Source organism: Dendropsophus ebraccatus, chromosome 1 (assembly GCF_027789765.1).
Source record: "Dendropsophus ebraccatus isolate aDenEbr1 chromosome 1, aDenEbr1.pat, whole genome shotgun sequence".
Classification (NCBI taxonomy): Eukaryota; Metazoa; Chordata; class Amphibia; order Anura; family Hylidae; genus Dendropsophus; species Dendropsophus ebraccatus.
Window position 1 is genome coordinate 98,881,561 of NC_091454.1, and position 288,358 is coordinate 99,169,918.

The window sequence follows — 288,358 nt, forward strand, 5'->3', positions numbered from 1 at the left end:
CAAAAAGTCTGTAAAATGTCTTAAAAGGAAATGGTAAGTTAACATACCCATAGTTACAACTGCTAACAATTTGCAGATAATATTCCAAGAACGTAGTAACAAAATTAATAAACAGAAGTTTGATAATTGAAATCCATGGGCAGGGCATGTAGATTGCACTCACACACACATATATATATATATATATATATATATATATATATATATATATATGAGAGAGAGAGAGAGAGACCGAGAGAGAGCCTCTGCTGACACTCTACGTATAATAATATTTAAGGGAATTTGTTTCAGATTTTTTTTTTTGTTTTTTTTTAATCTGTGGCTTTGTTTGCTCCTTCTTTCTTTACCATCTCCAAAAAATATTGGGTTTAGTGGGGGGAATGATTACCAACATTGATAAGTGTGGTTGAATATTTTAAATACACTATATTCAGCCATCGGCTGATTATGTAGTAATGTGCGGTTGATGGACGATTATTTTTAAGCTTGCTAAAAGAACAATAAGCCAATGATTGGCTGTTCGGCTGATCTTTTTCTTTATTACATGGAGTGAATTCGGACGAATAACTTTCTATGTAATGGGGCCTTTAGTGCAGAGGTGTGGCGTAAATCATGGCAGAAATCTACACCTGCTCAGGAACAGGTGTAGATTTCTCCACCCGCTGTTTGTGGGGCAATTGGGGTGTGGGGTCTAATTTAAGACGATACAAGTAGGCCAGTATTCATAAATGTTCCTCTATGGCTGCAGCCACTGATTGGCTGGAAGGCCATTCACTGTAAAGCCAGGTTCAGAAGTCCCGGAGGCAAATGCAATAAGCGAAGAGTCACAGAAACTGGGCAGGACACCGGGAAAACGGGGTCTAATTTAAGACCATACGAGTATGCCAGTCCCCCTATGTGTCAAATTAAAAAAAAAAAATTATAGAACATAAAGACTGCTTTTATGTATAAAAAATAAACTACCTAATGATAAGTACCTAAAACTTATACAACATCCTAAGCTCATTGTCATGGCTATGAATGGCCTTTTTTTAAGAAGGTCTCTTATTTCCAGCAGTGGAAGACTCTGAGCAGTTCCAAAGATGTTTAAGCTGCTCTGTAGCTACTAGATCTAGACAGCAGTAGTGGTATCTGAGTAGATTTCACCAAATGTACATGATCTTTTATTTCCACAGGATTTACCCTGTAAACTCCCTCCCCATCAGCATGAAACTGTACGTCCTGATGCGGGTGGGGGCGTTCAGAGAGGGGTCGCGTGGGGACACCACTCTGGACCGCCACGACCTGGGTGCTATGTGTAACCCGGGACTGCGGCTTTCAGCAGCTAATTATACATTTAACTGCAGCTGCATTTAAATGTATTATATCCCCCCTTTCCCTGGTGTCTACTGGGGGAATCCCCCCCACTATGCCCCACGGCCGGGGCTCAGTAGAAGTGCTACGCTGATCCTGGCTCTGCAATCCATCTACCTGGCCTGAAGCAGACCAGAGTAATACATCAATGATCTGATTGAGTAAAAAAAAAGTGTTTTTATTAATAACAAATCACCCCCCCCCCCACATAAAAGTTTGAATCACCCCCCTTTTTCCATTTTATAAATAAAAATAAATAAACAAACATATTTGGTATTGCCGTGTGCGTAATTGCCCGAACTATTAAGTTATCACAATCCTGATCTCACATAGTATAAGGCCTAAACGCAAAAAAAAGACAAAGTGCAAAATTGTGCATTTTTTGTCACATCAAATCAGGAAAAATTGTATTAAAAAGTGATCAAAAAGTTGCACATAAGCAAGCAAGGTACCAATAAAGAACCGATCATAGCACAAAAAATGACACCTCACACATAGACCATAGGATAAAAGCGCTATAAGGCTGGGAATCAGGGCCGGCCTTAGGGGTGTGCGAGCAGTGCGGCCGCACAGGGCGCTGTGCACTCCCGGCAGGAGGGGGGCGCCACCTGCATCCCCCTGAGGCCATATATCCGTCCCCTGCCTCAGCACAGCAGCCGAGGAAGCTCTTCTCCCCAGACATGTGACTGCAGCCTGGCCCCCATCCCCCGCCCCCCACAGCGTCTCCCAGCTCACAGAGGCCCATAACCCCGCCCCCTCCCCCGACGGAGACATCAGCAGTGTGATCCTCGGCTCTACCTGCTTCTCCTCATGGGCAGAGACATCCTCCACTACTACTGCAGTGTGACTGTGAGTCTATCTATCTATCTCTGTCTGTGTGTGTTAGTGGAGTTTGTGTGTGCTCTGTGTGTGTTAGTGCTCTGTGTGGTAGGACAACAACTCCCAGCATACTCCTGCGTGGCTCTGTGTGGTAGGACAACAACTCCCAGCATACTCTTATGTGGCTCTGTGTGGTAGGACAACAACTCCCAGCATACTCCTGTGTGGCTCTGTGTGGTAGGACAACAACTCCCAGCATACTCTTATGTGGCTCTGTGTGGTGGGACAACAACTCCCAGCATACTCCTATGTGGCTCTGTGTGGTGGGACAACAACTCCCAGCATACTCCTCTGTGGCTCTGTGTGGTGGGACAACAACTCCCAGCATACTCCTATGTGGCTCTCTGTGGTGGGACAACAACTCCCAGCATACTCCTGTGTGGCTCTGTGTGGTAGGAGAACAACAACTCCCAGTGGTGGGTATGTGTGGTGTGTATGTGTATATGTGACTGTATGTGTGCCTGTGTTTGCAGGATATATATACTGTGCGTCTGTGTAAGCAGTATATACACTGTGGGAGAGGTTCATCAAACATGGTGTAAAGTGAAACTGGCTCAGTTGTCCCTAGCAACCAAAGAGTCTGTGAGGAATGAAAGGTGGAATCTGATTGGTTGCTAGGGGCAACTGAGCCAGTTTCACTTTACACCATGTTTGATGAACCTCCACCGTACGTCTGTATGTGTATATGTGACTGTATCTGTCCGTGTAAGCAGTATATACAGTGTGTGTCTCCAAGAGATAGGCTTGGGATGGGCTACAATCAGCCGGGGGGGGGGGGGGGGGGGGGGGGGCCAAAAGAGTATTCTGCACAGGGCGCCATCTACCCTAAGGCCGGCCCTGCTGGGAATAGAGCAGTTTTAAACACATTTAGTTTTTTTTTTTTAAAAGGTTTTAATTTTTTAAAAGCAGTCAGATAAAATAAAAGTAATTTAAATTACATATCGTTGTCATCGTACTGATGTGAGGAACAAATATAACATGCCAGTTTTACCATAGGGCGAATGGCGTGAACACGAAACCCCCCAAAATGAAAAAAAAAATCCTTTTTTTTTCAATTTCACCGTGCATGTAATTTGTTTTCTTGTTTCACAGCATACTTTATGGAAAAATAAAGTCTGTCATTGTAAAGTACAATTAGTGGTGCAAAAAATAAGGGCTCATGTTGGTCCGTAGGTGAAAAAAAGCAAGTGTTATGACCTTTTAAACACAAGGAGAAAAAAGCGAAAATGAAAAAAATGAAAATTAGCCCGAACCTGAAGGGGTTAAAATAAAGCCACCACTAATAGGAGCTTCATGAATGCGTATCACTCCTAGTGCAAGTTAGAATTCAATATGGTGTCCTAAAAACTTTTGTTCATATGGTGTATATATATCCAATATATACATATAGCGGGAAACTAGAAAAATAGGAATAAGGCGGCACTCCAGAAGTCAGTGAATAAAAGTGGTTTAGTTTATTCACCCAACATGCAACGTTTCAGTCTTCTCAATGAGATCTTTGTCAAGCATTGCCGGGACCTGGGTCTGGGACCATGAGGCTGAGCACCCTAAATTGAGCCATTGAGCCGCACAGTGCCGTTTAGCAACCTTGGATTGTGTTACATATAGGGGGAGATTTATCAAACCTGGTGTAAAGTGAAACTGGCTCAGTTGCCCCTAGCAACCCATCAGATTCCACCTTTCATTTTCCAATGAGTCGGTGTGGAATTTAATTTGTTGCTAGGGGCAACTGAGCCAGTTTCACTTCACACCATGTCAAATTCAGGCCTTCCAGCTGTTGCAGAACTACAACTCCCATCATGCCTGGATAGCCAAGCTAATGTCGAAGTTGTAGTTTTGCAACAGCTGGAGGGCCTGAGTTTGACACCCCTGCTTTACACCATGTTTAATAAATCCCCCTATACTGTATATCTTAAATATCCAGTAGCCCATACCTGCAAAATGGACTTTATTCTGTACTTTATTTTAAGCACCTAGTTTTACACCCGCATTGACTTCTTTTCTTTTTTTTTTTTTGCAAATTACTGTACATTACAGCTTCAAGTGAATACAACAGTGAATTTCATTTTGAAGCTGACATCAAAATAAAAGCAGTTTCTCCAACAAATGGTATTACCTCTCAGACATTGACCTCACTAATGCAAATAACCATATGTTCTTTGATGGCCCTTCCTATGTCTGCTGGTGATTTTACCTTTCTGTCTGACATTTACCAGCGGATGTAACTCTTTACATCTCCACATTAGCCCCCACAGAGACTTTCTAATGCTTATAAGGTTAGAGATTTGATTTATGTAGATCTCTAGTACTACTGGTATAATTCTGCACTTTACAATGGAAAGGTTAACGCTCATAACTGTAATAAGTGCTATCCTGTATGACTGCCCAAATGGTAAAATCTTCTATTTGGTAGATGAATATTTATTTATATTCAGGTTACTTGTGTTCCTGTATTATCTACCTCTGCATATGTTAGCAATCAGAAGTATATTTGGCAAAGATGTGTTCCCAGGACAAAGTAAAGTGAACCTATAATTACTTCACTGTACTGTTTCTTCTGTCTACTGATATACGTAATGCACAGAGAGATTACAAAGACTTCCACACATCTGAGTTCACTTGGGTGTAGTAATAAAACTAAATGAAATTGAAATGCCCAGCATGAACACAAAGATGATTTCTCGTTTTCTATATAATGTACATTGATAGCAAAATGATTAGCACTTTTTATGGTGCGTTTACACGAAACGATAATTGGCCCGATCGTACGATTAACGATGTCGGAGTAACGATTTTTTTTTCATAACGATCAGCATTTAGACAGTCCGATATATCGTACGGAAAATCGTTTTGCGAGCGCTTAAGCCTATCTCACACATTGGTTAAATTGGCGAACGACTGTTCACACGGAACAATCTGCGATTTTTTTGCGAACGACGATTTGATAACGATGTTGAAAGATCAAAATGAACGATTTCTTGTTCGTCGTTTGATCGCTGCGTTTACACGTACAATTATCGTTCGAATTCGTTATTGCGCAAATTCGCACGATAATCGTTACGTGTAAACGCACCATTACTTATACAAGTTCGAAAATAAAAAATATATTTTATATAGTACCAATATTTAATCAATATATTTCCGGGAGGTAGATACTTTTTATATTGTTAAAATGCAAGCATCACTTTATACTCATAGGCAGTTCATGTACTTTCACATTAAAGCATACCTTTAATTTTTCTTTCAAATCAACTGCTGCCATGAAGTGCCAGAGATTTGTAATTTACTTCTATTAAAAAAATCTCAAGCCTTCCAGTACTTATCAGCTGCTGTATGCCCAGCAGGAAGTTGTATTATTTCCAGTCTGGAGAGCAGGAGAGGTTTTCTATGGGGATTTGCTACTGCTCTGGACAGTTCCTGACATGGACAAAGGTGGCAGCAGAGAGCACTGTGTCAGACAGGAAAGAACACACAACTTCCTGCTGGACACACAGCAGCTGATTGGTACTGGAAGACTTAAGATTTTTTAATAGAAGTGAATTACAAATCTCTGGCACTTTATGGCACCAGTTGATTTGAAAGAATTTTTTTTTGGGTGGACTACCCCTTTAAGGGTTCAAACACACACACCGTATACACAGTGTATTTTCTGCTGCGATACGCAGCAGATTAGATCTAAATAACTGAACACAGCATCAAATCTACACCATTAAATCTGCTGCAGATCTGCTGCGTATACGGTGTGTGTGTTTGTACCCTCACCCATTGCCTCCGCAGCCTGTTTTGGTCTTAATGCCCAGTTGCCTATTTTTCAAATCTGACCTGTCTCTATGTAGTGATAACTCTGTGGTGCTTTTAACTATCGCGGTTATTCTGAGATTTGTGACATATTCCTCTTTAGGTTTGTGGTATACTTTTGTTGATACACACAGTAGTTTTTTGTAAAAAAAAAAAAACACATTTGTGCAAAAATTTAAAAATGTATGTTTATATTCAAAACTCTCTTTTTCTGAGAAAAATAGTCGTGCTACTTTATGGTGACATCATTTGGTGAACGTCCTTTTACTTTTTAGGATGTAAGAGGGCTTCGAAATTTTGCAGCAGTTTTTCAAATTTTCAGGAAAATTTTAATTTCTGATTTTTTTAGGGATCAGTTCAGTTCTGAAGCGGATTTGTGGGGCCTGTATGTTAGTTACCCCCATAAATCCCTCCATTGTAAAAACTACACCCCTCAAAGTATTCAAAGTAGCATTTCATAAGTTTATTAACCCTTTAGCTGTTTCGTAAAATTTAAGCAAGTTGGAGGGGAAATTTAAAATTTTCATTTTTTTTGGCAGATATTCCATTTTAAGGGTATAAACCCACACACCGTATAAGCAGCGTATTTACTGCTGCGATACGCAGCAAATACGCAGCAAATACGCAGCAGATTAGATCTAAATAACTGAACACAGCATCAAATCTGCACCAACAAATCTGCTGCGTATTTGCTGCGTATTTGCTGCGTATTTGCTGCGTATCTGCTGTGTATACGGTGTGTGGGTTTGTACCCTAAACCATTTTTTCCCCTCTAACACAGCGAATACTAACTGAGAAATACCTCTCACTATTGATTCCCCTTATTCCAGTGTTTCTAGAAATCCCCCATGTGTGGCCGCAGTGCGTCACCTGACTCAGGGTTTCTACCTGTACCATTCTGGGGGACATGTGACACCCTCATCATTTATTATTACATTTTATATGAGGTGGTACGAATAAAAAACACAATTTAGCAGCTGTTTTACTATACGTCACATATGACATGTTATCCTTATTCCTCAGGTCAGTACGATTACAGTGATATCCATTTTATATAGCTTTTGTTATAATTTATGGCATTTATACTATAAAAACTGCTAGCATACTGTAAGAGTGGTAATATTTTAATTTGTTTGCCAATGGAGGTATGTGATGGCTTTTTTTTTTTTTGCGCCATAAGCTGACGCTTTTAGTGGTACACCTTTGGGGTACATGTGACGTTTTGATGGTTTTTACTATATTTTTTAAGGGGGTGGGATTAACAAAATATTGTCATTTTTGTTATTTTTTTTAAATTGCATTAATTGGGTGGACTCCAGCAGCGATGGAGTGCCTGGGGGGTGCTCAGCAGCGTAACAGCATGTGCCGCTGCCTCCCCCCAGCACCCGATCAGCCAGAGAAAGCAGATCTCCCATAAACACTGTGGTCGCACCGACCGTGGCGTCTATGGGGTTAACTGCCCGGGGGGGAGCACGGCTCCTCTCTGGGCAGTGGCAGTGGGAGGAGACAGCCTCCTCCCGCTGCCCGATCGCTGCTACGGACAGAGGGGGAGGCAGGGAAAGCACGGGGACGTCATGATGCAGTCTGGAACTGCTTTTCATGACGTCCCTGGACGTCATATTGGGGGAAGGGGTTAAGTAAATATTATGCACCCATGCCACCTACACCTATATATGTACATGCACAAAACATAACATTCACCAAAATCTGGTTTTAAACTTGCAAATTTGCAAAATCTAGCTTAGTAAGACTACGGCCCTCTGCACTGATATCGGTAGTTCCACCCCTAGTGCACAGAAACGTCTAATTTCTATACTGATTACGGTATAGAAATTTTATTCATCCTCAGCGTTCCGTACACTATGGGAACATAATAGCAGGTTAGAGACTTCTAACCTGCTGTTAATTGTCCTTTAAAAAAAAAACTACAAAAAAACAAACAAAAAAAAAAAAAAAAACAGAAAATTTAAAGGAGAGAATTTACAAGGTGAAAAAAAAAGGAACAGAGACATTGAACAGGTGAGTGTACTTTCAAAACTATTTATTTCCTTGCTATCAAGTTGGTTACAGTGACTATTATCTTCATTCTACTTGGTATTGCATTGTAATTTCATTGTCTTGGGAAAATAGCATATCATTCAGGTGAAAGGGGTATTCCCATCTCTACTATTTGTGTGAACTTGTAAGACTTGTCATGTTTTTGTATATTTTTGCAATTACATTTGTTTAGCAAACTTGCCTCCTTCTCCTGCTATTACAGCTCAGCTTTCATTTTACCAGAGCTGAAAGAGGAGCTGTAGTCGGCTGTTGTTGGCAGTTTACATCAGTTTCTGTTTTACACAAGTCAATTAATCTGGGCCATACTGTATATATACTGTATAATATATGTACACTATAGATTTATAAACCAGCCAGACCACTGCTTTTAGAGCAGAGTGGTGGTCAGTAACCTAGACATCAAGCTGTCAACAATGGGAGGAAAAGAGCAGCATATCAGGAGGAGGAGGCAAATTGGCTAAAGGAATGTATTTGTAAAAATACTTAACCCCTAGACAACCCTGGGCGTACCTGTATGTGTTCAGAGCGGGGCCGCGCGGCAGTCCCGGGTGCCGCATGTAGCCCGGGACCACGGCTATAAGCGGGCACAGTCCGATCGCCGTTCCCGCTAATTAAGTAATCGGATGCAGCTGTCAAAGTTGACAGCTGCATCTGATTACCTTATGCAGCCCTTCCCTGGTGTCTAGTGGGGTGGATCGCTCCTCCGGGAGATCGATCCACACATCCTGCTTGGGCCGTAATGGCGCTGATCCCGGCTCGGCACTCAATTGCTTCCGGCTGCAGCAGCTGGAAGCAATCAAGTGCCTATCTCATTGATCTATGTTGTATAACTATACAGCATAGATCTTAATGAGAGATCAGTGTGCTTATACTAGAAGTCCCCCACATTAATTAATCACATTCCTGATCTCGCACGGTAAACGGCGCAAGCGCAAAAAAAGGATCCCCAGCTCCTGTGACGTCACAACTTGGCTAATGTATTGTCTTCTCAGCCAAAGACTGGGGTGAGACACCACTATAGTCACTGATTGGCTGATGGGACTGGACCCAATAACGCTGATGGCACATGCACCGTAGGCCAGAGGAGCAGCGCACGCACATTGGGAGCCCCAACTGGGGGCCTTTGCTTTAGGCCCTCAGCGCACATGTGCCACTTCTCCGGTCTATGGTGCATGCACAATCGGGATCAGCCTAAAGAGATTAGCAGCACAGGCACAAACTGGCAAGTCAGTGCATGCGGCACTTGCCAGCAACAGCACGAGTGCACCAAGATGACACCAGCGTGGAGAAGAAGGCCAGCCAAAGGTAAATATGCAGTAAAAAGAGGAGGAGGAAGTAATGGAGAGGCGTAATGAAGTGCGGCACAAACACCAAGCCGCTATTCCTCTTTGACAATGGATTACAGTGGGTTTGGCAAGACTGTACAAAATCTGGCACAACACATTTAAAACAGGCACCATTCACACAAGGGGGCAGACACCTACACTACACTGTTAGCACCTCAGGTCCGGTCCGAGTGCTGACAGATTCCCTTTAAAGGGGTTGTTCTGGCAAAATTTAAAAAACATGCTGTGCAGCAGGGGGTTCTGTAAGTACAATAAACAGGTGGCTCTCACCTGTACCAATCCAGTGCAGCTATTACTGTGCCCCACTGGTGTCATCTATCTATCTATCTATCTATATCTATCAAGAATTCAATGTGGCTGCAGTGGTATCACTTGTGTATTGTCTTTCATCCCTTCCTTCACCCCCTCCTTTTATTTTGCATAGACAGCCCCTTTGATGGGCTTTTAAAGTGAAGAGTTGTTCACTCTTAGCAGCAGCATACGTCTCCTTCCTCTTTGATAGATTTACTGGGCTCGGCTTCCAGCATTAAAGGGGTTATCCAGCGCTAAAAAAACATGGCCACTTTTCCCCCTACTGTTGTCTCCAGTTCAGGTGCGGTTTGCAATTAAGCTCCATTTACTTCAATGGAACTGAGTTTCAAAACCCCACCCAAACTGGAGACAACAGTAGGCGGAAAGTGGCCATGTTTTTGTAGCGCTGGATAACCCCTTTAAGCCATGATTATCAATCGGTCAAAGCAGGGAGGGATAGGGGAGGGAGAGAGCATGTATGCTACAGCTCAGTACAGTCACTTTGACACATAAGCTCTGAGCATAATCTAGAGTTGACAGAGTCCCTTTAAATCTGCAAAATGTATCCAGTTAATGTTGCTCTTATTGAGATGCTAAGCCTGCTAAACCCTCAGGGCACTTTTTTGTTTTCATAAAGGTTTTTCCTGATAATAAGACCTCCTTAAAGGAGAAGTCCGGCGAAAATTATTTTTTTATATGTTATTACTTATGGAAAGTTATACAATTTTCTAATGTACATTAATTATGGGAAATGCTCATATACTGCTATTTCCCTTAATTTAGTGTATCAGGAAGTGTTAGAATTATCTCTGAAGCAGTGACGTCACGACCAACGGTGTAATTCCTATGGAGTGTCCAGCAGGGGGCGCTCTCTATATAGAAGTCAATGAGTACCATTGACTTCTATATCTAGTGCGCCCCTGCTGGACACTCCATAGGAATTACAGTGTATGTAATGTAATGTAATGTAATGCACTGTACTGTTGTGACTTTATGAATACATTTATGGAATACTTTGGGGAGTAAGTGTCCTTGCTCCCCAAAGTATCCCATAAATGTATTCAATGAATACATTTGCAGGGCACCGAGCAGGGAGGGAGAGAGGTGCCATCTACCTCCCCCCTCCTTGCTCGGTGCTGGGAACATATACAAAGCACTACTCCCCCATTATCTGCAGATAATGGGGGAGTAGTACCTTTTGCTATCCCTATCACCGCCCGCGCCGCCGCCGCTCACACAGGGGCTGCTATTCATGCCCCCCGCCGCTCCCCCTCCTCCTCCTCCTCCCGGCATCAAACTTACGATCGCGCCGCTGATTCCCCGCCGCCCGCGCCGCTCCTAACTACCCGCCCGCTCGCTCGCCCGCCCCGTTCCTGGCCGCCGCTCTCTGCTCATGCCGGCCGCCTCAGCCCGCCCCCACCCCGGCCGGGGACACCAGGAAGCGCCGTGCTCCCGGCCGGGGTAGGGGTGGGCTGACGCGGCCGGCATGAGCAGAGAGCGGCGGCCAGGAACGGGGCGGGCGAGCGAGCGAGCGGGCGGGTAGTTAGGAGCGGCACGGGCGGCGGGGAATCAGCGGCGCGATGAATAGCAGCCCCTGTGTGAGCGGCGGCGGCGCGGGCGGTGATAGGGATAGCACAGGTACTACTCCCCCATTATCTGCAGATAATGGGGGAGTAGTACTTTGTATATGTTCCCAGCACCGAGCAGGGAGGGGGGAGGTAGATGGCACCTCTCTCCCTCCCTGCTCGGTGCCCTGCAAATGTATTCATTGAATACATTTATGGGATACTTTGGGGAGCAAGGACACTTGCTCCCCAAAGTATTCCATAAATGTATTCATAAAGTCACAACAGTACAGTGCATTACATTACATTACATACACTGTAATTCCTATGGAGTGTCCAGCAGGGGCGCACTATATATAGAAGTCAATGGTACTCATTGACTTCTATATAGAGAGCGCCCCCTGCTGGACACTCCATAGGAATTACACCGTTGGTCGTGACGTCACTGCTTCAGAGATAATTCTAACACTTCCTGATACACTAAATTAAGGGAAATAGCAGTATATGAGCATTTCCCATAATTAATGTACATTAGAAAATTGTATAACTTTCCATAAGTAATAACATATATAAAAAAATAATTTTCGCCGGACTTCTCCTTTAAGCTTCCCAGTATTGTAAAAAATGACTTTTCATTGAACAGAACTAAACAACTTTTACAACTTGGCAAGAATATATTTGTGAGCGATGAATGAGAACACAATGGATTGAGCCAACTTTCTCTGGCCATAAATAATTCATCTGCTTATATTAAACATGTAGAGTGTCTGTAGTGTAGTTTATCACGCTGAATTGCAGATGTCTTTCTCAAACTTCAGTCCTGAAGTTCATCTCTATAATAAATCTGATCACTGTCCTTAGATTGTCACATTCCAGTCCCCCACAAACATGCAGTTTTCCGTTCTTATGCAGGTCGTGCATAAATCAGTTATGGTGATATTATTGCTCACAGTATGCTACGATCACCATAGTGTGTATGGTGAGCACGCAAATATCTGCCCCCTCCTCCCCACACATGGATGCCTGCATGACTTATATGCCTAAAACTGAAAACACCCAGTCCTTTTGAAGGGAAATATATGTTTCTTCTTTATGATTGTCAGCGTTGGTGAATTTCGTGTGTTAAAGCAAAAATGGTGCTAATGGAGGAGACATGCTAACCTGTGGCCTGCTGCAGACTTAAATGCAGTTTGCAGCAGAAAGGCATTATTACAGTACAAAATGTATGTTCTGCAGTATTTTAACTAGAAAATTTATATTACAAACGAAGCAAAAATCTTTGTTTGCTCAGCAGTCAACTTATACGCCGGCTGCCTTTAACCCCCCTCTGCTCTGGCAGCCTGGAAAAGCTGGATCCATTCCTGGGGAACTTCTCCCAGTTTCCCAGGACTATATGCAGCTTTTCCAGGCAACAGGGCGGAGTGCCACGGTGATGAAAGACAGGTGGCATATAAGCTGACTGCTGAGTAAAACGCTTTGCTTCGTTTGCAATGTAAATTCGCTCATCTTAGACACAGGTTAAAGCTACATTTTCTAGCAATTGCTCATGTCACCGTATAGTTCTATCCCTACACAGAGCTTCCCAGCAGACTTAAAGGGCATGTATCGCCTAGATTTTCATTTACTGGTTATACTCTTGCTTGAGCTATTTTCAAAAGCATTTAATATGCTTTACAGGTCATTCCACAAGATGCTGCTATTGTCTTATACTGATGCTATCTATGTACATAGTGTCACATGTTGCTGTAATTCTGTACAGATCACTTTACAGCACTTTTACAGCTATACAGCTTTTATTTGTATAGCGCCAACTGATTCTGCAGCACTTAACATAGTTTGCCGGTTTTGCTCCCTGTTCACATTAGGGCTCACTATCTAAATTCACCTATCTGTATGTTTTGGGTGTAAGAGAAAACTGGAGCACCAGGAGGAATCCCACACAAACATGGAGAACATACAAACTCTGCAGATGTTGCCCTTGGTGGACCCCAGCTACAGTGCCAACAACTGAGACACCGTGCTGCCCACAACTGCTGCCCACAACTGCTGCCCACAATGAAGTCTCAACTTAGGTTTAGACCCACTGAAACCTGCTAAACTGGAAAAAAAATCATTAAAAATTCCTAAAAACATCTTTACAATAAAATCCTGATTTAAACAATAGGTCATTTTCTGATGACTGTTTCCCTTTATACTTTTTCCTGGGGACTCATTCCTGTGTCTAGTGTCATGAGAGTCTTTCTTTGCCTGACAAAATAATGTGCATTCACCTTGCTAGCTCCCATGCTACTACTGGTATTAGGCTCCTTGTTGTGTGTCCACTTTGGGGTTTGGAGACATTATGTTATAGGCATGCCCAGCCAATCAGTGGCTGTAGCAGTATGCTTGACAAAGACTTGGATGGTCGAAATGTTGCTGTTTGTACTCGGTGATGCAATAAAAGATTATAATTTACTCTATACTTGGGATACTGTTAGACTCTTTTCAACTGTTGGCTGAGGGAGTCTGTGATGTCCAACCTGAAGCTCCATAACACTGGTGGGGGTGCAGGAGCCATGAAGGTGAATGCATGTTGTTGGTTTTTTTTATTGAACCCCCCCCCCCCCAGGCATTAACCTAAAAAGTGTCCTGCCCAGACAACCCCTTTAACATTTTAGTGGAAATTCTTTAACATAGAAAACTCTTGTAGGTTTCAATTTGCCAGTTTTTTTAACCTTGCTGTTGTGATACTATGGTTTGTAGAAATTTTGTTTGCTTCAAACAAGAGGCTGATGCAACAATTTAGAAATTCTAACACCACTAGTTATGAATACGAATGATTGAATACACAGTGGCTATTTTGTGAACATGGAAAGATTTACTAGCAGAGATTGTCTGCCAACCACTGTAAGTCATAAATTCCATAAAACAAAGAACTTGTGTCAATGCTCTTTAAAGTCACAGTCTCATTGTATGTGCAAGAATGGTTATTTATTACTGCACAACCTTAGCTCATCTAATTACTCACAAAAGTGACTATGACAAATTAGATTTATTTTGAAGTTTAGCATCAGTACCAGCATTGCTTATGGAGAAAAATCACTGAATTATGTCACTGTGGCCATTGTGCAACAGAACACTTGAGAACAAAAGGTGATATGATTACAAGATGATTAAGAAATGTTTTGCTCAATAGCTTTAAACTAAAATAAAAAGGGAAAATATGTAAAAATTCCTTAACCACAAAATGGAAGGCAGTTTTTTTGGCTATGGTGTGTTCATTTTCATTCCTGCCCTCCAAGAAACATAAATGTTTACTTTTCTGTAAATATAATAATGATTAAGTGGTGTGGAATGGTATAAAGGACATGTTACTGTTATTCCACGTTTAACTACAATATCAAATTTGTATAATTTTGTTATGTTTTACTGTTCTTGATAAGTTCTTGTTTCTGTTTCTCATACAGTCTTTGCTCTTGCTTTTCCTAAGCTGATCTTGGTACTCAGCCTGACGAAGTGCACAAGCGCACAAAACAGCCATTGCTGGCGCGATGATGCACTTGTCCTCCCTCACCTCATACCTGTATCCCTGGACTCTGAATAAAGGCAGATTCATATTGAGCAGATGGGTGAGTGCCGCATTCCTTTCATTCTCTGCTGCCAACCTTGCATTTGCTTCTTAGTGCAGTACTGATAAGCCTTGGTTTTTGTCCCTGGGTCATAGAATTTTCCTGTTGTTTATGTTAGGGTTAGTTTTGCAGATTTTGGTTTTTAATAGTATTTTCATGAACAGATAGTCCATGAGTCAGCATTCAGGCATAGAGGGTTCTCCTTCCCTCTCTGATGCTCCTCCTTTAAATTGAAGTCTGTTCATGGCCTGGCTGTGAAAGATCACACAGCATCCTTTATTCTGTAGGTAGATTGGGGTATGGGCCTGCACAGTAGGACTTATACCCTGCTCTGACAATGTTGATGCGGCTGTGCAGGATTTTTATAGAGCCAGACTGGGAACAGACTTGAATATAAGGGAGGACCTTCAGCAAGAGGAGGAGGAGAAATTGGTGTGCTGGGGGGGCTGGGCACACCTCTGGTGCACCAGACTATCCAATTTGCATATTTATAAAAAGATCTTTCAGGAACCAGGCAGCAGAATAAAGGGCACAGTTGGAATCAGCATGGCGGCATCAATCAGGTTGTACTTAAATTTTTATCAAACCTTCTGGTACATTCACTTGAACTCGCTCCATACCCCTCCCTGCTCTCTTAATGAACAGGTATGTCCAAGGGGTTATCCCCTTATTTACTGCCTTTTTGTGTCAGAATAATTTGTCCTTCATTCTGATAGTTAAGGGTTCCAGGAAATATCCACCAAGAGTATTATAGGAAGTTTGTAAAGTTTGAAGTTTCAGTTCATAAAGTTTGAAGTTTCAGCTCCTTAAAAAAAAAAAATAAAAAAAAAAAAAATAATAATAATAATAATAATAATAATAATAATAAAAATCATCATCAGTCAAATATGCAGTATCATTTCTGCATATATGACATCTTGTGAAATAGAAGTGGGGTATAAGCTCAATAGATAAGGCTCCATAGCTGTAATTTCAACAAATGTATACATTTTATGAATGCTAATAATACTTTTGGGTGCATACGAATGACTAAACAATACATACTGACATATGTGGATAAAAGTCGATAAGAACAGCTGCAATAAGGAACAAACAGAAAAACAGTAAAAAAAAACTTTAAACATCTGGAGCACTCTGTGGGTCATCTTTTGATCATACAGATTTGACAGGTGGCAACAATTTTTATTGATTCACATTTAGATCAATAGGGTTGATGTCATATTTTTCATTACAACATATAAAGCTACCCATTTATTGTTCCATTAGGCAGTGTATTTAAGATAATCATTTAAACCAGCTATTTTAAAACATTAAAACCTGACTCTCCAGAAGTTCATATTAAGGCCAAGTTCACACACTGTGTTTAGTAGTAAAACAACGGCCATTCTTACAGGTTGCTTACAGTGCTCAGTTCCATTGAAATAAATAGGACAATGACCCTCGTGTATACAACCTGTATACACTACGGCCTCTGTTCACTGCAGCCACAGAAAATAATTGACAGGTCTATTTTCTATGGCTGCAGTTCGGTGAACAGTGAACATAGAAAATAGGCTGTGCTCACAGTGTAGAGTACGGCTTTCAGCCATAGTTTACACTGTGGTCAATAGTGAACTGGAGTGCAGGCACACCCAAATATGATATGCCCACATTGCAATTAAAATAAAGTGTTGTTCATCCGACTGATACTGCAGTATCAGCCGGGTGAACATGTAAGACAGCAGCTTTTGTTTCATAGCAGCCTAGTGCTATCAGGGTGGAAAGGGCCATTTATTTGTTGAGGCTCTGGGCCTGGCTTTTTCCAGTACCCTTGGTAGTGGTGGTGGGTGCTGTGGTGATGAGTGGGGGGAGAGGGACTCGCTAGCGAAAGCCAAAAATAATTAAGAATCAAAACACACATACAACACAAAAAACTATATTAAAATACCCCCCTACCATCATCTTGGATAATTAAAAAGGTTATTATATGTAAGCCAAAAAAAAAAAAAACAACAACAACAACTCATACTTGCCTCTCCTCTCCCCTCCTCAGTCCAGTGTCTCTGCTTACTGCTATTCATTACCGCATAGCATTGCACAAACATGACATCTTTCACTCTTCATCTGTATCTAGAATAAAATTTCAATAGAAATTTCTAACCGCAGGTTCCCTCTGGACTAAAATGCTTAGGCCTCTCTCTGAGCCTCAGGATACCCAGCCTCTCACTGGCTGCTGGCCTGTAGACAGCCTGTCCTCATTCTTTGCTGCCTTTCTATACCTGTGACAGGGTCTCCTCAGTCCACTCTACCAACAATAGCTTCTGTTTCTCAGACTCCTATCCTTGGTGACAGAACTCTAGCCTTGCTTTGCAGCCCCTCTCCGATGGTTGTTTGGTTCACTGTATCTAGCTCCCACAGCAGTCTGCTGTGCAGGGTAGCTTGTCTCTACCCTTTGTCAGATAGGAGGATTTAAGCCTACTCTACTTACAGGCCTAACGAAAGCTTCCCTGAGTGCATGTCATTATACTGCAAAAACTCCTTTTTAACCCCTACACATCTCTGATCTGTATATTTATGCCAGTGACATAAAGGGGGAAGTATGGAACCTACATCAGTGATCACAGTCTTAACTATTTAAAAGCCGCTGTCAAAACTGATTGAGCTGGGTTCCACTGCCAGAGGGTATCGGGCGGACAGGTAAGTATGGCTGCTGTATTTTTTTTTTTTTTTAATATACAAGCAGCACAATTACTAAGGTTTTACAAGGCTATGGACTCCATTCTCGCAGTGGCATGAAAATCCACTGAGAATGGAGTGGCATAGATTTTAGGCAGTAAGGGTGGGTTCACACTACGGAATCTGCACAGATAAGTTTCGGCGGATTCCGTCGCTCATACCCGCTCACATCTCCGCCGGTGTCATAGACACCATTCTATGGACGGGCCAATTTCACAGTCTGTCGAAAGAATTGACATGACAGTTTTTTTGGTAGAAGGCGGAATCGGCCCGGCCATAGAATAGTGGCTATGGCATGGGCGGAGATGCGCGTCGCAGCGAGCAGGTACGAGCAACGGAGTCCGCAGAAACTAATGCGCGTGGATTCTGTTGTGTGAACCCACCCTATCGCAGTGGATTTTACTGTGAGAATCTCACAGCACAAAATCCACTGCAATACAGTATGTGTGAATGAACCCATAAAGTTCTTCGGATAACGATTGTAATTCAATCACTTTCCGGCTACAAATCACTTATATTTCATATTCAGCAGGAAGATATCTACCCAGACCCGATTTAGTTGCACAAACCAGAACTTATTTTTCATTTTTTATTACTTCTCTTGCAGAGAGGCACAGGGGCTTGGTGGTCATAAGCCAAAAGTCTGTTCAACAGCCTTTACATATGATATATTTTTTTTAGTTTCAATAAATCAATAACAAAAGGAACTGAAGATGGAGTAATGGGCATAGACTCTACTCTAGAACAGTCTGCCTTTCAGCAATGCAGCCTCTTGGCCCTTGGTCACGTGCACGTTATGATTCTTACCTGCAATCATTGGTGCGCCCTGCAGTAATGCCCACCCTATGATTTCTTCAGGGAGGGGGAACCTACTCATACCTTATTCTCTTATATAGCTATAATGGAGCAATGCTGTCCATGTGACAAATACAGGGCTCCTAGACAATCAGCTTTCCAGGAACAGCATTCCCACCACCATTGTAAGTAAGAGACAGTGGTACTGCCAACAAGGTGGCCAAAATTCCCTGCAAGACACTGGCTTGAAGTGTCAGCAAGACACAACGGAAAAGAATAAAACTATTTTAAAACACCTTACACTGCATGTCGCATAACAATAACTGTAAAGCACTAAAACAACTAAAGTACTGATCTTTAGAGAGGTGGGGGTCATTCACACATTTGCAGTACCTTACACAAAGTCCTGTGCAACTTTGCAGGCCTGGTGGTAAGCACGATAGTTCTCTTTCAGGGTATATTCACACGGGCGGGCTCGCAGCGAGCCCGGCAGGTCCTGTCAGTTCCCATAAACTACATACTTGCTACGGTCTAAACGACCGCAGCGAGTATGTAATTATACCGCCCTTAACCCCTTCTGCTCCCGCCGGCTCCCCCGCTGTAAGCAGCATACATTACCTGTCCTTGCTGCACGGGTCCGGCGTCCTGCTCTCCCGTCCGGCCAATTAGTGTATTGCCCAGCCCCAGCCACTGATTGGCCGGGTGGGAGAGCAGGACGCCGGACCCGTGCAGCAAGGACAGGTAATGTATGCTGCTTACAGCGGGGGAGCCGGCGGGAGTAGAAGGGGTTAAGCGCGGTATAATTACATACTCGCTGCGGTCGTTGAGACCGCAGCAAGTATGTAGTGTATGGGAACTGACAGGACCTGCCGGGCTCGCAGCGAGAATCTCGCTGCGAGCCCGCCCGTGTAAATATACCCTTAGGGTATAAACCCACACACCGTATACGCAGCTTATTTACTGCTGCTATACGCAGCAAATACGCAACAAACACGCAACAAATACGCAGCAGATTAGATCTAAATAACTGGACACAGCATCAAATCTGCACCACCAAATCTGCTTCAAATCTGCTGCGTTTTTGCTGCGTATCTGCTGTGAATACGGTGTGTGGGTTTGTACCCTCAAAATACATTGTAGAAACACTTAATAACAAACAGATGTCAACTCTAGGTTGTCTAGAAAAAGAGAGAACAACAATAAAAGTCATCATTTTGTGTGTGTGTGTGTGTGGGGGGGGGGGGTTATATCTACTAATTTTGAAAGCAAGGGATTGCATGCAGCCGGTATTTTGCATAATTAGATTTATTTTAGCACTGCATCCAATGTGATGGTACACATTGCAAAATTGCATGTAGAATGTTCATTGGATTAGTCTGTTGTATGAAACTATTACCACATTAGTTCTGTGAATTGCCTGACACAGATGATAACTGGTACAAGAGAAAGCTAAAGAAAAGAAATACATTTAAGTAGGGTGAGTAACCCCTTTGGGGTTTGGAAGACTTTACCACTGGTACGGTAATTAAATGCAGAGCATTTGGATGAACCTGAGTGTGCTCAAGGTTCGCTCATCTCTACTTCTCACAGATCCTCATCCACTACTCATAATAAGAAAAGCTCCTCATAGTGACACATATACAGTGCCCCCCTCACTGCGCCTACTTAATATGACACTGCTACATTGTGCCCACTTAAAGTAGAAGTGCTTTGAAAATTTTTTATTAAAGTATTGTATTGCCCCCCAAAAGTTATACAAATCACCAATATACACTTATTACATGAAATGCTTATAAAGTGTTTTTCCCCTGGACTTACTACTGCATCAGGGCTTCACTTCCTGGATAAAATGGTGATGTCACGACCCGACTCCCAGAGCTGTGCGGGCTGTGGCTGCTGGAGAGGATGATGGCAGAGGGATGCTCAGTGTCCCTCCAGTGCTCTGTGTCCCACAGTGTCCCCCTGCCATTATCCTCTCCAGCAGCCACAGCCCTCACAGCTCTGGGAGTTGGGTCGTGACATCACCATTTTATCCAGGAAGTGAGGCCTTGATGCAGCAGTAAGCGCAGGGAAAAAAGCACTTTATAAGCATTTTCCGTAAGAAGTGTATATTTGTGATTTGTATAACTTTTGGGGGGCAATACAATACTTTGATAAAATTTTTCGCCAGACTTCTCCTTTAAAACAACACCCCTGCTCTTGCTTTTGCACCACTGCTGCTCTGAAGTCTCTGGTGGGGATTACATGCTGATGTCACCATACACTGTACACAGGCCTCTGCATACATTACTAGCCTCTGGTGTCAAGTGCAAAGACAAGTGCATATGACTACAGTGATTGGTTGCCCCATGCACAGCAGGCCCTCACATATTGTCACTCCTAGGCCTCCTGACTGATTCTCCTGTTCAAGTTTTAGGTCTAAATTATATCCCCCACACAGCAGCATCAACAGACACGAGCAGAGGGCCTGCAGAGGGCTGTGGCTGCCAGTCAGTAACATTTTGTCGCTGTAAGCGGCACTGTATTGGCTGCCTGTCCTGTAAAATGTTGTAGACATCCCTTCTTCACTGCTGCCTGCAAAGCTCTTCCACTAACACATTAAATAGTTAATAATATTACACTGTGACACAGCAATAGCATTATTAAAGGGGTAGTCCACCCAAAAAAAATTTCTTTCAAATCAACTGCTGCCATGAAGTGACAGAGATTTGTAATTTACTTCTATTAAAAAATCTCAAGCCTTCCAGTACTTATCAGCTGCTGTATGCCCAACAGGAAGTTGTATTATTTCCAGTCTGGAGAGCAGGAGGGGTTTTCTATGGGGATTTGCTCCTGCTTTGGACAGTTCCTGACATGGACAGAGGAGGCAACAGAGAGCACTGGGTCAGACAGGAAAGAAAACACCACTTCCTGCTGGACATACAGCAGCTAATAAGTACTGGAAGACTTAAGATTTTTTAATAGAAGTGAATTACAAATCTCTGGCACTTTATGGCACCAGTTGATTTGAAAGAAATTTTTTTTGGGTGGACTACCCCTTTAAGTATATACTGTGTGAGCAGTAAGGATGAAGATCTGAGGTTTTGCTTGGTGTGAGGGCCGGCACTGCAGCACATCGTACTCAGAGACACTGACAGAATCCAGGTGCTAAAGCAGTCAGATCCTCCACTCCAAACCCTGGATATTGTCGGGCGCAGGTCCGCCCGCAGGTCCGGCCCGCTCCCAGTGGGAGAGAATTCCCTTCCCTCTATGACGCTGCTCCATTAGAATCAATAGAGCTGTGTCATACAGGGGCGATTCCACCCACTGGGGGCGGGCTGGCCCGCCTCCTGCGCTTTAGGCCTGGTACCCCTGGATAGAACGGCGCCGAACATAGGAACCGGGCCACGGGCCCGTGATGGTGCCTTTCTATCCGTGGGTCAGATTAAAGAGGATGTACATGATGGTACATCCTCTTTAATGTACATACTCCCCCCGGCATACAAACAATAAAAACCTGCTCTCTAGATAATAAAAAAATAAGGATCTTAGCAAACTATTTGATCAAACAGAGTGTCACGTTAAGGTGTCCTCAGAGACATGGTCCTACCCTAGCATTCTTACCCTAGCATTCTCACCCTAGCAATGGCCTCTCCTGGGCTAAATAAGCCTACAACTGGGCAGATAGAATCCAAATTTCTATTTATAGCATTCACAAGACATGGGTGGAGAATCTCACTGCCAAATTCCTCGCTTGAGTGTGTGTGTAAGGGGGCCTGACACCCCATAATGCAAGTCTAATATAAAGAGCACAAAGATGTAGATCTAGATGCGGTTTATATATGAAAAAGTACAGTCTTACATCACCACAGTGCAAGATGCTTGTAAATGAGGAAAACAAAATCATAGTCCGATGATATTAATGTAGAATCTTTAACAAAGTCAGATTCAACTGATCCAAGAGCCCAACCAATGATTTCTTACTGCCCTGCCAAATAAATAAGATGACATCAATGAATTTCATCCAAACGATGACTCCTCCGTCACCCGGATGAGATCCATCCTGCAGAGCCTTATGCGCTGCGTAAGGGTATGTGCACACTGAGGAAAACATACAGAGGACTTGCGGCAGATTCCGCCGCTCGACACGCGCCCTGCCGCTTGACTCTCTGCCTTTGCCATAGACTCCATTCTATGGTCAGGCAGATTCCGCCATCCGCCCGAAGAATGAACGGGTTTCCAAGTTTCCCCTATAGCAACTATGTGTACCTGGACATAGATGTGGTCCTTAAATATGAAGTACTGTAGTTGTGGATTAAAATGTATTCCATGAAACCTGTATTCCATTGAACCTTTATAAGTGATGTCCTTAGTGATGCAACTTTTAGGTTCGAAAACACCATTAATCATTAATCAATCATTAATCCCCTCTACCCACTGCAGTCCAGCATTGTAATCCACGACCCTGTTGTGATGTCACCAGGGCCAATCCTAGTGAAGCAATCGCCAGGCAGAGGTGACTGAGCAGCTGAGAAGCTGAGAAGCCTCACCTCAGTGACACTGTCTACCAATTATTAAGTGTTTTTTTTTTTAACCTTAAAGCTGCACAGAACATCTGTCAGCTAGGGCTAACATGGAAAAACAAAGAATGGGACAGGAAGGACATGGACAGTGAGCCTCAGACTGGTCCCACCCAGCTGTCCCTACCTGCTTCCCTCAAGACGGCCCTTGGACACTGCGGGCAACTGGGCGACGTTCCCTAACCTGAGTCTGAGGTGTAAAACACAAAACGCTCTGAGAGGCTGAGCGGAATCTGTTGGCGCTTTACAAATAAACATTATTATTATTATTATTATTATTATTAATAATAATAATAATAATAATAATAATAATAATAATAATAATAATAAAAGCTAGCAAAGATTATTGGACAAACAAATACTATATAGGAGGCCAGGGCCCTGGTCCAGAATGTGATTGGACCAGGCACACAGAACACAGACTGACAAAGCAATAGATGAGTGGAATCACAAGCAAAACAAAGGTTAACTGTTTATTGACCAGAGAGAACTCGGCAGGGAAGAGATGGAAGTGGTGGAGAATCAATTTACCAGAGCAGAAGGAATAAACCGTGTTCAGACTGGTGCAAATAAAACAGAATTTAAATACTAAATCATGGCTAAGAGCTCTGCCCTATACCACAAACCGAGAACCGCATTGAGGTCCAAACAGGTATGGGCATAAAAAAATCATTTATAAAGGTAATTCTGCAAAGTCAAGCAGCTGCGAACATCACCACCATCAACAGGTCTGACAATATTACTTTAAGACTAGTCCCTGCAATTCACAGGTGAAGATAAATCCATAGGCAGTGGAGAGAAGTAAAAAATTACCTGGCTAGGTATCCTGGCGCTGCCAAAAATTCCTTCACAACGATTGGAGTATAAAAGATAAAATGGCTGATTTATTGGATAAAATCAGTAAAAATGTACATAAAATAAGCAATTACGCATTTGCAATTTCTTCTTTCCACTGCCTGAAACCACGGGCCCCGCGCACTGGGACAGTGCCGTTTCCTGGATCCTTTGGCCAGCAGCCATCATCCGATGCTACAAGCTACAAGCAGGGTAATACGCATAAAACCCAAGGGGCTCAAAGCTGAGAGTCCACCTATACTTTTATTTCACACATTTGCACGTAATAGAATTTCACGAGGTGCCATCCTCTCGGCCCCTGTTTCCCTTTGTCTTAAATCCATAGGCAGGCACTTTAACAACATAATCATAAATAGTCAGGGCAGTTAGCACAGGTTCATAGTTAGCAGGTCAGGCCAATGGATGCGTGCACATGTATCCTACAGGTAAGGGAAGTAGTTGTGCCAGGAGAAGATGCAATGCAATGTAGAGGTGCAGGGACTAAAGGGTATCTGGCGGCTGCATGCCAGCATAACATGGTGCCATGTAGACTAACTATCGAGTATGCAGTCAATGTAACTTGAGCCTGTGATGGTATGACAGCACCCAGTAGAGCAGTGCTCATGTGAAGGGTGAAGGCCATTTTATCTTTATTGCTGGCCTTCATCCAGGATAGCTAGTCACAATTAAATTCTATGTAACAATATACTTTGTAAAGTTATTAAAAGATTTGATTTTTTTAAATTAAAAGCTAGATTTACCTTTTACACGTGTAGAGAAGTCAGAATGCAAAAAGGGGGTGACAGTGTCACTTTAACCTTCGATGTTTTAATAAAAAGTGTGGGTATTCCAGAAAGCTAAGGTTCCAGAAACATGTCACAGATGATTAATGCTTTATGAAACTGGAAAATAGTTGTGCAAGAACACACAGATGTTAAAAGGCAAAGGAAGGATACAGTTATAATGTAAAGCCAGTGTTGTTGTACAATAACAAACCATCAAAAGCTGTAATATAGTGGGGCCCCACTGCGTTGCCTACTTTGTAGCATTTGTTCCACAATTTTCTAAAGCTTTTGCACAATAGTATATATTGGGGCAATTCCATTCAGCAAGCTTCAATGTGCACCCCCTCAATGAAGGTCTTTGTTGTCAATTGATGGTGTCTTAAGCAAAAGGAGGACTCATCGTTTTAACTACAGTGGTGCCTTGGATTACGCGCATATTTCATTCTGGGACCGTGCTTGTAATCCAAAACCACTCTTAAACCAAAGAAAATTTCCCATAGAAATGCAGACTAATGCTTCCACACCCCAAAAATAATGATTCTTTATTCTGAATAACATGCAAAACAAACATTTAGAAAGCTAATTATATGTCATATTATAAGTTACTGTAGAGTATAGCAATCAGCATGTGGTGTATAATGTATAGTAAGTGCATAAACCAGAAAAAACAGCAGCAGTTTGTAGATACAGGATGGAACTGCAGATCCCCATAATGCAGTAGCATAGTACAACAGGCTAGAATAGAGAAGCAGGGCCGCTAGAGGTCTGTGTGATAGGGGGTGTTCAGCATAGAGCAATCAGGAAGTGAGAATCGCAGCTGTGCAGGAGGACAGTGACAGAAACTTTTTATAGCAGCAGTGTGTATAGCTGAGTGTAATTGCAGGCACATTATAGCAGCAGTGTGTATAGCTGAGTGTGAATGCAGGCACATTATAGCAGGAATGGAGAGGATGTGAAACACAAGGGCTGACAGAGACTGCAGGGAGCATGAAGAAATGAGCAGGACATATGTGGGCACATACATGCAGCACTTTTTGTCCGGGGAGAGAGGGGTTACAAATATGGAGATATTACCTCCACAGTCCTTTTCTCTGCAAGCCCCAGCCTGAAGTGGATCTGCTATGATTCGGAAGGTGAGGGAGACTTCCTGGGTCAGAGTACAGTGCTGTAGACCACATTATGCAGACCAGGCTCCTCCCCTACTCCCCCTCCCACCCAGTACAGGGAGCTCTTAAACCAAAGCAATGCTCTTAAACCAAGTCACAATTTTGAAAAACTGTGAAAAACTTCTTGCAAAACGCTCTCAATCCAAGTTACTCTTAAATCAAGGTACCACTGTATTTGGTAATTTTCTTAGGGAGTAAGGGTATGTGCACGCTACGGAATCCCGACAGAACACTGTAGCTCGCACCTGTTTATTAACTTGTGTGGTCCACTTCTCTTTACAATATTAAAGGGAAACTGTCAAGTACAAAGCTGCAAACACAGGCAGATAAGCGATAGCATAACTCCTACATGTCCCTCTTTTGGAGAGACAGCCCCTACTTCTGAGCCAAGTCCCTCTGTCCCTCTTTGCCCCTTACATGTCCCTCTTTTTGACCCAGGAATTAGATTTGCATTATATATATATATATATATATATATATATATATATATATTTATTTATTTTTTGGCAGAAATCAATAGTCCAGGCTATTTTAAGAAACTTTGTAATTGGGTTTATTAGCCAAATCTGCCATTATCTGCATTTAAAAAGCCTTTTCCCAGGTCCCCCCTCCCTCCTCTTTTCCATCCACTGCAAAAAATCAGGAAATTGTGACTTGTTGCATCAGACGTACCCAGTCTGGTCTATAGAGAGGGGAGGGGGAGGAGAAAGAAAGCAGATAACAGAGGATTACAGGCACTGAGCTGGGTGACAGCTGTAATCAGAGCTCAGGGAGGTCAGTGCTGACTGTCAGAGAAGATAGAGGGTGAGGTATTTGTAGATTAACTCTTCGTTGTCCTGTTTTGGTCTTTTATTTAGCTCTCTCCGTAGGAGAAAAATGAAGACAGGGAGGAGAGCTTCAAACTGCTTTTTCATGAAAAAATGCTTTTTTCGGCTAATAAACCCAATTACAAAGTTTCCTAAAATCGCCTGGACTATTGATTTCTGCAAAATAAAATTCACTACAGTGACACTCCACCATGTTTGATAATTCTCCCCCATTGTGTTGCTCTAGAAAATGTCTAGTTTCCTACAGTATAACAGATCCAAAATATCATCTCATGTGGTGCAAGTTGTTATATTCCGATGAATCATGTGACATTAAGGCCCCTTTCAGACATGCAGCTCATACACACATCTGTACGTGTTACATCAATTTGGGGGCCATGTTCCATGACACAAAAAAAAATGATTAAGCCATTGTGCCTCCATGTCATCTTCTTGACAGTTACTGAAACACATTGGTAATCCTGTCCGCCATTGCGGGTCTGTAATTACAGACAGGGTTACTGATGTGGAGAAGGTTCAGCCTCCAGCCCTGTACATCAATCAGCCAAGGCAGCATCACTTGTGTGGCACTTTAGCTTCCAAGTAAAAATGCAATTTTATAACTCTGCAAATGTCCATCAGCAAAGACATAGGCATCATGTGTTGTATGTCACCTGTCTGCAGCTCTGTACTTGGTACTGACCTGATAGATTCCCTTTTAAGGGGTGGCCGAGGTAGTTTTTTTTTAAAGGGGCCTGTCACCCCGGCTGCCGAGGTGAAGCCCGCCCAACCCCCCAGGTGGAGCCCATTATACTTATCCCCCTCTCGAAGTCCCAGACCCCGTCCCGCCGACGAGAGATCCCCGTCTGAAGCTGTGCGCACGCTCACCAGAGATGAGTCCAACGCTCGTAGACAATGACTGGAGCAGTCATTCTCTATGGGCGTCGGACTTATCTCTGGTGAGCACGCGCATGGCTTTCGACAGGGATTTCACAACGGCGGGACGGGGTCCGTGACCGGGTCCTCAAAGAAGGTATAAGTGGCTCCACTGGGGGGTTGGGCAGGCTTCACCCCGGCAGCCGGGGTGACAGGTCCCCTTTAAATATGTGGACTGGACTGCGGTGAAAATAAATAAGAGAGGTACTTACCCAAACCCTAAGAAACAGTTCACATTATATCAGTTTTTCTGTAGTGATCAGACTCATCTGCAGAGAATGAATGTTTATAAGAAGCAAGGAGTACTGATCTTGATCTATGTTCGTTACTAGCCTTGTTTGCTGTCAGTAAATAGATGACCGTGCTACGGGGCATTAGGTTGGTTGTCAAAGCAGCCACTGGCAGTTACTTGCCTAGTTTGCTGTCAGTGAATAGATGAGAATGCTACGGGGCATTAGGTCGGTTGTCAACATAGCCTCTGTCAGTTACTAGCCATGTTTTCTGGCAATGAATAGATGACAGCCCTACGGGGCATTAGGTCAGTTGTCAATGCAGCTTCTGTTCATTACTAGCCTTGTTGGCTGTCAGTAAATAGATGACAGTGCTATGGGGCATTATGACGGCCACATTAACTACAGTGAAGCCTGAATTGCCAACTATAGATCTATATAGCTAGCTAATGGTCTGTTTACACAAAGCGATAATTCGCCCAATCGATCGTTTAATAATTTTGAAGCAACAATTTGGTTTTTATAACGATCAGCGTTTAGACGAATAAATCGTTAGAAAAACTGTTATTGCGATCGTTTTTAAGATCGCTTAAGCCCATCTCACACATAGGGTGAATCGGTGAAAGACTGTTTAAACGAAGCGACCTGCGAATTTTTAGCGAACGACCAACGACGATTTGAGAACATGTTGAAAGATCAAAATGTACGATTTCTCACTCGTCGCTTGATTGTTCGCTGTTTTTACATGAGCTGATTATTGCTGAAATGCGATCATTATCGCGAAAATTCGAAAGATAATCGTTCCGTGTAAATGCACCATAAGGTTTGTTTGTTTGTTTGTCAGCTACATATCACATAGAGAGGTCACACAATATGATTGTAACTACTACTAATGCTTAGTAAGGTGAAGAGATACTAGTGAGTAGCTATTCGATTGATTGCACTACTTGAAAGATTCATTTTTTACTTTGTATACCCCACTTGAGTACCATTTGCTGATTCACATGGAGCGTTTTTTTTTAAAGAAGATAATCAGTGGCGCCACCTTCTGGAGGGACCACTACTGCAAGCCTGGTCCGGGTTGACAACACCTTTCTCTGCATCTAGGTAATGTGTGATCAGTCAGTGCAGTCAGGTGCGCTTTAAATGTTTGTTCCTCCTCTATGTAGGTTATGTGTTATAGCTCTGCTCCTGTAAGTGCAGCCAGGTGTGTTTTATACATTTATTTCATCTCCATCCAGGTAATGTTTGATGCCTCTGCTCCTGTCAGTGCAGCCACCTATCACTCCTCCATCCAGGTGATGTGTCATGCCCCTGCTCCTGTCAGTGCAGCCACCTATCAGTCCTCCATCCAGGTGATGTGTGATGCCTCTGCTCCTTTCAGTGCAGCCACCTATTCCTCCTCCATCCAGGTGATGTTTGATGCCTCTGCTCCTGTCAGTGCAGCCACCTATCAGTCCTCCATCCAGGTGATGTGTGATGCCTCTGCTCCTGTCAGTGCAGCCACCTATTCCTCCTCCATCCAGGTGATGTTTGATGCCTCTTCTCCTGTCAGTGCAGCCACCTATCCCTCCTCCATCCAGGTGGTGTGCCATGCCTCTGCTCCTGTCAGTGCAGCCACCTATCCCTCCTCCATCCAGGTGATGTGTAATGCCCCTGCTCCTGTCAGTGCAGCCACCTATTCCTCCTCCATCCAGGTGATGTTTGATGCCTCTGCTCCTGTCAGTGCAGCCACCTATCCCTCCTCCATCCAGGTGGTGTGCCATGCCTCTGCTCCTGTCAGTGCAGCCACCTATCCCTCCTCCATCCAGGTAGTGTGCCATGCCTCTGCTCCTGTCAGTGCAGCCACCTATTCCTCCTCCATCCAGGTGGTGTGCCATGCCTCTGCTCCTGTCAGTGCAGCCACCTATCCCTCCTCCATCCAGGTGGTGTGCCATGCCTCTGCTCCTGTCAGTGCAGCCACCTATTCCTCCTCCATCCAGGTGATGTTTGATGCCTCTGCTCCTGTCAGTGCAGCCACCTATCCCTCCTCCATCCAGGTGGTGTGCCATGCCTCTGCTTCTGTCAGTGCAGCCACCTATCCCTCCTCCATCCAGGTGGTGTGCCATGCCTCTGCTCCTGTCAGTGCAGCCACCTATCCCTCCTCCATCCAGGTGGTGTGCCATGCCTCTGCTCCTGTCAGTGCAGCCACCTATTCATCCTTCATCCAGGTGGTGTGCCATGCCTCTGCTTCTGTCAGTGCAGCCACCTATCCCTCCTCCATCCAGGTGGTGTGCCATGCCTCTGCTCCTGTCAGTGCAGCCACCTATCCCTCCTCCATCCAGGTGGTGTGCCATGCCTCTGCTCCTGTCAGTGCAGCCACCTATTCCTCCTCCATCCAGGTGATGTTTGATGCCTCTGCTCCTGTCAGTGCAGCCACCTATCCCTCCTCCATCCAGGTGGTGTGCCATGCCTCTGCTCCTGTCAGTGCAGCCACCTATCCCTCCTCCATCCAGGTGGTGTGCCATGCCTCTGCTCCTGTCAGTGCAGCCACCTATCCCTCCTCCATCCAGGTGGTGTGCCATGCCTCTGCTCCTGTCAGTGCAGCCACCTATCCCTCCTCCATCCAGGTGATGTGTGATGCCCCTGCTCCTGTCAGTGCAGCCACCTATCCCTCCTCCATCCAGGTGATGTGCCATGCCCCTGCTCCTGTCAGTGCAGCCACCTATCCCTCCTCCATCCAGGTGATGTATGATGCCTCTGCTCCTGTCAGTGCAGCCACCTATCCCTCCTCCATCCAGGTGATGTGTGATGCCCCTGCTCCTGTCAGTGCAGCCACCTATCCCTCCTCCATCCAGGTGATGTGTGATGCCCCTGCTCCTGTTGTCAGTGCAGCCTGCTATCCCTCCTCCATCCAGGTGATGTATGATGCCTCTGCTCCTGTCAGTGCAGCCACCTATTCCTCCTCCATCCAGGTGATGTGTGATGCCCCTGCTCCTGTCAGTGCAGCCTGCTATCCCTCCTCCATCCAGGTGATGTATGATTCCCCAGCTCCTGTTAGTGCAGACACCTATCCCTCCTCCATCCAGGTGATGTGTGATGCCCCTGCTCCTGTCAGTGCAGCCACCTATCCGTCCTCCATATCGGTGATGTGTGATGCCCCTGCTCCTGTCAGTGCAGCCACCTATCCCTCCTCCATCCAGGTCATGGTTAATGCCCCTGCTCCTGTCAGTGCAGCCACCTATCCCTCCTCTATCCAGGTGGTGTGCCATGCCTCTGCTCCTGTCAGTGCAGCCACCTATCCCTCCTCCATCCAGGTGGTGTGCCATGCCTCTGCTCCTGTCAGTGCAGCCACCTATCCCTCCTCCATCCAGGTGGTGTGCCATGCCTCTGCTCCTGTCAGTGCAGCCACCTATCCCTCCTCCATCCAGGTGGTGTGCCATGCCTCTGCTCCTGTCAGTGCAGCCACCTATTCATCCTTCATCCAGGTGGTGTGCCATGCCTCTGCTCCTGTCAGCGCAGCCACCTATCCCTCCTCCATCCAGGTGGTGTGCCATGCCTCTGCTCCTGTCAGTGCAGCCACCTATCCCTCCTCCATCCAGGTGGTGTGCCATGCCTCTGCTCCTGTCAGTGCAGCCACCTATCCCTCCTCCATCCAGGTGGTGTGCCATGCCTCTGCTTCTGTCAGTGCAGCCACCTATTCATCCTTCATCCAGGTGATGTTTGATGCCCCTGCTCCTGTCAGTGCAGCCACGTATCCCTCCTCCATCCAGGTGATGTGTGATGCTCCTGTCAGTGCAGCCACCTATCCCTCCTCCATCCAGGTGATGTGTAATGCCCCTGCTCCTGTCAGTGCAGCCTGCTATCCCTCCTCCATCCAGGTGATGTGTGATGCCCCTGCTCCTGTCAGTGCAGCCACCTATCCCTCCTCCATCCAGGTGATGCCTCTGCTCCTGTCAGTGCAGCCACCTATCCCTCCTCCATCCAGGTGATGTGTGATGCCCCTGCTCCTGTTGTCAGTGCAGCCTGCTATCCCTCCTCCATCCAGGTGATGTGGGATGCCCCTGCTCCTGTCAGTGCAGCCACCTATTCCTCCTCCATCCAGGTGATGTGTGATGCCCCTGCTCCTGTCAGTGCAGCCTGCTATCCCTCCTCCATCCAGGTGATGTGTGATGCTCCTTTCAGTGCAGCCTGCTATCCCTCCTCCATCCAGGTGATGTGTGATGCCCCTGCTCCTGTCAGTGCAGCCACCTATCCCTCCTCCATCCAGGTGATGTGTGATGCCCCTGCTCCTGTCAGTGCAGCCACCTAGCCCTCCTCCATCCAGGTGATGTGGGATGCCCCTGCTCCTGTCAGTGTAGACACCTATCACTCCTCCATCCAGGTGATGTGTGATGCCCCTGCTCCTGTCAGTGCAGCCACCTATCCCTCCTCCATCCAGGTGATGTGTGATGCCCCTGCTCCTGTCAGTGCAGCCTGCTATCCCTCCTCCATCCAGGTGATGTGGGATGCCTCTGCTCCTGTCAGTGCAGACACCTATCCCTCATCCATCCAGGTGATGTGTGATGCCCCAGCTCCTGTCAGTGCAGCCTGCTATCCCTCCTCCATCCAGGTGATGTGTGATGCCCCAGCTCCTGTCAGTGCAGCCTGCTATCCCTCCTCCATCCAGGTGATGTGTGATGCCCCAGCTCCTGTCAGTGCAGCCTGCTATCCCTCCTCCATCCAGGTGATGTGTGATGCCCCAGCTCCTGTCAGTGCAGCCTGCTATCCCTCCTCCATCCAGGTGATGTATGATGCCTCTGCTCCTGTCAGTGACTGCACAGATTGTGCTGAGCAGAGGAGCTGTGTCTCAGCAGACCAGGCAGCAGCAGCAGCAGGCAGCCTTGATGAAGTAGTTGCAGCTGCGACCTCCTATAGTTACAGTGCGCTCCGGTTAGGCTTCCTTCCAGCCTGAGGGCTATGATGTCGGCTGGTGTCAGGGGCTGGCCAGAAGGCGGGCTCTGCTCTTTGATGTCGGGTCCTGGGACGGTCAGAGGAGACAGAGAAGCACAGTTGCTGGCACAGAGCCGTGGATTCACACTCATGTTCTCCCAGCAACTAGTCCCAGCTGTGGGAGCTGAAGACACTACAAGGAAGGGACAAGGACGGAGCGATGCGAGGGTGGCGGCACTGGAGAGACTATAGAGAGGGGCAGAAGAGACAGGGAGAGTCCGAGCACTTGTGAGGGAAGCCGGGGGCGCAGGCTGGGGGAGAGCGAGCGAGTGAGGGAGGGGAGTGAGGGGAGAGAGGAGCTGAGCCCTGCTCGTCTCTCACACACACGGGAACATGCTGGGGGCACACTGGCTGGCCGGGCTCGTCTGTCACCTCTGCGTCCTGCACGTACAGTCCTGGGAACACCGGCTGCACCCCAAGCAAGGTAATGACAGCATGGACTAACCTCTGGGGGAGGGATGAATGGGCACTGCCAGCAGCCACCCGGGGTCTACAGACACATGTATGGAAGGGGGCACAGGACATCACTAATCCCTGACATGGTGCTCAGGCAGCCTGTCACCAGAGTAGATGGCACCTATCCTATAGGAAGACTAGCCTGCTACTGGAGCTATAGCAATACTGTCACTGTGTGTTAGGCTGTGTTCACATGTTGCAGAGCTGCTGCAGATTCTCTGAGTGGATTTGTGCAGGGCAGCAAAAGAGTCGTGGATGTTTTACCAAAACCCATTCAAACACTGGGAAACTATTTTATATGGGAATAGACTAGCAGTATAGATCAGTAAATCAAGTCAGTTTCCCATTTACTGCTGACTCCATTCATTGAATTCAGATCCTGGTGTTATGGATCACTTGCGGATCAGTGGATAATTCTAGACTTTCTTTTGCACATCTCACCTCTTAGGACCTGTGGCTGTATACACATTTGATAGGATATCTGTAACATGTCAACTTTATAAGTATCCCATATGTAATTGGACTGTGTGCCATACTTTCCAGTACATGGTGGAGCTATACATATAAAGCCAGGCTCACATGATTCCCCTAACACTGCCCAGTCTTCTGATGGATTCAGTGTCACAGCTCTGGTTGGATGACCCAGAAGGTGGCATAATTCATTCATAAATGTGGTGTAAGTTACCAGTGCCACATGCCCTTGAATCCAGACTGTAAGACTTTGTTACTAAGGCTAGGTTCACACTGCGTTTTCAGCATCCGTTTAACGCATCCGTTTTTTGCAAAAAACGCATGAAAAACGGATTGCAAAAAACGGATTCATTTGTGTGCATCCGTTTTTCCATTGACTTCCATTATAAAAAAAAACGGATCCGTTTTTTTTGGCGGACCAAAACGGACCAAAAAACGTTGCTGACCCTATTTTTCTGGACGTTAAAAAAAACGGATCCGTTAAACGGATGCTGAAAACGCAGTGTGAACCTAGCCTAAGTAAAATAATTCACCTTAGCTTTCCACGCCTGAACTTGTATGTGAGATCATACAACTCTGTGTGGAATAGGTCACATTTACATCATGCTACAATAAACCTTCCAGCAATTCCCAATGCCCCTGATCGCAGTTGGAAGGAAGATATGCAGTAAGATGACAGTTCTTGGCCGTGTGCAAATGTCCGTTTCATCCATTGATCTGTGTTGTTATGTTGTCGTGTGGTCATTGTGTTCTTTCCACCTTGCATAACATGGATGTTAGATAACATGGTCTTCAATCCAGGTCTACAGTGTTAGTGTCCCCGTAGGGTCTCAGTCCTAAGACACTCTGATAATGAATTATATCTGGGTGAAGTGCATGACCACATGCTTCACTACCTAACCAGCTGCCTCATTAAAGGGGTCCAGCTCCATTGTAAGTCTATGGAGTCAGACTCCTGTAACCAGTTGGATAAGGCAGACAGCTAGGAAGTGAAGCTTAAGGCCACGTGACCAACCCACCTATATCTAACGAGTGAGACCCTCGCGATAACATGTCAAACGTTTTTACAAATGACACACTTTAAGATGGGTTTTCCAGTATTCAGCCAGTATTAATTTTAGAATATGTTGAATATTTGTTGCTGTGAAAAATCTATTTCTTGCATTATGGGGGTCTGCTTCTGCAGCACGTGCATTTATTTCTGCAAAGCCCATTCAGATGAATGGAAGAGTTCTGCAACAAATTTGCCACGTGTGTGAAGATCCCCTTGAAGTCAGTATGGGTGCATAAGTTCTAATTCACTCCTAGGGAGTTCCTTATGTAGTGCTGTATGTCTGTGTTAAATAAGGATACAACAGTCAGGATCTCTTCATGCATTTGCAGAAGACATTGGAGATATAGTTGAAAGGATTTGCCAGTGTTTCCTCCTACAATGTCAGTGGTGTAGCTACAGGGATCTCAGAGGCCTGGCTGCCTGATCTGCTGAGTCTCAGTTCCTATGCTCAGCAGTATCAGTGCAGCAGCTGCAGCATGCGGAGGAGGTACTGTATGTAGTCACTGACAGGAGCAGAGGTATCACACATGCCGGGCAGCATGGGAGTATGGAGGAGTAAACTTATAAAGCACAAGTGGCTGACTGGAGCAGAGAAGATAAGAACTACGTCTTAACCCATTCCTCCCCGGTATACTGTATGTGGCTTCCACATATGGTTTCTTATCTGCTGTTATGTTGTTCACCAGCAGGAGTTATAAGAAACATAAAATTCAATTGTTTATTCTATAGATTGGTTTTACTGCTCATAGCAATTGCCAGGGCCAAATGAATTTAGCATTTTAAAGAAGTTGTCTGAGCAGGACGGTATTCTTTATATGTGGCCCAAGCTGCAATAAAAATAACAAAGAGATATACGTAAAGGGAACAAATTACCTAAAAATTGCCTATTAACCTATGAAAATGTGCTGTTACATCACCTAGCACACTTGTTTTTCTACCCTCCGTCCATTAAACTTAAGAGCCGAAAACTCACTTTTTTAAATTGGCGCGCTGTATTTAAATCAGAGCTGTGGAGTCGGTAAGCCGCAGCTCCGACTCCAACTCCGACTCCTGCTCCTTCATAAATGGCCAGTCATATACCAGGGGAGTTATTTATCACACTGGCTCAGCAGCTTCTCTAATGTCCTACATGATCCTGGGACGACTTCTGAGGGAATAAAGGAATACTGTATATAAAGCAGATTCTGCTCTGTGTGTGCAGTGGATGCAGCCAGTCTCCAGCCTCCATGTCCTGAACTACTCACAACTAGATTAGATGGAGCAGGTGGTCTTTTCCTGGTGAAAATCTTCTATGTTTCTAACTAAATATTCACCATACACACAGAAACACTGCTAACAATGCCCAATACCTGTAATATAGAGGTCAGCCATAGTGATATAGAGAGGGGTCACATATAGTGATATAGAGAGGGGTCACACATAGTGATATAGAGGTCACACACTGATATAGAAGGTCACTGTGGGGGCACGCAATAGCACACACACACACACACACACACACAGCCTGCTGCAGCCATAGCATACACACACACACACAGCCTGCTGTGGCCGTAGCACACACACACAGCCACATAGCTTGCTGCAGTCAAAGCGCGCACACACACACACACACAGCCTGCTGCAGCCATAGCATACACACTCAGCCTGCTGCAGCCAGCTGCAGACACTTGAGAAAGAAGTCAGTACGACTTCGAAACGCGTTGTGTTTTTAATAAATCTAACCCTTTTATATAATCTATGCTCATCTTGGACCTGCGCCCGAAGTTACCCAAGGTTTGGAGTGGAGGTATTTTCTGCTATAGTAACCAGCAGTGTCGGACTGGAGTGCCTTGGGCCCACCAGGGGAAATCATTCTTGGGGCCCACCCTTCAGCCACCGCACTTATCTATGGTAACATTAATAAGGGTACATTAACACGGTGTGATATGGGGCAGTGTAGTGTTGCAAATGATTGCTAATCAGCAGGGCAGGAAATATCCCCACACATATTACCGCCATACTATTACTGACCAGATCCTGTATACTGAGACTGATTTTACCAATAATACCAGTATATAGGAGGGAAATATTATCATCATACATATTACCGCCACAATTACCGCCATACTGTTACTGACCAAATCCTGTATACTGAGAGTGATATTACCAATAATACCAGTATACAAGGGGGAAATATTATCACATACATATTACCGCCATACTGTTACTGACCAAATCCTGTATACCAATATTACCAATAATACCAGTATACAAGGGGGAAATATTACCGCCACACCACAACCAATACCATCACTATATTGTTACTGACCAAATCCAGTATACTAAGACCAATAAAACACAGTACCGGAATACAAGCAACAAATATTACCACCACATACTGACTAACACCACCACATACTGACTAACACACTAACACTGCTACTGAATAAGATTCACTGTACACAGATCACCATCATCTCATCCAGTCATATAGAGGTGGATGCAGCTGTACACAGGTTCTGTACTCCATATACATTACAGTGCAAATATATCAGGTAACTCACAGGGGACGTCTTCTCTGATCAGAGTTCTTCCATTTTCATCTTCTTCTCCATCTGCCCTGGGCCATTATGAGAACTTCTCCGAGCCACGAAGCCACAGAATCTGCCAGACAGACATATTAGGCTCCTCACTCTGGCACCATCCTCATCTCTATACACACTGCACATCTGTATTGGCCCCTTTACACCCTCTTTAGTAGGCAGCCCTGACACTATGTATGTATTAGAGATGAGTGAACCGGGTTCGGGTTCGAGTCCATCCGAACCCAAACTCTCGGCATTTGATTAGCTGGGGCTGCTGAACTTGGATAAAGCTGTAAGGTTGTCTGGAAAACATGGATACAGCAAATGACTATATCCATGTTTTCCACATAGCCTTAGGGCTTTATCCAAGTTCAGCAGCCACCGCTAATCAAATGCTGAACGTTCGGGTTCGGATGGACTCCAGCATGCTCAAAGGTTCACTCATCTCTAGTATGTATGTAAATATACATATATATATATATATATATATATATATACCTTACAGTATATGGTCCCCTCTGTGTTGTCCCCATTATAGATGGCCTCCCCTGTGTTGTCCCCCTTATAAATGGCACCCCATATTTTCCATCCCCCATATATATAGCCCCCTCATGTTGTCCTTCAATATAGATATCCCCCTTATGTTGTCCATCTCCCCCCATAGCCCCCCTCATGTTGTCCATCTCCCCCATAGCCAGCCCCCCCATGTTGTCAATCTCCCCCATAGCCAGCCCCCCCATGTTGTCCATCACCCCCATAGCCAGCCCCCCCATGTTGTCCATCTCCCCCATAGCCAGCCCCCCCCATGTTGTCCATCTCCCCCCATAGCCAGCCCCCCCATGTTGTCCATCTCCCCCCATAGCCAGCCCCCCCCCATGTTGTCCATCTCCCCCATAGCCAGCCCCCCCATGTTGTCCATCTCCCCCATAGCCAGCCCCCCCCATGTTGTCCATCTCCCCCATAGCCAGCCCCCCCATGTTGTCCATCTCCCCCCTATGATAAAAAAACAAAACAAAACCCAACTCACCTGTCACCACGCTCCCCCGCCGGTCGCGCGTCTCTTCTCCTCTCTTCCCAGACAGATGAGCAGCTCCTGGTCCCGGGCAGCACCATCAACACTGAGCTCGCACGCGCCGCAGCGGCTGGAACTTCCGGTATGCGCTACGTGAACCGGAAGTCCCAGCTGCCGGACCGCGCACAGAGCTCAGTGGGGAAGACGCTGCCGGGAAAAGCAGCTGCTCATCTGTCCGGGTGGCGGCGGCACCGTCACGCTTGTGATCGCAAGCAAGACGCTGCTTGCGGTCACAAGCGTGATTGACAGGGCGGAAAGCCTATGGCTTCTCGCCCTGTCAATGGGAACACTGCTTGATTTAACGAAGCGATCGTTGCGATCGCTTGCAGTTAAAAGGGAAGGTGCGGGCCGGCAATCGGAGGCTGAGTGGGCCCCCCAGGAGCACGGGGGGCCTGGGGGCCCCCTCTGCGTTTTCCCTGACTGGGGGGGGGGTGGGGCCTACTCCTGCTCGGGGCCCACCAGGGGTTTCCCCGGTCCCCCGGTGGCCCAGTCCGACCCTGGTAACCAGTTTGGTTCTTGGGAGTGGCTGCGGTCCATCTATCTACATGCTTCTGCTGAGTGTTGTGCCTTGCATTTGCACAACCTCCACAGGTGAGAGTCTCCTTTTTCTCCTCTCTTACCAATTGGTTTTGTGGGAATCACACTATGGAGCGCTGTTCACATTTGTATCTGCTGCAGCCATAGCACACACACAGCCTGCTGCAGCCATAGCATACACACACACCCACATAGACTGCTGCAGCCATAGCACACATACACACAGCCTGCTGCAGCCATAGTGCACACACACACACACAGCTTGCTGCAGCCATAGCACACATACACACAGCCTGCTGCAGCCATAGCACACACACACACACAAACACACATCCTGCTGTGGCCATAGCACACACACACAGCCTGCTGAAGTCATAGCACACACACACAGCCTACTGCAGCCATAGCACACACACACACAGCTGCAGCCATAGAACACTGAAGAAAAACACCACATTGAGGACAGAAGTTACTGCTACACTACTTATGTCTTCTCCTCCTCCTCTATATTACACTGGATATCTTCATATTACACTGCTGCTCATATACAGTCATCCAGCATCCAGGAAGAGAACAGCACAGATCTCCCGCCACACAATGGACTCTTTCAGCTCAGAAACAAACTACCACATAGTGACCGACAACTTTCCCCCGACCACCCTTATCTAATAGGGCCAGAGTCCTATTAGAATGTTGCTCATAATATATATTCATGAGCAAAACTTGTAAAATTCATATCACAATTCAATGTTACATTTTCTAAAGATTTTTTTAAAGCTGGAGTCGGAGTCGGTACAACTCCGACTCCAGCCAAAACTAGCTCCGACTCCAACTCTGACTCCAGCCAAAACTAGCTCCAACTACGACTCCACAACTTTGACTCCGACTCCACAGCCCTGATTTAAATCAGCTCCAGGTAGTCATCTGGGCTTGAGCCGCTATCCAGTAGTCACGGTCCCTTGGGTGGTCCTCTGCGTCCCCTGGGCGTTCCTCGGCTGTAATCATGCCACCCTGAGCATGATTCACGAAGGCGCGCCCCGTTCCACACGTCGGCGCGACTACTTTCTCACCGCACATTTGCAGAACAGCGGGTCCGATCTGTGCTGTACGCTATCTGCGGCAGGTCCTGGCTGTCAGCGATAGGCGGGCACCCACCGCATCTGCCTCGACCCATGCCGAACGCAAATTGCAACTGTTAACCCTATACTGTGTTTCCCCATAAATAATACAGTGTCATATTAATTTTTGCTCCCAAAGATGCGCTTTGTCTTATTTTCAGGGGATGTCTTATTTTTCCATAAAGAATTCACAAAAAGAAACAAAAAAATATTAACATTTATTATACTGTATACTGTACAGTAGTTGTCATCACAAACCAGCATAACCAGACATAACCCCGGTGGCGGCGGGGGTCTTACGTTGAGGGGATGCCTTATTTTCAGGTGGGTGCCTTATTTTAGGCTATCGTGTGAATCCTCTATTATGCCTTATTTTCAGAGTATGTCTTATTTTCGGGGAAATAGGGTAGGTGCTGTGATCAGCCTGATCACAGCACCTATAGAGCAAAAAAAAGGGGAGAATCTTCCCTCTTTTCCCCTCGGGGCTTTTCGGAAGCGATCTACAGATCTACATTGCAATGTAATGTGTCTGTAATCGGGCAAATAAATAGTGATGTCCCCTTAGTGGGACAGTAAAATAAAGTACAATAGTAAATATAAAACACACAAATAAAAAAATAAATACAAAACACTGAAAATCCCCATAACCCCCAATACAGTAATAAATGTGGAAAAAAAAAGTACACATATTTAGGATGTGTGCCAGATTGTGGCACTTAAAGAGGACCTGTCATCCCCGGTGACGGGGTGACAGGCTCCTGACCCCCCGTTAGAGCCCCCTATACTCACGTGATCCCGCCGGGTCCCGCTTCTGGAGATGGTCGGGTCACGGAGATATCGGCGCCTGAAGCCCGGCGCGCGCGCTCCTCAGATGAGTCCAACACTCATAGAGAATGACAGGAGAGTCCAGCGCTCCGTCAGTCTCTATGAGCGTTGGACTCATCTGAGGAGCGCACGCGCCGGGCTGCAGCGGCTGAGATCTCCGTGACCCGACCATCTCCAGAAGCGGGACCCGGTGGGATCAGGTGAGTATAGGGGGCTCTAACGGGGGGTCGGGAGCCTGTCACCCCGGCACGGGGGGTGACAGGTTCCCTTTAAGCCGCTTGGCTCTGCCACCTTTACATGAGGCTGAGAAATAAAGAAATGTTGGAAATAAGTCTCCAGGGAATGTACAGGAAATGTCCTCTGTATAGTTTTTTTGTAGTTGCTGCATACAATCAGTTTTCATGGCAAGACAGAGTTCAGTGGCGTAGGGTATGAGAGGAAAGCAGAGCTTAGAGCTACCATCAGTGCAGTAGAGTTGTGTGTTACTAGAGATATTGTGTGATATCTATAGAGTCTCACTGTATCTCGAGCCATTAGCCCTTGGCTGTAGTGCCTTCTCACTGTTTTATTGCTCTGCCATGTCAGTCACTTCACTGTACTACAACTCCTCTGCCAGTCACCATTGTACTACTACTCCTTTCAATCACCTTACTGCACAATTACTCCTGTTTCGGTCACCAGTGTACTACTACCCCTGTTGTGTCTCAGTACCTGTTTTCCAGCTGCTATTCATCAACAAGTTTTTATAAGACTATAGACCATCCTTGGTAGCCCTATGGGATACTGTAAGTCTACCTGTAAAATTTTCCTTTTATATTTTATTGCATTCAACGCACACAGGAAACAGTAGGGTAAGGGTTAAAGGGGATACTCTGGTGATAATAATTTTCTTTCAAATCAACTGTTGTATGTCCTGCAGGAAAAGGTGTATTCTTTCCAATCTGACACAGTGCTCTTTGCTGCCACCTCTGTCCGTATCAGGAACTGTCCAAAGCAGGAGAAGTTTTCTATGGAGATTTGCTACTGCTTTATATAGTTCCTGTCAGGGATAGAGGTGTCAGCAGAGAGTACTGTCTCAGACTGGACAGACAGCCCTTTCTGCAGGACATACAGCAGCTGAAAAGTACTGAAATACTCCAGTTTTTAAATAAAAGTAAATTTCAAATCAGTATAACTTTCTCATACTAGTTCATTAGAAAGAAAACAGGTTTTGCTGGAGTACCCCTTTAATGTTTGCATATTCTGTGCAACAGGTTAATGATGCCTTGGTAACAAGACTTGCCTACATTGTTTCTCATAGAAACGTGTTAGGTACTGTGGAAGGAGTCCCTAATCTAACCCCCATTAGCCCAAAAGGGGTGGACCTAAACTAGACATTGTTAGGCCTGATTCCCACAATCCGTTTATTTACAGGCAGTGTTCAATAGAATTGATAATCGGAACTCTCAGCATCACACAGCCACTTGTCTGTTTCAATACAGTACCCTAAAGATTTAGGCTATGTTCACACTACGTAAAAGTACGGCCTTTGTTGCCGATGGCAGCAATGGCCGTACTTTTGGCTCGGTGGAACAATGCCTTACTTTCAATGGGATCCTGGCCGGAGCGTACACACATCGTATGCGCTCCGGCCGGGATCCTGTACGGGGCCGCAAATAACTGACATGTCAGTTTTCTTCGGCCACAATTCAATGAATTGCGGCCGTAGGAAACCCTGTCAGTTCACACTATGAAGCGAGCGGCTCGGGCCACTCGCTCCATAGTGTGCAGGGGGAAGCTTTGATGCGGGCACGCACTGATGCGCCCGCATCAGCTCTGCGGCCGGACAGATCATCCAGCCGGTACTTAAGTACCGGCCACGATGATCCGGGCAGAGGCCGGGTCACGGAACGTCCGGATGTTCACGTTGTGTGAACATAGCCTTAAACTGTTTTGGCATCATAATGGTACATGGTGCTGGGAGTCCCAATAATCCATTCCCATTGTAAACTGTCTTTATATATGGACTGTGCACAGAATGTGCCCAAGTCAGCAACATGTGTGCATCTCCCAGCTCTGCTCCTGCTGGCTATATTACCAAACTGTCTAGGTCTGGCTTCAGCCAGAGTAACATCTCCTACATCTGTTCTTGCGAGGCACACCTATACCTAACCCTACAAATTACTATTCCTAAGTAAAATCTTAACCTGAACCTGCTCAAGTTTCAAACTGCTACAAGAGCGTTACTGTTTTATTTCAGTCCACACTGTGAGGAGAAGAGTTTTCAGGGATTTTGTCCCACTCCTTCATACAGATCTTCTTCAGATGATGTTTCAGGTTTTGGGGCTGTTGCTGGGCAACATTGAGTTTCAGCCTCTCCCTCCAAAGGTTTTCTATTGGGTTCGGGTCTGGAGACTGTTTAAGCCACTACAGGACCTTGAAATGCTTCTTATAGAGCCACTCCTTAGTTGCCCTGGCTGTGTGTTCCAGTTCATTCTCATTCTGGAAGACCAATTGAATTCTCTTATGGTCCTTTTACAGGGAACGATTTATTGTTCAAATTTGCACGATAACGATCAAATTCGAACGATAATCGTACGTGTAAACGCAGCGAACGATCAAACGACAAGCGATTAATCGTTCATTTTGATCTTTCAACATGTTCACAAATCATCGTTGATCGTTCGCAAAAAATTCGCAGATCGTTCAGTGTAAACAGTCTTTCAACGATTTCACCTATGTGTGAGATAGGCTTAAACGATCGGAAAACGACTAAACGCTGATCATTATAAAAAAAAATCGTTCATTCAAAATCGTTAATCGTGCGATCGGGCGAATTATGATCCGTGTAAAAGTACCATTACTGAGGGAAGGTCATCCTGCTGTGAGTATATAAGTGGCATCCCCCTTAACCCCCCGCGGCCTGGTGCACACATTACTGGGTTTGCGTTCCTGCTTGGCTCCCGGCATCTGGACATCCTGCTCAGCCAAACGGTGTGCTGCCCCACCGCAGCCACTGATTGCTTGAGCGGGACGTCCAGACACCTTGTGCCCCTGAAGCAAGCCGGAGCTTAAACCCTGTAATGTGTGCACCGGGCTGTGGGGGGTTAAGCGGGATGCCACTTACATACTCACAGCGTGAAATCAGCTGCAATTCCATTACGTGTGAACCCACCATAAATATGTAATTGTGGAGTGACTTTTAAATCATTTAAAAAAAAAAAAAAAGAAGTCGCATTTGTTAAATTAGACAAGGCACTGAAAATGTACATACCAATAGAACTATTCTGAGGACAGACTTGAGAGGTTTAAACTTTAGAAAAGTTCTATGTCAAAAGATAAATGTAAATTGATAAAAATTTTCCCGTATAATTTTTTGCTGTCAAGCCACCAAACTTTTCATCTGCCATGGATTGTTCTTGAGTAGCTTCTTCTAAATTCATGGTTTCCCTAATGGTGTGTTTACACTGAGAGGATTGCTAACTCTCTTTTCAGCCTTTAAAATATATGATTTTCTTTGCACGCCCCACTGGATCTCGAATTTCTTGCAGTGCAGGAGACCTCACCTCAGCCCTACAAGTATAAGTTGATTATTTGAGATGGTGATACCCCTTTAACAATTTTATAGGAGACTTCCTACGACAGCCGCAGTTATAGCTATATAATGTAAAGCTAATTGTATTGGTGGCCGCGGCTGTACTTTACATTGTAGTCAATGGTTAATTGATTTGCGGGCCCACCCAACAGTGCCTGCAATTCAGTTGTAAAAAAATAATGTTCCTGCAGCCAATACAGCAATATCGGTTGCAGAAACGCGCTATGCAACGGACGGTGTTATACGTTGTGTGGGCATAGCCTAAAACTGTCTTTGCTGTCCCTAATCAATCACAGCAAAGCCTTTATTTGTAAAGCCGCTTTGGCAGATTTGCTTTGATTGGATACAAGGGGTAACAAAACTGGTTTATTATTAGACCAATTCGATAAATCTGCCCAACATGTAAGGAATGATTTGGAATATCTCATAGTAGTATTGAAAAATGTTATTTGTTACGTACCCATCATAACTTTCCTAAATGCTTGCATTTCTTTGCTTGTGAAAAATACATATAGCAGTTTTAATTCTGTAGAATAGTAGAATAGGACTTTTTCGATAATGAATAAAAAAAAAACATATTTGGTATTACCGCATGTGTGACTGTCCAAACTTTTGAATGTTTCATTCCTGAATGAACATGTCTATGCTCCTGTAGGACTGCATTATAGTCACCCTACATACAATCATAGAATAATTTGAATTGTCCCATTTTTCCTTGCAGTGCCAGACAGGATATATACATGCAGTACTATATATATATATATATATATATATATATATATATATATATATATATACACAAACACACACACACACACGTGCAGTGCCAGACAGGATATATACATGCAGTACCAGGCGGGATATAGATATATATATACACGTGCAGTACCAGTATACATGTGAAGTGCCAGACAGGATATATACTGTACATGCAGTACCGGGCTGGATCTATCTATCTACATATACACACATGTGCAGTGCCAGACAGGATATATAGTGCAGTACCAGGCTGTTATCCATTCACAGTATGGCGCTATTGTTCAGGTCTGGTATGGTGGTATTATCTAGTCACAGTATGGCTGTATTGTTTAGGTCTGGTATGGTGTTATTATCCAGTCACAGTATGGTGGTATTGGTCAGGTCTGGTGTGGCGGTGTTATCCAGTCACAGTATGGTGGTATTATCCAGTCACAGTGTGGTGGTATCAGGTCTGGTATGGCGGTGTTATCCAGTCACAGTATGGTGGTATTGGTCAGGTCTGGTATGGATGTGTTATACAGTCACAGTATGGTGGTATTGGTGAGGTCTGGTATGGCAGTGTTATCCAGTCACCGTATGGTGGTATTGGTCAGGTCTGGTATGGTGGTGTTATCCAGTCACTGTATGGTGGTATTGGTCAGGTCTGTTGTGGCGGTGTTATCCAGTCACAGTATGGCGGTACTGGTCAGGTCTGGTATGGATGTGTTATACAGTCACAGTATGGCGGTATTGTTCAGGTCTGATATGGCGGTGTTATCCAGTCACTGTATGGTGGTATTGGTCAGGTCTGGTATGGCAGTGTTATCCAGTCACAGTATGGTGGTATTGGTCAGGTCTGGTATGGTGGTGTTATCCAGTCACTGTATGATGGTATTGGTCAGGTCTGGTGTGGCAGTGTTATCCAGTCACATTATGGTGGTATTGGTCAGGTCTGGTATGGATGTGTTCTACAGTCACAGTATGGCGGTATTGTTCAGGTCTGGTATGGTGGTATTATACAGTCACAGTATGGCGGAATTGTTCATTAGGTCTGGTATGGCTGTATATGTTAAATGTGCATTGTCTGAAGCTTTTACCTACCAATCCTATGGCGAGAATCGCTACAGACAATATGCAGATCATTTAATGTGCAAACTTGTTTATGTATTTTAAGCATTTAAAAACCATGCAGAAAAAGAAAGATTCAGCTAATGTATGTGGCCGAAACCACACGCCCATTTCTTCCCTAGTAGCCGGGAAGTGTGTGTGTGTGTGTGTGTGGGGGGGGGGGGCCTTGGAAAGTTCACTATGGGGCCCAGCCATTTCTAGTTACGCCCCTGGATGGTAGAACAGCATGTCTGGTAAAACCTGCATGGGGACTTGGACCACTGGAGTCTAATAGGGTGGACAAAATATCTAATACAGTTGCTTGCAACATTTAAGCCTTAATTCTGACACATTTACATCAGTAAATCTGCCCAATGTCCTTATTTTTTAATTATAATAATAATATTTATAATAATAATATTTATTTGTATAGCACCAACAAATTCCGCAGTGCTTTTTTTATACACAGTAAAGAGGTTACAATTACATATGATAAAATTAAATTAGAATAAATAAAAATATATCATAAATAGGAGACCTGCTCGCAAGAGCGCACAGACTACGAACTGAGGGTGACAGAGACACAAGTGCTTTATTTGCCCCTGGTCCAGCCATTGTACATAGAAGGAGCTCGATAAGCCAGTTTCACGCCAATGTCTTGTTAAAGGTAAAACATATAAAGTTCATGGAACTGTCGAAGATATAGTAGAAAGTGAGGAGACAACAAAAGGGGGAACAAGATTAGGGAATGTCATAAGTGCGCCTGAAGAGATGAGTCTTCAGAGCATGCTTGAAACTGTGGGTGCTAGAAATAAGTCTGAGGTCTTTTGCTAGGGCATTCCAGAGAACTGGTGCAGCACAAGAGAATTCTTGGAGGTGGGAGTGGGAGGTTGTCATTATGGAAGATGTAAGTGTGAGATCATTAGAAGAGCGTAGAGAAGGATGATAGGTGGAGATGAGGGAGGAGATGTATGGAGATGCAGAGTTATGGAGAGCTTTATGTGTGAGGGTAAGGAGTTTTACCTGAATTCTAGACTTAAAGGAGAAGTCAGGCGAAAATTTTTATTAAAGTATTGTATTGCCCCCCTCCCCTCCAAATTTATACAGATTACCAATATACACTTATTATGGGAAATGCACCTAAAGTGCTTTTTTTCCCTGCACTTTCTTCTTCATCTAGGCTTCACTTCCTGGATAAAATGGTAATGTCATGACCCGACTCCCAGAGCTGTGCGGGCTGTGGCTGCTGGAGAGGATGACGGCAGAGGGACACTGGGGACACAGGGCACTGGAGGGACACTGAGCATCCCTCTGCCATCATCTTCTCCAGCAGCCACAGCCCGCACAGCTCTGGGAGTCGGGTCGTGACATTACCATTTTATCCAGGAAGTGAAGCCTTGATGTATTAGTAAGTGCAGGGAAAAAGGCACTTTATAAGAATTTCCCGTAATAAGTGTATATTGGGAATTTGTATTGTATTGGGAAATTTTGGGGGGCAATGCAATACTTTAGTAAAATTTTTTCCCAGACTTCTCCTTTAATAGGTAACCTGTGCAGTGACTGACTCAGGGGGGAGACTTCAGTGTAATGGCTGCAGAGGAAGATGAGCCTGGCTGGAGAGACTGGAGAGCTTAGAGAAAGGAAGACCAATTAGTAGGGAGTTACAGTAGTCAAGATTAGGGCGACAGTAAGGGTACTATTACACGGAACGATAATCGCCTGATCGTTGATATAGGTTTGAATCTATAATTGTTGGGCGCCGACCGCGTGTCGCTACGTGTAATAGCGGTGCGCGGCCTGTGGCTGACGATATACATTACCTATCCAGGCAGCAGGGCTCCTCTTGCGGTCTTCTCCCTGGGTCACGCGCGCTCCAACTTTAGAGTGGCCTGTCTGAGCTGACAGGCCGCTCAGCCAATCACTGGCTGGGACCGCCGCAGCCGGTGATGGGCTGAGTGGCCTGTCAGCTGAGACAGGCCGCTCTGAAGCTGGAGTGCGCGAGACTCGGGGAGAAGACCGCAAGAGGAGCCCTGCAGCCTGGACAGTTAATGTATAAAGTTAAACAAGGGCTGCAAGGGCATCGGTAATGATGTCCCTGCAGCCCTTGTTAAACGATAATCGGGCCGTATAATAGGCCCAGTTTACAGTTATTATCGGGCCTTCATCGGCCCGTGTAATAACACCCTAAAAGTCTGAGCTGTGTCAGTGGTGAGAAATGGTCGGATTCTGGAGATGTTTAAAGTGTTGGTGACAGGAGCGTGCAAGAGCTTGGATATAGGGAGTAAAAGATAGATCTGAGTCTAGCATAACCCCCAAACATCGAGCTTGATGCTTAGGAGTAGAGATGAGCGAACCTTGAGCATGCTCGAGTCCATCCGAACCCGAACTTTCGGCATTTTATTAGCGGTGGCTGCTGAACTTGGATAAAGCCCTAAGGCTATGTGGAAAACATGTATATAGTCATTGGCTGTATTCATGTTTTCCAGACAACCTTAGAGCTTTATCCAACTTAAGCAGCTCCCGCTAATCAAATGCCGAACGATCGGGTTCAGATGGACTCGATCCCTAACCCGGTTCGCTCATCTCTACTCAGGAGTTATGCTAGTACTACAGACTGATAGTGTGATGTCGAGTTTGGGTTGGTTAGAGGGAGGGAATACAAGAAGTTCAGTTTTAGAAAGGTTGAGTTTGAGAACTAGAGAGATCATAGTGTTAGAGAGAGTGGATAGACAGTCTCTAGTATTTAGCAGGAAGGCAGGGGTGATGTCACAATAGGGGCTGTATAGAGGGAGAAGAGGAGGGGACCCAGGACTGATCCCTGGGGAACTCCAACAGTAAGAGATAAGGGAGAAGAAGTAGAGCCAGAGAAGGTTACGATGAAGGAGTGGTCAGAGAGGTAGGAAGAGAACCAAGAGAGAATGGAGTCCTTGAGGCTAAGGGAGCAGAGCATGTGGAGGAGGAGCTGGTAGTCAACAGTGTCAAACGCTGCTGAAAGATCCAGTGGGATCAGGAGACCAGTTTGATCCTTGGTGAGAGCAGTTTCAGTTGAGTGAGGGGATCGAAAACCATACTGTAGTGGGTCAAAAAGAGAGTTATCGGCGAGATAGCGAGTTAGGCGAAAATAGACGTTCTAGGAGTTTAGAGATGAAGGAGAGATTGGAGACAGGTCGATAGTTGGCTGGACAGGATGGGTCTAGAGAAGGATTTTACAGTAACAGGGTTATTACAGAATGTTTGAAGGAGGAAGGAAAGATCCCAGAGGAGAGGGAGAAATTGAATATTTTAGTGAGATGAGTTGGGACAGCGGGATAGAGGAGCTGGAGGAGGTGTAAGGGAATAGGGTCAAATAGGGTCATTATTAAATAACTCTTTTGCAAATACTGTAATGAACTCTTCACATAACTTCCTGGACATATTAGGAATAAGAGAACCTTTTTTATTTGTCAGATCACTTTTCAGAACACCGTATTATGACCTCTGCTGAACTTCCTCTGGAAGGTGCTCAGTGCTTGGTGTCTGTTGCTGACACCTTTGCTAATACCACATCTGAACAGTGGAAAATACTGACATGACCTCAGCATTTATTTCATACATATAGTGGTGAAGGTTTTAAATACTAATGTGATAGAATATATGAGAACTATATGAGAAAAGATTTATAATAAAATAGTGCATGGTTGGTTTAACAGTACTGCAATTGTAAATAAAAGAAATGCAATGGCACTAGGAATCATGTGCAGCATACTTTGGAGTTGTAGGTGGCCTATGATGTGTCTGTACAGCACCGTATTAGATCTGAGTGAGCACAGTTTAAGTCCATATCTGATGTATGGGGTTGTAAAGTCCTGAAATTACTTTCAAGAAGGAAGACTGTGTATCAATTCCATCATAACAAGAATATTTGGAGCAAGTGAAGTATCATTAATCATAATGTCAACCATATTATGCCAACTAGGTTGGAGAAATGGAGAATGTCCAACCTAATGTCACAGTTGATTTATCCACAGCTTCAGGTTTATATTACATTGTGATGACAACTGTGTCAATAAAGGTGTATCAGTTTGTGGGTACTACCTCCACCTACAGTATATACAACAATGTATGCTGATGTGCATGGATAACAGCAAATAACATATAAAATCAAAAGCACCATGCGTTAAATAATGCACATTATCATAGTGTATCAAATAAAGTAATACCCTTTATGACAAACAATTAGAAATATTTCTCCCTGAAGAAAGGCAAGTTTTTACCATTTATATGAAACCAACAGGCACAAAAACAGAAAACATACAGCCCTAGGGAGTTGTGGAAAACCTGCATACAGCCATATGCTATATCCTTGTATTCCTGGTAGCCCTAGGGCTGCATCCAATTTTTCCAGGCAGTGGGATTCAAATGCTGGTTTGGCCAAGCCCGAAGGTTTAAAAAGTTTGCGTAACACTAATGTTGCAGTTAAACAGTGTAACACAGCTGCGTTTTCTGAATGTTTGTACACATCACTGTATGAGGTCATTTCAAATTCACTCTGTTGTTTTGCAGCAAGTTTTGTGAAAACTCTTTCATCATATGAGATTGTCGTACCATCTCGAGTAGACAGTTTTGGACAAGTGCTCCCTCCCAATCAACACTTCAGAAGAAAGAAAAGGAGCCTAGAGCCTCAAATATTACACCCTGTTGTAAACAGGACCTATTATTATCACATTGCTGCCTATGGCCAGCTCTTCCATTTTAACCTTACCAATGATGCAAGCTTTATTGCGGATTCTTACAATGTTATCCATATTGGAAACCAAAGCCATACTCAACTCGACTTCTCAGACCTCAAACATTGTTTCTACAGTGGGCATGTCAATGGTCTGGAGACACATGCAGCTATCTTAAGTCTTTGTGGCGGCATGGTAAGTTTATGAAAATATATCTGCTTGTCTTTATTTTACTTTGCTGGAAAAGATTATTGTCTCTGATTAAACCGTGTAAATATGAAGTGTTCACAGCAACCAATAACAGCTCCGCTTTCATTTTACCAGAGCTGAAAACTGAGCTGTGATTGGTTATTGGATTGCTATGAGCAGGTTACACAAGTTTCTATTTTACATACTTCTCGGCCTTTCTCTTTTTGTTCAGTCATGAGGCTTTTTTGTGCATTCTAAACCTGTGGAACATAGCCATGGATATGTCTACATTCCTCTTATAAATGACTAGCTGAAATTACATTCTGACTGTCTAAATATACCTAACCCCTTTGACTCTTTTTTTTGTCAGAAATAGGACAGGATGTTGACATAAGAGTGAGGAGAAAGATTCCTATGGCAAAATTAGGGAATACACGTATTTTACGGCGTATAAGACGACTTTTTAACACCGAAAAATCTTCTTAGAATTCTTATATACCGAGTATGGTCACTGCATACGGTGGGGGATCTAAAAAATGTCCGCATCCCCACCGTATGGGGCAACCACTATAAAAAACAAACAATTCTACTCACCTGTGACCTGTTCCCGACAGCCACGCGTCTCTAGTCCCGAATGGCAGAGGCTTCTCCCAAAGCTCTTCCGGCAGCCGAGCGTCTCCGAGCTTCTCCCGGGGACCTCCGGCGCAGGCAGTGTGCGTCACACTGCCTGCATTGGGAACAGGACAGGAGATGCGCGGCTGCTGGGAACGGGTCACAAGTTGATTGTTGTTTTTTCCTTTATCTAAATTTGTCAATGTCTGTGGGGTAACACTTGTAGACTCTGCATTGATCCCATTCATGCTTGTTCAGTAGTAGTGTAAGGTCTTGCAAACCATTTCACAGAATCGAAATTAAGCCATTATGTATTTTAAACGTGAAAATAGCTGGACTTTTTAAAAGACGTGTGTGAGGAGTGTGGAATATTGTTCCTTAAGATATATAGGGATTTATTAGCTGTACCAGTTCAGGCCTTCTCATTATGATGCATGCTCCGAAGGGGGCCAGCTCTCTATAGCCTTTCAGGTGTTAAATCTCTTACCCCTATAGTTCAACAGGCATCAGGATTTAGGGCTTTATTACACCAACAGATCATCTGACAGATTTTTTTTTTTAGCCAAAGCCAGGAACAAACTATAAACAGGAAACAGGTAATAAAGGAATAACCTGAGATTTCTCCTCTTTTCAAATCCATATACTATATACCGCTGATCGCCTGTTCCCAGTGCAAAAAAGCACTTTTTATCCCCTGTCACCATAAATCATTGGTGACAGGGGATAAAAAGTGATACAGTGTCGCCCGCCACCCCCCCTGTCACCCCCGTCCCCCAGTCACCCCCCCCCCTTCCCCATATACGTTACCTGATCCTGGAGCTCTGTCTTCCTCGGCGTCCAGGCTGATTCTGAAGTGCGCATGCGCTCCAGAATCAGTTATCTCGGAAAATTTAAAGTGACAGAGACCAATTTGGTCTCTGTCACTGAACTATGATTACTGTGATAGAAAATATCACAGTAATCATAGTAATATAGTGAAAATGAATGTATAAAGTACAAAAAGTGAAAAACATACAAAAAAATAAAACACACACTTTTTATTATAGTAATAATTGCAGTTTACTCCCAAATTACCCCTAACCCCCCCAGGTTGCCCGTAACCACCGCAAGTTGCCCATATCCGCCCCAGGTTACCCGTAATCACGCCAGATCGCACGTAATCACCGCACGTTGCCCATAACCACTGCACGTTGCCTATAACCACCGCACGCTGCCCATAACCACCGCACATTGCCCATAACCACCGCACATTGCCCATAACCACTGCAAGTTGCCCATAACCACCGCAAGTTGCCCATAACCACCGCACTTTGCCCATAACCACCGCACTTTGCCCATAACCACCGCACGTTGCCCATAACCACCGCACGTTGCCCATAACCACCGCACGTTGCCTATAACCACCGCACGTTGCCCATAACCATCGCACGTTGCCCATAACTACCGCACGTTGCCCATAACCACCGCACGTTGCCCATAACCACCGCACGTTGCCCATAACCACCGCACGTTGCCCATAACCACCGCACGTTGCCCATAACCACCGCACGTTGCCCATGACCACCGCACGTTGCCTATAACCACCGCACATTGCCCGTAACCACCGCACGTTGCCTGTAACCACCACATGTTGACCGTAACCACCCCGAATTGCCAGTGACCCCCCCCTCCAGATGGTCTGTAATCAGCCCCGATTGCCCGTAACCCCCCAGATTGCATGTGACCACCACACGTTGCCTCTAACCACCGCACGTTGCCTCTAACCACCGCACGTTGCCTCTAACCACCGCATGTTGCCTCTAACTCACACACGTTGCCAGTGACCCCCTCCAGATTGCCCATAACCACACCAGATTGCCGTTACCACCCAAAATTACATGTACCCACCCCTGATTACCTATAAGCACTTCAGTTTATCCGTAACCACCCCAGATTGTCTGTAACCACCCCATGTTGCCCGTAACCACACCAGATTGTCTGTAACCACCCCATGTTGCCCGTAACCACACCAGATTGTCTGTAACCACCCCATGTTGCCCGTAACCACCGCAGATTGTCTGTAACCCCCCCAGGTTGCCCCTAATCACACGTAATTCCCCCCAGATTGCCTCTGACCACCGCACGTTGCCCCCGACCACCACAGGTTGCCCCCAACCACCGCACGTTGCCTCCGACCACCCCAAATTGCCAGTGACCCTCTTCAGATTGCCCGTAACCATGCCAGATTGCCTGTAACCACCCCAAATTACAGGTACCCATCCCAGATTACCTATAAGCACTTCAGTTTATCCGTAACCACCCCACGTGGCCCGTTACCACCCCACGTTGCCCGTAACCACCCCAGATGGTCGTAACCACCCCAGGGTGCCCGTAACCACCTCAGGTTGCCTGTAACCACCCCAGGTTGCCCGTGACCACCCCAGGTTGCCCGTGACCACCCCACATTACCTGTAATCTCATTTTTTTTATTGTATTTTAGTAACTGCGCTATTCTAATAACTATTACTAGCTGCGGTTTTGCTCCAGCAAATTGGCGCTCCCTTCCTTCTGAGCCCTGCTGTGTGCCCATACAGTGGTTTATGCCCACGTATTGGGTACCGTTTTACTCAGAAGAAGCTGCGTTACAGATTTTGGGGTACGTTTTTTCTCCCATTCCTCGTGAAATTGAGAAATTTTAAACTAAACGAACATATTATTGGAAAAATTCAAGTTTTTCATTTTTACTGTCTTATTTTGAATACTTTCCTCTAATACCTGTGGGGTCAAACCGCTCACTGCACCCCAAGATGAGTTCTTTGAGGGGTGTACTTTCCTAAATGGGGTGACTTTTGTGGGGGTTCTATTCTGCTGACACTACAGGGGCGCTGCAAACGCACCTGGCGCTCAGAAACTTCTTCGGAAAAATCTGCACTGAAAATGCTAATTGGCGCTCCTTCCCTTTTGAGCCCCGCTGTGTGCCCATACAGTGGTTTATGCCCACATATGGGGTACCAATCTACTCAGGAGAACCTGCGTTACAGATTTTGGTATGCAGCTTCTCCCCTGTTCCTAGTGAAATTGAGAAATTTCAAACTAAACGAACATATTATTGGAAAAATTAGAGTTTTTCAATTTTACTGTCTTATTTTGAATACTTTCCTCTAATACCTGTGGGGTCAAAATGGTCACCACACTCCAAGATGAATTCTTTGAGGGGTGTACTTTCCAAAATGGGCTGACTTTAGGGGGGGTTCTATTCTGCGGACACTACAGGGGCTCTGCAAATGCACCTGGCGCTCAGAAACTACTTCAGCAAAATCTGAACTGACAATGCTAATTAGCGCTCCCTTCCTTCTGAGCCCGGCTGTGTGCCCATACAGTGGTTTATGCCCACATATGGGGTACCATTGTACTCAGGAGAACCTGCATTACAAATTTTGGGGTGCGGATTCTCTCATGTTCCTTGTGAAATTGAGAAATTTCAAACTAAACGAACATATTATTGGAAAAATTTGAGTTTTTCATTTTTACTGTCTAATTTTAAATACTTTCCTCTAATACCTGTGGGGTCAAAATGGTCACCACACCCCAAGATGAATTCTTTGAGGGGAGCACTTTCCAAAATGGGGTGACTTTTGGGGGGGTTCTCTTCTGCGGACACTACAGGGGCGCTGCAAACGCACCTGGCGCTCAGAAACTTCTTCAGCAAAATCTGCATTAAAAAAGCTAATTGGCGCTCCTTTTCTTCTGAGCCCCGCTGTGTGCCCATACAGTGGTTTATGCCCACATATGGGGTACCGTTGTATTCAGGAGAACCTGCGTTACAAATTTTGCAGTACTTTTTTTCTCTTGTTCCTCGTGAAATTGAGAAATTTCAAACTAAACGAACATATTATTGGAAAAATTTGTGTTTTTCATTTTTACTGTCTAATTTTGAATACTTACTCTAATACCTGTGGGGTCAAAATGCTCATCCTACCCAAAGATGAATTCTTTGAGGGGTGTACTTTCGAAAATGGGGTAAATTTTGGAAGGATTCTGTTCTGCGGACACTACAGGGGCTCTGCAAACGCACCTGGCGCTCAGAAATTTCTTCAGCAAAATCAGCATTAAAAAAGCTAATTGGCGCTCCTTCCCTTCTGAGTCCGGCTCTGTGCCCATACAGTGGTTTACGCCCACATATGGGGTACCATTGTATTCAGGAGAACCTGCGTTACAGATTTTGGCATGCTTTTTTCTCATGTTCCTTTTGAAAATGAGAAACTTTAATCTAAACGTATATATTATTTGAAAATTTTCATTTTCGATTTTTTTTTACGGCCTAATTGTGAATACTTTCCTCCAGCCCCTGTAGGGTTAAAATGCTCATTATAACCCTAGATTAATTCTTTAAGGTGAATGTAGAAAGGCAAATCAGCTCACCATGTGTGCAATAGTCAGTGGTGCTGGTCCTCAATTACGTCTGGAGCAGGTGGAAGGAAACAGAGATCCGGGCCATTTTCCGGTGGCAATAGGTAAAAAGTGGAAGTCCACAGCTCCAAGTAAAATGTAAAGTCTTTATTTAGAAATCCTCTTAAAATCCAAACATAACAATAAAAAACACGCCCCCCAAAAGGGAGGAGAAAAACATCACATGATGCTAACAGGTGTGTGCTAATAGTTGAATTAAACACATTTATACAACTTATATACAATATAAATATATACAAGAGTAAATTACAAATGCAAAAAAAAAAATTTACAAATGCAAAAAAAAAAAAGTGGTCTAATAAATGAAGGAGAGATCATTTCTGTAATTAAGACCCTGGGGAATGCGTGTACATAACCGCAAAATCCAAAACACCTCTCGCTTTCTCAGTGTGTGAACAAGGTCCCCACCTCTCAAGGGTGGACGGACTTGCTCGATAGCACACATGGACAGACTACTGCACACGCCCCCATGCACTTCAGGAAAATGCTTGGACAAACCAGACATAGACTTGCTGGATGTGCGAGTACGTACAGAAACCGCATCAGAAAGATGTTCAGCAAATCTGGTTTTTAGCTTACGTTTTGTGGAACCCACATATTGCAATCGACGTTGTCTACATTTCGCCAGATAGATCACAAAGGTAGAATTGCAATTGAGAAAGGATTTAATAGGGTAAAGACTCTAAATAAAGACTTTACATTTTACTTGGAGCTGTGGACTTCCACTTTTTACCAATTCTTTAAGGTGTCTATTTTCCTAAAAGGGGTCACTTATGGGGGTTTTCAGGATACCAGACTTCTAAATCCATTTAAAAAAAGAACTGGTCCCTAAAAAAATCAGTTCTGGAAACTTTCACAAAATGTGATAATTTGCTAATAAATTCCTAAGCCCCATAACACCCTAAAAAAATAAAATATGTTTCCCAAATTATGCCAGAATAAAGAGGACATATTGGTAATGTGATTTAGTAACTAATTTATGTGCTATGACTTCCTTTTTTAGAAGCAGAGAATTTCAGAAGTTCATAAAATGCAAAATTTCCAAATTTTTCATGATATTTTAATGTTTTTCACAAAAAACACACAAAGTAGTGACCAAATTTTGCCACTAATATAAAGTGCCATATGTGATGAAAACACAATCTCAGAATCGCTAGCATACATTAAAGCATCACTGAGCTATAAGCGCATAAATGAGACAGGTCAGATTTTGAAAAATGAGCCTGGTCATTAAGGACAAAACAGGCTGCGGAGGCAAGGGGTTAATTGTCTTATGCTGTGTTATGTTCTCTCCTTCCAGATGTATAAACTAGATGTGCCCTTTTAAGTTTCATTATAATCCTGTTTTTAACCCTTTGAGGACCAAGCCCCAGTAGACCGTGCAAATTTTCATTTTTGTGTTTTGTTTTTTCCTCCTCCCCTTCTAAGAGGTCTAGCACTTTAATTTTTCTATCTACAGGGCTATGTGGGGGCTTGTTTTCTACAGGAGTAGTTGTACTTTGTAATGGCATCTTTCATTCTACCATAACATGTATGGAACCCCAAAAATATAATTTATGAAGATATAAATCGGTGAAATCGTAAAAAAGAATGCAATATGGTAACTTTTGGGGGGTTTCTGTGTCTATGTAATGGACTATATGGTAACTTTTGGGGGGTACCTGTGTCTACATAATGCACTATAAGGTAAAAGTGATGTGATTTCATTATTCTACAGGTCAGCCCGAACACAACCATAGGCAGGTTTACACAGATTTTCTAATGTTATATAAATTTTTTTATTAAATCTTTTTTTTGCAATTAATTATTAATAAAGGGGCCCTATTGTGACGCTTATAACGGTGTTAGTTTTTCACCTATAGGGATGTATGGGGCATTATTTTTTGCGCCATGATCTCTAGTTTTTATTAATACAATATTTGTGTATCTCGGACATCTTGATCACTTTTTAATACTTTTTTTTAAAATATAATGTAACTAAAAATCGGTAATCCTGGCGCTTTTTTCCCTCTTTTCGTTCACGCCTGTGGCAGACTCAATGAGCAGAAAGCCGATTGGACCGCACGGAGGAAGGTAAGAGACCTCCGGTGGTCCGATACAGCAATCGGGACACCCGCAGTCACACAGTTGGCGTTTAGGGGGTTAATGACACGTAGCGCGATCGCTGCAGCCTGCTATTAACGTGAGGGCCGGGCTGCTCACTGCAGCCGGCCCCCACCTCCTATGAAGTGCACTCTGCTTCGGAGCACGCATCATAGCAAAGGACATACTGGTACGCCCAGGGTCGTCTGGGGATGAATCTTATTTCAGCTTGACCATGAACATAGGCATTTTTATCATCAGTCGTTTAGACTGCCTAGCTTTGTAAGCCAAAAATTGTCTCTTACCTGCCTGTGATAATATTAAGATTAAAGATGAGCGAACCGGACTATGTTCGGGTTCGTATGAACCTGAACTCTTGGCTTCTGATTCCCGCTGTCTGCCCGCTCCATGTAGAGGGTGGATACACCCTGAGGACCGCCTGGAAAAATGGGATACAGCCATAGCCATAGGCTGTATCCCAGTTTTCCAGGCGGTCCTCAGGCTGTTTCCACCCTCTCCACGGAACGGGCAGACAGCGAGAATCAGAAGCCGAGTGTTCAGGTTCATACGAACCCGAACCTCGGCCGGTTCGCTCATCCCTAATTAAGATGACCACAGAAAATGTCAGTTTTTTATGAGGCACAGTGGTAATAGTGAAAAACTGCAGGATTTCAAATTTTTTTGTTTCTGTTTTGTTGTTGTATTGTTGTTTCGAGCGCAGCTGATGTTAGGTGCACCATCCTGCTGATAGACTATGTTTGACACATCCTCCGCTATCTGTGTCATAAGACATTCCTTTAAAGTGAAACTATCAGCAGGTTAGATTTTTCTATGCCCCTATTGCGCATGAAATACTGAGGATGAAGGTAAGTTTCTTTTAACCCCTATGCTAATTATGCATATTGGTGCACTGGTGGTGAAGCCACAGCCCCCAGTGCACCGTTCCACCGATCCAGCCAGCCAGCCCACTCTGAGTGCGACTCATTCACTTCTAGGCCGCAGGCTTAAAACTGTCTGCGACCTAGAAGATTCTAACATGGGTGGCCCAAGTGGCAGTTAGGGCCACCCATATTCTAATCCACTGAAACTTCCTGCTGGACAGTTCAAGGAAAACTATTGATTACCTTGGCGAGCCAAAAATCTTTGCACCTTTGCATCCTTGGTCCGCAGGCCAGAGTTTGACATGCCTGTTCCAGAACTAGGGAAAAAAAGCAATGGATGCAGCATTCAATAAAACTTGAGAACTTTACTCCGAAGGTTTGAGGCGCCCTGAAATGTGCAGAGGTGTAGCTAGTGGAGTCTGAATGGTGTCTAACTGAATCTTAAACTTTTGTTGATTGCATATGGATGAATGTGGGTCTGGGCACACATAGGAGGCAGAGGTGAGCTGGCTGCTTTGTGCATACCTGTTCCAGGACTACATTCATACATGGTTGGAATCCTGTTCACTATGCCTTTTGAAGTTTTCAGGCAGCCGGGACTTTTTGCAAGGCATGCTGTTCAGTTTCTATGCAAAGCACATTTATCAAATTTATTCTAAAAGTTTCACAGTCCTGTCACAACAGCAAATTGCAACTCCTAAAAGGATTTTTCTTGTTTGGCTGTCGACATTCTATGTCACACCATCTAAGCACATTTCAAATCTTGAACCAGACTGCTACTGTTACTTCGATCCCTTTACAGTTTCACATCTCCTATATCATTTATCATGTTCTATACTTTTTGGACCATTTTTTTATTTTAAAAACCATAAAAAATCCAACATTGTTTTTAAACTGGCCATCACTTGTTTATCCATAGCTTTGCATGCTGCTATCACCTTGACATTACTAATGCTGACTATTAACAGCTTGAAAGGGATCATGCATGACTTTTCAGGGCAATCAGGGCACTTTCAATCCGGACCAGATGTATTCAGACAGAATCCATCAAATATTTGGCAATTTGCTCAACTTTGTTCATCATTCAAACTTTTGTCGCATAAGAAATATTTGGTGTTTAAGCATAACTGAAATTGTATTGTCAGTTTGATTCTAATAAAAGAAACTTCTTTTTTTTGCATAGATTGGCACTTTTAAAGCACATGATGGGGAATATTTTTTAGAACCACTGATCAAATATGATGATGAAGAACAAGGTGATGAGCACAGCAAGCCACATCTTCTCTACAAAAAACATCAAAAAACGGGGGATTCATCTGGAAAAGCAAATCCAAATTGTGATATATCAGGTACAGTCTCATTGGAGAATTACTATACAGTGGGTGATGATACAGCTGTTTTAAATACAGTGGTACTTCGGGTTTCGAACTTAATTGGTTCCGGAGGGCAGTTTGGGAGCCAAGCAGTGTCTTCCATAGGAAATAATGTAAATGTGTTTAAATGGTTCCAGCACCCACCAATAATTACCTAAAGTACCCATATAATTGAAAAGTGCCCAGTTTAATCACTACAGTACAGACCAGAACAGCACTATACTGTACAGGAAATTATACACAAGAAACATTCAACAAAACCAGCAATTATAGTCCAGTAGTCACTAACTCCTTATTTATGCTTTACTGTATAGAGCACCCTCACCCCCACCACAGCACTGTAACGGATGGGAGATGGTGGTGCACTGACTGTACTACTACGGTACTGTACTGTATATGCACTCCAGCAGTCTTATACAGTGCAGGATGGGAGATGGTGGTGCACTGACTGTACTACTACTGTACTGTATTTGCACTCCAGCAGTATTATGCAGTACTGTACAGGATGGGAGATGGTGGTGTACTGACTGTACTACTATTGTACTGTATACAGTATGCAATCCAGCAGTCTTATACAGTACAGGATGGGAAATAGTCGTGCACTTACTGTACCAGGGCTGTTTGTAGGGCATTTTGACAACAGGGCGAACCTTGATAAAAGCGCCCCCCCCCCAAGGATTTCAGGGGGGGGAGCCGGGGTTTGCTAGTAAGAAGCAGTGTGTGTAGAGTAGTGTTACCAAGCCTTTTTAACCCATAGAAGATACAAAAAAAAGACATTCAGTGACCCACAGGTGACGTCTTCTTTGATCTGAGGGGCACTTTCCTTTTCCTCTCCATATGGCCCAGGCCACCATGATGATTTCTTGCAGCTACAATTCATCTCTTCAGAACCTGCCAGACAAACATCTTAGGCTCTGCACTTATCCAGCATCTTCCTTACCTTATTCTCTCCCATAGGCTTGCAAACAGTAGTAATTATGCTTTTTAGGATCATGCACTGCAAAGTGAGTAGGTATGTGGGTTGCCCCCAGTGTGTAGGATCTCCTGCTGTGCCCCCCATATAGTTATAATGTCTCCTGCTGTGCCCCCATATAGTAATAATGCCTTCTGCTATGCCTTCTTTATAGGAATATTGCCCCCTGCTGTTCCCTCCATATAGTAATAATTTCCCTGCTGTGCCCTCTACATAGCATTAATACCCTTCTGCTGTGCCCCCATATAATAATACTGCTCCCTGCTATGCCCCAAATAGTAATAATGTCTCCTGCTGTCTCCCCATATAGAAATAATGTCTCCTGCTGTGCCCCCATATAGTAATAATGTCTCCTGTTAGCCCACCATATAGTAATAATGTCTCCTGCTGCCCCCCATATAGTAATAATGTCTCCTGCTGTGCCACCATATAGTAATAATGTCCCCTGCTGTGTCTCCTTATAGTTATAATGTCCCCTGTGCCCCATATAGTAATAATGTTCCCTGCTCTGCTGTGCCCCCAAATATAGTGAAATGCTCCCTGCTCTGCTGTGCACCCATAGTAATTATGCCTCCTTCACTGCAGTGCCTTTACAGTTATTGCCCCCTGCCCTGCCTCCATCCTGCTGTACCCCCATAGTAACCGCCCACTGTCCAGTTGTGCCCCCATAGTAACTGCCCCTGCCCTGCTGTTCACCCATAGTAACTGCCCCCTGTCCTTCTGTTCACCCATAGTGACTGCCCCCTGTCCTGCTGTACCCCCATAGTAAATGTTCCCTGCTTTGTTGTTCACCCACAGTAACTGCCCACTGTCATGCTGTGCCTCCATAGTAACTGCTTCCTGCCCTGCTGATCCCCTATAGTAACTGCCCCATCCTGCTGAGCCCCCATAGTAGCTGCCCCCTGTCCTCCTGTGCCCCCATAGTAACTGCCCCCTTCCCTGCTGTTCACCCATAGTAACTGTCCCCTGTCTTGCTGTTTCCCCATAGTAACTGCCCACTGTCATGTTTTGCCCCTAAAGTAACTACACCCTGTCCTGCTGAGCCCTAGTAAAGACTGCCCCCTGCCCTGCTTAGCCCCTAAAGTAACTGCCCCCTGTCCTGGTGTGCCCCTGTAGTTATAATGTACCCCTGTATTGCTCCAAAAAACAAAACAAAAAAATAATTATACTCACCTAATCCTGGCAGCATGGAGCAGGTCCCTCAAACTTCTTCCTACAGCCTGTCTGCCGCGGGAACAGACCTTCCAGCAGGCACGATGACGTCATGTCAGTGCGCCTACTGGAGGGAGAGGCCACGGGGGACTTGTACTCAGCTAGGTGCGAGGGCAGCGGTGTCGGCGCAGCGCAGAGCTGCGGGGGGTGGAGGAGAAAGAAGGGACAGTGCCGTGTAGTGCTGGGGTCAAATGTCGTTGTGGGGTGTGCTGTGCCATGCTGTGCGCGGGGGTGTCCTGTTCAGTGTGCAGGGGCGCTGCGTTTTCAAGCAGAGGGGTCAGCAATGCCCCCCTAGCTGTAGGTACCCAGGGCAGTTGCCCGACCCGCCTGCCAGCCACTAGAAATGGCCCTGTACTGGACTGTACATGCACTCCACCAGTCTTATACAGTACTGTACTGTATGTGAAGCCTCACCAGTGCTAAACTCACCAGGTACAACCCACCATCCACGCTCACAAAAACCTTCAGATACTAAGTACTTCAAGACTGGGTGCCCGAAAAGTGTTTGAGAACCAAAGCAAACTTTCCTTGAAAATACAGTTTGAGTTCCAAGCAGTTTGAGAACCGAGGTGCATATGGTACAATTATTTATTAATATTTTACATCACCATTGTTTACCAGTGCAATAATTTTATTTGTAAATGCAGTTTGGGACTGACTAATGTGTCCCTAAAGTGGACACAAAAGTATCATGTTTTTCAACATCATAGGTTTAAATGAAAGAAACCATATTATAAGACTTTTTTTTTTTTTTTGTAAAAGGGCACTGAAATAATAAGTTATACAAGAATGTAATGTATTTGTGTATTAGCTTATTGTGGAGCATTCCCTGATTTAAGTAATGACCACAATGCCCACAGAAGTTGAGTCATGCACAGATTTACTAAGATTGTCAGGTTTTCAAAATTAAACCTTTTGAGGTTTTAGTTTCTCATCCTGCTAGAGATATTACTGTATATGTCAGCAGACTGCTCTTAATGTATTTGGCTGTTTTTTCATGTTTGACTTTTTACATTTTGCCATTTTACACCAAACTACACCAATCACTGTGTGAAAAACCAATTTTGGTCAGCAAAGTACATAGTTGATTCCCCTAAAAACTGTAATAAACCGAGGCATCTGGTAAACAGAGGCATGATTGCACATAGCTGTTTAACATCTTTGTGTTGTGCATAAATGTATAGGGTCTTACTGTACTTCTGTATGCCTTCGACTTATCTATGTTAACCCAAAGACACATTACCAGATCATACTGCTCGGAAGCAGGGGACTCCATGTGGCACTGTGCAGCTGAATGCATGTTTTTTTCCCTATACTTTTACTAATAAACTAATAAACTTACTACATTAGATGAAGATAGTGATGGTCATGGTCTGAAAGGTACACATAATAGGAACATAGAAATACAAAAGATTGTTGGCAGAAAAAGGCCACTCAGTTCATCTAGTCTGCCCTTTCTTATTATCATAGGATATATATACTGTATACTTTATCCCAGGCATGTTTAAATTGTGTTATTGTACATTTACCTACCACATTTGCTGAAAGTTTGTTCCAAGCATCTACTACTCTTTCAGTAAAGTAATATTTTCTCATGTTGCTTCTGATTTTTCCCACAGCTAACCTATCACTGTGTCCTCTTGTTATAGAGTTTTATGTTACTATGAACAATGGCCATGGTTTCCATTGACTTTAACTCCTTCAGGACTGGGCTAATTTTAGTTTTTTCCTCCATGTGTTTAAAAAGCCATAGCAGTTTTTAACCTACAGACCCACATGAGCCCTTATTTTTTGCTCCTTTAATTGTACTTTATAATGAAAGACTTAATTTTTCCATAACGTATGCTGTGAAACCAGAAAAAAATATATGCACTGTAAAATTTTTTGGGGGGTTTCCTGTTTTTGCCATTCGCCCTATGTTAAAACTGACATGTTATGTATGTTCCTCAAGTCGGTACAATTACAACGATATGTAATTTATATGACTTTTATTTTATCTGACTGCTTTTAAAAAATTAAAACCTTTAAAAAAAAAACTAAATGTGTTTAAAATTGCTCTACTCCCAGCCTTATAACTCTTTTATGTTATGGTCTCTGGGGCTGTGTGAGGTGTCTTTTTTTGTGCCATGATCGGTTCTTTCTAACAGTACCTTGCTTGTGTATATGCGACTTTTTGATCACTTTTTATTACAATTTTTCTGGATTCGGTATTACAAAAAAATGTGCAATTTGCATTTTTTGCGTGCTTACGACGTTTACCGTGCAAGATTAGTATTGGGATAATTTACTAGTTGGGGCGATTGTTTAGATCATTGCTGTATTAGATCAGATCATTGCTGTATTAGTCTGGTCTGCAGCAGACCAGATCTACAGATTGCCGAGCTGGGATCAGCGTCCTGGCTGGCTCAGTAGACATCAGGGAAAGGGGGGAGATAATACATTTAAATGTGGCGGTTCAGATAGGGGCGGCCGTGCGGCCTCCCTCAGAACTGGCCCTCCCGCATCAGGACGTATAGTTACGTTCAGATGTGGGAAGGGGTTAATGCAACACATTTCACTATGAAAAGAATGGCTGTTATTTTCAATTGTGTCCTTTTTATAAAATATAAAGTCATGTGAACATAGCCTAAGTCAGTGAAAAATTGTTCTGAACTTAGACTAGACAGTAGTTGCAGGTGGAAAAAAATAAACTATTGTGTTCTCAAAGAAAATGAACAGAAAGATTAAGTATAGATTAAAGCACCCCTAGGTTCAGGGATGTGATGTCACTGGCGTTCAGCCAATCAGTGGCTGCAGCGGTGTCCTCAAACCCCTGATTGACGACATTAAGAAAGTGCATAACCGTATCGTGCATAAAAGAGTCCATCCTTCTACGCTGATGTGGCGCAGTTCATTCATCCCTGTCTACTTACATTTTGCATCTGTTCTAACTTTGACAGTATTGTTATATAATTCTGTCAATCCAAACTCAAAATGTGCACCAACTTATGTCGGGGTGTGGTGTGTCAGACTTTCAGGGAACGCCTCAAATCCCCTATACCATGAAACTTCCAGAAAAAATGTACTGACACAACTGTTGCAATTCTCTTCTTTTTCTTTTTATATTCAATATTTTTGCAGTTACAATAGTAAGATCATTCAATGCATAATCACACCCAAGTGCATCGGATACTCAAATGGACGCCGTCGTTGCTTCTGGTTGCTGTTGGAGTCCTTGTATCCTTTAGTAGGCAGAGACCTCCATGATGGTAAGGAGGCCAGATGGTGGCGTAGTAACACACGCGACGTTTCGGGGAGACCTTCCCCTTTCTCAAGCGTATATAATATAATTCTGAACAGCTTATGGGAACATATTTTTAGTTGCATTGCTATGCACAACACAGCTAGTTCACTTTTTTGTCTGTTGTTATGTCTGAGAAAGAACAGGCTGACCTAGTTCTTTTTTCCTTTTATACCCTCAAAGAAAGAAACATGATAAGATGTGGGAGAAATGTTAAGCTTAAAATCAAACATGTAAGACTTTTTATCAAGGTCACTTCTCTGCTGGAATCTGGTTATCTCCTTGTACATGTAGTTAATTCTAATCATCTGTTTTTCACAAAATTATATGGTTAAATACCTTGTGTAAGTGTAATGAATTGGTGCAAAAAAAATATTGTATTGCCATTACTGTGTGTGTGTGTGTGTGTGTGTGTCGGTCTGTCTAGGTACAAAACAGCTAGGAGATACATTTTTCTAGCCCTTTAAATGTCCTTATATAAGGTAATAATATGGCAAACTGCATGTCATTATTAATGAAAATGAAGTGGAAATGCCATATGTGAGAAACAAAGTAAACCCCATGAATCATTAACCACATTTAGCTGCAATAACATGAAGGCTTCATCAGTCTCTCACATGTGTAGTGCCTACTACTCTTTGCAATGCTGCTTTTCATTGAGGTTTGTGGTCATTTTTTTCAGCACAGCTTTTTTTTTAAAGGTCAAATTAAACACATTTACATTACTACTTAAGAAAAACTGCTCAGTTCTCAAACAGCTTGCCAGAATAAATTGTAGTTGAAAAGAGAGGTACGTAAACCTGCTGTCTCCACTGGAAATTTCACTAAAATTTAACCTCCCCCTTCCATCAACCAATTGCACTCTTTCTGTTCTACTAGACTACGGAACCTGACAGTGGAGTCACATTAGACGGCATTATAGGTGAGACGTCGCGCAAAGCAACGGTTTCTGATCTTTATTATGCCTTTCGCATTATGTTCCTTAAAATAGACCCTAAGGCCCTCTTCCCCACATGGGTGTGGTGGACTGGTGATGCCCAGATACAAGAGGTCATTCTAAAGGCATGGAAAATAGTCAGGAGTTGCATGATCAATGAAAGGGGGAGGTAGACCTACAGTGGGGAAAAAAAGTATTTAGTCAGTCACCAATAGTGCAAGTTCTCCCACTTAAAAAGATGAGAGGCGTCTGTAATTTACATCATAGGTAGACCTCAACTATGAGAGACAAAATGAGAAAACAAATCTCGAAAATCACATTGTCTGATTTTGTAAGAATTTATTTGCAAATTATGGTGGAAAAAAAGTATTTGGTCACCTACAAACAATCAAGATTTCTGGCTCTCACAGACCTGTAACTTCTTCTTTAAGAGTCTCCTCTTTCCTCCACTCATTACCTGTAGTAATGGCACCTGTTTAAACTTGTTATCAGTATAAAAAGACACCTGTGCACACCCTCAAACAGTCAGACTCCAAACTCCACTATGGTGAAGACCAAAGAGCTGTCAAAGGACACCACAAACAAAATTGCAGCCCTGCACCAGGCTAGGAAGACTGAATCTGCAAAAGGCAACCAGCTTGGAGTGAAGAAATCAACTGTGGGAGCAATAGTTAGAAAATGGAAGACATACAAGACCACTGATAATCTCCCTCGATCTGGGTCTCAAAATCTCACCCTGTGGGGTCAAAATGATCACAAGAACGGTGAGAAAAAATCCCAGAACCACGCGGGGGGACCTAGTCAATGAACTGCAGAGAGCTGGGGCCAATGTAACAAAGCCTACCATCAGTAACACACTACGCCGCCAGGGACTCAGATCCTGCAGTGCCAGACGTGTCCCACTGCTTAAGCCAGTACATGTCCGGGCCCGTCTGAAGTTTGCTAGAGAGCATTTGGATGATCCAGAAGAGTATTGGGAGAATGTCCTATGGTCTGATGAAACCAAAGTGGAACTGTTTGGTAGAAACACAACTTGTCGTGTTTGGAGAAAAAAGAATACCGAGTTGCATCCATCAAACACCATACCTACTGTAAAGCATGGGGGTGGAAACATCATGCTTTGGGGCTGTTTCTCTGCAAAGGGGCCAGGACGACTGATCCGGGTACATGAAAGAATGAATGGGGCCATGTATCGTGAAATTTTGAGTGCAAACTTCCTTCCATCAGCAAGGGCATTGAAGATGAAATGTGGCTGGGTCTTTCAACATGACAATGATCCAAAGCACACCGCCAGGGCAACGAAGGAGTGGCTTCGTAAGAAGCATTTCAAGGTCCTGGAGTGGCCTAGCCAGTCTCCAGATCTCAACCCTATAGAAAACTTTTGGAGGGAGTTGAAAGTCCGTGTTGCCAAGCGACAGCCCCAAAACATCACTGCTGTAGAGGAGATCTGCATGGAAGAATGGGCCAACATACCAACAACAGTGTGTGCCAACCTTGTGAAAACTTACAGAAAACTTTTGACCTCTGTCATTGCCAACAAAGGATATATAACAAAGTATTGAGATGAAATTTTGTTACTGACCAAATACTTATTTTCCACCATCATTTGCAAATAAATTCTTACAAAATCAGAAAATTTTCTGGATTTGTTTTCTCATTTTGTCTCCCATAGTTGAGGTCTACATATGGTGTCAATCACAGGCCTCTCTCATCTTTTTAAGTGGTGGAACTTGCACTATTGGTGCCTGACTAAATACTTTTTTTTCCTCACTGTATTTTAAATTGGCCCCCACTGTGTTGTATAGGTTTAACATCCCTCTCCCGTACTTTAACTTTTAGTCCCCCTGGGGGACTTTAATTATTACTGCACTGATCTCTCATAGATTGTTTAGATCAGTGCTGGATTACTTTGGCCTACTACAGCCCAAAGCAATCCTTCACTGAGCTGGGAGCAGCGTCATTGCGATGCAGAGGCCCCATGGGGTAAAATAAAGGGATCACCCCGCCGCGATCACATCGCACATGCGCGGAGGGTCGTTCCCCCTCACTAGACACCAGGGATGGCTATTTACAGCCATTTAAATGCAGTTGTCAGCTTTGACAGCTGCATCTAAATGGTTAATTAGCTGCATCGGCTAACTGCCGCGGTCCCTGACTGCGTGACCCCTCTCTGAACCTCCCACCCACAGCAGGAAGAGGTTAAAGGGGCTTCAATGTTATTCCCTCCAAAGGGCTTTTTCAGTTTCCTTCTACGCTACATATTTAATAGGTTCCATTTTAAAACTTACACTATATATTAAATTTAAATAAACTTTGTCAAAAAAATTGAAATTTTACTTAAATTTGCGAAACTTAACTTAAATAAACTTAAATAAAAATTGCATTTCAAAACAAAATTAAATTATCTTCTATCAAATTTAAAGTAAAAAGTCACGCCAAGCTCTCGCCCACTTTGGATCCTTCACAAATGTCAATCATACATGGCATGGCATGGATTTTGTCTTTGAATTGCAGGTCTTTACAGGCACACTGTACTTGGCATACTTACCTTCTCATAGATACTTAATAATTCAATTTCAGGCAGGAACAACCTTTAGACCGTTGCTTTCTTCAATGGGCAGTCTGGACAATCTAAGGATTGTCTGGGCAGCTCCTCCCAAGAGCCATGTGAGCGCTTGTTTTATGTGGGACCAAGTACACTTTATAATGACACCTTTTACCATAAAATGTACAGAAAAACTGGAAAAAATTGTATTCTGTACAATTACAACAATACCCAATATTGTTTTATTTTACGCCTTTAAAAAATATTAAAACTTTTTCCTGAAATAATAATATGCTTACTTTTAGGGGAACTAAAAGTGTGCTTAGACAAATGTAACATGCTGTATAGCTCCCTATTGCGGATGGGGCACGAAGGATGAAGGTTTGTCAGTTTGTGCAGTTTAAATGTAGTCCTGTGTCCAGTAAGGCTGTTTGAAGCACTGCCCCACCCCCCAGAGCACCCAAACGGCCTTACCGAACACAATAACTACATTAACCCACAGACGCACTAGGACGTTATAGTACGTCCTGGCAGGAGGTTACTTTCCGCACCAGGACGTACTATAACTTCCCGGCTCCCGGTGCTCACTGTTTACACAAACAGTGACCGAAAGCCGAAACTAAACTGTCAGCTGATAGCTGACAGTTTAGTGTAGCTGCCCCTGGACCCTTTGAAGGTGTCCAGCACAGCCAATCACCGGCATCAGTGGATCGGTAACGATCCACTGATACCGGTAAAGCGAGCAGTAAACCCCCGGGTCCCGGTCTCTGCCGAGTTCCGGGATCCGGGGGAAGCTGCTGCCGATCCATGGAGCAGTGAATCAGCATTTTAATTATTCCGAACTTGTCTCTACTCCTTAACTTCTCCCAGTCTCAAACCCCCCTCCCCCCCCCCACTCTGCTGGCAGGCAAAAAAACCCCACCTTTGCACATTTATCTTAATTAAGATTAACACTTCAATACTTATCCCAATGGGCAACACGTTCAATTAATTTCTTATCCTTCCTCTTCTTAATATAGGTATTATGCCAGAGTTCATTCTTTAGTATTGTAGAACTTAAAGGGGTTATCCAGCGCTACAAAACCATGGCCACTTTTCCCCCTACTGTTGTCTCTAGTTCAGGTGCGGTTTGCAATTAAGCTCCATTTACTTCAATGGAACTGAGTTTCAAAACCCCGTCCAAGCTGGAGACAACAGTAAGGGGAAAGTGGCCATGTTTTTGTAGCGCTGGATAACCCCTTTAATTCTCTCCATTCCTTAATCGTAGGTGCTTTGGGCGACATCCAATTTCGCAATATAATCACCCGTGCAGCTAAAAATAACTGATATATCACTTTTTTAGTATTTCCCACCAAATGTTCTCCTTCAAAGACTCCCAATATTGCACATACTGTATATATTCATCTTTTAATATCAACTCAAATAGTCGTGTCATAACTAAAAAATGTCTATCCAAAACGTATTCACACCTTCACATGTCCACCAGTGGTGTTCTAATGTAACATCTTCAACCCCACATTTACAACATACAACCGAATCCCCCCTTCTCCATTTATTAATATCTTTTACTGAATAGTACAATCTGTGATTACAGAAAAACTGAATCATTGTGTGCTTTTTATCCGTGATTTATTTCCGTGCATTTGTGTACACTTTGTACCAAAACACTTGTTCCTTATCTCCTATTGTGTTTCCCCATTTCTATTCTGAAGTAAATTTATCATTATTATTATATTTTTCACCCAGGACTTTATACATCTTAGTGACTTTACCTTTAGTTTTTATTGGTGTCCCCATTATTTGTGTTATGCTTTCTGCTTCTTTTATACTCCAGTTCACCCTTACACCCTTACAAGTTTGGAATAATTAAAATGCTGATTCCCTGCAGTATAATGTAATTATCAAAAGTTTGGTCGATAAGAAGATGCAACCTGTGAGGTACTTGTGGGACGCCTGTAGAGATATAATTATATGGTATGAATGTTGTTTGTTTGGGGTGGCGGCGCGGTCGGGTCCTGGCCGTACGGAGGGGGGGGGGGGGGGGGGGTTGGCAGTTTGTTAACCTACACCCTATGTATAGCCATTAGATAAGTATACAGCTAAAAGGTGGACAACAGAGAATGTGTCTAAGTTGATAAATTTTCATCATGGTGATAAAGGATGTATGTTAAGGATGTTACCGGTCTGGCTAGAGTACCCGGCTGTCCATGATATATGGGCAGCGGAGGTCTTCGGTCAAGGCTGGGTTGGTGAGCAGGGGTGTTGAGAGGTAACATCCTGGTCATTGATATGAGTAGAATGAACTTTCTTCCTGTCAGGGGGGCACTTAGTTGGGTGTGTCTGCTATGGAGGGGAAGTTGGTTGAGAGTTGTTGTCATCTGCCCTCGTGTAGACTAACTTGTTATTGTATTGTATTTTCTGGGAAGAATATATAGCTTTGGGGTGTGGGTTTGCTCCTGGTCCTGCTTCGTTCCCCCGCGTCTTGGGCGGGGCTGTGCCGCCATCCGGTTGTTGAGGGACTTATTTAAGGATAGTGGAATTAAGAAAGACGTTTTGGGTTTGGACTTAAAGATGTGTGGTTTATATATTGGATGACTAGGTAGGGCGCCCTGCAAGTTTTACCACACAGGGAGGAGTTATCGAGATGTAAAGAACTATATATTGTATAGGAAAGACTGCAGGGATGAATTCTAGTTTATTTTGTGTGGGTGGTTGAGGATATCATCTCTCTTTGAGTATAATGGTATTTTAGATGCTTAATTGCTTAGTTTAATATTTTTTTTCAAAATGTTGGTGTATGAATTGAAAAGGAAAAAAAATATGGTGGAGCAGTGTACTGTTGTTATTAAAAAATCTGCCTATAGCCCCTTCAACATGTTTTGCAGCACCCGCAGCATCCTCAGGAAGAATTACTATTAAAGGGGTACTCCGGCCTGGGGGCTTTCTTTTTTATATGGCCTGGGAGGAGGTGGCTGAGGGCAATGACGTCCATTCACCTCTCTGGTTCCAGCGGCGGGTCCCGTATCGCGGTGCTCCGGTCCCCGCTGCCTGGCCGGTTCCTGGTGTCTGACACGGGCTTGAGACATGACCTTTCAAGTCCACTCAGCCAGTCAGTGACGGAGGTGGGATCCTCCAGCGCTGTGTATTGATGTTAGCCACAACGTACAGGTGTGATGTGTTTGGATATAATTTGCTAGTGTAGAGCCTCCCACATGTTTGGAATGGGTGGCTATTTGTGGAATCATCTGTCTATACTAAGAATTAGAGCCACTTTTATTGCTAAGTGCTATTTCTTTGACATCCTATTGGACAGGTGACCATTTGTTTTTGGTGGGACTGAGGACCTCCTGATTAGATCAGGCCATATATAAGGAGGAGGCGACCATAGGGGGCTTGATAGCAATTCTTCCTGAGGACACTGCGGATGCTGCAAAACATGTTGAAGGGGCTATAGGCAGATTTTTAATAGCAACAGCACACTGCTCAAACATAATCAGTGAAATAGACCTGATTTGGTTGTACTGCATATGGCTGATTTGGTAGCAGTTCGACTGTTGTGTTTTTAACATTTTCTTTACCAGTTAATACACAGTTTTTATTCGTATGTAAGATTAAAAGTTAGATTTTAGTTTTGTCAAATTAAAGGGGGAGTTTGTCCACATGCGTTTAGCCTCAGGGATTGGGAGTATATTGTATTTGTAACCCCCGTCCGCAACTGGAGGGGCGAATATATTTAGTTGATTTTAAAGAAAAAGATTTTCGCTGGACAACCCCTTTAACTTATTGCTTTCCTTTAATTAAAAGCCTTGAAACAAAACTTGTTTTTTTTTTTTTTACATATAACTTTAGACTTATCTGGAAATAAAACCATGGGTATTCTCAAGAGTGCCATGCAGTATATTCATTCAGTAGACCTTGCATACTATTACACTACATCTTCCTTCCTCTGGGCTTGAATGATGATAACTATTCATGCGCTTTGAAACTGAACTTGGTTTTGACATTTGCTGACCAGATAGTTTTCATCCAAGTTCAGTCCTATCATTTTTACAATTTGAACAGGTGTTGCTGTCATAGTATCAGCTATAAAGAGATTGGGCAGGGCTCGTCACTGGCACATATTAGTATAGATTTGAAAAGAAGGTTTATTCTGATTTTCTTACTGTGTTAACATAAAATTCTTTGTATGTACTGCTACTTTACTTGTCACACTGCTACACAGTGTATAACAGCATAGACTAAAGAATATGGTCAGTTCATGTCTGTATAGTTGTTGAAGCTACATTTTTTGGCAATCAGAGCTCCAAATCCCCTATCTTCTTTAACCCCTTAAGGTCAAAGCCAATTTTCGTTTTTGCACTTTAGCTTTTTTCACTTTATGTTTAAAAGGCCATAACGCTTGCATTTTTTCACCTAGAGACCCACATGAGCCCTTATTTTTTGTGACACCAATTATACTTTGCAATGACAGGCATTATTTTATCATAAAATATGCTGCGAAACGGGAAAAAAAATCATTTGCGCTGTCAAATTGAAAAAAAAAGGAATTTGTTTTTATTTCAGGGAGTTTCATGTTTACGCCGTTCACCCTGGGGTAAAACTGACTTGTTATGCATGTTCCTCAAGTCGTTATGATTACAATTATATTAAAATTGCTCTATTCCCAGGCTTATAACGCTTTTATCCTTTGGTCTATGGGGCTGTGTGAGGCGTCATTTTTTGCGCTATGACATGTACTTTCCATCGGTACCTTGATTGGGCATATACAACTTTTTGATCGATTTTTATGACATTTTTTTCTGGATTTGATGCAACCAAAAATGCACAATTTTGCACTTTGGATTTTTTTGGCGCTTACGCCGTTTACCGTGCGAGATTAGGAATGTGATAATTTAATATTAAATATGTTTATTAATTTGTTTATATTTATAAAATGGGAAAAGGGGGGTGATTTGGACTTTTATTAGGAGAGGGCATTTTTTTTATTAATAAAAAAACATTTTTACTTTTATTTTTACATTAACTAGAAGTCCCCCTGGGAGACTTGTATATACACAATGCTGTGTATATACACAGCAAAGATCCATCAGATCGGTGATACATTGCACTGGCCTACTGCAGCTATTGCCGAGCCGGGATCAGCGTCATTGCGACGCTGAGTCCCGGCCTGGCCAGAAGCACGGATCTCCCCCCCGCGATCGCATTGCATGGGGGGAAGATCTGCCCCACTAGACACCAGGGACGTGCAAGCAAAGTCTCTAAATGCAGCTGTCAGGTTTGACAGCTGCATTTAGAGGCTTAATTAGCCGGCGCAGCAATGGGACCCATGCTGGCTAATAGAACACGGGGAAGGGGGCCATTCACATACATAGCACACATTACAAAGTTGTATAACTTTCTAATGTGTGTTATTTTGTGAATAAATGTTTAGCGCCACACAACCCCTTTAAAAAGCCATTAAATTAATAAATCTCTGGTCCTCCTGCAGCTACCACAAGGGAAAGCTCACTGTCTACATATTTATATAGTTCCCACAGAAAGTCAATGGGAGCAATATAAAACATATGGCTACTCTGCGGGGAGCCTCCCATGTTTAAATCCAATATACAGTAGATGACAAGCATGCTCTATATGCAAAGAGTGACTACAGTATTCTGAATTCCTGTCATCATCTGTTACCGTGGTAATAGGGTAAGCTGTCTAGCAGCTGCTACTACGATTTATGCACAACTGAAAGGATTCTGCTTGTGACATGCAGGACACCAAGGCTCTCAGTTGTCCCTTGCTCAGTCATAGTGTGAACTATTCCTAAATCCTCAGACAGCATGCCTTGCCTGCACGTGTCCTGTTATGGTATGCTTTGCAACTGGCAAGAAGCCGAAAACTCTGGTCTTCATGCCAGCATGTGAACGACACATTTGTCTTTTTCAATCTGTAACTTAACAGCTACTGTATATGTGTAACCAAGAGACAAGGCTATAAGGGTTATAAAACTTTTTAATCCTGATTAAAAGCTCTTGTTGATTGCTACAGTGAAGTTAACATTGCATTTAAAAGTTTATGCAGCAAAATGTCTATGTTGTAATTGCAAAATGGAGTGTTCCTTTTAACAATCTTGATTGAAAAAAATAGCAATTAAAAAAAAAAAATTACTGTGGATTCTAAACTGTAATGTATTATAGCACATACCATAAGTAATTTTTATCTGAAAGGAATGCTTTTCCACTGTTTCTCTCCAATTGATGAAAATGTATGGCTTTGTTTATAACTGACAGCTGGTTCTATGCCAGACATTTATGGCTTAACTGTATTCTATACAACACATATGATCTAATGCTCTAAAAACAACGCCGTGGCAAAGGCTACAGCTGTGTGTGCACTCCAGGGATTCATATATGCCAGTTAAAACAGAAGTATTCCAGATTATTTGAAATGTGCCAGCTCTACTTACTAAGATAAGCCTGTTTTACCGAGCTCCCTAGAAAGCGTTCAGTGAAATTGCATCACTAATAGCATAGGCGAATACTTTGAGTCTCTCTTTTCTAGCCTCATTATTAGGCCATGTTCACACAATGTATTAATTTTGTTAACGACGGCCGTTCTTTTCACTAATAAAAATGGCCATTGGTAATTAAATCAATCAAGAAAATAGCTGTGTACACAATGTAAAGTACAACTTTACATTGTGTGCAATGCTTAATTGGATTGCGAGCACACCCAACATTGGCTACGGGTTTTATCACCAAGTTTTATGGTGCGTTTACACAGACAGATTTATCTGACAGATCTTTAAAGCCAAAGCCAGGAACAGACTATATACAGGGAACAGGTCATAAAGGAAAGACTGAGATTTCTCCTCTTCTCAAATCCATTCCTTGCTTTGGCTTAAAAAATCTGTCAGATAAATCTGTCTGTGTAAACTAACCATCAGGCTATGTTCACTCAGCGTAAGTTCTGTATTAATCGCGGCCATTGTTGTACAAGATCTTACATTGTGCTGCAGGCTGAGGGAATCCCAGCATGAGTGTATACACATAATATACACTCCGGCCAGGATCGCTAGCGGCCCCGCAAAAAACTGGCATGGGTCAATGATATCACTATTTAGGAAATGGGGGTATACAAAGAAATTTAACTTGACAAAGGTTTGTGACAAATGATATGTTCATTTTAATGGATCAAGGTGGATTGATGTACAAATAAAATTGCAAGAAGGGGTAATCGCACCAGATTACCGGATCATGAAGAGTCCCCACAAGGCAGGATCAGCGCAGAAGTACTGAGGTTTACACAGAAATAAATTTTATTTCCACACCAAACCACCATGTAATGGCACTGTAATGTAATGGTAATGGTAACATGGCACAGTTTTTTTTTCCATACGATCCCTAATATTTTTATTAGTGTAAAAAAAATTGAGATTTGTGTCTGTGCTGCTCCTTCATGAACAAACCTTTGCAGTTATCATAGAACCACTTTTACTTGTTCCAAGGTGCATACAAGTAGAATGCATTTTGTACTTGGACAGAGACTTTCCTCCATGTAGGATAATCAACATCTATATTCCTACATGTGAAGAATTGCAAAAGAGACTGGGCAACTCTTTAGCCTTTTTGTGTGTGTGTGTGGTTTGTATATATGAATGTAGGTGGTGGTTGGCCTACATGGTGTTTTTGTATTTAAAGGAGCCTGTCCAACTCCAAAATGGATTATACTTTTGTGCATCTTGGAAAGAATAAATGTGGTTATATTTTAGAGGGTTTTCTGGGGAAAAACATTGATGGCCTTTCCACAGGATAGGCCATCAATACCGGATTAGCGGAGTGCTGACACACATATGTGGTCTTAAACGTCTTTTGTAATGTGTTGGCACTTACTCTAAAATATAAGGAAGTAATTTTTTTTAACATTGCTAACAATTTTTTTGCTTTTATTTTTGTACAGAATCTAAAATGAAGGAAAAGTTAACATTTTTACATGCTTCAAGCAGCTTTGAGGAAGATGTTATTATGTTTACAAACTCTGCACTATCTGAAAATTTGCCATACGAGACAAAAGATGAAGGAAACACGTCACATGTCAGACGAAAGCGCTTCATTTCATATCCAAGATATGTAGAACTCATGGTTACAGCAGATGCAAAAATGGTGCGCCATCATGGCAGAAATCTACAGCACTATGTTTTAACTCTAATGTCGATTGTAAGTAATGATAAACCTGCCGTCACTGTCTTTCATAAACATGGTGTATTACTATGTTCAATGCTTTGTTCAACAGTAATTTTACTAGGAATTTCCCCAGTTCTGAGTTTGCTGCTTTCTGCTAAAGACACAGAAAACTGTGTGTGAGCTGCTCTCTCCATCTCCCCCTCCTCCCTCCCTTACAAGATGGCTCATGTAAACAGTGACCCTGGCCAGCTGTTTCTGCAGTCTATGAGGCCGAGAGGGTTAAAAACAGTAACGTCACAAATAACTTGACCTTAGATTAACTTGAATAAATGAACAATGAAATGAAATTTATTCATATCCACTTTACAGTGCACACACCACGATACTAACCCGAGAAAAATGCGTTAAGGTTTCATCCTGACCAGTGGGTCAGTTTATTAAACCTTATTGTAGGCCTAGTTGTTTCTCCATGTGGAAGTGCACTGCATTTAAAAAAGAATGCCACAGTTTATTTCTGATACTAGTGGGAGTAAATGGTTTCTATATATGGATGCTATGTTGTGTGCCCAGAGGAATGTTGTATGATATTTGATATCATCACTTGTGTTAACAGCCTGCGCCCTTGATTGAGAGAGACTAAAAAAATCTAATGTAAATCTGTTCTCTCTTTACAAATAAAGATTCTATCTTCCAATAATCACTCATAAACAAGCCTCTTTACCCTGCCATTTTTATTTATTTGTAAATCTCCTTTGCTTAGTGCATTATTTAAATGTTTCAATTGTAATTTAAATAGATATGATTTATTTTTGCTTCTAAAGCTAAAGAATGACGTTTGCACACACTGGTCTTAAGGACAAGCCTGCTGGTATCAGCTTAGTCTGAGGGGCCCCTTAATAAATCTGGCAAATACGTCTGACCTTATGTGCACTTTGACATCTACACAGCTCTAAGCCACGGAAAAAGCGCAGATTTTATTCTTTTCTGATGGGGAAGTGGGGGGGTTCGGTTGGTGATGGAAGTTACCACCCCTAGTGACAAAAGATTAAAGAGTTATATTTTGAGATTTCAAGCCCTGCCTGAGTCTGGCAGACACCACATTGGAGAGCTGGTTGGTTCCTCTTAATTATATGTCTAAACAGGTAATATAGGTGTGGGAATTTGAAGCTCTGTTATAGAAAAGAAGAGGTTTATCCACCCTTAGTAGGTCATATGGCTTACTTTCAGTGTTGATTTTACAGAACTACATGTGCTTCATCATTAACACATATGTATAGAGGATACAACATAGTAACATAGTTAATAAGGTTAAAAAGACTAAAGTCCTTCAAGTTTAGCCTACAGAAACCCTACTATGTTGATCCAGAGGAAGGCAAAAATCCTTATGAGGCAGATGCCAATTGCCCCATCACAGGGAGAAAATTCCTTCCCGACTCCACTATGGCAATCAGAATAAATCCCTGGATCACTGTACTATCACATGTAATCTAGCACCCATAACTAGTAATATTATATTTTTCAAGAAAAGCATTCAGGCCTCCCTTAAAGGGGTTGTCCGGCGCTAAAAAATTATTCACAGAATAACACACATTACAAAGTTATACAACTTTGTAATGTGTGTTATGTCTGTGAATGGCCCCCTTCCCCGTGTCCCACCACCCCCACCCGTGTACCCGGAAGTGTGGTGCGCTATACTCACATGTCACGTGCCGACCACGGTCTCCGATCCTCAGCAGTGACGTCTTCTTCGGGCGGCCGGCGGATCTTCCCGAGTGCCGGCCGCCCTCTGCAGCGTCATCCGAAGCTCAGCCGCGATTGGCTGAGCATAACTGTGCTCAGCCAATCGCAGCTGAGCAGCTGATGACGTGGCCGCGTCATCAGCCGCTCAGCCGCGATTGGCTGAGCACAGTTATGCTCAGCCAATCGCGGCTGAGCTTCGGATGACTCTGCAGAGGGCGGCCGGCACTCGGGAAGATCCGCCGTCCGCCCGAAGAAGACGTCACTGCTGAGGATCGGAGACCGTGGTCGGCACGTGACAGGTATGTATAGCGCACCACACTTCCGGGTACACGGGTGGGGGTGGTGGGACACGGGGAAGGGGGCCATTCACAGACATAACATACATTACAAAGTTGTATAACTTTGTAATGTGTGTTATTCTGTGAATAATTTTTTAGCGCCGGACAACCCCTTTAAATTTATTTAATGAATCAGCCATAATAGAATCATGTGGCATGTACATCGCCCTAAAGCGTTTTTTTTTTCCTAAACTTAAAAGCCCTAGGCTTGATAACCTGTCTTGGTACTCTAACCCATCCATTCTCTCAATGACCTTGGTTGCCCTCCTCTGAACCTCTCCAGTTCAGCCATGTCCTTCTTATAAACTGGTGCCCAAAACTGTACACAGTATTCCATGTGTCGTCTGACCAGTGATTTATAAAGGAGCCAAAACTATGTTCTAATCTTTAGCATCTATGCCTCTTTTAATTCATTCCATGATGTCATTAGCCTTGACAGCCTCTGCCTGGCACTGATCACTAAAGTTGAAATTACTGTCCACCAAAACCCCCAGGTCCTTTTCGGAAGCAGTGTTACCCTGTGTTTTATTTTTTAGCACATAACTTATATTATTTCTATGGCCCAAGGGCATAACCTTACAATTATCCACATTAAACTTCATTTGCCATGTCTCTACCCAGGCCTCCAGCTTCTCCAAATGTGTCTGTAATATTTCATTAGCCTTCTCTTTGGTGATTACTTTACCCAATTTATTGTCATCTGCAAAAATGGAGATTCTATATATTAAAAAGAAGTTGACCCAACACGGACCCCTGTGTTACCCCCACTAGTAACTGTGACCCAATCAGAGTATGCCCCATTGATGGCCACACTCTGTTTCCAGTTACTGAGCCGGTTACTTACCTAGAAACTGTTTTTCCCTAGTCACAACATCCTCATTTTGTAGACCAACCTTTTATGCCGCACAGTATCAAATGTCTTTGAAAAGTCCAGATACACAACATCCACAGCCTTCCCCAGGTCCAGTCTATAACTGACCTCTTCATAAAAGCTGATCAGATTAGACTGGCAGGATCGATCCCTCATAAACCCATGCTGATGCTGTGTTATAATATTATATATTATATCCAATATAGCATCTCTTACAAACCCTCAAATACTTTACTCACTTTAGATGTTAGGCTATGTTCACACTACGTAAAACTACGGCCATAGTTCTTGCTACAGAACTACGGCCATAGTTTTGAGGAGTTGAACAATGCCTTATTTGCAATGGGATCCCGGCCGGAGCGTACACACATCCTATACGCTCCGGACGGGATCCCATGCGGCCCGAATTCAGTGAATTCCGGCCGCAGAAAGACCTGTCAGTTCATGGGCTATGGGCTATGGGCTATGGGCTATGGGAAGCTCTGATGCGGGAGCGCTTTTGCGTCCGCATCAGAGCTCCGCGGCCGGAAAGATCACCTGGCCAGTACTTAAGTACTGGCCGGGATGATCCGGGCTGAGACTGGCCGTTCTGTGACCCGGCTGGGGTCACGGAACGGCCGGATGTTCACAGTGTGTGAGCATAGCCTTAGACTGTAACACTTAGGGCCACATGTATCATCCTGCGAACGGATGATTTTCGGCGGAAAGTGCCGATTTGCGTATTTTTTTATACGCAAATGGCCGATCTGCGAATAAAATATTCGCAAATCGTCACTTTCCGCCGAGTACGCCGGGGGGCGGAAAGGGGTCGTGTAGTGGGCGGAACGGAGGGTGCGGACTCAGAGTCCGCGCGATTTACCATCCATTCCGCCCAAATATACGCCGAAAACCTACTCCAGTCCTCAGCTGGCGTAGGTTTTCGGCGGTGCGCACCGGCGCGCACGGGATTTATGTAGAGGCAGTCCGCCTCTACATAAATCTCTGTAGCGCCGGAGCTGCGGGGGCATTTTTAAGTCCGGCGTAAAAAAACGCCGGACTTAATAAATGCCCCCCTTAGTTTCCAGGATTATTTTTTGACCCCTTCTTGAATATTGGTACCACATTAGTTATGCACCAGTCTTGAGGAACAATCCCTGTTATTATAGAATCTATATTAGGAATAAGGTTCTGTCTAACACAGTACTTAATTCTTGCAAAACTCTCCTCACTTCTTATAATTAGGTAGGTGAGATTTAAAGAGTCACTGTCGTATTTTTTTTTTTTTTTTTTTTGCAGAAATCAATAGTCCAGGCGATTTTAAGAAACTTTGTAATTGGGTTTATTAGCCAAATCTGCCATTATCTGCATGTAAAAAGCCTTTTCCCAGGTCCCCCCTCCTTCCTCTTTTCCATCCACTGCAAAAAATCTGAAAATTGTGACTTGTTGCATGAGATGTACCTTGTCTGCTCTAGGGAGAGGGGAGGGGGGAGGAGGAAGGAGGGAGTTAGCCAGCAGCAGAAAGCAGATAACAGAGGATTACAGGCACAGAGCTGGGTGACAGCTGTAATCTGAGCTCAGACAGGTCAGTGGTGACTGTCCCAGGAGATAACGGGTGAGGGATTTGTAGATTAACTCTTTGTTGACCTGTTTTGGTCTTTTCTTTAGCTCTCTCCATAAGAGAACAATGAAGACAGGGGGGAGAGCTTCAAACTGCTTTTTCATGATAAAAATGCATTTTTTTGGCTAATAAACCTAATTACAAAGTTTCTTAAAATCGCCTGGACTATTGATTTCTGCAAAAAAAAAAATTCATGACAGTGACACTTTAACCTCTTAAGGACATAGGACGTACCGGTACGTCCTATGTCCTCATTAGCACTTCAAAGCGGGGCCGCGCGGCGGCCCCGCTTTGAAGTGCCGCGATCCCGGGTGCCGCGTGTAGCCCGGGACCGCCGCTATTAGCGGGCACGGTCCGATCGCCGTGCCCGCTAATTAGCTAATCGGAGGCAGCTGTCAAAGTTGACAGCTGCCTCCGATTACCGGAGGCAACGTTTCCCTGGTGTCTAGTGGGGGAGATCGCTCCTCCGGGACCTTGTCCCGGAGGAGCGATCTCCGTTACTGATGCCGGCCGGGGACGCGTCCAAGATGGCGCCGTCCTCGGCTCGGCACTCGTTTACTTCCGGCTGCAGCAGCCGAAAGCAAACGAGTGCCTATCTCATTGATCTCTGCAGCATATCTATGCTGCAGAGATCTCAATGAGAGATCCAAGTGTATATACTAGAAGTCCCCCAGGGGGGCTTCTAGTATATGTGTAAAAAAAAAAAAAAAAAGTGTTGTTAATAGTAAAAATCCCCCTCCCCTAATAAAAGTCTGAATCACCCCCCTTTTCCCAGGTTTTAAATAAAAGTAAACAAATAAATAAATAAATAAACATGTTTGGTATCGCCGCGTGCGTAATCGCCCGAACTATTAATTAATCACATTCCTGATCTCGTACGGTAAACGGCGTCAGCGCAAAAAAATCCCAAAGTGCAAAATTGCGCATTTTTGGTCGCATCAAATCCAGAAAAAATGTAATAAAAAGCGATCAAAAAGTCGTATATGCGCAATCAAGGTACCGATAGAAAGATCACATCATGGCGCAAAAAATGACACCTCGCACAGCCCCATAGACCAAAGGATAAAAGCGCTATAAGCCTGGGAATGGAGCGATTTTAAGGAATGTATATTGGTTAACAACGGTTTGAATTTTTTACAGGCCATCAGATACAATATAAGTTATACATGTTATATATCGTTTTAATCGTAACGACTTGAGGAACATGCATAACAAGTCAGTTTTACCCCAGGGCGAATGGCGTAAAAACACATTTCCCCCAAATAAAAGAAATGCGTTTTTTTTTTCAATTTCACCACACTTTGAATTTTTTTCTGGTTTCGCAGTGTACTTTATGCAAAAATTCAGCCTGTAATTGCAAAGTACAATTAGTGACGCAAGAAATAAGGGGTCATGTGGGTTTCTAGGTGAAAAAATGCAAGTGCTATGACCTTTTAAACACAAGGAGGAAAAACCGAAAACGTAAAAACGAAAATGGGCCATGTCCTTAAAGGGTTAAGGGTGCGTTCACACCTACAGGATCTGCAGCAGATCTGCAGCAGATTTGATGCTGTGTTCAGTTATTTAAATGAAATCTGCTGCAGAAAATCAGCTGCAGATCCTGTAGGTGTGAACGCACCATAAGGGAGAATTTACATGATCCTTAGCCATGTCATTTGTCATAGGATTCTCCTCTGTGAATACAATAGAGAAAAATGTGTTTAGTAGGTTGGCCTTTTGTTTATTCCCCTTCACTGTTACACCCGGATTATTTTTGAGGGTACCAACATTTTCATTTTTATTATTATATAGGTGAAGAACATTTTTTTTCTCACTATTTATTTTTCTTCCTGCAATTGCACAGTGCTTCCCCACTCCCTTCTTTTTTAGTAGTCTGAACACCTGTTTTTTTAATCATTTATTGCATCCATAACAGCTGTAGTTAACTACATTGGTTTTCTCCTATTTCTACTATGTTTCTTCCCAAAGGGTATGTGCTGTTCACGAGATCTACCTAGGATGTTCTTAAAAATGACAGATTCCTCTTGTGTACTTTTACTTCTCAGGGTGTAATCCTAGTTTATGTCCCCAAGGTCCTCTTTTAGCTTTTGGAAATTAGCCTTCCCGAAGTTTAATGTTTCTGTAGTCTCCCCCCACCACCACCACGCACACACACACACTAGGCATTTTATTAAAGTATAAATGAAAACTTACTATGTTATGGTCACTATTATCTAGGTGATCCCCCATCTCTTCTTTTGATATTCTATCTGGCCTTTTGGTTAAAATCAGGTCCAGAAATGCCCCCATTCTTCCCCTTGTTGGTTCCTGTACTAGTTGGGAAAGGTAATTGTTTCTTTTTATTTCCAGAAATCTGTCTTCTGTCTTCTCTCTGACTTGCTGCATCATATATTTGTCTTATTGGGAAATTTTCTTCTTCTTCCACTATACTTGGATTTTTATAACAAACAATCCTATAAGAATTTTATTATTCTTCGTCCCTCCCCTTATTTCCACCCAAAAAGATTCCTTATTATCATTGTATACACAGTATCTTCCTACAGAATTGGCTTAAGGTATCCTCACGCAGAATTGGCTTAGGTGCAGTCTCATAGAAACTGAATGTAGTGTGATTACTGCTCTATTTCAACAGGAGCTTTGGGATCCCTGTTATTGAGTGATCACCCCCCCCCCCCCTCCATGTTCATACACTTATCCACACTGCCTGCTTTAATTTATTATTTATTTTAAACAGGCAGTTAAGTTCTGGCAAATAGAAATGCCATTACAAGCATAGTAAGTCAAATGTTAGGCAGCCAGGTCTTGTATCTGAGCCGACCAGGTCATTCCAAAGGATATCCCACAAGATACTCTCTTAACCTTTTAGCAAGTGTCAGTCCTTTCCATCTCAGGTAAAAATATGTATCTTCAATATAAGACTATGTTCAAATGTAAGAGTACAGAAGGGAAGTATGTGATCCCTACAGGTAAATCGTGTCCGATGATGGTGTCCCCACTTATGTATGTCAGAGAGAGAAAAATACTTACAGAAAAAACAAAAAGTGGTGAACAAAACACTAGATTATGCAGTGTAATGCAGAATTTTATTTGGTGTCTCGTATACATGTGTCTCATATATACAGTGAATATACACAGTGAATATTGTCACTCCATGGAGCAACCAAGAACATTCATGTTGGTGGCAAAAAATGCAAGAGCATATAATTGATGTATAGATGTGTGTCCACAGTCGTGACGGCTATTAAACCCTGCCTTTCTCTAGGGTCCCGCTGGGGCTGAGCCAACTCAGTGCCTTGCCGGGTGTTGTCCCTAGTGCTGGATAGGCAGTCTGTCTCGAAGTGATAAGGTTGTCACCTCAAGTGGTTTGATAACAGTCTACTGTCTGTATATTATTTGTTCATACAAGGCTGTGCAATCAATGTTCAAGACAAGCATGGGTTATGGTAGAGATCGGAGATTCTAACGGCAATAATATCCACGAGTCATCCGACGCGTTTCCCCCTTGCAGCTGATAACAGTAGCTGGGTTCATCAGGGATGTTCTAGTATGTGGATTATTCAGCCATATAGTTAGTCTAGTAAAAGTAAGTGCAGACAGTATATCAATGCCATGATGTATTGTAAATAAGAAAATTGAATGTTCAATCAATGATGTGTACATGATAATACCTCTCAACCCCGTCAAGATGATGTAGTTGTCATAGCACAGAAATTCAAGAGTATAATGACAGATGCTGTTATTAGTGGTTTGTTAGAGATGATGCCGTAGGTCACCATTAGTAGATATCGTTGTTAGCGTAGCAAGATAAAGCCAAACATGCAGAGAATGGTCATCCCTATAAACAATATATATATAAGGTCAAGATCAGCATTCTTATATGTGTGCTATAATAGGCATCGGGGTACATGAAGGCGCCTACCTGAGATGCAGGTGGACTATGCGCTATTCCATGATGAGGATACGGCGTGTGGCCCCGGCGGAAGAATAAGTAGAAAATGAATGATAAGAGAGGAGAGGGGAGAGCCTCTCCCCTCTCCTCTCTTATCATTCATTTTCTACTAACACCTGTCAGTGTAGCATAGACAAACAGCAACTTTTGTATAGCCGACTAACACTGGCTTATCTACTCTATTCTATAATATTAGAAGATTAGGCAATACACTGTGCCTCCCAGTGAGATTTTACAATTGCACATTAAGGGAATCCCTAGTGTGGGCAATAAGTTCCAACCTTAATACCGCGCATGCGCGTACCTATGCGGCGACGCACTGACGTCATCACGTCTCTGCGCTGCCGTCTCAACCACGCGGTTTAAAGGACGCGCCGCCAGCAGTCCTTGCAGATGCACACCAGCCGCCTGTACCACCACGTGAACCATCCTCCACATCTAAACGTAAGTGCTAGTCTGCTAGACTATCATCCGGGCCACTCATGTCAGGACATACCCTCTATGTGTTCACATCTGGTTTGACTATACCCATATTGCTATAATTCTAGGGGGGACTTATTCTTCCGCCGGGTCCACACACTGCATCCTCATCATGGAATAGCGCATAGTCCACCTGCATCTCAGGTAGGCGCCTTCATGTACCCCGATGCCTATTATAGCACACATATAACAATGCTGATCTTGACCTTATATATATATTGTTTATAGGGATGACCATTCTCTGCATGTTTGGCTTTATCTTGCTACCCTAACAACGATATCTACTAATGGTGACCTACGGCATCATCTCTAACAAACCACTAATAACAGCATCTGTCATTATACTCTTGAATTTCTGTGCTATGACAACTACATCATCTTGACGGGGTTGAGAGGTATTATCATGTACACATCATTGATTGAACATTCAATTTTCTTATTTACAATACATCATGGCATTGATATACTGTCTGCACTTACTTTTACTAGACTAACTATATGGCTGAATAATCCACATACTAGAACATCCCTGATGAACCCAGCTACTGTTATCAGCTACAAGGGGGAAACGCATCGGATGACTCGTGGATATTATTGCCGTTAGAATCTTCGATCTCTACCATAACCCATGCTTGTCTTGAACATTGATTGCACAGCCTTGTATGAACAAATAATATACAGACAGTAGACCGTTATCAAACCACTTGAGGTGACAACCTTATCACTTCGAGACAGACTGCCTATCCAGCACTAGGGACAACACCCGCCAAGGCACTGAGTTGGCTCAGCCCCAGCGGGACCCTAGAGAAAAGCAGGGTTTAATAGCCGTCACGACTGTGGACACACATCTATACATCAATTATATGCTCTTGCATTTTTTGCCACCAACATGAATGTTCTTGGTTGCTCCATGGAGTGACAATATTCACTGTATATATTCACTGTATATATGAGACACATGTATATACCAAATAAAATTCTGCATTACACTGCATAATCTAGTGTTTTGTCCACCACTTTTTGTTTTTTCTGTAAGTATGTGCAAATGTAGTATAAACAGCCACTGTCATACAGAGTGGGACATAGCCTAAAGGCCCTATTACACGGAACGATTATCGGCCATATTCGGCTGATATCAGGCGTTACAGCCGATAATCGTCCAGTGTAATAGAAGGCAATGATCAGCCGACATGAACGATATTGGCTGATTGTTGCCTGTTCTCCGATTGATGCCTGCTCTCCTCTATGGTCTGCCCGGACGATCTAGCAATCACTCAGGCAGCCCCGCCGCACCTCCCCGCGGCCTCCACTGTACTCACCCGCTTGCTGCCGCCACGTGTGATCGTAAGCAAGCGAGGAGCAAACAAGCTCTGACCGAGCTGGTTTGCTCCTCTACGTCGCCCCATGTAATAGGGGCTTAATGTGCTACAGTACATTTAAGTCAATGAGAAATCTGCCAGCAGTGCACACACCATATAGAATAATGGCCATAATTGATTACAATCCATGTAGTGAACGTGCTTATCATTTTTTGTTGCCTCATTTGCAATATATAAAACATTGTTTTATTTTTACTTGATATAACTCTCACATTTAATTTACTGTGTGTGAACCTTTTTTTTTTTTTAGATTACAGTTAAAGTTTTTAAGCTTACTCTAAGGGTAGCTTCACACACACCATATCGCAGTGGATTTTGTTCTGCGGATCCGCAGCAGATCCACAACTGATTTGGTCTAAATAACTGAACACAGCATCAAATCTGCACCATCAGATCTGCTGCAGATCCGGTGTGTGTGAAAGCACCCTAATGGTATTTTCTACCTGTTCCTTATATGTTCAATAATGTCAGTGGTCTTTGAATTATGACCACTGTGCATAAATCAAAGCAACAGTTACGACTAATGGAATGCTTTTTGGAATGTGACCAGTATAGTCAGATAACTGTTAATTTATCTAATCCATGTTACTTTTTTAAATATTAGGTTGCTGCTATCTATAAAGATCCAAGCATTGGGAATCTCATAAATATCTTGATTGTAAAGCTAATTGTTATTCAAAATGAACAGGTAAAGTACTCTTCACTTTATTGCACTTATTTTGGACTGTATACTTTAGACCAGGGAAGCATAGTGGGGATATTTAGAATTTATTATTTTTTTCAAAGATGTACAAAGCATAGGCCCGCATCGAGAAAATAAAAAACTTTTCTCGCTGGTTTGGTTTATGTAAACAAACCAATTCATCTGGGCCAGTGAGGCCCACAGCTGCTTGTCATCCCACCCTTTGTAGGGCAGAATAATGGTACAAACCTGTAAATGTTGTCATTTCACATGTTACTGTTGCTGTGATTTTGCAGAGAATGTGTACTGTGCAGGTTTGAGTTTACCATGTTACCCCTCGATTATCAGGTTTACAAATCAGATGCTGCATTATAAATAGAGAGGAGTGAAGCAGCTGGAAATTCTTTCTTTTAATGTTTGCGAATACAATCTTAACAAATTTCAGTAGAACAGCCAAACTATCGTAGCTACAGTACTGGGACATTTACAGAATAATTTGTTAATGCATGTTCTTGTAAAAGTGTCAAAAATTGAAAAATCACAATAAAAAAAAATGTCGATCAGCCATTCAGTCATCCAATCTAATGAAACCCACCTTGTATAACACAGTAGGAGTGGCATGCAAGCACTGATTATGTAAAGTGCACACTTAGTTTAGTAATGAAAACAAATTTTTGGAACACAGTAGAAGTGGCGTGCGACCACTGATTATGTAAGGCACATGCTCATTTCACTTATCCCAGTAAATTGTTATTACTCAATAGGAGTTTACAGGAGTAAACAGTGCCCAGTGAGTGAATAATATGGACTGTGTCTTCACTGATCCCAGTAACTTTGTATAACTTAATAAGAGTTTACAGTGTACCGTGAGTGAATAATATGGACTGTGTCTTCACTGGTCCCAGTGAATTCCTATAGGCACCCACTTAATTGGTAAACTGGACACTTGGTTGGCAGCTACAACAAAAAATCACCCACAATCAGCCCTCCTTTCCTCTCCTCTCTGTCCCTATATCGTTCTGTTAGTCTCTCCCTGCTCTGCGCTAACTGAATGCTGCCCTCTCCTTCACACACACCTCCACACCTTCTTAAATGAACCACCTTTTATAGAGGGTGAGGTGCTGACATTACAGAGGGGCCTGCAGCTGATTGGACGGGCACTAGAAATTATGGTTAATCCCTTTTTCCTACCCAGTGACCCAGACTGTATGAGCAGCCGCCATTTTGTTTCTTTGCTAATTTCCTTAACGAATTAGCAGGAATTTGCTTCACAGAATGAAGCAAATTGATGGCCCAATTCGCAGCAAATTTTGATTCGCCTGATTCGTTTTGCTCATCTCTAAATGTAAATCAAAACCTTTCACTCCTGCCTTGTCAGAAGTGGTTGCAGGTTTGGCTGCAAAGTGTATCAGAAAAAACAATAATGCATCTGTGTTAGGCTGGGTTCACACTGCATTTTCTGTTTCACAGATTCTGTAAATTAAAAAAAAGATCCATTTTTGCATTTGTTTTTTTTCCCTTGAAATATACGCATTAAGCAAAACATTAAGCAGAAACACAGTGTGAACCTAGCCGTACACGTAAAAGGCTTTAAAATTTTGATTTACTATTTTGTTAGGTGTTTTTCTTTTTGTCCAGTGTAATATATAGTTTTTTTAAATCTAAGGTACTGTATGTAGTCATTTATTTTTAATTTTTTATTTTTATACAGGATGGACCAGTAATCAGCTTTAATGCAGCTACAACACTTCACAATTTTTGTGTTTGGCAAAGAACACAAAATATTCCTGATGACTCTCATCCTTCCCACTATGATACAGCAGTTCTCCTTACCAGGTATTTATTTTTCACAAATTGTATACGTGGGTATATGGTCTTACAATTTTACATTGTTCTAACTAAAGATGTTATAGAAGTTTAACTTTAAAGGGGTATTTCATTAAAACTTTTAATATGTTACTGCCCTTGGGGAGAACATAATAAACAGGCTATTCTTACCTTCCATGCTCCCCCAGTGTCCCCCAAAGTCATTTTTGAAATTCCGGCTCAACAGTCCCTTCTCCACTTCTGAGACAGAATTGTTTCCGCAGGGACAGCCTGCACAGCCAATCACTGACTAAGACGGAACAACACTGTGGCCAGTAATTGGCTGAGCAGACTGTCACTGCTGAGACAATCTCTTCTTGGGACTGGTTCACACTACGTATATTTCAGTCAGTATTGTGGTCCTTATATTGCAACCAAAACCAGGAGTGGATTAAAAACACAGAAAGGATCTGTTCACACAATGTTGAAATTGAGTGGATGGCCACCATTTAATGGCAAATATTTGCTATTATTTTAGAACAACGGCTGTTGTATTGAAATAATGGCAGTTATTTACTGTTATATGGCGGCCATCCACTCAATTTTAACATTGTGTGAACAGAGCCTTTCTGTGTTTTCAATCCACTCCTGGTTTTGGTTGCAATATGAGGACCACAATACTGACTGAAATATATGTAGTGTGAACCCAGCCTGGAAGTGGACGCGGTATTGTTCAGCTGTGACCCGAAGATGACATTAGAGGACACCGAGGGAGCATAGAAGGTAAGAATAGCCTATTGATTATGTTCTCCCCAAGGACGCCAACATATTAAAAGTTTACTTTGACTGAAATACCCCTTTAACTTCATTTTTTTCTGCCATCAATTTGCTGTGGTAAACAAATTTTAACAAATATATTCATCCTGCAGACTTTCTTTACTAAACAAATCCAGTTATGCATAGTAAGAGTAGCCAGGCATCAGCAAATAATTTTACATTTAATCGCTTAAGGACTGGGCCAATTTTCATTTTTGCGCTTTCATTTTTCCCTCCTTGTGTTTAAAAGGCCATAGCAGTTGTATTTTTTTTACCTAGAAACCCACATGAGCCCTTATTTTTTGCATCACTAATTGTACTTTGCAATGACAGACTTAATTTTGACATAAAATATGCTGAAAATCCAGAAAAAAATATATATCCGTGGTGAAATTGAAAATAAGCAATTTTTTAAAATTTAGGGGGTGGGTGGTTGGGGGTGTTAATACCGTTCGCCCTCTGGTAAAACTGACATGTTATATATGTTCCTCAAGTCGGTATGATTACAATCGTAATCAGAAGATTGACAGCTGCATTTAAATAGTTAATTAGTCTGGAGCGCCGATCGGCCAGGTCGCCTAATACATCCAGTCCCCGGCTGCACATAGCAACCGGGGATCGTGCGCTGCAGAGAGGATTTGCGCCAGGAGCCCTCTCTGTTTACCCTTAACTACCCGAGTATACTCGTCCTGCATCGTTAATAGGTTAAATGATTGGTGTGTGTGTGTTTGGGGGTTTGAAAATATGTGTTTTGACAGTGTTGCGTAATGCCTTCCATAGTAATGGTGCAGCTCGAGTAAATTTATGGAGACGGGAGTGAGAGAAGGGGATTGAGGAGGATGTTAGGCGTAGGTCATTATTGGAGTGTAAGGCATGGGTAGGACTGTAGATAGAAATGAGAAAGGAGATGTAGGGTGGTAACCCACTGTGGAGGGCTTTGTAGGTGAGCAGGAAGCGTTTGTATTGTATCCTGTGTTAAACAGGGAGCCAATGTAGTGACTGGCACGGGGGGTGACTGAAGCGGAATTGGAGTGCTGTGTCAGAAGTTAATTTCATTGCAGAGTACCAGTACAGAGAGGGACAAAGCAGAGGCGCTCCTGATAACAGCCAATTTGTGCCAGGAATGTGTCTTATTTGTGCTCTCCCTTTCTGTACTAATATTCACAATAAAATATACTACATACACAATGATCCAGTAAGTGCCACTCCTGTTTCTTGCTTATGGATATTATTGCATTTTTCTATGATAGTGTTTCATCTCCTTGCTAACAGATACCCAGTGGTTTTATACTCCACCAAGTAGCTCACCTGTTCAGGTTTGGCAGGACCAAGTGTGGTGCTGCGAGTTGTGATGTCTTGTTGACAGCAATATCTATACCTTGTCTGTCTTCCATGCTCTAGCCTCCCCGAGACATTTATAGCTCTGCTGGGCTACAAAGACTAGATATTTGCTAGTTTATCCAGAGGTGGTTATATTTGCTACATGAAGTAATAATTTACATAAAAAAACTATCTCTGAAAAACAAGGATGAAGTTACATGATGTTGACTGTACATTTCATCATGCATATTATACATACTTTTGACTTTTTTTATATTAAATCTTTTTTTTTTTTTTATTACTCCTTCTGTAGAGAAGATATATGCAGAGCCAATAATAAATGTGATACTTTAGGTAAGTTGTTATTTTTGTAAGCTATTATTTAGTGTGTGGAATTTTACCAACGTACTCTGCATTGTATGTTGATGACTTTTCTATTGAGTTTAATGAGCTGTGAAAGCACCTGAAAAAGAAGGATGGTAAATTTGCTAAAGTACACTATACATTAGGCTACTGTTCGTGCAATCATGGAAACTGAAAGCACGAATAGGCATTTATATTCATGCTGTCAGTTTCCAGATCACACATACAGTGCATCGAAACCTAGTGCCCTGCTACCTAGTGGCATCCTCTTCTCTGACTCTCCCGCCCAGCCGCTGTGTCTTTAGGTTCAGGCCCACCCCTTCTGGCTGTCAATCATTCTGGAGGAGATGGGGCTTGAAGGCTGTTCAGAAGAGCCAGAGAAGAGGATGCTGGATCACAGGTAAGTATGCACTGATGTGTGATCTGGAAACTGACAGCATGGATATGAATGCCTATCTGTGCTGTCAGCCTGCCTTTATCATTATCGGCCTCAAGATGTGCAGCCGATAAAACAATAACGAAAATTTTTGAAGCATGTTCTAAAGACCTGATAAGCCGAGGATCTGGGTCTTTGCCCAGTCCTCAGCTGATCACTGTCACTTTTACATGGGCCGATTATTGGCTATAGGAGCGTTTCTTGCAAAACTTCTGGCCAATAATCAGCCCGTGTAAAAGGCCCTCAAGAAGAAATTTCCAAAACAAATAGCTAGAGGTATGTTTACATGGCAAGAGGTATAACCAGTAGGGACAATGACATTGTGATCCCACTGTATAGAGGTCTAGTAAAGCCACATCTGGAATAATGTGTCCAGTAGGGATGGTCCGAACCTGCCGAGGTTCGGGTTCGTACGAACCCGGACTCTTGGCAATGATTCCCGCTGTCTGCCCGCTCCGTGGAGAGGGTGGATAAAGCGGGAAGACCGCCTGGAAAACTGGGATACAGCCTATGGCTGTGGCTGTATCGCGGTTTTCCAGGCGGTCCTCCCGCTGTATCCACCCTCTGCACGAAGGTTTAAGACAGCGGAAATCATTGCCGAGATACCGGGTTCATACAAACCCGAACCTCGGCAGGTTGAGCTGGGAGCCTCAGATGCAGCCGGAGTGTGGACAAGGTAAAGTATGCTTCGGGCAGCAGCTGGTTAAGGAGGCGGGAATTTACATAATTACAGCGGGATTATAATCCCGCTGAGAGAATGTTATCTCATTGAATATGACAGTTTGGGATCCGTCCTGTGTAAATCTAGCCTTAAAATATTACATACTTCTGCCACCTTCTTTGTATACACTTTTCTTTACTTTTGGAAGATATATAAGCATGAGATAAAATGAAGTGGGTTTGTTAGTATTGTAATTTATATAAGTTTGCGTTTTAATTTACAGGCTTAGCAGAACTAGGTACAATGTGTGAGCCTCAACGGAGTTGCTCTATCAGTGAGGAAAATGGTTTAGGTGCTGCATTCACCATAGCACATGAACTGGGGCATGTGTAAGTATTTCCTCGTTTTCTGTATGTTACCTGCAAATATACCTCTTCTAATTTACTATTATGTTGTGTCTTATGCATGGATATCGCTACTACCATAAATCCCAGCAGCTAACAGTCACAATCGATATAGAGAGATCTCTGATGCCAGCTATTTAAAGGGAACCAGGGGTAGAACTAGAGGGGAACTAGAGGTAGAAGCGGTACAGACTGGAGTGCAATGACATGCATGTATAAAAACTACTGTCTTTTCATAGCAGACGCTCAATGTAGTTTTTAAGCACCACATACAGCTTTGTCAAAAGTCTGGTACCATTGCCTGCATCCTCTTTATTGGTGATCATATTCCATAATATGTATGCCTGTTAACTTGCTTTCCAGATTTAACATGCCTCATGATGACAGTTCAAAGTGCAAAGACATAGGAATTAAAAATGAATTTCATGTGATGTCAGCAGTTTTAGGTTATGATACAAGCCCGTGGACCTGGTCTAAATGCAGTCTGAAATACATCTCAGAGTTCCTAGAGTAAGTATTTGCCTTTGCCACATTTTAGCTATGTTTGAAAATTACTGTTGCTTTTTGTTAGCAGAGCCTGATGCACCAAACCTATGGGCATGAACCCTTAGACTGGGTTCAAACACAGTATACTTCAGTCAGTATTTTGGTCCTCATATTGCAACCAAAACCAGGAGTGGATTAAAAACACAGAAAGGCTATGTTCACACAATGTTGAAATTCAGTGGATGGCCATAATTTATTGGGAAATATTTGCTGTTATTTTAAAACAACGGCTGTTGTATTTAAATAATGGCTGTTATTTACCATTATATGGCGGCCATCCACTCAATTTCAACATTGTGTGAACAGAGCTGTTCTGTGTTTTCAATCCACTCCTGGTTGAGGTTGCAATACTGACTGGCTGACAATACTGACTGAAATATACTGTGTGTGAGCCCAGCCTTAGGCTATGTTCACACTACGTAAAAGTGAACACTGCCTACATCTCTATGGGATCCCGGCCAGAGCCTATACACATTGTATTCGCTTCAGCTGGGATCCCATGCGGACCCGCAAATAACTGACATGTCAGTGACATTCAGTGAATTGCGGCCGCAGAAACCCATGTCAGTTCACACAATTAAGCGAGCGGCTCCGGCTGCTTACTTCATTGTGTGCTGTGAGGGGTTTTGATGCGCCCGCATCAGAACCCTGCGGCCGGAAAGATCATTCAGCCGGTACTGCAGTACCGGCGGGATAATCTTGGCAGAGTCCGGCCGTTCCGTGACCTGGCCATGTAGTGTGAACATAGCTAATACTGAATTCACACATTTCTGAATTTTGATTTTACATTTTTATAGTACTGGCTATGGGGAATGTCTTCTGGATAAGCCTAGTGGAACTGTGTATGATTTTTCAAATCAGTTACCTGGTGTGGTATATGATGCTAACAAACAGTGTGAGCTGATGTTCGGAAAAGGGTCACAAGTTTGTCCATACATGGTAAGTTTTTCTTTTTTTACTTGCAGTTAGAGAATTGCAGTAGATCTGTCTTTATAATATGCTACCCTAGTATAGGACAAGGGATTACTGGGACAAACACTGGATTCTGCAGCTCTAATACATGTTGTAAAACAGAATATGTGGATAAGTAATGCAATGTTATTATAAAGTCTGTAAACATTTTATATAAATGTTGGCTACTCACAATTTGTCCATTTTTTAAGGTTTATTTTTGGTTTTATACATAACAAAATAACACTTGCATAAAAAATACCAGGCAAAGTTTATGAGTTGGGGGGGGGGGGGCAGTTCTTATGAGTTACAGGGTTTTGTAGAGAGGGATATACTGTAACTGTTGACTCTTCCATTTCTAGAGTGAAAGAGTATCTGTTGATTTCTAGGCCTTAATTACGATTTTACTAGCACAGAAAAGCAGAATATGGAGAAAGAGTCTTTTATAGGATCCAAATACCAGCGTGTCCATGATCCCCAAGGGGCATACCTATGTAGATAATACTCTTTAAAGATTGAAGTACTGGTTAAGAAAAAGCTTGATTCAAGGCATCGGCAGCTGGAGCTGTAATTTGGGTACAGTAATGTAAAATATAAGCCAAAGGGAGGCTACTATGGCTGTGTATGAATGGGGGAGGAAGCCAAGAGACAGTAAAATGCCAAGTCAAGACCCTGTAGTTAAGTAGTCAGTTTAAACAGACAGATGGTAATAAATTGGTTAATACCAGAAGTGGAGAAGTGCTGACAGTGGAACCTTGCTGGCGCTTTCACAGTGGAACCACTGTGCAGGGTGGCATAGTGTCGTAGCACTGCCTTATAGCGGCGGGTGATGCCTGGGCTCCCCTGGGCTTTAGAGTAAGGAGAGCCCCGTCACCAAGTGGAAGGTCTGGATGAGCAACTGCAGGAAGAGATACAGAGGAGCTCAGCTGAAGTAGAGAGGTAATGTGTTCCAGCGTCCATTGTGATCTGTCAGCACAGCTGCTGTAGGCGATAGGAATCAAGTGGAGACCAGCCAGAGACCATGCTGCTTGCAGGGAACTCTGGCCGTAACAGGTGAAGTCTCCACACACTGTAGTCAGAGGCCATCTGGGAGTAAGGAGGCTGGGGGCTCCATACCCCTACTTAGCAAGGAGAAAGTCCATGTTTCACCACCAAAATCAAAAAAGATGCCAAAAGGCACCCAGATTTTAAAGGAGACAGTCTCAGGCAAGTAGGTTGCTTTAGGTGGTTCGCTGTAAAAACAGGATGGCAGTTCATGGCCCTTAATGCATATCTACATTGTGGTGTGGAATAAACCAGAGTACAGAGACACTATGCATATGAATAGCTTCCATGCAATCTAACTTCTTCATAGATGGATCTATTTGGATGTATTATAATTTTGTCTACACTTAGGTAACATCATTAGGTGTAGTCCATGCCAACCTTTATAAAAGTAACCTTATCTTACTTTAAAAGGTGTCTTTTAAACCTGGCATAACATTAATATAAGCTCAAAATGGGTCGGATATGTTGCTGAATCAACATGTGGCAATGTGCTTTTCAGATGATGTCATTTAAAGTATATCATTTAAAGAATTTTGAAATGCTTCAGAATTCAGGAAAAATTCCATAAGAATCAAAAATTTGGATGTAATGTAACTGTACAGCAAACAGTGGCTACCCTAACTAGTACAGAAATATAAGGTAATATAATACATATTATTTATTTTGTTTCTAAACAGAAACAGTGTAAGCGCTTATGGTGCACAAGTACAGAAGGAATGCATAAAGGATGTTTAACTCAGCATATGCCTTTAGCTGATGGAAGTGACTGTGGCCCAGGAAAGGTATGCACCATACACTTTTATTTAACAGAAAACAGAGTTCAAGTCAAATGGAGAAATGTCATAAAGGATTAGTCCAAAAATAGCTACTTTTTTTGTACTTGTGACTGTTATATACCACAACTCCTCCCTGGTCAGGGCATGGAACCCTCATCCTCAGTAATAGGAGGAGCCCCTTAAAGCAACTCTGTGCTCACTGTGCAAAACTTCCCCCCCCCCCCAACTACTTATACCTTTTTGTAGATTATGAGAAGTCCTTACCGCTGGTGTCATTTTGAATGCTGGTTGGGCTTTCCTGAGGCCGAAAAACAAACTTTAGTTGAGGAGTAGCCGCGTCAAAGAGGCGTGGTCTAGAGCGTTCATGCCCTATGCAAGCGGCTCCTATGTGATGGTGGTGGTCTCTGTCTCCCCCTGCTTCCCTTTCCGCTCCCTGTTCGCCCTTACAGTGTAAGATGTCAGGCAGCTTGTTTCTGACACTGTGCGGGCGGGCAGGGGGCGGAACGGGAGGCAGGGAGAGACAGAGACCACCACCACACAGGCAGCGCTTGCCTAGGGCACGAACACTCTAGGCCATGCCTCTTTGACACGGCTACACCTCATCTAAAGTCCAAGCCCCAAGCCCAACCAGTATTTATAATGATACCAGCAGAAAGGACTTCTCATAAGCTAAGGGGGGGGGGGGGGGTTACACAGTGGCTACAGAGTCGCTTTAAATAAAGAATGTCTTAGAAGGGGACTAATTTATGAAAGTGTGTTGGGGTCTTCTTCTTGGACTGTCTCCTCTAAGTTTAAACCATTGATTAGTTAGCTAAACTAAAGTACCAGAACCTTCTTCTAGAATTCTGCCATTTTTTTGGTGCAAATTCTGCCAGAATATGCCAGTCTTTATTTTCTTACTGTTTTTTGTAGATCTCAATGTACTGTCAGTAAATGCTAACACACTTTTGCACATCTTAAACAAGTACAGATCTTTATAGGAGTCACAACAAGAGTCATTCTATTTTTGGAAGAAAGCATCCATTAACCCCTTTAATTGTAGGCTCTGTTCACATCATTTTAAGAGCCTAAAATGAGGGTATACTGTATGTCAGGAGGTTTTCCTATACTTCTGACAGAAGGCTGCTGCATGTCCCAATGTATAAGCTTATATTGCTTATGCATTGTTAAATGGAAATTCTACCAAGAGAAAAAACAAATACAGTTACCAATTAAACGTATTTTAAAAGCTTTTAAAGTGGGTCTGATTGACAGATACAGTACCATTGTACAGTAATGGCTTAGTAAACAGCCTTTGGCAGTTTACATTGTTTTGCATTTTCTCCTTTTTTTATTAAAATAAATGTATTTTATTTTTTTCTGTTGAATAGCATTGCCATCGCGGCCTATGCGTAGACAAAGTATCAAATACCCGTCCTGTGGATGGTAAATGGGGTCCTTGGGAGCCTTACAGTTTATGTTCAAGAAGCTGTGGTGGTGGAATCAAAACATCTGCTAGATATTGTAATCAACCTGAGTAAGCTGTTGAACTGATATATTCTCTATATATTCATGTAAACTGTATTGCTTCTGTTTATAAATTAAAGGGGTAGTTTAGCAAAAAAAAAAAAAAAAAAAATCTTTCAAATCAATTGGTTCCAGAAAGTGCCAGAGATTTGTAATTTACTTTTATTAAAAAAAAAATCTCAAGTTTTCCAGTACTTATCAGCTACTATATGTCCCACAGGAAGTCATGTATTCTTTCCACTCCGACACAGTGCTGTCTGCTGACATCTCTGTTCGTGACAGGAGCTTCCAGAGAAGTAGCAAATCCCCCCAAAAAACCTCTCCTGCTCTCTTTAGACTGGAAAGGATGCCACTTCCTGAAGGACATACAGTAGCTGATAAGTAATGGAAGACTTGAGATTTTTTTTTAAAATAAAAGTAAATTACAAATTTCTGGCACCTGGCAACTGATTTGAAAGAGTTTTTTTTTTTTTTTTTTTGCTAATCTACCACTTTAATGCAAATGAGTTAATAAGAGCTATTAAAAGCTTTGCTCCAAAGACAGCAGAAAGGAAAAATAGGAATGTGTTTTTTTGTCATATTTATCATTTAACTGAATGTTATTGTTATGCCTCAATAAAGTATTGCTGTCATTTGTAATAACTTATGACTAGAGATAAGTGAATCTCAAGCCCCCAAGGGTTCTTCCAAACCCAAATGTTCCGCATTTGATTATCAGTGGTTGAAGAAATTGGATACAGCCCTAATGCTGCCTGCAAAACAGCCATAGACTGTATATCCATGTTTTCTGCATACAACTTTTCCATCCACTAGTAATCAAATGAAGACTGTTCAGGTTCCAATAAACCCAAGCGTTCCACAGTGTAACTGTGGGGACCCAATAGTTTTTCCTGTGTGTCGGAGGTCTAATACTTACCTCTGTGCAGTAAGTTTGGTGATTTTCTCATAGAGTCTGTCTCAGTCAAACTCTATGAGAAGATTGCACACAACACTAATCAAAGCTATGCAGCGCTGCAGAATCTGTTGGTGCTATACAAATAAATATTGTTATTATTAGCATCGACCAGTGTAAGAAATCTAATAATTGCATGAAATAGTCCCCTAGAAGGACATAAAATGTGTAAAATAAATAAATAAAATAAAATAATTTTTTTTTAAATGGCAGCCCCTACCCCAATAAAAGTTAAAATTAACCCCCTTTACCTATTTCCAAATAAAACATGTAAAGATAAAGATATTATATATTGTAGCGTGGGCAATATAATAATACTATTCCCTTACAGTGAATGGCGCAAACAAAAAGAGGAAAAAAGCGCTAGGATTGCATTTTTTTTGTTACATTATCTATCAGAAAAAAAATAAAATTAAATATTTTTAAAAATTAAACTACAGATTGTGACGCAAAAATGACACCACAACCAGCCCTGTAGGTAGAAAAATAAAAATGACCACTCCTTGAGAAAGGTCTACGAAACGCGTTGGAGGGTGAGGTGCAGAGGCCGCATCATAAGGGGATTGGGATTCCATGTGTTTGGCAGTGGTCTGAGGTTTAACCAATTCATTGGTGGCAATTTCAGCCATGTGATGTATAGATATACTTTTTTCCATACTCAGTACTAGGTCGGATGTATATGGGTTGCACATTGCACTTTAAATATTAGATTCTAGCCATTTGGAATCCCCATTATTTGTTAAACCATTATATTTTCTTTCCCCTTTTTTTTGTTGTTGTATTGTAATATGTTTGATATCTGTATGGTCCCCTGCACCATGTTTTTAAGTGTCTAATGTGTATATGGAAATTTTATGGGATAGGTTTGGGATTTATAAAATAATAAAGTATTGACATTTTGGAAAATAGCTTTGGCATATGATTTGCATGTGATTTAGGGTTTTTTCTTTGGTTTTGGTTACATGGAGTTAACCCTATTTGGTAATTATTGGTCAGAGACCCTAATATAGGTTTTGAGAAAAATAAAAATGGCCTGGTCCTTAAGGCCAAAATAGGCTGCCGAGGCAAGGGGTTAAGAATTCAATGCGCGGTCTTACCTTGATCGACAGCAATTTCCCTATGCAAAGTCATGCAGTAAAGGCCATCAGTTTTTACTTACTGTGTTTCTTTCTCCACAAAACTATGTTATTTTGTTCAGCACGGCCTGTTTTGTAGCATACTGTTTGTATACTGTTTGTAACAGGTTCATTTTAAAGTGTCACTGTCGTTAAAATTTTTATTGCAGAAATCAATAGTCCAGGCAATTTTAAGAAACTTTGTAATTGGGTTTATTAGCCGAAAAATGCTTTTTTATCATGAAAAAGCAGTTTGAAGCTCTCCCCCCTGTCTTCATGGTTTTCCTATGGAGAGAGAAAGTAAAGGCAGCAAAAACAGGAAAACAAAGAGTTAATTTACATTCACATCTCAGGCTCATTCTTCTGACAGGCACCATGGAGCTATCTGACCTCTAATTAGGTCTCTGAATAGCTCCCCTGAGCAATCCTTTGTTCTTGGCTCTCAACTGCCTGCTAATCTCGCTCCTTTCCCCTCCCCCCTCCCCTCTTCATAGACCAGACAGGATCCGACTGATGAAAGAGATGAAAAAACAGTCGAGATTTGCTGAATCTGTGGAGTGGATGGCAGAAAGGAGAGGAGGGGGGGACCTGGGAAAAGGCTTTTTACATGCAGATAATGGCAGATTTGGCTAATAAACCCAATTACAAAGTTTCTTAAAATCGCCTGGACTATTGATTTCTGCAAAAAAAAAAATTTTTAACGACAGTGACACTTTAACCCCTTAGTGACCGCCGATACGGCTTTCTACGGCGGTCACTAATGGGCCTTATTCTGCTGCCATCAGCTTTTTTACGGCGATGGCAGAGAATAAGGCTGCGGGGCCGGGACGGCCCCCACCCCATCCCCCCGGCTACCGGAGGTAGCTGAGGGGTTGGGGCAGTGTGTGAGGTCCGTCCCGGCCCCCCCCCCTTACCGACGATCGCCGCTATTAACGTTATAGCGGCGACCGTCGGTAAATGAGAGTACCGGTGCCGCCGCCACCTTTCATCTCCCCCCGCCGTGAATCTACGGCGGGGGGAGATGAAATAAGTATCCCCCAGACCTCAGATCAGCCCCCCCTAGTGCCCCGATAACTAACCCCCCTCCCCCGGCGGCCATCATTTCCAAGATGGCCGCCGCTATCGCTGTGAACCGACTAACGTCGGTTCACAGCGATTAAAAGGTTAAAATGAATGAAAGCCCCATGCTCTCCGCCACCGGAGGTAGCGGAGAGCATGGGGCAGTCATCGGGGACCCCCCTGTGGGGTCCCGGTACAAGCGATCAGCGGTATATACTATATACCGCTGATCGCTTGTGCCATGTGCTCCCGGCACTTTTTATCCCCTGTCACCATGAATGATTGGTGACAGGGGATAAAAAGTGATGTCCCCCCACCCCCCAAGTCGCCCCCCCACCCCCCCTGTCACCCCCGTCCCCCAGTCACCCCCCCCTTCCCCATATACTCACCGGATCGACGGAGCTCCTTCCTCCTCGACGTCCTGGCTGGTTATGAAGTGCGCATGCGCTTCACAACCAGCCAACTCTGAAAATTTAAAGTGACAGAGACCAATTTGGTCTCTGTCACTGAACTATGATTACTGTGATAGAAAATATCACAGTAATCATAGTAATACAGTGAAAATGAATATGTAAAGTACAAAAAGTGACAAACATACAAAAAAATAAAACACACACTTTTTATTATAGTAATAATTGCAGTTTACTCCCAAATTACCCCTAACCCCTCCCCAGATTACCCGTAACCACCGCACGTTGCCCGTAACCACCGCACGTTGCCCGTAACCACCGCACGTTGTCCGTAACCACCGCACGTTGTCCGTAACCACCGCACGTTGCCCGTAACCACCGCACGTTGTCCGTAACCACCGCACGTTGCCCGTAACCACCGCACGTTGCCCGTAACCACCGCACGTTGCCCGTAACCACCGCAAATTGCCAGTGACCCCCTCCAGATTGCCCGTAACCACCCCAAATTACATGTACCCACCCCAGATTACCTATAAGCACTTCAGTTTATCAGTAACAATCCCAGATTGTCTGTAACCCTTCCAGGTTGCACATAACCCCCCCAGGTTCCCCGTAATCATGCCAGATTACATGTAACCCCCCCAGATTGCACGTAACCACCGCGCGTTGCCTCTGCCCACGCCACGATGCCTCTGACCACGCCACGATGCCTCTGACCACGCCACAATGCCTCTGACCACCGCACGTCGCCTCTGACCACCGCACGTCGCCTCTGACCACCGCACCTTGCCTCTGACCACCCCAAATTGCCAATGACCCCCTCCAGATTGCGGAGCCCATGTCAGATTACAGGTACCCACCCCAGATTGCCTATAAGAACTTCAGTTTATCCGTAACCACCCCACATTGCCTGTAACCACCCCACGTTGCCCGTAACCACCCCAGATTGTCAGTAAGCACTGCAGGTTGCGCGTAACCACCCCACGTTGCCCGTATCCACCTCAGATTGTCTGTAAGCACTGCAGGTTGCCCGTAACCAGCCAACGTTGCCTGTAACCACCCCAGATTGTCTGTAAGCATTGCAGGTTGCCCGTAACCACCCCACGTTGCCCGTATCCACCCCAGATTGTCTGTAAGCACTGCAGGTTGCCCGTAACCACCCCACGTTTCCCGTAACCATCCCAGATTGTCTGTAAGCACAGCAGGTTGCCCGTAACCAGCCCACGTTGCCCGTTACCAGCCCACGTTGCCTGTAACCAGCCCACGTTGCCTGTAACCAGCCCACGTTGCCTGTAACCACCCCACGTTGCCTGTAACCACCCCACGTTGCCGTAACCACAGCAGGTTGCCGTAATCACAGCAGGTTGCCTGTAACCACCCCACGTTGCCCGTGACCACCACACGTTGCCCATAACCACCACACATTGCCCGTAACCACCCCGCGTTGCCTGTAACCACCCCACGTTGCCTGTAACCACCCCAGGTTGCCGTAACCACAGCAGGTTGCCCGTGACCACCCCATGTTGTCCGTAACCACCCCAGATTACCTGTAACCACCTCAGGTTGCCCATAACCACCCCTGGTTGCCCGTAACCACCCCACATTACCTGTAATCTAATTTTTTTTATCTTATTTTAGTAACTGCGCTATTCTAATAACCATTACTAGCTGCGGTTTTGCTCCTGTAAATCGGCGCTCCTTCCCTTCTGAGCCCTGTTGTGTGCCCATACAGTGGTTTATGCCCACATATGGGGTACCGTTGTACTCAGGAGAACCTGCGTTACAGATTTTGGGGTACGTTTTCTCTCCTGTTCCTCGTCAAATTGAGAAATTTCAAACTAAACCAACATATTATTGGAAAAATTCGAGTTTTTCATTTTTACTGGCCAATTTTGAATACTTTCCTCTAATACCTGTGGGGTAAAAATGGTCACCACACCCCAAGATGAATTCTTTGAGGGGTGCTCTTTCCAAGATGTGGTGACTTTTGGGGGGAATCTATTCTGCTGACACTACAGGGGCTCAGCAAACGCACCTGGCGCTCAGAAACTTCTTCAGAAAAATCTGCACTGAAAATGCTAATTGGCGCTCCTTCCCTTCTGAGCCCGGCTGTGTGCCCATGCAGTGGTTTATGCCCACATATGGGGTACCGTTCTACTCAGGAGAACCTGTGTTACATATATTGGGGTGACATTTCTCTCCTGTTCCTCGTGAAATTGAGAAATTTCAAACTAAAGGAACATATTATTGGAAAAATTCGAGTTTTTCATTTTTACTGTCTACTTTTGAATACTTTCCTCAAATACCTGTGGGGTCAAAATGCTCACCACACCCCAAAATAAATTCTATGAGGGGTGCACTTTCCAAAATGGAGTGACTTATGGCGAGATTTTACTCCGCTAGCACTACAGGGGCGCTGCAAACGCACCTGGCGCTCAGAAACTTCTTCAGCAAAATCTGCATTGAAAAAGCTAATTGGCGCTCCTTCCATTTTGAGCCCTCCTGTGTGCCCATGCAGTGGTTTACGCCCACATATGGGGTACCATTGTACTCAGGAGAACCTGCGTTACAAATTTTGTGGTACTTTTTTCCTCTTGTTCCTCGTGAAATTGAGAAATTTCAAACTAAAAGAACATAATATTGGAAAAATTTGAGTTTTTCATTTTTACTGTCTACTTTTGAATACTTTCCTCTAATACCTGTGGGGTCAAAATGGTCACCACACACCAAGATGAATACTTTGAGGGGTGCACTTTCCAAAATGGAGTGACTTTTAGGGGGGTTCTATTCTGCAGACATTACAGGGGCTCTGCAAACGCACCTGGCGCTCGGAAACTTCTGCAGCAAAATCTGCATTGAAAAAGCTAATTGGCGCTCCTTCCCTTCTGAGCCCTCCTGTGTGCCCATGCAGTGGTTTATGCCCACATATGGGGTACCATTGTACTCAGGAGAACCTGCGTTACAAATTTTGGGGTACTTTTTTCCTCTTGTTCCTCGTGAAATTGAGAAATTTCAAACTAAACGAACATATTATTGGAAGAATTCAAGTTTTTCATTTTTACTGTCTTCTTTTGAATACTTTCCTGTAATACCTGTGGGGTCAAAATGGTCACCACACACCAAGATGAATTCTTTGAGGGGTGTACTTTCCAAAATGGGGTGACTTATGGGGGGTTTTCTCTCTGCTGACACTACAGGGGCTCTGCAAACGCACCTGGCGCTCAGAAACTTCTTCAGCAAAATCTGCATTGGAAAAGCTAATTGGCGCTCCCTTCCTTCTGAGCCCTGCTGTGTGCCCATACAGTGGTTTACGCCCACATATGGGGTACCGTTGTACTCAAGAGAACCTGCATTACAAATTTTGGGGTGCTTTTTGTCTCATATTCCTTTTGAAAATGAGAAACTTTAATCTAAACGTATATATTATTGGAAAATTTAAATTTTCAATTTTTTTACTGCCTAATTGTGAATACTTTCCTCCAGCCCCTGTAGGGTTAAAATGCTCATTATACCCCTAGATTAATTCTTTAAGGTGTGTAGTTTCCAAAATGGGGTCACTTATGGGGGTTTTCAGGATACCAGACTTCTAAATCCATTTAAAAAAAGAACTGGTCCCTAAAAAAATCAGTTTCACGAAAATGTGATAATTTGCTGATAAATTTCTAAGCCCCATAACACCCTAAAAAAGTAAAATATGTTTACCAAATTATGCCAGAATAAAGAAGACATATTGGTAATGTGACTTAGTAACTAATTTATGTGCTACGACTTTCTTTTTTTAGAAGCAGAGAATTTCAAAGTTCATAAAATGCAAATTTTTTAAATTTTTCATGATATTTTGATGTTTTTCATAAAAAACACACAAAGTAGTGACCAAATTTTGCCACTAACATAAAGTGCCATATGTCACGAAAAAACAATCTCAGAATCGCTAGCATACGTTAAAGCATCACTGAGCTATGAGAGCATAAAGTGAGACAGGTCAGATTTTGAAAAATTAGCCTGGTCATTAAGGCCCAAACTAGCTGCAGCACAAAGGGGTTAAGTATGCGGTAACCATGATATTCATTTTAATACTAAAAATATTTTGCAGGCCAAAAAATGGAGGAAAATATTGTGTCGGAAGAAGGATGAAATTCCGATCTTGTAATACTGATTCTTGTCCCAAAGGAAAGAAAGATTTTAGAGATGTGCAGTGTTCTCAGTTTGATGGCAAACATTTTAATATCAATGGTCTTACCACCAGTGTAAGGTGGATCCCAAAATACAGTGGCAGTAAGTATAAATTGTGTTCCTTCTTTTTCATATGAAGGTAACTAAAGCAGAAACTTCACAGTAACAGAGAATAAATTATTATTTGTACAGTCCTGATGAAAGATCGGTGCAAGCTGTTTTGTCGTGTTTCTGGGACGTCATCCTATTACCAGCTAAAGGACAGAGTTGTAGATGGCACGCCATGTGGTCCTGAAACCGATGACATTTGTGTTCAAGGATTATGCAGGGTATGAAATTCAAATTAAACAATTTAATAGATTTTCACAAAATAAAATACAGATATCTACTCTTTATTTTGTCTTTAGGCTATGTTCACACAACGTATAAATAATGGCCGTTGTTTTAAATGCAAATTGCATTTAACATTTAGGAATGCCCCTGGGCAGCATTTCTCCTATTCATCACCTGTGTGAACACTGCACATGAGCTGGATTGTTAAATTACCTGTGCAGTTTTCAGGCAAGTGATGAATAGGAGAAATGCTGCCCAGGGGCATTCCTAATGGTGAAGAGGGTGGGGAGAAGGGATGAAGAGGCCGTGCAAGCCTAGGGCACAGACACTCTAGGCGACGCCAATTTGACACAGGGCTGCAAGTTTAAAAGTTGTGTTCTAGAACAATAACTGCATCACCTGCTGAACGGACCCCAGGACAGATCTTAGATTAAAAGCGTCGGAAGGTACAAGCGTTTTGGGGGGGGGGGGTGGAGATTGTGGGAACAGAGTTGCTTTAAAGGGGTGCTCCAGCGTAGGGGCACTTTTTGGGGGGACCGGGGAGGAGGTGGCTGAAATAAAAGACGTCCACTTACCTCCCGGTTCCAGCGGCGGGTCCCGCATCACGGCGCTCCGGTTCCCGGCCTCTTCCGGGTGCCTGACGCCGCCCGAGACGCTACATCTCAGGGCCGCTCAGCCACTCAGTGAAGGAGGCGGGATCCGAGCGGCCTTCAGACGGATCCCGCCTCCTTCACTGAGTGGCTGAGCGGACCTCAGACGTCACGTCTCGGGCCTGCGTCAGACACCCAGAAGCAGCCGGGAACCGGGCACTGGAGCGCAGTGATGCGGGACTCGCCGCTGGAACCGGGGTGGTAAGTGGACGTCTTTTATTTCAGCCACCTCCTCCCGGTCCCCCCAAAAAAGTGCCCCCACGCTGGAGCACCCCTTTAAGATGAGTTAATTACAGACACATCTGCACATCCTATCATTTAGAAGAAAAGTTAGCCTTGTCTAAGAAATGTGATAAATTTTACAGCCTAACTAAATATTAGTTTAAAATAAATGAGTGAAAGCTGTATTTTCTTTCCCATTGTGCTTTACAGCTATATTAAGTATTATAATGATGTGATTTAAAGTTGCACCATATATCTGAGGTATATTTATGTGATTATCTGCATCAAATAAGATTTATTTTTTCTTTCAGCAAGCTGGCTGTGACCATGTTTTAAATTCCAAAGCAAGAAAAGATAAATGTGGTGTATGCGGGGGTGATAATTCTTCCTGCAAAACTGTTGCAGGAACCTTTACTAAAGCTCAGTATGGTAATGTAGATCCTTAAAATTGATAATTTTCTGTAATACATATACTGTAGTTCTTTTTGTTAACATATTCTATTTTTTTTAAATACTACGACAATCTCTACTACATTGTTTTTTGTTTTTTTTTACTTCTACCACTTTTTATGAAAAGATATGTTTTATACTTTTATAACATTTCAAGAGTACTGAAATACATTTTACCATCTACTAACAATTGTGGGTTTTTTTTTGTTTATTTTTAATTGGAGAATAGTTTTGACAATTGCTGTAATTCTGTAATCAAAAGATTTTGCTCCAGTATACGTACAATTCCTAGATTGTATGTATAAAGTGTCCTGATACCTGTTTCCCAGCTGCTTTACATGAAAGATTGTGATTTGGCTGAAGAATACTTTGCTTTGCACTCTAAATTGTGTTTGGTTATTGTGTATTATTTGTATACTGCTACTTTCCTTAACACTGCTACACACTGCTTATACTGAAATATATTGTCAGTGCAAGGGTTAACATTGGTTCTGTGCCTTTACCACACCCAGTTACATGTATAAAAGGGGTCACATGATATCTCTCAACCAGTAAGCACATTCTCTAGTCTAGCTTCTTGTTAAGCAGGAAAAGATTAGGCCTACTTTTGGCCAAATCACAGCCCGGCTCCTGTTTGTCAGACCAATCAGGCAGCTATTTAGCATGCCTGATTTTATCCAAAACACCTGGTTCAGACAACTTTTTTTTCTAATGTGTGTGTGGGCCTGTAGATTTGGAGGAATGCTTTGGTTTTATGTTAGTATACTTTATTCACTATCTAATATAAACAATCTAATATAAACTATAGCTGCATGATGTTGCTGATAATCCCTGCAACATTGCTCGGTTATTGGGATACAGTGGGGGACATAGTTTACATAGCATTCAGAATGCATTCCAAACACAGCCTAACAAAGTTATGTGTAAGTATAGTGCAACCTTAACAGGTGAGCTTAATATCATGAAGCCTACCCTATTTTTACCACTGCGCAGTAATGTGCTGTGCTCCTTTCTATTTTAGTTGTATTGTTTCAGTGTTATTGCTATGATATAATCCACACTTCCATTTTCTAGGATATAATATTATTGTGAAGATTCCTGCTGGAGCAACAAACGTTGATGTTCATCAGCACAGCTATTCTGGCCGTTCTGATGATGACAACTACCTGGGTAAGTGTATGAAAACATTTGTAATCATTCATATAGCTGGCACTGTTTTTTTTAACTCCTTCCCTCTTGGGCTAATATTTGTTTTTGTGTTTTTTCCTCCTCGTGTTTAAAAGGCCTTAGCGCTTGCATTTTTTCACCTACAGACCCACACTAACCTTTATTTTGTCCACCACTAATTGTACTTTGCAATGACAGACTAAACTATACTGCGAAACTAGAAGAAAATTACATGCGTGGTGAAATTTTAAATAAAACACAATATTTTTAATTTGGGGGATTTTTGTGTTTAGGCCGTTCACCCTATGGCAAAACTGACTTGTTAGCTATATTCGTTGGTACAATTAAAATGATATACAATTTGCATAACATTTATTTTATTTGACAGCTTTTAAAAAATTAAAGCCTTTAAAAAAAACTAAGTGTTCCTTAAAATTGTTGTATTATCATCATCATTATAACGCTTTTATTTTTGGTCTATGGGGCTGTGTGAAGTGTCATTTTTTGCGCCATGATCTGTACTTTCTATCTGCACATTTTTTTCTGGATTTGATGCGACCAACAATGTGCAATTTTGCAAATTGGTTTTTATTTGCCCTTACACCGTTTACATTGCGAGATCTGAAATGTGATAATTTAATAGTTCAGGCGATTATGCAGGCGATACCGAATATCTTTATTTAATTTTTATTTATAAAATGGGAAAAGGAGGTTGTTTCAAACTTGTATTAGAGGAGGGAATGTTTTACTAAAAAAAAAACACTTTTTTTTAAGCTTATACATTAATTAGAAGTCCCCCTGGGTGACTTCCAATATAACTTCACTAATCCCTCATAGTATACATTATATAGCACTGATCGACGAGATCAGTGTTGTATTACTCTAGTCTGCTGCAGACCAGATCAATAGATTATCAAGCTAGGATCAGCGTCATTCCAATACTGAGTCCCGGGCCGATAAGAGGAAGGGATCCCCCCTCCATGATCGCATCGTCCACGGGGGATCCAGCCACTAGACCCCCACGGAGGGGCTGTAAATGACATTTAAATGCAGCTGTCATGTTTGACAGCTGCATTTACTTGTCCTTATTAGCTTGTGCGGTGACCGGCCGCACCCACTATTGGCCACGGTCCCGGGCTGCAGAGGTCCCCTCTCTGAACCTACTCACCCGCAGCAGGACATGTCGATTGTTTGCAGTAAAAGGTCATCTGGTCCATCTAGTCTGCCCTTATATTATCTGCTTTATTTTCATCTTAGGCTAGATATATATTATCTAGATTTATGTTCACTTATTGTAGATTTACCAACCACATCTACTGGAAGTTTGTTTCAGGGACCTGCTACTCTTTTATTAAAATATTTAACTTACACCATTTATCAGAATGTACCTCTATAGCAAAAGTTGCAGTTCTTTTAAAAGTTGATAAAATTTCTTCTAAAATGTCCTGTGTTCAACATGATGCTAATATATGGTTAGTAAACATGGTTTCCACAGAAATGTTGCAATATTTAATGTATTATTTTTTGTTTCAGCTCTGTCAGATGGTCAAGGGAATTTTGTCCTCAATGGAAATTTTGTAGTAAGCAGGTTTAAAAGGGAAATAACTACACGAGGTGCTGTTTTGGAATATAGTGGTTCAGACAATGTAATAGAAAGAATAAATTGTACGGATCGCCTAGAAGAAGATTTAATTCTGCAGGTAAATTGGTTTGTAAATGGAACTATTTGGAACCAAAGTCACACCCCTCTAAACCAATTTAAGGCTTTAACAAATCTTTACCACCATGTCCCCTCAAATTTTTCTCTTTTACAGCATGTCCCTATATATTTGGAGAGAAAAGGTCACCATATACATTTGTTAAAAGTCTGTCAAACCCCCAACTTCAGCAGGACAAGCCAACTGTCTAAAGTTGCCTCCTGACATTCCCTTAAAATATATTAGTTACCCCTCTCTCCACAAAGAACACATGTGTTGCTGTTGAATGTTTATGGCAATTTTTAATGGCAGAGCTGCAGTCCAGAGGTCGTGTTTCCACAATCATAAGTTATGGGTACCAGATTACTTATACTAGGACATTCATCCAGGGATTTATTCCAATTACCCTTTTAGAGTCATAAAATTATTTTTCTCCCTGCTATGGGGCAATTGGCTTCTGCCTCATGATGGTTTTTGCCTTTTTTTTGGATCAAAACACTATGGTTAGGCTATGGAGAAAGAACGGTGACAAAAGAAAAACTGTGTGAACAACTAATAAAAAGCATCCGCTGTCTGCAAAAGACGTCTGAAAATAATTGTCATGATCATTATTTTAATGTCCGCGGCAATAACGTCTATTATTCAATACATTGTGTGCATTGGACAGTCGTCTTCCCATTGACTGCAGTGCATTGCATTGCAGTCAGTTAAATTGCAGCAATAACGGACATTTTTTTAAATTGCAAAAATTGCAATTGCGTGCGCCTTTTGTCTATTTTTGACATTGTGTGAACATAGCCTTATACTGTAGATTGAACTTGATGGACTTTTTTCTTTTTTCAACCTTAACTATGTAACTATAAAAAAAATTTGGTAGTGGGAACACCCATCATTTGCAAATTTTGCAAATTGTAGAGTATAATTATGCAGAATTTGAAATGTTACTTTTTGTAAATTTAATAATTGTGGGCCATTGAGTATACCCATTTAGTATGTGATTAAGCAGTTGCATTAGCAGTTCTCTAGAAAACTACAGTGGTATTTGTCAAACAGATATTTTCTGCCTGTTGAAACATAGCATGATATTAAAATCTATGAAAACATTTTGGTTAAAAATTGCCATTCAGGAAATTAAGGGTTCTGCTGGAGACATTTAGCACCTGGAGGGATTTGGAAAGGGTCATCCTTTCCTTTCTTTTGTATATTTCTACCTCCTATGGAACTGGTCCAATCTTCATCTTCCCTCTTTCTGGATTACAGGTGATGGAGACTGGTGCTATAATGAAGAGGGAAAAGGGAGAAAAGGACTCTTTCCAAATCCAATAGAGCCCTTAAGCTTGTGAGTGCTTTCATACTAAGAAAAAGTGTTCAGTGTGTTATGCTATGCGTCACATGTTTTGACTAGATTTGTCAAGGCAGACATATCTTAATGTCAGTATTTCTAATACACTAAAATTCGCTGACAATTTCAGTATTACATACCGTAGTTGTTTTATTATCTACATTGATGTAATATTTAGATGAATAGGTGGTATAGTTTTATTTTTTATAAGTAAATAATAACATCCAATGTTTTCTTTTGTAATTTTTATCAATCTGGTTTCAGATCTTATGTGTTGGAAATTTATACAATCCTGATGTTCGATATACATTCAGTATTCCTATTGAGGATAAATTTAACCAATTTACCTGGGGCAAGTATGGGCCATGGCAGGCGTGCAATAAGATATGCCAAGGTAAATGTTTATGTATATTTTAATGGGGAAACTTAAAGTGACTGTGTCATTTAGAAAATCACCTATGAACTACCAGCATAGTCATGTAGAATGCAAAAAAGGGATACATATAATATGCTTGAATAATGTGTCTGATTCTTTATTTCATTGGGAAAAAGCACTATTATGTAACATTTAAGGGAAAGGGGCATGACCCAGGGTCTGTTGTGCCCTAGGACTGCAACACATCTCTGCTTTAAATTCCTGTTCTTTTCCTTACATCGTCATTGCACAGGTTCCATCAAAATATAGGGAAAAGAGGCCTGTTCCTGTAAGACAGCACAAGTGCCACACCGTAATGCAGATCAACAGTTCATGTGCATTCTGCTATGCGGGTGGTTCATAAATGATTTTCCAGGTCACAATGCTTTTTTTAAACATTGATCTATTTTAATTATTGTGTGAAAATGCAAACTCTGTTAGGCTGGCTTCACATCTGTAGAGTGTCACCGGTTTTGAATGGATCCTAATAAAACGGATAATACAAGGATGCAAATAAAACAGCTTCTTTTTACATCTATCACCATAAACATAAATGGAAAATTGTGAATGGAAGTTTAAATTTTTTTGTTAAAATAATGGAAAGAAAATGTGAGCAGACGTGAACTGAGCTGAACTGAGACAAAATCTGAGTCTCTGAAATCAATTGGAATTATAAAACAAAGATTTGAAATGTATTTGTTTGGGGTGTTACAGGTGTTCGGAAAAGAAAAGTTACCTGCCAACGTAAAAGTGACCAGGCTGTTGTCTCTGATCAAAGATGTGAATATTTGTCTCGGCCAGAGTCCATTACTGAGTCATGTAACACAGATTGCCAGTTAAGGTAAATGTAACTTTAAAGGGTTATCCAGCGCTACAGAAACATGGCCACTTTCTTCCAGAGACAGCACCACTCTTGTCTCTAGTTTAGGTGGGGTTCTATTGAATTGAATGGAACTTAATTGCAACCAGAGAACATTCTTCTATGTTCTAGAAGCACAGATAGCTATATGAAAGGTATCATGTGTCTTCTTAACCCTTTCCCGCATGTGGGAAAGCAGCCGAAAGCAAACGAGTGCTTACAGCATAAGTATATACAGCATAGATCAATGAGTGATCAGTGCACTTATACTAGAAGTCCCCCAGGGGGGCTTCTAGTATAAGTGTAAAAGTTGAAAAAAAAGTGATGTTATTAATAAAAAGCCCCCTCCCCTAATAAAAGTCAGAATCACCCCCCTTTTCCCATGTTATAAATAATAAATAAATAAATAAACATGTTTGCTATCGCTGCGTGCGTAATCGCCCAAACTATTAATTAATCACATTGCTGATCTCACACGGTAAACGTCGTAAGCGCAGAAAATCCCAAAATGCAAAATTGCGCATCAAATCCAGAAAAATTGTAATAAAAAGAGATCGAAAATTCGTATATGCGCAATCAAGGTACCGATAGAAAGAACACATCATGGCGCAGAAAACACCTCAAACAGCCCCATCGACCAAAGGATAAAAGTGCTATAAGCATGGGAATGGAGCGATTTTAAGGAACATATATTCAGTAACAATGGTTTGAATTTTTTTACAAGCCATTACATAATATAAAAGTTATACATGTTACATATTGTTGTAATGGTAACGACTTGAGGAACATATATAACATTTCAGTTTTTCCATAGAACACATGGTGTAAAAACGAAGCCCCCCAAAGAAAAAGAATTGTGTTTTTTTTCAATTTCACTGCGCATATAATTTTTTTCTGGTTTCGCAGCATATTTTATGCAAAAGTTCAGCCTGTCATTGCAAAGTACAATTAGTGACGCAAAAAATAAGGGCTCATGTGGGTCTGTAGGTGTAAAAATGCAAGTGCCATGGCCTTTTAAGCACAAGGAGGAAAAAATGAAAATTAGCCTGGTCCTGAAGGGGTTAACCTAACAAATATCTAACAGTAGTTTGAAACATGAATTGCAGCTGACAAATTCATTTTAAAAAAAAAGTACAATTCAACAAGGGCTTACAAGCTTCTGTACAAAGGAAGGTAGATTTTGAGGGTAAATGATGTTTATATGGGATTGTTAGCAGGGTTAGGCTATGTTCACACAACGTATTTTCAGCTCTGTTTAAAATGACGTCTTTTATTTTGAGTCTAAAATAACGGACGTTTCTAGAAGTCTGGCCTCCCCTTAGTGCAATGACGGTGTTTGCACATTATTTTAGTTTGGGATTACTAATTGCCCTTTGGTTGTGGCTTAATTGAAAAATCCATTGAATTTAATAGTAAAAACGGAGAAAGAACGGTGACAAAAGAAGAACTGTGTGTGAACAACTAATACAAAACGTCCGCCATTTGCAAAAAACATCCGAAAATAATGTTCATGTTCATTATTTTGACTCCCGCGGCAAAAACGTCCGTTTTTCAATGCATTGTGTGCATTGGACGTCCATCTTCCCATTGACTACAATGCAATGGCATTGCAGTCAGTTAAATTGCGGCAAAAACTGACGTTTTTTTAAATAACGAAATTAGGCGTTTTTTCTCCATTTTTGACGTTGTGTGAACATAGCCTTATTGTAGTTTATGGGCTTTTCTAAAAAGATGAGTTTTCAGGGTTTTTTTTGGAGGCAGGTGGAGGTCTGATTAGTTGTGATAATGAGTTCCAGAATATGGGGGATACATGACTCAAATCTTGGAGATAACTGCAAGAGAAGCACAGGAGGAAAGCTATAGGTGGAGGTCTTGTGAGGAACACAGATTATGTGAAAGGAGGTATTGTGAGATTAGCACAGATATTTATAAAGGGGACAGGTTGTAGACTACTTAGTATGTCATTGTTTATAATGTTAAATGATTTCGCTGGGCAATAGGTTGTGAGTAAAAAAGACTGGCAGTGTTGAGAGGCAGAGAAAGAGGGTATGATGACGATCATCATTATGAAATAATAGCCATTGTTTGGCCTCAATTAAAAATAAAGTAAAATAACGTGTCTGTTCTGCCTAATGTTTTCCTGCCTAAAGGTGGTATATTACTGGTAAAGGTGAATGTTCATCACAGTGTGGACCTGGACACCGGTTGCTGGATGTACGCTGTATAAAGTATTCATCTCTAAGAGGTCTGACCACACCTGTGGAAGATAAATTTTGTATCAACCAACCTAAGCCTCCAGTCCGTGAATCTTGCCATGGAAACTGTCTTTCAGCCAGCTGGCGATATTCAGAATGGTCCCAGGTAAGGATTTATTTGTTGATGTAAATTATAATTTAGGTCGTATGCAAAAAAGTAGAATATAATGAATTATAGCACTCTTACTATGTAAGTGCATGGAGCCCTTCTCCTACAGAGAGTCAGAGAACACAGCGAGCCTGAAAGTTCAGCAGTCAGTTGAAGTGCTTCTCCCAAGTCTACGATTAGTGGTTGTGTGAACACCAAAATCCATACTGATGAAAATTTTGACATGTCTCTAGCACACTTCAAAAGTATATTTTAAATGACAGGGACAATTTAAGGACACAGACAAATTTGTTAAGGACCACTGGAATTTTCATATTTTTATTTCTTACCAGACCAAACTTCTCTATTTATCTACATATCTGTGCAAGGATTTTTTTTTCTTTTTGCATGACTTGTCAGTTTTTAGCGTAGACTGCATGCACAGTAAGTTCTTGTTTATTTTAAGTAAATGTAATATATTGGCAGAATGGATAAACAGTTTACCATGTTAGACAAATAACTTGATTGTATTACTACTAGCTAGAGGCTTGACCATGATAGTAGTTTCCGCCAATCCCAGCCATCAATGTTAGAGGGTGACTGTCAATTGTAGTCATCTTACGGTGGGTGGTTGTGCATGTTTGTTTAGATGCTGGAGGGGTAGTTTATTGTCCTGATTATGTTGTTGCAGTATTTTGTTATAAATATATATTTATACTTTTTTTATTCTAAATGGCAGTGCACTCAGAGCTGTGGAAGGGGAGTGCAGACAAGAGAGACTTATTGTATGAATAATTTCGGTCATCGTTTGGCTGATAGAGAATGTAGTGAAGAACAGAAAGTGGTGACCCAGAGCTGTAATGAACACTCCTGCCCTGTTTGGACTACCAGTGAGTGGAGTGAGGTAATGAGTAGCTGTACAATTAACTATTTCAAGACCTCAATGTTCCTCAATGTTTCCAGGGAAAATATGTTTTCTTGAATAACCCCACTCGCCTATGGGCATGAACAGGGGCTTGGCCAAAGTTAAGAATGGCATACAGGTCTCAATAAATGTCCCCATTTGTCTACATAATGACATGCTTATGAGACAATGTTCATACACAATAAAATAAAAGCAAAATTTGGCAGTAAAATAGCTATAAAACATAGCCAGATTTTTTTTAATCTTATATTGTGCTACATTAAAGGGAATCTGACAGATGTAATTCAGGTTCCACACTGCTGACACTGAGATTACTGTTACGTCAAAGAGACACCTGGTACCTGATATCCATCTGTGCTTCCAGAATATAGAAAATGCTTCAGTTATCCAGTAAAAAATGTCAGTAAGGCTTTCCCAAGCTCCTGATCTACTGCAAGATGGAATTCCCCCTATTTGTCCCATTCTAGATAGATAGATAGATAGATAGATAGATAGATAATGTGTTGCTGCTTATATATGTTATTCACCTGAGGAAGGGTCCGGTCTGGCCTTGAAACACAATGTGCCATTGTCTGTTTTTATATACATTGGTGATTTAATAAAATGTTTCTCTAGTCATTGCACCTTGCACTTTGTGGATGATCTGCGTCTGAAAAAGCTGTGATTGATCTTTGTGGATTGAAGGACTGTATTGCTTGCTTACCCTGGTGTGGGTTCACAGGAAGGCTGTGGTCCTAGTCCTTTAATGAGGGTGGAGAGTTGTGCCTTACGCTTGCACAACACCACCAAGTGAGGGAGTCAGCACATAACACCACTTCACTTCTTCACTTCTCTCTCCCGTACCTGAACCTGCTTAATTGACAGTCATCTGCAAGCTAAGTATAAGCAGGATGGGAGGGGTGGAGGCATTATAGCCTTCAGGAGATCAGGAATTTAGGAAAGTCTCTCTGACTCTTCTTACTAAATTGAAAATGCAACCATGTTTAATACCTATTTTATGGCCGTATTTTGCTTTTATTTTACTGTGTTTGAACCTACCCCAAAATTTAAAAGCAATTGATAGGATTATGTATTAATTGATTCGATTGGCATTATTGTATGACTGGGACCTCATCCAAGTAGAAGCCTATGATCGACACAGCAGTAGCCGAGAAGCCCTGGGAAAAGTAAAGCAATCCGAACAAGAAATCCTGGCACTCACGTTTTGCTATGAAGAAAGCTGTGTTTTATTCACACATGTGGATCGCTGCACACGTTCCAACCGTGAGGTCTTTATCAACAGAATGCATGAAGCAGCAATTTAACCTCTTAACGACGCATGACGGGTATACCCGTTATGCGGCCGTTAAGAGTAAACAGAGAGGGCTCCTGGCATGAGCCCTCTCTGCAGCGCGCGGTCCCCGGTTGCTAAGTGCAGGCAGGGACCGCGTATATTAGCCGGCGCGGCCTGCTAATTAACTATTCAAATGCCGCTGTCAAAGCTGACAGCTGCATTTGAATAGCAGCTGTGCCCCCTCTCCCTGGTGTCCAGTGGGGGATCTCCCCCCCGCGATGCGATCGCGGAAGGGAGATCCATTCTAATGAGCCGGCCGGGGCTCAGCGTCGGAATGAAATTACAAAAATGACACCTGACACAGCCCCATAGACCAAAGGATAAAAGCGCTATAAGCCTGGGAATGGAGCGATTTTAAGGAACGTATATTGGTTAACAACGGTTTGAATTTTTTACAGGCCATCAGATACAATAAAAGTTATACATGTTATATATCATAGTAATCGTAACGACTTGAGGAACATGCATAACAAGTCAGTTTTACCATGGGACGAACGGCGTAAATGCAAAACTCCCCGAAATCAAAACAAATTAGTTTTTTTTTCAATTTGACAGCGCAAATGATTTTTTTCCGGTTTCGCAGCATATGTTATGGAAAAATAATGCCTGTCATTACAAAGTACAATTGGTTTCGCAAAAAATAAGCGCTCATATACGTCTCTAGGTGAAAAAATGCAAGCGCTGTTGACTTTTAAACTTAAAATGGAATAAGCAAAAGCGCAAAAACGAAAATTGGCTTTGACCTTAAGGGGTTAAGCACATGGAGGAAAAAACGAAAACGCAAAAACGAAAGTTAGCACGGTCCTTAAAGGGTTAAAGTAACACGGCAAACAGAGATGACATCAGAGGTATCATGGGAAGTGATAGCCAAACAGCTGAACATTAACCCTTGGTGCACTCTGTCACAAGAAAACAAAGAGACAATAAAGCAAAAAAATAAATCCACTCTCAATAGAATCACTATTGCCTGTATGGGAGTGATAAAAATTTATCACCACGAATAATTTTACTGCAGGACTGGCAGTTCAAACGGAAATATACCATTTCTTTGATTCATCTCATTGTCTTAAAGTCATTTTGTCACTACCTAGATCAGCTCTAACAAGTTTATTATGTAAACTAGGTTCCTTTTTGGTACATAACAGTGAGAAGGATCTGAATTCAGGTATATGTGGATTAGAATCACTCAGGATATGCCAGCATTTCCTAATAGTGGCGTCAATCTTGAAATTAAGTGGGTGAAATTTCCGCACAAACTGAATGCGAGGTGTCTTCTCCCTAATCTGGCGGGGTAAGAAACACCACTTTCTTCATTGGGACCTTATCCAAACAGCAGAACAAAAGTATGTTGCCCCAATTGGAAATCTTTGTTCTTTTCATTTGTGATAGTCCCAGAGGATGGACCACCATGATGAGAGGCAACCAGTTGAAAATCTTGGAAAATACACTTTTTTATACATTTGGGCAATATTGGGAAACCATGCAGTTCTGTGGCAGTCTACTTTCTCCTGTATGATTCTGTATAGGCATAAAGGGGGGGAATTATCATTTTGTAATTTTTTTCACACCTTTTTCAAGCATGCCTTTATGCTTAAAATTGTCACGTGATGCATGATGAGGTTGTGCATTTTGTTTAATTTTGTAAAGCTTTTTAAAACATAAAAAATAAATATGTTTAACATCTCACTGCAATTAAACCACACCCCTTTTTACCCCTTTTCCAGGCAAGGTGTGTAAGTGTCTAAATCAAATAAAAGTGACATATTTTTGAGCAAAATGAGGCTTGTGCAAAAATGTGTGCTTTTAACGCTATCAATGCAGAGCTCGGCTTAATTTCTTATTCTTCTTTGGTAAAATAAAGGCTACCTTGTAAATGGTTTCTATGGACAACAGTGACAGATTTTCTTTAAGACAGTTTTAATCAATCTTTCTGGCATGCTGATTGTCGTTTGTAGTCCACTTTGCTGATACTTAAAGTGCCTCACTGTCTCTCTACCCTTAAATGTAGCAACTGATAAACTTTTTTCATTGTCCTTTTTTTATTAGTGTCTTGTGACATGTGGAAAAGGCTTAAGGCGCCGTCATGTAGCATGCGTATTAAATGACGAACATATGAAAGATGATTATTGTAACTCGGACATCAGACCAGAGCATGTTATGCCTTGTGAGCTTCAGGAATGTGCTTATTGGCACGTTGGATCTTGGGGACAAGTAAGTAAAAATAAGAGAAATGTGTAGTTTTAAAAATGGAAATAGCATATTTTATGCAAACCAGTACAGTATTGTAAGGGGTGTTCCCATCTCAACTAACATAGTAAAAGGGAATCTATCAGGTCCATACCAGGTACAGAGTTGCAGACACAAGGATATAGGTGATAGGATGATAAAACACATGATGCTTATTCTTTGCTTATGGACATTTGCAGAGTTAAAAATTGTATTTTTCCTTGGAAGCTGAAGTGCCACAGAAGTGATGCTGAGTATGATCGAACAGTGCTGATGTTCAGGTTCGTACGAACTCGAACCATGGGTATTTGACTCCCGCAGTCTTCCTATTCTGTGGGGAAGGTGTAGACAGCCCGAGTCCCGCCTGGAAAACAGGAATGCAACCTATGGCCCAGGCTGTATTCCTGTTTTCCAGGCAGGACTCGGGCTGTCTCCACTTTCCCCACGGAATGGGAAGACTGCGTGAGTCAAATACCGATGGTTCGAGTTCGTACGAACCTGAACATCAGCGCTGTTCAATCATCTCTAATGCTGAGGCACAGTATGGGCACCTACTCCCTCACCTCTCCCTGTCTTGACTAACTGAAATACAGGACTGAGCCTACGGCCCTTTATATCAATTAGCCAAGGCTGGGAGAGGTGAGGGAAGAGGTATGCATGCTGCGGATCAGCATCACTTCTGTAGCACTTTGCAAATTTGCAAATACATTAATTTAGCAAGCTTGCCTCTTTCCCCTGATATGCCGCTCTTTTCCTCCCATTAATGACTGTTCATTGTCTTTTACCGACCAATGCAGTGCTCTAAAAGCAGTGGTCTGGTTGTGTATATATAGCTATAATGTAAATGTGTAGAAATAATACTGTTAATTGAGACTATTAACAGTATTAAAAATTCCCCTGCATAGGCTCACAGAATTTATATTAAGGCACATGCTGTGCATAAATCCCAAGTGCACTGAAGCCTTCCTGTGGACATGCAGTGAAATTTATGCCAGCTCACAGCCACATTTGCCACCATTTCTGCCAAAAATTGTGAGTGAAATCTGGTGTAGATTTAATTCACGGTCTTTGGTGGAAATTGTGGTAAATGCAGCCCATGCAGAGAAAATGTGCAATTATTTTTAGTTTCCAAATCAAAAATCTTTCTACAGCAATGCAGAAAATAGGACAGGGAGGGAGACAAATCATAGAATCTATAGCTTTAAGTATCACTTCTAGGCTATGTTCCCACAATGTAATAAAGATCACAAACAATGCTCATGGTTGTTAATTCCGGCTGTTGATTTACAACAATGGATGCTGTTAGCGCTTGTCTGTACGTAGTGGGAACATAGCGGGAACTTCTTCTCTCCTTGCTTTGTAAAACTCAGCATAGGGCTGGGCGAGCATTAATGTTATTTATATGATGACTTTGCTAATTATGAAAATGTCCTTTTCCAGTGTTCGGTTACTTGTGGAAATGGCTATCAACTCCGCACAGTAAAATGTAGTACAGAAACCTATGGGACTTCTTTGGATGAACGTGAATGCAATGCAGCTTCTCGACCTACAGACAGTCAGGCAAATACATGTTTTGTATTATGTAGTGTTATTGTTAGTTTAAACATTATGTAAAAATTTGTTTAGCTTTTTAAAAATTCTTATTTATACTTCGTAGAGCCATATACTTCTGTGGCCCCATGGTATTTTTTGGTGCCGATACTCTTGTGCACTTTTTTGCCTTATTTATATTTTTTTAAAAATCTAAATAATTTTTATTCTTATACAAAAAATTACAAAATGGAGGAAAAACCACTGCAGCTGTGAAAAACTCTGGCAACACAATGCAGTTTTGTGCACAATACAGTCTGCATTCTAAAAATCTTGTTGCACACGCAATAGCAACTACCAAATGTTATGTTTGTATTTTTAGTAATTACATATAAATGCTTCCAGCAGGTGTAGATTTAGATCATGAGTTACACCTGTGAGCAAGCGTAAATTATTATAAATGAGGTGCGGGAGGAGGCCACGCCTCCTCACCACCTTGTCATGCCCCTAAGCTCCCCCAGCCCACCTATCGGGCGAACAGGGCATACGGCAGGCGTAAGCCAGGGAGAAGGGGCAAATCTGTACCTTCTCCCTGGCATATGCCTCGGGCGGACGTTTCATAAATTCATAAATGTCCCCCTAAATGTTTAATATTTTTGATTTTGTTTATTTAAAACATTAACCCCTTGCCGCAAAAAGACGTTCAAGGGACGTCATGTTGTCCCTGCCTCCCCTCACTGTCCCTGGCGGTGATCAGGTAGCAGGAGGAGGCTATCTTACCTCCAGCTGCCCCTGCCCGGAGGGAGATCCGCTTCCTCCGACCCCCCTTCATTTGGAGCCGTGCAATCGCTTGTGCGGCTTTGGGGGGGTTACTATAGCAACCCAGACGCTGCCCAATGCAAGACGCATACAGTTTTTACAGTATAAATGCCATTCACTATAACAACAGCAATATAAAATGGATATCACTGTAATCGTACTGACCTGACGAATAATGGTAACATGTCATATGTAGCGTATAGTAAATGGCGTACAAAAAAAATGGTGAAAAATATTCTTATCACCTCATAAAAAATTAAATAAAAAATTATCAGGGTGTCACCATGTCCCTCAGAATGGTACAGATGGAAACACAAATATTTTGGCACCGCAAGGCCTCTGTGACATGGTATAATGGCAAAAAAAAAACTGCAAAAAAAAAAGGCCCCAAAATTCACCAGTTCTCTGTCATGTCTAAGGCCTGTGGTTTAGTCAAGTACGCACTGCAGCCACATACGTTTTTTTTTTTTTTTTAATAAGTGGAATAAATATTGAGTTCCATTTCTCAGTTGGTATTTGCTGTGTTCAATCTGTCAAAAAAATAAAAAAAATAAAGGGTTATTAAACTTATGAAACGCTACTTTGAATACTTTGAGGGATGCAGTTTTTACAGTGGAGAGATGTATGGGGGTAACTAGAATACAGGCCCAACAAATCAACTTCAGAACTGAACTGGTCCCTAATAAAATCAGAATTTGAAATTTTCCTGAAAATTTGAAAAATCACAGCAAAATTTCGAAGCCCGCTAACATCCTAAAAAGTAAAAGGAGTAATAATAAGTTCATGTGACATGAGTATGTTTCTTTGAATATAAAGAAACATAAATTTTTCAAATTTTTGCGCAAATGTCTTGTTTACAAAAAACTACTGAATGTATCAACCAAACTATACCACAAAGCACCACAGAGTTATTACTACATAAAGAGAGACAGGTCAGATTTGAAAAATAGGCCCTGGGCATTAATGCGACTCTGTACCCACAATCTGTTCTCCCCAAACCACTTGTACCTTCAGATAGCTGCTTTTAATCCAAGATCTGTCCTGGGGTCCGTTCGGCAGGTGATGCAGTTATTGTCCTAAAAAACAACTTTTAAACTTGCAGTCCTGTGTCAAATTGGCGTGGCCTAGATTGTGTGCCCTAACTTTGCACCACCCCTCCATCCCTCCCTCCCCCTCCCCCCCTTCACCATTTTTCCTATTCCTCTGCAGCGAAAACTGCACAGGTGACTTAACAATCCAGCCCTCAGATGAGGAATAGGAGACAATCTGCCTGCAGCATTCCCAATGATGAGGAGGGTGGGGAAGAGGGACAGAGCGGTTGTGCCAGCCTAATGCATACACAATCTAGGCCACGGCCGTTTGGCATGGCATGCAAGTTTAAAAGTTGTTTTTAGGACAATAACTGCATCACCTGCCGAACAGACCCCAGGACAGATCTTGGATTGAAAGCAGCTATCTGAAAGTACAAGTGGTTTGGGGGGGGGGGGGGGTCAGATTGTGGGTACAGTGTCACTTTAAGGCCAAAACAGGCTGTGGAGGCAAGGGGTTAATATTAAATGCTGCTCTGTTCACCCTGAGGTTGTAGATCTTTGTTATACAGGACTGTAATCTATGCAAAGTTCTCTTTTAACTATATTATGATTATGGTTATTTATGTTAGTTTTTTACCTATAGGACTGTGAAAGGCTTCCTTGTCCAACACACTCCCGTGTATATGCCACTATCTCACCCATAGATCAAATACAGAAGAATGTACAATGGCGATACGGTTCATGGACACCAGTAAGTGCCATGCTGTCTGTATTTAGTCTACAATAAACATTTCACAGACATGTTTGTTTACCTTTAAAATTATACTGGTCTGGTCATACTGATAACATGTACATAAAATGAATAATAAAGGCCATATTACACAAACAGATTTATCTGACAGATTTTTAATGTCAAAGCCAGGAATTTGATGTGAAAAGAGGAGAAATCTTCCTATATGTCCTGTTCTCTGTTTATAGTCTGTTCCTGGCTTTGACCTATTGTTTAAATAAAGTTTTTATGCTAAACTTTTTTTAAAAGAATTTGTGGTGTCTTTTCTAATTTTCCATTTTACTATTTATATTATAAAATAAACCTCTGCAGTTTTTATTCTAGATCTAAGCGTCCTAGTAAATGGGCCAATTATCTGCCCAATCAGGCAGAGTCGCCGCTTGTAATAAAGACAAAGATCAGCCAAGGAGGCGATCATAGGCTGATCATTGTCTTTAGCATGTTGAAAAATTATCAGCCACTGACCGTGCATTGCTCCGTTTAATAGGAGGTATGAGATTATTGGCTGATAAAAAATATATAGAAATTAATAAAGCTGTATACTTACCCGTCAACACTCCCTGGTGCCTCCTGCCTGTTCCTAACTGACTGGGGCTGCCACGGACACTTCTTCACTCATCTCTGAAGTGCCACTCAGCTAATCACTGGCTGCAGGGCTGTCCCGTCTCGAGAGTGAAGCTTTTAAGCCCATCTCAGAAGTGACAGGCCGCTCGGCCAATCAGAGGCGGCTTTAACCAGATTTATCAGCAGGGTTTATTCTTGTTGTATGTCACAACAATATGCCATGAAGGATCTTGACTTTTAATTATTTATTCATTTACTCATTACAAAATGTCTTGTTTTATAACAGAAGTACCGTATTTTTCGCTTTATAAGACGCACCTTTTGATAAGACGCAGCCCTGATTTTAGAAATAGAAAAAAATATATTTTTTTGAACATGTATATATCAGCGTGTATATCTTGTATAGCTGCAGTTGTACCTGTCAGCATGAACGTGAGTCTATAGATAAGTGTATAGTATGTGTCGTTCCATTAGCCCGTGTACACACGACAGCGGTTTCTATGAGTGAGTGTGGCCCCAACCTGTGTGCAGCATACACTGGAGCAGCGGAGGAGGCGGCCAAAGTGAGGAGAAGCCATTACTCACACACGGTACAGGGAGGCCTGCTGACTGCTGACAGCCGCACACAGCGGATCCTCAGGCTGCCCGCACCTCCATGTCACTCACACTACAACATACAGAGCAGCGATGGGAAGCTGGTGGATGCAGGACCTTTGATGATGTCAGGGTCATGTGACTGGTCACGTGCTCGGGAGAAATCATGATCACGTGACTAGGGGGCGGACTGGGCGGGACAGCTTTCCTGCAGCCAGCCAGCATTGTCTTCGCTTTATAAGACACACTTAGTTTTAGTTTTTCCTCCCATTTTGGGAGGAAAAAAAGTGCATCTTATAAAGCGAAAAATACGGTAAATGTATAGTTCATCTACATAGTGGTCATCTTCCTAATGATTATAAAACGTGTTTTTGAAAATTTCAGTGTTCCGCTTCATGTGGAAGAGGTAATCGTGCTCGCTATGTGAGCTGTAGAGATGTGCTTGGTGGTGTGGCTGATGAGAACCTTTGCACCTATTTACCCCGTCCACCTGAAGTCTTAAGCTGTTTCACATCCTGTGGAGAATGGAAGTCTGGAGATTGGTCTCCTGTAAGCAAAATTCATTGAATAACTTCTTAATGTTCCTTTACCTTTTCCAGTGACTTGTATATTTCTGTGCATAATTGCTTTTAGTGTCCAGTGACTTGTGGGAGAGGAACAGTTATAAGACAGGTTGTGTGTACCAGTTACCATGGAAGAATTGATGATGAAAACTGTGATCCAGATACCAAACCTATAAGAGAGCAAGAGTGCAATTTGGCACCATGCCAAACATTCAGCCACTTTCCTGGTAATCATGACCATCCAATGAGATTTCAGAATCCTGAAAGTCCACATAGATTTAGAGAACATGATACCAGTAGCAAAGACAATCAGCAAAACACACCTGCTAGCCATGGATACCAATGGAGGACTGGACCTTGGGGCGGAGTAAGATTATATTTTATTTTGAAAAACAAAAATTACTGTACTTGCCTTGTTATATAACATCCTACATTTGTTTATATCTGAGTTTGTTTTACTTTTAAATGTACTAATACAATTACCAGGATGTATTAGCAGTTTCTTGTATTTTGTACAATATCTCCTTTTCTTCTCTCCACTTTCCATGACATTGGAAGAAGTATTTGATGGGTGATGTGTAACCGGGGGGTTGGGAGTAACCAGAAGTACACTTTAAAAAGTATGAAACATGTGGTGTAATTTATAGTAAATGGTAGTTCTCATATGGATGTCATATCAGCAGTCAAGACTAAATAATAAAAAAAAAATTACACTACTTTTCTTTTGCTCATCGAGCCACCTGCAATCATGAATCTTGAGGCCAAATAGAGTTTAGGAGCCTGTAGCAAAAATCCAAACCATATGATAATATGTCTGGACATTTTTTTTATGATGACACGTCTGGTAATGTGCATTGGCCCCTAAAATACAATGGGTTGTGTACTGTCAAATCACAGCTAAAAAACCGGTAGGACTGTAAAAAAATAACGTTTACTAGTCAGTGTTAAAATCAGTAATCGATATTACTCAATACATACAGAAGATATCAAATATCATCTTTGATTTTTTTTTTAGATGTATGGAGTAATATTGATTTTAGCTTGGAGGGCTTTAATTAGAGATGGGCGAACCGGGTTCGGGTTAGAGTCGATCCGAACGATCGGCATTTGATTAGCGGGGGCTGCTGAACTTGGATAAAGCTCTGAGGTTGTCTGGAAAACATGGATACAGCCAATGACTTATATCCATGTTTTCCACATAGCCCTAGGGCTTTATCCAAGTTCAGCAGCCACCGCTAATCAAATGCCGAAAGTTCGGGTTCGGATCGACTCGAGCATGCTCCAGGTTCGCTCATCTCTTGCTTTAATTGATTTTAACAAATGATAGTAAAAATTGTCTTTTACAGTCCTACCGTTTTTTCTGCTGTGATTTGTTGGCTTCATGTGGTGGACTACAGTTACCTTTCTGCTTGTGCAGTGATTTGGGGTCTGTACTCCACAATTAATATGGCCCCTTTCCTTTTTTTTATAAAAAAAATGCATAACCATTCTTTCTAGTTATCTGCATTATCAATAGATTATTGGATGAGGGAATTGACCAATGGGTCATGGAAAGCATAGGGTAATAAAATCAGATCTTTATGTCCTGGGGAGCAAAATTAGAAAACATAATACTGGATCTGTTTCTCCCTGTGCTATGGGGCTTTCTCTTTCCTATGTATGCCACTAGTTACAGGACATGGGCATACAACCTTAGATGTTTGGTTACCAATATAGAAAGTCATTAAAGCAGTGTAAATGGGTCTTTCGTTTTGTCTGACAATTACTCCTCCTTTGTGTTTACTTACCTGTGTGTGATGTTTTAACTAGTGTTCAAGCACATGTGCAGGCGGTTTTGAACGTCGCGTTGTGGTTTGTCAAGACAGAGAAGGAAGGATTAGTCATTTTTGTGATGAGGCAACAAAACCTGCTGATTCAAGACACTGTGATTCTGGGCCTTGTCCTCGTTGGAATTATGGAAGCTGGGGTGAGGTAAGAAAGGGAAATGTGCGTCGCTATTGCCATACTGTAGACATAATAATGAAACCTCAAATATGCATTACAGATTTCGATCTGCCTTATGTCATATGTTGGGAGGGAATATCCATGTTAGACATACTAGTTGGAACTTGCAAAATTCTGTTAGAACACATTAAAAACTTTTAACAGTGGCAAATCTTAATCTTAGTTTATTTAACTTTAAAAGGCTTTTCTTTGCAAAGATTTGATCAGATTGGATTGGTCATTTTATTATATAACTTACATATACTGTGTTTTCTATTCAGCTCTTGTTTTAAACATTTTGATATGCCTGGTGTTTTATTTTTTTTTTTTTAAGTTATATTCCTTTTTAAAATATTACTTTCTTCCTTTAAATTTCAGTGTACCCTAACATGTGGAGGAGGAGTGAGAACACGATTGGTAATATGCCAGCTGACAAGTGGTCAAGTTCTTGATGATCAAAATTGTGAAATCCTTGATAAGCCATCAAATGTAGCCCAGTGTAACACACACATATGCCCTGCCGATGCTTCATGGCATCCAGGACCATGGAATTCGGTACGATAGCATATTTATGTTACTTTTATCAAACACTTAATGCACAGCTTTCAATGAGATAACTGTTGTATCCCATTATTTAAGCAAGTTTATTTAATTTTGAATAATATATTGGGGGCATTCCTTTGTGTAAAAATATATGTATATACTGCCACACAGAATTGTTTTACAAACTTTTAGCACTTGTAAATTTTATTGGTTATTAGCGTAATTTAAGAGATATGCAAATATTTAATACTGTAGAGAAAACTTTTATACAGTCTGATCTATGTTCAAAAACACTTAGTTGAAATAGAGTTTTGACAATTGTGCATTACTCCACATAGGTTAGGCCAGATTCACACATCTGTGATATACAGTCTGTAAGCTCATTGTATATCACAGACTGGACTCTACTTTACTCCATGCATCATAACCTATTATGATACAGCGAGGGCTATAGCAGTACACTGCTGAACTTACATGGCTGTGTCAGTTCTATAGCATAATGTTGAACTGTTCTGAAGCTCACTGTATCATAAGAAAGTATGTACGGGTGCAGTCCCATCTGGGATATGCAGCCAGCTTACAGACTTTATATCAAAGACATGTGAATCTAGCCTTAGGGCCCATTCACATTGAGCTAAACAGGTAAAAATTCTAAGCGGAACCCACGATGCGGACTCTGCTCGGAATTCCGCCTGTCTCGTGCCCCCGCGTGAGACACCACATTAAGGCAGAGAGGCAGGAAGGATTCCAAGCGGAGTCTGCGGTGCGGATTCCGATCAGAATTTCTGCTTGTTTTGCTTGTGAACGTACCCTTAATGTGTGAAAAGTCTGTATAGCGGTCCAGCTGAGATAATTAATGGCACACTTCCAAGCTATTTTTTTTACTTAGCTGTGTGGATAAGTTGAGGTATGTCTGATAGTCTGGTTGTTAGAGATACAGTGTGTTCAGACCCAGCCTAGTCAGTAGTATGAGCTGAGAGAGCAGTGCACTGCTGTATTCTCTTTTGCCCACTCTATGTCTATGAGACCTGAACAGCTCCATAGATTTACATTTTAAGTTTATCAAGGTCACTTGACACAGAACCTGTCGAGAATGCGCTAAAAAAGTACTGTACTTCTATTGGTTCATTCTCCTTGTTGGTCAGTGTCTGAACACTCAGATCCCGATCAATAAAAACTTCTGATATGTTGCTGTCTTATCAAACATTTTTCTAATGACAGGTATACTTGAGCCTACGTTCGCACGTTGCTTTTTTTGTAGGTGTAAATACGGCTGTATTTTGATAATCACAGCCATAAATAATGATTATGCCCTTATTTATCAAAATACGTTTTATCAAAATACGGCAGCATTTTTACAACAAAAAACATTGTGTGAACATAGCCTAAAAGTGAATGGTCTTAAAAAAAAAAAGGACACATTACTTTTCTAGTTTATTCATCTCTGCTGTAACATTTTTGTTTTTCTATATAGACAGCTTGTTTTTGTTTTGTGCCATAATGTGGTACATAACACATTTTGATCACTTTTTCTTTATGTGTAGTTTTTTTTTTTTTTTACTGTTTTTACCTTTACTGTGAAAATAAACAAACAAACAAAAAAAAAAAAGAAACACAGAAGCAGCCAAGTGGATGCACCCATAAGGTTATAGAAGCACCTTCCCTCAAACAACTAAAATGCCATAGTCAGCCTTTGGTGTGGCATCTAAAGGCTTGAATGGCCAGGATCATAGTTATCTCTGATCCACGCCATTAGAGTGTTTAGTCAGCTGTACAATACAGCTTCCACCTGCAAGTACTAGCATGGGCACAGCTTCTGTGCCCATGCCATTACTGTTCAAAAACCGTGCACACCTCACCAAACCGGACCCAGGTTTTTTTTTAATCCAAAGAATAATACTTGGAGACAGCACTGCAAAGATTAAGTGAAGTTTATTAGGTGAAATTTAAGTGTTGCTTGAAAAAGTCTTTACATACCTGAAACATTGACAAATAATCTTGACAGGTTCAGGAAACAACCCACTTACCATGATAGTATATTACATGGCTGAAAGGGATTAAAGAAGTAGCTTTAGTATTGGTTAGACAACAGTTTTTTTGTTCATTTCTGGGATGCTAATTTGAAAGTGACATTTAATATGTCTGTTTCCTGTCACTTCTAAATGATAGATCTACTCTGCAGCTCCCCAGGGCTGCCAGCCGTTACTGTGGCAATAAAGACCCGTTAGTGGCCTCACTGCCTGTGAATCATCCCCACAAGAGCGTGCTGACAGGCAAAGAGCCATGACTAGTCACAGGCATTTTCCTGTCTAGATGAGTACTTGCTTCCACTCTCCCAGCCTCATGCGTCAGATTAAACCTACTTTTTCCCCCCATGTATAGCTACCGCCACAGACGCGTCTGGTATGCTCGGGGAGCTGCACAGTAAATCTATACTGTGCAGCTGGGAACCATATCAGCACAATCGGGCTGATTGATTTCCTTTAAGCTGTGGTTATGACAGTTCAGAACAATAAAAAAGTATACCCTTCAAATATATTACAATTGCGATTGGTTTTAGTTATGTAAAGTTTCTAAGAACTGGAGTTGCCAAAATAAAAAGTATAATTTTAGAGAAAACAACTAATGCAGCAGAGCAAAATAAAATGGAACATATATTGTATACCGTTTATGGTTTTTATGATGATTTTGAAAGAACAATTGAATATGTCAATGTACTTCTACTTACCATTTTTAGATTTTACCTTAAACTATTCATCTTCATATACAGTAATATAAAGCTAATAATGCTGTCTAGGTACGTGTGTTTAATGAAGCTAAGTACATTATGGTGCTATAAACACAGTTTTTTCCAATGATTATTTTAAACTGGATTAAGAGTATGTTCACACACCGTTTTTTGAGGCGAAAATATGTCCCTGTTAAATGCTGCACAATCGCGTTCAGACGAACTTGAGTGCTTACAGTTCACTTATCTCTAACAAACAGAAATACCCTTAACATTAAATGGTATGACAGATGCCAACTACATAAAGCTTTATTAAAACTTATGCAAATATTAATGTAGAAAATGTTATAAATGCAGTTTGTTTATATTAATCTTAATAGGTTTACATATTGTTTGTACACTGAACTCCATAATTAAACAGAATAGTATAAGCTCCCTAGCTCCCTGTAGTGGATACATCAGGAAGCCAGGTTTTTATGTTTTACATCTAGAGTAGGTAGATTTAGAGAGCTGTATCTGATAAATAAAGCTCTAATGACTTTCAAGTTATTTTTTGTGAATATTAGGAAATAAATTAGCATAATATGGACATTTACTTTAAAGGTTCTATTACACTAAACGACTATTGGCCACTCTGTCAAATAGAAGCAGCGGCAGCAGACCACCAATGACTCCAATGGGCAGCTCCAACAATCTAAGAATCAGATGGCTCCTCCTGCCGCTCCTTGCTCGTCGCTGTCTGTGTGTCTAGTAACGCAGTGAGCAGAGGGGGAAGCGAGCACTGAGCTGACAGGTCGGCGTTCGCTTACCCCTGATTATCGGCTTATGTAATACGGCCTTTAGGCTATGTTCAAACACAGTAAAATTAAAAATATGGCCATAATTGTGAGTAAGAAATATCGCCATATTTTCAATTCAATTCAATAATGTGCTATATTGAATTGACCATTGGTGCACACCACAGTAAAGAGCATGCTCATCTGACCTGTTTTTGCAAAATACTGCAGTAGGCGAAAATATGGCCCTGTTAATGGCCCTGCATGATCGGGTTCAGACAAACTCGAGTGTGCTTGAGGTTCACTTATCTCTAACAAACATAAATACCCTTGATGTTAAATTATATGACAGATGCCAACTAAATTAAAGCTTTATTAAAACATATGCAAATATTAACGTAAAAAAGCTCAAAAGGTAAAAAAAAAAAAAAAAAGTTCTGACCACGAGGCCTAAAACTAAGTTGGCACTTCAGTAGAGATCACCTTCCAGAATGGTAAATTTTATAATAACAGTCAGGATTACACCATTCTCAATAGCAGTTGCTTAGAGCTCCCCTCCCTGTATCTGCTGTAAAGCATATCTATAAATGCTGTAAAACATGTTTCAGTACTTGGCTTTAATAAAAAAAAATCTAGATGATATATTAACTTAAAATTTTCCCTTTTGCAAATCATATTGGCTAGCAGCTTATTTAAGGCCTTAAAGTATTCCAATTTATTTTTAGACCATGCTGCTGGCTCTTTTTTGTGTAACATAAAAATGAATAAAAAAAGTATGTATGTATATGTGTGTGTGTGCTTGTATATGTGTATGTATATAGGTGTATTAGTAGTGCTCTCAGTGCACTGCTTTCCTAGGCCTCTGATGATGCCGCCTCATGCATATGAGCTAGGACCTTCTCCAATGCAGGAAGCACTTTAGTGTATATATATATATATATATATATATATATATATATATATATATATATATGTTATATCAACTTATGCCAATCAGATAAATCACCAAAAGGTCAGTTCAGAATGACCATAACATGGTCGCCATTGTTAGAGCTGTTCCTGAGCTGTAAGCTGTAACTAAGCTAAACTCAGATGGTCCTAAGACTTAAGAGTTTTATATTGAATTTTCAATATCAGTACTGCAGCTAAATCCGTATAATTTTAATTTACTACATGTTGTCTCAAGGCAAAACAGTTCATTACTTTGTACAGGATATACTGTATCCTGTTTTGGCTGCTGCATTGCTTTGAAATTATGCTATTTATGTAATTCATTGTTACCTTTCATTGCAATTGAAATTGGCCTGGATTTTGGGATCTTCGGATTGTGCATTCTTTCTGTGTAAATTATCTATGATTTATGATTATAGTTTTATGGCAACATGCGTCCTTCAGATAGGAAAGGCACACTGGAGTTTGATTAGAGCCATCACAAAGTTAAAAAGTCAGAACTGGAAATGCCATAAGACTCTTCCACCAGAGCAAACTCATACTTTGGGGCTATAACTCCAGGTGAATTATGGAAGATGTATTCTAATTTTTCTTGTCTTAACTGCTTGGTGACTCAGGACGCAGCGACTCCCGTTCTAGTTCTAGTTAGATGAAATTTGCACAGTGCTAATGGAAACTGTACTCTTCATTCTTACGTAGTTGGGAGCTGTAGGGGAAATCCTAAGTCAAGAAAGCAAGTGGCACCATACATAGTTGTGCTTGGAGAGATGGCACAAATCCAGAAGTATATAGGGAGTCCTAATAACCAAGAGTTAAAGTAAATATTAGTTGACAGCCATTTCAAGTAGATTTCTTAATAATAATAATAATAATAATAATAATAATATAGTCTATTCATAAAGCTTGTTAAGAAAAACAGTATTGTGTTTACCGGTAGACTATGCAAATACTGCCAAAGGAAAAACACCAATGACTGCTATCCAGCTTACTGTTACTATTACAAGGTGCTGTAGGGAAACTTTTTATACAGTCTATATTGGATTTTAGGCAATCCTCATATTTATTAAACTATTAGTATATAAAATGTATTTTTGTTTTGTATATGATATTTAAACATTCATGTCACGTAATAGTAGTGTCTGTTCCAGTAAATACCGCCTTTTAAGTTCTCACAAAGTTATTGTGTTGCATGTTTAAAACATAGTTAACATTCAAGATGCGTTTTAAAATGTCATTGTTTTGTACATTTTATTGTGTGTTCATTTGTTGTGCGTATTCTAACATTTGCCTTTATTGTTAAAATAACCTGATAATGTGAATAAATAACAAACTGACAATACTGTTTTTGACTGTGTATTGTGGCTGTTAAAGGAAATATATAATAAAATAAAACATGCTGCTTCTGTTATTACTTCTGGATCAGATATGTTTTTCTAATGAGCCATGTGTAAGAATAATATATACTAACTACATTGCTTGTGTTTATTGTGTGTTTACACAGATCTCTAGTACATAAAGATCTATGGCAAGAACTAAAGACAATTAGTTTTCAGATCTTTAATATCTTGAATTTTGTGTATAATTCAACATCAGGCAACTGGATCTACTTCTGTAGCTGTCTGCAATTGCATAGAACCATTCATAGGTGAATGAGGATCAGTACCGCTACATGGATCATGGCCCCAACACTGACCCGTAACACCTATGGGTGTGTAAATGGGACCATAGAAATAACCCTAGTCTGTTCACAATTGCGGAAAATATTGGCGTGTGAACGTACTTAGGGTATAGCCAAACGAAAGCTGCAGATTTTACACATTGGATAATCCACAGTTTATCCAGTTATCAGCATCAAAAAACCTATACAAAATTATGTGGAATTGCCACTGCAGATAGTAGTGCAGAAGAGAGCTAAAAAATAAAGTAATTTTCACTTTGAATCATATGGTTGCCTCGACAACTTTACAGCCCAGTGTGGACTGTGCACCCGATGTGAAGATTGGGCCGGAACCCATTCTAATCTATTCATAGGCTATGTTCACACTTGGTTTATCAGCGTCCATTGCTATGCACGGACCACCGGGCTGCATTTAGGATTTTTACAGACCTCTATATCCGCTACAGGTATGTTCTTTTTTTACTACTGATTTGTGGGCACTGTTGGGTGTGTCTGCAAATTAATTACAGATGTGTAATCAACCGATTACAGGACCAAGAGTCGAATCCACACCAGGTATAATAAGCGCAGGAGTATTCAGATTTGCACACAACGGTGCAACCAGGGATCATCCAGAGGTAGATGGCATAGTAAACATATACTCTTTATTGCAACACGTTTCGGTCCTATATTGTCTAACATGGGCCTTTATCCTGCTTGATAAAGGCCCATGTTAGACAATATAGGGCTGAAACGCGTTGCAATAAAGAGTATATGTTTACTATGCCATCTACCTCTGGATGATCCCTGGTTGCACCGTTGTGTGCAAATCTGAATACTCCTGTGCTTATTATACCTGGTGTGGATTCAACTCTTGGTCCTGTAATCAGTTGATTACACATCTGCATTTGCTTCTCCCACCGTCGGTGGTGACGTCCCCCAGTACAGCTGCGGAGTACACCCCTTTATGCTGCATATAGAGTTGTGCCTAAATTTTGCACAACCTATCCAGGTGAGTGGATTCCTGTAAGACCCTGCTACCATTTACCTGGTCATCCTTTATTACACGAGGAAGCGCCCCCTGTCTCTCTCTTTCTCATTGCAAATCAATTAGCCATTCACTTCAATTTAATGTGCTGCACTTAACATTATGTGAACAGCTATTATTTTTGGACAATGCTCAATGAACAGCGTCCGGAAATAATTGGCAGGTACATTATTTTAACACCTGCTCTAAAGAACGGGTGTTTACATAACAATATGTGAACACAGCGCGTGTCATTGTATTGATTTCAATGCAATGCCGCCTCTGCAGTAAAGAACGGACACTTGATACCATTGCAATCAGCGTCCTTTCTTTACTGCAAAGTTACGTTGTGTGAACATACATTGTTTTATTTTCTGTGAAAATAATGGTCGAATTTAGCTTTAATTTTATCATGGACGAACCTAGCCTCAGGCTAAGTTCACACACAGTAAAATCAAAAGCAAAATACAACAGGAAAATAGGTATAAAACACAACCATATTTTGAATCTAATTATATTTTGTCTGTGCACACATATGAAAAATTATATTTATACAATTTGTGCACAGACTGACATTTTTCCATCAATTTTAATTTAGCACATTATTCAAAATGTGACTGCGTTTTATGTCTATTTCACTTTTATATATATATATATATATATATATATTTTTTTTTTTTTTTTTACTGTGTGTGAACGTAGCCTTTAGAGGCAGAGGCAGATTTGTGCAACATACACATGCAATTACAATTGTGTGCATTTTTCTTTTCCTGTGGCTAGCTACAATCTTACTACCACTCATATCTGCATGAAAGATTTTATTAGGGGCTGCTATTGCAGATTCACAGAAAAGATGGCACAGCATGCTACATTATTTTGTTTAATAAAACACAGACACCTTTATGGAAGCCTAAAAGACTATAATAAATCAACATGGTCCATTGAATTTCATTGGTATATGGCATGTGGTGTTGAAATTAGTTTTTTAGCAGCTTCAGCAGTGTCCTGCCTCAGCTGCTGATTGGAAGAGAAGTGATATTGAAGATAGCGGCCGGAGCGGTATGTATAATTTTCCCTCTTTCAGGTTAACCAGCTACTCTCCGCTCTGCCAAGCAGGGGGCACCTAGTTCAAAACTTGAATCTCCCATTGTTTTCAATTGGGCTCATTACTCGAGTCAAGCATTGAAACATACATTTTTGTGTTTAATCAACTTTATTAGAAATATATTGAATTAAAAAGGAAAATGTAAATATTGCATTGACATAAATATTCTAACCATTTACCAGTGCCTTAATTAGAAATTCCAGCCTGCAGTCTTCTTTGGTATGATGGCATGATTGCATACCTGCCATTCTCTGCAGATCCTCTCAAGCTTTGTCAGGTTGGTTGAGACCATTGGTAGACAGCCATTTTCAGGTCTCTACAGACATTTTTGATTGGGAGTAGGTCAGGGCTCAGGCTAAAGGCCCTACCACACAGAGCAGTTACATTCGGGCAGATTTGCCCCATGTAATAAAGACAATGAGTCAATTAACAGTTTTGTCTTCCAACATGTTGAAAAATCATTGTCCACTGACTGAACATCGCTCTGTGTAGTAGGAGGTGTGCGGTCAGTGAGATAAAAGTATATAATAATAATTTATAACATTTATACCTGCCCACACTCCCCGATGTCCTCCTTCCATTTCCCAACTCACCAGAACCACTGTGAAGCTCCTACACCTATCTCTGAAGTGACAGGACCCACAGCCAATCACTGGCCGCAGCACTGTCCTGTCTCAGTCATTGATTAGCTGCACAATAGTGAAGCCATGTAATAGGCTCTGGAAGTGAGTGTTGACCTAGCAGATAGACACTCACTTACTCGAGAAATAAGGCTGTTTAATACAGCCTTAGGTTACTCAGTCATTTACAGCGTTCCTAAATCACTCCTATGTTGTCTTGGCTGTGTGTTTATTAGGGTTATTTCCCGTTTTAATAAGTTTATAAAAACATCTAAAATTGTGTTTTTACTTTTTTATTTCGGAGCATTGAGGATAGACTGATGAGTGACTATTTATTTTGGATATGCAAAGAAGGGGTCCGTGGAGCCTCAGTTACGAGTCTCAAAACACGGGAATAGCCAGATATCCCTCTCTCCAGAGAAGGAAGCCCATTGCCAAGGGGTGCCTCCTAGTGGGGAGAGCACCAAACCACCCTGATACGTAGTCCCTCAGGTCCTCACTCTGTTGCGAGCTTTGGGACCTAAATAGGGAAACACCAGGTTGGCCCCTGTAAGTCCACGGACCCCTTTGCATATTCAAATTTTGTAGGGGACAACCAGTGGAGACTTGTAAATGAGTACTCTATTGGATTTTTTCGCTCTTCTCCCTGAGTTCAGTGATTGTTGTGTTTTGTTGGACTTTTTATTTTGGCACAAGGTCTTGACTTAACAAAATGTAAAAAAAAATATGTCAAATTATAATGGCCTGCCGAATGCATTATATCCGAATACATTATGTATATGTATATATATATTCCGAATGCATTATTTCCAAATACATTATGTCCTCAATCACAGCCCTTAGCAGGCTGTTATCCAGCTTTCCCTGCGTACAAAAGGCCAGACCTCCTTAGGGCCCTATTCCACGGGACAATTATCATTCGGATAATCGTTAACAGTAAACGATCTCAAACGACCGCTATTGCGAACGGCCTGAAATCGTTCACCTAATAACAATGATCATTACTAAAGATCGTTCTTGCAGTCATCTTGTCGTCCCTGCTGCGAACGACCGAAGGACGTCTTATTCCATGTGAACGATTTGCGAACGAGCAGCGATAAAAATAGGTCCAGGTCTCATTAAGCGATCAACGATTTCTCATTCGTCGTTTAATCGTTAACTGCTATTCAACTGAACAATTATTGCTTCATTCAGAAACCTCAACACTCAAACAGTCTCTGACTCCCTTCTGCCTCTCTCCACCATACACTCTCTGAACAACACTGACACAGCCGCAACCTTCTACAATTCCACAATAACCTCAGCCCTCGACTCTGTTGCCCCTCTCACGAAAAAGAAAACACGAAGCACGAACAGACAGCCCTGGCACACCGACCTAACCAAACAACTAAGGCGAGTGTCCAGAGCTGCTGAACGGCGCTGGAAGAAGACTGACTCTAAGGAACACTTCCAAACATACAGGAGAGCACTCCTTGAGTTCAAATCTGCCCTCACCTCTGCTAAACAGGACTACTTTTCTTTCCTCATATCTTCCTTATCTCATAACCCTAGGCAACTGTTTAACACCTTCAACTCTCTTCTCCGCCCCCCACTGCCACCCCCCACATCTCTCATCTCTGCTGAGGACTTTGCCACATTCTTCAAGCAGAAAATCGATGACATCAGAGGAAGCTTCAACTCACAGTCCCCTTAGCCCCCCCTCATGCCTGTCTACTGCCCGTCCCCACTAACTCACCTCTCCACCATCACAGAAGAACATCTCTCCAAACTACTCTCCACATCGCACCTCACCACCAGCGCACTTGACCCTATTCCATCCCACCTTATCCCCAACCTCTCCTCAGCACTTGTCCCAGCACTAACCCATCTCTTCAATCTATCACTAACTTCTGGCATCTTCCCATCTCCATACAAACATGCAACCATCACACCCATCCTCAAAAAGCCATCCCTTGACCCTACCTCCTTATCCAGCTACCGCCCCATCTCGCTTCTCCCCTTTGCCTCAAAACTCCTGGAACATGTCTACCATGAACTTTCCTCACATTTTTCATCCAACTCGCTTTTTGACTCCCTGAAATCCGTTTTCCGCTCCCACCACTGCAATATCACAATAACACTGCAATACCAGACCTGACCAATACCACCATACTGTGACTGGATAACACCGCCACACCAGACCTGACCAATACCCACCATACTGTGACTTGATAACACCGCCACACCAGACCTGGCCAATACCACCCTACTGTGACTGGATAACACCGCCACACCAGACTTGACCAATACCACCATACAGTGACTGGATAACACTGCCATACCAGACCTGACCACCAAGTTTATAAAGTAAGCTGCAGCACATTCCCATAGCAAAACAGGCATTTTTTAAGTAATTGGTTCCCTTTAACCCCTTAAGGACCGGGCTAATTTTCGTTTTTGCATTTTCGTTTTTTACCTCCCTGTGTATATAAGGCCATAGCAGTTGCATTTTTAAACCTACGTACCCACATGAACCCATATTTTTTGTGTCACTAATTGTACTTTGCAATTCCAGGCTGAATTTTTGCATAAAATATGCAGCGAAACCAGAAAAAAATTATATACGCGGTGAAATTGAAAAAAAAAATTCTTTTTCTTTGGGAGGGCTTTGTGTCCTATGGAAAAACTGACATGTTATATATGTTTCTCAAGTCAGTACGATTAAAACGATATGCAACTTGTATAATTTTTATATTAATTGATGGCTTGTAAAAAATTAAAACCTTTTACAGAAAATAAACGTTCCTTAAAATCGCTCTATTCCCAGGCTTATAGCGCTTTTATCCTTTGGTCTATGGGGCTATGTGATGTGATCTGTACTTTCTATCGGTACCTTGATTGCGCATATGCGACTTACGCCATTTACCGTGAGGGATCATGAATTAAATAAATTAATATTTCGGGCGATTACGCACGCAGCAATACCAAACATGTTTGTTTATTTATTTATTTATTTTTATTTATTAAATGGGAAAAGGGGGTGATTTGGACTTTTATTAGGGAAGGGGCTTATTTATTAATAAAAACACTTTATTCTTTTTTTTACATACAGTAATATGAAGCCCCCTGGGGGACTTTTATATACACAGCACTGATCTCCCATTGTCAGATCGGTGCTCTATTATAATGGTCTGCTGCAGACCATCTAAATAGATTGCCGAGCCGGGATCAGCGTCATTCCGACGCTGAGCGCCGGCCGTCTCATTTAAACGTATCTCCCCTCCGCGATCGCATCGCGGGGGGGAGATCCCCCACTAGACACCAGGGACAGGGGCCACATACAGTATTCAAATGCAGCTGTCAGCTTTGACAGCTGCATTTGAACAGTTAAGTAGCCGGCCGCGGCAGCGGCTAATACCCGCAGTCCATGGCTGCACGTAGCAACCGGGGACCACGGGCTGCAGAGAGGGCTCACACCGGGAGCTCCCTCTGCTTCCCCTTAACGACCGCATGACGGGTATACCCGTCATGCGTCGTTAAGGGGTTAAGTTTGAATGATATGATTTTTTGCACAATACTCTTTCCAAGTAATAAGGCCCTAAGTGCTCGCTCAGCTGCTTCTAAGCCACACACGACTAGAAATAAAAAGTAGGGATAAGCAAATTTACAGTGCTAGTAAAGCGATTAGCTAGGCTCGGTGGTTGGCTTGTCAGCCACCTGCATTTGAACTCTGTACCACTCCATCGCACTCCACTTCCGGTGTCTATAAAAGCTGGATCCAGTCCTGGGAAACTTGGGTATGCTTCCCAGGACTGGATCCAGCTTTCCCAGGCACCCAGAGTGGAGCTGCAGGGAGTGGCATGAAGTTCAAAGGTAGCTGGCTGACAAGTCAACCGTCGAGCCTAGCCAATCACTTTGCTGAGCTGGTACTGTAAATTCTCCCCAATAAAAAAAAGAATGTCAGCAATAATACAAGTTATACAAGTATACAAGTTAGTCAAGTAGTATATAAATTATTAAACAAGGATTAAGTATAGATTAACTTTGAATCTGCCCCTCCCCCTAAATATGTAGGTTCTGGTGTTCCAAAGGATCATAATAAAGTCTTTGACAGTAGCGTAAAACCTCATGGGGACTTCGGGACAATTTTTCTGTTATTTCAGCTAATAAATATTTTATTTAGTTTGATAAAGATGTAGAGAACATGGATATTTTGCTGCTATTAACCCCTCAATGACAGAGCCAATTTCCATCTTTGCGCTTTCGTTTTTTCCTCCTTGTGCTTAAAAGGCCATATCACTTCATTTTTTAACCTAGAGATCCACATTATTTTTGCGCAACTAATTTTGCACCGCTAATTTTATTTTGCAATAACAGGCTTAATTTTTGCATAAAGTATGCAGTGAAACCAGTAAAGAAAGTATATGTGTGGTGAAATGGAAAAAAAAAAAAAGCATTTTTTTCTATTTGGGGAGGTTTCGTGTTTATGCTGTACACCCTAGGGTAAAAATGACTTATATATGTTCCTCAAGTTAGTACGATTACAACGATGTGTAACTTTTATTTAATTTGATGGCTTTTAAAACTTAAAAAAAAAAATGGTTATTAAAAGTGCTCTATTACCATGCTTATAAGGCTTTTTATCCTTTTGGTCTATGGGGCTTTGTGAGGTGTCATTTTTTGTGCCATAATCTGTACTTTCTATCGCTAACTTGTTTGCCTATATTATCACTTTTTACTAAAATATTTTCCAAAAATACAAAACTTTTCTTTTTGGAATTTTTTAGCGATTACTCCTTTTACCGTGCAAAATCAGGAATGAAATAAATTAATAGTTCTGGAGATTACGCATGTGGCTATACCAAAAATGTTTATTTATTTATTTATTTTTATTTATAAAATGGGGAGGGGGGGTGATTCAGACTTTTATTAGGGAGGGGATTTTTTATTAATAAAAAACATTTTTTCATTTTTTTTTTTTTTACACACTAACTAGTCCCCCCTAGGGGACTTTTAGTATTACTACTCTGATCTCTTATTAAGATCTATGCAGTATAGATATACTGCATCCCCCCACGAAACCACCAAGTATGGGTGAAAATAAGCTTTTAACCCCTTAACGACGGATGACATACATCCGTCGTGATACGATTGTGGAGGGGAGATCACTTCATCTTACTGCCCTGGGATTCAGCGTTGGAATGACGCTGATCCCGGCTCGGTATTCTAATGATCTGGTCTGCAGCAGACCAGACCAATAGAGCACCGATCTAATTGATTGGTGCTGTATAAAGCATACTACACTGATCCCTATGGGGGGATCAGTGTAGCTTTATTAGAAGTTCCCCTGGGGGACCTCTAATTAATGACCAAGTTAAAAAAAAGGTTTTTCTATTAATAAAAAAAACCCTCCCCTAATAAAAGTCTGAATCACCCCCCTTTTCCCATTTTATAAATAAAAGTAAATAAAATAAATATACATATTTGGTATCGCTGCGTGCGTAATCGCCTGAACTATTAAATTTTCCCATTTTAGATCTCGCATGGTAAATGGTGTAAGCGCAAAAACCTTCCAAAGTGCAAAATTGTGCATTTTTGGTTGCATTAAATCCAGAAAAATTGCAATAAAATGCGATCAAAAAGTCGCATATACGCAACCAAGGTACCGATAGAAAGAACAGATGGTACAAAAAATGACACCTCACATAGCCCCATAGGATGAAGGGCGTAAAAACAAAGACAAACACATCTAATTTTATTCTGGTTTTGCAGTGTTTTTTGTGCAAAAATTTTGTGTGCCACTGCAAAGTAAAATTAGTGGTGTAAAAAATGAGTGGGCTAATTAGTGGGCACAGCGATCAGACCATGCCTGCTAATTGCCATGGTCCCGGGCTGCAGTATATTTAGGCCCTTGGTCGTTAAGGGGTTAAAATAAAAGTCACTTAAAGATATTTGCATGTAAATCAATGTAAAAATGTTTTTTGAATTTGGCACTTGGAAAAGGTTTCAAAGTGCTACTTCTCCCCGCCGCATATAACTATACCTTATGAGTTGGAGCTTACTGCCGCGTTGCCATATTTATTGTCTAGAAAGTGAAATCCAATAGGTAATATCAGTCTGCGCTGGGCCTCACACTGTAGACAGGAGGTATGGGGATGCAGTTGGCAGGCTTTTCTTATAAGTTATAGTTTCATGGTACTTAGAACCCTATTCTTACCAAATTTAAGATAGGTTTACATTAGAGAAATTACTATTGTGCACAGTGCTGCACTGTCATTTTTCACAAAAGTGGAAGTACATTTTAGAATAGTTGGATGGCCTAAATACATTTTGCAGCTAGTTTTAAAATGCTCAAGGAGAAAACAAACAGGAAACTAGTTAGTTTCTTTTTCTATAGCCAAATGACATAAATGAGAATAGAATACATTTATTGGCCATAAAATGTTTCCATAGAAACAGTATAGCTTTGAACAGTATTGTTTCCAGCTTGGTCTCATGACTTTGTAGTATGATAACGTTTGATGTTTCCATATGGTTTACATTACATAGGCTTGTCTGCAAAGTCCTCAGCTGCCCCCAGTACTTAATTGCACATATTACACAAAAGTCCATTCCTGATGGATTATTTATTCTTTTTCTTACTGTGTAGTATACTCTACTATGACAGTCAGCGTTCTTTTTTAATTTTATCAGATATGGATTAACCTGTGTAAACCAAATGAAATCGGCCTGTACCCTTTTGCTTTGATTAGTAGTGGTGGTGGGGGTCTTCTGGAGCAATGCACAGGCTCCAGACACCACCATTCACTAGGTAGTTTTATTATGCTGCCTCCATCTCCATCTAGGTACACAGCAGGGGTTACATGGGGGGCACAGAAATTTTTTAAATGGGGCACAGGAAATTATTTAATGTACTGTATGGAAGCACAGAAAATAATTCATATTTTGAGCACAGTGTATATACAGTATATATACATACATACAGATGTAGCCATTGTATTATGATACCTAAATGACACAGTAATCCGGTCAGGGAGATCAATTAATGGGGCACAGAAAATGTATTCTTATTTGGGGCACAGTGTATAACACACACACACACACACACAGATGTAGCCATTGTTAACATGATCCATCAAGATCAATAGATAAATCATATATGGGGGAACAGTATATATAGGTCATTATATGGGCACAGTATATGTAGATATTTCATATACAGGGGCACAGTATATTTATTAAAGGGGTTATCCCATTAATGCTGTAGTCACTTATATGTTCTGCTGTGATGACGGGTGTAACAACAGCTCCCAGCATATCCTTACCACTTATGTCATACAGGGAGCTGTAGTTTCACATGGTCAAAACTTTTTTAGCACTTACCCGTATTTGGCAATTGATATATTTGATGTGGTATTATTATTATTATTTTTATTATTACTAATATTAATACCATCATCATCATCATCAATGTGGAAACAATTTTCTGCAACATGCTACATTGTGGGCACCCATCACACCAAGTAGGGAACTTATTGATAAATAACATTTATTACACACAGTGGTTCCTGGTTGTGTGACCAAGAATCGCCATGTAATCCCGGCTTTAAACTGGGTTCACACTGTGTTAACCCTTTGTATCTTAGGTACAGTATATACCATCCTTCTTTCAAAGAGGTATAATGACATATACCATGACCTACTGGGATTGTAATGGTGTGAATGTAGTTTACCATTGATAGTCATCCTGTGTAATAGGGCCCTAAGCCAGGAATGTTTGTCATCTGCTGATGTTACCTCTGGGTCGGGGTTGGACCCACTCAGACTCACCCACAACCCTCCTACCCCCAGGCTGAGCCCATAGCTATGCCTCTGCTGTGAAGATAATCATTAAAGTGACATTGTCACCCCCTTTGTGCATTCTGACATCTCTACACAGGTGTAAAGGGTAAATTTAGCGTTTTTCATACCTTATTTCATATCATACGTCATGGTGCTTGTTCAAGTAAAAAGTCATCTTTTATCAACTGCAGATTGTGTTAAGTGGGCGTGGCCTCGCGGCATTAGCGTCCCTTAACCCTGCCCACAACTGCACCGTTGGTCCCGCCCCCTTGACACCCATTTATTGGCCGACGTAAAGGGGGTGGGGTCTAGACCTTTCGGCTAGCCTGTTCCAATGGCCGGCGAGGGGGTGGGCCAACTGTGGTGTTGTGGGCGGGGCTAAGTAGCACTAATGCCGCGAGGCCACTTAACTCAATCTGCAGTTGATAAGAGATGACTTTTTACTTGAACAAGCACCATGACATATGATATAAAATAAGGTATGAAAACCGCTAAATTTACCCTTTACACCAGTATAGAGATGTCAGAATGCACAAAGGAGGTGACAGTGTCACTTTAAGGGTTCTTAAAAAACATTACAATGTTTGAGGTAAAAAAAAACTGAAAGGAAAAAAAAACGGGTTTTATTAGTATAAATAAGTCTTATAAACATTACAAATGACATGGAAAGTGGTTCTAAAAGACTTTGCAGAAATAAAACAGTGTTAACAGGCCTTATGGCATTTCTGCTACAGATTATTAAATCTAAGCTATGTGTTATTGTCAAGCAAGAGGTATATTAGTGAAGTAAAGCCTCACAGATATGTAGTCCATTTACCACTATGATTTATCTATGCTTATGCGTAATAGTTTACATTTGGTATGCCTAGGGAATGTTTCTTCTCAGGCAGTATCACAGACATGTCCTGCTGAATCTTCACATAGCTTTAGATATTATGTGCCAAGAATTTACTCCTTGGAACCCATCCAATTCCAATCTCCCACAATGTTCAAAAACTCTTTTAGACTTCTAGACACTTTAGGCATAGTCATATACCAGCTCACTTACATTAGTGTTATTTACTAGTGTACTACTACTAATGATAATATTTTTTCACATTTTTATATTTGAAAATAAAAGAAAAAATACTAATTTGCTCTTGAACAACCTCTGTAGGTTGTCCCTGTCTATATTTAACACCATCAATTTGAGCAAGAATTGAGATTTTTGGGAAACTAAGTTGAATAAAAATCATATTTGTTGAAGGGGGGGGGGGGGTCATTTGCTGTGGCTGTCAATCATTCTGGAGGAGGAGCCGGAGCCTGAAGACACAACATTTGGACAGGAGAGCTGGAAAGACAGGATGCCAGATTACAGTAGCAGCACACTAGGTAAGTATGTACTGCTGTGTGATCTGGAAACTGACAGCAGAGATATTTGTACATCCGTACTGTCAGTTTCCCTTTATTGTTATTGGCCGCACATAACCCTGTTTACACAGGGAGATGTGCAGCCGAAAAAGAAAAATTTTGAAGCATGTTCTAAAACACAATCAGCTGAGGGTTGGGCGTTTTCCGGGCCCTCAGCTGATCACTGTCACTTTTAAGGGCCTTTTACATGGGCCAATAAGTGTGCAAAAAACATTAAATCATTCAAATATAAGCAATAATCTTCAGGTGTAAATGGTGAAAATTCGTTGATATGTCATTGATCACATCTTTTGAGCTGACCTCAAGTCTTTTAGTGTGAACACTCATTATTCACAGCATATAAATCTGAACGCAAATCCGATCATTCACAGTGTATTAACAAATGCAATTACGTTCACATTAATGACTTTTCGCAGCAATTTATCTTCTCATCTAAACGTCTGTCATTTAAAATAAAATCATTGCTTGTCACTCGCTAAGTGAGCACTTAAGTGATTTATCTGTACGTGTAAAAGCACCCTTACACAGGCCGATTGTCGGCCATAGGAGCGTTTCTTGCAATACTGATAATCAGCCTGTGTAAAAGGTCCTTTAGTGTGGTACCCACTAAGGGTATGTGCACACTACGGAATTCCAATGGAAAATCCATTGCGGATTCCACAGCTCGCAGCCACGCACGTCTCCGCTTGTGCCATTCTGTTCGATGCATCGGCGGATTCCCGCTGTCTGTCCAAAGAATGAACAGGTTAATTAATGTTTAATGGCCTGACTCGCAATTCCATTCTAGTTCACCCCAAAGGTGTTTGATGAGTTTGAGTTCAGGTCAGTCAGGTTCTTCCACACCAAACTCCTAACCAAACCATGCCTTTATGGGCCTTGCTTTGTTCACTGGAACACAGACATGCTGGAACAGAAAAGGACTGAACCCAACTATTTCCACAAAAATGGAAGAATAAAATTGTGCTAAAATATTGAATTGTACCTCCAGCAGCACTGTGCATTATAGTCATTTTTCTAAACTACTTCTATTTTGAATTACCGAGCTTACCAAGCTTCTTCCCATTTGCCACAATATATTACTGTGTATTAAGAGACAGAGTTCCCGCTCAGTCTCAGGGTCTTATTTTCAGCATGAGACCCTATGTAAAGCAATTCATTTTTCATCAACTTTCTTTTATTGAATATGTTAGAACAAAGAGCAAACAGTGAACAAGACATTGACATGGGTAAATGAGAGTGGCTGTGAGACGTAGAACATGTACTTTGCAATCAGTCATCCAAAACTCATTGTAAGATTTTAATATTTTTAGCAAATAGAAAAATAAAAAAAACATCAGTAGGCTGAGAATATGTTGTTGAGAATATCTCTTCTAAGGCTATGTGCACACAATGTTCTTTTGCAGCTGTCTTTTTGGACGGCTGTCTTTTGTTATTTACAAAATTAATCATAACAATTGATCATTATTTGCAGCCGTAATTATAAAAGACAGTCATCTTTTGGTGTCAAAATGACAGACGTTCAAAAAAACTGCTGCACAACAACATTGTGTTAACATAGCCCTAGAAGACATATTCTCAACAATATGAATAGTTGTTTATCAGACATGTATAGAGTTCAAATATAATGCGCCTCAATGTAAATACGCAATGTAGATAAAAAAGGAGATGTAAAGGAGGGAGAAAGAAAGTATATAGTAAAGAGAGGAAAAGGCGGAGTGGGATTAAGAAGTGAGGGGAGCATCATGTAATTCTACGGCACTGGGTCTCATGCTAGACACAGGTGCTATGCAGATGGACTGAGAACTCCATCTCCTAAAGCACAATGATATGGGGCTGGGAGAATGGGCACTCAGGCACAAAATTTAAAATAGATGTCATTTTGAAATATTACTATTGTGCACAGTTGTTCATAAAACTATGAAGGTATGCTTGAAGATCTCTCTAAGAAGCCCTAGGCCAGGGATGGGGAACCTTCGGCTGTTGCAAAACTACAATTCCCATCATGCCTGGACAGCCGTAGCTTTAGCTTTGTCCAGGCATGATGGGAATTGTAGTTTTGCAACAGCTGGAGGGCCGAAGTTTCCCCATCCCTGCCCTAGGCCAAAGTCTGAAAAACAACCCCATAGCATTATCCACCAAACTGTACAATTGGCACAAAGCAGCAAAACTGGTAACATTCACCGGACATTTGCCAAACCCAGATGCTTTCATCAGACTACAAGAAAGAGAAACATGATTCATCCCTCACAGAACACATTTCTAGTGCTCCAGAGTCACAGTTTCCACAACTCCGTCCAGCGCTGGTCACTGTGCTAGGTGATGTAAGGCTAGCATGCAGCTGTTCGCCCATACTAAAAAGCTCACAGCTCACAGTTTTTGTTTCTAATTTTAATGCCAGATGAGGCAATATTAAGTCAGCAGAACGTTGGCAACTTTTATGCACTATGCTTCTCAGCACTTGGTAAACCTGTTCTTTACCTTTACACAGTCTTCCACTTTGTGGCTGAGTTGTTGTGGTCCCTAAAAACTTTGATGACGACATTTATGAACACTTCCATATTTGTACGCCGGTGTTAAATTAGGTAATGCCCCCAACTGATTTACTAAGAGGCGCACGCCTCTTAGGGAATCCAGCCTAACCTGTGCCTGCCATATGGCAGCCGCACAAATCTACACCTGTTCAGGAGCAGTAATTCATGGTAAATAAGGCATGGGAGGAGCCATGCTTCATCCTTACCTTGCTGCGCTCCCCCCCCCCCCCCCCGCCCGTCCATCAGGCAAGCAGGGGATACAGCAGGCATACGCCAGTGTTCAATAATACCACTCACAATTGATCAGTGAATATATTGGAGGGAAGAAATTTTGAAAACAAAGGGGGCATTTTCATGTTCGTTGCAGACGGGGGAGGCATGTAATGGATTCGTTCCCCACCTGGCGTTATGTGTCAATATCATGCTGGCAGTGAGGAACTCTTTGAACCGCCGCGGCACTGTAGTGACAAAGTCACAAATTTGCAGATGTGTGAATTCCCCTAACTTTTTATAGTGGTAGTGATTGGTACTTCATGAATGATCAGTTTAAAATGAACTAATCTTTAGGGTGCCTTCACACATACCGTATCGCTACGTATTTATCGCTGCGAGTTTCTCGCACATAAATCCACAGTGATACTGATTGCTATAAAGTCAATGTATGTGTATTCTCACTGCGTGTTTGGTGCGATTTTTAAATGCGAGTTTTGATTTTCACATGATTTTCACAGGTGAGTTAAACACCACAAAAAACGCAGCTACTTTCGTGCGAGTTTCATGCGATAAATAGGCAGCGATACGGTATGTGTGAAGGCACCCTTAAAGTGACCTAAATGATTTAGTTCACTTTCCTGGCAATGATTAGTTCCAAATGAACTACAGCTGGGGGGTTCCAGCCCAGCAGCTCCTGCTCTATTACTGTCACACTGCCATTTGCTTTTCAGTCCCCCATGCTGGAAAATCTAAGTAATAAAACACAGCACATCCCAGAAAATACAAATTAGAAAAATAAAAACAATGAAACTACACTATACACATCTGTGTGTGTGAGAGAGGGAGTGATTTGTTTCACTACCGAGCTCAGTAATTTACATGTGATTTAACTGGACTCCTGATTAGTTCCCCTGTAGCTCATTACTAGTTCCCAGGTCACGTGATGATTAGAGCGAACCTCGAGCATGCTTGAGTCGATCCGAACCCGAACTTTCGGCATTTGATTAGCGGTGGCTGCTGAACTTGGATAAAGCCCTAAGGCTATGTGGAAAACATAGATATACTCATTGGCTGTATCCATGTTTTCCAGACATCCAAGTTCAGCAGCCCCCGCTAATCAAATGCCGAACGTTCAGGTTCGGATCGACTCGAACCCGAACCCGGTTCGCTCATCTCTAGTGATGATCCATCATCACCTTTAAGGCTCCTCAGGACCTGTAGCCTGTAGCCATAAGAGAGCCTGTACTGTACTTCTCTTTACTCCACCAGGTATCTTGATCATATTACAATATTTTATCAATGTGTGTTTCTGGCATTTTGCACCCTATAGCCTATAGGGAAAATGTCATAGCTAGAGCAGGGAATTATTCTGAAAAAGTTAGCTAAATCACTGAGCTAAAGGACGCCAAAAATAAAATTGTCATGTGGGTATGAGGGATATGAATGTGAGTATGTGGGGTATAAATGTGGGTATGTGGAAATCAATGTGAGTATAGTGGGTATGAATGTGAGTAAGTGGGTATGTGAGTAATGTATGATTCCCAGCTAAAGTACAGCTGCAGGGTTTTTGGACAAAAAATGCAATAAAGTTTTAAAAACAGAAAAAAACAAAGTCCATTGTATATTACATAGTAGTATATAAAAGGATAATTTGGTAGAATTCAGTATGACACCATGAGCTTGTTATATATGTGGTCGCATTAACAAAAATAATAACTAATGAAATGTCATCATTTTACCGAAATAATAATTTTAAATAAAACCTGAATTCACTGATTAAAAGGCATGTCACAATATTTTTGTCCATATAGATAATGGGGCAGATTTGTCAAAGGGTGTACAATATAGACTGGTGTAAACTGCCCATAGCAACCATCACAGCTCAGCTTTCATTTTACCAGAGCTGGAAGCTGAGCTATGGCTGGCTGCCATGGGCAGTTTACACCAGTGTACATTTTACACCCTTTGATAAATCTCCCCCAATGTATCTATGATATACTTGACAAATATCTACTTAGATATAACCAGATATATTACACCTACACATACCTATAGGATAATGTTAATAGTTGTAGCACAGCAATGTCTAGAGCATTATCAGGTCAGATGTGACTATGTTTTGCAGCCATATGTTACTGTCTGTAGTAAAATTAAAAAAGATGTAAATACAGTACGTACATTTATGGTGTTTTGATTTGTGACTAGAGCTGCGCAACTTTGCAATACTAGCGAAGCGAAGGGCTTTGTTAGGCTCGGTCTTTGGCCTGTCAGCATGCTGCCTTTGAACTCAGGGCCGCTTATCTCTAGGTGCCTTGAAAACCTGGATCCAGTCCTGGGAAACTTCTCCTAGTTTCCCAGGACTGGATCCAGCTTTTCCAGGCACATAGTTCAAAACATAGTTCAAAGGCAGCATGCTGACAAGCTGATGACTGAGCCTAGCGTTTTGCTAGTAATTTAAATTAGTTGATTCCTATTTGTGACTTTTGGTTGGGTCATAAAAAAATGCCAGTTACATAAAAAAATGTTAATGCATTTTAAAATGCATTTTTTAGGCAGAAAAACACATTGTATAGAAGCCTTCAGAACATTTTCTTAAACATCCCCTACAGTATATTAATACATAGCATTTAAGTGATAATTTTTGGTATGTCCAAAATATCCACAAAAAATGGCAACATGTTACATGTAAAAAGAAAAAAACCCTGTCACATTAAATGCACTTTTAATGCATTTGAAAATGCCAGAGAAATCACCATGGGGTAATTCATCAAGACCTACAGTACATAAGCCTGTATATCATAAAGCCCTATACTCATGCCCCATGTCAGATATGGTGAGAGGTGCATCTCTGCAAATGTGAAGCTGCCAGACAGTCGCAGATAGCTCTGGAGCTGGTGTACATTTTGGCAGGATTTAGGCCTGCTAGCAGGAGTTAATCATGAGAAATCAGGCACATACATTTGGGAAAAGGAGCAGATTTATTTCGCAATTGGCTCGGTGCGCCTATTTCGCCTAAGTACGCTAGGTATAAGTTTGATAAATTTCCTCTAATGTGTAGAAGCCCTTACAAAGTTTCCATAAACCTGCTTCATAGTACTACACAGTGAGGCTGCAGTCAACCCAGCAGCTTTTTGGGGGAGTACTGCCACTGCAGTTTTTGAGCCAGGGATAGACGTGGATTTAGCAGTAAATAGAAGTCTTTCCTTTATACTTCCCATTCCTTTGAAATCCACTCTTAAAAAAACTGTCATGTGTGCCAATAATATCATACAGTTATTAAGATGTATTTACACAAGACTAAAAAAGGAGGGGCTTAGTTGGTTTATTGATTCAACATTCTTTGCTTAATTATTAGGCCTACAGTCTTTATTGATTATATTAATATTAAAATTAAATAGTATTTTGATTTCTATGCCTTAATACATATTATATAAATATAATATTTTTAGTGCTCGGTAACTTGTGGAAAGGGGACAAAGCATCGAAATGTTCACTGTATGTCAAATGGCCAACGCGTGGATGATTTGGATTGTAAACACTTGAGGAAGCCTCGCGTGCAGAAGAGATGTAGGGCTGGCAGGTGCCCTTCATGGAAAAGTGAGCAATGGAAAGAGGTAAAGAATGTATTAGTACAGTTTTTTTTTTTTTTTACATATTAAGGCTAAGTTCACACAACGTATATATTCATTAAACAACGACAGTTGTTGCTAGTTTTTGCAACAACGGCCGTTATTTAATGACAACGGATGATCGTTTTCATTACTATGGAATCCCGGACGGAGTGTATACACACTGTATCCACTCCAGCCAGGATTCAATGTGGTTGCACAAAAAACTGACTTGTCAATTTTGTGTGGCCGCTATTCATTAAATAGTGGCCGCACAAAATTGACTGTGCAGGCAATGTAAAGTGCAGCTCCGGGCGTACTTTACATTGCCTCCTATGGTTAATTGAAGTGCGGGCACACCCGAATGTGTCCACATTCAAATTGCCAAGAAGGGATGTTCTTCTGGCTGGTACTCAGTACTGGCCAGGGTGAACTTCACAGACAGCGGTCGTCAGTGATACGGCTGTGTCACAGAACGGACGCTGTCTTAAAATGTGTGAATGAGGCCTTATTGCACAAATGAATTTTTATTAACTATTATGTATGTCCTTTTGCATTTCTTTTCATCTTCTTTAGTGTTCTGCAACCTGTGGAGCAGGAGTCCAGTATAGACAAGTGTACTGTAGGCTAAAAGGACAAAGCCAAATTAATGCAAAATTTTGTAGTCCTACCACTCGCCCAGACAGTTACAAATATTGCACTTTACCTGACTGCATCCAGTACCTTTGGATTGCAGATGAATGGCCAACTGTGAGTATTGATGATGATGATGATTAAGAAAAAACAAATTTAGTATTTTGGATTTCCTGAAAGAGAAATCGAAGCTCTGGAAATATCTAAAAATGTTACATAAAACTTTAGTTTTGATATTAGTTGTTTGTGCCAACTATGTGCTCATAACAACACTGTATGTATTAGTGTTCTGCAGACTGTACTCAAGAAGAAACCAGGAGGATAATAAAATGTATGGACATTCATGGAAGATCTGTGAATGAGTCCTATTGTGACCCAGCTTCAAAGCCTACTGCCACTAAGAAGTGTCTAAATACTGCCTGCAAGCATATTATTGTAACTGAAGATTCCTCTCAGGTATTGGCCTTCTTACATTGAACAACTTGGCAGATATTTTGCCTAAAATTTAACAAAAAAGCTTCAGCAAATTGTCTTATAGATTTAATGGGGACATACTAGACTAGAATGTCATTTAAAACTATTTTTATTACCACCAGGAAATGAGCGAATCCACAAATATCTGTCCTTTTACAAATGATGTCACCCCCCCCCCCCTATTTATGTAATTGATGCCTTGGCCTTTATGCATTACTTTTTAAATAAAATGTATATTTTGGTAGCAGCAGCATTAGTGTTAGGAATACCGATAAATAGCAATACACATAAACGTTAACATATTTTATTTCTGTCTCCTCCTGTAGTGTCCTAGAAGTTGTTGGTTTGGCTTTAAACCAAGACTAACAATTTGCAGAAAAGTGCATTCAAAGTCTAATCAATATAGAGATGGCTTACGAACTGTCACTTACAAAAGCTGTCCTGTGCGGCAATATTCATTCCACTGGAAGTGCAATGAACACAGTTGTCTTCAGACCCTATTTTGGAAAGTTGGAAAATGGAGCAAGGTTCAGTATAACATTTCAGATCATATTTGAAATTATATGTATATACAATTGTATGTATAATTTGTATGTTAGGTAGACAAGTTAATAGCTCTGCACTTTCCCAGTCTTATGTGTCTATTGCATCTTAAAGACCTTTCATTTTACCCTGTCTTTTAAACATTACATCCAAGCCCTTACCACCTCCTATTGCCTGCACCTCAAAAAATCTCCAGTCCTCACAAGCCTTGTGTCTGTTTCTATTTCTTATTGTCTATTTCTCACACAATTGTCCCCATGTCTTCCATACATACCTATACTCGAAAAGTTGCCACTCTAGTACATTAGATTCTTCTTCACTATCACCTTGCAGAGGCAACCTGAAAACTGTTATATGAAAAAAGCCTACAAAACTACCACTACCTGCCATCACCAGCTGTCTTTCTTCTTCCTATGTGCAATATGACCCCTCATAAGCAGGATCTTCTTTTTTTCCTTACTATCAATACAACTTAATGGAAGCTTACATTTCGAAAGCCTTACTGTAGTTTTCATTTGTACCATTTTGGAGTAAATATAGATTTTTTGTTACTTTTTATTTCTAGTTTCTGTGGGGTAGAATAAGCCATGCAGCACAAATAATGGATTTATTTTATAGTAAAAATTGACACAATTGTAGTCCTGCAATTCTGTAAAATAATATTTACTGCCACTGTTTCTGATTGCCCATAACTAACCTTCTTCTCTTAACTGTATTGTTTTTAATTTTAACAGGTTTCAATCAATCCCTTCTTTCTTCTTACCTCCAGGCTATACAGAAGTTATTTTAAGTCTTATGCCCCTTTTCCACAGGTCGTTTAGAGGCGCAAACGAGCGCTCTCAGCGCTCGTTTGCTCCTTGTTCCCCGCTCGCTGCCGCCGCTATACAGCGCGGCTGCAGCGAGCGGGTGAGTGCGGGAGGGGGCGGCGGAGAGCTGCGGGGGGGCTGCCCGGGGCAGCCCATAGGATATAGCAGCGTCTGCTGCCGACGCTCCTATTCAATGGAGCGACGGCAGCAGATCGCTGCTATATCAGTCGCTTGTTTTTCAACATGTTGAAAAACAAGCGACTGCAACGATCAGCCGACATGAACAATGTCGGCTGATCGTTGCACTCTATTCCACCGGACGATTATCGTCCATAGCGGCCGATAATGGCCGAATACGAACGATAATCGTTCTGTGGAATAGGGCCTTTAGGCTATGTTCCCACAGCGTTATTTCGTGTCCGTTTATAATTTTTTAAATGACGTCAGTCATTTTAAGTCCGAAATGACATAAGTTATTTTTAGGATTGGCTGCCCGTATAACAGATGCTGGTACATTATTCTAGTTTAGGTGGACTAATTGGCCTTTGGGTGTGTATTTCATTGAAAGTCCATTGAATTTAATGGTAAAACAGACAAAGGACTGTGAAAAAAGAAGAACTGTGTGTGTGTGTGTGTGTGTGAACAACTAAAAACTAACGTGCACTAAAAACTAACGTCCACTGTGCAAAAGACGTCTGAAAATAATTGACATTACCATTATTTTGACACCCGCGCAGATAACTTCCATCATTTTATACACTATGTACATTGGACGTCTGTCATCCTATTGATTTCAATGCATTGTATTGCAGTCAGTTAAATTGCAGCAATAATGGACGTCCTTTTAAATAGGAAAAGCGGACGATTTTTGAAGTGACTAGAAAACGCTGCGGTGCATCTCTGTTTTTGACATATATGTGGGGAGCATTGCATTAACACAGTGTTAATCCAGCCTCATGACATTCCATTATTTTTGCATTCAGAATGCCTTCATACCCTCTTCCTTTTTCCATATTTTGTTAGTGGCCTTTGGCTAAATTTTTATTTATTTATTTTAAATCAAGTTTTCCCCCATCATTCTGCACTCTATATCCCATAATGACAAAGCAAAAACAGAATGTTGGAAGTCTTCGATAATTTAGAAAAAACTAAAATACTACATTGACATAATAATTCAAACCCTTTTCTCTTAGCTGTACTTAGGACACCGGCTTTTTTTACGCCTGGCTTAAAAATGTTCCCGCAGTTCCGACGGTACACAGATTTATGTAGAGGTGCACTGTCTCTACATAAATCCTGTGCGCACCAGTGTGCACACGGAGGGAAACCTACGCCAGCCCAGAACCGGCGTATGTTTTCTTGTCATTTTTACAATGGAAAAATTATGAATTCAGCGGACCCAGAGTCCACGCCTTCCATTACATCCCCTCTCCACCCCTCCCCGCCACCCTAGTACAACCGACGTAAACTGGGCTGATGCAAAAATTTTATGTGCAAAACAGGCGTCTGCAAATAAATTTATTCACAACAGCCAATTTTACACCAAAAAATTACACTTTAAGGCTGGGTTCACACTATGTATGTGTGCGGCTGTGTTTTTTTATGCGGCTGTAAATGTGCGGATGAAACTACGGCCGTGGGAAAAAATAGACATGCGGCTGAAAACATACGGTCATTTACTTGGAAATCTGGTTCAACTAAAAATAACAAATAAAATCTTAAGAAAGTGAGGCAAACACCTCTGGATGCATCTGGGAAAGCAGGGAAACAGTTTACATGAATCGCTATTACCAGGGTTTGCGATCCTCTGCAGTAATGCCGATGCCGATGCCTCTCATGTTTAATATATTGAATTAATAAAACACATTTTCGTTGTAATAAAGTCCCTTTCATTGTTCAATAATTAAATTAAACGATTCCATCATTTTGCAATTAAATATACTGTTAAAATAAATATATATATAAATAAAAGTATATTTATATATATATTTATTTTTTGACAGTATATTTAATTGCACAATGATGGATTCGTTTAAATTAAATTATTGAACAACGAAACTGATTTTATTATAAAAATAGGGGGGACCCTATGCGGGTTTTTTTTTAAATAAATAAATAATAAAAAAAAACGCATAGGGTCCCCCCTATTTTTATAACCAGCCGGGTTAAAAACCAAACGACAGCAGCCTGGTAACACCAGGGTGGGAAGAGCCATTGTTTTAGGCCCTCCCCAGCCTAAATCTTACCAGCCTGCTGCCGCCCGGTCCAGGAGCGCCAATTTTGACGCTCCGGGACCACTGGCACCCGGCTCTTCCCAGTACCCCTGGTGGCATTGGGTACTGGGGTAATAATAGGGGGTTAGTTTTAGCCACTTTATACCGGCTAACACTAGGCCCCAACTTAGTAATGGATTCCGTCTATTAGACGGCTTCCACTACTAAGTCTATAAAGTAAAGAAATAAAGACAAGACACAAGTTAAAAAATTTTTTATTCAAATAAAAACACCCCCACACCCCTCATTGACCATTTTATAAAAAAAAAACAACAAACAACCGCTGGTCATCGACGTAGTCCACGGAATCCGACGTAATCCCCAGGATACCGATATCTGAAAAACAAAAAGGGAGAAACACACAAAAAACACACAAACAGGAGCACAACACCCATCATTGTGAGCGGTGTTGTGCACCTTACAGTATGCAGCATCTTTATAGATCGCTGCTTACAGTCTGGCCCCCAAGGGGTTAAGGGAGGAGGTATTGTATCCCCCTTAACCCCTTGGGGGCCAGACTGATGTCAGACTGCACCCATCCCAGCAAGGAAGGGGTTAAGTGACCCCCCCTTCCTTGCTGGGAGGGGTGCAGTGCCGGGGAGGGGGTGGGGAGAGCTCTATACTCACCCCGATGTTGTCTCTTCGCTGGTCCGCAGCACAATGAAGTCACTGTGCTGCGGACCGGCTCTTTATATGTGCGCTCAGCCGATCAGCCAATCAGCTGAGCGCACATATAATTCTAAATGTTTCTTCTAATAATGCTATTGTGATAACATAATTAGAAGAAACATTTGATGTTTTAATTAAAGTAAAGTGATGATTAGTACAGAAAGCTCTATTGCCGGCAACATGAATTAACGGCTTACTGGAGCTTCCTGTACTAATTAATATTTAATTAATAAAACACATTTTCGTTGAAATAAAATCAGTTTCGTTGTTCAATAATTTAATTCTAACAAATCCATTATTGTGCAATTAAATATACTGTCAAAAAATAAATATATATATAAATATACATTTATTTATATATATATATATATATATTTTAACAGTATATTTAATTGCAAAATGATGGATTCGTTAGAATTAAATTATTGAACAACGAAAGGGACTTTATTACAAAGAAAATGTGTTTTATTAATTTAATATATTAACTATTAGAGGCATCGGCATTCGGCATCATTGCCGGCTATTTTTGAAGTACTCCGTACGGACCGTCTGTCAATCCACGGCCGCATTTCCAGCCGCAAACAATGGTCTTGTTCATTTTTTACGGGTCCGTTTACGATAGGGCCGTAGATTCATACATAGTGTGCACTGTGCAGCCGTATATCTTATACTTTTCAGCGTACGCATGAACCACCAAAAATACCGCTGCACAATTACAGCCGCAAATACAGCCGCACAGTTACATAGTGTGAACCTAGCCTAAGGCTGTGTTCACACTGCGTATGTTACCGGCCGTAGTGCAAACCACGAATATATGCACGTAGTTTGGAGGTTGATGCGTTCGCTTGAAAGTATACTATATATGCCCGCACAATGCACACTATGTATGAGCTTACGGCCGGATCGTATACGGCGCCGTAATAAGTAAACAGGACCATTGTTTGAGGACGGAAATGTTGAAACTCACGGCCGTGGATTTCCATGCGCTCCCTTGCGAAGTACTTATTTCAGCCAAATTGAACTTGATTTTTCGATCCAAAAGGTTCTGTGTGGTTTACGGGGCTGGGCGAAGATTTCCAAGTAAAGACCTGTTTCAGATCACTTTGAAACAAGCTAGGGAAGCATAACTGTACTACGGGCGTATGTTCGCGGTTCGTATGCATCTGGCCGCATGTCTATTTTTCCCACACCCATAGTTTCAGCCGCACATGTACGGCGGCATACGAAATGCATCCGGACTCGTACGCAGTGTGAACATAGCCTTAAGCTTATCCCCCCAAACATCCCCCTCCCCTCCCACTGCTAAAGCACCTTTTGTTAGACTACAATTTTCTTAGGTATTATGGCACTAGGTCTGCAAACTTGGATATGGGATTTCTTTGGGTTGAAGTTGACAGAGTCCCTTTAAAAATACAAAATATACCTAATTAGTTAGTTTCATTAAAAATACAACTTATCCTGCAAAAAACAAACATTAATATAATGTTAAAAGATATGGTTCAATAGAAGTAGACAAACAAAAACTACATACATTTCTGTATGCTTTAAAGGGTTTTTTGTAGGAAAAAAAATATTCATGCACAGGATAGGCTATCAATAGTTGACTGGCGCTGCCAGAAGAGGGGTAGTACCAGGGTGCTGCAGCCTCAGCTCCAACTGCAGTGACTAGAAGCTAAGGCTACAGTATCCCAGCCCCCTACTTGATATAGTATGGAGTCAACTGCTTTCAGATAAACCCCTTTAATGCTAAACTAAGCCTGGTCTTGAAGGGTGAATGCTTGATCTGCACTGATTGAAGTGGAGCTCCAGGTTGAAGAAAAATTCTATAGAATGCTGGGTGTCAGAGTTGCAAAATTCAGCCCTGACATTTGATGATCAATAATTTATGTAGTAGAGAATAGCCAGACATTATATTAGATCTTGTACACACTGAGAATCTAAGAGCAGGTATTACTTTAGCTTCTTTACGTTATCTTATGCTTTTTTTTCATTTACAAGGATATAGTCCACAATACTAGTATGAAACTGAACAGAAATTCATATAATAATGCTGGGAATGCTACTTGAATATACAATTAATGCTACTTTATACATTCTTCATACAGTGTTCTGCAACATGTGGTATTGGCTTCATGGAAAGAAAAGTTGTATGCATGACTGAAAACTATGTTTCAAGTAATCTGTGCCCATCACATGTGAAGCCCCGAGATAGGAAATCGTGTGTGTCAAAATACTGTGAGTACTATTGTTATTATTGCTAATACATTGAATATATCCATTATAATGTACTGATATTTTTAATTAGGTGTCATCTACTACTAAAAGTATAGTACATTTACTGAAAGAGTAGTAGATATTTGGAACAAGCTTCCAGCAGATGTGGTTGCTTAATCTACAGTAACTGAACTTATCCATGCATGAATTTAAAGGGGTACTCCAGTGTGGGGGTTATTTTTAGATGTGGCTGGGGAGGAGGTGGCTGAAAAAAAAGACGTTCACTCACCTCCCCGATTCCAGCGGCGGGTCCCGCATCGCGGCGCTCCGGTGCCCGGTTCCCGGCCGCTTCCTGGTCTCTGATGCGGACCCGAGACGTGACGTCTCAGGTCCTCTCAGCCACTCAGTGAAGGGATCCCGCCTCCTTAACTGAGTGGCTGAGCGGACCTGAGACGCTGGACCCGCCGCTGGACCTGAGACACGGGACCCGCCGCTGGAATCCGGGGAGGTGAGTGGACGTCTTTTTTTTCAGCCACCTGAAACAATCTTCTATGTTTTTGTGGTATTGCAATAGGGTATGATGGCCTCTTCAAATGACCTAAGATTAAAAAAAAGGTTAAGTCAATTAAGTTCAACCAATAACCCTACTGTGTTGATTTAGAGGAAGGCAAACACTCTCATGAGGCAAATGCCAACTGCCCCATAGCATGCCATCAGTGGATTGGAGACCCTCTAAACAGTCTCTGTCTTTTTCTTTGTTATTTGTTTATAAATGAGGCTTAATTGTAATACCACACACAACCTGAGGACAGGGGTGGCACAGTTTTTGCATGAACGTAGCTGTGTTTTAACCCCTTCCCCCAATATGACGTCCAGGGACGTCATGAAAAGCATTGCCATTCTGCATCATGACGTCCCTGGACGTCATGCCTTCTCTGCCTCCCCCTACTGTCCCTATATGAGATCTGGCAGCAGGAGGAGGCTGTGTCACACAGCCTCCCCCTGCAGCCCCTGCCCGGAGGGGAGCCGCGCTCCCCCCGGGCAGTTAACCCTATAGACGCCGTGGTCGTTGCGACTGCAGCGTCTATGGAGAGATCCGCAGGCTCCCTCGTCCATCGGGCAGCAGGAGGAGGCTGTGGCACATTGCCTCTTCCTGCTGCCACTGCCGATATCCTCCAGAGGCCCCCCCCCCGTGTCCTCCCCGTGCTTCCAGTGCCCCCCCTCCCCCGCCGCCCGGAGCTTACAGCACCATGCCCCCTACCCGCGCCCAGAGCTTACAGCCCCCCGGCGCACGCCCGGAGCTTGCAGCCCACCATTTCCCCCGGAGCCAGCAACCCGCCTGAAGCTTTCAGCAACCCCCCGGAGAAGCCCCCCCCCCGCCGGGAGCTTCCAGCGCCATCCGCCTCCGCCGCCCCCACGCCCGGAGCTTCCAGGCTCCCCCCCAGAGGTGGCCCCCGTCCGGAGCTTCCAGCACCTCCCGGGGGTTACCATAGTAACCCGGCCGCTACCCTGTGCGTCTGGGTTACTATGGATAGTAACGATCAGGACCCTGCACTGCAGGGACCTGATCGTTTGAATGAGTGGTCAGTGTGTTACACTGACCACTCATTCAGTATATAATGCAGTACAGCACAGATCAGGTGCTGTACTGCATTATATATATACCTGCAAAAGTAAAAGTAAAAAAAACACACACACACAAATACATACATACATACATAAATTAAATAAATAATTAATAAAAATAAATAAAATATATAAATATACACATTCCCCATCCCCCTTTATAAATGATCCCCTATAAATAAGATACATATGTTTGGTATCATCGCGTCCGTAATGACGCCGTCTATTAACCGGTTACATTATTTAACCCGCTTGATTAACGCCATAACAAAAAAATGAAAAACTAATCAAAAAAATAAAGAAAACAGCAATCAAAACATCATATGTACCCAAAAGGTGTACCACTAAAAACTTATCCGCTAGCTTATGCCGCAAAAGAAAAATCCCTCACATAAGTCCCTTGGCGAAAAAATTTAAATATTACTGCCCTTACAATATGCAAGACACAAACAGTGTATATAGTATCAATGGCATAAACTATGACTAAAGCTATATAACATGGATATCACTGTAATCGTACCGACCTGACGAATAAAGATAACATGTCTTATGTGACGTATAGTAAGCGGCAAACAAAAAAATGGTGAAAAAAAGCTGCTAAATTGTGTTTTTAATTCGTACCACCTCATAAAAAATTCATCAAAAAATGATCAGGGTGTCACATGTCCCCCAGAATTGTACCAATGGAAACGTCAACTTGTCTTACACAAATATTTTGGCACCGCAAGGCCTCTGTGACATGATATACTGGCTAAAAAAAACCTGAAATAAAAAAAGGCCACAAAATTCCCCAGGTCTCTGTCATGTCTGCAGCCTGTGGTTGAGTCAGGTGACAGACTGCGGCCACATATGGCGGATTTCTAGAAACATTGGAACAAGCAGAATAAATATGGAGTTCCATTTCTCAGTTAGTATTTGCTGTGTTAGAGGAAAAAATGGATTAAAATGGAATATCTGCCCAAAAAATGAAAATTTTAAATTTCCCCTCCAACTTGCTTAAATTTCTGTGAAAAACCTAAAGGGTTAATAAACTTATGAAATGTTACTTTGAATACTTTGAGGGGTTCAGTCTTTACAGTGGAGAGATTTATGAGGGTAACTAACATACAGGCCCCACAAATCCACTTCAGAACTGAACTGGTCCCTAATAAAATCAGAATTTGAAATTTTCCTGAAAATTTGAAAGATCGCTGCAATATTTCAAAGTCCTCTAACATCCTAACAAGTAAAAGGACTTTCACCAAATGACGGCACCATAAAGTAGACATGTTGTAGATGTTGCAGTAATAATTATTTTATGTGATATGACGATCTTTCTTAGAACAAGAGAATTTTGAATAGAAAGAAACGTAAATTTTTCAAATTTTTGCGCAAATGTGCTTTTTACAAAAAACTACTGAGTGTATCAACAAAAGTATACCACAAACATAAAGAGGAGTATGTCACGAAAAAACAATCTCAGAGTAACCGCAATAGTTAAAAGCATCGCAGAGTTATCACTACAAAAAGAGAAACAGGTCAGATTTGAAAAATAGGCCCTGGTCATTAAGGCCAAAACAGGCTGCGGAGGCAAGGGGTTAATCTTGGATATGTGTGTGCAGAGTAAGTCAAAATACAGGAAATATGTGCTAAAGAAAGAGGGATTTGCTAAAACTGTGTATACTGTAAAACATATAAAACTATTTAGCTATATTACATTGTATTCCCTGTGGTAAAGTATAAATTGCAAGCTGAAAGACAAATGAATCTCCCTGTCATGGTAATATTCATAGGTGACTATAAGAGCTGCAAAGAACTACGCTTGCTAAATAACACTCAAGTTGATGGTGAATATTCATTAAAAATTACCAACAGAAAAGTAAAGGTAGGTTTAATGTTTAATCACAAAAAATATTTATGAATATATGTACTATTTTGCCTTATAGTCTTGTTTCTTTTAGATTTACTGCTCAGGAATGCAGTCAGATGACCCAAAAGAATACATAACACTGGTTAAAGGTGAAGGGGATAACTTTTCAGAAGTGTTTGGCTATAGGTATTTAAGCTTTTTCAATGCTTTTTCTGTTGGCTTTCTGCACTGGTTCTCTGTAGAGCATATGGAAAGTGGCAGCTGCAATGGACAAACTCTTTAAACATTTAAAGGGTTACTCCTATCTTGTAAAATGATGGTATATCAAATTCACATGAACAGGGCAGAATTTTCAGCAGCACTGTGCTGAGAGAAACTCTAAAGTCCATGCAGCACTAAATCTTAGTGAGTGAGACAGCCCCTTTAAGGGACAGTTGAGTATCCCTGAGGTCAGATCCCCACAGATCATAGAGGAGAATAACTCTTTATGGGATAAAACCTGTTGGCTAATGGCATTCCACATCTAGAAAACTTGAATGCATTGCAAATATTATTGGTATGAAGCGATTAGTCATGCATTTTTACTTCAGGATTAGTACTATCAATATAGTACACATACCAAATAAGGCCGGATTCACAAAGTGTATGACTCCGGCCGTTCTGTGACCCGGTCGTGTCACAGAACGGCCAGTGTCAGTGAAGATCACACTGGCCAATACTGCAGTACCAGCCAGATGAACTTCATTTATGTTGAATTGGGATGTGGGTGCTTCCAGCAGGTGTAGATTTGGATTATGATTTACGCCTGCGAGCAGGCGTAAATCGTGATAAATGTGGCGCAGGAGGAGGCCATGCCTCCTCCCCACCTTGTCACGCCCCCCAAGCTCCCCCTGCCCGCCCATTGGGTGAACGGGGCATATGGCAGGCGTATGCCAGGGAGAAGGGGCAAATCTGCAAATGTAAATGTAAGGGTGCGTTCACACCTACAGGATCCGCAGTAGATCCACAGCAGATTTGATGGTGCAGATTTGATGCTGTGTTCAGTTAATTAAATGAATTCTGCTGCGGATCTGCAGTAGAAAATCACCTGCGGATCCGGTAAGTGTGAACGTACCCTAAATGTCCCCCTATGTGTACACACTCCATCCAGGATTCCATTGATTTTAGCACAATGTATATTTTAAATTAATCATGGCCGTTGTTGCAAATCGCAACAATGACCGTGATTAATTCACAATATACATTGTGGGAACGTGACCTAAAAGTGTATTTATATAAACCATGTCAGACATGGACGAATGAAAAGTTTTTGTAATGGTTGACTATCTTTATTACACCTATTCTATATATGTGTAGATTGAGAAATCCATACGAGTGCCCATTTAATGGGAGCAGAAGGCAAGACTGTGCGTGCAAAAATGACTATTTGGCAGCTGGAGTAACTGTCTTCAACAAAATAAGACTCGACATCATCTCAATGCAAGTCAAAAGTAAGCTTCTACAAATTTATTTACCGTATATAAACGTTATAAAAGTTATAACCTCATATAGGAATGAATGTGCTTGAGCATATAGATATAGAGCTGGTGAATGATGTAGTAATCATAATGGCTTACATTTTTAGCTACAGATCTTCTTTATGCCCGGACGCTGCTTGGAAGAGCAGTTCCATTTGCTACAGCAGGTGACTGTTACAGTGCTGCCAAGTGTCCACAGGTAAATATGTGGCTATGTCGTGTAGATGATTTACAGCAATCATCGTGGCAATGTTGGCACAAGTCAAATGGCAAAATGCTATTTTCTCTCATAGGGGCAGTTCAGTATCAATCTTTCAGGAACTGGTTTTCGAGTATCAGATACTACCAAATGGATTGCTCAAGGGAATTATGCGAGTGTCAATATTCACAGATCACAGGTGCTGTATACTATTTGACTGTGTGTAATAACAAAAATAACGAAGAACGTAAAATTTGTCTGATGACACTCCTGCCAATATCAATGTCATATTTTATGGCATGACAAAATATATAATAGCAGAATGTTGTGATTGATAAGTAGCGATACTGTATCCACCAACACACCCAACTCACTGATACCATTCATCTGATGAGAGTAAGTCCTTCCCATTTGTGTCTTTTTAAATGTTTCTGGTGATTTGGTTATAGTAAAAAAGTATCTTTTAATCTGCAGCAGCCAAGTCAGTGACGTGTGGCACTGTTTAGACATGCAATGAATAGAAATCCCGAGGGCGTTCCTAATGACGAGGAGGGGTGGAAGAAGAAATGAGAGGCGTCGCAGACCTAGAGCCAGACACATTGACTCAGCTGCTGCAGAGTAAAAGATCATTTTTTATCTGAACCAAGGCATGGTGCACATTTTAGAAGACACAACTGGGAAGGACTTACTTTCACCAGCAGTTTGGGGGTATGGGTTGGTGGATACAGTAACTATGATTTATGTAATTGAAGCACACACACTAAATAGTATATTTCCTAATATGATATCATTTTAGACTACAAACTTGCTTTTGGGTTCATATTTTTTTCCCAGTATACAAAGTTCAAGCATCATCCACTTCTTTAACAATACTAAAACAATACAGTAATTTGTGTTTAGCTCACATTTCATACAGCAATTATTCTATTTCTATTAACCACAAGCTGGCTCTATGCCAGGGTAGCATAAATGCAAAAGTGATGTTAATCTTTGTAAAGGCCAATTTAAATAAGAAATCAGCTTTTTAGATTGTATGTCAGCAAACTATGATGACCTAGGCTTAAATATACATTTCATACTTCTCCTGTACCTGGTACCTGTACTTGGTTCTTCCCCAGTAACCAGATTTCTTCTGAAGAGAATCCGTAGAACTAGAAGTGTAGCTAAGGGGAGAGCACAGGTAAGGCAAAACACATCCCAGGATGCCAACCTGTGCCACTGTCATCAAATACCCTACCATATGAAGCTGAGCTCTGCATGTGAACTTTTTTGCCATGTAGTTATCATATGTTATGTCATTTTATGCCTGTGATGTATGTTTAGCATGTATGCCAGGAAAGCTTCCAATGTACATGCTAAATGAAACATAGAGTTACACTAGCCCAATGAAGGCTGAAAGAGTGTAAAGGTGCTATTAACATAATTTTTGGGGGATGTGGCCAAGGTTTATATCAACATAATATATCAACATAATAATCATCTATAGTAGGTCAATTCACTTACTAGACCAAACATAGTCTACTAAACCTTTGAGAGACCTTTTATAGTTACTAGTAAACGAAATTCAGTCCATAAAAATCAAGATACATCTTAGAATACCTCCTTCTTAGTATCCAAACAAATATCTTGGACATGAATGGAACAATTTACACATTTTCCTACACCATGCATACTATTTCTACAATTCTTTTTTTTTTTTTTTTTTTAAACTTCCAATAATTTTTATTTAGAAAATATTCACCAATAACAAATAACAAGATATATGAAACAATGATAAAAAAAAAGAAGATAAAAATTAAGAACAATATAACACTGTTTAAATAGAAATGGGCATATCACCTGAATATACATTTAAGTTATACAATAAACATACCCGACATATCCAAAAGGATATCCACTATTCTAAATCATGGGAACTACATATAGAGCCCTCCTTGCCTAGAAAAGAGCTCTATGTCCGGCAATATATCCTTCCTAAGAAAAAGAACCCCCCCCCCAATCCCACCCTAACCCTCCCTACCCTGAAGCCGGACCGTAGCTGCCAGAAAAAAAAAAAAAGGAAAATTTGCAACGATTCTGTAATCCAGGATTCATCATTTTTACAGTTGTAGTCCAACAATTTAAAATGACTGTTGTGTGTCTATTTTACAAATCATTTATCAGTTCTGTTCAGTAATAGCAAATGTTACATTAGAACTGCTACAGTATGAAAAAAAGCTACTTTAATTGGCACCCCCATCTGATAAAATGATGGAACATTGCTAGACTGATTCCTGGGTGTTTGACCCATAGGACACCCACTGACAATGAGACTGAAGTGCTGTGTCTCCTTTTAGTTTCCCAGCTGCCACCTGGCTGTGCATGGAACTGAAGTAATTTCCCATTCAAGTAAAGGTAAAGACTAAAAAGGGAATGCATTTCCTTACTAGTGCTGTACTCCCTTTATTCTCATGATCAGTGGGGGCCTAAAGGTCAATACCCCCTGATATGAAAAGTGATGGCATATTCTTGCAAATATACCATCATTTTATAATATGGTAAATCCATGTTAACCTATACTGCCTATAGGGTAAAATTGTGCTGTCATTTACATATGTTTGTTGATCATGTATTTCCTTTAGGATGGGACTAAAATATACGGAAGATGTGGAGGTTATTGTGGAAAATGTGTTCCCCATTCAGTGGTTGGTCTCCAGGTTCAAGTGCAAGATCGTTAATAGACTTCTTACTTCCATGAAAAAAGGTAAATGAAAACTATTTTGTTAAGCTATGTTCACATTTATTAAGTGAACTACATCACTGATATATGTTTTGATGCAAGCAAAAAGGTCTTATGATTAGTGATGAGCGAGCATGCTTGTCTGAGCTTGGTACTCGATCGAGTATTAGGGTACTCGATGGTACTCGTTACTCGGACGAGCATCTCGCAATACTCGAGAACATCTCATCATCGGTTTCCTGTAAGTTTGGGTGCTATTTCTCAGCCAATAAACATGCTGGAGACTCTTTGGTAAATTGTGCGATTACGTGGGACCCATACATGTCGATAGCAGCAATTGGTTGGCCAGATCAGATGACCCTGCCATATAAAACACGCAGCCGGCAGTACTTGCTTCAGACGCATGCTGTGAGAGATCAGGGACAGAGCTGCTGCTTCTCAGGGAGAGCGTCAGTGTAGGATATAGCGTTCCAGTAGGCAGGGAATACTAGCAATACAAACAAACAGCCCTTTTCAGGGCTTAAAAGCGTTTTTTAATAGTATTACTACAGACTGCTGGCTGGGACTTGCAGTGCTGCTACCACGATTTCAGCAGCACACTGTGGTGACCGGCTGCTGGCAGAAAGGGGACATTAGGTGTTACATACAGACCCCTAAGAAGTGCTCAGTGTACTCTTTTTTGATTTTGGGGCTGGTGGTGCTGCTGTACTACATTGGATTGCTGTGATTTGTAGTACACCTGCATAGAACTTCACTGCTCATTGGACGGGGTTATCACAGCGTGTATCTAGGTCCAGCCACTACCAGATTGTACCGTACAGCCCTCCCTAAACTAGTGGGTACTACACTGTATTGCTGGGATTTGTAGTACACCTTTATAAAACTTCACTGCTCATTGTAAGGGGGTATCACAGCGTGTATCTAGGGCCAGCCACTGCCAGATTGTACCGTACAGCCCCCCCTAAACTAGGGGGTACTACACTGCATTGCTGGGATTTGTAGTACACCTTTATAAAACTTCACTGCTCATTGGACAGGGGTATCACAGCATGTATCTAGGTCCAGCCACTACCAGATTGTACCATACAGCCCCCCCCTACACTAGGGGGTACTACACTGCATTGCTGGGATTTGTAGTACACCTTTATAAAACTTCACTGCTCATTGGACAGGGGTATCACAGCATGTATCTAGGTCCACCCACTACTAGATTGTACCTTACAGCCCCCCCCCCAAACTTGTGGGACCACAAGTATTTTTCCTGATTTCTGTATTTCATACGCAAGGCCTATCTAAGTTCCATACTGAGCAGTGTCCATAAAATGGTGAACCCCAGTAGGCCGTGGTTCAGGGCAGGGTGACACAGCAGCACCTGTTGAGGAGGTAGCAGTGGCACACCGCAGACGTTCACTCCCTAGCTTCTTTGCCCAACTTACGCGGTCTCAATGTAGACCGATATTGAAACCACAGCAGTGTGAACAGGTGATCACGTGGATAGCGGATAATGTGTCCAGTAACTTATCCATCACCCAGTCTTCCACGCAGTCCACCCACACTACCCAAGGGAGTGGAACCCTTGCTCCATTAGCTCAGCCTCCTTCCCCACAGCCTGGCCCCTCCAGGGAAAGAAGGGAATCAGATCCACCACCATGCTCCCAGGAACTCTTTTCTGGACCCTTCCATAAGTCAGAGCAACTGGAGCAGTCGATCTGTCCTGATGCCCAAACTATGCAGGTCACGCAGTCAGTGGGTAATGAGAGTGGGGACTTGCAAGCGGGGTTGGAAGAGATGTCTGATAATGATGATTAGACCCGGTTGTCAGACAGTGAGTTTGTTAATGCTGTTTGTGCCTTAAAGGGGAGGGTAACTATCACTTCATAGAACGATTGACTATAACTTTCATATTGACATGTCAGCCTCCTTACCCCCAACAGTTGCCAAAATAGGGCAGAGGTGGTCAGGTCGTCACCTTTTTGTTTCTGTTTGTCTATCCTGGAAGTGATGATCAGGAAGGAACAGATGCCGCACTCTGCTGAGGGCCCTCTGCCCCTTTCTTTAAGCAAGTAGGGTTAGGGTCAGCACTTGGACCCTAACAAGTTTGGTGACATGTCAGAAATTTGGAAATGATGGTTACCCTTCAGTTTAATTTGTTGGGATATATACATATTGTAAGTTTGCACAGTATGAGAGAGAAATCTATCTAGTTTGCTCATGCTTGTTTGTTAGCACTTAAACCAGTTAGCACTTAGAATTGTGACTTGTAACATTAGTTAACTAGGGATGTCACTACTGATGGGTTCATAGTTTTCAGTTCATATTTCACATTGTAAAAGTTTTAAGTTCTGCACTTATCTCACTTTTCGTTGATTGTTGTTTGATTGCACAGTTTGTGTTCACTTTTACCACTTTGATAGTTTAGAAGGATGTGTGCTCCCCCCCCCCAAACATTTGCACATTTGCACAAATTTGTGAAGCCAAAGCCAGAAACAGACTATTAGCATCAGGATCAGGTCATAAAGGAAATACTGAGATTTCTTCTTTTCAAATTTATTCCTGGCTTCAGAAATCTGTCAGCTAATCTACCAGCTATATGTAACGGCGGCTGGGTGTTCCAGTCACCGTGCGTTCATTCACTGCCTTTAGTCCTTCAGATCTTCGGGTCTAGCTGCAGGTTCCTCTGCATGTAGTATAGATCTAGCCACTAGAGGGGGCGTACACACTGCTCAGTGCCTTAATTAGTCTTCACCTGTGGCTTAGCCATTTAAGGAAGCTTCCTGCACATGTGCTCTGCCTGAGCGTCAAGGTCCTTTGGTTTTGCAAAGGTGGTTGTGCATTTGCTCTGCATAAGCGTTGCTGTATCCCCTGCCCTGGTTCCTGTTACTGTGTTCCTGCTGTTGTGTCCTCATTCCCTGGTATTCCTACTGTTTGATCCTGCACTCCCCTGAGGCTTCCAATATACCTGTGTGTTCCTGTCCACAGTGTGAACCTGTCCAAAGCCGTGTTTTTCTCCTGCTACCGTTCCTGCATCTGGTTACCCGCTTCGTGTGAACTGCACCAAGTGAACTGCGCTTGTGTCTTCGTCCTTAGCATCCATTACTCTTACCCGATGTGTCCTGTGTGAGCATATTCCCTCTGTACTGTCAGTTTGGCAACATGGGTTGTTCCACCCTTGCCATCTGGTCTGCCTGAACCAGCTGTTACATGCTTTGTCTGTCTCAAAAGTTATCGACCTGGCGTATCCTCTGGGAAAGTCTAGCTCCACCCTCAGGAGTATCTTGTGAAGAACAGAGGATACGCTTAGACAACGCCCTTAGGGGTAGACGGGCATGTAACACAGTTGGCTCACGTCCGCTGATCCTGACACTATCTGTGTGTGTAAAAGGACCCTAAAGGGGTTCTCAGTGTTAGGAAAACATGGCCATTTTTTCTAGAGACAACCTGATTCTTGTCTTTAGTTCAGGTGTGCTTGGCAATTAGGCTCCATTCTCTTCAATGGAACTTGTTGCAAAACCCTGCTGTCTCTGTAGCGCTTGATAACCCTTTTAAGTAAGATTATGAGCCAAATTTGCAATAAAACTAAATGTACTAGATTTATTTGTATTGAAGCTAGACAATATATTCCTGCTTATTTCTATTAAGCTGTAAATATAATTTCTATATTTTCACAATTACATTCTCTTTTCTTCCTATTCAGGCATAAGGATTTGATATGGTGGGATCCCCTGTTTTCCACCCACCTCTCTTAGCCAAAGTGGAGAGCTACTAGCAAAAAAGCAACTCTTACTCTGGAGGACCCAACCTGTCCATAAATTACATGGTCAGCATATATCATAAGGTTTTACTACATAGCACTACAGGATACTGTAGGTCTGTTACATCTCTACCTTACAATTTTGCCCAGAGATTTCAGAAACGCAAACATTATCTATCTTCTGTCGATAGAAACTTACAGTATATCAAATGTTAAGACATTAAAAAAAAATCTTGTCTGACAAAATTAAGAAATATTATGTTTTTTTTATATGTCATCAAAGATTATATTGTATAGACCAGGGATAGAGAACCTTCGTCCCTCCAGCTGTTGCAAAACTACAATTCCACCATGCTTGGGCAGCCAAAGCTAAAGCTTTCCTGGTATAGACAGCAGATACCGTTCAGTTGGTGCTCTACTTATAGGTCAGTTTTCTCTTTTAATAGACTGGACGACCTGTAGATTACTAGATAAAAGGGCCTAAACACCGTGAAACACCCTTATCTTACTAAAATATATTCTCCTTATATATTGTATATAATGTATTATATATAATGTATTCCTGATCTACTATATGCATCCAATGTATATACTTATCCATTCTATAGTAAATGTCAGGATTTGTCCTAGCAAGCCTTGGATTTCAAGTCAATCCTGCATGCAGATATGATATGAAAATATATATATTTATTCAAATACATTACTTGGAATTATAAAAGGCACTATATGCATGTTAGGCTGGTTGGCTTCTAAAATTGTATTTGAAATAGGAAAATGTAAATGGTGCAATGCACTTGAAATAATCAGGGCATATTCTCAGGTATTGAATTACATGTTAGATATAAGAGTCTATTTCTAATATTTCTTAAATGTTAGAAAAAAAAACCTTGGTTAAGGGTATATTTTAATAAAATATGTATTAATTTATATTGTGTTAAATGGCCTTTTATATATTACAAAAAATGATCACAAAGGCAGCTCTAACTTAATAAAGCCCTATAATCTGCATTATCTTGTAGGAGAGAACATAAAAACCACCGTCCATTTTAGTTAATATTATTCTTAGAAAGAGAAATATATATATATATATATATATATATATATATATATATATATATATATATATTGTTGTGCTGCGGAGATCTGTCGGCAGCAACTGCAGAACATCCACTCACTAACTCCTGCAGCCGCTGCAGAGAGCTGTCATCATCGACTGTTGCTTTAGGGCGTAGCTACTTATGTCTGTGAAATCCTACCTCCCTGGCCACCCCCACCAAGCTACAAGTTTGCATTTTGATACCAATGGCCCTCTGTATCAGTTTGTTCTGGGAGCAGTAGTGCCAGAAAGTTAACCCTCAATGAGCTGTAGGAGGTAATTACAGTTGAAAAAAAATATCTTTTTAATAATAATAAAAAAAATCCCATCCCATATTAAAAGTGTAAATCACCCCGTTTTCCCATTTTAAAAATAAATAATAAAAAAATGTCATATGGCCACATAAGGAATCACCCTAACTATTAAATTATTTTGGTCACAGGAAAACAGGAAAAATTGTACTAAAAAGTGATCAAAAAGTTGCAAGCAAGCTACCGATGGGAAGTGTGGAAGCGGGGTAGTCTTATATGGCGAGTATATCCAAACTCTATATTTTAACTGAAAAAGTTTGGGGTCATCCTATAGGCCCAGTCGTCTTATACGCCGGAAAGTACGGCATTTTCTTAAGTGTCTAAATACAATATTTAATATGAACAGAACTGGACAGAATGCACAAAATTCTGGCGCATGCACATTAGTACAACTGGGCCACTGTGTATATGTGACAAAATTGCTTAAAAGTCACAACAGCCAGCTGAATTTGCTTTCCCATTTTTTATTAAATTTCAAAGTAAATGTAATTTATACATTAAGATAGCAAAGAATAACGAGAAGGGGGTCACTCACCAATCAAGTGCTATGTTTATTCAGATAGTGCCAACATAGGTTCACAGGCAAATTAGCAGAGTGCGTCCCAGTGAGACTATGGCCGTTTCTTGTTTGCACACTTCTACTGGCCTCGTAGTACCTAGAAGCGTGCAAACGCAAAATGTCCGTAGCCTCAATGGGACGCACTCTGCTAATTTGCCTGTGAACCTATGTTGGCACTATCTGAATAAACACAGCACTTGAATAGTGAGTGACCGCATCCTCATTATTCTTTGATATCTTCATGAACTTTCTGCCAGGCTTGGCACCACCAAGAGTGCGAGTACTTACGACACATCCTCAGAAATGTTTATATGCCGCAACAGTGATTAACCCACGATCTATATGGAGAGGCAGTGCCTAGATGCTATTTTGCTGTTTTCCATGTAATTTATACATTATTGGGGTGGAATAAATATTTTTCCCCCAAAATTAGTTTTGTTTTTTAAAATTTGGTGAATTAAATTTCTGTAACAATAGGCAGTATTTAGTTCTAAATATTGAATATGGTGCTTAATTATTAAAATAATACATTTTGATATTTTTAAATGTTCAACAAGAAATACTTTTGCACTATGTGAGTATACTGCACTGTAATTATTCATAGCAAATGTCTCATATTGTGTGGTACAAAAAATATGTATTTTAAGGTGTTCTCTGGGATATTTATTACCCCTCTCTGGATGGGCCATCAGTTGTTTATTGGTGAGATCCCACCACCTGGTACACTGCATACCCATTGTCACAAGGCCTACCTAGTTGTAGTAGTAATGACAAATGATGCGTCGCTAAACTGCAGAACCAGGCTTCACTTGTAGGTTTACCATTCCTGTGTCCTGACAATGGCTTCCAGTACTTAGATATTGGTGGGACTTATGGTAGGGTAGAAAAGCGAGAATAATCAGCAGTATATAGACAGACTGGACAGAGATAGCACATGGAAGGAGAGCGCAAATAATATCTATATAATCATCAACTAAGGCTAGTAGCTTGACCCATAAATAGCTTTTGGTATAACCTAAAACCAGGCACAATAAAGACCTGGCAAGCCCTGCTGTCGGCAATCTAAACATTAAAATACAAGGGAAGATGGCATGGCAAAACCAGGCCTGCCAAGCATATAGGTTACTGTAAAAGTACTCTACAATAGCATCGCTAACATATTCTAGGCCCAGAAAAGAGGGAGTAAACAGTAGATAAAGTCATACAAGCAGAGATCAGAACAGACAAGGTTTGTTCAATACAGTAAACCAGCAGATGATCCAGACAAGCATCAAAAGCATGGTCAAAGATACGGCAAGGACCTTGAGTGCACAGACAACAATCTATTTTACTGAAAACCATTGCTCAGGGGTTGGGTACTGGGGGTCCTTAAATATTCAGCAGGGTGTAGTCTGAATAACAGAGAGGGAGGAATTCAGAAAGGTTGCACTAAATATTTAGTAGAGCCAGACATGGTGAACAGCTATTGTGACACCCTTCATTGTTTTTAAAGGGGTAGTGCGGCGCTAAACAATTATTCACTAAATAACACATTACAAAGTTATACAACTTAGTAATATAGGATATATTTGTGGATGGCCCCTTCCCCGTGTTTCCCCCCACCCACGCTAGACCCGGAAGTGTAATGCTCTACAGAGGGCGGCCGGCACGAGGGACGGTCGGATCGGTTTGGCCGGCCGCCCGAAGATTACATCATTGTCGCAAGATGGCGGATGGGGGTCGACACGGATCAGGCGAGTATAGAGCACTACACTTCCGGGTCTAGCGTGGGTGGGGGGAAACACGGGGAAGGGGGGCCATTCACTAACATAACATACAGTACCAAGTTGTATAACTTTGTAATGTGTGTTATTTAGTGAATAATTGTTTAGCGCCGCACTGCCCTTTAAGGCACAGCCACTTGACTGATCTCACCAATAAAACATTTACTCTGTGTCCTGTCCTAAAAAATAAGTTATCCATTTTAAAATCTCAGAAAACGCCTCATAATAACTTATTACTTATTACTTAAATTATTACTTATATTTAACTTGTACAATCTGTAAAATGATATTGACTGTACTGGTGTTGATGTATACTCTGCAGATTTCCATTCATATACCAGGTCACTGTAATTTGGTTGTCATTTTATACTGGTGAATTGAAGTTTTGGAGATTAGTTTTTCTCTATCACATATAATTACGATGTTTGTATTCCCATCTTCAGGCCATGTTCGCATTCTGAACATTGGCCGTTGTTTGACATGGACGTTGTTTGCAGTGTGAAACAAAGGCCGATGTCTCAGATGCTCACCCAGCCGATACAGCATCACTTTATTTTAATTGGAATGTGGGCACATTAATTAGAATGTGCCTGCACTCCAATTAGCCATAGAGAACAATCTAAAGTACGGCCGGGAGACATACTTTACATTGTGAGAACAGGCTATTTTGTGCGGCTGCTATTCAGTGAACAGCGGCTGCACAAAATAGCCTGTTCTCACAATGTAAAGTACAGCTCCCCGCCGTACTTTACATTGTTCTCTTTGGCTAATAGACATGTCAGTTTGTTGTGCAGCCGCATAGAACAACGGTCATAGTGTATACAGAGTATATATATAGAATCTAATATATATATATAGAATATATATATATAGAATCTAATGTAAAGCCACACTATCAATAAACAGCGGCCGTTGGTTATTGTAAATATACGTAGTGTGAACGTGGCCTAAAAGAGTATTTCCTTCCCAACTAACATAGTTATACTTGTAGGGCTCATCAAGTTAAATATTTTTACTAATCCTTTCATTTAGCAAACTCCCGATATGCTGCTCTTTGCTCTTTACCAGGGGTTGTTAGATGGTGTATAGCTGAGCTTGATGGTGGTGCTCCTGAGGCACTTGTCACGGTGGCCAGGAGTGGTATGCACCCATTTTAGTATTGGTGTAGGTGTGAAGAAAATCACAGAGTCTTGGTTGAATTGGAACAGGAAACCAATTACAATAGTTCCTTAAACGCAATACAGAGTAGTAAGTCCTTTCTTTCAATAGAGGTGCAATACATAAAATCCAACCCCTTGAGCTGGGCACTTAGACTTGAATACAGCTTCTTGCTGGAGGAATAATGTATTAACTGTATTGAATTGAAAAGTCTTTGGATACTGTAGCTTGACAGACTAGCTTTAGGAGAGGAGAGAGGAGTGACCTGAGGGTTACTACAGGGTTATTGGGGGGCCTCTACTCTACCTAGAGACCCTAAGGTGCTCAGCTGTGGGCTTTGAGAAAGAGTACCTACGCCCATGGGTATCAATCTGCCACCTTTTTGCTCTTTATGGTTGGAAAGAAATAATAAAATCCTTGGTTTGGGGTCTTGTACAGGGGAGCCATGGCAGCAGCTTCCTCACAAAAATTCTCACAGCAACTCACTAGATTCCCCTCAGGGAATAAACTACTCCCTGATTGGGCAGAAACCAACAGGAAGGCCTTTATTCTGGTCTGTGATTGGTAAGATCACTTGAGGTACCCAGCTCATTGATTGGTCAGGGGAAAATTACCACAGTGGCAGTTGGTCAGTTACCCCTTTGTGAACAGTGTCCCTCAGTTGTGCATACAGTACATACAATACAGTGACATCTAGTGGCATAAAATAGGAAGTGCAGGCAGAAATAGAAAACACAGGTATTAATAAGAAATACAGTCAGAGTACAGATACCCTTTACCTCCTAGAGTGTCCTATACAAAGGTAACTGACTACAGGTGGGCAAGAAACACAGCAGAGGCCACACCCACTCTGGGACACTGCATATACACTGTAGATATAGTTTACATATTTATATATATATATATATATTATACAGTATATAAACACATCTCGCTATATGTCTACATTATAGCTATATAATAAACACATCAGATTACTGTTTTTAGTTTTAAGTAGAGTGGTGGTCTGAAACTTAGACAACAAGCTGTCAACAATGGGAGAATGGGAGGGAAGGGGGCAGCATATCAGGAGAAGGAGGCAGGTTTGCTAAATGAATGTATTTGCAAAAATATGTAACTTGAAAATTTTTATATGTATAACAAGTATAACTGTATTAGTTAAAATGAGAATACCTATTTAAACACTGATGCTTGATAGTTGTGATCACACCTCTGGGTTCTTGTCCCTTTTCTTAGACTTTAGTGGAGAGGACCATGTGTAAGCACAACTATCTTTGTTTGCATTTTTTGCATTTTATAGAGATGCATGCCATTAATCAATGAATGAGTATAATAGGACCCTATAGGCTGGGTTCACACTGTAAAAACAAAGCAAAAAACTGCCAAAAGATATATAGTAAGCAGCGATTAAAATAAAATAATAATCTAAAAGTCTAATAATGTGTTCTATTAAAGTCCATATAAAAATGTCAGTCAGTGCACCCATTGGACCAGATGTATCTATCTGAGACAAATATCTGCCAATCACATGTAAGCTGTCATTTCTCAAAGTGGTATGTGATTAGTAGTTATCTATCTGTCTCAAGGCCAATTCTACGTTTTCTGCTACTTGAGGAGGAAACTAAAACCATGCCCCCCCAACCATAACTATACCAACAGTAAATATATTGCATGCACAACTATACAGCAGTGCTGCATATATCACACACACAACTATATACCAGAAGTGAATATTTCGCATATAGAACTGTATACACTACACATATATTAGTACCAGCATTAGAAGTGGTGTCATAGAGAAATCTCCAAATAGTGCCAGCCCAGAGACCCAATAGCACTGTTGGCCTCAGAACCCCCCTCTGCCTATATACCGCTTCCTTTGGCATCCCTATATACTTCTCCTCATGGTCCCCTCTTTCTTATATATACTGGTCCCATTGCCCTGCTCTCATATATACTGCTCCCATAGCCCCACTCTCATTTATACTGCTCCCATACCCCTGCTCTCATATATACTGTTCCATAGACCAGTTCTGACATATACTGCTCTTATATATACTGCAGATATCCCATCTGCCATATACTGCTCCCAACCCACAAATATCTCCATATATAATGCTCCTTATACACCCCAGATACTGCTCCCACAACTATATATAGTTCCCATTTCCCACTAATATAGAGCCCTCTAGGGCCCCTTGTTTTACATATAATGGCCCCTTTATACCTCCCTGCCCCCATAAATACTTGTTTCCCACCCCCTACCCTTTCACTATTACCTCCTTACTCATATGCTGTCTTGTGTATGCTGTATACACATGTCTCCTGTATGCTGCCTGCAAGGACCTGATGACATCATTAGGAAAGTCATTTCAGGTTTGTGAGATCTCTATTGCTTCTGAACGGCCTCATCAGTTCTGTACATCACTCAAATTATTGCAATTTGTGCAAAATCATGGCAACTCGATTTAACTCGATTTTGTGCATACAGGTGCAAAATGCAGTAATGTGAGTGATGTGCAAAGCTGTTCAGGGGTCCAGGACAATTTCTCAGGTTAGCACTTACAGTGCCAGGAACTCAGCTCTCCTGTTGTGGGTTGGAGAACTGCCAGCAGCTTATACACACAGAGGGAGGGCGACCTGTCATGGCTCCTGTCTGTGTCACTCCCCTCCTGAAGGACATATGTTGTGGGTCAGGGAGGAGCCAGCAGGCACTTAAGATTTCAGCAGGCAAGGCCCTGTCATTCAGGTAAGTCAGACAGGATTGTGCTTCCCTCATTCTGCCTCCTGGCAGAAGCAGCCCTGATCTGTCTATGTGTCCAATTTTTGTCTGACAGATTGATTAATATGGGACATTGTACAAAAAAAAAAACACTTTAAATGTTGGAATTTCAGATATATTTTGTATCCACTGGTGACCCTTTTTCCATAGAATTTAATAAAACACACTATTAGATAAAAATCATCCACTTTTTGTTACTATTCTATGTTTTTTTTTTACTTTATTGTACAGTGCATAAACCCAGCCTATAGGTTAGGATAAAATAGGTAGAAACCACATCTAGCCTGTTGATATTCCATACATTTTTTTAGATGTTAATACCCCTTTAATAATAATTTAATAATTTAATGTATTAATAATAATAATAATAATAATAATAATAATAATAATAATAATAATAATTATTTGTAATTATGGAATGAACAATGTTTTTGTACATGCTTTATTTCCCTTTCCTTGTATTTTATCAACAAAAGCCTTATGTTTTGGTCAGCAGAAGTGTGTCATATTCTTAAGAACCTAAACGTCAGGCAGTGCAACAGAAGTATGATATCACTGCCAACTAGTGGTTAGAAGCTGGAGAGCCACAGGTTGGGCGGACACTGCTGTAGGCTGTAAAAAGGGTAATTTTTCTTTTATTACTAGCCTAGAATGCTCACTGTCTGGTCGCTAGATGTCATCACATGTGGAAACTGAAATATAACTGAAACAAAATACAGCTATGAAACCTAGAAAGGTTGAGTTGAACTCAGAAATTGTAATCGGCTACTCACCAACTATGAAACTGCAGATGCTAACAAAACTTTACGTAACCTCTAAAAATAGGGTTTTCAAAACCCATATGCTAAATAAACCTTAAAGCGCAGATGTTGACCAAGACAAACTGTAATGTAGATTGTTCCCATGTGCAACAAAATAAGTTTTACCTACTGTCAAGTTAATGATACCAGTGCTAATGTTGTTTTCAATTACAAAAAATTTATTTTCATGGAATAAAAAAGTATTTATAACATGATACTCAAGTGGGTGTATTTGTTATATGCAGTACAATTAATTTTTCCCCTGTCTCTTCTCTTTTGATATTTTCAGTGTATGTATAGAAATAAAACTACTTAAAAGAAATGAACAATAAGGCTGGGTTCACACACAGTATATTTCAGTCAGTATTTTGAAATAATGGCAGTTATATGGCGGCCATCCACTCAATTTCAACATTGTGTGAACAGAGCCTTTCTGTGTTTTCAATCCACTCCTGGTTGAGGTTGCAAAATACTGACCAAAAACTGAGTGAAATATACTGCGTGTGAACCCAGCCTAATATTGTAAGGCACATGTTTTGTGAATTTAGGTCAGCCAATACTTACCTGATTGGATAAAAAGAACCAAAAATCCTCAAGTACTGGAGTACAACAGTATAATCATAAATAAAAGGTACATTTGCATGTTGCGCTAGTAGTAATGCCTGGCCTACTCGACAGATCCTAGTATTAAACTAATTTTAGGAAACACCCCTACTACTGTATACTCTAGAGCAAGGATGAGGAACTTCAGCCCTCCATCTGTGGTAAAACTACAATTCCCATCATGCCTGGACAGCTAAAGCTTCATTTTGGCTGTCCAGGCATGATGGGAATTATAGCTTTGCCACAGCTTGAGGGTCAAAGGTTCCCCCTACCTGCTTTCAAGGTTTCCATACTTACTTATTAAGAGGGGCAAATTCACACGTCTTTAATCTCAAAGAGCAAAAACCCACCTTCACTATTTACACATACGTTTAAAGGGGTATTCCCCCCAAGACCTAAAAAAAAATTTGCTCCCAAACCTCGCTGGTCTTACTCACCAAGCCCCCCTGAGAATTTTGAGCCATCTCCCGTCTTTCTAGCTGCTTCCGTTCCATAGTTACGTTTTTTAAAAAGCTGATCTATATCCAACATGGCGCCGGCCAGAAAACTACATCTCCCATCATGCATTGCTTATGCCTGATTGGTCCATGATGTAGCAGAGTTGAGTGAGTTGAATAGCAGAGTGGATTGTGTGGTATAGCAGAGAGGAGTTATGGGGGGGGGGTGCAGGTCAGCCGCCAGCCCAAGTGTTACCGAAACTAAACATAGTGTGCAGCCGTGGACACCACACACCTTCACTGCGCAGGGGGGGGCGTTCTGCCGCCGGTGAGTTCCAGGGGCTGGGAGGACACTGACAGCTGCTGCTACTGATCAGTGTCTCCCGACTACCCCCCCTAGCTCAACTGTGGTCCCTGACCTTGCCCCCCCTGGGGAGACAATGCCCATGTGCTGGAGGTGTACGGGACTCACCCGCGGCACCCTACACACCCCCGGCACCCCAGACTCACCCGCGGCACCCCACCTCATACGCGACACCCCCCCCCCTCCCCCCCAGGGCTTACCCACGACACCCTGCCGGACTCACCCACGGCACACCTAACCCCCCTGGACTCACCTACGGCACTCCTAAGTGAGTCCGGGGGGTGTGTGGGGTGCCGCGGGTGAGTCCGGGAGTGTGTGGGGTGCCGCGGGTGAGTCCGGGGGTGTGTGGCGTGACGCGGGTGAGTCCAGCGGGGGTGCCGTGGGTAAGCCCTGGGGGGGTATGAGGTGGGGTGCCGCGGGTGAGTCCGGGGGTGTGTGTGTGGTGCTGTGGGTGAGTCCTATACACCTCCAGCACATGGGCATTGTCTCCCCCGTGGGGGGGGGGCAACGTCAGGGGCCACAGTTGAGCTCAGGAGGGGGGGGAGTCGGGAGACACTGATCAGTAGCAGCAGCTGTCAGTGTCTCACTGTTCTCCCTCTCTTCAGTGAACTGAGTTAGAAGCGCTAACCCGGCCCATTGAAGAGATGGAGGAGACATGATGCCGTCTCAGAGGGTGAGGGCCAGGAGCAGGGAACGTGTCGGGTTGGACTGAGCTTTGATGATTCTATGCAATCCGTGGGGGTGAATGCAGCTAGATAACAGCAAAACTGTGCAGAATCCATAATAAATTGATATAGGAAAGATGGAAAGCTAGGGGTGGGCAACGTATTAATGCCCAAAAATTTTTTGGGGGGGAATGCCCCTTTAAGAGTTTCCATGATTATATGTGAACAGCATGGTGACAGAGTTATTAGAAATGCAGCCTTACATCACTTAGTTTCCAGCATTAAATCCTGCTAGGAAAATGTATGCTTTCCCCTTTGTAATGCAGTTTCCACACTAAATAAAAAAAATAAAAATAAACATAGTGCTAGGATAGATGTCTCTCAGTGAAATTACCCTTATTAATGTGCGTGTGACAGTGTGAGCTACACATCTATTTCATGGCTGTTAAGACAATTTGCTCACATACATTTTTCATCCTACAACTGTTACCACATGTGTCTTGTCCGGTAATATACTTTATCTTTCCTGGTTCCTGACAGGATGGTGAAATTGCATAAGGTAAAAACAAAATAAATGAATTAATTAATAAATAAAAAATGTATTTTTTTTTTTATTAAATTGCACATGGACATATCCTAGCACTCAAAATTGACTTAATAGATTTTGGTTACGTTTTGAGTGATCTATTAAAGTAGTTGGCCACTTTATTGTAAAATAGTTCAGTGTAAAATATTAGCAAGTGTACTCACTGCACTTACTGACAGCAGATGTCAGTGTATCCCACAGAGCTCAAATCAGACTCCCTCCTCCAGGCTGTGCTGTCCTTCTCTGTGGTAAGTCTGTCCATAAGATGGTCGACATGAAGAAGCATGTGACCATGCCCCGCTCCTCAGTGTCCACCAGTGAGCCTGTACATACCTATGGAAGACACGGGAGGCGGGGCATGGTCACATGCTCCTCCATGTCAGCCATCTTATGACAGACACACCACCGAACAGGGCAGCACAGCCTGGAGGAGGGGAGTCTGATTTTAGCTCTATGAGGTACACAAGGAGCTGCTGTCAGTAAGTGCTGTGAGTATAGTTACTAATACTGTACACTGAGCAATTTTACTATAAAGTGGCGAACCCTTTAACAACTTTCTCCAATAAACAAACAAAAACAACAGGGCTTTGCTAGTCTAAATCAGTCTCCTGTCTACATATATAAGGTTCTTCACAGTCCTGAAGATCCAGATTAATGAATCAGCCACTGCAGCGACTATCTCAGACATCCCACTTTAAAATTAACACCAGCTCCCAAGCTGGCGCACATTTCAGTTACAATATACGCTAGGGGTGAGATTTATCAAACTGGTGTAAAGTAGAATTGGCTCAGTTGCCCCTAGCAACCAATCAGATTCCACTTTTCTTTCCTCACAGACTCTTTGGAAAATGAATGATGGAATCTGATTGGTTGCTAGGGGCAACTGAGCCAATTCTACTTTACACCAGTTTGATAAATTTCCCTTTAGCTCTTTAGCGTATATTGTAATAAATCCAGCTGTGCCTAGGACACTCCTCCTTCCCACCAAGCTCCACCTACTTTTTTAGATTTGTCGGGCCATTGTAAACTGACAAAAAAAAATCACTAAATATTGCGCAAACAGGAGCTTTCACAGAAATTGGCAAATTTTTCTTGCTGAATTTCAGGTGTAAGGGGTTGATGAATCCCCCCTAGTCTCTAAATAGATTACAGCACATCAAAGTGATTTCATTTTTTAAATGTATCAGTTAAGAAAAGGGTCCAAAAACATTTCCAAGGTATTTTATATATCATAAAGGGCAGTAAAGATGGTCATCAAGAAGTGGACATTACCAAGAAGTGCACAAGCTTCAAAATTTGATGAAAAGATAAGAAGTAGACTAGTTGTGTAAGCACTGTGTGTGACAGCAATATCCTGTAGTCTTCATTTGTCTGGGTTGTGGGGTAAGTGCCAAGATGGAAGCAATTTCTTAACAATTGTCCAAGCCTGGCTATGTTTTGTCAAAACCTACAAATCTCCCAAAAGCATGTGGGACCAAGTTAGAAATTCCAAGAGGTATGTTTGGTGCAAAGCCAACACTGTGCACCATGAAAACAATTCCATACGCACAGAGAAGCATGGTGGAAGTAGAGATTTGCTTTGAGGCTGATTTACTTTAGCTGGAACTGGGGCTTTAGTCAAGGTGGAGGAGATTATAAACAGTTCCAGATATTAGTCAGTTTTGGCACAAAACCTTCAGGCCTCTGTTAAAACGTTAAAAAGTAGAGGAATTTCACCTTTCAGCATGACAGCAAACAAAAGCTCCACATCAACAAAAGAATTGTTTGCTGCTCAGATGTCTCTGGATCCTAACTATCTATACTCTCTCCTATTATTGTAACACAATGCTACGTGTGTGAATCCCTGATCTGAATAAGCGTTTGTTTGAAGAAATGATGTTCCCATATACCCTATAGTCAAACACTGGCCTCAGTAGTCTTTGCAGGGAATTAAACAAAGGTGGCATGGAAAGCTAGAGTGGGAGCACTGGACATGGTGGGAATAAAACAGATGAGGATAGCTGCTGAAGAAACTAAGTGTGTCACTGTGCCCCCTCACATCACTTCATTGTGCCACTGCCACCTTACTGAACTGTTCCACTGCCCCTTAGTGTGTCATCATGTCCTAATGAACTGTATCACTGTCAGCTAATGTACAACGCAACCATGCCTTAATATTCTATATCACTGCCCCCTAATGATGTGCCACCATGTCCAAATGAACTGTGCCACTGTCTCCTCTAATGTATTGTGCCATTGCATTCTCTAATAATCGTTTCTAAATCCGTGGCTCTCCAGCTGTTGCAAAATTACATCTCCCACCATGAACTTTTAGCAGGATATGTGGGGTTGTAGTTCTGCAACCTAAAAAGCCACAGGTTGAGAAACACATGCTTTATTAATTTGCACTTGCTGGAAATGCTTACCTGTTCTGTCTCCTGCTCTGCTCCAGCGGTCTGATCTCTTCTGGCCAGGTCTGGATTCTGTGTAAGGCTAGGTTCACACTGCGTTTTTGCAATCCGTTTTTTTCATTCGTTTTTTTGCAACAAACGGATGCATTTGTGTGCATCCGTTTTGATCCGTTTTTCCATTGACTTCCATTGCAAAAAAAAAAAAAAGATCAAAATGGATCCAGGTTTTTTTTTTGACAGACAAAAAAATAAATGGGGGAGAGTGGGCTTGTTCATAGCAGTTCTCTGAACCATTTGTCATTGTCATAGCCTATTCAGGAGAACTGCAGAGTGACAGCATGTGGCAAAGGCCGGCCTTACGGGTGTGCGAGCTGTGCACTCCCAGCAGGAAGGGGGTGCCACCTGCGGCCCCCTGAGACCATATATCTGGCCCCTGCCTTGGCACAGCAACCTTGCTAGGAGACAGCAAGGAGAAAGCTCTCTCTCCCCCCCCCCGACATGTGACTGCAGTCTGGCCCCATCCCCCACCCCCCACAGCGTCTCATAGCTCACAGATGCTCCTAACCCCTGCCCCCTCCAGACGAAGACAGATCAGCAGTGTGATCCTCCGCTCTACCTCCTCCTCATGGGCAGAGACATCCTACACTGCTACTTCTGTGTGGGTGAGTATATGTATATATCTGTCTGTGTGTATGTCAGTGTGTTAGTGGAGTGTGTGTTAGTGCTCTGTGTGGCTGAGGTAGAACAACAACTTTTAGCATGCTTCTGTGTCGCTGTGGTAGGACAACAACAACTCCCTGCATGCTCCTGTGTGGCTGTTGTAAGACAACAAAAACTCCCAGCATGCTCCTGTGTGGCTGTGGTAGGACAACAACAACTCCCTGCATGCTCCTGTGTAGCTGTGGTAAGACAACAAAAACTCCCAGTATGCTCCTGTGTGGCTGTGGTAGGACAACAACAACTCCTAGCCAAAAGCCAGCTGTCGCCAACAGAATATTCTGCACAGGGTCTATCCTAAAGGCCGGCCCTGCCCCCACCAGCAGATGGGCCCACTCCCCATTGCGACACCTGCCTGCAATGAGTGTAACAGGGGACAGAGTCAGTGGGACTGCTGGGCACAATTGTGCCACAGCAGGTCACAGTTGAGGTGAAGCTGGGTATAGACCACAGTAGGTTGTCTTGTCTGGTACAAAATAGGGGGTACACAATAGATGATACTGATATAATGTCCTGCTGGGGGACATCTGATGCAATGGCTATTGACAGAGAAGTGGGGTTGCCCTGGACATTGTCCTTTTACAGACAAAGCAGTGGCTGGTATGAGGAGGCACCCATTGGGTATAAATAATGGAGTTATTGTGGGTTTCCTGAATAGTCAAGTCCTGAGGTGTATTCACTTGTTTGCTCCTAGCAGTACAAAGCAAAATAAATGTACTCAGCTGCAATGCCCTCTATGTGGAGTACAGGTCTTTACGTTAATCTGTGACATGGTAACCACAGTGTCATACCTGTCCTAAAAACATTGAAGGTCCTGGATGTGTTATTGGACTGTTACCCAAACTGCCTGGGTAGTGAAGCCTATGCCTATCCAATAAAAAGTGGCAAAGATGATGCTTATCACACTTCCACTAATTCCCTTACTCTTACCAAAGTAGACCTTCTCCCCCTTGACAGAGAAAACAAGTTAAGCTATAGAAGCTCTTTCCACACTCCAAAATGATCCTTAGGACAAGTTTTTGTAAATACAAATACTGTATATGTGTTACTGTGTTCCCACTCTCATGGTCAATGCAAAGTATGGTGTAGTCACAGAGAATCAGTACACCATAGAACCATTTCATGTAAATGGCACATTATAGCGCAACGTCTGTAATACTCATCAATAATAAGACAGATATCCTACAACCAATCCTTATGCCCTACAGGACCTTGAAGTGGGACACTGCAATAGTAATATACAATATATATAGACAGGTTCATATTTGTAAGAAGGCTCATGTGGTCCATTCACTAGGGCAGCAGGGGTTACAGAGATTGGTGCTCCTGTTTAAAAAAAAATTCAGTTTTTAAGATTTATAATATTAGCAGCCACTGAGCAACCAAAAATCTGTACTGGCCATTCTAAAGAGAGAGGTGTAACAGGTGGTAGGATAAGTCCCAATACATAGAAGAAGGTAAGAGAAGCACCGCTGGGTCCGAAATTAGCCCATCAGCATACTGTAAGTGTTACTACAGAGTTTGATGATGACATTTATAAAATGCTACAACCTCAGCATATCAGCAAAATCAGCATATCTGACTATGGTTGTACTAAAGAATATATAGTGGGTACTAAGTATTACAAAATAAAGCATTTTCATTAAATAATTGCCAAATATAGGAAGGACAAAGAATATGTTATTAACACAATCAGTTTTAGTGATAAGCTATAAGCCCAGCTCGGATTCAAAATAGGCCCTTGTAACCCATCATTTCATTACATAACATTGGTGGAATTCCCATGATTCTCTTAAATTTAGAGTATATGATCTGCAACCATATGTTTTTGGGGATGTGAGGCCATCTGTAGGTTTTTCTGAGAATCTCAGGAAAACGTTCATTAAAAAATAAAATCTGAGTTTTGAATGCAGCCTGTATTTCAGCTGGAGTGTGCTTATACAAAGTGTTTCTACAAGGCTGAGCATGAAAATGATCACATTGATATTTTGTGCAGATTGTATTTTTTTATTTACATAATAGTGTGAATGACACAATTAGTGTACACTTAGAGGCATATGTTGAGAAATGTTTCTTTCAGTAGGGCTGCAGTGTTCTGGACATCCTCACATTTTATCTAATCTTTGCTATATGTACCTAATACATTTAAAAGAAAATTCTATTCCAACAAATTCTAAATGAACTGTATGCACAAAGCATGTAGTGGAGAAATGTTCCCATTAACAAAGTGCACAGGTTATTAGCTTGTCAGAATTGATTAGGCCAAGAGACGTAGCAATTTTGCATTAGCATTGCCTAACTTTTTATAGCTGTATACTTATTATTGAAGATGGCAAAACCCATCTTGTGAATGGCTGGCCTATTATGTCCTGCTCTGAGAGGTAAGCAACGAAGAGGTAAGAGGAATAAGCTATTAAGAGGAGTACTGTTAGTGAAACCAGTTTCCACTAAGCTGTCATATCTTCTGCCTGACAGTTGTTATTTAAAGTGACAGTACCCATTTAAAGGATTTAAAGGATTAATTCACCAATAGGTCATTTTAAATATCTTTAATTACTCCTATAGTTATTAGTTTGTACACACACACACACACACACACACACACACAAAGAAATTCATTGTTCTGAGAGTAAGCTTTGAACAAACCATGTGAATAAGTTATACAAAACTTTACAGTTGCTGACTTTTAATGAATACACTGCCATCTAGTGGTAATCCCACAAACCTAAAGTGTCATTATGGAACAAGTTTGGTTTACGGCGTACCACCATTTTCCCCCCCAAAATGACTATTGTGCAGTACTGTGCATTACACAAGTACATGTGTGTTACAGAAATGACTATCTGCATATTTCTGAAAAAAACACTGGTGGAAAACTTTAACTGAACGGCTTTTTTATGCGTTTTAGCTGTGATTTTCCTACTTTTATGCCACAAATTACACAATCTTATAACCCCATTTTAAAGCCACAATTTCACCTAATTCAACTAATCTCATTTGCTTTATTTGCGGCATATTGAGTGAAATTGCTGCAAAAGTGGAGCAAGAATGCTACAGAAGCACCATGTGTGAACAAAGCCTAACGTTCCCCAGTAGATTTATTTAACACGACAGGTTCCAATAATATAAAGGCCATTAAAGAGGTATTACACTCAGGTAAAACACATGTTGAATCATTCCCCCTCCTGGAGATTTACACTTTACTCTATACATGTCATTACCTTTTCTGTCTCCTTCCCCCATTCTGAGCCTGCTGCTTTCTGCTGAAGACATAGAAAACTGTGTGTGAGCTGTTATCGCCTTCTCTTCCTCCACCCCCTTCCCTTTCCAGGACAGCTCATGTAAACAATTTCCCTGGCTGTCTATTTCTGCACGGTGTAATGCAGGATAGTTAATCTAAGGTCAAGTTACTTTTGATCTTACTGTAATTACCTCTCCCAGCTTCATAGAATGAAGAAACAGATGGCCAGGGACCAGGGTCGGCGTTAGGGGGGGGCAGACAGGGCAAATGCCTAGGGCCCCCATCCCCCAGGGGCCCCCTGCCCCAGTTACAGTATGTGTCAGGGGCAGGAGTGCACAGACAGCGTCCTGGAGCCTCTGGCAGTGATCCCTGGCTACAGCTGATGGCTGATATCGGGTCACATAGAGGCTGCAGGACCCGCTCTTCTCCGGAGTGTGCTTCCTCCCCTCCCCCTCCCTCCAGCTTCACTGCACCTTGTGACTTCCTCTGTGTCACATGGTGTAATATTACAGCAGTCGGGACATGGAGGAGAGGGCTGCAGGCTGCAGTGTGAGGATCCCAACCTGCTGCTGCATGGACATTAGAGGATGCACCACTACTCCCAGCATGCTGCTAGTGGTAGTAAGTATACTGTATATGTAGTGTGTAGTGTGTATAAATGTAGTGTGTGTTACATGTCTGTGTACTGTATGGACTGTATGGTTTTGATTTGTATGTGTTTTCATGGATGTGTTAGTGTGTGTGTATATATATATATATATATATATATATATATATATATATATATATATATATATATTGTATAGTGAGTGTGTGTGTATTAGCACTGCTGACTCCACTGTCCAGCAGAGGTGTAGAAGTGAATAGACTGTATATAGGAGCTGCAGTCATTGTCCGGCCTCATCCGTCCTATGTAATTGCTGCAGGTGACCGGTGATTGGCTGCAGCTCCTATGTATAGTGTATGATGATGTCACTAAGGCAATACGGTGTGTTTTATTGAGAAAAAAATAAGGTGGTATTCAGTCCTTAGGTGGTGGTCACTGTATGGGGGTAATATTAGTCTGTATATAGTGTAGGGCTGGGCGGTATACCGCAAAAATACCGATACCGTCACTGGCGTCGGTTAACCGACTTCAACTTGGCCAGGACGGTATTTGCGGTATTTTTGTATTTCTGTGTCCCTGCGCCCGTCCTGTCAGTGCCCCCCGCACACACACGAGCGGCCCGGCACTAGCGCTGGTATCAGCGGGAGGTGGAGGAGCAGCAGCAGGGTCCAGGTGAGAATGCTCCCCCCTTCCCCCTCCCCAAGCGACCGCCCGTCCGGTCCGCGCACCTGTCCGCCCTACCCACCCGTCCGGTCCGAGGCTCCGTCCCACCGCACCTGTCCTGCCAAAGCGCCCACCACCCGTCCGGTCCGAGGCTCCGTCCCACCGCACCTGTCCTGCCAAAGCGCCCACCACCCGTCCGGTCCGAGGCTCCGTCCCACCGCACCTGTCCTGCCAAAGCGCCCACCACCCGTCTTGTCCGAGGCTCCGTCCCACCGCACCTGTCCTGCCAAAGCGCCCACCACCCGTCCGGCCCGGCGTCCCTGCACACTGAGGTGACTACAGGAAAGCCGCCGCCAAGTGCTGCTGTGACATGGCCGCGCCGGCCGGGTGTGGGGGCGATCGGATCGGACTGGTCCGGGACACACACACACCCGGCCGGCGAGCGCTGCACATGTTGTCCTGTGTGTGCAGGGACGCGGCCATGTCACAGCAGCACTTGGCAGCGGCTTTCCTGTAGTACAGTACAGGACTGTAACATAGGAGGAATAATGGGCTGCAGCAGGCAGGATAACTTATAGGAGACATTGCTGTGTGTGGCATCCTGCCTGCTGCAGCCCATTATTCCTCCTATGTTACAGCCCTGTACTGAGGGGACTACAGGTCCCAGCATACACCTCCCTGTGCTCCCTGTACAGTAATACACCCCTATATAGTCATACACCCCAATCCGTCCCCCCCTATATAGTCATACACCCCAATCCGTCCCCCCCTATATAGTCATACACCCCAATCCGTCCCCCCTATATAGTCATACACCCCAATCCGTCCCCCCCTGTATAGTCATACACCCCAATCCGTCCCCCCCTGTATAGTCATACACCCCTATCCCTATGTGCCCCCCCTGTATAGTCATACACCCCTATCCCTATCCCCCCCCTGTATAGTCATACACCCCTATCCCTATCCCCCCCCCTGTATAGTCATACAGCTCTATCCATATGCACTCCCATGTATAGACCCGTACCCCCATCCCTATGTACCTCCTGTATAGTCATACACCCCTATCCCTATGCCCCCCCTGTATAGTCATACACCCCTATCCCTATGTGCCCCCCCTGTATAGTCATACACCCTTATCCCTATGCCCCCCCTGTATAGTCATACATCCCCTATCCCCCCCTGTATAGTCATACATCTCTATCCATATGCACTCCCATGTATAGATCCGTACCCCCATCCCTATGTACCTCCTGTATAGTAATACACCCCTAGCCACCCCCCCCCTCCCACCCCCGTATAGTCATACACAACAATCCCTATGTGACCCCCTGTGTATACACATCCTGTAGAGGCTGTATACCTGTATATACATGTCCAGGTCCCCTAATAATGACTAATAATAATGATAATAGACTAACCACGGGTTGCTGCTCAGTGAGTTCTTTTTTACTTTTTTTAATCAAAATGTCGTCAGTTTGGCACGGCAAGTGGGTGTGGTTTGCAAAAGGGGCGTGTCATAATTATCGTTGAATTATCGTTACCGCGGCTACATGTGCGATAAACCGCGATATTGATTTAGGTCAATATCGCCCAGCCCTAATATAGTGTATATATAGTCATTACTGCCATAGACTGACCACCACATAATATAGTTCTGTATATAATGCATACATAGAGTCATTATGTGGCGGTCAATCTATGGCAGTAATATTGGTCTGTATATAGAATGTATAGTGTCATTATGTGGTGGTCAGTCTATGGCGGTAATATTGGTCTGTATATAGAGTCGTTATGCAGTGGTCAGTCTATGGTGGTAATATTGGTCTGTATAGTGTATATAGAGTCATTATGCAGTGATCAGTCTATGGGGGTAATATTGGTCTGTATATAGTGTTTATATACAGTCATTACTGCCATAGAGTGACTGCCACATAATGACTCTATATACAGACCAATATTACCACCATAGACTGATCACTGCATAATGACTCTACAGTATATACAGACCAATATTAGCACCACACCATAACCGCCACATAATGACACTATACACTCTATATACAGACCAATATTACTGCCATAGAGTGACCGCCACATAATGACTCTATGTATGCATTATATACAGAACTATATTATGTGGTGGTCAGTCTATGGCAGTAATATTGGTCTGTATATAGAATGTATAGTGTCATTATGTGGCGGTTATGGTGTGGTGCTAATATTGGTCTGTATATAGAGTCATTATCTGGTGTTCAGTCTATGGCAGTAATATTGGTCTGTATATAGAATGTATAGTGTCATTATGTGGCGGTTATGGTGTGGTGCTAATATTGGTCTGTATATAGAGTCATTATGTGGCGGTCAGTCTATGGTGGTAATATTGGTCTGTATATAGAGTCATTATGTGGTGGTCAGTCTATGGCGGTAATATTGGATTGTATATAGTGTATATAGAGTCATTATGTGGTGGTCAGTCTATGGCGGTAATATTGGTCTGTATATAGTGTATATAGAGTCATTATGTGGTGGTCAGTCTATGGTGGTAATATTGGTCTGTATATAGAGTCTTTATGTGGCGTCATGGTATGGTTCTAATATTGGTCTGTATATAGAGTCATTACGCTGTGGTCACTCTATGGTAGTAATATTGGCCTGTATATAGTGTGTTTTCTTCAATAACAGTTTGGAGGTAATATTTGGTCCTGATATAGTGATTTTTTTAAATTTATTTTTTAAAACAATTCATATAAATAGTTCTTGTGTTTACAACACTAGCGGCAGTCCTGGCATGTACAGTAGCGGCAGTCCTGGCATGTACAGTAGCGGCAGTCCTGGCATGTACAGTAGCGGCAGTCCCGGCATGTACAGTAGCGGCAGTCCCGGCATGTACACTAGCGGCAGTCCTGGCATGTAACCTTCTGAACTGACTCAATGTGAATAAGGGCCCTAATACAAGGAGCGAAAATTGTTCGAATCCGGACGATATCGCTCTGTGTAATAAAGACAACAATCATCAACTGATCGTTTTCTTTTGGCAAGTTTAAAAATCATTGGCTGATGTGCATATAAAATAATAAAGCTGTTGCTTACCTGATCATGTTCCTGGTGTCCTCAGGCTTTGTCTGTTTGTTACGGCCAGTGATTGCCTGAGCGGCCTGTCACCTCAGAGAGGGGACTAGAAGTGAGAGCTGCAGCTGTGGTGACTGGAGGATCCCACAGACAAGGCCTGAGGACACCAGGGAACAAGATCAGGTAGTATATATATATCTTAATTATTTACTATATACAGCAAGGGCTGCACAGACATCACTAATGATAGATTATATATATACAGCCTTTGCTGCACAATAATTGAGCCATGTGGTTGGCTCTGTAAGCGAGCTCCATTCTACTAGATTGGCGCTCACTTCTCCGGAATATCAGGCCGAGTAGTACGGCCCTTATACTGTCCGTACACTTTCAGTAGCTGCTGGCTGAACAATCCTTCAGCTGACAATTCTCTCTCCCATCCGGCCCCGTCCTCCCCATACACAGGAATGTTCGGCACAGATGAGTGTTCCTGTGTCCTCTATAAGAGGGATAAGCTATAGCCAGACAGATCTGATGGTGGCTTATCTCTCTGACAACAAAGAGGTTGGGTGTTGATTTTCCATCAAGTCCGACCCCCTATGTCCACTGATGTCATCTGTCAGACTGTCCAGAGAGCCCCATACACCTTACACTGATGGCCGAACCCACCACGAGCAGCAGTTACCACCAACAAAAGTGTAAAATGTATGGGGACCTTAAATTGTTGCTACAATATTTCAGCATATGGGGCCCCACCTTCAACTTTGCCCAGGGCCACATTTAGTCTAAAACCGGCCCTGCCAGGGACACTGTTTACATGAGCTGTCTCGGAAAGGGAAGGGGAAGGAGGGGGAGACAGAGAGAGCAGCTCACACACAGTTTTTTGTGTCTTCAGCAGAAAGCAGCAGGCTCAGAAATGGGGGAAGGAGACTGAAAAGTTAATGACATGTATGGAATGAATTATTTTTTTACCTGAGTGGAAACCCCTTTAAGCCTTATGTAAGTATATGTAAACTTCTGACGTTAAGTTTGGTCTTAATAAACAGAATTCTGAATTTATCACTGCTGGTTGCACAAGAAATATTTAACACAAAATTTTCAGAAAAGCTATACAGCATATATATTGCTGAGTATTAATGAGGATTGTGTTGTTGGAAATTGCGTAGTTAATATAACAATGCCTTGCTATACACTACAAGGACACATTTATGTGTAATCTTTGAAACGCATGGCATTCCTTTTAAATCAGGACTTAAGAGAGATGAAAGGAAGTTGGCTGGAAGCCTACTCCAATAAAACACACACATCTTTCTTTTTTTTGTAGGCTATTAACTATTAGCAATCTCCTCATATAACCTAGTTAACACTAATTTCATAGCACTGTTCTTAGACATCATAAGGAAATATTCCTTATGTTGCAGATTGTATGATCATTTACTAGCAGCCTGACCTAGATACATTTTATGAAATCATTTTGGCTTTCAGGCATGCATGGAGGTCACATAGAATGCTCTTTCAACCTCAGGTATAAAGACATAAAAATGATGAAGATTTATCTTTATGCAACAGACATATAAAAATGCCTTTGATTTGGCTGGGTTATGGGTGGCTTTGCTGGTTTCCTGGATGTAGTTGTTTCATATAAGGCTAGGTTCACACTTCTGCCTAGGCTCCATTGAGGGAGCTCTGTTAAAAGTTCCATGTATTTTTCAGAATCTTAGAGGGAAAAAAATATAACAAGTAGTTTGTCCAAGGCGGTTACCACTGGTGCTTTTACCAGATTACCAATAGCCTGTAAACATCCTCATCACATGAAGGGTTAAAGGGGTTATCCAGCATTAGAATAACATAACCACTTTCTTCCAGACACAGCGCCACTGTTGTCTCCAGTTTGGGTGGGATTTTGCAACACTGTTCCATTGAAGTGAATAGAGTTTAATTGCAAACCATACCTAAACTGGAGACAAGAGTGGTGCTGTCTTTGGAAGAAAGTAGCCATGTTTTTCTAATGCTGGATAACCCTTTTAATCTTCAAGATATCACTACTAATACTCCGTAAGACTCCTCTTACCAGGTCCGGCCTTAGGGTAGACTGTGCCCTGTGAGAAATTTGTTTTCGGCATCCCCTTTATATACCTCCACCATGTGCAGCATCCCCCTTATATACCCACCATGGGCAGCACCCCCCTTATATACGGCCCCCATGTGCAGCACCCCCTTATATACCTTCCCCATGTTAAACACCCCCCTTATATAGCCCCCCCATTCAGCACCCCCCACATGCAGCATCCCCTATAAGAAACAAAAATAAAACCATACTCACCTCTCATAAAGCTCCCCAGCAGATCACTCCTCTCCCTGAGCTCCAGTCCCTAAAGGCTATTCATAGAGCAGCTTTCGGCGGCAGGGTCTTTTTCCGTCCTCCAGACAGGGGACATAACAGACGCACCTGCACGCAACACGTCTGCTATGAATAACACGGCCGTCCCTAGAGGTGCAGAGCGGCCTCTTGTAACCGCACGCAAAATGATGCCTGTGGTCACAAGAGGCCGCTCTGCATCTCCAGGGACCATAATGTTATTCATAGCAGACGAGCTGCGCCGGTCTGCTATGTCAAGAGTGATTGCCGATGGCTTTTCCCGCTGTCAGTCAGGGCGCACAATTTAATTATAAGCATGTCAGACATGCTTATAATAAACAGGGTCAGTGCAAAAGCCGGCACGGGCCGCCTTCTGTTTTCTGGAGCAATACACCCTGTGCGGTTGCACAGGTCGCACACCCCTAAGGCCGGCCCTGCCTCTTACAAACATATTCCTGCATTATGTAAAATTGTGTGCATTCCTATTTAAAAGTTGATTGCTGACTTGTTATGTTTGGCTTGACATTTTGGGCCTGTGTAGATGGTGATAGCACCTGACTATACAGTGGGCAAGTGCTGTGGTTACTAATGTTTTGCCAGAAAAGTGATAAGAAGGAGCCAAATAAAGGAACACAAAGGTATGTAGGGTAGTAGATGGCCTGACTGTGTAAAATGATGAGTCTGCTCAGAATGCAAGCCACAGTGGGTTGTGCCCATGGATATAGACTAAAATAGAGTGACAGGTACCTTGACTGGAGGGGTGCAGTGTGATCCAGTAGAGCTGCTTTAGATAGTGACAGACACAAGAAGGTGTAACGTGTCACTGTCGTTATAACTTTATGTAAATCAGCAGAGGATGTGATATAAAGCAAGTTTGCAATTTGCATTTCTTTTTTTCAATTGTTTTATCATGGAACAAAATGGGATTTCCTGTGTTTAGACTCTTTGAAAAAAGAGTATTTATAGTAATATAGTTCAGTGTACAGTATTAGTAAGTTTACTCTCTGCATTTACTGACAATAGCTACTTGTGTACCTCATAGAGCTAAAATCAGACTCCCCTCCTCCAGGCTATGCCGTCCTGTGCTGTGGTGATTCAGTCCATAAGATGGCCGATATGGAGAAGCTTGTGACCATGTCCCATCCTCTGTGTCCTCCTTAGGCATATACAGCTTCAGTGGTGGACAATGGGGATGGGGAATTGTCACATGTTCCTCCATGTCGGCCATCTTATGGACAGATTCACCACAGAGAAGGACAGCACAGCACTGAAGGAAGAGAGTCTGAGTTTAGCTCTATGAGATACACAGGGAGCTGCTGTCAGTACGTGCTGTGAGTACAGTTACTAACTAATACTCCACACTGGACTATTTTACTATAAAGTCCAACTCCTTTAATTATAATTATTTATCCTCAATGTGCTTTTTTTCAGTACAATACATTTTTCTTAATGTGCAGTTATGTTGTTTATTGCACTGGGGGCAGTACTTTACCCCCCAGGCTGTCCAACCCTCCTTTAACAACACCTCCTAAAAAATATGAAATCTACTGAAATCTTACACTTGATGAAATTTGTGCACCCTTCTTTATGTCTGCTGCAGTCAGTCATCCTGAGGTGAGCTGAACCATACTAACCATACTACTTCTATGTATATATTTAAATAAAACAACCCTATTAAGTGCAATAAAAGCTTGCTTTCTGTACAATTCTATGTATATAATATGCACAGATGTATTTGTATGTAATATTGTATTATATCATGTATGTTTTAGAATTAAGAACATTAATTTTATATGCTTCTTGTTTTGGTCTTGACAAAATGCTCACTTCAGGTTTGGACCACCAGCAATGCCTCTGGTGGGGTCACTGGACACACTCGGCATGCCTGAGGTTACTGCATAGCTAAAAGTTTTCTTTGTGGGTCCATTCATAAAACAGAAACCACCCCAACTGCTTGTAAATGTAACACTAATAAGTCAGTGAGGTTTGTGTGAAAACATTGACATCTGTTTTCAGTCTTATGTTCATAACTAGTAAAACTTGAAAAATTGTAAAATATTATCCTGGAAATAAATAATTCTGGGTGTTCCTGTTATTTATCACAGACCTACAGATGTGGCCTTCCTTACCTTCACCCTTGATTTAACCTATCCCAAGATATGAGTGACATGCGATGAGCAGCTTTAAAGAAAATAAGCAACCCCCCCCCCTACAAAAAAAATAAAATAAATTATACTCTGTGGTAAGATGTATACAGTATGTCCATACATGTCCATATTTGGTCACCCAGTGCCTTGTGCATGTGATTTGAGGATGTACCATCAGGTACATCCTCTTTAATCTGACGCAGGGATAGATTGGCGCCATCACGGGGAAGCCGGTGACACGGTCCGTTTTTTGAACGGCTTCCCCGTGACGGCGCCGATCTATCCATGGGTCAGATTAAAGAGGATGTACCTGATGGTACATCCTCTTTAAGGGTTTTGCTAGTATGTTGTAATAATGTATCAAACTTGTATAGACAGAAATTAAAATCCTTAAAGGGGTATTTCCTTCTAGAGTTGTTATGCCTTATGCAGAGTATGCAAAGAATAGGGAATAACTAAGACAAGAACAGAAACCCAGAATTCCCAGCAGAATTGAGCTGCGGGCCACTCTCCATTTATTCTCTATTCCGCTGCCAAAGAGAGTTGAAAGCTCCATTCAGCTCTCCTCAGTAGCTCCATATAGAAAGTTCTGAAGAACAAAGTGGACCTTAGCAGTCAGATCTCTGTGATATCTCAGCTATGCTCTATCCTGTGCATACTCTGGATAGGGTATAACTACCACAGATGGGGATACCCCTTTAATAAGATTTGCAGAAAGGTAAAATTGTAGACATATTTTTTTTTCCAGAAAAAAACATTTCTTTTACTGACAATATATTTTTAGATATAATCAAGAATCTTCCATTCAGCCATTTAGAATTTGTTGAATCTACCCTAAAATATAGTAGCATTGAATTACATTGGGTTTGAGGTTTGCACTAGATGAGAATTCAGCAACTTGTTTTGTACACTAGAGGGCAATATAATGTTACAGAAATGTTATAAAGCATTTTAGTGAATATAGGTTAGAGAACGTGGTTCAAACAGATGGTGGACTTACACCAAAAATTCTAACCTTTAGAAAACAAAGGAATTCATGTAGCACATATTTTTTTACATCTGGTGCCCAATATTACATTCAAATCAACAATTACATGAATAGTACAGTGTAGGAAAACAAAATCATCAGTAATCTATTTATCATCTATATGTTGGTTTTATACTATCTATCATCTCCCTATTAATTCTCATTAAATATGTGTGTGTGTCAGCAATGTAATTGGCTATTTTGAGGCTACAAACTACAACACATGCTTTAAGGATTATTCCTCTCACCCAAACTTTTGTAAGGTGATGGGAAACACAAAAAAAATAAAATAAGATAAAAAAAATTCAACTCTGCTAATGCTTTGCATTAGATAAAGGCCTTTTTTTTAGTTTGGACCCTTTCTGTCACTGCCATGTAAACATCTATTGCCTAAGATTGCTAACCACCAAGGCTGTGACAGGACTCGGGTGGTCGGGAGCTGGTAAGTATGTTTTAACTTTTTCTATGTCTCCCTCTGACATCCCACATGTCTCCAGGGCTTGGATTGTCCCTGGAGGTACAGTATGTGTAATGTCAGATGGAGACACAGCAGTGCCAGGCTCATTCAGCTCAGCACCTCTGCGTCCTGTCCTCGCTCTCCTGCACCGAACCAGGAAGTGATAGCGGGGTGGGGCGTGGCAGTGCTGAGCTGAAAATGGGAAGATGAGAACACCCCCTTTAATAAAAGATCAAGATGGGCATTTCTACTAGTACCTTGACGGATTTAATAACTAAAGATGTACTGAAACAAATATAGATGGTAATGTACAGTTCAAATTGTCAGCAGTAGGTTCTCAGAAACAGCGAAAACACACAGGCAAAAAACTTAATCAGGTTAAGATTCTGGCTGTGTAGGAAATATTTTTTAAGTTGAAAGCAATGGACAGGTTAACTAACATCAATAGGCGCCCTGCATTTGGTACTGCAAAGCACAAGCATATACGAATTGGACCCCCTTACCACTTGTTAGAACTGATTGCATTGATGGATACATGTAATGAAGCATACACAATAATCCAGTGTCATTACTGACTGGATATATTTTGATAATTCAGTGAAGCTATTTATATCAAAATCATGAAAAAAGACTAAACCACTGATATGATCATGCACAAGCCAAAAAGACAGAAATGGCTGCACATCGCACCCATGGCTGACACGAAAGCTTATTCAGCTACATTTAAAACCAACATCAGAAGTTAGTATATAATTTGGCCAAACCATATTGCCTCATGTACCACGTGCAGGTCTTTTGATACACATGAGTCCCTAACCAAAAAACATCACTGTGCCGGTCAGTGACCACAATCCCCGAAAAACGTGCGCAAGCAGAGAAGGGGGGCCACGGAATGGCCCTGCAACCCCATTGTCACAGGACCAGACCCTAAAGGGCCCCCACGGACCCAGCAGGCGCCACCGGCGGAAAAAGTGGACGCCAAGCAAAGTGTGAACAAGCTCTTACCTCTCTCCATTCCTCTGTAGGTAGAATGGGAGGATTACAATGTCCATTGAGCGCATGGTCATTTATCATGTTAAAACATAGGTTATCACGCAGACTCTGTCATGGCGTGTCAAAATCAAAGAACCAGCAATATGAGGATGACTTACAAATATCTAGCAATGAATTGTGGAAAGTAGGACATTTTCTAGATGGATCTATGCATTAACAGACTGCTGATTAGGCAAGAACACTAAAAGCGAGAGGCCTGGAAGAAAGTGCTGGAAGGTTATTCATCTGCACTAATTACTAATACTTCAAACATTGAACTGAGATGTGTAATAATGTAAAGCAGAGCACATCAGAAATCAACCTTCTGCTATCACTTCTCGTTCCTGATTACACTGCTCATCAGTTGTTGCTGTTCACGTCTCTTTTGTCAGATATTTGCCATGGCTCATCACTTGTCCCTCACTGCTCACTTCTCATCACTTCTCATTTGTCACATGATGATTGACACTTATCCCTCGTCACTTATTTTCCAGGTTTTTCCTCGCTCTTCATTACTTATCCTTCTCATTCTTCAAATATCAGCTTTTTAAATATGTCATCTTATGAAATTTCAGTATGATTAATGATGTCTTCTCTAAATTTTCTGATTAATGAATAAAATATTTAAATGCTGAGAACACAGATCTGATGTGATCTTGTGAAAATACCAGTAGCTTTAAAGTTAATGGGGCGTATTTATGAATTTATGTAACAAATAGAATGACAAGTAACTGCAACAAATGATCAATCGGTGATCCTGCTTCCTTCTTCTGAAGGGGGGGGGGCAGACCTGATCCCTTGACCCGCAGGTCCTTAATATTACCATGTGTAGATCAGCCTGACAGGAAGAGGGAGAAGACTGAGCTGTAAGTGCTTTGTGTATGTGTGGATGTATGTGTGTGTCTGTGAGTGGATGTATGTACCTGTGTGTATATATGTATATGTCAGTGTGTGTATGTCAATGGTGTCTGTGTCAGTGGTGTATGTGTCAGAAAATAAGAAGAGGAAAAGCTTGAGAGTGTATACACTTGTGCACTCCAGTATCATTAAGGTAGCTGTATTTGAATGGCTAGAAAATTATAAACATTGACAACAATTTAAAAAAAAACCTGCAACATCCCTTCAATAGAGGATTTATCCCAACAGTTATGGAGTACAATTTACTCTCAAAATGTATTGGGAACCATGTAAGTTGTCTATATATTGACATACATGCATAACCATATGAATATAAACATACAGGGGAAAATTTATCAAAGGGTGTAAAATATAGACTGGTGTAAACTGCCCACAGCAACCAATCACAGCTCAGCTTTCAGCTCTGGTAAATGATAGAGGAGCTGTGATTGGTTGTTTTGGGCAGTTTACTCCAGTGTATAGTTTACACCCTTTGATAAATCTGGCCAAAGTGATAACATTATAAATATATGACCTGAGACCACCATGTTCAAGATAACAGTGGGATACAAAACCCCACATGCTGCAGCTTTGTCAGGAGCTAAATAGAACAATAACTAGCCTGTATACTAGCAGGACGGCGGACAAAGCAGCATTAAGCGGAGGGGCGAAAGTGCAGTCTGCAGCTACGTACAGAGCATATTATACCTAGGAGCAAGGGATATACACATATCCCTAGAAACCAATCAGATTCCACTTTTCATTCTTTGGAAAATGAAAGGTGGAATCTGATTGGTTGCTAGGGGCCACCGAGCAGGTTTCACTTTACACCAGCTTGATAAATCTCCCCCATGGTGTCAATGTAAAATGAAGTCGAATGGAGTCTTGCGCGCTTGAGATATTCCCAGAGTGTCTCAATGATATTGAGGTCAGGAGACTGAGATGGCCACTCCAGAACCTTCACTTTGTTCTGCTGTAGCCAATGACAGGTCGACTTGGCCTTGTGTTTTGGATAGTTGTCATGTTGGAACGCCAAAGTACGCACCAAGTGCAGCTTCTGGGCTAATGAATACAAATTTGCCCCAGTATTTGCTGATTATGATTATAATTATTTATTTATAGAGCACCCTTAATTCCAAAGCACTCTACAAGGGATAGGGGGTAACAAACAGGAACAATACAAGATCAAAAAACAAATTACATGAAGGCAAATGGCAGACTGATACATTGGGGAATAGGACTGTCAGGAATGTGACTTTGCGCTCCTCGGTCCGTACTGGGCGACCGAGGAAGCGCTGAGCCTCTGGTTGTTTTTTGTTTGCAGTCCTGTCTGAATGCTGTCTTAGTTTCCCAGCCACACCCGCATTGCCTGTTACACTCTGGCAGTGCAGGGGTTACTCCTTATAGACCTGTCCAGCTGAGCTGGGTGCTGGGTTCAGGGCTGATCCAATCAAGTGCTGGACCCAGTCCCTGATTCCAGATAAAAAAGCAGCAGGCTCTTCATTTCCCTGCTGGCTATTGAGTGTTACTCAGCTAAGCGCTTCAGCTCTCCTGATTCTGTTACTTCTGTTGCCTGACCTATTGCTTGATCTTCCAACCTGCTTTGTCTGCTGCCTGCCCTGACCTCCTTGTCTGTCTCTGACTCTTCTTCTGCCTTACGTTTTTGTACCTCGCTGACCGCCGTTGCTGACCCGGACCGTAGACTTTGCATTATTGTGTTTGTTTCGTCTGTCTTGTTTTGTGTATCACTTGGTGTAGGACAGGGACTGACACCGTGGTTGTCCACGGCCGTTTAGGGCCGTTGAGGCAAGTAGGTAGGATCAGAAGGTGGGTTCTAGTGGTTAGGGCTCACTGTCTTGTTCTGTTCCCCACCTACGTCCGGCGAGTTTGTGACAGAATAGCCAGCCAGAAAGAAGATTTTTGGGTCACCTGCATCATGGACCCTATGAACACCCTGGTGACCCAGATGCAGGGTCTGAATACGTTGGTTCAGACCCTTGCTGAGCGTGTGCAGGAACAAGAGTCCTTGCCCAGGCAGATGTGTCTGACCCCCCCGCAGGCTCCTGAACCCCCAGTGCAGCTCCCTGAGAAATTTAAGGGGGACAGGAAAAATTTCCGGACCTTTCGGGAGGGGTGCAGATTATTTTTTCGGCTACGTCCCCGCTCCTCCGGAGATGAGACCCAGAGGGTGGGCATTATTATGTCCCTCCTGCAGGGCCCACCCCAAGAATGGGCATTCTCACTACCTTCTGACTCCCCTGATTTAATGACCGTTGACAGATTTTTTTCAGCCTTGGGCCTTCTGTATGATGACCCAGACCGAGCAGCAGAGGCAGAGCGCCAATTGACGACACTCAGACAGGGTAAGAGACCAGTGGAAGAATACTGTGCTGACTTTAGGCAGTGGTGTGTACCCTCTACTTGGAATGACCCAGCTCTGCGTTTCCAGTTTCGTGCGGGTTTGTCTGACCAACTGAAGGACTTGTTAGTAGCCTATCCTAATCCTGAGACTCTGGAGGAAACTATGACCTTAGCCATACGGGTAGATAGGCGTATGCGGGACAGACGCAAAGAGAGAGAAACCTCTAAATTCCCTTCTGGTTCATGTCCTTTGACCTTACCTCCTAAACCTTCTTCTTCCTCTCCTGTGTCCCCTCCGCAAGACGAACCTATGCAGATCGGGTCAACTGACGCCAAGGCCAGACGTGCATATCGCCTCCAGAACCATCTGTGTCTCTACTGTGGCAAAGCGGGGCATCAAGTACGACAATGTACCGCTAGACCTGGTTCACCGCCGGAAAACTTCAGCGCCTGAATGATTATCGAGGGGGTCATTCAGGTGCACAGGTAACCTTCGACAAGAAAAAGAAGTTGTTGTTGCCTATTTCTTTGACTTTGGGAGATAAATTTATCTCGGGATATGCCCAGGTTGACTCTGGGGCTTCTGCTAACTTTATTAATACTGTTTTCTGGTCTGGTCTGGGGGCATGTCCACTTCAGCTTAAATGTCCGTTGAATGTGACTGGAGCGGACTCTGCCCCTTTTGCTCAGGGTAATATACGCTACATTACCCCCCATCTTGAGGTAAAGGTGGGATCAGTTCATTTTGAAAAGCTTGACTTTTTGCTTATGGAAAATTTGTCTGCTGATATTATTCTGGGGTTACCCTGGTTGGACCAGCATAACCCCGTGTTTGACTGGCCCAACAGGGAACTGGTTCGATGGGGACCAGAGTGTGCTCCTTATTGTATTTCTTTGTCGCTTGCTGAATGTTCTTCTGATGATGGGGAGATTCCGGAGTTTCTGCTTGATTATGCTGATGTGTTTGATGAGAGATCGGTGGATGGATTACCTCCCCATCGTCCCTATGATTGCACTATTGACTTGATACCAGGGTCTAAGTACCCTAAGGGTAGAATATTTAATTTGTCCTGTCCAGAAAGAGAGGCTATGCGAGATTATATCAAGGATAGCTTGCGTAAAGGTCACATCCGTCCCTCCTCTTCTCCCATGGGGGCGGGATTCTTTTTTGTGGGTAAAAAAGATGGTGGTCTACGCCCCTGTATTGATTATCGAGAATTGAATAAGATCACTGTGAAAAATCAACACCCTCTGCCTCTCATTCCAGACTTGTTTAACCAAATTGTGGGAGCCAAATGGTTCTCTAAGATTGATTTGCGGGGAGCATACAACCTAATAAGAGTAAAGGAGGGAGACGAGTGGAAGACTGCCTTTAATACTCCTGAGGGACATTTCGAATACCTCGTTATGCCCTTTGGATTATGTAATGCTCCGGCAGTCTTCCAACATTTTGTTAATGACGTGTTCCGTGAACATCTGGGTCGTTTTTTGGTGGTATATCTAGATGATATTTTGATATTTTCTCCTGATTGGTGCTCTCATGTTCAGCATGTTCGTACTGTGTTAGAATTGCTAAGGCAAAATCACCTCTGCGCCAAGCTGTCAAAATGCCAGTTTGGGATACAGGAGGTCTCATTCTTAGGGTATAAGATCACCTCCAACTCATTTTGTATGGACCCCCTTAAAGTGACAGCCATTGAAAATTGGGAGCGACCCAGTAGCCTTAAGGCCCTACAAAGGTTCCTGGGATTCGCCAATTACTATAGAAAGTTCATCAAGGGTTTTTCTGTTATTGCTAAACCATTAACTGATCTAACCAAAAAGGGGGCAGACCTGGTTAATTGGAGTCCTGAGGCTATCCTGGCATTTGACAAGCTTAAGAGGTGTTTTGCTGAAGCTCCTGTGTTAACTCAGCCTGACTTTGAACAACCCTTTGTCATTGAAGTTGACGCATCTGAGGTTGGGGTAGGAGCAGTTCTCTCACAAGGTTCAGAGACCCTCACCAACCTCAGACCCATAGCCTACTTTTCTAGGAAGTTCTCCAAAGCCGAAAGCAACTATGACATAGGTAACAGAGAACTTCTGGCCATTAAATTAGCCTTTGATGAATGGAGACATTTTCTGGAAGGGGCTAAACATAGAATTAAGGTGTTAACAGATCATAAGAATCTGATATATTTGGATAAAGCCAAACGTCTCACTCCTCGTCAGGCCAGATGGGCTTTGTTCTTTACACGATTTAATTTTGAAATTTCTTTTCGACCTGGGTCTAAAAATGTTAAAGCTGACGCCTTATCGCGCAGCTTTGACATCGACACGGTTCCCAGGGAGCAACCAGAGACCATCCTGTTACCCGGGGTGGTGGTGGCCACTTTGCAACCCGATATGGCAGCTCGGATTGCGGAATCTCAGTCTCTGGCTCCCCGGAACACTCCTGAGTCTAAACTGTTTGTTCCTCCAAACCTTCGCCTTAAGGTTTTGGAGGAGATTCATAATTCTGTGTTGGCTGGTCACCCGGGAATTGCAGGTACTAAGTACTTACTCTCACAGCATTATTGGTGGCCTTCATGGGCAAGAGATGTCAAATCATTTGTCGACGCCTGTGAAACTTGCGCCAGATCCAAGGTTCTGCGTAGACTACCTGAAGGTCTCCTCCATCCCCTTCCGGTGCCTACCAGACCTTGGACTCATATTTCTATGGATTTTATTACCGATTTGCCACCCTCTAAGGGAAAAACAGTCATTTGGGTGGTTGTTGACAGATTTTCTAAGATGTGTCACCTTATTCCCCTGCGTAAGCTCCCTAATGCTCATACCTTGGCTACATTGTTCATAAACCATATCTTACGTTTGCATGGTGTTCCAGAAAATGTAGTTTCTGACAGGGGGGTACAATTTGTCTCCAGATTTTGGAGAGAATTTTGTGGTCGGCTGGGCATCTCATTATCCTTTTCGTCGGCTTTTCACCCACAATCTAATGGCCAGACAGAAAGGGTGAACCAATCTCTGGAACAATTTTTGAGGTGTTTTGTTGCAGGGAGCCAAGATAAATGGAGAGAGTTTCTATCCTTAGCGGAATTTGCTCTAAATAATCGTGAAAATCAGTCACTCAAGATGTCGCCATTTTATTGTAATTATGGCTTTAATCCCAGATATTCTTCTGTACATGCGTCAGAGTCCGTAAACCCTTCGGCCGAAGGTATTTATTCTAAACTGTGCACAGTTTGGGCCCAAGCTCTTCAGAACTTGGTCAAAGCCCAAGAGACAGCTAAGAAACAGGCGAACAAAAGACGCATATCTGGTCCAGATTACGGTATAGGAGAAAAGGTATGGCTCTCAACTAAAAACTTGAAATTGAAGGTTCCCTCTGGTAAACTAGCACCCAAGTACATTGGTCCGTACGTTATCACAGAGATCATTAATCCTGTTTCATTCAGATTACGATTACCTGGGTCTATGAGAATTCACAATGTATTTCATAAGTCTCTTCTCAAAAAATATGTTAATCCTGTGCTTCCTTCAGTCCTCCCTGCTCCTCTGGTCATCCAGGGGGAGCTGGAGTTTGAAGTGGACAGGATATTGGACTCTCGTCAAATTCAAAATTCCATCCAATATCTTGTCCAGTGGAAGGGATATGGTCCTGAAGAAAATACGTGGGTTGCCAGTAAGGATATACATGCCCCACGTCTCATCCGGAAGTTTCATGACCATAACCCCTCTAAACCGGGTCCTTTAAATAAGGGTCCTGAGGCCCCTCATAAGAGGAGGGGTACTGTCAGGAATGTGACTTTGCGCTCCTCGGTCCGTACTGGGCGACCGAGGAAGCGCTGAGCCTCTGGTTGTTTTTTGTTTGCAGTCCTGTCTGAATGCTGTCTTAGTTTCCCAGCCACACCCGCATTGCCTGTTACACTCTGGCAGTGCAGGGGTTACTCCTTATAGACCTGTCCAGCTGAGCTGGGTGCTGGGTTCAGGGCTGATCCAATCAAGTGCTGGACCCAGTCCCTGATTCCAGATAAAAAAGCAGCAGGCTCTTCATTTCCCTGCTGGCTATTGAGTGTTACTCAGCTAAGCGCTTCAGCTCTCCTGATTCTGTTACTTCTGTTGCCTGACCTATTGCTTGATCTTCCAACCTGCTTTGTCTGCTGCCTGCCCTGACCTCCTTGTCTGTCTCTGACTCTTCTTCTGCCTTACGTTTTTGTACCTCGCTGACCGCCGTTGCTGACCCGGACCGTAGACTTTGCATTATTGTGTTTGTTTCGTCTGTCTTGTTTTGTGTATCACTTGGTGTAGGACAGGGACTGACACCGTGGTTGTCCACGGCCGTTTAGGGCCGTTGAGGCAAGTAGGTAGGATCAGAAGGTGGGTTCTAGTGGTTAGGGCTCACTGTCTTGTTCTGTTCCCCACCTACGTCCGGCGAGTTTGTGACAAGGACCCTGCTCGTGAGGGCTTAAAATCTATAAGGTACGGGGAGAGAAACAGGAGGTAAAGTGCAGCCAGTCAAGTGTGATGCAGAGTTATTGTAGGTTGTAGCCTAGTTTGAAGAGATGGGTTTTCAGGTTACTTTTGAAGGACTTGATGGTGGATGAGAGCCGGATGTGTCGGGGTAGCGATTTCCAGAGTATGGGGGAGGCTCAGGCAAAGTCTTGGAGGCGGTTGTGCGAGTTACGAACAAGGGGGGAGCACAAAAGGAGGTCACTGGAGGATCGAAGGTTGCTAGAGGGATGGTGGCGGGATATCAGGTCACAGATGTACGGAGGGGACAGGTTGTGGATGGCCTTGTACGTCATGGTCAGCATTTTAAAGTGAATACATTGGGCAATGGGGAGCCAGGGAAGGGATTGGCAGAGGGGAGAGGCAGAGGTGCAGCAAGAGGAAAGGTAGATTAGTTGGGGAGCAAGGGAGTTAGATGGAAGGCCAGAGAGGATGATTTTACAGTAGTCCAAGCTAGAGATGAGATCATGTACCAGCAGTTGTGGAGTCAGGGGTGAGAAAAGAGCGGATTCTGGAATTTTTTTTGAGGTGGTCAGGGCCTGAATATGTGGTTTAAAGGACAGGTCAGAGTGAAAGGTGACCCCAAGGCAGCAGACTTGGGGGGCAGGGGACAGAGAGCATCCATTGATAGTGATTGACAGATTAGACGGCAGGGTGGAGCGAGATGGGGGAAAGATGATTAGTTCTGTTTTGTCAATGTTGAGTTTTAGAAAGTGGGAGGAGAAGAAGGAAGATATAGCCGATAGACACTCCTGGATTCCTGGATAGCAAAGAGGTGACATCTGGACCAGAGAGGTAGATCTGAGTGTCATCGGTGTAGAGGTGGTACCTAAAGTCATGGGATTCTATGATATGCGCAAGGCCAGAGGTATAGATGGAAAAGAGAAGAGGCCAGTACAGAGCCTTGGGGAACACCAACAGTGAGGGGACGAGGAGGTGATGTGTGAGTGGGAGACTCACGATTGCGGTTGGAGAGGTAAGAGGAGATCCAGGGAAGGGCTGAGCAAGTGACGCCAAGGGATGAAAGAATTTATAAGAGGAGAGAATGGTCAACTGTGTCAAAGGCAGAAGATAGGTAAAGGAGAAGGAGCACAGAGTGTTGGCGCAAGGCTCTGGCAGTTAGCAGGTTATTGGCCACTTTGGTTAAGGCAGTTTCTGTGGAGTGGTGGGGGCAGAAGCCAGATTGCAGCGAGTCAAAAACCGAGTTGGATGAAAAGTGGGAGGACAGTTCATGGTAGACATGTTGTTCCAGGAGTTTTGAGGCAAAGGAGAGAAGCGAGATGGGGCGCAAGCTAGATAAGGAGGTAGGGTCAAGGGATGGCTTTTTAAGAATGGGTGTGATGGTTGTGTGTTTGTATGGAGATGGGAAGACACCAGAAGTTAGTGATAGATTAAAGAGATGGGTTAGTGCTGGGACAAGTGCTAAGGAGAGGTTGGGGATAAGGTGGGATGGGATTGGGTCAAGCGCGCAGGTGGTGAATAGAGATGAGCGAACCTGCCTAGGTTCGAGTTCGTATGAACCTGAACTCTCGACTTCTGACTGCCGCTGTCTGCCCGCTCCGTGGAGAGGGTGGAAACAGCCGGAGGACCGCCTGGAAAACTGGGAAACAACCTATGGCTATGGCTGTATCCCAGTTTTCCAGGCGGTCCTCCGGCTGTATCCACCCTCTCCACGGAGTGGGCAGACAGCGGCAGTCGGAAGCTGAGAGCTCAGGTTCATACAAACCCAAACCCGAGCCTCGCTTATCTCTAGTGGTGAGGTGTGATGTGGAGAGTAGTTTGGAGAGACGTTTTTCAGTGAATTAGTGGGGAAGAGCACTGGACAGGCATGGGGGGGAGGGCTGAGGGGACTGTAAGGTGAAGCTTACTCTGATGTCATCGATTTTCTGCTTGAAGAATGTGGCAAAGTCCTCAGCAGAGATGAGAGATGTGGGGGGTGCCAGTGGGGGGAAAGGAGTTGAAGGTGTTAAATAGTTGCCTTGGGCTGTGAGATAAGGAAGGAGGAGTGCTCGCTTGTATGTCTGGAAGTCTTCCATTGAGTGGGTTTTCTTCCAGCGCTGATCAGCAGCTCTGGACACTCGCCTTAGTTGTTTGGTTAGGTCGGTGTGCCAGGGCTGTCTGTTGATGCGTTGTGTTCTCTTTTTTGTGAGAGGGGCAACAGAGTCAAGGGCTGAGGTAATTGTGGAATTGTAGAAGGTTGCGGCTGTGTCAGTGTCATTGAGAGAGTATATGGTGGAGAGTGGCACAAGGGAGTAAGAGAGTGTTTGAATGTTAAGGTTTCTACGGTACCTGCGAGGGTGGGGGGCGACTGGGGGGGCAGATGAAGAGATGAGAGAAGAGAATGTTAGGAGCTTGTGGTCAGATATGTTGAGAGGTGTGCTGGTGAGGTCAGATATGGGGCAGAGGCGGAAAAAGAGAAGATCCAGTGTGACCCTTTTTGTGAGTGGCCATAGAGGTCCACTGTGTGAGGCCAAAGGAGGAGGCTAGGGATAGGAGTTTTGAGGTGGCTGAATTGAATGTGTTGATGGGGATGTTGAAGTCGCCCATGATGATGGTGGGAATATCTGTTGAGAGAAGGTGTAATAGCCACGTGTTGAATTGGCTGATAACGTGCTGCATTCATCTTTCCTTCAACTTTGACCAAGTTTCCTGTTCCCACAACTTTCTTGTGCTTAGACATCATAAGGGATGTCTAAGCAAACTTTGCTTTGGTGTAAAAGTAATAAAGAAATGTACCTACATGTCCAGGCTCCCCCCATGGCCTCCAGCCTTGTTCCTGTGTTCCCCAATCACCGCAGCTGCCTCAGCAACTTCTGATCGTCTCTGATATGACAGGTGACTGAGCCAATCAGTGGCCATGGCATTGTCCCGCCACTTTCCGAGACAGGACAATGCAGTAGCGAGTGATTGACTGAGCGGCCTGTCATTCAAAGATAGGTTTGGAAGTGCCAGAGGTTGCAGCTGTGAGTGTATAACACTGGGACAATGCAGGAGGATACCAGGAAACCTGAACAGTTAAGAATAATCTTAGGTAACAATAAGCATCAGCCGTAGCATTGCACACCTGGCTGACATTTTTTTCATAAAAGCACAATAATTCATTCTTTGGCTGATAGTTGTCTTTAGTACCCAAATCGATAACATGCTAAATCAGCCTGCTGAATCACTCCGTGATATAGGGCCCTAATGGTCAGGGGTAAGAAATTTCCTGGAATAAGTATAGCATGGAAGATTTCCTGCAGAAAGAAGTAACTGAATGATAAAGCAGTAAGTACACTATACAATAACCTGTAGATGTCCTTGGGCTGAAATGTAGAATCCTCGGGCTTTGTATGGAAAAAATGAAGCTTTAACTAATACTTATAATCATTTCTTTATTAATATAGCACCAACATGTGCAGCTGCACTTTACAAAGCTTGGTGACATCACTCACTGTTCCTATTGAAGCTCACAATCTAAGGTTCAACCTATGTTTTGAAGTGTAGGTGGAAACCAGAGTACTCAGAGGAAACCTACATAAACAAGAAGAGAACATACAGACTTCATGCAGATGTTGTCTATGGCTGAATTTGAACAAGGTAGAGTACTTACAACTGAGCCATATATCAATAAATCAGCACATTATTTAAGTTGATGCCATCATTGGACCGATCCTCCCTATTAGGCAAATGTCCCATCAGAAAGATTCCTTCCATTAGATGCCACCCCCTTTAGGTAAGTATCCCATTAGACAGGTCCCCTTATTAGGTATATGCTCCTATTAGATAGACCCCTCCACCACCACCAACTAAGTAGATGAGTCCATTAGACAGTTTTCCCCCCAATAAGTATATACCCCATTAGACAGGACCCCTTCATTAGGTGGATGCCCCGTCTTAAGGCTAGGTTCATACTCTGTATCTGTGCGGCTGTATTGCGGGCGGTAAATCATCGGCCGGATTTTTCCGGTTCATGCGTACGCTGGAAAGTATACGATATACGGCTGCACAGTGCACACTATGCATGAATCTACGGCCCTATCGTAAACGGACCCGTAAAAAATGAACAAGACCATTGTTTGCGGCTGGAAATGCGGCCGTGGATTGACAGGCGGTCCGTACGGAGTACTTCAAAAATAGCCGGCAATGATGCCGAATGCCGATGCCTCTAATAGTTAATATATTAAATTAATAAAACACATTTTCTTTGTAATAAAGTCCCTTTCGTTGCTCAATAATTTAATTCTAACGAATCCATCATTGTGCAATTAAATATACTGTTAAAATAAATATATATATAAATAAATGTATATTTATATATATTTATTTTTTGACAGTATATTTATTTGCACAATAATGGATTTGTTAGAATTAAATTATTGAACAACGAAACTGATTTTATTTCAACAAAAATGTGTTTTATTAATTAAATATTAATTAGTACAGGAAGCTCCAGTAAGCCGTTAATTCATATTGCCGGAAATAGAGCATTCTGTACTAATCATCACTTTACTTTAATGAAAACATCAAATGTTTCTTCTAATTATGTTATCACAATAGCATTATTAGAAGAAACATTTAGAATTATATGTTCGCTCAGCTGATTGGCTGATCGGCTGAGCGCACATATAATTAGCGGGTCCGCAGCACAGTGACTTCATTGTGCTGCGGACCAGCAAAGAGACAACATCGGGGTGAGTATAGAGCTCTCCCCACCCCCTCCCCAGCACTGCACCCCTCCCAGCAAGGAAGGGGGGTCACTTAACCCCTTCCTTGCTGGGATGGGTGCAGTCTGACATCAGTCTGGCACCCAAGGGGTTAAGGGGGATGCAATACATCCTCCCTTAACCCCTTGGGGGCCAGACTGTAAGCAGCCATCTGTAAAGATGCTGCATACTGTAAGGAGCACAACACCACTCACAATGATGGGTGTTGTGCTCCTGTTTGTGTGTTTTTTGTGTGTTTCTCCCTTTTTGTTTTTCAGATATCGGTATCCAGTGGATTACGTCGGATTCCATGGACTACGTCGATGACCAGCGTTTTTTTTATTTTTTATAAAATGGTCAATGAGGGGTGTGGGGGTGTTTTTATTTGAATAAAAAAAATTTTTAACTTGTGTCTTGTCTTTATTTCTTTACTTTATAGACTTAGTAGTGGAAGCCGTCTAATAGACGGAATCCATTACTAAGTCGGGGCCTAGTGTTAGCCGGTATAAAATGGCTAACACTAACCCCCCATTATTGCCACCAGGGGTACTGGGAAGAGCCGGGTGCCAGTGGTCCCGGAGCGTCAAAATTGGCGCTCCTAGACCGGGCAGCAGCAGGCTGGTAAGATTTAGGCTTGGGAGGGCCTAAACCAATAGCTCTTCCCACCCTGGTGTTACCAGGCTGCTGTCGTTTGGTTTTTAACCCGGCTGGTTATGAAAATAGGTGGGACCCTATGCGTTTTATTTAATTTATTTATTTATTTATTTTAAAAAAACCGCATAGGGTCCCCCCTATTTTTATAACCAGCCGGGTTAAAAACCAAACGACAGCAGCCTGGTAACACCAGGGTGGGAAGAGCCATTGGTTTAGGCCCTCCCCAGCCTAAATCTTACCAGCCTGCTGCCGCCCCAGTCCAGGAGCGCCAATTATGACACTCCGGGACCACTGGCACCCGGCTCTTCCCAGTCCCCCTGGTGGCATTGGGTACTGGGGTAATAATGGGAGGTTAGTGTTAGCCATTTTATATCAGCTAACACTAGGCCCCGACTTAGTAATGGATTCCTTCTATTAGACGGCTTCCACTACTAAGTCTATAAAGTAAAGAAATAAAGACAAGACACAAGTTAAAAAAATTTTTTATTCAAATAAAAACACCCCCACACCCCTCATTGACCATTTTATTAAAAAAAAAACAACAAACAACCGCTGGTCATCGACGTAGTCCACGGAATCCGACGTAATCCCCAGGATACCGATATCTGAAAAACAAAAAGGGAGAAACACACAAAAAACACACAAACAGAAGCACAACACCCATCATTGTGAGCGGTGTTGTGCTCCTTACAGTATGCAGCATCTTTACAGATGGCTGCTTACAGTCTGGCCCCCAAGGGGTTAAGGGAGGATGTATTGCATCCCCCTTAACCCCTTGGGGGCCAGACTGATGTCAGACTGCACCCATCCCAGCAAGCAAGGGGTTAAGTGACCCCCCCTTCCTTGCTGGGAGGGGTGCAGTGCTGGGGAGGGGGTGGGGAGAGCTCTATACTCACCCCGATGTTGTCTCTTTGCTGGTCCGCAGCACAATGAAGTCACTGTGCTGCGGACCCGCTAATCATATGTGCGCTCAGCCGATCAGCCAATCAGCTGAGCGCACATATAATTCTAAGTGTTTCTTCTAATAATGCTATTGTGATAACATACAGAAAGCTCTTTTGCCGGCAATATGAATTAACGGCTTACTGGAGCTTCCTGTACTAATTAATATTTAATTAATAAAACACATTTTCGTTGAAATAAAATCAGTTTCATTGTTCGATAATTTAATTTAAACGAATCCATCATTGTGCAATTAAATATACTGTCAAAAAAAAAATATATATATATATAAATATACATTTATTTATATATATATTTATTTTAACAGTATATTTAATTGCAAAATGATGGAATTGTTTAAATTTAATTATTGAACAATGAAAGGGACTTTATTACAACAAAAATGTGTTTTATTAATGTATTAACCATGAGAGGCATCGCCATCGGCATACTGCAGAGGATCGCAAACCCCGGTAATAGCGATTCCTGTAAACTGTTTCCCTGCTTTCCCAGATGCATCCAGAGGTGTTTGCATCACTTTCTTAAGATTTTATTTGTTATTTTTAGTTGAACCAGATTTCCAAGTAAATGACCGTATGTTTTCAGCCGCATGTCTATTTTTTCCCACGGCCGTAGTTTCATCCGCACATTTACAGCCGCATAAAAAATACAGCCGCACACATACATAGTGTGAACATAGCCTAAGGATGGAGCCAATTTTCGTTTTTTTCTCTTTGTGTTTAAAAGGCCATAGCACTTGCATTTTTTGACATAGAAACCCACATTAGCCCTTATTATATTATATATATATTATTATATATAAATTATTTGCGCGGTGAAATTGAAAAAAATAAATGTAATTCTTTATCTTGGGGGGGGGGTTGTTTTTACGCCGTTCGTCCTATGGAAATACTAACATGTATATATGTGTGTTCCTCAAGTCGGTACAATTAAAACGATATGCAACTTGCGTAACTTTTAAAAAAATTTAACTTTTTACAGAAAAAGTCCCTTAAAATTGCTCTATTACCATGCTTATAATGCTTTTATCCTTTGGTCTATGGGGCTGATTGAGGTGTAATTTTTTTGTGTTCATTATGTGTTCTTTCTATCGGTACCTTGATTGCATATATTTGCGACTTTTTGATAGCTTTTTATTACAATTTTTCTGGATTTGATGCAACCAAAAATGCGCAATTTTTGCACTTTGGTCGGTCTTTGTGCTTACGTCGTTTACTGAGCAAGATCTGGAATGTGATAAATTAATAGTTCGCAGGATTACGCACACGGCGATACCAAACCCACTGGGGGACTTCTAATACAGCTACACTGATCTCTCATCCATGAGATTGGTGCTCTATTGCTTTGGCGTGCTGCAGAACAATGCAAAAGAATACCGAGCCGGGATCAGCGTCATTCCGACATTGAGGCCCGGCCTGGTAAGATTAAGGGCTCCCCCCTCCGCGATCGCATCATGTTTGACAGCTGCATCCAACGGTCTCAATTAGCGGGAGCGACAATCGGCCGCTCCCGCTAATAACCGCGGTCCCGTGCTGCAGATAGCAGTCGGGATTGCAGCAGTTTAGAGCGGGGTCACGGCGCGCGGACCCCCTCAGACGTCTCCTTGCAGACATATGACGTACCCATACGGCATACATCCTTAAGAGGTTAAAAACGTTCCTACCCATTGCTAGATTTCAAGTGAGTTCTTGCTCCTGTACAATACTGAGCGGTGATGTGTACATTATATACAGTACATCTTTACTGACTTTACATTTTAAGAGGCACAAAATCTGATGATCAGACTCCCGCCTCCCTCTGCACCGCCTAGGCCACCCCACTGGCACTATGTAATCAGTGCTGTATTTACCACTAGGCACCCGTGGTCCGGTGCCTAGGGAAGCACCTTTTAGGGGGGCAGCACCAGGCAGCAGGGGGAAGGAAACAACTTTTTTTATTTTTTATTTTTCATTTTTTAGTAAACAGTAAATCTGGTGTCATTTTGAAGGGGTGGGGGTATGGTCGTATTGGTCTTGTATGGCAGTGTTATTCAGTCACAGTATAGAGGTATTGGTGAGGTCAGGTATGGTCATGTTATTCAGTCACAGTATGGTGGTATTGTTCAGGTCTGGTATGGCGGTGTTATCCAGTCACAGTATGGCAGTATTGTTCAGTGAGTTCCCTCTGGCCACCTCTGTTTTGCCTAGGTTATTGACATCTTGTCTTTCCACGTACTCTGGCTGCTTTCTGGACCAGAACCCCAGAGCTCCTATATATGCTTCCTCAGTCCGTTAACCCTTTGCCACCTATTAGTCTTTTTGTAAAACGTGCTAGCGTATCTCGAGCTCTCTCTCTCTGTTTGCTTTTTCTGGTTTCCTGACCTCAGCAGTTATTATTATTTATTTATAACACGCCCTTAATTACAGAGTGCTAAACAAGTGATAGGGGTAACAAACATGAACATTACGAGATCAAAACACCTTGAAGGCTAATGGCTAACTGGTACATGGGGAAAGAGGACCCTGCCTGCAAGAGCTTACAATCCATATTTTCTTGGATTCTGTTTTTGTACCTTGCTGCCCATTTGACCCTGGCCTATTGACTATACCTTTTATGTTAGTTTGTCTTGTCCATGTTTTGTGTATCACAAGTAGGGATTGTCTCTGTGGTTGTCTGCAGTTGTCTAGGATTGTTGAGGCAAGAAGGCAGGGTAAGCTAGTGGGACCAGAATGAGGCTCACTGTCCGTGTCCTTTTCACCCCTTCTTACAGTTGTGACAGTGATTTCTTAATAATAAGTGGTAAAAAGTTAGTGCAATTATTTTTCCAATTAAAACCATATGGCACTTGTCACAGATAATTAATTCTCTGTAAAATTATATATATAATAGTATAGTAAAAATAACGCCACTGAAATGCAGAACATTATGGGGGACAGTTATCAAACTAATTGCGCCTGTTTTTAGTCTAATATATCTAGTTTGCACTCAAAATAAATCTAATATGAATTTATGAAGCTTTTTTTTAGACAAAACTATCCAAATTAGACTTTTTTAATTAGATTTTTTTGTTGTTAATTAGATCGAAAGTGCGCCAGAATTCTTTTTTAGCTAAATTTATTAACTACACAATTTTTAAAAAAGTCGCATATATTGGCGCATCGCTACGTCTGCTCCGAACCAGGTGAATTTATTAGACTAATTAAAAGACCATTATTTTTAAAACACATTTACTATGCTATTAGACAATTTGCATAAATTTGACTAAACACATTAGATTGGAAATTATGCCAAAACATCTTTGATAAATAGTGTTTTTAGATTTGTTAGTAAATATCCCCCTATGTGTCTTGAAAAACCTCTTACTAACAGAGTAGGCATACCTGTACTTATTTTAATCTTTACTGATCTTATGCATGCAGAATGACCTTAAATGCTCCCACCAAGTCTCTGCTTCTTTTACACACTCATATTTCTGTTTGGCGCCCTGCAAAACTCTTCTGTTTAATATCAAACTATATGTATGGACAGAAAAAGGTATTTTTCCTGGAAATTTATTGAAGAGGACATTCCTACTGAAGAGATCATTGATTACAATATGTCAATTGATTGTTGAAAAGCAGTATTAGCATTATCCTTTAGTCATCGTGCAATCATGTTGATTTAGTCTGTAGAAAATATACTTTGAAAGTAAATAGCTGTGACAAAGCCTTCAAAGATCTGCAGTGCTGATGTAAAATGACCACATTCTCCATTTATCCAATGACTTACTAGTCTAATACTGAAATCTTGGTGATGAAAAGAGTATTGTTTAAATAAAATTTTTCAGAAAACAATAAATATCAATAGTACAAGTGATATTAAGAAACGCTGTAATTGGTTTTATTAAGCAAAAAAGTTTCCTTCTGTACTAAAAGCTGTTTTCCTACCTCCCCCTTCACTTCAGAAGAAGCAGGATTTCTTTGTCCATTATGCTCTATGGAGAGGGGAGGGGATGAGGGGGGTGATAAGCATGTAGAGGAGAAAAGGCAGAACTGAAAAACACTACATCCTGCAATCTTCTGTCAATAAGCTCCCAGATAACCACTGATTTTTCAGACCTCTGAATCCCGCATTTTATGTGCCCAGTATCCAAACTGCACAGCTGCTTCTCTGCTCCCCTTGCTCACTCATTCCCCTTAGCCCCTCCCTTCTTCATAGGTTATAATGGACATCACTTTGCTCCTCTGTAATGAACACGACTTTGCCTGACAATGCACAGATGCGCAGCTGGAAAACAGCTTTTTAAATACAGAAAAAGGCTTTTTTGCCTAATAAAACCTATTACAGTTACACTTTAAAGGGGTTGGCCATTTTATAGTAAAATTGTTCAGTGTACAGTATTAGTAAGTGTACTCACTATTTATGTGGTACCCCACCACGGGTGTTGTATACGTGCACCCCAGTAAGTCGTGCACTCAGGTAAAATGGTGGATGAAGTATTTAGTTTCCCCACTAGGTGTCACTGTTATATATATATATATATATATATATATATATATATATATATGTCTTTCTTTGCACAGCTGAAGGTCATGGGTTAAACGTCTTTATGTCATGTGCTTTGTGCTGACCACTAGGAGGTGCTCTTTCTCCTTATCCTATCCTGTTCTTTCTTTCTTTCTCTCTACACACTCTCCCCCACCACTCACAGGAGGGTTTAGATAGTCCCCCTGTAGAAGGAGTTGCACTGGAGGTGGAGGAAGTCTTCGGTCTTAGTCCAGAGATAGGACACAAAACAAGACAGTTCCTGCTGTAGTTAAGCCAGAGCCTAGCTTTTGCCAGGACCCCTGACAGGAACCAAGTGCAGATGCAGCCAAAGATTTTCTTCAGATAAACAACTACTATGGAGTACTACTTAGTACTCACTATGGAGTGCTAAGTTAACAGTAGGGGAGAGCAGCCACCAAGGAATACCCTAGCCCATGCCAGGAACCTCACAAAAAAGTACAGGACAGCCTCCTGAAACAATTGGTGCTGATACCAATAGGACAAAGCTACCGTATTAAGAAGGTCTACGTATCCTACTGCGCAGTACAGGTTGACTGGGAAAACTCAGGCACCTAGCTACACTCAGATAACCGATGACTGGGACTTGTACTACCCTAGCAGTACGAGTAGCTCACAACTGCAAGGCAGAAAGCGGTCAGACACAGGTCTAAATTTGAGTACGAGGATAACTTCACTACTTATATAGTCACAGTACAGTTCTGGCAGAGTACAAGGTCTACATTGGGCAAAGGCTCCTCTGGAAAACTCCTCTCCTCTTCTCTTTACCTCTACAAAACACCACTACTACTTCTACTCAAGCTTCTACACTCTCCAAACACCTACTTCAAAGCACTAAGTCAGCACTCAAGTCTGTGTCAAGATTATTACTGTCTGTAGAGCATGTACTGTTATCTTTCCAAAAACACTCTATGGGTGGCGGTACCGACATCCCGGGTGGGTCAGTTACCACTCCAGGTTGTCGTGACAAGAGACCAAGGGATCAACAACAAACCTGGAGGTTACCGACCATTTGAAAGCATAAACTGGCCATACACAAAACAGGTACCAACATCACACCTGTGTGCTACCACAGCACTGGCGTCACGACAAGTAACATCCACACTACTGGCCGAGTACCACATATATACTGATTGCAGCTCCCTGTTAACCTCAATGAGCTAAAATCAAACTTTCCTCCTCCAGGCTGTACAGCTCTGCTCTTTGGTGATTCTGTCCATAAGATGGTCAACAGGGGGATAATGTGACCATGCCCCACCCCAGTGTCCTGCATAGGCATTTACAGACTCAGTGGTAGACACTGGGGGAGGAGAATGGTCACATGCTCCAGCATCTTATGGACAGAATCACCACAGAGCAGAACAGCATAGCGTGGAGGTGGGGAGTCTGATTTTAGCTCTATGAGGTGCAGAGGGAGTTGCTGTAAGTGCAGTGAGTACAGTTACTAATACTGTATACTGAACATTTTTACTATAAAGTGCCCAGCCCATTTAAGTCCTGCCAGTGTTTACTGTCTATGGCTGGTAATCCAGAGTTTGGCTAGAGCCTAACTCAAATTTTAGAGTTGTGTAATAAACTGAGTAAACTATGCACATCAGGCTCAGTATAATATGTACATCGAGCCGTGTGATATGGCCCTAATTGAGAGTGATTCCAAATTTTTTTGCACTTGACAATGTGAATCTCTAGAAACTCTTTGGTTGGGAAGTTTAGGAAGTACCCATATACAGAATCATATAATTTAAAAGGACAAGAACTGACACAGAGACATTTACAACATTTTTATATATCTTGAATAGTGATGAGCGAGTACTAAAATGCTCTGGTGCTCGTTACTCAAGACGAATATCTCCTGATACTCGAGTGCTCGTTTCGAGTAAAGAACCCCATTAAAATCAATGGTAGACTCGAGCAATTTTGCAGGAGACTCAAGTTCGGTAGAGGGAAGGTCGTGTGAAAACCTGTCAACCTCAGAAATTGATGGAAACACAACGGAAATGGACAGAAAACAGCGGGGGCAGCATGTATGCATGCCTCTGAGGCTGCCTAATGCCACCATTATGCTAATTCTGTGCAGAAGCCTGGTTAAAACAGAGGTAGGCATACTCACCACCCAAAAACTCAGCCTGACACAGCATGGCAGTGAGAACACAGGGAACCATTAAAATAGAGGTAGCATATCATAAACCTGCCAAAAATTCAGCCTGACACGGCATGGCGGTGAGGACAGAGTGAACAAAGTAGAAGCGGTAGCCAGTCAGTCTTCCAAAAATTATACCAGACCTAGCATGGCAGTGAGCACACAGAGAACCATTAAAAGTGAGTGAGGAAGTAACTGAGCCTCCCAAATAGAATTGTTATTTGTTTCTTTAGTTTGAGCAGGGTCCGATTTTTTTTTTCCTTTTTCCTGTTTTGTTATCATTTTATGCCAGCAAACAGACACAGGTCTGTATACAGACACACACTTAAGAACAGAATACTGACAAAGTTTACCACTCGGTTTAAAAATTGTAAGAAATTCTTAAAAGAGTGAGAGAGACAAACACAGAATTAGACAGCAAAGTTTGCATTGTTCATTGTAGCACTATTTGGTAATAAAAGAAACACATGTTTGTGCATTTTTGAAGATCCTTATCATATTTCATTTATGAAGATGGGCAAGGTCAGCTTCCTTCATTTTATTTCCCCTGTTTTTGAAAGGCAATTTTCTGCCATGTTCTGCCCCTTCACAGCCAGAGGAGTATGTATCTCCTTACAGTGCAAGGATCTGCAGGCCCCTGTGGCAGGGAATGGGCAGACAAAACCAATAATCCACTCTTAAGGAGAAAGATATTGCCGCAACCTTTGGACAATTTTCAGAGTTGTGTATCACTGAGCTTCATCTGTCCAGAATGAACAAAACACTGTGCAGTCTTTGTTATGATTTTGTAATAAATGCGCTCAGAAGTTCTATGCAGGTGTACTACAAATCCCAGCAATACAATGTAGTACCCACTAGTTTTGGGGTGCCGTGCTATACAATTTGGTAGTGGCTGGACCTATACACACTCTCTGACACCCCCTTCCAATAACAAGTGAAGTTCTATGCAGGTCTACTACAAATCCCAGCAATACAATGTAGTACAGCAGGACCACCTGCCACAAAATCAAAAGAGTACACTGAGCACTTCTTAGGGGTCTGTACAGGGCCGCTTTAACAAGAGGGCACATGGTGCACGTGCACCGGGCCCACTGGTTAAAGGAGCCCCCCCGAGCAGGCCGGCCATTGCTATGTGCGACCAGTGCGGTTGCACAGGGCTCCGGCCACCAGCCTGTCAGGGGGGAGCTCCATGAATGGGTAATCTACTTACCCCTCCATGGCGCCCCCTGCAGGGCCCGTCCACCACTGCCCCCGCCCGCCTGCTGCTGCTGCGGTGCTTCAGCAGCAGCGATACTGACAGAGAGAGCCGTTGGCTCCCTCCCTGTCAGTCACTCTTGTGGCTGCACTTCCTGCGGTCACAAGAGGCCGCACTCTCCCTCTAGCGCCCGACGTCACTGGAGCGTCCGCGCAAGGGTAAGGGAAGTGCAGCCTCTTGTGAAGTGCACGAAGTGCGGCCACAAGAGGGAAGAGAAGAGGAACGCGTGGACCTAGGTGAGTAAAAGTGTTTGTTTTTTTCAATGTTATATGGGAGGGGGAGCGTATATACTATTGGGAAGCACAGGGAGCTATATACTATGGGGGACCAAAGGGGGCGGTTGCACAGGGCTCCGGCCACCAGCCTGTCAGGGGGGAGCTCCATGAATGGGTAATCTACTTACCCCTCCATGGCGCCCCCTGCAGGGCCCGTCCACCACTGCCCCCGCCCGCCTGCTGCTGCTGCGGTGCTTCAGCAGCAGCGATACTGACAGAGAGAGCCGTTGGCTCCCTCCCTGTCAGTCACTCTTGTGGCTGCACTTCCTGCGGTCACAAGAGGCCGCACTCTCCCTCTAGCGCCCGACGTCACTGGAGCGTCCGCGCAAGGGTAAGGGAAGTGCAGCCTCTTGTGAAGTGCACGAAGTGCGGCCACAAGAGGGAAGAGAAGAGGAACGCGTGGACCTAGGTGAGTAAAAGTGTTTGTTTTTTTCAATGTTATATGGGAGGGGGAGCGTATATACTATTGGGAAGCACAGGGAGCTATATACTATGGGGGACCAAAGGGGGCTATATACTATGGGGAAACACAGGGGAGCTATATACTACTGGGGAGCACAGGGGGCTATATACCATTGGGGAGCACAGGGGGGGCTATATACTATGGGGGAGCACAGGGGGGCTATATACTATGGGGGAGCACAGGGGGCTATATACTATGGGGGAGCACAGGGGGCAATATACTATGGGGGAGCACAGGGGGCTATATACTATTGGGGAGCACAGGGGGCTATATACTATGGGGGAGCAAAGGGAGCTATATACTATTGGGGAGCACAGGGGGCTATATACTATGGGGGAGCCCAGAAGAGCTATATACTATTGGGGAGCACAGGGGAGCTATATACTATTGGTGAGCACAGGGGGCTATATACTATTGGGGAGCACTGGGGAGCTATATACTATTGGGGAGCACAGGGGTCTATATACTATGGGGGAGCACAGTGGAGCTATATACTATTGGGGGGCACAGGAGAGCTATATACTATTGGGGAGCACAGGGGAGCAATATACTATTGGGGAGCACAGGGGAGCTATATACTATGGGGGAGCACAGGGGGCTATATACTGTGTGGGAGCACAGGGGAGCTATATACTACTGGGAAGCACAGGGGGCTATATACTATTGGGGAGCACAGGGGAGCTATATACTATTGGGGACCACAGGGGTCTATATACTATTGGGGAGCACAGGGGGCTATATACTATTGGGGAGCACAGGGGGGCTTTATACTATGGGGGAGAGCACAGGGGGCTATATACTATTGTGGGAGAGCACAGGGTGGCTATATACTATTGTGGGAGAGCACAGGGGGGCTATATACTATTGTGGGAGAGCACAGGGGGGCTATATACTATTGTGGGAGAGCACAGGGGGGCTATATACTATTGTGGGAGAGCATAGGGGGGCTATATACTATTGGGGGAGAGCACAGGGGGCTATATACTATTGTGGGAGAGCACAGGGGGCTGTATACTATTGTGGGAGAGCACAGTGGGGCTATATACTACTGGAGAGAGTGCACAGGGGGCTATATACTAATGGGGGAGCGCACAGGAGGGCTGTATATAACTGGAGGAGCACATGAGAGTCTATATACTACAGGGACACCTTAAAACTATGGAGGTACAGAGGGGTGTAACTATGTAGGGGTACAGAGGGGTGTAACTACTGTATAGGGGGACAAGGGACCTAACTACTGTATGTGTTGGAGCCTAAAATATTTGTCTGGCAGATTCTGGAGAGAGGATTCACAGCCAGGAGAAGACTTCAAGGTGGCCCAGGCTGGATGGAGAGAAAAAGAAAAGGTGACAGACTCTGATCGGAGAAGACACTGGATGTAACTGCACTCTGTTATAGGGTTGTAGTGTTAGGGGTCATGATGTGGCGGTATTATGTAATGGTATCATTGGTGATATCTTTCTGTTTTGTTTAGTGCAGTTTTTATGTAATATGTAATCACTGTATGGTGGAAATAGTGTTATAAGGTAACTACTGTATGTATTGGGGCTCTTGATACAGTGTGGGGCAAATTCAGTACATTATACAATGTGCCGAAAAGGAAGGGGGGGGGGGGGGGTCCACTCTTGAGGGCTGTGCACCGGGCCCACCAATGTATTAAAACAGCCCTGGGTCTGTATGCAACACCTAATGTCCCCTTTCTGTCAGCAGCCGGTCACCACAGTGTGCTCCTGAAATCGTGGTAGCAGCACTGCAAGTCCCAGCCAGCAGTCTGTAGTAATACAATTAAAAAATGATTTGGAGCCCTTAAAAGGGCTGTTTATTTGTATTGCTAGTATTCCCTGCCTACTGGAATGCTAAATCCTACACTGACGCTCTCCCTGACCAGCAGCAGCTCTGTCCCTAATCTCTCACAGCATACATCTGAAGCGAGCACTACCGGCTGCGCTTTTTATATGGCAGGGTCATCTGATCTGGCCAACCAAACAGTTGGTACAGTGATGTAAGCTTCTTTACTGAAAACAGCACATTTGTTCTCCTGTACACATATGTGTACATAAGGCTTCACTTCCTGGATAAAATGGTGATGTCACGACTAGAGATGATCGAACATCAGGAATTGTTAGGTTCGATCGAACTCGAACCTTCTTGAACCTTCATCATTTGATTCCCTATGCCTTTCCGTTCCGTGGGGCAGGTGAAGCAAGCCCGAGTATCGCCTGGAAAACAGGCATACAGCCTATTACCAGGCGGTACTGCATACCGGTATGCAGAGGATTGTGTTGGGTTCCTTTGGACTTTTGGAGGGGTTAGTGTTAGCCATTATATACCAGCTAACACTAAGTCTTGTCTTAGTAATGGATACCGTCTATCAGACAGCTTCCACTACTAAGCCTGTAAAATAATGAAAGAAAACACAATACACCTAGAATTTGTTTTTAAATTTAAATAAAAACACCCCACACCCCTCTTTGACCATTTTACTGAACAAGTCCGGTGGTGATTGACGTAGTCCAAACAAACCCAACGTAATTCTCTGCATGCGGGTATCTGAAAAAGAAAAGAAAAAAACACAAGCAAAAACAAACAGTGTGACCACTTCAGCAAGTAAGGGGTTAATCTTACAGGATGCTGGGAAAGCTGGGTGAACTCCAGCATGGGCATGTTAGTTACAGTCTGGCTCCCAGGGACTTTACCCCCTGGGAACAAGACTGTTCTGGCACTGCACCTGAACCAGCAAGAAAGGGGTTTAAGTGCCCTCCTTCCTTGCTGGGGCAGATTAAGTGAGATCTGGGGCATGGAGGTTGATAATAGAGGCTAGGAGTTACTTTCTCCTGCTTCCTGGGCAGTTGCTGGTGCAGATGCAGTGCCAGAATAGTCTGGTTCCCAGGGGGTTAAGCCTCTGGAAGCCAGACTGTAACTTCCATGCAGGGGATTTCAAATATCCCGCACAGAAGCAGACTGTTTTCTGCTTCTGGGTGGGAGGCCCCATAGGGCAGGAAATCCAGGATTAATGAGGGGATTCCTTGCTCTTGTACTGTAAGGAGGGGTGCACTTACTGTACAGACCCAAAGGGTCAGTAGTGATGCTACTGCATCACTTTTTAACCCCTTACACTCCTTTGACCGGGCACACTGCACCCGACCCATGGAGCAAAATTGTCCACATTAGGTGGTGAAATACACCACCTCTAGTGTGGACTCAGTCTGCTACCCATGTGCAACTATTTTACATAGTGGCACATGATAAATCATGCCTACTTTCAGCATAAGCTGAAGTAGGTATGCTCAGTGTATGTCGGGAAAAAGTCGCTAAATTTTGAGCAGCTATGCAGCTGCTCAAAATTTAGCAACTTTTCTACTCCAAAAAAAGGTATAAATTGTTAATAAATCTACCTCTTTATGTGCATTTCCTGTAATAAGGGTATATTGGTGATTTGTACAACTTTTGGGGGGCAATAAAACACTTTAATAAAAATTTTCACCAGACTTCTCCTTTAGGCTATGTGCACACTGAGGAAAAGGCGAGGAATTCAGCTTGAAATTCAGCTCGAAATTCAGCTCGAAATTCCTCCCGTAAAAAATGTGCAGAGCAAAGTCCCATTGTGTTCAATGGGTTTTCTGCTCTGTTGTTCACACTGCAGAATTTCCGAGCAGAATTTTCTGCTGTAGATCTGCTAGAGGAATCCTATAGAAGTCAATGGGGGGCTTAAATTCTGCTTGAATTCTGCCTGAAAACTTTCAGCTACAATTCCTCGAGAATTGCTCAGTGTGCACATAGCCTTAGGGTATGTGCACACTGAGGAAAAGGAGAGGAATTCAGCTTGAAATTCAGCTTGAAATTCTGCTTGAAATTCCTCCTGTAAAATATGTACAGAGCAAAGTCCCATTGTGTTCAATGGGTTTTCTGCTCTGTTGTTCACACTGCAGAATTTCCGAGCAGAATTTTCTGCTGGAGATCTACTAGAGGAATCCTATAGTAGTCAATGGGGGGCTTAAATTCTGCTTGAATTCTGCCTGAAAACTTTCTGCTTCAATTCCTCGAGAATTGCTCAGTGTGCATATACCCTTAAAGGGAATAGGTTCTCATTTGTATTTAGTGCTAAAAGCTACAGACACCGTTGGATAGCTGCTAGGGTATAAAGGCAAAGTGTACCTTTCCTGCAGCTTGTCGTGATTGTCCTTATTTCCACAAGGATCCTAGGGGTGTGTGCACAGGCTATGTGCACACTGAGCAATTCTCGAGGAATTGTAGCTGAAAGTTTTGAGGCAGAATTCAAGCAGAATTTAAGCCCCCCATTGACTACTATAGGATTCCTCCAGCAGATCTACAGCAGAAAATTCTGCTCGGAAATTCTGCAGTGTGAACAACAGAGCAGAAAACCCATTGAACACAATGGGACTTTGCTCTGCACATTTTTTACGGGAGGAATTTCAAGCTCAATTTTGAGCTGAATTTCAAGCTGAATTCCTCGCCTTTTCCTCAGTGTGCACATACCCACACTGAGGAATTCTTGAGGAATTGTAGAGGAAAGTTTTCTGCTTGAAATTCCTTGCCTTTTCAGCTCTGGCAGAATATGGGCAGAATTAAAGCAGAATTTAAGCAGAATGCAAGCAGACTTTAAGCAGGACTTCAAGCCCCCATTGACTTCAAGAGGATTCCTCTAGCAGAATGCGCCCAAAGAATTGACATGTCAATGGAAAGCGGGTCTGCAGCAGAAAATTCTGTTTGGAAAATCTGCAGTGTGAGCAACAGAATGGCAATCCAATTGGAACACAATGGGACATTGCTCTGTTCATATTTTACGAGATAAGTTTCAAGCTGAAATAAGAGCAGATTCCTCCTCAATTCCTCCCTTTTTCTCACCTATCCCTCAGTGTGCACGTACCCTTAAGTTATGCACAAAGCTCTGTACGTCAGTCAAGGAGCTGCAGAGAGGTGAGGGCAAGTGAGGAGGTATGCCAGGCTTTGACACGTCCTTATTCCTTATTAATTAGATGTTTTTGCTATGAGATGTATTTTCCTGTTTTTTTTTTTATTTTATTTCAAAGTAACATAGAAGATTGTCGGCAGAATAAGACCACGTGTCTGTTCCAATATTATTTCCTTCATTATTATCTTAGGATAGATATATGTCTAGCCCTGGCAGCTTTACATTTAGTTATTGTAGATTTACCAACTACATCTGCTGAAAGTTTGTCCCAAGCATCTACTACTCTTTCAGTAAAGTAATATTTTTTCTTGTTGCTTCTGATCCTTCCCCCAACTAACCTCAGATTGTCTCCCCATGTTCCCTTTGTTTTCTTAATAAAAATACTTCCCCACTGAATTTTATTTAGTTCAATTATGTTCCCCCTTTCCCTTCTTTCCTCCAGATTATTATATACACAGTATATATACAGAGTTTATTGTTGCTTCACATAATGTGCCTATTTATGATGATAAAAAATACAGTACAGATAACAAAAACTACAATATTTCCTTACATAGCTGATTTTAAAGTTCACGTACAAATACAGAGAACTTTTTATATGTTTAAAACCATATGTGGCTTTTAAATAGGAAGAGCTTCGAAGCCTTACTCAGATCTTTCATATTTGAATTTTTACCAAGGCCATTGAGATTGTTAGTGTTAAAGCCAGAAATGTTCAAAGGGTGTGGCGCTGTAGGAAAAGAGGAGTGATACATATACTCTGTAATAGGAATCAAAGGAAAACCATTTCTACTATCCCATGAGATTGTGTATGAAAACTCAGAAAGGGAATATTAGAGCAGACATTTATGATCAAAGAGACATCAAATGCCGTTAAAATATCTCTGTGCACGACTTAACATATTTTAACATTTTAGGAAGAACAGAAAATACAATTCTTGCTTACATCTGAAGTGTGACTAAGATATTTTGACTTGCCATGTGATAAATTTCTAGAAGAAAACACAATTTTTGTTTACTGTGTATGGTCAGCTCAATGTGGTTTTCCTGGCAAAATGTACTGATGAACTATCCACAGGATTTTGTGGTGTAAATGTAATTCTATATATCCACCAGACCACTGCTTTTAGAGCAGAGCACTGGTTGGTAACCTAGACAACAAGCTGTCCACAATGGGAGGGAAAGAGAGAGCAGCATATCAGGAAAAAGGAGACACTTTGTTGACGAAGTCTACAAGTTGAATTATGTTAGTTGAGGTGGGAACACTTCACTCAAATGCATGTTTAAATGAAACTTTATTGAAATAATAGTGCAGCATAGTCAGTACCCCCCTGCGACACCAGAATGTTGCATTAGCATGGTCATGTTGGTGCATCTGAACCTGCACCTGTTGAGAGTAACCTGGCTTTCCCCCTTGCCTCACCTTGTTATACCCCTGCACCTGACAAGGAGAGTCAGCATTTCCCCTAAACATAACACAGTCAGCCAGTCCTACCAAAATCTACATTGCTCTTATGCGTATGGGACCTCAGAAAGAACTGGATTTATGTCAGTCTCTCTCTATAGTGATAATTCCCTTTCCTCTTATCACTGCCTTGGTTCTATTTTACATGGAATGCCCCAGAACAATGTGAACACTTGTCTATTGAAAATAATAACACCAAGGCTTGTCTGTATGTTTAGAAAATGTGCTTTGGATTTTCATTCTTGGCAGGCAACATATTTGTGAAACCATTCCTATGCAGACATGCACTGTAAACAGTCTGCTCTGACTTCGCTAATATGCTCTACACAATGATTTCAGTAAATACAGAACGAACTTAGCAGTCTGTGTGCATTAACATTCACTTGTTTTCTTATTACAATTTCAGATTCTATTGCATATGTATTCTTTTCCTTTAGGTAAGCATATTATTTTTCAAAGATATCTCATTCCACCTTTTCTGTTTTCTTCCAAAATATTTTACAGTCTTCTTCCAAGAGCGGAATGTGCCAGATCCACCTACATATGTTCATTTTTTTATTATTATTCATCTCAGATGTTCCAACAACCTTTACATAGTCAGCATTTGATTCAATCTGTTCCCATATGTCAACCATCTCTAGCTTTCTTGGCTAAGATCTGTGTGTTATATCTAAAAAAACAACCTATATGCACACATGCACTGCATAATTGTGTCCAATGTTAAAATGAATATGTACATTATTGTGAAAAAGGATACATTATGAACACAAAATGCTTTACATCGAGATGTAGGAAACATTTACTCCTTGGAAATAGAATTTGCAGCACATACTAGTGTTTACTAATGCATTGATACTTCATCGGCTTCATGGTGCAAAAAACGCTAACAGCATAAAACGTGGTCAGACTCCTTTCTTACAGTGAACTCTAATTTACCCTAAAATGCTGCAGTTTTAGAGAAATCAGTTATATAACCAGCTAAGAACTGAATAGTCATTTAGGTTGTCCCAGACTTCTTACTTAAAGATCTATTAATGCCAGTACAGGGGGTAGGAAGTAGGGGTTAGAATCTGTGTGGGTTAGGAGGGAGCTGTCCGGGATCACCCAACTAAATAGTTACCCAGTTCCTGGCTGATTTTGAAATGATTTATCTGAAACGCCACATTTCAGAGTGGATCATAGTTTGTTGTAATTGGGTACCTGTTTCTTGCTACCAATGGTCCTGGCAGTATAAAACAACCAACAAGCTCCCCTTAAAGGGCTATTCCAGAGAGAATATTTCAAAAGTTATATAGCTTTGTAACTTTATTGTGTATAATCTTTTTTTATTAACGTCTCTTAAGATATACAAACAATTTGTATGTACAGATATATTATATTACAAATCCAATACAGACTACCTCTGAGAGAGGTCTTTTTTAAACATAAAAATAATTTATGTCACAGTGTAACAAAGCATATACACATATTTTCTATTTCTATAATGACAATACTAATCAAGCAACACTGTGGAGGTCCTGTTACTGACTGCAGATAGTAAACACGGATGCTTACACATACCCTAATGGGGAAAGAAGAAATAAGAGAATAAAAATGTCACATTCAAGGAACACATAAGGGAAAGTGGGACAGTAAATTTCCGATACATCTCCTTCTCAAAGCACCGTGTTGCTTAACACAGTTCTCAAGATATATGAAACACTCCAGTGTCGGCAGCATATCTCCATTTCACAGAATGTTCGTCCATGGACACTCTAACTATCTCTAGAAGTCAATGTTGCAAACTCAGGAGAATCCATGAACTGGCGCCAAGGGAACCAAATTGCAGTGCAGTGCATTTTTCAGACTGGCTTCTGCTTTACATTTTCCCATCGAGGGAACTGACTGACTCTTCTAATGTCGAGGAATGATAGTGATCAGGTGTCTCAGAATACCTTTTTTTACTTTAGCAATGGAGAGATAACAGAGCTACTTGTGGAGTAAGTGGAGCTTTCTTTCCTACAAAAGCTTCATAAATCTTAAAAAGCTTTTCCCACAATGGTTATATGTTAGGACAATGCCACCATATATGCAGTAGGTCATCCCTCCCTGTGAAGCATCTCAAACATCTGTCCGAAGATTCAGGAAATATGGTATGTAGTCTAGTAGGTACATAATCCCATCTAGAAATAATCTGAAAATTCTTTTCTTTGGCTTTTGATGCCATGGAAAGACCATGCAACATTTCACATGCTTTTGAGACAGATCCTTGAGAGTGATCCTCAAGTTCTCTTCCCATTTGTGAAAATAGGGTGCTCTTCCAGTGTTACTAAGATGGAGAAGTATCTGGTAGACTTTGGATAAACAATGTGGGATAGGTGTGTTTTAAATGTACCATGTTTTCCAAATCTGTGACAAAGGGGTCGTATTGTCAGTCATGACGCCAGTTGTTCATGTTCCAGCCATGAGAGACTACGCCCCTCCACGATTTCCTGCAATATCTGACATGTGGGTAACGAGCCCTAAACCAACACATCTCTCATACGGACCCTTGAGAAGTTTTTCCAGATGAGGGTATAGCTGGGGGCAAAAGCAGGGTCCGGCATTACTGGGGTCAGGGGCCTGGTCTATTTCCAATTGAAAATTTTTCAGACCCATTTATCCCATACTGACAAGAAATGTGCTGCCAAGAATGGCCATTAGGCCACTGACTGACACTCTTTAGGGGTGAACCAGGGGGGCAAGGGTAAATCCACAGTGGACATCGCCAGCTCCAATGTTACCCATCTTTTTTGTTGTTCACTATGTGTCCCTTCCAAAATATGGCCTATGAGAGCCACTGCATGATAAAGCTGGAGGTTGGGTACAACCCACTCCCCCTTTTCCTTTCTCTTATTAAGAACTGCAAACCTAATACAAGGTTTTCTAGAACCCCATATAAATTTGGATATCACTTTGTGTAGAGTATGGTAGAACTAGGAGGAAGACACATATCGGGACAGCCTAAAAAATGAATACCAGTTTTGGTAGGATTTCCATTTTAATAATATGCATTCGACCAAACCAGTAAAATTTCAGGTCTGATTCAATCATCCCCATCAGAGGTTTATAGTTCTTTGTAACTTTATTAAAGAAACTTTATTAACTTTTTTACTTTATTAAAAAAAAATCCCCAAACTCTAGTTATGCATGCAGGTTTCTTTATACATTTGTATTAAAGGGGTACTCCAGAAAAAAAAACCTCAAATCAACTGTTATCAGAAATTTATACAGATTATTCATACAGATTTACTATTAAAAATATCTAGCCTTGCAGTAGTTATCAGCTGCTGTATGCCCTGCATAAAGTTGTGTATTATTTACAGTCTGCCATGGTGCTTTATACTGCCCCCTCTTGAAAGGAACTTTCCAGACAGTACCAAATCCCCATCGGAAATCTCTCCTGCTTTGGACTGTCCCTGTCACAGACAGAGGTGGCAGCAAAAAGCACTGTGTCAGTCTGTAAAGAATACACCACTCCCTACAGGTCATGCAGCATCTGATAAGTACTGTAAAGGCCCTATTCCACCAACAGATCTGACAACAGATTATCTGCCAAAGATTTGAAGCCAAACCCAGGAACAAACTATAATCAGAGAACAGGTCATAAAGGAAAGACTGGATTTCTCCTATTTTCAAATCCACTCCTGGGTTTGGCTTCAAATCTTTGGCAGATAAACTGTCGTCAGATCTGTTGGTGGAATAGGGCCTTAAGACTTAAGATTTTGAAACAGAAAATCAAAGCTTACGTGTGGTCAATGTAACCTCATGGTAACATTTTCAGAATCTTAATCACAGTCTATATCTATGTCTACATCCTAACCACTGCCTAAGCTATCCAATATGTGGACAGCTACAGGTTTTGACTAGTAATTCAGAGCAAAATAGAACCTAGTAAGCTCAAAGCCTGTTTTTCCCTTCTAAATTTTGTTGATGCAAAAAGCTTCCAAATATGACACACCTATGTTTCATATACAGTGTGTTTTTCCTGTACAGTCATTTCATATGTCTAAAGGTATTAGAGAGGAATGATTAAAACAGTTAAATGCAAAAACGTTTTTTTTTGTTTTGTTTTATGCCTGTATTCCAGTAGTAAAAAGTCCCATGTGTAAAAATGTTTTATCATTTACTTTACCTTTCCTTAACTGCTTTTCCATATTAAAATCTGGAATAAAAAGGCATCCAAAAACTGTAGAGTAACCATACTAACAGATGTACCTTTGAAACACGGCACAGTAAGCAAAGTTTCCTTTAAGTTTTGACTTGCTTACATTCCTGGTCAATAACATTGCACATCTGGTTGATAAAAAGGATTAAAAAACCTATACAGGGGTTAGACAAAATAAATGGAATCCAATCTTTTTAAATAGTCAAGTTAAGTTCAGGGGTGGGATTCAAAATTTTAACAACAAAAGGTGCAGCACTAAAGATGTTTTTACAATGTGAAACTACAGCTCCCAGTATGACCTAAGTAGTGTTAAGGGTTTGCTGGGAGGTGTTATTTATACCACCATCACACAATTAGGCAGAATACAATGATATCAGTGACTCGCAGGAGATGTCTTCGCTATAGTCAGTCCTTTTCTTCTTAATCTGGAACAAACTGGAATTACTTTCCCCAGCTACATCTTCTCTCTGCAGAGTTTGACACTAAGACATAATTGTTTCCTCACATTGTCAGCAGATCGTTATCCTTTATATGAAGAAAATAATTAATTTGAAGAATATAGTAATTAACGGACAACTAATATGAAGAATTAATAATTAACTGTGAAAAGCCCTGGCCCCCTGAATAAAACCTTGTCACACACTGCATCCTCTGAACATAACACTGCCACATACTGTGCTCCCTGAATATAACCCTTGCACACACTGTGCCCCCTAAATATAAGATAACGATATAAGATAAATATAACACTGCTGTAGTGTTTTAAGTTTTAAGCACAGGGGTAAAGTATCTCATTACAGGTTCCCACAGTGGGATATGGCTACAGTGTATTCTGTGTTTTCCCCACTAGGTGTCACTACTGTGTTTTTTGTAGCCTTATGTTCTGCACAGCTGAAGGAATGTACTGGGTTAACTGTTGTATATCACATGTTCACTTTCCTCCTGTTACAGATGCAGGCCTGTTTACCTCTTTTTTTTTACCTATCTTCTTTTCTCTCTTTATACCACACAGCCCCACCAATCACAAGGAGGTTTAGTTGCCCCCTAAACGGAGGTTAGTTCCTGGTGGGAGGGGTCTTCCAGTGGTTCATCTTTACTTGAAAATGTCTTTAGTGCAATGGAAAATTTAATGAAGAAAAATACTTCATACAAGTGCTAGTGCAAAAACAGTTTAACAGTACTTCAGTAATACCTTTGAGGTAGACTTGAAAAAGGAGAAGAGTGGAGAATTGTTGTGAGAGTAGTAAGAGCCCTTTTCTATGTAGTAACAGTACTCTGCCAGGATGTGTGCTTAAAGCTTCTTGAAGTTACTTGCAAAAAATCCTTATACTCACATTTAGATATAACTGAAGATATCTGACCACCTTCCACCTACACTAGTTCGGAGACTGCCAAGTGAGGTAGTACGAGTCCCAGGTCTCTGTCTCTGGGTTGAGCTCCCACTGAAGTTATCCCCAAGTGGACGAGCGTTTGTTAGTAAGGTGCCTGAAACTGTAGCATCTTTACCTTACGGGAGATCAGTCCCTCTACCTTTCCTTAGGGGGTGACTGTCCTGAGTGAAGAAACTCCCGGCATAGGCAAGGGTTGCTCCTATTTTCCGGGTACCCCACTTTTAGGGTTCAGCACTGCATACTAACTGTTTGTCTCTAACTAGACTGAACTGAGCTAACACTCCCCTTAACTAATCTGAACCAGGGAACCCTTGTCTTATATAGGGTGGTGTGACAGGAAGTGAGTGAGAGAGAGAGAGAGGTACTTAGTGTATCTGTGATTGGACAACATATAAAACTTAGCTTAACCTTTATACACTGCAGCTGTGCATCGGAGTGAGACACCTAGTGCCTGAAGAGGAAACCACAACTGCCAGCACTTGGTGTGACACCTGAGAGAGTTACGTTCTGACAGGCAGTAAAAACTTAGTAATCCCTGCACTGGGACACTACACTTGTCTGCCCAGTTCTGAAACTACCAAAAATCCATTTGTTTTGGGGGTCTTAGTTCTGTATTTCATGGTTGTATGTCCTGGTTAAGCAGGTGTTTAATACTAAATACACTGCATTTCCTTGGACTTGCAGTAAGGTTGCAGCACCTACTGCTATATTTAGCACAAGGCAGAATACTGTCACCATGCCACTCTCCCTAAATATCCCAATAAAGATATATAAGAATGTGTGTATATGACAGGGAAATGGTGAAGTAGGCTAGAGGGCTTCGACAGAGATGTTGACATCACTCAGGAGGCGGTGCTAGAGACAAGATCCAACCAAACCTCTTGGGACATCAGAGGATAATGATTTCCTGTTAGGGGTAAAGCATGGAAAACTATGCCGGATCCTGTTCTATTAGTGATAACACTATATACGTAGGTTATATAGCTTGGGTTGATAGTTCTATTTAAATACTATTTTCTTATATCAGAAAAACACTTCAAGCATGGCATGAGTTCTTATATGGTTTAGGTGCAATATTATGGCATTCTTTGGTTCCTCAAAGGTAAAGTAACAGGTCAGAAGTATTTGGATATTCTAAGTGACTAACCTCATCCCATGGTCCTTATTTTGTTTCCAGATGGTGTAACACTTTTCTAAGATGACAACACTGCTCAGTGCATTGGACTTTGGTTCAATGAGCATGAAAATGAAATTAAGCATCTACACTTGACAGCCCAGTCACTAGACTTAAATATCAATGAGCTTATGTGGGACATTCTTGATAAGGCTATGAGTAGATTTCTACCACATGCATCTGTCAAGGACTTAGCATCTGTATTATACTGATATTATACTGATATTATGCTGATATTATACTGATATTAACATAAATGTTCACGAACAGTGTCGGACTGGCCCACCGGAGGACCAGAAGATCTTCCAGGGGGCCTGACAGATGTGCTCCTCTCCAGGGCTGTCCTGGGAATCTGGGACACACTTGTCTTGGATTCCCGGGTGAGCACACCAGTCAATAGCGTGTACACAGTTGACTGAGCGCAGGCAGCCGGGACTCCAACACAGGCAGCATCTTTAACACACTCCTTAAAAACAGGAGATAAGAGCCGCACTGGGAGACCAATGTTAGGTGAGTTGTTTTTTTATTTCTTTTTATGTGGTTTCATTGTGGCACATAGGAGCCATCTATAAGAGGCAATATACAGATAGGGGCCATCTATAAGGGGCACTACACATATATGGACCATCTGTAAGGGGCACTACACAAAGGGGAGCCATGTATAAGGGACACTACACAAATGGCGGCTATCTATAGGGGGCCCTACACAGATTGGAGTCATCCATAAGGAGCACTATACAGATGGGGCCATCTATAAGGGACACTACACAGAGAGGGACCATCTCTATGGGGCACTGCACAGTAGGGAACCATGTATAAGGGGCACTACACAAAGAGAGCCATGTATAAGGGGCACTACAAAGATGAGGCGATCTATAAGAGGCACTACAAAGATAGGGGATATCTATAAGGGGTGCTATACAGAGGGGGCCATCTATAAGGAACACTAGACAGATTGATACCTATGGCTGTATCCATGTTTTCCAAGCAGCCTTAGGGCTGCATCCAATTTTTCCAGCCACTGGTAATCAAATGCCAAATGTTCAGGTTCAGACAGACGCAAGCATGCTTATAGCTTCACTGTCGTAATAACTTTCAAAATCTAAACCAGTAAATGTGATATAAAGCAAGTGTGCAATTTACATTCATTATTTATTTTTTAGTTATTATGGAAAACACGACACTTCCTGTTTTCTGACTCTTTTTTTCTCAAAAACAGTAAACAGTCAGAAAACAGGAAGTCCTGTGTATTGGCCAGAATTCCTGTGTTTAGTCTGTTTTTTTCAACCAGCAGAAGTCTGCCTTCAGGAGACTGGACCTGGATTTCTGGTAAGTTCAGCTTTGTTTTGCAGCATAATAACAACAACAAAAATAATGAATATATATTGCAAACTTGCTTTATATCACATCTACTGTTGATATAGATTTTGAAAGTTATAATGACAATGACACTTAATTTTTTCATCATCTCTAGTGCGGAGTCACAAATGTTGGTCTGGCAGATTTTGCAGATATCGTTGTGGCAGGGAGAAGTTCTTATAATGGTCCAAGATGGATGAAAAAGAAAATAAAAAGGGAGCAGCTCTAATCAGGAAAAGAAAAAAAACAGGCTTGTCTTAGAGAAGATGCCCCCCTGGAATTAACACAGAGAAGACCTCCCCCTCCCCCCCCTGTGATTCACTGAATGTAACTGCACTGTAATTACTTATATGTTTTACCGAACCTGTGTACAGCTGGTGTCTACATGTATATGGATACTGTATAAGGTAATATTAACTTTCGCACAATGGACTTTATTCCATAGCAGAGTGGTGGCATTAGTTAGCATGTAGTTGTATTAGTTATTATGTTAGTTATTAGGTATTATGTGATGGTAGTATACTTGTAAACTGGCACTGTTATTTTTATTGGGTTTAGTACACTGGATTTGGTCAGTAACAGTATGGTGTTAATAGTAGTGGTCATGGTATGGTAGTAGAATTTGTCCCTTGTATACTATTATTGGTTATACTGATCTTGTTATACCGGCTTTGGTCAATAACCATTTGGCGGTAATATGTATGGGGATAATATTTGCTCTTTATATACCAGTGATATTTGGTAGCTGTATCTATTATCATGCATGAAAAATTGTGTTCAGGCTCGTTTATATGGTCCGATTATTAGTAACAAGTGTTTCTAGGAGTGCTTATTGAGACAATATCGAGCCAGTGAAAAAAGTCAGAGATTAGAAGATGAGGGAGGAAGCAGTGGTTTTGATCTTTTGTACGGCTGTAAAAATAATTGTTATTGGACACACATTTCTCTGTATAATTGTGCCTTGTTAAGACACTGCAAGCAGCCATACACTGCCCCATATTGTACCACGTAAGAGGACCCTTCCCTATGTTAACATTGATAAGTCCGGTGGCTGATGGGTGGGCCCCAATAATGATTTCCTTTGGTGAGCCCAAGGTACTTCAGTATGACACTGTTAATGACTTATGTATGTCTATTTCTTGATGTCTTCAGCTGTATTATGATGTAGCACTATTTCTGACTGTTATATAACTTATTTATGCCATGTTTCATTAGTATTCATGCGAGAGAAGTGCTCAGCTATGTACCTCTCCTTGCTGGTTCAAATGATCGGTGGGGGTCTGAACACCCAGACAGCGACTTTTTAAAACTTTTGACATGTCCAAAACTTTTACAAATGACAGGGACATTTTAAGCATAGCGTCAAGTGATATTACTGCACTTAAAATAGTTGATAGGTCTTGATTGGTTACAGCAATTTCTATTCTGGTTTTCTAGATGACCACTATGGAAGGGGTTACGAGGCATGGAATTACTGTATACTGAACATCTGGCATGCAAATGTTAAAGAGTTAAGGAAAGGTCTAAGATTTAACACAGGCTGTGGTGCACCACAAAAAGTATAATTTCATAATTAATAACATTTCCCTTCAAGCTTGTAATTTAGCATTTAGTATTCACCACATATATAAGTGTATAATTATCAGAATTTACTTGACACAATTCACATTGCAGAAATGTATCACATACATAAGATTATTTTCGCACAGCAGTTTTGCTATTATGCAAACTAGATATGCAATTTTCAACTGTGTATGTTTTGACAGAAGGAATGCACACAGAAACAGCAAATTGTGCAGCTCCGTTGTTTAAAATGTTCGTAGACATTGTCTGCAGAACCTTTTGAACTACAAGGATTGGTTTCTTAGTTACAGCAAAAGTTATTTGTATATAAGAAGGTTTTAACTGTAAATGGGAAACAGATGGTATTTGTTAACTCCAGATAAAAAGAGCTCCAATATGTTGTTATGAGCCAATAAAAATAATATGAAATGAGTTTCATTCTAATTTACCAAAAGCATATGATGATTATTAAGGTATGAAAGTATATAGCAGATATATGTATACATAGTAAATTTAACAAATACATAAATTCATAGGCCCAGGTTTATCAAGGTGTGTAAAAAAGATGCTGGTGTAAACTATGTGCAGCAACAAATCACAGCGCCCCTTCGCAACCGGCTTTCCTTCCCGGGAGGGATATCTGGCTATTCCCGTGTTTTGAGACTCGTAACTGAGGCTCCACAGACCCCTTTTTTGCATATTTAAATTTATAGGGGGCAATGTATCAGTGGAGACTCTTGAGTGAGTACTCCATTTGATTTTTTTGTCACTGATCTCCCTGAGCTCAGTGATTGCTGTGTTTTGTTGTTCTATTTTTCATTGCCCCCATTATTCAGAAACCTACTCTACACTGACAAAGGGGCACCTACCCTCAAACAGCTGTTTCACTTTGCTAAACTCTTGTCATGTTGCAATACTCGCCACAGAGTTAGAGTTTGACGCAAAAGGGACCACCCTGGTATTTCCCTATTCATGTTCCAATACCCGCAACCAAGTGGGACTTAAGGGGCTACTTATTAGGGTGGTTTGGTCAGCTCCCCAGTGGGAGGCACCCCTTGGCAACAGGTTTTCCTTCCCTGGAGGGATATCTCTCTATTCCCATGTTTTGAGACTCATAACTGAGGCTCCACAGACCTTTTTTTGCAGATTTAAATTTATAGGGGGCAATGTATGAGTGGAGACTGTTGAGTGAGTACTTCAATGGATTTTTTGTCGCTGATATCTCTAGGCTCAGTCATTGCTGTGCTTTGTCAATCACAGCTCAGCTAAAAATAAAAGCTGAACTCTTATAGGTTGCTGTGAAAAGTTTACACCAGTAAATGCACCTGTAAACAATAACCGTAGCATCTAACCATTAGATGGGTAGGGGTGCTATCCCTTGCCCTGTCCTAGTAAAGCCCTTTAGGCTTTTCATAACTGTATTATTACATACTTTAGCACTATACACCTTGGGCGGGGGTGGGGCGAGGGGGGGGGGGGGCGAGGGAGACTCACTATAAGGTATATAGCACATAAGAAGCGGTGGAAGTTCGGGGACGGCCGGGATGTAAGCGGCTGATGCAACACCTGTTTGATGCTCTAAAGGGGTAGCTAAGTTTAAGCCTCATGAGTAGATGTTTGTATGTAAAAACCTGTCTGTCTGGAGACTCTTAGTTGTCCATGAAAATGGGCAGAAGGGGGGGCTCCTGGATAGAGTGGGGTTGGAGACCAGAGGCTCTGTTAACACTAGGTCTTGGACTTCAATGTGTGAGTGGGTAGGCTCGCCGATAGTCGGGGTGCCCAAAACTGGGTGCGTCCAGTTATAAGGTGAGCAAATGTGTGAAGGTGTGAAGAGGCTAATAAGGATTGAAATAATGAGATGTTATAAGGTGAGATGGGGTCTGGCTCGTCTCCCGGTGCCCCGCCCAGGTCTGTGGGGTGGTATGGATGGGGCTGCGTCGCTGCCTAAATGTGTGTTGGATAGTTAATTAGGATATACTAGAGGAGGTGGAGGAGGGCAGAGGTAAAAGAATTAAATTATAAGATAGGATAGGGTGGGCGTCCTGCGGGTTTAACTACACAGGATAGTAACGTTATTAGTTGTGAATGTAATTAAGGGGTTGTGGGTTTCTAGAACAGTAGGTAATATTTGGTAGAGAAGGGAATTTTTCATTTGTTTCTGTGGTTTTTTGTATATGATGTAGATTTGATTTAGTATATGGAATTATGTATGAAATAATACAATCTTTAAAGTAAAAAACAATAACCGTAACATCTAACCATTAGATGGGTAGGGGTGCTATCCCTTGCCCAGTCCTAGTAAAGCCCTTTAGGCTTTTCATAACTGTATTATTACATACTTTAGCACTATACACGTGATAAAGTTATGATATTAAAGTCCCCTATTAAAAACCTGAAATATAGATAGTGAGAGGGCAGGACACTTAAGAATACCAGTAGAGGTTGCATATAGGTGCACTACTCTTGTGGTCCGCCGCTTCATCAACAGTCATATAGTAAAAGTAGAAACAAGTCTGCAATCAGATGTGAGTTTTTTCAAAATTGCTTGTGTGTTTAAATTTCTAATAAAATAAGCGACTATATGCAGACAATAAGCAGCCAAGTAATACATGATGCTATTGCAACTTTTGACATTTTGGGGCAGACTGTCCATCCTGAAAATACAATATAAAGCATAAATAAAATGTATATATGTACAAGTAAAATCATTAGGCATAAAAAGAATACCTCTAGTTCTTAGCAAAGGAAACTGCAGAATATGTCCTAAAGCTACAAATATATGCATGGTGCATGAAAACATAGCAGATAGGGTTTTTATAGGTAGTGTCTTACCAAATGAGTTCAGTCTATGACATGTCAGCCTACTCAATGTGGAGGCATTGACGGAGCAGAAAAAACAGCAAGGTAGCAAGAAAGCAAGAAAACAGCAAGTAAGAAGCTGACTGTGTTTTGTTTTTCAAGTTGATATTGTCTATTAACTAGGTTTTTACTCTAAAATATGCTGTTGGTTTTACATGCACTTTCCAGTTGTAAACACTAATGTGTGAGGGAAGATTTGACCCATAATATTTCTTGTAATGAAACGTGTCGTTTAGAGATGGGCGAATTTACAGTAATAACGAAACAAAATGCTTCATTATCTCTGCAATCTGCTTATCAGCCTGCTGCCTTTTAACTCAGTGGCACTCCATGCTGCTCCTCCCTGGGTGTTGGGAAAAGCTAGATCCAGTCCAAGGAAACTGAAAGAAATTTCCCAGCACTCGATCCAGCATTTCCCAGCATCCAGGGAGGAGCAGCAGTCAGTTAGAAGGCAGCAGAATGGCGAGCGGATTGCAGAGATAAGGAATTGCTTCACTTCGTTATTACTGTAAATTCGCTCATCTCTAGTGTTATTATATGTTTCAAATAGAATTAACATCATTATTTCTATTTTTTAGTTTTGCTATTGTCCTTAGTTATTATACCTTTCACAAAAGCAACAAAGGTATGGTAACCGGTACTACTACCCTCTGAAATAGCATCAGGTATATGATGAGAGCAGGAGTATGCTATTCAAATGTCCCACTGGTGATCCATCCACATAGCACATTCTTGCAAGATAGACTTCATATAGAAGAAAACAAGGGCACTTATTGTATAGAAGACATGAAATCACAGTCTGGCGTGTTTGCATAGCAGGACGCCAACATAGACAAAGGTAATAGCTATTTCATGCATCTGCGCTTCATCAGCTGGTGAGTGCCCTTGTTTTCTTCTATATGAAGTTACACTTTCAAAAACCTTTTTACTTGTCATAGAGATGCTGAAAGACCCACAGCGATCACTGAAACTAAGAGGCAGAAGTGCTCAGACTTTCTATGAGTCCATCTTCAGCTAGAAAGAAGAGATAATGCTCAGAGCTACTTTCTCCTAGAACAGTCATGTCAAACTCTGGCCCACGGTGCCATTATTTTTGGGCCGCCAAGCAATTCAGAGTTTAAATCACATCCATTGCATTAGATTATAATATGGGTGTTCTGGACAGCCGCTTGGAGCACCCATATTATCATCTTGTAGGCCACAGGCATTTTTTTACCTGTGGCCTAGCAGTGTGTGAGTGGTGTCCCGACGCCAGCTGTGCAGTAACGACCCCCTGAACCCACCCTACCCCTGGATACGGCCCCCATACTAACATGAGAAGATGAGTGAGCAGCCTCCACAGCAGGACCGACATCAGGAGTGGAACGGGCAGGATGGGGTAAGTATGGGGGGCCGACCACAGATGACAGGTTCCCTTTAACAACTGTTCTAGGGGCTGGTTACTATATAAGAGACTATGGGGAGGGCTGGTTACTATATGAGGCTACAGAGAAGGGCTGGCTATTATATGAGACTACAAAGAAGGGCTGGCTACTATATATAAGAGACTATGGGGAGATCTGGCTACTATATAAGAGACTATGGGGAAAGGCTGGCTACTATATAAGAGACTATTGGGAGGGCTTGCTACTATATAAGAGACTATGAGGGAGAGCTGGCTACTATATAAGAGACTATGGGGAAGGGCTAGCTACTATGTAAGTGACTATGGGGGAGGACTGGCTACTATATAAGAGACTATAGGGGAAGGGCTAGCTACTGTATGAGATTGGGGAGGGCTGGCTACTATATGAGACTACAGGGGAGGGCTGGCTTTTATAAAAGAGACTATGGGGGAGGGCTGGCTACTATATGAGAGTATTGGGGAGGGCTGGCTACTATATGGGAAATTTGGGGGGCTGGCTACTATTTGGGCACTATTGGGAGGGCTGGCTAATATGTGGGGCAATTTAGGTTGAGTTGGCTATTACATGGGGCAATATTGAGGAGTTGACTATTACATGGGTAGGGGATTAATCATATTACAGTAATTTATTGTGTAATTTATCATAGTGCACAGTGCTGGTAGACAAACACCACTGACAGTACCAGGAACACCGGATGCTGCATTCGCGCTTCAATAATTATCAAGGATGGCCCATGACTTTGTCCAATTTTTTAATTTTGGTCCACTGTGTATTTGAGTTTGACACCCCTGTCCTAGAAGCATTGTAGTAACTGTAACTGGTCTTTAGAATTTTTTTTTAAACCTAACTGAAAACATTTTTAAGGCCCAGCATACATTCTGGGCCTTAAAGTGTACCTGTCATGACAGCTTTCTACCAGAGCAGAGGTGAGTTCTTCTGTTCATTTGGAAGGTCTCCATAGATGTAAACATGCAATGAGACCACTGTGCATTACCCCCATAGGATCTAACGCGTTTCAGGGACTTTTCCCCTTTTTTGTCAGATTGCAGTTTGACATGATATTGATCATTGCCTGTCATTTTATAATACCACTGGTTTTATACCATTAAATTAACTTTTTTATATATTCAAACTTTTTTTCATTGTGGAAGAATTTTTGGCAGTGCAAGGAACCTACCCAGGTCATTTATTTTCCTTTTCTGCACTGCATGTTATATTTATTTTGACCACTGTATATGTAAACATGTTAATTTAGGTTTTCTAGTTTTAACACTTATGTCATCATACTACCATTACTATTATACCTATAGAGCTGCATATGATATATAAATGATCATAAACTAGTTAACTGAGATTAAACTGTAAAAATGTTTTTTATTTCTTTGAAATAAAAATTCCATACAATACAATTGGGACACTAGTAATTTAGTAGTCAAAACTAATAAATGAAGGCTACTGATCCTTTAAAAAAGATCAAAGACATTGCCACAGTAGTTCCCTATGTCCCTTTTATTGCTTGTGTTAATGGGGAATACTGTGGCTAACATTCCTTTGTCAGTAATAAAGTAGTCACTCAGTTCTTGGGGAAGACAAAGTAAAAAGAAGCTTGCCAATTAAATGAATCGTAAACAGGGGCCAAAGGGGAAGAGGCAAAAGGTGGCAAATGAATAAATTTCAAGTTAAATGACTTTCACAGACTGTCAATATGTTTCTTTTTCCCATTTATTGCTAATGCATTAAATGTGCAGTTATCTTATTTGACAGGGAAGCTTTCTCTATGCTCAGTTTTCCATCATAAAAAGTACTGTATAGTTGACAGCATTTCACAGGCAAGGCAGAAGGTTACTGGTTCATGTTCGGTGAATCTGTCCTTAGTTCAGGAACCTTATTTGTCTCCTTTTAGGTCAGATTCTTATTTTTGCTATAGAAGCATTTGTGCCTATGGTAAGATGATATTTATTTTATGTCACAGATAGCGCCTGCATTAGTCCCTATTTATAGCTCCAAAATCCATTCCATAAAGGCTAAAAGTTACACTTACAATAACCTACACAAGTATGGTTGCTTTAAGGATGTGTGTATTTTCTGGCATCGCCCTGCAAACAAGTTTCCAATTTTGCAGATTCTCTGTAAATTCACTGACATTTTTCTACCCTAGTGTCAACACTGCATCTGACACTGATCAGAAGAGGAAATGTCATCAGAATCTCCCAGTTCTGCAGACTCATCCTTTTCATACTTTTATGTATGTATTTTGTATTTTAGTATATACATAAGTTACTAAACTAATGCTTTACATTTTATTGTATACTAAAAAATCTTTCTTTGTTCCTGGCATCAATTAACTATACAGTTTTAAGTGTCCACTGTTTTAACCCCTTAAGGACCGTGCTAACTTTCGTTTTTGCGTTTTCGTTTTTTCCTCCATGTGCTTAAAAGGCCATAGCACTTGCATCTTACACCTACAGACCCACATGAGCCCTTATTTTTTGCGTCACTAATTGTACTTTGCAATGACAGGCTGAATTTTTCCATAAAATATGCTGCGAAACCAGAAAAAAATTATATGCGCAGTGAAATTGAAAAAAAACCCAATTATTTTTCTTTGGGGGGGGCTTCATTTTTACGCCGTGTTTCCTATGGAAAAACTTAGTTGTTATATATGTTCCTCAAGTCATTACGATTAAAACGATATATAACATGTATAACTTATATTGTATCTGATGGCCTGTAAAAAATTAAAGCCATTGTTAACAAATATATGTTCCTTAAAATCGCTCTATTCCCAGGCTTATAGCGCTTTTATCCTTTGGTCTATGGGGCTGTGTCAGGTGTCATTTTTTGCGCCATGATGTGTTCTTTCTATCGGTACCTTGATTGCGCATATGCGACTTTTTGATCGCTTTATATTACATTTTTTCTGGATTTTATGCGACCAAAAATGCGCAATTTTGCACTTTGGGATTTTTTTGCGCTTACACCGTTTACCGTACAAGATCAGGAATGTGATAAATTAATAGTTCGGGCAATTACGCACGCGGTGATAAAAAACATGTTTGTTTATTTATTTATTTATTTATTTTTATTTGTAAAATGGGAAAAGGGGGGTGATTCAGACTTTTATTAGGGGAGGGGATTTTTTTATTAATAAAAACACTTTTTTTAACGTTCCCTTACAGTAATATGAAGCCCCCTGGGGGACTTCTATATACACAGAACTGATCTCCCATTGAGATCAATCCTGTGTATATAATAGAGCAATGATCCATCAGATCGGTGCTCTATTATAATGGACTGCTGCAGACCATCTGAATAGATTGCCGAGCCGGGATCAGCGTCATTGCGACGCTGAGCCCCGGCCGGCTCATTAGAACGGATCTCCCCTCCGCGATCGCATCGCGGGGGGGAGATCCCCCACTGGACACCAGGGAGAGGGGGCACAGCTGCTATTCAAATGCAGCTGTCAGCTTTGACAGCGGCATTTGAATAGTTAATTAGCCGGCCGCGGCGATCGGCTAATACACGCTGTCCCTGGCTGCACTTAGCAACCGGGGACCGCGCGCTGCAGAGAGGGCTCACGCCGGGAGCCCTCTCTGTTTACTCTTAACGGCCGCATGACGGGTATACCCGTCATGCGTCGTTAAGAGGTTAAGTTAATGAGGAAAGACTAGGACAAATGTTTAAAAAAAACATAAAAAAGCAGCTGCATTTGTTTTTTAACAGTTTGTAAAGTGCTTAACATGACCACTGTTCTGTTGTTCCTTCAGTACAGTAGTGTGCTGTATCTCCACACACTCATTGTATATTCCCATGTTCTTTTTTTAAGAGTACATTTTTTACAAATAACAACAAAAAACTGAACAGATTCATGACATAGTATCCACATTCAGATATAACTTGCTGGAGCACTTCACTCAATATATAATTGTTAGTGATGAGCGAGTACTAAAATGCTCAGGTGCTCGTTACTCAATATTTCCCGATACTCGAGTGCTCGTTTCGAGTAACGAACCCCATTGAAGTCAATGGGAAACTCAAGCATTTTTGCAGGGGACCCAAGTTCGGTAGAGGGAAGGTCTTGTGAAAACCTGTTAACCTCAGAAAATGATGGAAACACCACGGAAAGTAAGTATATGCAAAAGTGAAAACTAAATACAGAAACAAAAGTATTAGTATAAAGAACTAATATGTAGTGTATACTATAGTGTGTAGTTGCGGCTTTTACTATATTGGTAAGACCATTCGCCCTATGTACGTACGGTTTGCGGAACATGTTAGATCGATCCGCACAGGAAAAGGTTGCCCCAAATTAATTGAACATGTGTGCTCTATTCACAATGGGAATACGTCGGAGATGCGATTTTTGGGTTTATGCATAGTGAAGAGTTCACCAACAGGGGGAGACAGACACGCAGCCTTAATGAAGAAAGAAACTGATTTGATACTGTGGATGCAGACACTGGGTCCTCTGGGTGTAAATGACCGCTTAGAAATGTATGGTATAGAAGGATCATGAGATTCTAAAGTGTATAAATAACACATAGTGTAAATTAGTATATGTCCGTTGTCCTGGTGTAACTAAGAGTAATGCTTGTCAATTTGTATATAGTGTTAATGTTTATTATGTGTTGTAAATTTTGTGCACTATAAAGGGAGGGACAAACGAGTGACGTAGTAGGCCGAGAGGAAGCGTGCATCACGTGAGCACGCGAAACGATCGTCGCCCGTTGATCCACATCCCAGTTGCCAGCCTTGGAATAATGGAATAAAGTCTGTTTTATTTGCAATTTAACCTGGTGAGTGCCACTATTTCTTCTACGTGATTAGTATAAAGAACTTTCTAGCAGCAGTGTACAAATCCTATCATGGTAATTATCCAAAAGTAGTCCAAGTTTTACTTTTAAACAACTTGTTGGTGGTTGCTGCCGATATATAATGAAAATGATCTCGATTAGCACTTATAGGCCACTTTGGACTATCATGGTAGTTGTTGTAGCTGAATGATGGGAAAGTAGTCTCTAATCTGGGCTACAGCGCTGGTTGGCACTTATGACTGCAGTATTGGATAATGGCAAATGCCGATAATGATCGTACAATGTATTCAGAATGTTAGCTAGGTGCATACCGCACTGCTCACCCGTCCGGGGAACTCGGAGTAGGTCTTTGAAGTCCCGGTATGCCGCTTATGTATGTATGCATGTCCGAGTAAGTATGCTCGTTCGAGTAACGAGTACCATCAAGTACCCTAATACTCGAATGAGTACCAAGCTCGGACGAGCATGCTCGCTCATCACTAATAATTGTCACTTATATTCTTATACATCCAAAAACAAAGTTTCACTCACCTTTTGTTGTTTATCTCTTGTTTATTTCTTTGGTATATTCAAATGATATATTCACCTAGGTAGCTGCGGGCTTTTCGCAGGTGTGCATTACCAGAGTGGGCGTTCCAGGAACATTTAAAGTGGGCTCTATACCTCCTTTAATATCACTGAAATAAAAAAAATAAAGTTTCCCTGATGTGAAAGGATTAAGGTGGAAATATTATGTTGCCTCCAAAAGTCAAAGTCAATAAATAAGAAAGCTAACAGGATTCTGGTCTACAAGTGTGGCATACCTGTTCTCCTATGTTATTTCATAGATTGTAAGCTTCTGCTAACAGGGCCATCATTTTTCTTGTTTCAGTAATTGATGTGTCATTCTGTAATGTCTGGCTGTCTATTTATGTACCCTCAGAGTGCTGTGGAATTTGTTGGTGCTGTATCAATAAACAGTAATAGGAAGAGTTATTTGCAATTAGATCTAGTGGTACCCATAATGATCATCCCCATCAGGTTATTACAAGGAAATACTGTAGATCACATTCTAAATTTAACCTATTAGTTAGCACTGGGTGGTGGTAAGGGCAGTAAGACACATACACACAGAGCCCTGGCTGCTCCCGCCCACTGTCCCTGCCTACTTGCCACAGACAGCCCTAGGCAGCTGCGGACAACCACAAAGACGGTCCCTGCTCTGTAACAGGTGAAAACACAATACAAGGACAGACAAACAAATGCAATAATTTTGGGTCAACAGTACGGGTCGGTAATGGTGAGCTGCAAAGGTACAAAGTCGTCAGGCAAAGTAAGGGTCAAAAGTCAAGCGGAAAGGTCAAGGCATGTGGGAGATAGGGAAGCCCGGTCTAGAGCCCGGTCTAGAGCCCGGTCTAGAGCCTCATTGGACGGGCCTCCTGAATCCATCTGCACAAGTAAATCCTGACTGGCAGAGGAACCTGTCAGTCAAAGGAAACACAATACTGAACAGCTGAAGGAATCTAGAAGCACAGTAACTTATTGCCAGAAACCTAACAGGCAAAGCGGGTGGGGCTGAAAAAACAAAGACAGGTCCCTGTTCAGAAAAGTTTTAGGAATCAGCGCCTTCTCCGCTGCACAGCCTTAACTGAGGAGCACAAAGGCACTGTCCTTGTATAATACACTGTACAAGTTCATAAAATTTTCTTCCAAATATTAAAGTAATAATACTAGAGCTGATTAAGCACTTAAGTTTTGCAATGCCTATTTTTTTTTCAATTTTTCAATGCTTCAAGTGCCCCTTTCAAACCAAAGGGAGACTCAAGCATTTAACCAGGTGCCTCATACATGGCAGAGAGGAGGGTACCTGGTTAACCTAAACTGACAGACTGGCCTCACAGGGGTCAAGTTAAAGGGATTATCCAGTGCTACAAAAACATGGCCACTTTCTTCCAGAGACAGCCCCACTCTTGTCTCCAGCTTGGGAGGGGTTTTGCTGCTCAGTTCCATTGAAGTGAATGAAGCTTAATTGCAAATCGCACCTGAATTGGAGACAAGAGTCGTGTTGTCTCTGAAAGAAAGTGGCCATGTTTTTGTAGTATTGGATAACCCCTTTAACCCCTGTGAGGGGCCAGACTGAGTTCTGTTGGGGGGATGGGAGGGGGTAAAAATTATCTTTACAGTTGCAGCGCTGTTCTGCCTCAGCCACTAAACAGCGACAGTGAAAGAGCTAGAAGACCAGAGCAGTAAGTATAATTTTAATCCCCCCACCCATGGGTTTAAGGCTGTGGAAATGCATTACGCATTATGGGTTGGGAAGGAATTTTTCTCCCTGCTATGGGGCAGTTGGCTTTTTCCTCGTGAGGGTTTTTGCCTTCCTCTGGATCAATACAGTAGGGTTAAAGGTTGAACTTGTCTTTTTCCAACCGTATATTTGTATGTAAATATGTAACCAGAGCTGGTAATGTTATGAATACCCCATTATCACCTCAAAATATGTAGAAGCTTCCCACTACTATATTGTAGAGCTGGCCCAGTAATAGACACCTACAATGAGGAAAAACCTGGCTCTTCATGACTTAGAGCGATGAGAAGCCAAATGAGAACATTTGTCGTATGATCTCTGGAGCAGCATTGTGTCCTCTGTCACTTAGAAAACGCTGAATAATCAGAAAGCTTTAACGTCTGGATTATCTTGTACTCACTGGAAATAAAAGACTATTGCTGCTTTTACTTTAGCTAAACCCTTTAATGCTTGCTCTGTGTTGTTAGTATAAATGGATAAGCAATACCCTGATGAATAAAGGTTCTGCTGACAAACAGGAGGCAATGTAGACCATTCATAAAATGGAACCATCATAGGGAAACACATTTTACTGACATTATTTGTCTCCATAGATATTACTAGAATCAAGGGTAAGGAGAAATATTTATTTTAGTCAATGTAATGAAAAAGGGAAAGCATGCCATTCTTCCACTAAGAGCATAACATTAAACTTACCATCCAATAAAATGCTGCTCCTTAACGTTCATAAAGTAACATAATATATGTTATATTTATCTAGAGGTTGTCAACCCACTGATTGTGAATAGCAGCGGTCCCATCTAATGCCCAGTTACTTGCAATTTTCTACAATGTAGCCTACAGGAAGTTGTGTATTTTTTCCAATCTGACACAATGCTCTCTGCTGCCACCTCTGTCCATGACAGGAACTGTCCAAAGCTGAAGAGGTTTTTTTAAGGGGGATTTGCTACTGCTTTAGACAGTTCCTTTCACTTCCTGCAGAGCATACAACAACAACTGATAAGTACTGGAAGACTTGATATCTTTAAATAGAAGTAAATGACAAAAAGAAATCACCTTTATGAAAGAATTTTCTCTTTATGGAAAAATAAAAATCTTTTTACTTGTTTAATGCTATTGTAATATATAACCAAAAAGTTATTGTGTTTGTTTTCAGCACAGAGTGATCTCTTGGACCATCTTCATACATCTCCACTTCCCCCTTTTTTCCCCACTCTGTACCCACAATCTGACCCCTCCAAACCGCTTGTACCTTTGGATAGCTACTTTTAATCCAAGATCTGTCCTGCGGTCTGTTCTGCAGGTGATGCAGATATTGTGCTAAAAAACAACTTTTAAACTGGCAGCCCCGTGCCCAACGGGAGTGGCCTAGATTGTGTATGCATTAGGCTAGGACAACCTCTCTGTCCCTCCTCCCCACCATCCTCATCATTAGGAATGCTTCAGGCAGATTGCCTCCTATTCATCACCTGTGTGAGCCCGGCACATGGGCTGGATCATTAAAGGGGTAGTGCGGCGCTAAACATTTATTCACAAAATAACACACATTACAAAGTTATACAACTTTGTAATGTGTGTTATGTATGTGAACGGCCCCCTTCCCCATTTCCCCCCCACCCCAGAAGTGTGGTGCATTATACTCACCGCATTCGTGTCGACCCCCGTTCGCCATCTTGTGACAATGACGACATCTTCAGGAGGCCGGCCGAACCGCTCTTGCCGTCCCTCATGGCGGCCGCCCTCTGCCGCTTCATCAGCTGTTCAGCTGCGATTGGCTGAGCACAGTTATGCTCAGCCAATCGCAGCTGAGCAGCTGATGACACGGCAAAGGGGGGCCGGCATGAGGGTCGGCAAGAGCGGTTCGGGGCCAATCACATACATAACATACGTTATAAAGTTGTATATTTTTGTAATGTGTGTTATTTTGTGAATAAATGTTTAACGCTGCACTACCCCTTTAAGGCATCTGTGCAAATGTTCAGCATGGAGAAAATGTTCCAGTGGCATTCCTAATGATAAAGAGGGTGGGGAGGAGGGGAGGAGGGACGGAGGGGGGAGGTGCAAATTTAGGGCACAGATACTCCCATAGGGCACGGGGCTTCCAGTTTAATTGCTTCTTAGCACAATAACTGCATCACCTGACAAAGGGACCGCAGGATAGATCTTGGATTAAAAGCAGCTATCAGAAGGTACAAGCGGTTTTGGGGGGTCAGATTGTGGGTACAGAGTCGCTTTAAAATTAGGACAGATTTTAAGTTGGACTAAAGTTAGAGTTGACAGTATTAAGATATGCCCATTACCAGTCTGAGCCACTTTGGATAAATCTGGTGCATTATTGGATTGTCTGGTCTAAGCTTACACTGTCTAAGAATCAAATGTCCTATGGCAGAAGATTCAGATTCATTTTTTTATTGGTAGCTGACCAAATTTGAGGAATAAAACATGACCACTTTGGCTCCTTACTGCACAATATCAAATGTCAGATACAGATATGATGAAACAAATACTATAGTACCATACAACCCTGTTGAGTTCTAGCTGTCTTGAAAGAATTTGGAACCTTACATTTAATTGGAAAGCACAGGTAGTGTATCTATGATTATACTGAAATACATACAGAGATAAATTTCCCTATCAAACTATTATTAGGCCTAGGTGGGTAATTTGGTGGGTTAGCTTAGTTTTAGGACATGTAACTAGATTGTGAACTGCAAGATGTAAGGATTATTTCAAACACAGATTGTAAAGTAGAAATTAGAAAAAAACAATTCACCAAAAATTCTTAAACAGTACAGTAAAACCTCGTTCCCGAACACGTCGGTGTTTAAACAATTCGGTATTCGAACTAAATTTCCCCCTCATGTTTTGCTCGGTACTCGAACATTGCTCGGTATCTGAACAAAATCAGGGGGATAACTGTCAGCTGAACTGAAGTTCAGCTAACAGTTAGAGGTTTTCGGGAACAGAGAGAGGCGGCTATTTAAACTTTCTGTCATGCTCCTGCTGCTCTCAGCTGCGGGAGACACCCTGTAAAGAAGTGGGGAATCCCATCATAATGAGGGGAATCCTTACTTCTTTTAATTGTGTCCCCCGCAGCTGAGAGAAGCAGGAGCATGGTGGCAAGTTTAAATAGCTGCCCGCTCCTGCCACTGAATGCGGGGACGCCCTGTAAAGAAGCCGGCTCGCTGCACTGTCCTGTCTCTCCCCACATCAACCCCCACCCCCGCCGGCCCAGATCGCTTCCTATACACTTACCCAGCCAGTACACTTCTATAGCCTGCGGTGTGCCCGTGTTGTTGCGCCCACAGCCCCGCTCACCAGCTTCTTAGCTTCTTGCTCCCGCCGCCTCTCTAGGGTAAAGGAGAGTCTGTAGAGGCGGCGGGGAGCAGTGGGAGAAAGAAGCTAAGAAGCTGGTGAGTGGGGCTGTGGGAGTCCCCGCATTTAGAGACAGGAAAGGGCGGCTGTTTAAACTTGCCGCCATGCTCCTGCTCCTCTCAGCTGCGGGGGACACCCTGTAAAGAAGTGGGGATTCCCCTCATTATGATGGGATTTTCCACTTCTTTACAAGGTGTCCCCCGCAGCTGAGAGGAGCAGGAGCATGGCGGCAAGTTTAAATAGCCGCCCGCTCCTGCCTCTCTCTGTTGCGGGGGATATGGAGTGTTTTTACACTCTGTGGGCCGGGTGCTCTGCACCTGACCCACGGAGTGTAAGAACCAATTAATCACATTTACATGGTTTCCTATGGGAACTTGCAGCTCGGTTCTCGAACTGCTAGGTTCTGGAACAGCCTTCCAGAACCAGAAGCGAGGTACCACTGTATATGTAACATAAAAACACAGTTGCAAATATTTCCTGATGGCACATTATTAGAGAAGAGCGAACCTCGAGCATGCTCGAGTCGATTTGAACCCGAACTTTTGGCATTTAATTAGCGGTGGCTGCTGAAGTTGGATAAAGCCCTAAGGCTATGTGGAAAACATGGATATAGTCATTGGCTGTATCCATGTTTTCCAGACAACCTTAGAGCTTTATCCAACTTCAGCAGCCCCAGCTAATCAAATAATAGTTAATTACATACAAAGCTCTACCGTTGAAATTGAGGAACTGTATTTTATCAGATACTTATGATACTGACAGATGTAAGCTATATGTATGTTAATTTTAATGTAATAACTTAAAAATAGTGCTAAAATTATTTCTATGTATTAATTATTGAATTATTTTATAAAGTTAGATGGCAAGATTCAAAATACAATCTTTGATAACTATAATAGGATAAATCCTTTAGTAGGTTTAATAGATTAGTATGGCATTTTCTTTTTAAATTATATCACACCCTGCACAGAAGCAGGGAAGTAGAAGGTTCATGAGCATTGGGCCCCAATGCAAACCATAGGCTTTGGTCCTCTCCAATCTTTTGTCTTATAAATATGCTGTCTCCAATGGTGAGATAAGCTGCCCCTGTTTTATAGACCCCAATGCAAAATGTCAGAGCAGGACCTCCCTGCCCAGCCAATTACTGCCTATGACAGGACACTGATATGGTCCTCCTCCAACTTCCTCATGCTTAGGGATAGTATTATAGCACTGGTAAATAAGGAGCAAAAAATATTACCATACAAATCACTGTAACACTGACCAAATCCTGTATATCAAGACCAGTATTACCAATAATACCAGAATACAAGGGGCAACTATTACAGCCCCACCATGACCACCATACTGTTATTGACCAAATTGTGTATACAAAGACCAATAATACAAACCGTACCCGTTTACAAGGGACAAATATTACAACTACATGTGGTGTCCCCCCGGTGTGATGTTATATCGGAGGAGCGGCCGGTCACTTGCTAGGTGTTGTAGTGTGACACCACTCCGGTGGTGGATGGCCGAGATACAGCCAGACCTTGGTATGTTGTCATGTGACGGCAGTGCCTGGTGGGCAAGCAGGTGTGATGGCACGCCTGCTTTTATTTTGGAAGGCCGGTTGTACCTTTTTCCCCTGTGGTCAGTGTCCTGCCGGGTTGCTACTGGGTCCCTTGGGGTTATGTCATGGATGGCCAGAGTGGTGTAGTGACCCTCCCGGATAGTAGGACCCACCACCCACAGAAAGGGGAGAATGTCCCAAGCTTGTGGTGTGTGCTGTGTCGGTGGTGGCGAAGAATCACAGAGTCTTTGAGTATAGTTGAGTTAGTTTACTACTTGTAAATGTGCAGCAGGTAATACAGAAGTGACAATATAAGGTTTCTTTAATTAAAGTCACTGAAGCACACTTGACAAAGTTTCCAATAAACACTTGACAATAGAACGACCAGGTCTGTAGGATAAGTGCAGGGTAGGACATAGTTGTGTTGTGCTGAGTAATACAAGAGGATGCCGTGAGAGTCTCAACCCAGGTAGTAATGTGCTCTGCCGGGATGTTGGAGGATGAGGTAGAATACTTGTAATGAGATACTTGTAATGTAAGAAGAATAAGAATAAGAAGAACACCTGTGCCCATGTATTGACCTTTGACTTCCGTCTTCACACCACCTAATGCCCACTAGACTCGGTAAACCTTCATAATGGGTGACATAGGCCCCAGACCTTGTTACCTGGGATGAGCAGAGTGCTGAGGGTTCCCTTGCTGACACCTGCACTGTGAGACAAAGTTCCTAGGTTACTGCAACTTTGCTCTGTCCGGATCAGTTCCTGGCTCTGTGCCTCTGTTATGGATACTAAAGGACGCTAGTTGACCTCAGGGAGATCAACCAAAACACCGCAGAGACACGATCATGTGTCTCAACGTCAGTGTATTCTAGAACATTGCCCCCTGGGAAATCAAATATGCAAAAGAACACTGCAGAGACACTATCACATGTCTCGACGTCAGTGAACTAGCCAGACCTTCCCTCCGGGAAGGAACAACCAAGCCAAAGGCATTCTCCAGTCAAGGAAACCACTTCACCTTTGGCTTGGCTGTTCCTTCCCGGAGGGAAGGTCTGGCTAGTTCACTGACGTCGAGACATGTGATGGTGTCTCTGCAGTGTTCTTTTGCATATTTGATTTCCCAGGGGCAATGTTCTAGAATACACTGACGTTGAGACACGTGATGGTGTCTCTGCGGTCTTTTGGTTGATCTCCCTGAGGTCAACCAGCGTCCTTTTGCATGCACTTACTAGTCATTGCTCCCAACTTCCAGAAACCTACTCCACACTGATGGGGGCAAAACCCCCGAAACAGCTGTCTGTGGATGGATACCTTGCTGGAGTGGTTTCCGTGACTGGAAAATGCCTTTGGCTTGGTTGTTCCTTCCTGAAGGGAAGGTCTGGCTAGTTCACTGACGTTGAGACATGTGATGGTGTCTCTGCAGTGTTCTTTTGCATATCTGTTATGGATGCTGTCCTGAACTGTGACTTCTCCTTGTCCTCGGCGTGCAATGAGGTTGTCTCTTGCTAGTCCTCTCTTAAGAGGAGTTTAACAGTGCATAGTGCTTTACAGTGTCACTTATAAAGAAGCTGGTGACAGTGTGCTGTCTTACATCCTTCCCATGCGGGTTGCTGACTAAGACTGACTTGGGGTACGGGACCTGGCAGAGGGCCGGGCCCGAATAGGATCACTGTGTCCTTCCTCCACAGTGTCCAGAACAAAAGACTTATGCTTCTCCTCCACCCATGTAACTAACTTCCTCCCCAGAGTGTAAGGTGCGTAGAGATGAGCGGACTTTTTCGGATTTCTGGTTCTTATGAACCAGAATGATCGCGTCGGATTCCCGCTGTCTACTCGCTCCGTGCAGCAGGTGGATACCTCCTAAGGAACGCCTGGAGAACTGGGATACAGCAATTAGCATTGGCTGTATCCCAGTTTTCCAGGCGTTCCTTAGGAGTATCCACCCGCTGCAAGGAGCGAGCAGACAGCGGGAATCCGGCGCCGATCGTTCTGTTTCATACGAACCAGAAATCCAAAAAGTCTGCTCATCTCTAAAGGTGCGCTGCGAGTGGATGAAAGAGTGCAACAAAAGAAGAAAGGAGGAAGATGATAGGAGAGAAGAAAGCAGAAATCCTACTGGTCTACAGATTCTGGTGACACAAAAAAATAACAACCCTTTGCGATCCTTCACCTGTGCGGCTTCCATATACATATACATAATACAGCGACAACCAGTGGCTAACTTTTCGTACTACTTTCATCACAATGATAATACAATAAGTACAGACTTTTGCGAAGGGTGTATATAACTGCAACACCCCTAGTGGGACTCCACACACATATTTACTAATGTCACAACTCTGCTACTCAATCAAATATACTGTACAAAGACCTATATCCCCTCATACAGTGACCATAAAGTAGCAGATATCCGCTCTACACAGGCTCTGCAGACCATAAGTAATTATAATGCAGTTACAGCTAATTACTCACAGGGGACGTTTTCTTTGAGTGAATCACAGGATGCTTCTCTTATCAGAGTTGCTCTTCTTCTCCATCCGGCCTGGGCACTAATGAGGACTTCTTTCAGTCACAAGTCAGATCTGCCTAATATTTTAGGCTCCTCTCTCATGCATCATCTATATTGCCCTGTCTTTTGCCCTCATATAGTGGTTAGTCCCCTCTGTATCCATATAGTAGTAAAGTGCCCCCATTATGCCCCTCTGTGCCCTTATATAGAAGTCAGGCCCCTCTCTGTACATCTGTTTAGTAGATAGGCCTCCCTGTGCAGGTAAATATGGTATCCCTCATGTTTCTATGGTAGTAGTAGGTAGTGTTCCTGATAGGTAGGCACCCCTCTGTAGGTAACCCCTCCAGTAGTAGGCCCACTAGTTATGCAGTATACCCCATGTAGGCACTCCACTGTAGGTAATTACCGCCTGGTAGCTACCCCCCCCCCCCCCAATGTAATCATCTTCCTTAAGCATCTCTTGTAGTCTCCTCCCTCCATATAGATATCTCTTCTGGTGGTTATCCCTTCTCCCTCCTATGTAGTTAGCTCCATCCCTCCTATGTGGGCATCTCTGTAGTTTGCCTATGTGGGCATCATGTGGGCCTGAGTAGGTTGCCCCCTCTCTTATGTATTAATCCCCCTTTCCTCCATGTAGGCATCTCCTCTGGTAGTTATCCCCCCCCCCCCAATGTAAGCATCTCAAATGGTAGTTAGTTCCCCCATGTGTGCATCCCCCTGTTTGCTGCCTCCCCTGCATGTAGACACCCCCATATAAATAATTCCTTCCTCGTGTAGGCATCCCCCTGTAAATTAACCCTCTTCCCATGCAGGCAATGCCCCTCCCCCCAACATCTCTTCCCAATGCAAGCTATGCCAATAAAAAAAGAAGAAGAAAGAAAAATACTATACTCACCTACTGCAGCATCCAGCATTTCCTTCCTCTCCTAGGTCTGGGTGCATGAGTGATGTAACTTGTATGCCGGATTGCTGAAAGAAGGAGCAGGCTCTTGTAACAGGAGGCAAAATGCTACCTCCGGACACAAGAGTGATTGGCTCATCAGGAGTGCTTGCAGTGAAAGTGCCAGATCTAGTTATTTCCAGCACCTAAGAGGACCGTTTGGCCACCAGGTGCTGCAATTCATGTGAGCTCAGGGGGCCCGGTCCATTACAAGATCAGGGCACCAGGCCCTCTGATGCGGTGGGTCCCATAGGAGCCGCTTCGGCTCTATGGCGGTAGTTCTGCCCCTGTTTCAAAACTTTCTTTAAAAAATCTTATGTTATCCACCATTGTACACACTTCTAAAAATGTATTCCTTTAGATAACTTATCACAACTGCATTTTCTTTACAACTTTCCCTTTACTGAAGCACACTGTACTATGTACTTACATATCGTTATGGAGCCATATTGTAAAATATATATTTTTGGTCTTTTTTTTTGTCCAAGAACAGGTAGGCATTGGTAAAGAAAATAAATTCTAGTACTAGTTCTAATTACGCCTATGATAATCTAGACAAGAATATGTGGTTGTCAATCGCAATTCAAAATTGAGAAAAATCTCTTGCTATATAACTCAGGACACACATATTGAATGCAAATGTTTAATCATATGTTTCAGCAAAAATAAATGAAAAAAGTGTGTAAACATTTGCACAAGCTTTGTAAGATGAATCAGACAATTTGTTTTAGTTGGAATGTGTGTGAAAAGATATAGAATAACACAGCGTGCAGTACAAGGAACTGAGTCAGGACTTCATTCTTTTATCCCGTAGAGAAATCTTGATTCATGTGTGTTTCATTTTCGATGCTCTCTCCTACGGTGCTGCTTCCTCTCATGTGACTCTCATTGAGGCCAAGGAATAGCTTTTTTAAAAAAAAGTAAACTCTTAAATTTACAATTGACATTTATGGTAAGTGACATGTCCGGGATCACCACATTTCTGGGCATTACTGATCAACACTTTGAACCAAATATTACACATTGTAAAATCCTATGATTAGTAACATTTAGAGCAAAAATCTAATATACTTTGATTATCAAATAGACTGCGTTTGGAAAAAAAAGCAATCTAAATTACTGAAATCTCTGGGTTTGCCGTTGTCAACCAGCAATATGTTGGTTCAACACTAGTCTGTAGTTTGGAGGCTCATTAACTGGTGAATACTTGGAGTAAAGTTCTCACAACCAGAGCAAACCCTAAAAACAGCGGTTTACGCTACATTTTACCATGGACCAGAGTACAATTGTTTTTGCATCACTTGTTTCTTTTCCAGTTCTGCAACCCTTTATAATCTTAGGGTGCATGCACACTGCGGAATGGTGACGGATAACCCGCCTCGCATTCCGCAGCTTGCACTGACTCGGACTGAGGCGGGCGCTCGCGTCTCCTTCCGTGTCATAGACTCCATTCTATGCACAGGTGGGGGCCACCCTTCGTCCAAAGAATGAACATGTTCATTCTTTGGACGAACAACGTAATCCGCCCATGCATAGAATGGAGTCTATGACACGGGTGGACACGCGAGCGCCCGCCTCAGTCCGAGTCAGTGCAAGCTGCGGAATGCGAGGCGGGTTATCCGTCACCATTCCGCAGTGTGCATGCACCCTAAGATTATAAAGGGTTGCAGAACTGGAAAAGAAACAAGTGATGCCAAAACAATTGTACTCTGGTCCAAGGTAAAATATAGCGTAAACCGCTGTTTTTAGGGTTTGCTCTGGTTGTGAGAACTTTACTCCAAGTATTCACCAGTTAATGAGCCTCCAAACTACAGACGGGTTATCCGTTGCCATTCCGCAGTGTGCATGCACCCTTAGTGTACCTGCATTGCTAGAACAACATAAATTATTTTAGTAATATTTGCTAGACTGTATTCCTCATATGCTAAAAACATCTTAGAAATGTCCATCACCACCTAAAGACATCAGGGGCCAGTTATCTTCTCACCAATCTCTAGTGCCTTCTCTGTATCAGCTTCTCCTCCTCCTGAGCATTGAGCCATTGAGGGGAGCTTCTCACCTACTTTGATCTTTGTTCAGTACTGCCCTGGGCAAGCTTCAGTGACATGTAAGAACTTTTTGTGGTCTATCTTCCAAACTAAAGGCCCTATTCCACGGGCCGACTGACAGGAGCAAACAAGCGCTATTAGCGCTTGTTTGCTCCTGGTTCCCCGCTCGCTACTGCTGCTATTCCACGGGGGATCGCTGATCGTCCGGGCAACCCATAGGATACAGCAGCATCTGCTGCCGACGCTCTTATTCCACGGAGCGACGGCAGCAGATCGTTGCTGTATCAGTTGTTTGTCTTTCAACATGTTTGAAAGACAAACGACGCAAAGATCAGCCGACACGAGCGATGTCAGCTAATCGTTGCTGTCAATTCCACTGCTGACAATTATCGGCTGTAACCGCCGATATTGGCCGATAATCGTTCCGTGTAATAGGGCCTTAAACCATATGGAGGGCCAAGAGAATCATTTTGGTGCCACAGACATACGAAATAAATTGTACCCACCACAGTGGTCTGGTCTCTATGTCAATAGTCGACATATAGGCTGATAGGAGTTGATACAGACAGCCAGAGCAGGTGTGCTGTTACTAACACTCACATGGACAGTCAGGGACAGGCTTACAGTCAATAAAGCAAATATACATATATACATTATATACACCCACATAGACTCATATACAAATCCCTGATGAAGAATTGGTACGCTAAGCAGTCACCTACCCAACCAACCTCTTTTTATGATCCTTGTCGTACAGTCAGCACTAACAAAAAGAAAGTGAAAAAGAAACATTATAATGGACAATCATTATTCTAGTTATTGGCATTAATTTCAATGTTATAGTATCTCAGCCTTCACATGAAGAATATATTTTTCAGTTTTATTAATAGAGGGGAAGATTTGCTTTTAAAGTTTTACTTCACCTTTTTTTAACAGTGGCAGTAACTACATTTGGCTTTCATAATGGCAGATTTTAGCAGCCGTATGACATTATTAGCTAGCTAAAGCTACTAGTTTATTATTATTCTTTGTGCAAATAGTCTTAGGTCTTAAACAATCAATCAGTCTTTTGTTACTTACAGCACTATTTATGTCTCAAGTGCCTTGGTTTGATTTATAATGTGTTAACAGACCAGCTAACTAATCATTCAATATTGCCATAAAAGTATGGCAAGAATAGTTTTAGTTAATATATATATATATATATATATATATATATATATATATATATATATAAATATAACTTTTTTTTTTGGGGGGGGGTACAACAATGTAAATTGCAGTTAGTAACTCTAAGGCTTTATTTTCATCTTGTTCTTCTTATACAGTGGTATGCTAGAAAAGTTGCAGAAGTATATGCATGTTTTAGCATAGATCTTTTTTGGGGCGGGGGGGCATATATGTTGTATATGTTATAATACATACGTATAAGACAAAATATAGGAAGGAGGTCAGCAGAAAGAAGTTTTTAGGTTCATTCTGTAATCTTTATATGTATGATACATGTGGTTTTGCAAGATGTGAGACATATCAAAAGTATTGTTTGGTCAGAGTCTGAAACCGTCATGATTGCTAAATAAAACATGTCACACTGCTCTACTTTTCACATTGCTTAGCAGTAGAGATGAGCGAATCTACAGTAGGAACGAAGTGAAGCAATTTGTTCCTATCTGCATTTCGCTCATCCAGCTGAAGGCTTTAAAGTGTGCTCCGCTCCCTGCTGCTCCTCCCTGAGTGCTGGGAAAAGATGGATCCAGTCCTGGGAAATTTCTCCCAGTTTCCCAGGACTGGATCCCTCTTTTTCTGGAAAGTGTGGCAGGGAGCAGAGCAGACTTCAAAGCCTACAGCCTGATGAGCAGAATTCCAATAGGAATAAAGCGCTTTGCTTCTTTCCTTATGTAGATTTGCTCATCCCTACTTAACAGTATACACGTAAGGTTTAAAGTGCAAGGTTTAAACATTTCTTCTGTCACATGTATGGGAGTAAGATCATTTGGTCACCTGATGCCAATCAATAAGAGCAGTTCCTAGTCCAGTCCCTGTTAACCTATAAAGGGGGGACCTAAACAAGTCTAGGAGAGTCTAGGCCTAGTGTCCGGACAGTGCACATGGCTGCTTACTTAGCTACTGTTAGTCAGATTATCCATTTAGCCAGTTGGCTGTAAATACGGTGGGAAGAACAAGTTACATGCAGGTTCTGCACTTCCCAAAGACATGTGAAGCAAGTCACAACCAGCCCAAACTGCAAGGATTGTTCATTGTTCTTCTAAATTTTGTCTAGTCCAAGTGAGAGAAATTTCTCAAAGGCCTCCTGACATTGCCGTCTTCTATGAGGCCTCCGGTCAGAGACAGTGCTGATCAGCTTCCACTTAAGTGATCATGCTCCTGCATATGTTCCTCTGGGTATTGTGCAAGAGATTTGTTCTCCTGTAACTAGATTTTTATCTTCTCAAACCACAGCCAGCCAAACTATGAAAATCCTCATAAGAGCCTAGAGTTTAGACTAATTGGACTGTGATTCCTTTATTAAAATCCGTAACCCATAAGAACTAAGTTAAGTATTCCTACTAAAGTGTCTTAAAGTCAAATTATTCAGTTAAAGGACAAGTCCCACAAAAATTTTTTTTTGCTCATTTAACACACATTACAAAGTTATATAACTTTGTAATGTGGTTAAATACCCGGCCTGGCCCCCTTCCCCCACTTTCGGACCCCCGACCCGCCACCCCGGAAGTTAAAGAATGTATACATTACCTATTACAATCGTCACGGTCCTCTTCTCCGGGGCGGCATCTGGTGACGACGACGTCAGAGCCAAGGGGCGGTCCGGGTCTTCTTCCTCCTCGGCGTCTTCATGCAAAGTGAATGGGGATGAAAAGGCTGCTGGTGCACATGCGCACCAGCAGCCTTTTCATTGGCTGGAGCGCATCACATGGCTTCCAGCTTGCTCAGCCCTGATTGGCTGAGCTTGCTGGAAGCCATGTGATGCGCTCCAGCCAATGAAAAGGCTGCCGGTGCGCAAGCGCACTGGCAGCCTTTTCCATCCCCTGGACCCGGAAGTCGGAGACATCGCTGGATGGCGGACGGCGGCGACGGAGAGGCGGACGGCGGGCGAATCGAGTGGCGATCGTCACCGGAGAGATGGTGAGTATGGTGTCTGTGTGTGTCTGTGTTTTTTTTTTTTTGGGGGGTCCTGCGGGAGTTGTCCTTTAACCTTTTATTCGCAGGTTAACTAAAAAGGGAAAGTGGCCAAATCTCCTTAGTTTCAAGCATAAAAGCGCTATCTACCTTGTGCTACATTAGATTGTATGTTTATAAGATTTTGCACCAGAAAGTTTAAAATTTAAAGTTAAGTTAAAGTTAAGTTTATAATTGTTTAAAAGAATCCTCGTGTCATAGGTCATTCACCTACACTTTGTGTGACTGGAACAGCTAAGGAGTATGTGTGGTACACAGGGGATGCAAGCATTGCTACTCTGCCATGTGACATGTGTTACACACTACTGCTTGTGTCTTATAAGGGCCAGTTCACACTGAGTAAATTCAGCACTTTTGTGACATGTTCTTCTTTTCTTGACATATATGGTTATTAAAATGCATATATTTTACATATGTAATCCAGTATGGAATCTAAAGTATCAAACAAATTAGTTTATAAACTATCCCTTTACTCTTTTCTTAGTGGGTTTTCATTCCGTAACATCCCTTGCAAAGTAATACATTCAGTAAATAAACCCCAAATGTTCAACATGGCAGAGCTCCCACCTGTCTTTACTCTGCCTCTTAGCCATCCTATTTATAAACCTATGTGAATTCTGCTATTCATCAGTCTGTTTTCTCTGGCAGTAAAACATATAGTATAACTCTTACAGGAAAAAAAAACAAAAAAAAAAACTTCCTTAGTTCAAGGAGCAGATTAAATGGAACATGTTCTTGCCAAATGTCACTGACTTACATTATTTTCTTTGCTCCTAAATTCATCTTGTCACATAACAAATATATGTGTTGCAATAAAAGGAATCTATACTGACTGATTAAAGAAATATATTGGGAATATACTAAAATGGGACATTTTTCTTTTTTTAATTTTTAGTAAGGAAAATGTGGCTTTTTAAATAAAATATAAACTCTTCACTCACTTTACCCATAAAATTTCCTGCATTGAAGAAGTAGATGTATGCATCAATTGGTAAGGAATACATTGAGCCACCAGCAGTAAGGCTATGTTCACACTAGGTTTAACAGTGTTCGTTGCATAGCAATAGACGCTGTTAAACTGCCGGCGGCTGGGCTGCATTTAGGATATTCCTGCACCCAATAACCCTGAATCGGCTGCAGGAGCGTCCTTTTCTTACTATTGATTTGTGGGCATCGTTGAGTGTGCCCACAAATCAGTAAGCTATTCACTTCAATGTAATGTGTGGCCGGAACAACATCCAGAAACAATAGGCTGGTGCATTATTTTCTAAAGAACGGGCGTTTACATAACGCTATGTGAGCACAGCGGGTGGCATTGCATTGACTTCAATTCAATGCCACACCTGCAGTAAAGATCGGACGCTGACTTCATTGCAATCAGCATCTGTTCTTTACTAAAATTACAAAAAACGTAATGCAGTATGAAGATCTGCTGAGCCTTTTAGTGGAGTCAGAGGGATGAACCTATGTGTAATGAAAGAGACACCAGAGAGGAGTAAACTGAATTGTATATTTCCAGATGTCTTGAAAGAGATCCAGCACCCCATTTTATAAAGGTTGGATTGATAGGCATTGCAATAAGCCCTAAAAAAGGCACGTTTGGGAAATATTACACTTAGGGCAGAGTCTCAGATAGTGAGAAGGTGCATCCTAATGGGCTATGTTAATATATCAAATGCTAAAATGGCTTTGTGCAGAATGCTAACGTGTTAGCTCTGGGTGGTACATCTTGCTATTCGTAGACCCATTAACAATTTGTCAGGGAGGTCATCAAGGACCATTGAGCTAAACACTTTTCTGAATGGCCTTCCATATACACATCCTTGAGCTTGGCATAAATAGATTTTTGGAGTGTGAGGTAAGGCTAATAAAAAGTTAAACTTTCCTAAGCGTTTAACCTCTAAAAAACTGGAAATCACAATATTATTGTATAAAAGCCCTTTTATATAAGCCGATAATCGGCAAATTAGCTTGCTTTTTGGCTTATTGGATGTTCTGAGCTTCCATTTAGATTATCGCTATCAGCCACACATCACCCTGTTTAAACAGGTGATGTGCAACTGACAGTGAAGAATTGTATGGAATGCATGAAAAAACAATGATTGTTCATGTGGCATGGCTGCACAATTGGACAAGCAAACAAGTGTCACACAAGTTATTAATTATATACCAATTTACTGTTACTTATTATTCCTGTGATGATCTTTTGTTATCATGTTCCATAAGCAAATTAGTACATAAGGGGACATTTCTAAAACCTTTTCTCCTCGGAGGTCTTTCTAAAAATAAAAGAAGCAGTCTGCTACTCCACTATTCCTTTGCACAAGATTTGAAAAAAAATGGCCCCCTTATTTTCGAAGTATAATTCAAAAGCTTTAATTTTTTTGTCTGTCAATGCTGATATGTAGTTTGTTATAATATGTCACCTATTTAGTGGCTGCCATTCTGCACAATCATGTAATATAGTTAAGCAATGGGGCTTGACAATGATGGACAGCCTAGAAAATGGTTACTGGATAAAATAAATTTTGTATATTGGCAATTAGTAATACCACAGGAAGACATATCATTAATAACAATGTATGTCACTGGAATGTTTTCAAAAGTTTTTAGATTTCTCTAAGGTTCAGTTACCAACCACTTCCCACGTATTAGGAGCACATTTCCATAGCTGGGATCTCAATAATTATAGTAACACTAGCCTCTCCAAGGAGCAGAATTAATACAATTACTTATAATCCTCATTAATCATGTATATGTAGACTGTGATCACACTGAGCTTTGCAGTACTATAATCAGAGTGATCAGATTAATATACTGTGCAACATGTCTCAGCTGACTCAGAATACATTAACTCCCTTAGCAACACAGCCAAACAACCATCTGCTTACACCCATCCTCACATTTCATATTTATCTTGTAAAACAAATAAGGAATATATTGGCTCATGTTAGTGTTGTTTTTATTTTTAGACTTTAATTGCATTTAAATAGCACAGTGCATTTTTTTTCTCTTTGTAAAAGGAAAACAGTAAGACAACTATCGACTAAAATTATTGATTACATAGTTTGTAAGGCTGAAAAAAGACACCAGTCTATAAAGTTAAGCTTATTACTAGCTGTATTGATCCAGAGGAAGGAGGGGGGGGGGGGGGATGGAGAAGCTAAAAATTCCTTCCAAATTTGACAATCAGAACAAATCCCTGGATACATGACCCTCCTGCAGAATCTAGCAACTATAACCTGGTCACACTCTACGGCTATGCTCACACACGATTTTGTAAAGTGAAAAAACTGCTTTTTTTATATATATATATATATATATATATATATATATATATATATATATATATATAATAATGGGCGTTATTTGATAAGGACAACCATAATTGATGAACCTTACCATCTTTTTATGGCTTTTATGATCAAAAATGGCAGTTTTTTCACTTTAATAAAACAGTGTACATGTCACCTAAGAATCAACAATTTGATGGATCCAAACCAGCATGGCTTTACTGAGGGCCGATCATGTCAGACTAATCTCATTGATTTCTTTGATTATGCCACAAAAGTGCTGGATGAAGGTGGTGCTGTGGATATCGCCTATCAGGACTTCAGCAAAGCTTTTGATACAGTTCTTCATAAAGGGCTGATAGAGAAGTTAGAGAAAATTGGTCTAAATCCCTGGATAGTTCAGTGGATTTGTAGTTGGCTGAAGGATAGATATCAGAAGGTTGTTGTTAATGGTGTATATTCCGAGCAGAGACTGGTTAGAAGTGGTGTGCCACAAGGGTCTGTTCTGGGTCCTATTCTTTTTAATATGTTTGTAAGTGACATAGGAGAAGGGTTGGTGGGTAAAGTTTGTCTGTTTGCTGACGACACAAAAGTGTGCAATAGGGTTGATATTCCTGGAGGTGTCAGTAATATGGAAAATGATTTAGCTTTGCTAGATAAGTGGTCCAAACAGTGGAAATTGAAGTTCAATGTTTCCAAATGTAAAATAATGCACTTGGGGAGGAGGAATCCTCTATCCGAGTATCACATCGGCAGTAATGTGTTGGAAAAGACTTCAGAAGAGAAGGATTTAGGGGTAATGATTTCTGACAGCCTTAAAATGAGTCACCAGTGCAACCAGGCGGTGGGGAAAGCAAATCGTATGCTGGGGTGTATAGCTAGAGGTATAACCAGTAGGAAGAGAGAGATTGTGATCCCGCTGTATAGAGCTCTGGTGAGGCCACATCTGGAATACTGTGTCCAGTTCTGGAGACCTCACCTAAAAAAGGACATTGATAAAATAAAACGGGTCCAAAGATGGGCTACAAAAATGGTGGAGGGTGTGAGGCATAAACCATATCAGGAAAGACTTAAAGATTTGAATCTGTATAGTCTGGAGGAAAGACGGGAAAGGGGGGACATGATTGAAACCTTTAAGTATGTTAAGGGACTAAATAAGGTTCAAGAGGGGAGTGTTTTTAGTAAAAAAACTGAGCTCAAGAACAAGAGGACACAGTGAGAGGTTAGTTGGGGGAAAGATCAGAAGCAATGTAAGAAAATATTTTTTTACTGAAAGAGTAGTAGATACCTGGAACAAACTTCCAGCAGAGGTGGTTGGTAAATCTACAATAACAGAATTTAAACACGCCTGGGATAGACATATATCTATCCTAAGATAATAAGAAAGAAAATACTAAAAGGGCAGACTAGATGGACCCAATGGTCTTTTTCTGCCGACAATCTTCTATGTTTCTATGTTTCTATGCATCCAGGTCCCTTTTGAACTCTAGAGTTTATACAACAATTTCCTCTGACAGAGAGTTTCATAGTCTTACTGTTTTTGCAAAAAAAAAAAATCCCCTTCTGTATTTCTTTTTTCCTGAATTTCTTATTTTCATCCCACCCATAACTCCAAAAAGTGAAAGACAATTTATATACTTGAAGGGGTGCTCCGGGTTGGGGGGCTTTTTTGCCTAAGGCCAGGGAGGAGGTGGATGAGGGCAATGATATCCCCTTACTTCCCTGATTCCAGACATGACGTTTCAAGTCCGCTCAGCCAGTTAGTGGCAGGGGCGGGATCCATAGGCAAAAAAGCCCCCAGCCCGGAGTACCCCTTTAAAGTGTCACGGTCTCTATAACTTCCAAAGTCTAAATCAACAGTGAATGTGAAATAAAGCAAGTTTGCAATATACATTAATTTTTTTGTTGCTGTTATCATGCTGTAAAACAAACTTACCAGAATTCCAGGTCCCAGTCTCCTGAAGGCAGATTTTCTGACTTGTGCTGGTTGAAAAAAATAGACTAAACATATGAAGTCTGACCTGTACAGAGCATCACGGCTCAATGTTTCAATCAATCACTTGACTATCTTCATGGGAAACACGAGACTTCCTGTGTTTAGACTCTTAGGGAAAAAAAGTCCTATGATGTTTTCATTAAAAACATTTTATTCTGATTTTGGGTGGCGGGATTAAAAAAAAAAACCACAGCAATTCTGGCATACTTTTTATTCACAGTATTTATTTGACAGTATTTAGCCGTGTGGGTTAAAGAATAGTTCGGTTCATTAGGGTGATAGGTATGTATACCTTTTTTTTAAAAATGTTTATCATGCTAAAGCACTTTGAAGAAAAATGCACCTCCATCTTCCCTCTCCTCTCTTCACCCTATCAGTTTTCTCTGTACTATCTAATATTAATATCTTCCATAATTTGAACCCCTGAGCTGTGCAGGAGTCCATTTTTGCCGGATGATTTCACATTTTAATAAGAACCAATTTATTCTAGGCTCAAAGCATACATAGTTACAAGCTGTTAATCTGTTCGCCATGTTTGTGGTGCATATCTGATTTGATCAACTTTGCTTCATGAGATACCAAGTTGCTTCACAGAATCCTAGTGTCCAGGGGCCTCATTCTTGCCTTTCACATCACTAAAACAGCTATCTTGACACATTTCTGGGCTCACAAGGGACCACTGGGTTAGTTGTGCCACCCTGTCTCTGACATTACACCACAATACTACAATTCTGGAAGCTGTAGCATAACTCTGATGATCCTCCGTGGGTACCCCTACCACCAACATACACACAAACACACACACAAAATACAACTAAGAAAATATTCTCAGTACATTTACTGTAGATAGATTTCTTAAAAGGCACAAAGGAAAAAATTAATTTTTTAATTACATAGGAAACCTTTCCATCTCGTAGATTCTTAATGTTAGCGTTACATAGAACAATACAAAAGGAAAGTGAGAAAATGTAACATATGGCACTAGCATTCTATGTTATAAGGGGTCATGTTTTCTTTCTTTTGTAGCTAGCCTTATTTGTTTTACATTTTATAAGTGATGCAATGCCCAGAAGTTTTTGTGATTTGTATATGTATGTATTTTACCATTATTTTTATTCCATCTGTTTAGCCATTCATGTGGTTGTATTCCTTCCAATATTAGCCATATGGCAGGAGCATACTGTCAAATTTAATGATGTCCCATGAGACGTCTTTATATTTCTCAAGACAGATAGAATATGCTTAAAAACTGGCAATGCACTTCTGCTGTATTGACTTCATTTTGTTAAAGACTAGCCTGACAGTACAGGCTTAGCCAGTCTGTCATTGTCAAATGCCATCTAAACTCATTAATATAATTAACAGCAATTAAACATGAAGGCTTCTGAAAATTAACTTTTGAATAGGAACCTCTAGAAGTTAATCTTTAAAGCATGAAATGCACCCCCCCCCCCTTCAAATTAATTTTGACATTATCTCCATGCAGCCGTTTTACAAAGGTACACTTTCTCACAGAAAAAATAGGGCAAAATGTATCATGGTGGGTGGGGCTCTACATTAAAAGCGGTGCGGTCACAGAACTCCATCATATTTATTATGTTTTATGACACAACTAAAATCTATGCTAGCTCAGCGACAGCCATTGCATTGGCAGATTCATTAAGAGATACCCGTATGCAGAATTTAACTTAAGGGTAGCTTCACACGGGCGGGCTCGCAGCGAGATTCTCGCTGCGAGCCCGGCAGGTCCTGGCAGTTCCCATAAACTACATACTTGCTGCGGACCGCAGCGAGTATGTAATTATACCGCGCTTAACCCCTTCTACTCCCGCCGGCTCCCCCGCTGTAAGCAGCATACATTACCTGTCCTTGCTGCACGGGTCCGGCGTCCTGCTCTCCCGTCCGGCCAATTAGTGTGTTGCCCAGCCGCAGCCACTGATTGGCCGGGCGGGAGAGCAGGACGCCGGACCCGTGCAGCAAGGACAGGTAATGTATGCTGCTTACAGCGGGGGGAGCCAGCGGGAGTAGAAGGGGTTAAGCGCGGTATAATTACATACTCGCTGCGGTCCGCAGCAAGTATGTAGTTTATGGGAACTGACAGGACCTGCCGGGCTCGCAGCGAGAATCTCGCTGCGAGCCCGCCCGTGTGAAGCTACCCTTAAGGAGAAGTCCGGCCAAAAGTATTTTTTAATATGTTATTACTTAAGGTATAATAGACAAATTCCTAAGTTATATTAATTATGGGAGATGCTCGTATAGGGTTATTTCCCTTAATTTAGTAGATCAGGCAGTCTTTAGATTCTCTAAAAAACTGTGTCGTCACGAATCAGGTGTAATTCATATGGAATGTCCAGCAGGGGGCGCACTATATGTAGAAGTCTATGGAGCTTTTTTGTCTATGGAACTGTATGTACTGTAGTGTTAGAATGTTCAAATATAGAAAATGCAAGGGCACTCACCAAATTGTGCAGTAGTCTTTATTGTCTTCCTTCATAAAACATGATATAGCAGGTGGCGAGGACACCAAACACCTTCAAGACAGCTGTTTCACGATATTCGCTTCGTCAGTCTCCACCCCTTCCTCCACGTCACAGATATATCACCTGTTTCAGTGACGTGTCAGAAGGTGGGCATCACAATGGTTTAAAAACATGATTTTAGAGAAACTTATTCAATTCTATCCGGTCATTTAGACCAATATCTCCTTGTGCCCCTGTTTCTATTATGAGGCGTGCCTCCTTCCTTAGTAGGACTTTATTAACATCCATGGTATCTCTGCCGGTTACGCGCTCTAGGCCCATAAATTTCAGGGCTTTAATATCCCCATTATGTACTTCTTTTATGTGTTTATGAGCCGAGTGGCTCCCTGTCCAGTACGTATCGAGCGTGTGTGCTCGTAGAAGCGTCTATTCAGCGCCTGTGCGGTTTTCCCTATGTAGAAAAAACCGCACGGGCAAGTAATGGCATAAACAACCTGTTTTGTCTTACAGCTTATGAACTCGTTTATTTTGTGTGTATAGCCTCCTAGCGTGACTTCTTTAGTATTCAGGAAAAACGGACACCAGCTACACCCCCCACATTTAAAATTACCTCGAAGTGGGTTTTTTGTTAACCAGTTTTTTTTTTTTATCTGCTCTAAATTTACTTCTAACGAAGTGGTCTTTTATATTTTTTGCGGTTCAGGGAAGAAACAGAGTGCTGCACCTCACACCTATGGCTGATACTAGTGCCGCTAGGCTAAATAAAAAACACATCAGAATTTTGTGTATGAATTGATCAAGCCATACTGCCCCATGTACCTCGTGCCGGTATCCGATACACATGGGTCCTTACACTAAGTCCACACCGTGCCAGTCAGTGGCCACCAACCCCGCAGGCACGCACAGCAAGGGAACGGGGGCCATGGGACGGCCCTGCGACCCCCATGCCACAGGACCAGACCCAAAAACACCACACCAGAACCCGGCCAGCACCGCCGGCGGAGAAGGTCGCCCCCAAACAGCACAAGTCTGCATAAGGTATTACACTCACCATAGCTGCAGCAAACAGAATGGGAAAAAACAGGAGGGATTAAAACCATGTGCACTCAGGTGTCTCCTGCTAATTGCGGTCATGTGGGTCTCACCAGGAGGAGTGCAATACACGGAGAAAAGAGAGAAACAAAATGCGGTTCAGGGAAGAAACAGAGTGCTGCACCTCACACCTATGGCTGATACTAGTGCCGCTAGGCTAAATAAAAAACACATCAGAATTTTGTGTATGAATTGATCAAGCCATACTGCCCCATGTACCTCGTGCCGGTATCTGATACACATGGGTCCCTACACAGGTGTCTCCTGCTAATTGCGGTCATGTGGGTCTCACCAGGAGGAGTGCAATACATGGAGAAAAGAGAGAAACATGACCGCAATTAGCAGGAGACACCTGAGTGCACATGGTTTTAATCCCTCCTGTTTTTTCCCATTCTGTCTGCTGCAGCTATGGTGAGCGCAATACCTCATCCAGACTTGTGCTGTTTGGGGGCGACCTTCTCCACCGGCGGTGCTGGCCGGGTTCTGGTGTGGTGTTTGTGGGTCTGGTCCTGTGGCATGGGGGTCGCAGGGCCGTCCCATGGCCCCCGTTCCCTGACTGTGCGCGCCTGCGGGGTTGGTGGCCACTGACTGGCACGGTGTGGACTTAGTGTAGGGACCCATGTGTATCAGATACCGGCACGAGGTACATGGGGCAGTATGGCTTGATCAATTCATACACAAAATTCTGATGTGTTTTTTATTTAGCCTAGGGGCACTAGTATCAGCCATAGGTGTGAGGTGCAGCACTCTGTTTCTTCCCTGAACCGCATTTTGTTTCTCTCTTTTCTACGTGTATTGCACTCCTCCTGGTGAGACCCACATGACCGCAATTAGCAGGAGACACCTGAGTGCACATGGTTTTAATCCCTCCTGTTTTTTCCCATTCTGTCTGCTGCAGCTATGGTGAGCGCAATACCTCATCCAGACTTGTGCTGTTTGGGGGCGACCTTCTCCGCCGGCGGTGCTGGCCGGGTTCTGGTGTGGTGTTTGTGGGTCTGGTCCTGTGGCATGGGGGTCGCAGGGCCGTCCCATGGCCCCCGTTCCCTGACTGTGCACGCCTGTGGGGTTGGTGGCCACTGACTGGCACGGTGTGGACTTAGTGTAGGGACCCATGTGTATCAGATACCGGCACGAGGTACATGGGGCAGTATGGCTTGATCAATTCATACACAAAATTCTGATGTGTTTTTTATTTAGCCTAGGGGCACTAGTATCAGCCATAGGTGTGAGGTGCAGCACTCTGTTTCTTCTCTGAACCGCATTTTATATTTTTTGTCCTTCTAAAGGAAACCAGTGGACGATCAGTATACAATCTGGAGAACAAAGGATCCTGTTGTATGAGGTACCAGTTATCGTTTATTGCTTTTTTAATTTTATCTGCCATTGGACTGAACTTAAAAGAAAAAGCAAACCAAGATACTATTTTATCCGTTTTAGGATCTTTCTGATTGCTCCTTTTATTTTTACTTATGTTATTTAGAAGATCTTTCCTATTTGTCTGGTAGGCTTTATTTTTTGATCTTTCAAGGTGGCTCCTCTGCAAGGTGGCTCCTCTGATATCCCCTAGCCACCAGTCTTTCGGTCAACTCGTCTGCCTGGCGAAGGTAGGTAGTGTCTTCACTATTTATGCGTCGTAAGCGCAAGTATTGCCCATAGGGGACCGCTTTCTTTACGTGTGATGGATGGTAACTGGCATGGTGCAGATAAACATTGGATGCTGTTGGTTTCCTATAACTTGTGGTGGTTAACTGATTATTTTTTACTTCTACTAGGACATCTAAGAACTCTATTTTAGTTTTATTCCAGTTACTAGTGAACGTCATATTGAATTCATTTGTGTTGAGGTATTTAACAAATTCTTCATATTCTTCTGGGGTCCCTAACCAAATAATAAACACATGGTCTACGAAACGACGAAAACAGCGTAAATGTCTCAAAAATGGATTATTAGAAGTGAAGATCATATGTTTTTCAAGCAAAGCCAGGTACAGATTTGCGAGGGTACAAGCGACGGGCGTACCCATCGCTGTACCCTCGCACTGCACATACCATTCTCCACCAAACTGAAAATTGTTATTTTGTAAAATAAAAAGTAACGCTTCACATATGAAATCAATAAAATGTTTACTTTTTCCAGTTTGTTCCAATAGGGTCCGAATTGCTTGGACTCCTTTTGCATGCGGTATTCGCGTATAAAGACTCTCTACATCAATTGTCCCTAGTATCGCATTTTTGTCCCATTCTTCTTCTGAAATAATTCTTAAAAAATCATTAGTGTCTTTGACTAACGAGGGTATACTATTTAGTAATGGTTTTAAGAGCCACTCTAGATATTTAGAGAGTGGTTCAGTCAAAGATCCTATGGGGCGTCCTGGGGGTTGAGTGAGAGTCTTATGGATTTTTGGGACATGGTACCAGCATGGGTCTTTTGAAATTTATGGGCCTAGAGCGCGTAACCGGCAGAGATACCATGGATGTTAATAAAGTCCTACTAAGGAAGGAGGCACGCCTCATAATAGAAACAGGGGCACAAGGAGATATTGGTCTAAATGACCGGATAGAATTGAATATGTTTCTCTAAAATCATGTTGGAAAGTAGTAATTATACTGTTTAAGTTTTAACTGTGTTTTTAAACCATTGTGATGCCCACCTTCTGACACGTCACTTAAACAGGTGGAGACCTGTGACGTGGAGGAAGGGGTGGAGACTGACGAAGCGAATATCGCGAAACAGCTGTCTTGAAGGTGTTTGGCGTCCTCGCCACCTGCTATATTATGTTTTATGAAGGAAGACAATAAAGACTACTGCACAATTTGGTGAGTGCCCTTGCATTTTCTATATTTGTATGTGGAAGTGCTTGACTGCCGTTCAGCAAGCGAGCACCACCGTGCATAGCACACAAGAGTGTACTACTCCACTCATTCTGGTGTGGATCCAAGCCGCATGGAGAGGGTTGTAGTGCCGGTGTCTGTGACTTTGTAAATAGGTAGTGTTAGAATGGTTACAATACACTATCCTTTATTGATGGAATACCTTCTTGGAATACTTTAGGGAGCAATGACACTTGCTCCCCAAATGGACGGCACCGAGCAGGGAGGTAGAGAAGTGCCCGTGCATCTAACTACCTCCCCCCTCCCTGCTCAGTGCTGTGGCACACATACACCTTGTACTACTCATCCCATCATGTGCTCATAGTATGAGCAGATGATGGGGAGTAGTACCAGAGCCGATCCCCATCACCACCCAACTACCCAGCCCCCCCCGCCACCACTGCACAGCCGCTGCACAACTGTTCCCTCCTCCCTCCACTTGCTTCCTTGACTCATGGGGTATTAGCAGATGATGGGGGAGTAGAACTAGGGTCTATCCCCATCACCATCACACCCCAGCCACCCCGCAGCCACTGCACAGCACAGCTGTCCACAGCCATTCACATCCCCTGCCGTCCTGGCGACTGGCAAGCTCACCATTGCCCGCGTGTCCTGCCGACTTGGTCCCTGATGTCACCCCCAGCAGCTGTCATCACCCGCAATTAACAGCAATGTTCCTATCTTTGCAGATGACACCAAGCTTTGTAGTACAGTACAGTCTATAGAAGATGTGCCAATGTAGCAGGCTGACTTAGACACACTGAGTGTTTGGGTGTCCACTTGGAAAATTAGGTTCAACATGTATAAATGCATCTGGGTACTAAGGCATCCGGGTACTAATAACCCACATGCATCATACGTGCTAGGGGGAGTTACACTGGAAGAGTCACTGTTAGAGAAGGATTTGGGTAAACTTAAAGATTATGGAAGAAATCTCTGGTGGGCCTGACACTTGTGCTATGTTGCAGCCTGAGCAGGCGCATCAGTCACTCTGGGACCCTGTAAAGCCTAACCAGCTGCACAGGTCATATGTACGCCACTAGTTTATTAAGAAGGAAATATATGTAATTAAAAACTTTTTTAAGACAGCTAACAAATAAAATCATTATCAAAACATATGGGATTTTGGGATAGAATAAATTTTTTTTAAATTGGTTCTGGGGTAAAAATAAAAAAAACTACCACATGTATATTTATGTATCTAAATCTGCAATATATTTATGAAAAAACTAATAAATGTGTTACAATTTAAAATACTGTGTCAGTTCTATGATATGGGAGGAGTTTTGGAGGAGCGAAATGATGTTCATGCCTTTAGAGTCTTTCACTTTTTTCTCAATTTTATTATGCTGTAACCTTGTCAGAAAATAAAAATAATAGTTTTCCTCATCACCTAGAATTTTGCATTAAAGGAGAAGTCCGGCGAAAATTATTTTTTTATATGTTATTACTTATGGAAAGTTATACAATTTTCTAATGTACATTAATTATGGGAAATGCTCATATACTGCTATTTTCCTTAATTTAGTGTATCAGGAAGTGTTAGAATTATCTCTGAAGCAGTGACGTCACGACCAACGGTGTAATTCCTATGGAGTGTCCAGCAGGGGGCGCTCTATATATAGAAGTCAATTGACTATTGACTTCTATATATAGTGCGCCCCTGCTGGACACTCCATAGGAATTACAGTGTATGTAATGTAATGTAATGTAATGCACTGTACTGTTGTGACTTTATGAATACATTTATGGAATACTTTGGGGAGCAAGTGTCCTTGCTCCCCAAAGTATCCCATAAATGTATTCAATGAATACATTTGCAGGGCACCGAGCAGGGAGGGAGAGAGGTGCCATCTACCTCCCCCCTCCTTGCTTGGTGCTGGGAACATATACAAAGCACTACTCCCCCATTATCTGCAGATAATGGGGGAGTAGTACCTGTGCTATCCCTATCACCGCCCGCGCCGCCGCCGCTCACATAGGGGCTGCTATTCATGCCCCCCGCCGCTCCCCCTCCTCCTCCTCCCGGCATCAAACTTACGATCGCGCTGCTGATTCCCCGCCGCCCGCGCCGCTCCTAACTACTTGCCCGCTCGCTCGCCCGCCCCGTTCCTGGCCGCCGCTCTCTGCTCATGCTGGCCGCATCAGCCCGCCCCCACCCCGGCCGGGGACACCAGGAAGCGCCGTGCTCCCGGCCGGGGTGGGGGTGGGCTGGCCCGGCCGGCATGAGCAGAGAGCGGCGGCCAGGAACGGGGCGGGCGAGCGAGCGGGTAGTTAGGAGCGGCGCGGGCGGCGGGGAATCAGCGGCGCGATGAATAGCAGCCCCTGTGTGAGCGGCGGCGGCGCGGGCGGTGATAGGGATAGCAAAAGGTACTACTCCTCCATTATCTGCAGATAATGGGGGGAGTAGTACTTTGTATATGTTCCCAGCACCGAGCAGGGAGGGGGGAGGTAGATGGCACTTCTCTCCCTCCCTGCTCGGTGCCCTGCAAATGTATTCATTGAATACATTTATGGGATACTTTGGGGAGCAAGGACACTTGCTCCCCAAAGTATTCCATAAATGTATTCATAAAGTCACAACAGTACAGTGCATAACATTACATTACATTACATACACTGTAATTCCTATGGAGTGTCCAGCAGGGGCGCACTATATATAGAAGTCAATGGTACTCATTGACTTCTATATATAGAGCGCCCCCTGCTGGACACTCCATAGGAATTACACCGTTGGTCGTGATGTCACTGCTTCAGAGATAATTCTAACACTTCCTGATACACTAAATTAAGGGAAATAGCAGTTTATGAGCATTTCCCATAATTAATGTACATTAGAAAATTGTATAACTTTCCATAAGTAATAACATATAAAAAAAATAATTTTCGCCGGACTTCTCCTTTAACATAAGTATTGAAACCCTTAACTCATTAGTTAGATTGAGCACTACAGTCTACAATGTCCTTGTCAGCAACTACAGTCTACAATATCCTTAGGTACGATGCCGCATAGTTCGAACACCTGGATTTTGGGGATTTTCTGCCATTCTCCTCTGTAGATCCTCAAGCTCTGTCAGGTTTCATGGGGACCATCGGTGGATAGCCATTTTCTCTTCAGAGATGTTCAAGTGGGTCAGGACAAACGCTGTGTAAAGGCTAAGGTTGAGTCGGGCCTGAGCCTGAGGAGTTGTTTCTAAGCCACGCCTCTGTTGTCTTGACTGTGTGCTTAGGGTCTTGCCTTGTTGGAAGGTGAACCCTTGGCCCAGCATGAGGTTCAGAGCACTTTGAATCAGGTTTTAATTAAGAAAATCTCTGTACTTTGCTCCATTCATCTTTTCCTCAACCCTGACTACTGTCCCTGTCCCAGTGTCTTAAAAACACATGTTACTGTACTGTAGGGGTAGCATTGGGTAGGTGATGAGAAGTGTCTTGTTTTTTGCCAGACATGACGCTTAGAATTGATTAAAAAAAGTCAATTTTTCTTAAATATATTTTTATTAAATTTTCACATTTCACATTTTTTCCCAACATCAACATACAATATATGACACTTCAACTTATTTTAAGTGAAAAACAAACTAGAAGTCGCATCCAGGGCTGCTTTTGCCATGAGGCGGAATGAGTATTCCGCCTCAGGCGGCAGATTCTGCGTCCCTGCAGGGGGGCAGCAAGATCTTCACCGCTATCATTTTAGTTAAGTTTAACTTAGCTAAAATGACAGCAGCAGTCACGACCTCACCACACATCTTGCCGGCATCCCCACGTAATGCCGGGTTCTCCGTCCTACGTCACCCAGCAGCCTTGTCCCTGATTGGTCGTTTGCGTGCACCGCAGCCGTCCGCCACGGCGCTATGCAGCTGCGACCACCAGGAAGCAGGAGTGTTACCCTGTGCTCTGGTAAGTTCCGTGGAAGGGGGGGGGTTGGTGTGCGCACCGGTGAGGTGTGGAGCGGTGGTGGGGGGTCGGGGTCACGGGTGGCGGCAGCCCAGATTTGCCTCAGGCGTCAGAAAGCCTGGAAACGGCCCTGGTTGCAGATAAGTGGATAACACCTGGTGCAAATACAAGGTAATACCTGCCCAAGTTCAACATGGATAATCTGACGTGCATGAACCTCCAAGATGTAAAACATCTAACCCTGCCTCCCCCCCAACCCCATGCTTGTGAAGAGGTCTCCCCAGCACTAAGTGAACCTTGTATAGGCTATGGGATATCAACAGACAGTAAAGCATAACTAGAGGCCTAAGAAGTCAACTAAGAACCCCCATTAGTGCAGGGGAAGTTTCAGTTTGCCTAGCGGGCCAGCCAGATCCACCTTTAAAAACCATTCCGTCAAGCAAAACAGCTTCACGACTTGCACTATTTCAGCAGAATTGAGGAATGCACAAATGAAGGATTTCCATTTATTATTAAAAGATCGCACCTTCTTCTCCTTTTGTAGCTCTGTATCTAATTGGTCCATTCTAAGGTTATACTTCAACTGCCCCAGAACCTCAGAGACTGCTGGAAGGGAGGGTTGCAGCCATTTATCCAAGAGACACCGCTTTGCTACGAGAATGAACATGTGTAGAAGATATACCAAAGGTTTTTCTTCCGTATAGATATGCAAAATCACAGTTTGGGGGTCTAGGGTATCAGACTCTCTCAGTCTGGAGTCCCATAGAATTTACGGTGGCTACCTTAAGTCAGCTGTAGTAGGTATGTGGAGTAATTTGAAATATACATATTTGATGGTCTCTTTAGAACTGAGGATGGAACTAATGTAAAAATCCTAACATATTTGAAAATTAAAGTGGTTGTTCCCTTTATTTAGAGGTACTAGAAGCAAACCTTAATAGTGTTTAATAGAAATCACTCACAATTTGCTCTTCTTTCTAGAGTATCCTCACAAAAATAATAAAAGGCAGGCATAATGGACAGTATGCATTTGTTATGAGGTCATAAAAAATAGTATAGTACTGTTGAAGTTGGGAGCAGTGGTTATGTGAAGGTACACCCACAAGGCGAACTGGGCTGTGAACGACTCAACCAGAAAAACACATGTGGTGGTATTTTATAAGTGATATCTTTATTGGCCAACAAAAATTTAATAGAATTGTGAGCTTTCGGGATTCAAAAGATCCTTTCATCAGACAAGTTTGCAGATGAAATATATTTTAAAAATTGTCTGACAAAGTAATCTTTTGAATCTCGAAAGCTCAGAATTGTTTTATTTATTTAACAATTTTTTTCATGAATGTCACCAAAAGTTTTGGTTCTATGCACAATTAGATAATAATCCTTAAATATTGCCCATTATATAAATTGCAATGCTATACTGTATGTAGTTTGTCTGATCATATGTGGCCAGTGCAAGTTAGGTGCCGTGCGGAAGCAATCACAAGACAGGTGAGTATGTTAAACAGACACAGTGGGGACAAAGTGTATCATTCAGTTATATATGGGGCACAATCCATAATTATTTGGTGTATGGGGCACAGTGCATACTGCATAGTAAACTGATCTATTAGGGCACAGTACATAACTAATTTATATATATGGGGCAGTGTGCTTAATTAATACACACATGGGAGCACAGTGTATAATTCAAGAGTATTTGTATGTCAATACAGTTGAACTTGTAGGACTTGTGAAGCTACACGAGCTGTCAACAATGGGAGGGAAAGAGCAGCATATCAGGAAAAAAAAAATATTTACCTTGAAGTGCCCTACAAGTTTAGTTGAGATGGAAACATCCCTTTTATTCACATGGGTGGCACAGTGTATTATAATGTATCGCAGGGTGTATTGAATTTAAAGGGTATGGTTATATTCTTTAATATTTTTATAAAGAGGAGGAAGATTTTTTGGCAAACTGAGGAGTCAATGATACAAAATCTTATTAGCATATTTGATTATTACTATTAGAGGCCATTAACACTACAGAATTTCCGACTGTCCCATTCATTCAGTAGGACGTCTTGCGTACACTCCGCCATTCCCAAAAATTGTGTGAACGGACCCTACTGTAAAACTATAGTGGTAAAACTGTAGTCTACGATTAATTTTAGTAATGTAGCAGCATATACCCCTTCTCATTTGGAAAGCACTGTCATCTGCTGAGGTTACCTGGGTTGGGGAAAACCCAAACTTACTTGCCCCCCTAAGGCCTCCTTCACACACATCTGTTGTCCCGCCAGGGACCATAGATGTGTATCTGTAGCCTGTGTGAAAGGGCATGAACCCCTCAATTCAAGTGCTACAAATGTGAGCCATAACATGGCTTGCCAGTATTATTTTGCAGCACAGGTCCAGGCCCCTAATACACATCCATAACACATATGGATATATGCATGGATCTATATAAATGGTTCCACATTCTGCCTGTAGCCATGGATCCACGGCTATGAACAGGATCAGCTGATGTCTCAAATCGGCTGAACCCCTTGATATGCCTCTTATCAGCATGATTCTATAAAGCAAAGTAACATAAACCCCAACATAAACCACCCAAATGTGGTGTGAAAAAATCAGTCCTAATTTTGCATATGCATCCCATTTCCAAATGTTTTTAAAAGGCTGTCTGATATGCAGTAAAGGATATAATAATGTCCATAATGAAATGTTACATCTTTCATTGAGATTCACTATACCGTAGTTCTATTACTGTATAAAGCACACAAGCACATTAAACTGATCTGTCCTCTGTAGCACATTTTAGTAATTCTTACCTCGCAAGCTAAAATAATAAAGAAAACACATTTATGAACATATTTTGTCTTAGGAAACAATGAAATCCCTACCCACTAGCTCTGACTTCAACCTTTGTCGAGTACACGGCTTCTATTTCAGTAAAAGTTTCCATTTAATTTTTCATACATTTCTTTTTACTCAGTAATATATTATAAAGCTAAATTATTCCAGGCTGTTCCATGGCTGACAGAAATATAATTAAATTGGCATGTACACATTAAAACTTTTGTGGCTATATTTTAATAGCCATATATTATTCTGAAATCGCTGCATCTTTGTGAATTTCAATAAAAAATGGTGCATTGTTTGCTTAAAATTGCTATATTGATCTGTCACAAAAGAAATTCTAGACACCCTGACAGTTGTAGCAGAGGTATCATAGAAATCACAGAGACCCCCTCCTGTACCTCCCTGCTACGCCACAGCTGTGTCACAGTAGGTGGAAAAATAAACTGGGATGTAATTTTTCTTTCCCTTTGTAGAAACTCTAAATGAATAGATTAAAATAAGAAGTGTGTGTGTGTGGGGGGCGGGTTATTCTGTAGTTGATATGTACTGCAATGAGGCAGTTTATGAACAGTAAAACAGTGGCACATTGCTGTTGTTGCCAAGCTGTTAATACTGTACTATACTTTACTATATACTATATACTGTAATGCTTTGTAGGCCTTACTGTCAGTATATGTAAAATGTTTGCTGCTCAGCTTAAGAAACCCCTGGTGATCAGCTTTTACCGGCTCTAATTCCCCCCTTGGTGGCTGCTTCCAGGAAAGTATTTGATCATGTATTGATTAATAAAGTATTTGATCATGGCCACTCGTATAATAATACAATGTATTTATTTTTAAGTATAGCTTAAACCTATTCCATAGCACTTTACAATTCTGGGGGTTACCACACAAACAAAAATCAGACAACACGTAATTAAACAGGAATTATTTAAACAAAAGGCACAAGCACCCTGAGAACCAGTCACCAACCAATCTCTGAATGTTTAAAGAGCATATAAAGAGTGGTAGTAATTTAGTGATAGTAGTGAAGACCAATAAGGCAATGCTATATGCCTGCCTGAAGAGATGGGTCTATAGAGCATGTTAAAAACCATGAATGGTGGGTATAAGGTGTAGCACAAGCAAAGACTTGGAGATGGGACTAAGATGGGAAATCTTAGTTTTAGATCATTTTCAGTGTGAAGGGCATATGTAGGATGATGGACAGAGATGAGGGAGGAGATGTAGGGAGGTGCAACATTGTGGAGAGCTTTTTGGGTGAGTGCGAGGATTTTGTATATCATGAACTTGATAGGTAACCAGTGAAATGACTGGAACACAAGGGAGGCATCAGTGTAATGGCTGGAGAGAAAGATGAGACTGGCTCCTGTATTTAAGGCTCTGTTCACACTATGGAATCATCAACGAAATTCTGTGCGGAACCCCCCGCGTAGACTCAGCGCTGGCGCCGAATCCTGTTGAATCCAATCTTGTGCGCCTCCGTTTTCCACGCCTCTCTGCTCAAAAAATTGATGTTAATCCTTTGAGCTGAGAGGCGCGAAGATCAGAGTCGCGTGCGCCCTCCCATTCACAGAGATTGGAGGCAGGATTTGTCGAGTTCCGTAGTGAACGGCGCCTAAGATGGACTGGGAAGGGGGTAGATAAATCAAAAGAAATAATAAGATATTAAGTACATTCACAGACTGGATATACAAGAGTTACACCTGGCTACACCTCCTCATTGCCTTCCTGCCCCTCTCTCTGCTGGCACATTAGGCATAAATCAGCACAAAAATTCTCTCCGCTTGCCTTCCCCCATGGAGGTTGAGACAATAGCCAGGTGCTTAGTTTAAGCCCCTAGACCTGACATTTAGTATTTTAGTATTTTATGTGGTAAGTGTTGTTGTAAAATAGATATAAATTTAAATTGAAAATACAACATTTAAAAATATAAAAACATAAGAGAAAAAAAAAAAAAAAAAAACATAATTGGTATATTGTTATAAAAAATACTTGCTCATTTTCAGTCAGGAGATGCCCTCACAATCTGACCTGAAGAATTGGGTACACTGAAGATGCCCTCACTATCTGATCTAGAGAGTGTGCTACAAAGAAGATGCCCTTACTATCTGACCTGAAAAATGTGGTACACAGGAGATACCCTCACTATATGAAGAGTGTGGAACACAGGAGATACCCTCACTATCTGACCTGAAAAGAGTGGTACAATGAAGATGCCCTCGTTATCTGATCTGAAGAGTGTGTTTTACGCAGGAGATGCCCTCACAATCTTACAGCACTTTTGCAAGGAAGATTGGGCCAACTTTATATGTCCCATGCTAAGTAAATTGTAAACAGAAACCTAGGGCATCATCTCTTGTGCTTAGATTACCAATACTTTATATTGCTGGTTTCAAGCAGAAAATTAAGAATAATAACATGCAGCAAATGATGGGGTAAAAACTTGAAAAAGAATAATAAAAAGAAAACTGGGTTGTTAAGAACTTAATAAATGGCAAGTATTTTCCATAAACCTCTGTATTATGATAAATGATATGAAGGAGATTAAAACAGAAATCTCTTGGACCCAATCATGCTATAATTTATTATAGAAACTAGCAGCTGAACATTATTATTATATTTATCACAAGTGCTGATGCGGCATCACATTTCATGAACTGAACAGAACTGTGCGTTTGGCTTTATTCTCATCCTAACTCATCTTCAATTCTTCTGTATTACATGAACATAAATCATAATCTGGGGCTTCTCTCAAATTTACTATAAATCTATGTTTTGTCCCTAAATTAATTATTTTTGAAATCTAAGTTTTACTTTTGGTATGTTAACGTAAAAAATAATATCCAAGAAAATACAGTAAAATCTATCATTCTTAACGCTCTCATGGAAATAAGCTAAAGTCAAGGGCCAGATTTATAAAAGTGTATAAAGGACGTACTTGTGAAAACTGCCCAATATAACCAGAGCTCTGCTTTCAGCACTGGTAAAATTAAAGCTGAGACATGATTGGCTGCAGTTTATACCAGCTTCCCCCATTAGGAATAATAGTGCTTATCAAGATAGGAGAAACACTTGTTGTTTGCTATTCATGACTAGCGTCCCTAAATTTACCAATTCCGTCTTTGACCTTTTGGCTTTTTTTCTGACTATGTCCTAAGCCCAATCTTGTGCTATGCTACCTTGTGTGTTTGACTTCTGCTTTGCATACTTCTATGGTCTGTGTTTCTGATTCTGTCTTTGGTATTGCTCTCCTGATTTTGACCCTTGGCTTGTTATTAACCTCTCTTAGTTTACAATTTGTGGCTTATCTGGACCCAATTGGCATGGACACGGACTGTCCACTTCCCTGTAAACCTGATGGCCCCACACCTAGTGAGAGTAGGGAATGTTGCCCAGTTGCCTAGTGCACATCATTCCAGTAGGCAGGGACAGTGGGCTGGGTTCAGCACAGGGTTCACTGTTCTCCTATAAACATGACAGATTGCTGTTGGAAAAAGCTTCTAACAGGAACTGAGAACTTCCCAAGTCATCCCATTTTTACATCTCTTACATTCTCCTAACAATGGGTGAATGCTCATACCCATTAATGGACTTTATAGAGGAATCTTTATGGATGCCATGACTTTTGACTTTTTTTTAATATTAAATCATTGTAAAATAAAACAGTACTCTTGTCGGAATGTTGTCTATTATTAAAAGAAATACTAAGCATTTACTTTTTTCTAGTTTCTGGTGGAAATTGTGATATAAAAAAGACATCTATTCTCTAGGTGGTTGTCTTATAAATTTCTGTATGTTACACCTTAAACTTTAACCTCTAGTTTCAGAACGTTTGTTAACAATGGTGTTCCATAAATGCCTTTACAGTAAGTTCTCTGGGTGCAAATACATAGCCTAGGCTTTTTTTTTTTTTTTTAATACAGATTACTTTAGTATTTGACTATGTCTGTGTTATCTTTTGTATATGTTTTCATAGAGCCTACTAAGTTTGCTTAAAGTTTGATTAATTCCATAATACCAGCTCTGCACATTAATTTCCTTTCATGTCTCATTTCTGTATACATGACATATTTTCTCATTTTCCCCTATACGCTGCAGTCATACTTCACACCTATAAACAGGGTGTTATCCCGGCATAAAGATGTTCTGTGCAGCTGCTTGTTGTCTTTCCATAATGTATGAGGCTTATT

General features: G+C 42.1%; 1 protein-coding gene across 1 annotated transcript; it reads left to right on the forward strand.

The window, feature by feature from the left end:
• The first annotated feature begins 33,028 nt into the window (after nucleotides 1–33,028).
• ADAMTS20 (ADAM metallopeptidase with thrombospondin type 1 motif 20) lies at nucleotides 33,029–173,154 on the forward strand. The gene is made up of 40 exons (XM_069975985.1): nucleotides 33,029–33,119; nucleotides 50,754–51,112; nucleotides 60,314–60,479; nucleotides 77,395–77,651; nucleotides 88,577–88,660; nucleotides 90,366–90,490; nucleotides 92,910–92,950; nucleotides 94,340–94,445; nucleotides 94,824–94,970; nucleotides 95,804–95,945; nucleotides 97,682–97,786; nucleotides 99,151–99,296; nucleotides 106,916–107,097; nucleotides 107,188–107,324; nucleotides 108,512–108,629; nucleotides 109,725–109,820; nucleotides 111,351–111,517; nucleotides 113,121–113,250; nucleotides 113,986–114,112; nucleotides 116,281–116,491; nucleotides 117,213–117,377; nucleotides 120,778–120,942; nucleotides 122,398–122,517; nucleotides 124,981–125,088; nucleotides 126,670–126,834; nucleotides 126,919–127,215; nucleotides 128,658–128,819; nucleotides 129,210–129,386; nucleotides 153,663–153,827; nucleotides 154,398–154,571; nucleotides 154,740–154,910; nucleotides 155,255–155,455; nucleotides 161,325–161,454; nucleotides 164,832–164,923; nucleotides 165,000–165,094; nucleotides 166,265–166,398; nucleotides 166,533–166,624; nucleotides 166,719–166,823; nucleotides 169,246–169,367; nucleotides 173,038–173,154. The coding sequence occupies exons 1-39, from the start codon at nucleotides 33,029–33,031 to the stop codon at nucleotides 169,339–169,341; spliced, it is 5,751 nt and encodes a 1,916-aa protein (XP_069832086.1). The 3' UTR covers nucleotides 169,342–169,367; nucleotides 173,038–173,154.
• The last annotated feature ends 115,204 nt before the right edge of the window (nucleotides 173,155–288,358 follow it).

Coding starts and splice junctions, on each gene's coding strand:
- ADAMTS20 (XM_069975985.1), top strand. CDS start 33,029: ATGCTGGGGGCACACTGGCTGGCCGGGCTCGTCTGTCACCTCTGCGTC. Junction 60,480..77,394: donor TCCAAATTGTGATATATCAG/GTACAGTCTCAT, acceptor ATTTTTGTACAG/AATCTAAAATGAAGGAAAAG. Junction 164,924..164,999: donor TTACCAACAGAAAAGTAAAG/GTAGGTTTAATG, acceptor TGTTTCTTTTAG/ATTTACTGCTCAGGAATGCA.